The sequence below is a fragment of the Aquarana catesbeiana genome, linkage group LG02 (genome assembly GCF_042186555.1).
Source record: "Aquarana catesbeiana isolate 2022-GZ linkage group LG02, ASM4218655v1, whole genome shotgun sequence".
In the NCBI taxonomy this organism is placed as follows: domain Eukaryota; kingdom Metazoa; phylum Chordata; class Amphibia; order Anura; family Ranidae; genus Aquarana; species Aquarana catesbeiana.
The window spans coordinates 563,060,036-563,274,288 of record NC_133325.1 but is presented as its reverse complement, the minus strand read 5'-3'; the positions used below and the strand labels follow the sequence as shown (position 1 = coordinate 563,274,288).

General features: G+C 42.7%; 1 protein-coding gene across 2 annotated transcripts; it reads right to left on the bottom strand.

The window, feature by feature from the left end:
• Nucleotides 1-28,613: 28,613 nt before the first annotated feature.
• Nucleotides 28,614-158,833, bottom strand: SYNRG (synergin gamma). Of its 2 annotated transcripts, XM_073616056.1 has the most exons (19): nt 158,719-158,833; nt 145,097-145,137; nt 141,349-141,473; nt 138,872-139,002; nt 128,923-129,028; nt 124,421-124,541; nt 116,458-116,535; nt 112,293-112,489; nt 111,227-111,469; nt 103,518-103,645; nt 93,596-93,720; nt 86,456-87,400; nt 58,556-59,104; nt 56,170-56,327; nt 53,507-53,560; nt 45,580-45,676; nt 40,774-40,922; nt 38,507-38,617; nt 28,614-30,628 (listed from the first exon to the last, which is right to left on the bottom strand). In XM_073616056.1, exons 1-19 carry the CDS (start codon nt 158,757-158,759, stop codon nt 30,497-30,499), a joined length of 3,531 nt encoding a protein of 1,176 aa, XP_073472157.1. In that variant the 5' UTR covers nt 158,760-158,833; the 3' UTR covers nt 28,614-30,496. The 2 variants fall into 2 exon arrangements, with proteins under 2 accessions (XP_073472157.1, XP_073472159.1); XM_073616058.1 differs by lacking the exon at nt 116,458-116,535.
• Between the last annotated feature and the right edge of the window lie 55,420 nt (nt 158,834-214,253).

The window sequence follows — 214,253 nt, the reverse complement described above, 5'->3', positions numbered from 1 at the left end:
ACCGGAAGTGACATCATGATGTTGCTCCGGTCCTCCAAGGGCATAGAGACGAGTGGTGGTCATCTTGGCCTCACTCTTCTTCATGCCCAGCTACCACCAGCTTCAGATCGCTCCCAGGCTTCACTGATTGGTCAGGTAAGCCCAGGAACAACTGGGAAGGACCCCTCCTGCCTCTTCTGAAGGTGATCCTGCAGCAAATCTGCCCACAGGACCACTTTTATCTTAAAGAGAATTGCCTATAGTAAAAAAAAAAAAAATATGGGGTTATAGCAGCCCATGGTCACGGCACGGGCCCTATAGCTGATGGTCACGGCATGGGCCCTATAGAAATGGCACGATCGTGCCCTTTCTTTAGTGTGCATGCGCCGATGATGTCGGTGAAGGCGGTGAAAGCGTATATGGTAAATATACTTCCAGTACCTACAGGTAAGCCTTATTATAGGCTTACCTGTAGGTAAAAGTGGTGTGTAAGGGTTTACAACCACTTTAAAGAGGTAGTAAACCTCCTAAAAAAAAAAAAAAAAAAATCCTGCAAGACAAAGGCATAATGAGCTAGTATGCATCTCATACTAGCTCATTATGGAATATTTACCTTAAAACGATGCCCTGAATCAGAGTAGACACCCCGAGTACAGGGCTGACATTCTGATTGGCCAGAGCCTTATTATAGGCTTACCTGTAGTTAAAAGTGGTGTAACAGAGTTTACAACCACTTTAATGTCATGTCAGTTATTTTTTTGCGCATTAAACTGCATACATGTTGCAGATTCCTGTACAGAATAAATACTAGTATTGTGTTGTGAATAGAGCATATAGAGAACAATTTTATTTATTTTTGGTGCCCTTGCAGATCGCATGCAGAAAAACTCAGGTCTCTGCACATGGTGTGATCGAGGCCTTATATTGGTTCAGATCTATTCGTGTCGGAAAAGTGTGCAAAATCGCACACTTTCCTGACATGCACAGAAACACACTGCTCTTTAGCAGAGGCACAATGTTAAGAGCAGTCGTTTTGTGGGAATTTAGGAGAAGTCCTGAGGCTTGAAAGAACCAACAAATTAAAGCTAAAAAGCTGGGTAAAGTCACCTGAGGATTTGAAATATACATAAGGACGTTGTTGGCAAACAGGGCACATACGTGTTCCTTTTGGCCGCAGGTGATATCTGTGATGTCAGAATGAGAGCTTATAGCGTTGACAAGGGGTTCATTTGTCAATGCAAAAAGTTAGGGAGAAAGGGGACAGCCCCGTCTGGTTCCATGTCTGATAAGGAAAGGAGACGCCTTGTACCTTCGTATGGAAGCCTGAGTTGAAGGAGTGCAGTATAGGGTTTTCAATAAAGTGATAAATTTGTAGCTAAACCTGATAGCATCCAGCATGTTCCCAGGTAAAACTAAGGTCTAATGATAACAGCAAGATTTCCCTAGGTGGAGAGGCATCCCAATCAACTCTCACTGCAGAAAATAGCGCTAAAGACTGGCGAATCTGGTCCAAAGTTTGGCGCCCGTGTATAAACCCTGATTGGTCCTTATAAATATAGGTTTCCAGAAAAGTATTAAGGCGCAAATCCAATACCTTGGTAAGAATCTTCAGATCACAGTTAATTAAAGAGATGGGGTAATAATTAAGAACATCTGTAGTGTCTTTATTAGGTTTAGGAATGACACTGATATATACCCTATTCTCATCATGTGGCACTATACCACCATCACGGAAATGGTTAAAGTAAAGAGCCATATGTGGAACCAGAAGATCTGAAAATGCCTTATAGTAATCAGGGGGAAGGCCATCAGGGCCCGGTGATTTATGCAAAGCCAATGTCTTAATAGCCCCCTGGATCTCCTTGCAAGAGATGGGTTGGTCCATAAGTTCCCTATGAGTCTCATTTAGTGATGGAAGAGTCAGAGACGTCAAGAAATTAATAATAGATGCAAATATGCTGTTTCTCAGTGGACGGGCATGGCGCCGAGCGGCCGCATATTTGCGTGCAATATTGGAATAACAGCTGCGCCGAGAGCTGCTTGCAATCTTGAGCTTTCCAATCACAGCGGTCACATGACCATAAACCCCAGCATCTAAAACCCCTTAAGGCTCCATGCACACTGGAGCTCAAAAAAGCTTTTTGTTTTGTACTAGCGTTTATGCGCGTTTATGAGCGTTAGCGTATATGGGTGTTTTTAATAAAAATACACAGAGGACACTCCAAAAATCCCGCAATGCACTCCAAAACTCCCACAATGCATTGAAAAAATAGAACACCGAACGCTAATTAACTCGCGTTTATGAGCACTTATGCGCGTTTACCGGCGTTTGGCATTTTTGTGGTCAGAAAAACGGCACTTTGAATGCAATTTTATGGCAATCAGAGAACAGCCCATAAAGTCCACTGCTGATAAAAGCTAAAAAAACGTCCATGTGTGCATGAACACATAGGATAACACAGAGTGGAGTTTATGGGCTGTTAAAAAAAACACCCAAACTCCAAAAAACGGCCGATTATGAGCTCCAGTGTGCATGGAGCCAAAGGGTCAAAGAAGACACACGAGAGACTGTATTACATATGGACAATTCTTTGCTTTTGTACATTCCTATTTTTTAAAAATGTAGTTGTGATAGCGCTACACCTGGTTTATTTACATTGTTTTTTGTGCACTGAGAGTGGCACAAGGTGTGGGCAGCTGCAGTTATTGTTTTATTAATTATCTCACGGGATAGCAGCACAATAGGTATTTTTGTTATTTTTAGGACAGGGAAAGAGGTCTGACATGGCATCAAAATGCTAGGCCTTTCAATATACAGTCTTCATGGAGAATTACTTTAATGCAGTTGGTCAGCTTTAACATGTATTGCAATGTATGTGAACCAAAAATCTCTGTTTTAATGTAAAGTTTGCTAGAAATGTGTATGGACTTAGGATTCTGATGTGAACAGGGAAAACTGAAGACTTATGCTGCGTACACACGATCAGTTTTCTCGTCGGAAAAAGATATGACGACTTTTCCAATGGGATTCCGCTCAAGTTTGCCTTGCATACACACGGTCATGCAAAAGTTCGCTGAAATTATGACCGTCAAGAACGTGGTGACATAAAACACTACGACGAGCTGAGAAAATGCCGTTCAATGCTTCCGAGCATGCGTCGAATTGTTTCCAAGCATGCGTAGGGATTTTGTGCGTCGGAATTGCCACAGACGATCGCATTTTACGGATAGGAACTTTTCCCAACCGAAAAATTGAGAGCATGCTCTCAATCTTTTGCTGGCTGGAATTCCGCAAGCAAAATACGTATGCATAGTTGCCAACTGTCCCAGATTTACCGGGACATTCACAGGACTTAGACGCCATTCCCGAATTTGTGGTGTCCCGGTAAATGTCCCGAGAAATCCGGTTCTTCACGATTTTCACCACCGCCGCTAGAGGTCCACCGCCATTTAAACAAAGATCAGGAAGATGGCTGGGGGGGCTAGACGGAGCTCCTGCGTCGCCGCCCACCCTCCGCTCCGCCTCGCCCCGCCTACCCCCCACCCCGCTGCCAGTCCTGCGTCGCCGCCCACCCTCCGCCCCGCTCCGCCTTTCCCCTTACCCCGCTGCCAGTCCTGCGTCGCTGCCCACCCTCCGCCTCGCCCCGCCTACCCCCGCCCTTTTGCCAGTCTGTTATGGAAAGGGGCGGGGGTTCTAGCCATGCGGCCGGCGGACACCTCTGAGGTAGGGGGGGGGCGCACCGCTCTGGGAATCTGATGCAAGGGGGGCTCCGCTGGGGACACCTAATGTGAGGGGGGGCTCCACTGGGGACACCTAATGTGAGGGGGGGCTCCACTGGGGACACCTAATGTGAGGGAGGGCTCCACCGGGGACACTTAATGTGAGGGGGGGCTCCACCGGGGACACCTAATGTGAGGGGGGGCTCCACTGGGGACACCTGATGTGAGGGGGGGCTCCACTGGGGACACCTAATGTGAGCGGGGGCTCCGCTGGGAACTCCTGATGTGAGGGGGGCTCCGCTGGGGACTCCTGATGTGAGGGGGAGCTCCGCTGGGGACTCCTTATGTGAGGGGGGGCTCCGCCGGGGACTCCTGATGTGAGGGGGGGCTCCACCGGGGACTCCTGGTGTGAGGGGGGCTCCGCCGGGGACTCCTGATGTGAGGGGGGGCTGCGCCGGGGACTCCTGATGTGAGGGGGAGCTCCGCCGGGGACTCCTGATGCGAGGGGGAGCTCCGCCGGGGACTCCTGGTGTGAGGGGGGGCTCCGCTGGGGACTCCTGATGTGAGGGGGGCTCCGCCAGGGACTCCTGGTGTGAGGGGGCTCCTCCGGGGACTCCTGATGTGAGGGGGGCTCCGCCGGGGACTCCTGGTGTGAGGGGGGGCTCCTCTGAGGACATCTGATGTAAGGGGGGCTCCGCTGGGGGCACCTGATGCAAGGACGGACTCTGCTGGGACATCTGACGCAAGGGCGGACGGCTGGTGGCAGGCGACGTGGCTAGTGACACGCTCAGGGATCCCACTGATTCTGCATTATGGTGAGTTCATTTTATATTACAATGTAATAATAGAAATAATGCACTTCAATCATCCTGACACCATAACAACCATGGTGTCGGGATGATTGAAGTGCTAACACCAGGTGTTTGGAGTATCTTTATCTGCTGATTGTTAAACTTTCTAGAATACACATATTTTTATTGTGTAGGATCTGGGGTTGCTGTCCTGTCATTTCCCTCTTCCCCTTTCCCCCTTTCCCCCTCTCCCCCTCTCCCCCTCTCCCCCTTTCCCTTTCTTCCCCTCTCCCCCTTTCCCTCTCTTCCCCTCTCCCCCTTTCCCCTTCCATCATTCATCTCAGACTCTAACCACACCCTCTTGAGCCATGCCCATTTAAGCCACGCCTACTGTGTCGCGTAAACCACGCCCATTTTTCGCTGCGACGCGCTTCGCGCTGCACTTGTATACTTTTTCTAAGCCACGCCTACAAACGAATGCCCCACCCCCTAATTATTGTACGGCTCTGCCTACAGCCACAAAAGTGTCCCACATTTTTTTTTTACAATGTTGGCAACTATGCCTATGGAGCATACACACGGTCACATTTTTCGACAAAAAACTCTCATCGGTCTTTTGTGGGCCAAAATTCTGACTGTGTGTGCGCGGTATTAGATATGAAAGGTGGGGGGACTAAGGTCTCTGATATGAAAGGGGGCGGCTGAGGACTATAATGTGAGGCATGGGTGGGAAACTGAGGACTCTGTTGTTAGGCGGCTGAGGACTCTTATCTGAAGTGAAGGGACTAAGGACTCTGATGTGAAAGGGCACCCAATTTTAGACTGGGGTGCCTTGAGATTTTGCATATTTTCAAAGAGCGCCATGAGAAAGGCTGAGAAAATGCTGCTGGGCTTCACCATCTTGGATGTGATATTGGCAGCCTTAGCAGACTTAGAGCTAGCACTTAAGTGATGCTCAATAATATTCCCCATCACTCCTCTCGCAGCTCCTACATAAAAGTTTATGTAGGGAGGGGTGGAGGAGTTGGACCAGCACAAAGTAATTAGACATGGCCAATAGAAGAGTGCTATGATATGGAGAGGCATGGCTAGGGAATTGACTCTTCTTGGAGAAGTCAACTTTTCTAACAAATTCAGAGGCACATTGCAAGTCAAAAAAAAATTGTTTTGGGAAGTAAGCATTTAAAATACATGTCATTTTAAGTGCTTTTTTTAAAATGGGTAACAAGGTCTCTTTAATACATGCATTGACATTCATTTTAATGCAAAGCGCATTAAAGAAAAAGCAGGTTTTAGCAGGTTTCTGAGATAACCTTATATTCAAGATGGTGATAACTACTAGTTGTCTAAGGAGGACAGCCATTTGAGATAAAATCATGTTTTAATGAGAAAATAGGGCTAAAGTTAAATGTTTATTTTATGTGGAAAAATAAAGATTACTCATCTTGGTGAAATTTATGAGTGTGTGAATTTAACATTTTTATGAGAAAATTATTATGAAATAAAAAATTAGTTATAAAGGCTCATCCATTACATACATCTTTTAACCACTTCAATACTGGGCACTTTCACCCACTTCCCGCTCAGGCCAATTTTCAGCTTTCAGTGCTGTCACATTTTGAATGACAGTTGCACGGTCATCCAACACTTTACCCAAATAAAATTTTTATAATTTTCTGAGACAGATAGAGCTTTCTTTTGGTGGTATTTAATCACCACTGGGTTTTTATATTTTTGCTAAACAAACGAAAAAAGACAGAAAATTTGGAAAGAATAAAGTTTTTTTTAGTTTCGTTTAGAAAATTTTGTAAATTGGTAATTTTTCATCTTCACTGATGTACGCTGATGAGGCTGCACTAATGGGCAGTGATGGTCACTGATGAGGTGGCACTAATAAGGAGGCACTTTTGGGCATTAATTTGTGGAACTGATGGGGCTGCACTGATGATCAGTGCCTGATTATCAGTGTAAATACTCAGTGTGTCCTGTCAGATTTGCCGGTTATTGTCTCTCCTTTCCTCACACAAAGACACTGCCTAAGGAAAGGACTGCCGATAACCGACAAGTCTATTTACATGTGACCAGCTGTGATTGGACACAGCTGATCACATGGAAAAAGGGCCACTGTGATTGCCCCTTTACCCCCTGTGCAAAGGACACAGCGGGCACAGAGCATACCGGATGCTGTTTATAGACATCCACCCAGAACTGGAGAGCCGTGCTGTAGCCGTCTTTCGGCTATAGCATGGTCGGGAACCAGTTGATAAATAATTTTTTTTTTTCTGACTGATTTCTTCCTAAAGGAATAAGGAAAATTCTCATGAAATACAATGGCTGCAAAATGATTAATCACTTTCTGCCTTGCCGAATGACTTGCAAGTTGTATTGCTTTGATCAAATTGCACATCGATCGGATAATAAAATCAAGGTATGTGTAGCCATCGTTAGTGAATCAACCTTTAGGTATTTTATCTCTCATTAAATCCATTGAGTAGGTTTAGCGCTAGTGTGGGGGTGCCATTCAGACTGGGGACTCTGATGTGAATGTGTGTGGGAAGGGGAACTGAGGACTCTGTGAAAGGTGTGTGTGGGGGGGGAGGTAGACTTTAATGGGAAAGGGTGGGGGGATTAAGGACCCTAAAGTGAAAGGGAGGGGGAACTGAGAAACCTGAGGTACTTAAGTCTCCGATATGAAGGGGGCATGGAAACTGAGGACTCTGATATGAAACGGGGAGGGAGGCTGAGAACTCTGATGTGAAGGTGAGGGGAACGGAGGAATCTGATGCAAAAGTTGATGTGGGGGTACTGAGAAAAGGGGGCAAGGAAATGGAGGACTGGACTGCCGATGTGAAAGGGAGGAAGGTAATGAATGACTCTAATGAAAAGGGAGGGGGCTGGGCTGAGGACTATGACGCAAAGGTTAGGAACTGAGGACTGATGGTGGGGGGACTATCAGAAACAATGAAATCAGACCGAGACAGAAGTACAGTTAAATCACACTTGTTCAAAAATAAAAGTAAATAGAACAAACGTAGTCAAAACATAGCCAGAGTTCAGGAACTAGAACGGATAGTCAGACAAGCCAAACATCAGGGAGCTGGAGATGAGCGTAGTAAAACAGCAAGCAGGATCTGGAGCCAGAAGGGATGTCAGCCAAGCAAGTCTTTTAACAGGAAAGCAGGAGATAGTTTCTGTGATGTTGAATAAGGTGAAGGCAGAGATCCTCTGGGCTGGACGGCTTAAGTAGGCAGGACTGACGAGCAGGATCATCAACAGCTGAGTACCTGTGGCGAGATAGGCGCTGGCAATTAGCCGACAGCTGAGCAGCCAGCTCAGAGAAGGAAGGGCTGAGCCCAGCCCTGACAGGGACTGAGGACTCTAATGTGAAAAAGGGACAAGAAATTAAGGTCTCTGATTTCAAGGGGGTGCTTTTACTATAACCACGTCATATAATCTCAGTGTTCTAATGTGAAAAGCTGCAGTATCTGCATCCCTTTAGAAGTGTCCAGTCCTTAGAGCAGGGTTTCTCAACCAGGGTTCTGCATATTCCTAGGGTTCCGCCACAATCTACCTGTCAGTCTCAGGCAGCTGATGAGTAGATCGCATTCCCCACATGCAGAGCAGTGCAGGCATTCAAAGGGTTTCTTCACTGTTCCAGTTGTTCCCTCTTCCCCTCCTGTCCATCCCAGGTATTTGTATGTGACATCACCTGGGATGGACAGGACGGGAGTAGGGGCTGATGGGAAACAGCATGCCACAAGAGGACTCATCACAGCTGCCTCTCTGCCATGCTCTGCATATGATGGATACTGGAACTGTAATGTGTTGTGCCTTACCCCATGGTGTGTCATGGTATGTTGTGTTGTGTGCCCCATAATGTGCTGTGTGCTCCATGATGTGCCCTGCACATTCACTGCATTAGGGTAAAAAACACCCCAGTATATTCACAACCCGCTTGTCCTCAAACATTTACCTACTTCTTGTCTTCACCTACGGGCCATCCATGAACAGCTCAGTTCCCTCAAGCCTTCTAGTTGTAGAGAAAAAGTGAGCAATTGGCTTCTGCAGCTGACTGTCCGGAGCTGAGATGAAGGAACAGAGGTATGGCACTGTGTGTTTTAATTGACCCAAACAACCCTGTCTGGAAGTGCGCACACACAGATGTCTTCTTTGTAGCTAGCTTGGCAAAAGAGACTCCCACAAACAGGATGGGGGACAGCATTTCAAGGACTACTTGAACATAAATGTGCATTTCAAGGAAGCAGACTATACATTATCTGTAAAGCAGTGTACACACGATCAGAAAATTTTACAAAAAATATTGCTTTCTAAGCGATCGTACGATAATCGGATCATAAGTACAGAGCTTTCGAGAGCCGATCATGGCAGTTCATCCGATATTATTCTATTGGACAAGAACGAAAAATGTTTCCGTACAATGCCAGATTTCACGATTTTCGTTTAATCAGTACAGCTGTCATTCGAAAATGCAATGCAAATGCATTACAACACATGACATGACTTCTGAATTTTTATTCTGTCATACGAGAATTTTCGTGACATTAGTAAACTTGATCTGCGATTATCATGCAAGAAAAAACGGACAGTCATTCGTTTGATAATCTTATCGTGTGTACCAGGCATTAGTTTAGTATAATTTTAAATTACTGTTGCAGAAAATTCTTCTAGGAAAACAGCGAGCCAATCATACAAGCAGGTTACATAGTTACATAGTAGGTGAGGTTGAAAAAAGACACAAGTCCATCAAGTCCAACCTATGTGTGATTATGTGTCAGTATTACATTGTATATCCCTGTATGTTGCGGTCATTCAGGTGCTTATCTAATAGTTTCTTGAAGCTATCGATGCTCCCTGCTGAGACCACCGCCTGTGGAAGGGAATTCCACATCCTTGCTGCTCTTACAGTAAAGAACCCTCTGCGTAGTTTAAGGTTAAACCTCTTTTCTTCTAATTGTAATGAGTGGCCACGAGTCTTGTTAAACTCTCTTTTGCGAAAAAGTTTTATTATTGTAGGGTCACCAGTACGGTATTTATAAATTGAAATCATATCCCCTCTCAAGCGTCTCTTCTCCAGAGAGAATAAGTTCAGTGCTCGCAACCTTTCCTCATAACTAATATCCTCCAGACCCTTTATTAGCTTTGTTGCCCTTCTTTGTACTCTCTCCATTTCCAGTACATCCTTCCTGAGGACTGGGGCCCAGAACTGGACAGCATACTCTAGGTGCGGCCAGACCAGAGTCTTGTAGTGTGGGAGAATTATCGTTTTATCTCTGGAGTCGATGCCCTTTTTAATGCATGCCAATATTCTGTTTGCTTTGCTATCAGCAGTTTGGCATTGCATGCCATTGCTGAACCTATCATCTACTAGGACCCCCAGGTCCTTTTCCATCCTAGATTCTCCCAGAGGTTCTCCCCCCAGTGTATAGATTGCATTCATATTTTTGCCACCCAAATGCATTATTTTACATTTTTCTACATTGAACCTCATTTGCCATGTAGTTGCTCACCCCCATTCATTTGTTCAGATCTTCTTGCAAGGTTTCCACATAGGATAGGTCCCAGCACAGAACCCTGGGGAAAAGGTCTAATAGAGAAATTAAAAGAATAGTTTTGTAACAATTAATGTTCTATCAATGTTTTCCTTAGGGCCCCATCAGTGGCGTAACTAAAACCTTCAGGGCCCCAGTGTAATTAAAGGTCCTCCTGAGTCCTGACCCTAGGTCGCAAGTGCAACCTTTGTTACCCTGGTAGTTCCCCCACTTGTGTCAGCAGTTTTTAATCTTTGTTGTTTTATTTATTTATTTTTTTTTTAAATATTATTCTTTAAATTATTTTTTACCATGTTTTTTAGGACCCCCCGTTGGGGATTTTTGGTGTGATATTAGGGGTCTAAATGTTTTACCTTTGAGACAGAGAAAGGAGATTGAGGACACAGCCCTCATTCTCCTTCCCTGCAGCCTCAGCTGCACTGAATGAATAGACAGGAATAGCTCTGTACAGAGCTTCCTGTTCATTCACAAACTGAAGCAGAGTAAACACAGTTTACTATGTTTCAGTTATGAATGGACAGAGTCAGTGATCAGTACAGATCACTGACTCTCCATTTAGAAAAGAAAGGGTCGGAAAAAATGATAAATTTACTGACTCCTTCCTTGCTCTCCATCCTAACAGATCCACCTCAGCAGCTGGCTGGCGAGGGGAGGAGGGAACCCGGAAAAGTTGTGGAGGATGAGAGGAGGGGGTCAGGAGAGAGCACAGGGGCAGAAAGAAGTTGGATAGGAGGGGAAGCTGCATATAGAGGAACCGATCTCTCCATTTTTCTCCTGCAGCCGCTGAATGCCTGCAGGCATTCAGCGGCTGCAGGAGGAAAATGAAGAGCTCAGTTCCTCTATATGCAGTCAAAAGAATAGAGGAGGTGCCCCAGGGATTTTATGGGCAAGGGATAAAAACCAGATAAGAGAGTAGAGAACATATGTAAAAAAGTAATACAAAATTTATTGATTACAAAAAGCATATAAATACACAAAATAAATGTTTGTAAGAGCAAAACAGATAGCCATGCTATAATAATACATACAATACAGCTACATTCTGGAGCACATGATTGGTCTCATAGTAGGAGGCCAACCAAAGTGTATGTGTTCAGAAATCTCAACATGTTTCGGAATATATGATTAAATATTTAATTCCTTCTTCGGGGATGATTTGGAGAAAGCTGTATTATCTGGTAACACAACAGCAAAAAAATCAAGTCAGAGAAAAGTATATATGTATACGGTGGTACAGTATAGGTATGCGGATATATAAACAAAAATAGGGGACAGCATATATGGTGCAGGCATTTAAAATCTGACAACACTTACAAGATGACTATTTCTAGTGAATTGTGGTACACATCAGGATTCACTTTAGGTAGGGTTTGTGTCTCCGTATTGTCCCATCGCACTTTGGAAAACTCTAGGGGTATATGGAGAATATGTAGATATCCTCAGGCCACTAATGGCATATGGTTCACCTTAGTAGAGACCGGCATTTTACGCCGATCTGCACATACGAGGTCTGTCTTTTCCACTCTGACTGGGACATATCACCCATCTCGCGTGTCAGCGGCCTCACGAAGTCTGACATCATTGCGCCGCATGCGCGGTGATGCCGGACGCCTCTTGTGCCGGGGGATCGTCTAACGGACGAACTCCTGGACATGTCAGTGACACGGCTGATCGGTAGAGGCTCGTCAATCCTAGGATGGGCCCTCCGGTCACCTGACGCTTATTTGCACCAGGCATTGGATTTCTTCCCTGCCTGAGGCGTGTACCACCGGACTTTTCTATCTACAAATAACCCAGGTACACTACTAGCCTGCTGCTGCACAGCCAGGATCACACAATCCCACAGGGAAGGCAGTTCCATTCACATTGGCAGTCCCAAGTAAGTCTTGCTTTTTGCATATGACCCTTTTGACTGCTTTTGGTCTTTTACGATTGTTAGGCTGTTGTACCATACAGGTTACTTACCTGTTAAACATTACCATGCCTATACTATGATAAATCTCCCTTACATGTACCTGTATGCATGTACTAATATGACACTTATATAATTAGTACATCCACATTGTGTGTCTCTGTCTCTGCAAATTATACAGTATCTCACATAAGTAAGTACACCCCTCACATTTTTTAAAATATTTTATTCTAACTTTTCATGTGACAACACTGAAGAAATGACACTTTGCTACAATGTAAAGTAGTGAGTGTACAGCTTGTATAACAGTGTAAATTTGCTGTCCCCTCAAAATAACGCAACACACAGCCATTAATGTCTAAACAGCTGGCAACAAAAGTAAGTACACCCCTAAGTGAAAATGTCCAAATTGGGCCCAATTAGCCATTTTCCCTCCCCAGTGTCATGTGACTGATTAGTGTTACAAGGTCTTAGGTGTGATTGGGGAGCAGGTGTGTTAAATTTGGTGTTATCGCTCTGACTCCCTCATACTGGTCACTGGAAGTTCAACATGGCACCTCATGGCAAAGATCTTTCTGGGGATCTTAAAAAAAAAAGAATTGTTACTCTACATAAAGATGGCCTAGGCTATAAGAAGATTGCCAAGACCCTGAAACTGAACTGCAGTACAGTGGCCAAGACCATACAGCGGTTTAACAGGAAAGGTTCCACTCAGAACAGGCCTTGCCATGGTCGACCAAAGAAGTTGAATGCACGTGCTCAGCATCATATCCAGAGGTTGTCTTTGGGAAGTAGACGTATGAGTGCTGCCAGCAATGCTGCAGTGGTTGAAGGGGTGGGGGGTCAGCCTGTCAGTGCTCAGACCATATGTTGCACACTGCATCAAATTGGTCTGCTTGGCTGTCATTCCCAGAAGGAAGCCTCTTCTAAAAATGAAGCCCGCAAACAGTTTGCTGAAGACAAGCAGACTAAGGACATGGATTACCGGAACCATGTCCTGTGGTCTGATGAGACCAAGATAAACTTATTTGGTTCAGATGGTGTCAAGTGTATGTGGCGGCAACCATGTCAGGAGTACAAAGACAAGTGTGTCTTGTCTACAGTCAAGCATGGTGGTGGGAATGTCATGGTCTGGGGCTGCATGAGTGCTGCCGGCACTGGGAAGCTACAGTTCATTGAGGGAACCATGAATGCCAACATGTACTGTGACATACTGAAGCAGAGTATGATCCTCTCCCTTCGGAGACTGGGCCACATGGCACTATTCAAACATGATTGATCCCAAACACACCTCCAAGACAACCACTGCCTTGCTAAAGATGCTGAGGGTAAAGGTGATGGACTTGCCAAGCATGTCTCAAGACCTAAACCCTATTTAACATCTGTGGGGCATCCTCAAACGGAAGGTGCAGGAGCGCAAGGTTTCTACCATCCACCAGCTCTGTAATGTCGTCATGGAGGAGTGGAAGAGGACTCCAGTGGCAACCTGTGAAGCTCTGGTGAACTCCATCCCCAAGAGGGTTAAGGCAGTGCTGGAAAATAATGGTGGCCACACAAAATATTGACACTTTGGGCCCAAATTGGACATTTTCACTTAGGGGTGTACTCACTTTTGTTGCCAGCGGTTTAGACACTAATGGCTGTGTGTTGAGTTATTTTGAGGGGACAGCAAATTTACACTGTTATACAAACTGTACACTCGTTACTTTATACATTATAGCAAAGTGTAATTTCTTCATTGTTGTCACATGAAAAGATATAATAAAATATTTACAAAAATGTGAGGGGTGTACTCACTTTTGTAGGATACTGTATACCCACCAGGTAACTATACCATTTTTTTTTATACATTTTTATACATATATTTATATGTTTTTTACATCCAGGGTCATCTGCTTTTTCACCGATCCTTGTGGGCTCCGTTGCCTAGTTGGCAGGTGTGCTCTACTTGTTCTACCCTGACTCATTCAATCAAAACTCTACTAAAGTGAACCATATGCCATTAGGGGCCTGAGGCTATCTACATATTCTCCATATACCCCTAGAGTTTTCCAAAGTGCAATGGGACAATACAGAGATGCAAACCCTACCTAAAGTGAATACTGATGTGTACCACAATTCACTAGAGATAGTCATCTTGTAAGTATTGTTAGATTTTAAATGCCTGCCCCATATCATTTTGCCCCTGTACAAATTTGTAGTAAGACCTCATCTGGAATATGTAGTTCAGTTTTGGGCACCAGTTCTCAAAAAAGGTATCAGGGAACTGGAGAAAGTGCAGAAAAGGGCAACCAAACTGATCAGAGGCATGGAGGGGCTCAGCTATGAGGAAAGATTAGAGGAACTGAATCTATTCCCACTTGAGTAGAGTAGAATAAGGGGGGATATGATCACCATGTATAAATACATAAGTGGTCCGTATAGTGAACTTGGTGTTGAGTTATTCACTTTAACCACTTACCGACCAGCCGCTGTCGTTATACGGGGTTCGGCTCTCCTGCGCAAATTGCAGTAGCTGTACTGCGGGAGCTTGCCTGCAGTTCGGGGTTGGACTCGATGTCCGCTGGCGACCAGTAACCGCCTAGTACAGAGGCAGAATGGGGGTCTGCCTTTGTAAACAAGGCGGATCCCCATTCTGACAGATGACATGACAAAGATGTACTGTTCCCAGTGAATGGGAACAGTGATCTCTGTCATGTCCCTGGCAGCCCATCCCCCTACAGTTAGAACATGCTGAGGGAACAGTTAACCCCTTAATCACCCCCTGCTGTTAACCCTTTCCCTGCCAGTGTCATGTTTACATTGATCATTGCATTTTTATAGCACTGATCAATGTAATAATGTCACTGGTCCACAAAAAGTGTAATTTGGGGTCAGATTTGTCCGCCGCAATGTTGCAGTGCCGCTAAAAATTGCAGATCGCCGCCATTACTAGTAAAAACAATAAAAAATAAATAAAAGTCCCTAAATCCATCCCATATTTTGTAGAAGCGATAAGTTTTGCACAAACCAATCAATATACACCTACTGCGATTTTTTTTTATACCAAAAATATGTAGAAGAATATATATCGGCCTAAACTGATGAATAAATTAGTTTTTTTTATATATTTTTGGGATATGTATTATAGCAAAAAAAAAAAAATGACAAAATTGTCACTCTTTATTTATAGCGCAAAATATAACAACCACAAAGGTGATCAAATACCACCAAAAGAAAGCTCTATTTGTGGGGAAAAAAAGAGCACGTCAATTTTGTTTGGGTACAGTGTCGCACAACTACACAATTGTCAGTCAAATCTTGTCATTAAAGTGGCAAATCCTTCAGGGGCTGAAGTGGTTAACCACTTGAGCCCCGGACCATTATGCTGCCTAAGGACCAGAGGTCTTTTTCCAATTTGGCACTGCGTCGCTTTAACTGCTAATTGCGCGGTCATGCAATGCTGTACCCAAACGAAATTTGCGTCCTTTTCTTCCCACAAATAGAGCTTTCTTTTGATGGTATTTGATCACCTCTGCGTTTTTTATTTTTTGCGCTATAAACGGAAAAAGACCGAAAATTTTGAAAAAAAATGATATTTTCTACTTTTTGTTATAAAAAAAATCCAATAAACTAAATTTTAGTCATACATTTAGGCCAAAATGTATTCGGCCACATGTCTTTGGTAAAAAAAATGTCAATAAGCGTATATTTATTGGTTTACGCAAAAGTTATAGCGTCTACAAACTAGGGTACATTTTCTGTAATTTACACAGCTTTTAGTTTATGACTGCCTATGTCATTTCTTGAGGTGCTAAAATGGCAGGGCAGTACAAAACCCCCCCAAGTGACCCCATTTTGGAAAGTAGACACCCCAAGGAAATTGCTGAGAGGCATGTTGAACCCATTGAATATTTATTTTTTTTGTCCCAAGTGATTGAATAATGACAAAAAAAAAAAAATATTTACAAAAAGTTGTCACTAAATGATATATTGCTCACACAGGCCATGGGCCTATGTGGAATTGCACCCCAAAATACATTCAGCTGCTTCTCCTGAGTATGGGGATACCACATGTGTGAGACTTTTTGGGAGCCTAGCCGCGTACGGGGCCCCGAAAACCAATCACCACCTTCAGGATTTCTAAGGGTGTAAATTTTTGATTTTACTCCTCACTACCTATCACAGTTTCGGAGGCCATGGAATGCCCAGGTGGCACAAAACCCCCCAAAATGACCCCATTTTGGAAAGTAGACACCCCAAGCTATTTGCTGAGAGGCATATTGAGTCCATGGAATATTTTATATTTTGACACAAGTTGTGGGAAAGTGACACTTTTTTTTTTTTTTTTTTTTTGCATAAAGTTGTCACTAAATGATATATTGCTCACACAGACCATGGGCATATGTGGAATTGCACCCCAAAATACATTTAGCTGCTTCTCCTGAGTATGGGGATACAACATGTGTGGGACTTTTTGGGAGCCTAGCCGCGTACGGGACCCCGAAAACCAATCACCGCCTTCAGGATTTCTAAGGGTGAAAATTTTTGATTTCACTCTTCACTGCCTATCACAGTTTCGGAGGCCATGGAATGCCCAGGTGGCACAAAACCCCCCCAAATGACCCCATTTTGGAAAGTAGACACCCCAAGCTATTTGCTGAGAGGCATGGTGAGTATTTTGCAGCTCTCATTTGTTTTTGAAAATGAAGAAAGACAAGAAAAAACATTTTTTTTTTTCTTTTTTCAATTTTCAAAACTTTGTGACAAAAAGTGAGGTCTGCAAAATACTCACTATACCTCTCAGCAAATAGCTTGGGGTGTCTACTTTCCAAAATGGGGTCATTTGGGGGGGGTTTGTGCCACCTGGGCTTTCCATGGCCTCCGAAACTGTGATAGGCAGTGAAGAGTGAAATCAAAAATTCACGCCCTTAGAAAGCCTGAAGGCGGTGCTTGGTTTTCGGGGTCCCGTACGTGGCTAGGCTCCCAAAAAGTCTCACACATGTGGTATCCCCGTACTCAGGAGAAGCAGCAGAATGTATTTTGGGGTGTAATTTCACATATTCCCATGGCATGTTTGAGCAATATAACATTTAGTGACAACTTTGTGCAAAAAAAAAAAAAAAAAAAAAAAAAAAATGTGTCTCTTTCCCGCAACTTGTGTCGCAATATAAAATATTCCATGGACTCGACATGCCTCTCAGCAAATAGCTTGGGGTGTCTACTTTCCAAAATGGGGTCATTTGGGGGGGGGTTTTGAACTGTCCTGGCATTTTATGCACAACATTTAGAAGCTTATGTCACACATCACCCACTCTTCTAACCACTTGAAGACAAAGCCCTTTCTGACACTTATTGTTTACATGAAAAAGTTATTTTTTTTTTGCAAAAAAATTACTTTGAACCCCCAAACATTATATATTTTTTTAAAGCAAATGCCCTACAGATTAAAATGGTGGGTGTTTCATTTTTTTTTTCACACAGTATTTGCGCAGCGATTTTTCAAACGCATTTTTTGGGGAAAAAACACACTTTTTTAAATTTTAATGCACTAAAACACACTATATTGCCCAAATGTTTGATGAAATAAAAAAGATGATCTTAGGCCGAGTACATGGATACCAAACATGACATGCTTTAAAATTGCGCACAAACGTGCAGTGGCAACAAAATAAATACATTTTTAAAAGCCTTTAAAAGCCTTTACAGGTTACCACTTTAGATCTACAGAGGAGGTCTACTGCAAAAATTACTGCCCTCGATCTGACCTTCGCGGTGATACCTCACATGCATGGTGCAATTGCTGTTTACGTTTGACGACAGACCGCCGATTGCGTTCGCCTTAGCGCGAGAGCAGGGGGCGACAGGGGTGCTTTTTTTTTTTTTTTTCTTTATTATTTTTCTGCTTTTTTTATCTTATTTTTAAACTGTTCCTTTCATATTTTTTTTTTTTAATCATTTTTATTGTTATCTCGGGGAATGTAAATATCCCCTATGATAGCAATAGGTAGTGACAGGTACTCTTTTTTGAAAAAATTGGGGTCTATTAGACCCTAGATCTCTCCTCTGCCCTCAAAGCATCTGACCACACCAAGATCGGTATGATAAAATGCTTCCCCAATTTCCCAATGGCGCTATTTACATCCGGCGAAATCTAAGTCATAAAATGCTCGTAGCTTCCGGTTTCTTAGGCCATAGAGATGTTTGGAGCCACTCTGGTCTCTGATCAGCTCTATGGTCAGCTGGCTGAATCTCTGGCTGCATTCTCAGGTTCCCTGTTGAGACAGGAGAGCCAGAGAAAAACACGGAAGACGGTGGGGGGGGGGGGCATTCCCTCCCACGGCTTGTAAAAGCAGTCTAGAGGCTAATTAGCCGCTAGGATTGCTTTTACATGAAAGCCGACCGCTGGCTGAAAAGAATGATACCAAGATGATACCTAAACCTGCAGGCATCATTCTGGTATAACCACTCAAAGTCGTGAATGGCGTACCTGAAGACAAAAAAATGGTTAACAATAAAGCACAGTAAACGGTAAAGTATAAAAAATTGCATACCTGAAAAAGCAAACATGATAAAACATAATAACAATAAAACATTGCAGAATAGAATACAGTAAAAAAGAGCAGAACAATAGAGAGAGAATAGAGAGAGAGAGAACAATAAAACGACAACTATTTTTTTTTATTTTATATATATATTTTTTTTTTGACACTTTTTTTGTAACTAACTTTTGTAACTGTAACCGGTTCCAGGTTCGGGTCTCTCAAAATGTGATGGCATCTTGGGAGACCCTGTGAAAGTGTGCCTAGTCTGTGCAATGCTGTACCCTACGCTAATACTCAACTAGTGAATGGTAGCGTTCAAAACATTCACCAATGCAAAGACCAGGATTGTCAGGACAGGAGGGACAATAATAGCGGGTGTCACGCCTATATCCGCGCTTGCTGCAGACACAACATCTTTTTTGGGGGTTCGTTGGGTAGGGGTACTCGGGAGGACATAAAGAAAATGCCTCTCATGCAGCCGACTGCATTTGGTTGGGGATGTGAATGGGGGAAGTACGGGCGCTGCAGAAGCGGTGGGTTCCCAATTAGGATTGGCGAATGCAGCAGGAAGGGCATTATGGGCACGACGGGCCTGTGTTTGTCTTCTTCTTGGTGGCAGCGGGACACTACTTGTGCTTGCCACCTCACCAGCTTGAACTGCACTTATGGGACTCGCCACGTCACCAAGTGTTACTGCAGTGCTGGTTTGACTACGACCGGGGTGTACTAGGCCGCTGGTGCTTGCCAGTTCACCAAAACGCTACCAAAAAAACTGTTAGCGATCGCAGGGATCAGGCCTGACTCTGCGAACGCTGCAGTTATGCGTTTAGTGTTTTGTAAGTGTCAGTGATCGATCGATACTGCACTTGGCTGGGCTGGGCCGGGCGGAGGGGCAAAACACAGGTGCTAGCAGGTATCTGGGCTGATCCCGCTAACACTGCGTTTTTGGGAACCCTAAACTGCTGGGGATGCTAGTATAGATCTGATCGGATCAGATATTGATCCGATCAGATACTATACCACTAAGGGAGGCGTATGCTGCGTGCGTGGTTGTTAGCGGTACTGGCACTAACCTGATGCTGCCTGGGGCTGGTGCTTGCCAGTTCACCAAAACGCCACCAAAAAAACTGTTAGCGATGGCAGGGATCAGGCCTGACTCTGCGAACGCTGCAGTTATGCGTTTAGTGTTTTGTAAGGGACAGTGATCGATCGATACTGCACTTGGGTGGGCCGGGCCGGGCGGAGGGGCAAAACGCAGGTGCTAGCAGGTATCTGGGCTGATCCCGCTAACACTGCGTTTTTGGGAACCCTAAACTGCTGGGGACGCTAGTATAGATCTGATCGGATCAGATATTGATCCGATTAGATACTATACCACTAAGGGAGGTGTACGGTGCGTGCGTGGGTGTTAGCGGTACTGGCGCTAACCTGACGCTGCCTGGTGCTTGCTTGCCAGTTCACCAAAATGCTACCAAAAAAACTGTTAGCGATCGCAGGGATCAGGCCTGACTCTGCGAACGCTGCAGTTATGCGTTTAGTGTTTTGTAAGTGACAGCGATCGATCGATACTGCACTTGGGTGGGCCGGGCGGAGGGGCAAAACGCAGGTGCTAGCGGGTATCTGGGCTGATCCCGCTAACACTGCGTTTTTGGGAACCCTAAACTGCTGGGGACGCTAGTATAGATCTGATCGGATCAGATATTGATCCGATCAGATACTATACCACTAAGGGAGGCGTATGCTGCGTGCGTGGGTGTTAGCGGTACTGGCGCTAATCTGACACTGCCTGGGGCGACGCATATCACCGCCGGGCGATCAGGGGGCTAAACCTTTATTCGGTAATAAACGGCGGGTGCCCTGACACTATAAAAAATAAACGAACTAACCAGCGTCAACCCGTAACGTTTATACGGTGATCAGTGGTGAAAGGGTTAACTAGGGGGCAATCAAGGGGTTAAAACATTTATTAGATAGTATATGGGGGTCCCTGACGCTATAAAACGCTGACGGCGAACCTAAATCTTTACCTCACTAACTAGCGTCACCAGCGACACTAATACAGCGATCAGAAAAATGATCGCTTAGCAACACTGGTGACAGGGGGTGATCAAGGGGTTAAAACTTTATTAGGGGGGGTTAGGGGGGTATCCTAGACCTAAAGGGGGGTAATACTAACTGTCCCAACACTTTAACTGTCACAAACTGACACTATGCAGTAATCAGAAAAAAAAAAAAAAAAAAACCTGCTGGTGTCAGTTTGTGACGGGGGGGGGGGGGTGATTGGGGGGGGATCGGGGGGCGATCGGGGGGGGGATCGGGGTGTTTTGTATGCCTGGCATGTTCTACTGTGTGTGTAGTGTGTTGTGCACTTACATTGATGTCTTCTCCCCTCGGCGCTGGAACGGAATACCGAGCTGAGGGGAGATGACATCATTTCCTTTGCTGCTGTTTAGCATACAGCAGCAAAGGAGTGTTCCCATTGGCCGGCGGCGATCGCGAGGGGGGGGCCACGAACGGATGGCCTCCCCCTCATCTCGGATCGCCGGGGAACAGAACGGGACCGCCTCGGGCGGCGGGGGGGGGTCCGATCAGACCCCCCACCCGCGGAAGGCAAATCACGTACATGTACGTGATTTTGCCTGCCCGTGCCGCTTTGCCGACGTAAATCGGCGTTAGGCGGTCCTTAAGTGGTTAAGGTCATCACAGAGGACAAGGGGGCATTCTTTAGGTCTAGAGGAAAAAAAGATTTAATCTCCAAATACGGAAAGGCTTCTTCACAGTAAGAGCTGTGAAAATGTGGAATAGACTCCCTCCAGAGGTGGTTCTGGAAAGCTTAGTAGATTGCTTTAAAAAAGGCCTGGATTCTTCCTAAATGTACATAATATAACTGGGTACTAACATTTATAGGTAAAGTTGATCCAGGGAAAATCCGATTGCCTCTCGGGGAATCAGGAAGGATTTTTTTCCCCTACTGTAGCAAATTGGAGCATGGTTTGTTGGGGTTTTTCACCTTCCTCTGGATAAACTGTGGGTGAAGGATTGTGTATATGGGAATGTATTTTTTTTTTTTTTTGGTTGAACTAGATGGACTTGTGTCTTTTTTCAACCTGACTAACTATGTAACTATGAGACATCTGCCGAGAACAATATGTGAAAAGCCATTCATGAATCATTTCTTACCCTTTTGGCTATGATCAAGTGTGGTTCTTTGCTTAGCAGTGTGTGAGATCTGGAGCGCGCCTTCACTGACTGGTTGTTGCTTTTCTCTGTTGAGGAGTGAGCATCCAGCTAGCTGCAGCTGAGGCTATTTCTCTCCGGGTATCATTTGCACTGCAACATTGTATCATTTTTCTTTTTGTTGTCACCAAGCAATCATCCAACCTCCTGGATCATTGCCGGCAGTGGATTACTTCCTGGGATTAAACACAAACTAAGTTTGCCTATCTTGAGTAAAGACAGGAATGCTCTTTTGAAACTGGAAGAAGCACGTCATGTAGGACCTTGGTGGTGACGTTACTGTGCATGCACGCTCGAATGGCATGTTTTTATTTTATGCTATACAACCAATTAATAATTGGAATAAAGTTAATTTTACACTGAAAGATTTTGGTGTGGTGCTTCCAGATGAGAATTTTGCCTATACCAAGGGTGTATAACTCAATTTCATTGTGGGCCACATCAGTAGTATGGTTGCCCAAAAAGGGCCGGTTGTATCTGTAAGACTATGTATCTACTCAGTGGATCTACGCAGAGGAGTGTGTTACGTACAGAGTGCAGGGTTTAGACCCCTTTCACACTGGGGCGATTTGCAGGCATTATTGCGCTAAAAATAGCGCCTGCAAACAGCCTCCGAGGGCTTTCACACTGAAGCGGTGCGCTGGCAGGAGAAGAAAAAATCTCCTGTCAGCCGCATCTTTGGAGCGGTGAAGGAGCGGTGTATTCACCGCTCCTGCCCATTGAAATCAATGGGACAGTGCGGCTATACCGCAGTAATACTGTGGCTATAGCCGCGCTATACGAGGGGTTTTAACCCTTTTTCGTCCGCCAGCGGGGGGGGGGGGTTAAAACCGCACCGCTAGCGGCCGAATACCGCGGTAAAACAGCGCTAAAAATAGCGCTGTTTTACCGGCGACGCCCCCTACCGCCCCAGTGTGAAAGGGGCCTTAGGGTTGCACTACATACAGAGTGCAGAGTTCAGGGGTGCACTATGTACTATGCACCAACACTCTCTAGTCACTTCTACCTCTCCCTATGTAGGTGGCTGCCTGTACTACCCATGTATTTGGTTCTGTTATACTTCCCTAAGTAGGCAGCACTATCTTGCAGGGAGATCTTTCTCACGCTCACTTTCAGAAAAGCTGTCTCCTCCGTGCCCCGGGTTTAGAGATCTGCGGAAGCCACTGAAAACAAAATTATCCCTTGTAAACACAGAAGGTTTCTACATTTACAAGTGACAGCAGGGAGCAGGAGTGGGAGCTAAGGGTAAGAGCTGGAGTTGGCGGAATAGAGTTCCACCACAATCCAACTGCAAAACTTGGTGAGAGGACCACATGACAAGACCTGCAGGGCCAGATTTGGCCCACGGGCCTTGTGTTTGACATATGTGACCTATACAATCCAGAGTGATTATGGTAACTTCTCAGTTTGTAGAAACTTCCTACATACCTATAGAGAAGTCTCCTTAGGAAAGTCATCATAACAATGATAGAAATTTGACCAAAGTTTATCATTCATTTTCAGCTCCAAATTCATCAATCTACCCTGCTAAGCCCTCCGACTGGTGGTGGCAGCTGTGACCTCATCAGATTCAGTATAATGCAGGACCATCAGTCCTGCACTGTAAACAGGGATGAACTCAGGCATGTTTGGATCCTAGTAGGAACCCACTTGAGCTTTCCTGCCAGGAAACTTTCACTGTACACAAATCACAAGCGGCCAAGGTATTCTATGCCCCACGGCTACATGTTTACACATCCCTTGTATATGTGCAGCTGTGGGCCATATAATACTGAAGGGGATTTCATACCCTAAGATTTTTTTCAACTAAAGGGTGGACTTAAGTCCAGAAAGGGCGAATTTTGTGGCAGGACCGCCACTCAAAAACAATTTGTATTTCTGCAAGTACAGCCCTGAGAGCACAGGTAGAGAACACATCTAGTTCACATCCCTTCCCCCATCTTGTGAATATACAGTGAATGAGCAGCAATAGACTGATGAGGTCAGTATGTTTTGTCAGCACATATGAATGTAGGACCCGACTGGCTCCAACTGCTGCTCTTGCCTCTCTCAGTCTAACCAATCAAGTCAAATTTAGGTATTTAGACATTTAGCCAATTAGACTTAATTAATGCATAACTGCATTCACTGGTGTGTTTTTTATCCGCCTGGAGTCCAAAAGCAAACTCTGGATTACCTTCTTGATGTCTTATGAACCATTCTTGAGTGATCACTAAATGTAAAGTGTTAGAAATCTCCCACATAAGCCAAATACATGAACACAACAGGAATTGCGCCCCACACCAGCTAGCTTGGTGTTGGCTATTATCGGGACCCCCTATCCCTCACACTCCCGTTGATTTTACCTGCTTTTTCCCTACCCCGCTCTTCTCTTTCACTGCACTTTTTGTTTTACTCACTTCTCCATGTTAATTTTCCGTTCTTGCTTGCGTCGCCTCTTTGAAAACCAATTTGTGTCTTTTTGGAGCCGAGGCCCAACATTTTTCTATCTCTTTCTTCTTAACAGGCATCCAGACATTCCTCCTTATAGTCCAATGCAGCAGCAGAAAAAGAACCAATTGATTGTGCAGGAGAAAGTGTCTGCAAAAACTGGAGTTTTCTTAGATTCCCACCTCATAAGTATGTAGTGCATTGAAAATACCACTCTTTTGTATATCTGTAACTCCTAATGTCTGTACGACTGCAAAAATTGAAAAAAAAAAAAAACAACTCAGGGCTAACAGCTAAATACTAAGTTAGATTAAATTTGTGAACTGTTTTACCAAGGAATTTGTACTTCTGCTCAACCAAATTTGTTTTTCACACATCACCCCTCCAATGCATAACCAGCCAACGATCCTGGTTCAGCTTTACGCCTTCCAGTGTCATCTCTCTCCGTTCAGCCTGCTTGCTGAACAATGAAACAACATCAGCACCTTTTTCTAAGGAGCAGACTGGTGGCAAGAGTTGCTGTAAAGCTGAACCAGCACTCATCTTCCAAGCTACACACATGACAAATTTTAAAAGTATTGGCAGGTTAAACAGCTCATTTATATTTGCCTGAAGTTATCACACAACCATATATTGTGGCAGTTAAACATAAATGTAAACTCAGGGGAGAAAAAAACTGGTACGATTAGATGAATATTTTGGTATCCATTTAACCTGTACAAACAGGAGATTTCATTATGTCAAACCTTCCCTAAAAATAAATAAATAAATAAATAAATAAAAAAGATGTAAAGCCAAAACTTTTTTCTTTAAGTTTTAGTGTAGGACTTGGTAACATTCCTGGCCAGTTCTTTCTGTGTTCCGTCAGGGAGATTTCCCTTTACTTCCTGTCCCAGGAAAACAACAAGAAGTGGTAAGAGGAGATCTCGCCAAAGCAAAGACCTTTCAGACAGCTGTCACCAAAACATGTGTCCCCCATTAGAAGATTTCCCTTTACTTCCTGTGACAACTCAATCCTGGATGTGCCATGAATTTTGTGAACAAATGGCCAACTGGACTGATAGGGTGAATTTCCCTCAGTGGGCACACAGAGAGCAAAAAACAGACAGAGGTTTTGAACACCACTAAACACATTCAATCCAAAACAAAACAAAAAAGAAATCATTTAGGCTTCACATGCACGTTAACTGTCTAAAACAAATTATTTACCCATGCATCTTAGCCAAATAAGATACTCATATGGACCAGCTCTAGTCCAAAATTTATCAAAGTGACATTCTTTGAATCTGTTCTAAACTGGATTTCTAAAGAAAACACACGGATTACAATGTAATTGCTGCATTTCCTTTTTTATGCAGTGGTGAAAGTAGTGTAAATGCATGCCTTTAAATTTGCATTAATATAAATGACAATCTACTACTGGAAGAGCAACTGAAATTGAGGCTTACACCTTTTAAAGGGTGTGTCTGTAGCTTCCTGCATCCTGATGATTTAGAGCACAGCTCACATAGAATACAAGTGAAAATGACCAATCAAAAAAGATTTGCGTGGGAGTATACAGAACTATTGCAATTAAACCCAAAACCAAATGATTTTCAGATGTGGTGTCTGTACTAGTTTTCTCCTTTTAGGTTTTCTTCCCTCTGTTTTCACCAGCCAGTAACACACCTCCTGTATTAGACTGCCACCAATCTGGATGAAGAAGCAACAGAGGCACCATTGGACAGCTGCACTGCCAGGCTGGGGGGAGGGGAATGTTAGATTTAAAGCATTTGTTACCCCAACACTTCATATTCCTGATATGTGGATGCTGTACCATGTACAGTGAGGGAAAAATGTATTTGATCCCCTGCTGATTTTGTACGTTTGCCCACTGACAAAGAAATCATTAGTCTATAATTTTAATGGTAGGTTTATTTTAACAGTGAGAGAAAAAACAAGAATATCCAGCAAAACGCATTTCAAAAAAGTTATACATTGATTTGCATTTTATTGAGTGAAATAAGTATTTGATCCCCTATCAATCATCAAGATTACTGGCTCCCAGGTGTCTTCTATACAGGTTATGAGCTGAGATTAGGAGCACTCTCAGATTCCAATCTCTCCACCATGACCAAGACCAAAGAGGATGTCAGGGACAAGATTGTAGACCTACTCAAGGCTGGAATGGGTTACAAGACCATCGGCAAGCAGCTTGGTACGAGGGTGACAACAGTTGAGTGAGATTATTCTAAAACGGAAGAAACACAAAAGAACTGTGTCCCTCCCCCCCCCCCCCCCATCTGGAGCTCCATGCAAGATCTTACCTCATGGAGTTTCAATGATCATGAGAAGGGTGAGGATTCAGCCCAGAACTACATAGGAGAATCTTGTCAATGCTCTCAAGGCAGCTGGGACCATGGTCCCCAACAATTGGTACCACAGTACGCCGTGAAGGACTGAAATCCTGCAGCACCTGAAAAGTCCCCTTGCTCAAGAAAGCCCATGTACAGGCCTGTCTGAAGTTTGCTAATGAACATCTGAATGATTCAGAGGTGAACTGGGTGAAAATGTTGTGGTCAGATGAGACCAAAATCAAGCTCTTTGGCATTAACTCAACTTGCCCTGTTTGGAGGAGGAGGAATGCTGCCTATGACCCCAAGAACACCATCCTCATCGTCAATCATGGGGGTGGAAACATTATGCTTTTGGGGTATTTTTCTGCTAAAAGGGACAAGACAACTTCATTGCATCAAAGGGACGATGGACGGGGCCATGCACCGTCAACTCTTGGGTGAGAACCTCCTTCCCTCAGCCAGGGCATTAAAAATGGGTCATGGGTGGGTATTCCAGTATGACATTGACCCAAAACACACGGCCAAGACAACAAAGGAGTGGCTCAAGAAGAAGCACATTAAGGTCCTGGATTGGCCTAGCCAGTCTCCAGACCTTAATACCATAGAAAATATGTGGAGGGAGCTGAAGGTTGGAGTTACCAAACGTCAGCCTCAAAACTTTAATGACTTGGAGAGGATCTGCAAAGAGGAGTGGGACAAAATCTCTCCTGAGATGTGTGGAAACTTGGTGGCCAACTTCAAGACACATCTGACCTCTGTGATTGCCAACAAGGGTTTTGCCGCCAAGTACCAAGTCATGTTTTGCGAAGGGGTCAAATACTTATTTCACTCATTAAAATGCAAATCAATTTATAACTTTTTTGAAGTGCGTTTTCTGGATTATTTTGTTGTTATTCCGTCTCTCACTGTTAAAATAAACCTACCATTAAAATGATAAACTGATAATTTCTTTTTCAGTGGGCAAATGTACAAAATCAAAAGGGATCAAATACTTTTTTCCCTCATTTTATTGTATAAGAAAGTATCCTGTTCTCTTTGTATTGCTTCCTTTATGTGAAATCCCCGGTGTTGCTGCCTCTAAAAATTAACCACACTAAGCATGAGAGCACAGCGTGGTCAGTTCTCTTCTCTCATCACAAAGACTAAAGATGGCCATACACTAAGATTTCTCTATCCACACTAAACAGCATGGATGGAGCAATTTCCTTCTGCTGGCAGCGCTTGCAGAATAGCCAACCAGAGGATGCATCTAATTCCATGCAGTTGCTGTTCAGCCCAAAAAAATTCCAGCAGGCTCCTTAAACATAATTTGATCGAATGATCAACTTTTGTGAAACAGAGGGGACCATCAGGGCCACCCACTGAGTGAATTTCGGCCAGCTCATCAGCTACCGGATGAATTTTGCTCAGTGTATGACCAGATTAAGCAGTAACAGAAGATGAGATTTCATATCTCTGTCATCAGAGACTACCATGAATACAACTTTTTTCGTGGTTCAGACTTTTTCAGAAAGTCCTGACAGTTTGAGGCATGAGGCAAGTACAAGTACTATTTTTTTTTTTTTATACTAAAACTTTAATAGGTTTATGTTGTGAAATAATTTTAACCACATATCATGCTTTGCGGACATTTGGGTGAACCGTTGCTTTGCCCATTGGCCACTTTTTAACCAGGGCATTTTTACATTTTTTTTTACACGCATGTAAACTAGGTAATTTTTGCTAGATGTTACCTTTAATGTTCACATGGATGCTTAGGACTGTATACTGTAAACTGGGAGTTTACTTCGGCATCCCTAGCCAGCAGGTGCCTTCAGCCTTACTTTTTTGATAAAGAGCAAAGGCGATGTGGAATACAATGATGGTAGTTGCAGTTTTCATCGTCACATGATATTCGCGCAACTTTATCAGACGTATATTTTCAGGAAAAAAACTAATGTAATTTTACTGCAAACAAACACAATGTAATACCCAGTTTGTTTTGCTAAAATAAATTTAGGGGATTGGGCTGGGTGGTTGCTTTAAGAATTTTCCAGCAGTGGCTTTTTGTCAAAAATATCTCTCAAATTTTTTTTACAACTGCAGACAGATTTAATATTGGAACAAAACAAAAGTTGGAAAGAACTGTACCCTAGATTTTATTTTTTTTCCTAAAACTTACAATAAATACCTCAACAAAATACCATATTTCATTTATCACTGAACACTGCTGTAAAATGTATATTGTTTCAAAGCTAAAAACTAAATAAGAAAACTGAAACAGAACATAAAATAATCTAATTTTACATAAACACAACATATCTACATTCTTCAATATGTCCCACATTATTAAAGGTCACAAAGCATTTTTAGTTAGAGGGGGTTAGATGGGTCACACATGTAAACATTAACATGGTCTTAAATAAGGATAAGCTCAGGCGTGTTCGCAACCCGCACGTGCAGAGCCCGCCAGGAAGTCGGCACTGCACATTACTAATCGCAGGCAGTGAGACACTTTCCTTTTCCGTGGCTGCAAAGATTGAGAAATGTCGCACTGCCTGTGATTAGCGCTGTGCTGTGCCGACTTCCTGGCGGGCTTGGCACGTGTGGGTTGCGAACACGCCTGAGCTCATCCTTAGTCAAACAAAAAAAGAGTGATGTACACAGAATTCACCTAGGCTGGCCACCCAAGAAGAATGGGAGGGTGACTGCCCATACTCTGTAGGGTGGGATCTTCTGCTGTTTCCATATGAATCTTCTAACGGACAGAGGTTGTGCATGTGCAGATGGCACTTTCCCAATCTGAAGGATGAGCCTTATAGCACAGATTTTGCAACAGCCCTCATTATCACTCCCTTAAGCCTAGGTTCACCTTGATGCGAATTGGCATGCGATTCAGCATGTCAAATCACATGCCAAACTGGTGGCTATTGCCGGCAATGGCACCATCCGAATCGGTGTGACACTGCACCGATTCCCAAAAGTAGTTTCTGTACTATTATTGGTGACTTCGGGTGCGATTTCAATAGACATCTGTGCACAAACTCGCACAGATGTCTCTGAAATCGCCCACGAAGTCGGTATGACATGCGGGTATGAAATCATGTGAGTTAGCTGAACTTGCACGATTTCAATCCCATAGCATTGTGAACCTAGGCTAATAGCCTAATTCCTGCCTGCACATTGCACTGGGCTGTTGTATCAGGGGCAGGGCTGGAACATTTATAGCGACCCAAAGGGGTCATACACATAAGCCTTTGTAAGGTGCATTGATTACACTGAAAAAGAACTATAAAAAGCCAATCTCTCTCTGTGTTGTATTCACTACATATTTACCATATTTTCTATGCCTGAAGCTTGTATCTGCATTTTAATAGAAAATCCTTGAGTTCCTTTTTTTCTTTCTATATAAACACGAGTTGGTTGTTCAGCACCTTCACCAGGCAGAATCCATAATTTCTCTAATCTCCACCCCATTGCTAAAATTCAAGCCCAGCACAACCACTTTAATCTACAGTCTACTCTTCTTCTATATATATTCTTCTATTTATCTTCTTCTTCTCTATATCTACAGCACTGGATGATTCCCCTATTAAGTTAAAAGTGGAAATCTTCAACTACATACTGAGCAGAAAAAGCTAGAGTAGGGTTTTAAGTAGAAAGAATGAATTGGATGTAAGTAATAATTACATGTGTGTCTCATTTAACCCCTCTATTCACAATACTTAGAAGTAAAGTAACAGATTTAACAGAAATATTAGAATCACTAATGTGCAACAAACAAATACAGTTTATGATTTCACATAAATTAAGTTAAAAGGTTTATAACATTAGATCAAGTCTGCAATAAAAAGAATGAATGTGCATCATATAAGTGGCAGTGCAAAGAACAAGAACATTCCATGAAAGACTTAGAAAAACTGCCTTCATCAAGCAGTGTTTTTCAGATAGATGATGAAAGATTCCAGGCAGCAGCCTGCAGTAGTATTTCCCTTGTGTAAAAAAAAGTCAGAATAAATTACAACAGATCTGGCAGTATAAGGCCAGGAGGTTTGGGCTCCACACAGTTAATCCAGAAATTTGCACAGCTTGCATGATATTGGTGACCTCCATAAGAAAGTTTAAAATGATCAGTGTTCGAGTTAAAAGCCTGGGAAAACAAAAACAAAAAAAATTAACAGCACATCTTTATTGAAAGAATATGTTTGACATGATTTTAAAGGGAAAATATATATAGAATATGTTCAGTGAGTACGTATTTTAAGTTATCCTTAAAGCAGTTTTCATATTTTTTTTTTTTTTTAATGCTTGCTTTTTCATGTTCTAGTATTAAATCGAGATCTGTAGTTTAACCACTAGAGGGCGCTCTGTATTTGACTTGGTCTCAGTGAACCTCAGTGCTGAAAGCAACTCTTGCCATTTCCATATCACACAGTTTGCAGTCACATATGGACAGTATAGGGTTGATTTACTAAAAAAACTGAGAATGCAAAATCTGATTCAGCAATGCAGAGAAACCAATCAGCTTCCAGGGTTTTTTGAACAAGTTGAAGTTAGAAGCTGTTTGGATACCATGCGAAGCTGCACCAGATTTTGCACCATCCAGTTTTAGTAAACCAACACCAATATGTTTATGTAAAGGAAACCACCAGTCCTTTTAACAAGCATGTATTTGTCTCTCCAGATTGTGATCTTTCTTCTCTGTATTTGTCCCACAGGTGTAGCTATACTGGCCAGTGCTTGTGAGAGGGAAAGAATAGGTCTGTTTTAATGACTCTTCCTTCTCATCACCCAGCTCATGTGCCATTTTTTTAGGTTGAAATGAAAAGGAGCTTGGAAGCAGCAGGCAGAGCTGCAGTGACCACAGATGGCTGGCACATACACTGCTGGGACCTCCGCAGATGTGACTTTTAGGGAAAAGTCTACTTTTGCCTACAATGTACAGAACTGTAATCTGTAACGCGGAAGAGCATTTTGACAGTAGTAAGGGAATTTTCAATAGCTTGTAGCATACTATGAACAAGTGCATTCAGCTATTTAAGAAATGAAGAGTCCCTTTAGTAAAAATATTCCCAGTTTACCTTTACCACCATCTTCCTACCATGGAATTCCCACCACTACCGGATCCGCAGAGGACACTAGATTGTTTCTTATTGGTAGGTTTTCATTGGTTTTTGGTTTTGATTGGTCTTTATTTATGATGTAAATACCAATATATTCACACTTTTGTTGTAAATTCATATATTTATTATTTTTGGACATACACAGATTAGGACAGCTCTATCCCTTTTTTATTATTTTTGAACCCATTACCTGCCTCCCCACAATATACCAGGGAATAATTAGATTTTTACAGAGTGGATGGCATAGCTCTGAGCAATGTGAGAAAAAGCATTTGTTGGTACTTATACCCTTTAACCTAGGACATGGTAGAATAAGTTTAAGGATTTTCTTTTTTTTTTGACAGATTTGCTTTAACAGCGAAGATATAAGTTGCACAGGAGGTACATTGTTTTCACTGACTTGGCCAACTCCTGGACTCTGACAAGGAACACAACTACTGCATAGCACTGCAAAGCAGGAATGCATAATGAGAAAATATGGCGCCCCCCATGTACATACATAATTACAAGTATACAGAGGAAAAAAGATTTTTTTAAAGCCAACAATTTGATTAGTAGTCCTGCGAATTTCTTTTAAACATATGCTTAAAAATAGACGAAGAGACTAGAAATTCCATTTTAAAAGAATTAACTAGGTTAGTTAATAAACACACAGATGCTATCAACCGTGTAAATACCTAACAGCTGAAATCTGCACTCAGGAAGGAATCACCCTTTTGGTAAAATAAACAAAACTATGAAATATCTCTCTCACTCATTTGGAAGTAATTACGGTCTCAGTAAAATTACTTTTTTCCCCTGTATATGCTTATATGTCTTGGTTGTTTAAAAGCAATAAAAAAAATATATTTTTTGTTACTCATCCCTCATGTCAGTTCATTGATGGACACAGTTTCTGTTCATTCTTGACCACTGGGTTTATAGTGCCACTTGCAGGAGTAGGACACTAGGCAGAAAAAGAAGACGGCACCACCTATGGACAGTCCTAGTTGGTATACACTCCCTCTCTGCTATAGGCAAGCTAGTTAGCCACAAAGCGGTACAAGAAAAGAAAAAAAAGACCAAAAGAGGAGTAGGTGCTGTGTCCATGATGTAATGAACTCTAAAAAAAGGGATTTTACAGTGAGTAAGAGAAAATCCCATTTTCTCTTATGTTCATTCAGGGACACAGCTTCTGTTCACTTTGACCATTGGAACGTCCCAAAGCTGTGCCTTAATGAGGGGTGGGAAACAGAACAGGAGACAACAGGCAACCCCTTGAATAAAACACCCCACAGGGGAAACAAGGAACCCCAAACCACCTGCAAAAACTTACAGCCAAAACAAGTATCCAAAAATTAAAAAAAAAAAGTGCCATAACCAGGAAGCGAGGAGCCCAACCCCTTAATAGCATAAGCTTAAACCACCATCTGTTGGATCCATCGATGAAATGGTGGCAGATGAGGCCACTGGGCCTTTTTTGTGGCCTGTCCATAATCACAAAAAGAGAATCCGACCTCTGGAATGAAGCCGTAGCAGAAAGATATACCGTCCAAGACCCACCGGACCACGTCCAGGGTCCAAGGAGTGCAGTGGAACTTACTCAGGGAGTGAAGGACGTGATCACAGAGAAGGTAGGCCAATGTCCTCATTCAGATGAAAATCAGATACCACCTTCAAAAGGAAGAAAGGAGGGAAGGAAGGATGTGGATGGCCAAACACCATATCTACATGTAGACCAAACGAGGGGACATATAGGACAAGGCCACTAGTTCAAAAACACGGCATGCGGAAGTGTTGGTACTCAAAAAAGGCAGCCTTTCAAGAGAACGGGAGTAAGGAAATTTCCCTAATGTTATCAAAAGGTGGCTTCTGAAGGACCAAAAGAACCAGGGTCAGATCCCACTGTGGTAGCTGAGAACACACCAGGGATGCCGCATGACAAACCCCTCAGAGAAAAGTATGAACCAAGGAGCATTGAAACAAGACCGCAAGGGCAGATCTGACCCTTAATGGTACTCAAGGCAAGCTTGTGCTCAAGGCCTCAATGGAAAAGGCCAAGATCCAAAAATGACATAAAGGGACACCTACAGCCTCGCACCACAGGATATATGCCTGCCAAGTGTGATGATAAATCCTACAAGAGGTACATTTAAAGACCTCCAGCATGCCAGGAATCACCAAGCATGACAGCCACCTGTCTCTCTGAAATTAGCTTTCAATAGCCAAGCCAGCGACGATAAGGCAGGGAGGAAAATCGGCCCATGGGACAGAAGATCGCACTTAGAAGCAACCACTAGGAAGTGTCCACTACCATCCGCACAATGTCAGTGTACCAGGGTTGACGAGGCCAATCTGAGGCAATCAGAAGGACCGGAATCCCTTTGGCCTCTATCCTGAGCAGCAGACGAGGGAGAAGCTTAAGAGAAGATGCACAAATTAAACTCCACGGCACCACCAAAGCATCCACCAAATGATCCCTTACTCTCACCACAAAGTGTGTCACTTAATGTTGAAACAGGATGCCAGGAGATCCATGTCCAGCATGCCAGACCGTAGAATGAGTTGTCAAAACACTCTCCCTGACCCAGTGCCTGACTACTTTGGGAATCTGCCTGTCAGTTTTGTCCAATAGGAATGTACACGGCAGAGAGAGCTGGTTCATGGAGCTCTGCCCACCAAAGGTTTCTGGCAGCTTCCAGCACCGCTGCTGCACTCCTTGTGCCGTCCTGATTTTTGACATAAGCAATTGTCCGATTGAAACCTGACTGGGTGCTTATGAAGAAGCTCTGTCCACTGATCTAGACATACTGTAGTCTAACCATTGGAAACTTCAAGACCTAAATCAGTAGTCAAGCCTGCTTCAGGATCCATCCGCCTTAAGCTCATCTCAGCTCCAGGATTCATCACCAGATGGACAGGCTGGCATCTGTAGGCTGGCATTCAAGTTCCGTGAAAGAAAGGACTCCCCAGCCAGAGGGTAGAGAGACTGGAGCCACTAGACCGGAGAGGTCCTGACCCCCCCGGACCAGCCTAATTTGATTGTCCAAGGACAAGGGAGACTTGTCCCCCTTGGAGAGGCTTCCCATCTGCCACAAAGATGGATACCATAAAGCCCTGAACCTGAAAGCAGGATCATAAGCAAACTCGCTTGCAGGACATCAGCAGTTGAATTGCCGACTGGAGCTTTTGGAGCTTATCCAGTGGAAGAAAACACTTTGGCCTGCGCAAAGTCAAACATCAGACCCAAACCAAATATTCCATCCTCCTGTCCAGGTCAGAGTGGCTCGTTTGAGGTACAGGACCCATCCAAACTCCTGCAGAGTGCACCTTGTGAGCGCCGTGTTGTCCATCAGTGCAGAATGGGTCTCAGCTTGGAGGAGAAGATTGTCCAATCACAACAATCCCCCATTGTCTCAGCAATGTCAGGATTGGAGCCAGCACCTTGGTAAATACCTAAGCAGTAGAGGCCAGACCAAAGGGGAGCACCACAAACTGGTAATGCCTGTCCCTGACCGCAAAGTGTATGAGGCATTGAGGAAGGGAGGCCACACCGAGCAGATGAATATATTTTGAAGTTCGGCCCCCTCGCAAAACAATTCAGGGACTTGAGGTCCAGGATGGGATGACTTCTACTTCCTTCGAAACCATAAACAGGATGGCGTAAAACACCCAAAACCTCTCCAGTTCCAGGACCAGAGTTGTCTCTTCTGGAAGGACCATCCCATAAAGAGCCTGCAAACAAGGAGGGAAGAACTGCAGACAGGAAGGAAGCAAACTGTCACATCGAGGATGGCATGTATGCAAGCTTAGCTTGTGAGGCCAAGCGTGTTTAGAGGCCCCAGGGAAACCTGAAGGGCTTGGAACTCTTGACCGAGTAACCTGGGGAACGGAAAGCCGTATCACCTTGAAAGGGAAGTTGGCCAAGGATTGTTCAGATGTCAGGTCTCTAGACCAATGCTGAAGCCAGAGAACATGGCAAAGTACCACTGCCAAAAAAGGGGAGCCTGGAAGGGATGAGAGCCACATCCAAGGATGCATTGCACCGGATCATAGGCTGTGGATCAGGTGGTCTGCCAGGTCCCTCTAAGACAGGGGAAAACTGTTGCTTACCCATTCCTTGGTATAGGAGCCAAGCCCACCCAGTGAGCGTCTGCTACATCGGAGCCACGCCAACATCGAGCGGAGTGCTCAGTCCACTATCCTAAACTTAAAGCGGGCAACAAACTCTGCGGGATCCTTAAAAGGGAGGAGACTCCTCCCCAGGAACGATGGACGAGATATAGGAAGATCCACGATAGGCGAGGACATCCCTACCCCTTCAGAAGGGTGTACCAAAAGGAAACAATTACCACCTCTGCAGCCCCAGAAGTACTCACAGTCTGCAATGTCTACCACACAGGTGCTTAACAGCGGAGCAGGATCAGCTACATGCTGAACGTGATGCCCCAGACAGCGTCCGCCCACCCCAAAGAAGCCTATGAATCAACATCAGTAGCGGGGGACAGGCATATAGTTGCTAGGTCAGGCGCGGGCTCTGTTGGCACTCGCATGACCATTAGGACTGGGGGAAGCCCCAATCCACCTTCTGTGCTGTCTCCAGCAGCCAAAGACCACTGGAGTTACTGCAGCTGCAGGGTACTACCCCTAACAGGCACATGCAGGGTCACCATCCCATCCTAAAGCGCCCCACCCATGGATCCCTCTGCATGTGTGTTTCTTTTGTACCTGTAAGCTTCAGTTACACAGCGCAGCAATGGAGGCCAGGGGAAAAGGGCTGAAGCCCAAAGTCAAAATGGCAGTCAGCCTGCCCGCAAAGCACTGCCCATCAAAAGGCATGGCATTGGGCTCAGTGGAATGACAGCAGGGAAGGGCAACTGCTCAAAAACAAGCGGACACTGCAGACCAATCCAGTAGGCTGAAAAGCCACAGCCTAAATTTCCGGGCAGCCCAAGTTTTTTTGTAGCAAATTTATTATAAAATATGGCAAATGAATACTTTGTATTTTTATATTCAGCCCGTAGGTGGAACTTTAGGCTTTTTTTCATATTTTTTTTACCTACTATTGAAAATTTCCTGTTTACAGAGCTCAGCTGGGGTTAAAATGTATGCATGTAAGTAAATGAGTAAGAGCAAGTACTCATTCCCCTCACTCTGTACCATTCCATCTAAGGTTTTAATCAAACAGCGCAAGCCTTATAGCAGTCAGATTTCAATGTGCTTACTCTTTAGATAATTCAGTGTTCAAGGAATCCTTTGTCATGTAATAAATGTTTATTTAAGGATGTGTACATAAAAAAAAAAAAGAATAGAAAAGAAAAACAAAATTTCGAATAAAAAAAGAAACATTTAGGCTCCATGCACACCGGGCTTTAAAAAAATGCTAGTTCCCTTGGCAGAAAAAATGCTTTTTTTTCTGCCAAGGGAACTAGTGTTTTTCTTTTTTACATAGTTTAGGCGAGCTTAAGGGAGTTTTGCATTTTTTCTGCCAGAAAGCGCAAACCAAAAGGGTTTTTTTCCGGCTCTAAAAGTTGAGCTCAAAATATGCCTGTAATTGTCCTAATGTGCATGGACACATAAGAGAACATTGAACTTCTTCTACAGACAAAACACAAAACTATGTAATGGCAGCAATTTTTAAGTCAGTGTACATGGTCCTTTAAAAGAAAATTTAAAGTCAAACTTTCCCATTAGTCAAATTTTCATATAGTTATCATGTGTGAGATGGGATATTAGGGTTCTAGTGGGGACAAATCTCTACTTTGTTTGGGGAGATTAGAACTCACTCCCTGTTGTTCCTTTAGATTGGGACATAAAAGGCAGTTTTGCCAATAGGGAGCAGACTACTAAAAACTTAAAATGATATTAAAGTTGTTTAAACAAGTGGCTGACAGGCAGGGTATTTATGGCAGAAGAGACCCTATTGGTCTCTTCTGCCATAAATGCATCCTTCTTCCTGTCAGCTGTCATGGTCATTGAGCCGCACATGTGCAGCCAAGCGAAAATTTACGGCCCTGACCTGTGTCGCAGCGATGTGACTCCTGTGCGCATGCATAGGAGTGGTGGCCTGGCCTATCAAATGACTGAAGGCACAGGACCCGGAAAGAAGACCGGGCGAAGATGGAAGTGCCGGGGCCCAGCCGGACCAGTCCCAACGCTGCGCTGAAGGACGCCACATGGAAGGTAAATCTGCTATAATGTACTAATATGCTATGCATATTAGCACATTATGGCATAACTCACCTGGAGGAGGCTTAAGAAAAAATATGTTTTATAATGGACTTCAGCAATATTACAGGCTCTAATCCTTCCACACACTACTCATAACTAAATGAATATGTTTTGACTGGAGTTCTGCTTTTAGCCCCTGTTCACACCAGTGCGACTTGTCATATGATTTGACGGTTCCAAATCACATGACAAGTCGCACCCCATTGCAACAGAACCATTCATATTGCCGCAAATCATTTTGCAGCGAATATGAAAAAGGTTCCTGCACTATTTTTTACAGATTTCGTAGTGACTTGTAAAGACTTCTGTTAAATGAAGTCGTAATGAAATCGGCAGTGCACATTGCACCAATGTGCGGCTTTGAAATCGCGCTGAAGTAGCGGTGTGAACCAGGGCTTAGAATGAGTTAGCATGCAAGTCAAGAAATGCATATGCTGTTTTTTATGGCAGTTGGCCCTTTAATGACAAGATACTGTATAAGATGACAGTATTTGTTTCCAATTCAGTGTAGCTGCAGTAAATGTATGTCAACCACATAGTTAACAATTCATAGATCTATGCATTTAATTCATAGATCTATGCATTCAACATAGTAACATGGGGCGGTGGCACAACTGCAACTCAATCCTAATTTTTTTTTTTTTTTTAAATGAGTATTTTTATGCATGTAATAAGCATAGACAATTTTAGCTTACCTTACTTCTGGAGTCTACATTTAGCAAGCAGACCCCACATGCCAGTTCATGAGCATTTTTGATTCCTGGTCGAAGCATACAGGAGGCAAAATCCAGTGCACTTTCGTCAGGCTGCAGAAAAAACATGCACAGTAAAGATTTTGTACAATATGGGGCACTAGCTTGGGTACAGATTGTAAAATGCTAAGTATTAACCGCTTGCTGACTGCGCTAAATCAGATTTACTGCTACAGGGTGGCCGCGCTGTGCAGAATCACATATATAGATGTCATTCTGCACTTCCAGGTAGGGGGCGCCCCGCTCCTGCTGTGATTTGAGCAGAAGCCGATCAGCGGATGCCAGCTAATGGATGTTTGCCAGCACCCACTGATCACTGAGGAGAGACACAGGACGACACAGGAGACAAGGCAGAGCTGTGTTCCTGACGGGGGGGAGAGGAAGTAATGGAAAAAGAAAATCTATCACTTCCCTTAGTAAAAGCACCACACAAAATACACACATACACTGGCTAGGCACACATTTAACCCTTTGATCACTCTAGCTGTTTAACCCCTTCCCAGCCAGCGTCATTAGTACAGTGACAGTGCATATTTTTAGCACTGATCACGGTATTCGTATCACTGGTTCCCACAAAGTGTCAAAAGTGTCAGAATGTCCGTCGCAATATTGCAGTCCCGCTACAAGTCGCTGATCGCCACCATTACTAGTATATATTAAAAAAATATATTCAGTATATATACACACCATAGTTTGCAGACGCTAATTTTTGCGCAAACCAATCAATATATGCTTGTTGTCATTTTTTTAACCAAAAATATGTAGCAGAATACATATTGGCCTAAACTTATGAAGAAATAAGATTTTTTCAATTTTTTTATTGGATATGTTTTATAGCAGAAAGTAAAAAAAAATTTTTTTTTTTTTAATTGGTCTTTTTTTGTCACAGTGGCGATCAAAAACCATGAAAAGAAAGTTCTATTTGTGGGGGAAAAAAAGACAAATTTTGTGTACAGCGTTGCATGACCGCGCAATTGTCAGTTAAAATAACGCAGTCCCGCATCGCAAACAAATGCGTGGTCATGAAGGGGGGTAAATCTCCTGGAGGTCAAGTGTCAAAAATGTAATGATACAATAGAATCCAAAGTGTGGTTGTGTGTCAGGACAGAACTTGTAAATCCCGAGCCCACATGGAGTACCCATGCCTTCAATGCCATTTTTCTAAATTTGTCATTTTTTTTTTAACTTTTCTATCAGTGTGTTTTCGATGGGCTGGCCAATTTTCCCTTGAAAAGCAGACAGTGAAGGCTAGCTACAGTGGCCTACAGGAGAGGGAAGGGGAGCTACATTGGCCTATAGGAGTTAATTTCGCCCTCTTAGTATCTCACAATATAAATCTGTGTGGCTGTTTTGTTAGCAGAGCACCAAGTTCCCCGTCCCCTGAAGAGCAGTAGGCAGGTTTCTATGAATATGTGTGCTCCTGAGCTGCTCACCATCCTGATCTAGGTAACAAGTTATTTTTCTGTGCAGCAACCCAGGATAACTGCAGTATGGAAGCAACTGGTAGTAATAGTAGGCTAAGTGTGTAAGTTTTACATTTAGGCTGTGGAAGTTAAACAAATAAGGTGTTAAATGTGTTACCCCAACATTTCATAGTCTTGATATATGTCTGTTGTACTATGTAATGTTAAAAAGTATCCTCTTCTTTTTGTATTGCTTCCTGTGTAAAATACCTGGAGATTCTGCCAGCCCACCATCTCTCCTACTTCAAACTGACCACGCTAGGCATGAAAGCACATCCATCCCTGTGTGGTCAGTTTCTGGCTGTGCTGGGCTTGCCTGTCCTCCAATGATCAGACTTCTGCTGACCCCCCCCCCCCCCCCCCCCGCACACACACACACAGCCATTCACTGGGAAGATCAGTGTATTGCTCTCTTTCTCCACCCCTAGCTCTCCAGAGATGATGTGTCCAACTATAAAGAAAGAAAAAAAAGGTATTTCTATTTTTTAGTATACACACACACACGCACACACACAAATGTTTTACCTTTCATTTCTATTTTTAACTTTGCAGCAGAATAAGTATAGATTAATGTGCAATGACTTAGAATGGAAAAAAAATGTATTACTGGCTTTTCATATTTATTTATAATCCTAATTACTTCAGAATCATTAAACCTTTGCACAGTTTGGTCATGGAATTTCACATTACATGTTTTCCCCAAAAATATTTAACTAGAGAAAAGTAATATTTAAAAGAAACTCTTACCATTAGAGAGGCGAGTGACATGAATCCTATTAGGTTATTCCAAAGTTTGTCAATCTCCCTCACTAAGTGCTGCAGTTTCTCACTGCACACTGCAGTGGACTTTATACCCAATTCTACTCGCTTGGTCACTCTGTACACCTCGATGACACCTGCACAAAATAAAATCACTATTACATTAACTAGATGTGACCATTGTTTTCTACAGACAACAAGCATGAGCACTAAAGCGGTAGTAAGTTCAGAAGCACAAATCCACACCAATCACAAGGCCACAAGGCTACTGTTTTTGCAGCTTTGTGCAGTCTGCATCCCTTCCAGCTGAAGCTGACGCCATATTTGCAGTTGTCTCCCCATTTCTCCTAATATTTACTTCCGCGCTTTCTCCTTTCTCAGTCATAATCTTGCGCATGCGCAAAAAACTATTACCCAATGCTTGTTTTCATTAACGGTTACCATAACCACATAGCCAATTGGATTGCACATGTGTTGAAGCATATTAGCAATGTTCACACCCTCGAGATGTAGCAAGTCACACTCTTGTGGGATTGCAATGCAATGCCCTGGAGTGATGTTGAGGGAGGCACGGCACCTGTATGTATAGACTGATGGCACAGTGAGTGTGATGTAAATCAGGGGCACAATGTGCATGAGCGAATTAGGTCAGTGCAAAAAACACTAGGCAAAATCTCCTGAACAGCGCAGGTTGTAATACTTTTAAAGACACCTACTTCTAAGAATGCTTTACATGGCACAAAGTAGGGCAGGAGAGTTCGCCAGTTACTTTAAGTCAGTTAGTACAAGGCATAATCTTCAACCCTGGAGCTAATAAATGCTTTGAGATAATTGATATATTTAACCTTAAAGTGTTACTAAACCCTGGACTCTGCATTCACTATATCTGATCTCCCACAGTACACAGAACATGGAAATGCAATTATTTTAGTAAATATAAACTGTTAAATACCTTTTCTCATTAGCAGTATAAAGCAGTTTTGTGACTTATATCAATGTCTGGTTAAAGCTTGTAGGAGGAGTTTTCATTCTCCTCTGACTGTCCTATGATGCTACAGGACCCCTGACCCTCTGTCTGGACAGGGCTGATTGGCCCCGTGCCGATCACATGCAATCCCCACCCCCCAAGAAAAAAAAAACATTTTCTAGCACTACACAATGCATATGCAGAGTGCCCCCAAGGCTCTGTACTATCAGGAGATGGATTGGGGACTGTGAAAGAGGGGGAGGATCAGAGGAGATAGGATCAAACAGCCTTTTTTACACAATGCGGAGGAATAACCCCTTTGATTCCACAGTGAGTAAAACAAGCATTCTTTACTGCATATACAGACTGATTTTACTGCTATGGGTTTAGTAACACTTTAGTGGGTTAGTTCAACTTTACCAAACAAATGCTTATGCAGGTAAAGGGCGCCTGTAAATAAAAACAATCTGTGCAGCTTTGACTAAAGGTGGATAATGCCCTTGCTATAGGTGTAGACCATTTACATACCTCTTGAAACCTGGCTACAAAAACTGCCAGAGGTGGCATCTCCACATACTGCCTTGTTGCTAGAACAGTTGCAATCATCACAGGAGTGAGCTGTCAAACCTCCACACATGCGCGGTTCACTGGCATAGATTCAGTTGTATCATTGCTAAACTCAGAGTCTGAGAGAGAGCTTGCATCTGTGATGGTGGGGACCAGAAGTAACGCCTTGGAGCATCTAAGTAATGACCTAGCCATGGCAGGACGTAGGGACGTCATCTCTAGGAGTCTTTGAGTCAGGCTTCAGGAAGTATGTAAATTACCTACACCCTTTTGAAAGGTCAAATACAGTGTATTGTCATTGAGTGTTTTAGTTATTATTTTAGTAAGAACATTATAGTAATTTTTATATGAACAACATAAATACATGATTATTCCTACAATTTTTTTGTTATTGTATTAAATGCAGAGATTTGTAGATGATTCACTAGAGGGAGTTCACAAGAAGCTCTGTGGTATCACTTTACTGAAAACCAAACAATATTTGAGATAGGACATCAGCCACACAGGAAGCCCATTGTTCTCAATGAGTCAGCCAACTCAAAAAGACCTTCATTGTGATAAGCAAAATCAAAACCAGAGTAGCACCGCAGAGCTGAAATTAAAGCCAGCTTATGTATGAATGCTGCACACTGATGAGCCAATCTCTTTGTCACTCTGTTCTCTAATTCTATCAGCATGCTTCTTACACTGCAGCACTCTTGATGGGCTCCTTGTGCTGCTTCTTCACCCTGGTCTCAGAGTTCTGCTGTACAGAATGTGATGTAGACAGCAAGGGGCTGATTCCATGTCAAATTGCTTACATTTACAAAAAAAATACATTCAATTACGTATTATTGAATAAAGAGCTGCATTTATGTATAAATGCAGCGCCACACTTTATTCCTTATTTATGTATATATCAGCCTGTAGTAAAGCTTCATTGTTCTAGTGTTATTGTTATTTATACCTCTGTAATGTAGGTGTTTGACATGCACTGGTCTTCCTTGCAGCTGCCAAACACTCTGCAACCCAACAAACCCCCAATACTTATTTCTAACTACAGGCTTCCCTTATTTGCCTGCAACTGCCCCCCACTTCCATCTGTCAACCAGACATAGCCTTCGTCTCACATGGATCCAGGTTTTTTTTGCCATAGGTTAGGCTGCATTCACACCTGTAGTGCATCACGAATGCACACAAAGTTTTATGATTTTGCCAGTGTTTATGAAACATGAGAAACAGTGATTGTGATGGTCACGATTGCAATGCCATTCATTACAGGCACCCAAAATGTGGCAAAACAGACCATGTTTTTTTCATGCACCAAAACGTGCAGTTAAAAAATGTGCAAGGCTATAATGTGAATGCAGCCCTACAGATGGAAGAAGAAGTAAGGCTGTGACAGTGGAGACTGCAATATAGTGACTTCAGCACAAAAGAGTGCTCTGTTTATTGCTCACACACTCATATCACAGTTGCTGGAAAGACAAAATAAAATAGCCAAGAAAAGGTTAAAATTATGTATTTGCAGTTTATATTTTTGCTCAAAATTGGATAACTGCTGCTGTGTGTTGCCATGCAATACCCTTTATATTTTAATTTTGTTTTTATTATTATTATTTCTATTTTATTGTGTATTTCCAGTGGTCTCCATCTACAAAGAGGTGCAGGAGTTGATGCCGGAGTCGTCCCTATAGCAATGACTGCCCAGTGTCTCTTCTGGTTGGTGGTGGCTATGCATTGATGTCAGAGTCATGACGTCACACGCTACCGGTGCCATCTGTAGTGCGCATGCGTGCATAGGTGGCGTGTCCCGGGCCACCATGTTTGTTTATCCTGCCTCTAGTTTGGCAGTGGGAATGATGGCCAGGTGCGATCAGCTTTAGGGAAGTCAGTGTATAGGGGGATGGGGCTCTTCTGCCCCCTGCATGGAGTGCACTACGGGTAACCTGGGGACAACCCCTCTATTCAGCAGATAGCTGCCATAACCCCGGTATCCTCGTAAACAGCAGGCGGTGTGCTGCTAGATCCCTTTTATAGGGGTCGGTAGCGGCAGAGACGATCGCGTCCTCTCCTCTCAACAGCCTGGAGCCAAGTGAAGGAAAGATGGCCCCCCACTTGGCTCCATACCATTGGATGGCGGAAGCGACATCAAGCGTCCCTTCCGCCCAATGGTCTTAAAGGGGATTTTTTTTTTTTTTTAAAAGACATTTGTTTTTATTGCATTTTAGTGTAAATGTGAGATCTGAGGTCTTTTTGACCCCAGATCTCACATTAAAGAGGTCCTGTCATGCTTTTTTTTCTATTACAAGGGATGTTTACATTCCTTGTACTAGGCATAAAAGTGACTCAATTTTTTTTTTTAAAGGACAATGTAAAAATAAAAAATAAAAAGTAAAATAAATAATAAAATAAAAAATCATTTTTAAAGTACCCCGTCCCGCCGAGCTTGCGTGCAGAAGTGAATGCATACACAAGTCGCGCCCACATATGAAAACGGTGTTCAAACCACACATGTGAGGTATCATTAGAGCGAGAGCAATAATTCTAGCACTACATCCCCTCTGTAACCCAAAACTGGTAACTTGTAGAAAATTTTAAACGTCGCCTATAGAGATTTTTAAGGGTCAAAGTTTGTCGCTATTCCACGAGCGGGCGCAATATTGAACCATGACATGTTGGGTATCAATTTACTCGGCGTACCATTATTTTTTACAATATAAAAAAAGATTGGGCTAACTTTTCTGTTGTCTTATTTTTGCATTCAACAAAGTGTATTTTTTTCCCAAAAAAAATTGCGCTTGTAAAACCACTGCGCAAATACGGTGTGACAAAGTATTGCAAAGACTGCCATTTTATTCTCTAGGGCGTCTGAAAAAAAAAATTATATTATAATATATATATATATATATATATATATATATATATATATATATATATATATATATATATATATATATATATGTTTGGGGTTCCAAGTAATTTTCTAGCATAAAAAAAAAAAAAAAAAAAGATTTTAACTTGTAAACACCAAGTCTGAAAAATAGGCTCAGTTCTTTACGTAGTTAAAAGATAAAGAGGTTGCATACTCCGTAAGTGATTAAATAAGCTTAAAAACTGAAAGTTTAAAAACACTAATTCCAGACCATGTTAATTCGTTTAGAGAAACAATGGAAATTGGACAGGCCATACATAGAGGCATACCACAAATCCCATTAAAAATAAACAAATCATAGCCACATGGATAGTGGTAAGAATAATTAAAGTTACAGAATACATACCTAATAAATATTCCATTCCGTGTGCCGATCGGATAACTTCTGTACAGACTGCTGAACTGCTAATTCCATTGAGAGCATCATTTGCCTTTTTGATGACCTAAAAAAAACAGGCACAGTGTGTTTAAATACACTTGTAGGTATCTTAATAAATCAACCTGTCACACGTATGGTGCATGTCACAGCTGGAGAATTATTTCAGGAGTCTGCACTATTAGTGAGACCCTGAGCAGCTCATTTACTGGAAAATCTAGAAGAAGAATGATTACTATTGCCATAATGACTGTTATTTTCAGCAATAAAAGCAAGTGAGGACTAAAAACAACGTACATTTTGGCAAACATCACATGCAAGCTTTAGGAGAATAGACTCTGCAGACAATTCTCTGTAGGTTAAAACACAGTGTGCAGTTTGGTAAAATGTTTGTTTAATGTAAGTTTCATACCCGTAGTAGGCCTTTTGGGCCTCACCACAAGCCTGGTTGAAAAACGCTCAGTCTCTGTCCAGCTTTATTGTCAGGACAGGTCAGCAGTTAGTTGCTTGTCCCTCCATCACAGGAGCGAGCAGCGTAGGCGAAAGTCAAGGCCAGACCACTGAAATCACCCAGGGGGTGAGGCCAGCGTGTGCACACACGCTTCTTCTCTAGGGCTTTGCTGATAACAGGGAGAATACATGAATGGGGAATGTCAGCAGTAAAGCCCTTGAGAAACCTGTGAGCAGGCTGGTTTGCATGTTCTCCATGTGCTTGCATGGGTTTCCTTATGGTACTTTGGTTTCCACCAAAAATATGCAGTTTTAACATTTGGCTCCTGTCTGTCCAGCATGTCCTGTACCTTTAAAGAGGTTGTATAGCTTCCTTTATGATTTGTACCTATAGGTAAGCCATAAGGCTTACCGTATATACTCGAGTATAAGTCGATCCGAATATAAGCCAAGGCACCTACTTTTACCACAAAAAACTTATTGACTCGAGTATAAGCCGTAGGTGAAAAATGCAGCAGCTACTGTAAGTGGAAAAAGAGGGTCAACAATGCCCATTTGCAGCTGCATGCCTCACTGTGTCCATTGCATGCCTTCCCTGTGTCCATTGCATGCCTTCCCTGTGTCCATTGCATGCCTTCCCTGTGTCCATTGCATGCCTTCCCTGTGTCTATTGCATGTCTTCCCTGTGTCCACTGCATGCCTTCCCTGTGTCCATTGCATGCCTTCCCTGTGTCCACTGCATGCCTTCCCTGTGTCCACTGCATGCCTTCCCTGTGTCCATTGCATGCCTTCCCTGTGTCCATTGCATGCCTTCCCTGTGTCCAGTGCCCTGTGTCGATCTGCCTACCTGATCAGCCTGTGTCATGCAGTCAGACGGCGGCCATCCAGTGTACAAAAGCGGAGCCTCCTCCTCGTCCTTGTCTGCGATAGGCAAAACACTCAGTTTCCCAACAGTCAGTGTTTCACCTATCATGGACATCCTCTCGTCCTTGTCCGTGGGATGAGGACGAGAGGACGTCCCTGATTGGCGGAACACTGACTCACTGCTGGGAAACTGGGTGTTCCCCTATCATGGACGAGGAGGAGGCGCGGCTTTTGTACACTGGTTGGCTGCCGTCTGAGCATGACACGGGCTGATCAGGTATGCAGAGATGGCAGTGACTTGAGTATAAGCCGAGGGGGGCACTTTCAGCACAAAAAAATGTGCTGGAAAAACTCAGCTTATACTCGAGTATATACAGTACCTATAGGTACTGTAAATATCTCCTAAACATGCGCAGTTTAGGAGATATTTAGGGCACTTTAACACTGGGGCGTCAGCGATAAAGCACTTGAGCTTTTACACTGGGGTGGCAGAGGAGGCGTTTTTCAGGTGCTCGACAAGCGCTACTTTTAGCCCTTTAGCGCCTGAAAACCGCCTCAGTAGGATGCATACTAGCACATTATGCCTTCACTTTGCAGGGAAGAAAAAGGGGAAAACCCCCCCCGAAGTTTACTTCCTCTAAGTAGGAGTGTGCTCCCTCCAGGCACATCCACCCTTGATCTATCCATTGCTATATGTGCTCCAATTTGGAGACTCTCACAACTATAAAGTTAGGACCGCAGTATACAGACGTGGGCACTGTGGCTTACACATATATTTGCAAATGTGTGCAACTAACCCTTTGTCTTTAACACAAATTGTTAGACAGGGACAATTAGTTTTTTTTGAAGGCTAGCTGGTAAATGTGATAGGAAATATTTGTTTATGATCCTGTTTAAATTGTCCCTAGTATGTGTATGTATGCATTAGAGGCAGGGACCTTAGATAGTAAGCTTCTTGAGGGCAGGGAGGTGAATGTGCAATATGTAAAGCAATGTGTATACTGTCAGTGCTATATACATACACTCACCGGCCACTTTATTAGGTACACCTGCTCAATTGCTTTGTAACATAAATTGCTAATCAGCCAATAATATGACAGCAGCTCAATGCATTTAGGCATCTAGACGTAGTGAAAACGACCTGCTGAAGTGAAACCGAGCATCAGAATGGGGAAGAAAGGGATTCAAGTGACTTTGAACATAGCATGGGTGTTGGTGCTAGATGGACTGCTCTGAGTATTTCAAAAACTGCTACTGGGATTTTCACGCAAAACCATCTCTAGGGTTTATAGAGAATGGTCCGAAAAAGAGAAAATATCCAGTGAGCAGCAGTTGTGTGGACGAAAATGCCTCATTGATGTCAGCGGACAATGGGCAGACTGGTTTGAGATGATAGAAAGGCAACAGTAACTCAAGTAATCACTCGTTACCAAGGTATGCAGAATACCATCTCTGAATGCACAACACATCGAACCTTGAAGCAGATGGGCTTGAAGAAGACATTGAACCTTGCAGAAGACCACACCGGGTGCCACTCCTGTCTGCTAAGAACAGGAAACTGAGGCTACAAATCGCACAGGTTTACCAAAATTGGACAATAGAAGATTGGAAAAAAATTGCCTGGTCTGATGAGTCTCGATTTCAGATGCAAAATTCAGATGGTAGGGTCAGAATTTTGCGTAAAACAACATGAAAGCATGGATCCCTCCTGCCTTGTATCAACGGTTCAGGCTGGTGGTGGTGTAATGGTGCGGGGGATATTTTCTTGGCAAACTTTGGGTCCCTTAGTACCAACTGAGCATCGTTTAAACGTCACAGCCTACCTGAGTATCGTTGCTGACCAGGTCAATCCCTTTATGACTAGTGTATCCATCTGCTGAGCAGGAGAATGCACCATGTCACAAAGCTCAAATCATCTCAAACTGGTTTCTTGAACATGACAATGGCGGTCACTGTACTCCAATGGCCACCAGATCTCAATCCAATAGAACACCTTGGGATGTGGTGGAGATTTGCATCATGGAAGTGCAGTCGATAAATCTGCAGCAACTGCGTGATGCTATCATGTCAATATGGACCAAAATCTCTGAGGAATGTTTCCAACATCTTGTTGAATTTATGCCACGAAGAACTAAGGGAGTTCTGAAGGCAAAAGGGGGTCCAACCGGGTACTAGCAAGGTGTACCTAATAAAGTGGCCGATGCGTGTAAATACCTGTAATAAATACTATAGGCGCCAACTTGGAAGAAGAGTCAATTCATTAATTATAACTAACTGTATATATGAACTATTTTTATTTTCATAATGTTTTTCTATAGCTTTACCATGTGAAGTTACTGCATATGTATAAGACCTGTGGATGAAATTGAAACCACTACTCTAAGCTACTTTAAATTCAGGGACTCAAGCTTGAGACTCAAAAAAGGGAAAAAAAACTGTCACTATCTGGATGTGCCATTTCCTACAGAGAGGATGCTTTGAGAAGGAAGGGTGGATCATAGCTTTACATAGCCTCTATACATAAAAAGAGCTTGCTACAGGCTAGTCACTGTGGTTAAGAAGTCAAAGCAATGTACTTCTCTATAGTATTTGTCCCTTTGTGTGTTATTTGGCATGGATATATTTGACAGAACAGTGTAACTATGTGGACATGCTCAAAAAAAAAATTGGATTCACAAAGCTTTAAACACCATGACCACACATTGGTGCCAATAAAACTCAATAGTTTATTACAAAAATCTATAAAATTTACAGCAACACAGAGGGAGCAAATCTTAATAAGTTTCATGCAGATGGGCACTTAATCATAACCAACAAACAAGTGTACTGTATATTATGAATAAGTGCCTGTCGGCGTGAAACACGTTAACATTTGCTCTCTGTAAGTTGCAGCATTTAGTGGACTTTTCAGTTTGGGAATAAACTTTATCTTATTGGAACCAGTGTGCGGTCATTCACCTTTTGCTTCTGATGTACTACTGTACCTGCCAGCTTTGGGGTTTGGAGTGGCAATGGACCGACCTGGAACAGTGTATGGTGCTTTAAGACTTTCAGCTTAAGGCACTGTTCAAGTTTCGCTGTCAACAAAAAAAACAAAAACGTACTTTTTTGAAAAGAAGGACTCTTATGCCCTGTACACACGGTCGGATTTTCCGATGGAAAATGTGTGATAGGACCTTGTTGTCGGAAATTCTGACCGTGTGTAAGCTCCATCACACATTTTCCATCGGATTTTCCGACACACAAAGTTTGAGAGCAGGATATAAAATTTTCCGACAACAAAATCCGTTGTCGGAAATTCCGATCGTGTGTACACAAATCTGACGGACAAAGTGCCACGCATGCTCAGAATAAATAAAGAGATGAAAGCTATTGGCCACTGCCCCGTTTATAGTCCCGACGTACGTGTTTTACGTCACCGCGTTTAGAACGATCGGATTTTCCAACAACTTTGTGTGACCGTGTGTATGCAAGACAAGTTTGAGCCAACATCCGTCGGAAAAAATCCTAGGATTTCGTTGTCGGAATGTCCGAACAAAGTCCGACCGTGTGTACGGGGCATAAGTCTGGTGTGTCATCTTTGTGAAATGAACCTTTATAAGCTGACAGACCATTGGTTAAGGAATTAGACACGTGAGTGGATCGTTTTCTAGAATGACAAGCTTTGCACCGCAGGCTGAGATTAACCTAAAAGCAGGTTGTGTAAACTCCTGCTTACTTGCAATATACTAAATTATATTTAACACAATTATGGGACATGAGAAAACCATTCTAATTTTCAAAAACAAATCTTATAGGAGGTTCAGACTTCAGAAGAAAAGCTGGTATATTTGTAAAATGTAACATTTTTAAAGTGTTACTAAACACACAACAGTAAAATCTGTCTGTATATGCAGAACAGCATGTTTGTTATACTCACTGTGGAGCTTAAGGGGTTAATCCTCTGCATTGTGTAAAAAGGCTCTTTGATACTCCCCTGGCAAGGCCAGATAAGACACAGTGAGGGTAGTACTGCTGCACACGCTCAGTTTGGTCTCTATTGCTGAAGAGACCATTTCCTTGTTGATCAGAGCTAGCCAGGTCACACGATATTGACATGTGGGCGTGTATACAGATCCTAAATGACAGCCCAGCCCTTCCCTCCTCCTCCATGCCCAGTAAGACCCCTATCACACTGCCACTGCTCCACGTTAGCGATAAAGCGCCGCTAGATGAACTGTTTTCATATTACTGGGTTTAGTAACGCTTTAAGTTTACCTAAGAGCCTTTGTACATATGCCGCTATGCGCCACAATTACTCCCGCCAACTTCAAGTCACTAAACATAGTGATGATGTAGGGATTAGTGGGAAGGCCCATATAATGTGAAGTGTCAGTTTGTGAAGAATCTTCAGAAATAAAGCAGCAATAAGCAGTATGGGTAGCATCCAAGGTGAATAAATAAATTTTTTTACAGGGGGCAGTCGCGTCGCTAGGGGGTGGCTATTGGGGCTACTGCCCCGAGGCTGGGGCCCATAGCCCGGAGTCTCTAATCCCTTTCCAGAATAGAGGGGATAGGGGCGGAATGAGCCGGGGTAGCGCTGGCTTCGGCTCCGCCCCCGCCTCCACTCTTGGTCACTGGTTGCTAGAGCCACCTAGCGTCTAGCAACCAGCGATGTCACGGCCGCAACTCCCTTCCTGCCCACTGTGCCCAGCATTCAAAGTGGAAGAGGATTACACTTCCTCCTCCTCCGCGCCAGTGCTCCTGGGGCCTGGCCTGCGACTCCTGGACTGGAGCGTCCCGCTACCCTGAGGAGCATCCCCGTTGCCTCCCAGAGCCTGCACTCCTCCAACCTCCTCTCCCAGCTCGCTATGATTGGAACAGGAAGAAAACAGGTGAGCCGAGGACGGGCGGGAGGTGGGTGGATGACACAAGCCTACTCACACAGACTGGCTGGGACAGTAGGGACTGCAGGCAGGGCTAGGGGGTCTCTCATCCACCCACCTCTCTTTCACCCCTTTTCATCCACCCCCTCTCTCTCACCCTAATGTGTAGGGAGGCTCTCTGGGGACCCTGATGTATAGGGGGGGCGCTCTGGGGACCCTGATGTATAGGGGGGGCGCTCTGGGGACCCTGATGTATAGGGGGGGCGCTCTGGGGACCCTGATGTATAGGGGGGGCGCTCTGGGGACCCTGATGTATAGGGGGGCGCTCTGGGGACCCTGATGTATAGGGGGGCGCTCTGGGGACCCTGATGTATAGGGGGGCGCTCTGGGGACCCTGATGTATAGGGGGGCGCTCTGGGGACCCTGATGTATAGGGGGGCGCTCTGGGGACCCTGATGTATAGGGGGGCGCTCTGGGGACCCTGATGTATAGGGGGGCGCTCTGGGGACCCTGATGTATAGGGGGGCTCTCTGGGGACCCTGATGTATAGGGGGGCGCTCTGGGGACCCTGATGTATAGGGGGGCTCTCTGGGGACCCTGATGTATAGGGGGGCTCTCTGGGGACCCTGATGTATAGGGGGGCTCTCTGGGGACCCTGATGTATAGGGGGGCTCTCTGGGGACCCTGATGTATAGGGGGGCTCTCTGGGGACCCTGATGTATAGGGGGGCTCTCTGGGGACCCTGATGTATAGGGGGGAGGCTCTCTAGGAACCCTGATGTAAGGGGGGGGAGGCTCTCTGGTCCCAGGCAAAGTGCACTTGGTATCACCCCCCCCCCGGAACAGGAGCCGACACTACAGAGGAAGCATTGGCTTATGTTCACTCTGATGCTCTGGGATTGTGGGTCAGCAACCTGTTGATCATGATCTGGGCTTGCCTCTGGGCACTCCCAGAGCTGGTTTGAGGTCGCAGGTCCCATGTTGAACACCCCTGTAGGCAGAAAATTATATTGTATATATATATATATATATATACACATACACACACACACACACACACATACACATATATATATATATATATATATATATATACATATATATATATATATATGTACATACATACATACATACATACATATATATATATATATATATATATATATATATATATATATATATATATATATATATATATCTATCTATATATATCAAAACTGGTTTAGAGGCACTCACGGGTCTTGCAGAGGAGGAAGACCGAAAACAGCAGTGTTTTTATTGTCAACATTTTGATGAAGCTCAGTCCATTTTTCTCAAGATGGACTGAGCTTCATTATATTGTTGACAATAAAAACACTGCTGTTTTCAGTCTTCCTCCTCTGCAAGACCCGTGAGTGCCTCTAAACCAGTTTTGGATTTATATGGATTTCTTTGTGGTGAGCACCTAGGCATTTACTACAAGCATACATTGCTGTGGATCCCCTTGGAACTGTTATATATATATATATATATATATATATATATACAGTACATATTTTATATACTGTACACATGCATGCATAGACACCAAGACAAATATGTTTGTTGTCCATAGCGATCACCTGTTTTTGTTTTTTGTGGTGTAAAAGCAGTTGTTCAACTGGCCGCTGTGAACAAGTGCTTTTCTGGTCTTTTTTTAATCAGCCCCATTATATAAAAGACATAATAAACTCTCCTTACCTGCAGAGCACTTTCCAAACAACGCTGCCATTCATATGCATACCTTTCACTCTCCTAAAAGTAAAGTACCAGAATTATTAGGTAGTCATCAGAGATAGAATACACAATAAAGACAAATGCCGAATATAATGAATTAGGATTTCCACCTGAAGTTAATTACTGTATCACGTCACCTCGTAAAGTCTTATATGTTAACATTACGATTTTAAACTCTATATAATTATAATTCCCACTTGGGACTCTTGTACAAAAAAATGTATGTAACTATAAACATTTTGGCACAAGATACACCCCTGAGGATGCACATTAACCTACGTTACCCTTTATGTTAAAAGCAAGCTTTAAAGACTTTATTTGGATAGAGTACAGGGGGGTTATAACCTCTGCCATTTTTATTTTTCCATCTGTGTGACGTTGGGGAGATTTCACTTTTTGTCCAATAGCCAAAAAAGTGAGAGGAAATCCCTCTAAAATGAAAAAATCTCCGGTTGTCACCAGAACTCGTTTCCCCATTCAAAGAATTCCCACCCATTCCTATTCTGGTGACAATTCGAAACTAGGCATTTTCTTTTACTTTAACTCTTGGTGACAAGGATAAATCAGACAAATAAGAGGGTGAATCTCACCAACAGTGTCCTAATCCCTCTCCACTCTATCGAAAACTAAAATAAAGTTTTATATTTAGTTATACTTTAACTAGTTCAGCTCTTTGGATGTACTACGTACAGTATGTCCAAAAAGTGAAAAGTAAAGTACAAGCTGGTACTGGCTGTAAAGTAAATGTAATCTGGCTGTAAAGCTGCTTATCCTTTTCAAGGTGTGGACAGCCTGGCTTCCTTCCCATTCCTTCCTCGATCTCCTCTGCCTGGAATGAAACCATAAGCGGTTACATGTTTTGGAGGGAAGGGGAGACATATGGGTATTAGACCACCAATATCTCTATGAATTGGGTAGGAGAGATAAAGACAGCACTATCCGGAACTCAATGAGGGTGTGGAGCCTCCAGTCAAACAGTGTCGAGCCAATGTAAAGGCTAAACAGTTTATTATCCAGGTACTGCCCTGCCCACTCCCCGCCCTCATCTGCAAGAGCTTTAAACGCGTCATCACAGCAACAAGCTTCTCCTGCGTTCCAGGCTGGTTTGACTGGCAGGCCCCTTGTGTCTGGCCCTTCCGCCCTGACATCGCGGTGACGTCACACGGGAGAAGCTGGCAGACTCTGGCTTGGCCCCCAGCATCCACAATCACACACCATAGGCGTTTTGTATGGTAACGGCGGATCATTCCAATCCTTCTGCCCACCTTCATCCATCTACACTGGCCTAGTATCGTAAGTACTGTAATCTATTTCCAATAAACTGTTTAGCCTTTACATCGACTTGGCACTGTTTGACTTGAGGCTCCACAGCCTCACTGAGTTCCAGATAGCGATGTCTTTATCTCTCCTTCCCAATTCAGTCACTTCATGTGTTTTTATGACGGCTGCATCGGATTGGCTCTGGGGGCAGTAGACAGCGAGTTCCCCCATAGGGTCAGTGCCTGGAACATTGTGTTCTAATATCTCCATGAAGAGTGTCTGTCACCTGCCCAATGCGATCACATGGAGGTTTGTTAGCCCTTTGTGATAGCAATAAAGTTAAATTAAAAAAATAAATAAAAAGTACTCCCACTGCCCTGCACAAGCAAAACACATGCACATGGTGCACAAGTGTATGTAAACCGCGATTGCACCACACATGCGAAGTATCACCACAAATGTCAGAGCTTACAGTTAATTCTAAACTATTATTCTGTAAATTATTTTAAAGATTTTGAGTACCATAGTTTTTGTGATATCATGGGTGAAAGCAATTGTAAGGCTTGACACGTTTGGTATCTATTTACTCAACTCAACCTAATTTTTATATTTTACCAAAACGTAGGTATAACATTGTGCGTGTCTGCACTAAAATGCATTTTATTATATTTTTTTGTTCCTGGGGTTTTAAGGATTTTAAAGCCACAAATATAGATTCGTACATGTGGTCAAAAAAAAGAAAAAAATTAGATCTACTGCAGAAGTGGTTAATACAAAGCTGGTATAGTACTATATGAAGTGCAGCTGAGTTTTATTTTCTACACAGTTCAGCTATATTACACTGGTCATCACAGCATACATTAGAAATGTGCACTAACATGGTATGTAGGTTTCAAATTCAAAATGTGTGGGAACTAAAAAATTACAACATGGGTTCTTAAAGATGCGCAAAATGTAAAGATGACACTCTAGACCAATGTTTCTCAACCTTTTCAACACAGAGGAACCCTTGAAATAATGTTCTGGTCTCAGGAAACCCCTGCTAAAAATGACTATATCTACAACTCATGATATGTTAGTGTGATGGTCAGTGGGAAGAATGTTCCTTACACTTGTGGTCACTGGGAAGAATTCCCCCTTACAGATAGCAAAAAAGATCAATGGTATCAGTGGAAACTTATCTAAGAAGCAGAAATTCCTTATTCTTCAAGTAACCCCTAGAAACCTTTGGAGGAACCCTAGGGTCCCATGGAACCCTGGTTGAGAAACCCTGCTCTAGATCCATATAACAACCTGCAAAATGAGTACCGGTGATCAATCCCAAAGATGCATACCATTTTACTGCATCAGTCGACATATAACCTTACCTCAACTTCTCCTGTGAGATCTTTGTACTTGTCTCTAATCACAGGTAAGGCGGGCTTCTCAGTAACAGTGTGAGACCTATCTCTGAATGCTGGCTCTGCAGCAGGTGGAGTTTTAGAGATTTCTTTATCCCCAAGGCTAAGGCTTCTCTTATGGGATCCTGTGGAAAAACACAGTTTTCAGGAATCATGTCATGAACGAATGAAAGCTTCTACAACACTAGGCAAGGAAAGATGGAAAGGTGATCCCACCACTGGTAACCCCCCAGAGAGATAGGATGCCAGAAGAGGACTACACTCTTATGACTAAGGACTTCTAAAATTATAGTTACAGGTCTTGTCCCCCCCCCCAGCCTGTGGCTGGACAGTAAAAGGAAAAGCAGCAGTCTGACAAGCTCATCTTTCTGCTTACTCCTCCTGCCAGAATATTCCTTGTTAGCACATAAGCACAACAGACTGGCTACTTATTCTGCTTTTCCCTCTCCCAGTCTGCTGTATAGGAGATTGCCATGTCAAATTCCGGTACTTACACTGCTTGAATTGTAAAAATACATTTAACAATCAGTAGCTTAATTACCATATTTATCGGCGTATAACACGCACTTTTTTCCCCTTAAAATCAGGGGAAAATCGCAGGCGCATGTTATACGCCAATCCCCTGCGATCCCGAGCTGTCACATTTTCAAAATCGCCGACCGCGATTTGAAAATGGCGCCGCCGGCGCCGAAATACACAGAGCCGGTCCTCGGCTCTTCTCGGCGGCTCTCGTTCACTTTCGGCTCCACTCGTAGTCCCGAGCGGAGCTATCCGAACCTACTCGGCTAGGTTCGGATAGCTCCGCTCGGGACTACGAGTGGAGCCGAAAGTGAACAAGAGCCGCCGAGAAGAGCCGAGGACCGGCTCTGTGTATTTTGGCGCCGGCGGCGCCATTTTCAAATCGCGGTCGGCGATTTTGAAGCCCAGAATGGCAGGGATCACTGGGGCAAGGCTGCACTGACAAGGCTGCACTGGGGAAGGCTGCACTGACAAGGCTGCACTGGGGAAGGCTGCACTGACAAGGCTGCACTGGGGAAGGCTGCACTGACAAGGCTGCACCGGGGAAGGCTGCACTGACAAGGCTGCACCGGGGAAGGCTGCAATAGGAAGGCTGCACTGGGGAAGGCTGCACTGGGGAAGGCTGCACTGGGGAAGGCTGCACTGGGGAAGGCTGCACTGGGGAAGGCTGCACCGGCAAGGCTGCACTGGGGAAGGCTGCACTGACAAGGCTGCACTGGGGAAGGCTGCACTGACAAGGCTGCACTGGGGAAGGCTGCACTGACAAGGCTGCACTGACAAGGCTGCAATGATGGGCATTTAAATGTAAGTTTTTTTCCCTTCAACTTCCCTCCTAAAAGTTTTTTTTTCCTTAAAATTCCCTCCTAAATTGGGGTGCGTGTTATACGCCGGTGTGTGTTATACGCTGATAAATACGGTATGTGTGCATTAAAAGAGAAGAAAAAAATGTCTCAAAAATTACCTTGTGAATTATTCACTGTAACTAGTTGAAAAGTTCACATACAGCTTTTTTTTTTTTTCTTTAATTGCAAGCACGAAACGTCGAGTCTATACAAATATCTCATATTCAAACTATATGTACCATAAACTGAATTTAAAATGTTCCCACGGGGGGAATCTTGGGTAATATGACTTCCGGCACAGTGGCACTTCCTTACTAGAACTACCTTTTTACTTCTACCTTCTGTGGGCATGGGTTTTAGATGATTATTAGATCAATTCATTGCTTATAAAGGTGGTCTTTACTGAAATGACATATGAACTGGGGCCGTGCCCAGGTGGTGAATGGTGAAAAAAAGAATCCTCAGTGTGCTCTAGTGTACAGTACTGAAAATCTTACTGTAAATTCATGCTCAATATTTTAAAATGGGTCTAAATTAAAGTGGACTGTGGTGAAGTATGGTGGGACATCCTGTTAGTTCTTTAGAGCTGTGACTCTGGTGTGGCAATTGCCTACAAGGGGTAGTAATGTCACCCAGACCAGCAGACATATGGATTCTTGTAAGTAGGTATGCAGAGTATGAGTTCTGTTGGTGAAATGTGAACACAGGAAAAAGTTTGTATATGGACAAATCAAACTTCAAATCATGGGGTTGATTTACTAAAACTGGAAGATGCTAAATCTGGCGCAGCTCTGCACAGAAACCAATCAGTCCAGTTTATTTTATTTGTCAAAGCTTAATTGAACAAGCTAAAGTTTGAAGCTGATTGGCCCAAGTTGCACCAAATTTTGTACTCTCCACTTCTAGTAAAATCAACTCCAGTGTGTCATATGATATATGTGATTTTTTTACAGCAGGGTGCTCTAAGATCGCAAATACAAAGACAGGCTTACCTTGAGCACAAAGATCCAATGTTTCAAGTTCTGTCTTAATCATTTCTTCACTTGATTTCATTTTTCCTTGAGCATTGGCCAAAAGAAAGTCAAATTTACTGATTTTGGGCTTCTCACTTTGAAATTCACCAAAATCATCTATATTCTTTAGTTCTGAAGTGACACTAGAGGAAGGCAGATCATGACTTTCTTCACTATTCCCCAAAGCAAGAGAAGATATATCTTCAAGGCCACCTGAGAACATGCCACTTGCTTTTTCAACATGTCCTTTATTAGTGCTTGCACCAAATGTCGAGTTGTCCTCTGGAGCATAGATGTTACTGGAGAAGGTCGTTATTTTTGATACAGTGGTCATAGTAAGGTTTTCAGTACTTCCAAATGATGTTTCCTTCTTGGAGAACATGGATGTTGAAGAGCCAGCAGTGTAGTCGGTGCTGAAAAAAAAGTCTGCCTGTTTTTTGTCCGTGTGTGCGTTGTCCTTCTCTGACCAGTCAGATATTGTCAAACTGCTTAGTAGGGAGGAATTGTCATTCGTGCCTTTAAAATCATCTACATGCAAAATGAAAAAGAACAACCCATATGTAGGAATCTGGAAACATTGTAAAAACCACCACCATGCAAAAACAGATCAATCACAGCAGTATGAATCCCTCACACAGTTATCAAATGTTAAACAAGTCATGTTATTAAAATGTTCCTTTCCATGCTGCAGCCATTCTTTCCTTCAACTGCCAAAGCAAAACTAAATCCGCTTGCAGTATCCTCTAGTTGGCCAATTACCTCTCTTCCAGAACTGTGCCGAACGCCTGACTTAAAATTAAATGCAGCTCCTTGAAATATGGCAAATCATTAGATAAGCGTACTGTTTACGCTTCCAGCGCTGTAAAATTATTTACTAAAGTCAACCCTTTATTGTGCTTTTTTGTGTTTTAATTGAATTGTGTTACTGGGACCTGACTTTCCCTGACTTCATAGCTACGGCATGTCAATTGCCATCCCACTGCTCCATGAGACTGCTTTAATATCCAGGAGGACAGCCTTTGTTGGAGCTTGGCCAAGAGGTAAGAAAAAGTCATGCCCCAGGAACTAAGTGAAAATTAAGCAAATGAACACACAAGGTGTTTCTCTGTCTAATAAAAAGTAAAAACAGGTATCTTGTCCTGTCCGCTCTAAGGCTAGAGCTTTACTTCTGAAGGTTTAAAATGGACTACATGTTCACTTTAAATTTCCTCTCTGGGCTATTTTGTGCATATCAGCATCACCAAATGTATAACAGTTTTCCTTTTTACACTTCATTCTGGGTTATGCGCAAGACATGACTTTTTTTTTTTTTTCATTAAGGAGAGGCATATGGCTTTTTCTAAACTCAATAGTTGTACGATGACTTGCAGCCATAATTCCCTCAAATTGAATCCAAGCAGCACAACTCTCTTTTGGCCTAACAGTAATGTGAATGTTAAGAAAAGCATACAGTGCCAAGAAAAACAGGATTTTCTTTCCTCTTTTCTTCAATTTGTCATATTTTTCATAAGTTTGTTGAGCATATAAAAAAGTAACATACTCTTCCACAGCGTATGATAGAGCTGCACAATTAATCGTCAAGAATCATTATCGTGATTAATCGTCAAGAATTGTTATCGCGATCTTGACTAAAGTGTTTCACAATTCTTTCTATGCAAAGAATTCTCTCTGCTCTTCTGAAGCCTCAGCCCTCAAAAGAAAAGAAGAGAAAAACTGGGCAGTCTACCAAGAAACAAAACATTCTTTATCATTTGAACTTAAGTAAAAAGTTAAGTATAAACATTGTAACAGTCTGTCAATGGAATAGACTTCCTGCGCAAGTGAAAAAAAGTCTAACCACTTAAACACTAAACCTTTTTCTGACATTTGTTGGTTTCAAGTTAAAATAATTTTTTTTGCTAGAAAATTACTTAGAACCCCCAAACATATATATTTTTTTAGTAGACACCCTAGAGAATAAAATGATGGTTGTTGCAATATTTTGTATTTGCGCAGCGGTCTTTCAAATGCAATTTTTTTGGAAAAAATTACTTTATTGAATTAAAAAATAAAAAAATCTAAGCAGTAAGGTTAGCCCATTTTTTTTTTTTTTTTGTATAATGTGAAAGATTTTACGTCGTGAGAATCGTGAGAGAATTGTGATCTTTTTATTCTAAGCAAAAAAATTGTGATTCTCATTTTGGCCAGAATCGTGCAGCTCTAGTGTATGAGGTACAAATAAGGTTCTAACACCTATGCTAACTAACCCATATAAAAAAAAGATGTATATACTAAACTATTTTTAGCCCACTCTGGTCCGGTCATGTGATCTGGCTCCCCACTGTCAGCCAGTGGAGGCTGAAGGGGAAAGGAGGAAGCGCCAATAGAAGGTTCGTAGGAGCCTATAGATGACATCACTGCTCCAGGCGTAACCAGTCATTGTTGAGCACTTTCTCCTCTCCCCTGCAGCCGCCACTGACTGACAAAGGGGAGATCAGGACCGGAGTGGCCCACAAATAGGTAAGTATACAGATCTTTCTAACATAGGTTAGTCAGAATAGGTGTTAGAACGGGAGAAAAAAAAAATGTGCATACTTTTGAACTGCCAATATATGTATAGCAAATAAAACAAATTTCCAATGTTTAAAATGATACTAAACCTTAAAATGTACCTTACCTTAATGCATTGCTTGCAGTAAGGTAAAAAGCTTTTCCAGTTTCCCCGAGCTCTCCCCTGTGTGAAGGGGAAGAGCGGGGAGAAGAGATCAACGCTGTGCATGGCTGCATCTATTCTCCCCTCTCTTCCTCTTCACTCAGCATTCGAGCAGGACCCATTGGCTCTTCTGTCAATCAAATGCAGTGAAGAGGAGGTGGAGGCGGGCCTAAGCCATGCTGTGTAAGTCTATGGAGCATGGCTCCATAGATACACAGGTCAGAAACTAGCATGCACCGTGTGTCCCCATAGCAAACGGCTTGCCATGGGGACACACAAAGAAGAGGAGGAGGAGCAAAGATCGCCACTGGGGACCCAAGAAGAGGAGGATCGGGGCGCTCTGTGCAATACCACTGCACAGAGCTGGTAAATATAACATATTTGTTTTTTTAATTAAAAAAAAAAATTCAGACTTAATAACACTTTATTAGATCCTCATTCTACTGCCTAGTAACTGTAGAACAGGAAATCTCTTCAATAGGAATGCAAGCAGTAACAAAGAACCTCTGGTACAGAAGAAAAGGGTAAGCACATTTAGACCCCTTTCAGACGGGGTGGACTCCATCCAAGCGGATCCACCTGCTTCACTCAGCAGGATCTCTGATGAGCAGGCAGATGACAGGTCAGTGTCCACGCAGATATGCAGAGCGGACACAGCCCGCTGTTTTCTATGGGGTGGTCGGATGGAAACGGACCGCCTATCCGTTTACACCCAATTGCCATCCATACAGATCTGCCAGATGCATGGAGAACAGATCTTCATCCATCTGTTTTTAGCTGCCACTGTGCTATTGCTGGGTGTCCAGTGTGCTCCTGTTCCTTTAAGGGGGATTGGGCTGCCTCCAGGCCCACCTGCCCCTCATCTATTCATTTAATGCATGTGCTTCCATTGTGGAGACACTTATAAATTCAGTAGCGTTAGGACTGCAAGCAACACAGGGTATTGTGAAGAGGCCTTGCATGCGTTTGCAAATGCGTGCTAACTAAACCCCTGTTTTTAACAGACTGTTGGACAGGTTAATTTGGTTGGTCAGCCACTGATTGGTGAGTCGAGCTATGGAATGTTCTGTTTTTGTCTTTCGTCTGTTTTTAGCAGACTGGATGCCGACGGGCTCCATAGAGAGCAATGGATGGTCTAATCAGTCCATCAGCGTGAAAGGGGCCTTATGAGGATAATTTTTGTTGTTTGATCCTTCCTGTCTCAATGCCCTCTGTTCCCCTTATTTCTTGGTCTAGTGTCAAAAAAAAAAAAAGTGAAGCACCCTTGTGGATTTACAGCAGTACAAACCTGCTCAAAGTTCTAGACCTCCCTCTACTTTATTAACAATGGCAATTTTTAAACTTCCATCTAGTTATGGCAACAAATGGAACAATTTTCACCTTATCCATCCAAACTACAACTGAATTGGGGCAATGGATAATCAAAATTGTAGCCACATTAAAAAATGCAAACAATTGCTAGGCGGTAGTCTAATGAAAAAATGTTTTCATAATGTTTTAATCAGGTTGTTGATATTTGCTGCCTTATTTGTTGTATATTATCATTTGTGTGCATATGATCAACTGGCAATAACTCTAATATATTTTGGATTTGATGAAAATTCATTCCATCTTTTGAAAAAGTAATAGTAGAGCAAATTATTGAATGAGTTTTATAGAAACAATGCCATAAAACGTTTGATTCTGCAATGAATATATACAGTGAGGAGAAAAAAGTATTATTTCATCCCCCTGCTGATTTTTGACCTTTTCCCACTGTCAAAGAAATGATCAGTCTATAATTTTAATGGTAGGTTTATTTTAACAGTGAGAGACAGAACAAAAACATCCAGAAAAACACATTTCAAAAAAGCTATAAATTGATTTGAATTTTAATGAGTGAAATAAGTATTTGATCTCCTATCAATCAGCAAGATTTCTGGCTAACAGGTGTCTTCTATACAGGCAACAAGCTGAGATTAGGAGCACTCTCAAAAGGGAGTGCTCCTAATCTCAGCTTGTTACCTATATAAAACACACCTGTCCACAGAAGCAACCAGATTCCAATCTCTTCACCATGGCCAAGACCAAAGAGCTGTCCAAGGATGTCAGGGATAAGATCGTAGACCTACACAAGGCTGGAATGGGCTACAAGACCATCACCAAGCAGCTTAGTGAGAGGGTGACAACAGTTGGTGCGATTATTTGCAATGGAAAAAACACAAAAAAACTGTCAATCTTCCTTGGTCTGGGGCTCTATGCAAGATCTCACCTCGTGGAGTTTCAATGATCATAAGAAATGTGAGGAATCATCCCAGAACTACATAGGAGAATCTTGTCAATGATCTCAAGGCAGCTGGGACCATAGTTAAAAAGAAAACAATCGGTAATACACTACCCTGTGAAGGACTAAAATCCTGCAGCGCCCGCAAGGTCCCCCTGCTCAAGAAAGCGCATGTACAGGCCAGTCTTAAGTTTGCTAATGAACATGTGAATAATTCAGAGGAGAACTTGATTGGAGAAGGAGGAATACTATCTATGACCATAAGAACACCATCCCCACCGTCAAACGTGTAGGTGGAAATATTATGCTTTGGGGGTGTTTTTCTGCTAAGGGGACAGGACAACTTCACCGCATCAAAGGAACGATGGACGGGGCCATGTACAGTCAAATCTTAGGTGAGTACCTCTTTCCCTCAGCCAGGGCATTGAAAATGGGCTGTGGATTGGTTTTCCAGCATGACAATGACCCAAAACACACGGCCAAGGCAACAAAGGAGTGGCTGAAGAAGAAGCAAGGTCCTGGTGTGGCCTAGCCAGCCAGTCTCCAGGCCTTAATTCCATAGAAAATATGTGGAGGGAGCTGAAGGTTTGAGTTACCAAACGTCAGCCTTGAAACCTTAATGACTTGAAGAGGGTCTGCAAAGAGGATTGGGACAAAATCCCTCCTAAAATGTGTGCCTGGTGGCCAACTACAAGGAAAGTCTGACCTCTGTGATTGCCAACAGGAGTTTTGCCACCAAGTACTTAGTCATGTTTTGCGGGGTCAAATACTTATTTCACTCATTAAAATGTAAATCAATTTATAACTTTTTTTAAATGTGTTTTTCTGGATGTTTTTGTTTCATTTCTTTGTCAGTGGGCAAATGTGCAAAATCAGCAGGGGATCAAATACTTTTTTTCCCTCACTGTAGAATAAGTGTTCTCTTTATTACATAAATCTGTTTCATAAAGTGTCGCAGAGCCCCAGTTCACACTGTTGCGACTTGTAATGCGATTTGACAATTTAACGTTGCACCCTATTTGTGCTTATGGAACCATAATGCCCCAGGTGATGACGTCACAAGGAGCGTGTCCTCTAACTTACGTCATTGGGTGGCCCCGCTCCATGCCAATATAAGTCATTGCACACGGCGGACCCAGCATTCCCCCGGGAGATCGCGTCAAGTCAACATCGGAAGAAGAACAGAGGGAGAAGACCCAGCAAAAGAGCAGAAGATAGCAGAGAGAGGGGAGAAGACCCAGCAAAAGAGCAGAAGATAGCGGAGAGAGGGGAGAAGACCCGGAGCTGCTTTAATAAAAATACTTTAAAAACCTGTGTAGTGTGTTTATTTTTGACACTTTTTTATTTAGGTGAATGGGTAGGGGTACGATGTACCCCATACTCATTCACCTAAGGTGGGGGGCCGTGATCTGGGGGGCTACCTTGTTAAAGGGGGCTTCCAGATCATGATAAGTCCCCGCCCGCAGACCCCAACAACCACCGGGCAAGATTTGTCGGGAAGAGGCCCTTGTCCTCATCAACATGGGGACAAGGTGCTTTGGGGTGGGGGGGGCGCAGGGGCCCCAAAGCACCCACCCCCCGTGTTGAGGGCATGTAGCCTGGTCAGGTCCGGGGGGGGAGGGTGCGCTCGCTTGTCCCCCCCCATTCCTGACCTGCCGGGCTGCGTGCTCGGATAAGGGTCTGCTATGGATCTTGGGGGAACCTCACACAAAATTTTCGGGGTTCCCCTTCAAGATTCTCAGCACACAAGTCGGACCATCTTTATCCGACTTCTGGTGCGACTTCTATGCAAATCAATTTGCTCCCATAGGGAACCATTGATTTTGAATAGAGACAGAGAAACGCGGCTGAAAGCTAGCATGGCTAAACGGGCATTGACGCTAATGCAAAACGTGGAAGGAAAAAAAAAAAATCACGTTTTTAACGCCGCTTTTTTCCCTGACGTCGGTACTAGCTTTGCAGCTCGTTTTTTAAAACGTCCGTGGGCATGTAGCCTAAGTGTAGCAACATGGTTACATTTAATGAAGGTACAACATTTAGCAACTCACATGGTTGATGATTGAAAGAGGCACATCTAAGTATGCAGGCATCCGGGGTAAAGCTGTCCACATAAACTGTCCTCCTCACCGTCATCGACGTCATCCCTTCCACTCTACGCTCCATGAGCGGTTCAAGCCATGCTCTACTGCAGGGTAGTCTTCCCGGTCAGGATTGCAGACTGTCAGCGGTGAGAGCCGGCGGTGCGGGGGATGGTCTGTGTGGACAGCTTTACCCCGGATGCCTGCATACTTAGGATGTGCCTCTTTTAGTCATCAACCATGTGAGTTGCTAAATGTTGTACCTTCATTAAATGTAACCGTATTGCTACACTTAGAGGTGTCTCTCTTCTCTTTCATATTCTGTAGCGCCTGCTGGATTTTGCTTCTAATCCTCTTGTGAAGGCTTTCGTTTGTGGATGGACATTTTATGGTTATATAACATTGCTATAATCTTTTTATATAGACTATAAACTGAAGGATTTATGAATAAATTATTGTGGAACGAATCATCTGAGTTTCCATTATTTCTTATGGGGAAATTTGCTTTGATATACAAGTGCTTTGGATTACGAGCATGTTTGTGGAACAAATTATGCTCGCAATCCAAGGTTTTACTGTATTAATAAATGCTGTATTACAGGTTGTTCATACTCACTCAGTCACTATGAGATTCGTTTTCTGTATTGTACAAAAAAAAACCTAGTTGAGCCTGCTGTTCTCTATTTCCACCTTCTGTTCATGTCCTCACTATAGTTTGGATTTTGCAGAGCTGTGTTGGCAGCTACTGCACATGCCCAGTTTTCAGTGAGTTTCTATTCTGAGCATTTCTTCCTCATCACATCCAAGCAGCCCATGTTACTATAGAGGCACACATGTGGGCATATACACAGTAGTAAATTACAGCCCACTCCCTCCTTCCTCCTCCATGCCCATTAACTAGCGAAACACAATGGAGTGGAATATTACATCTTGATCGATGGAGGCTTCTCCTCCTTGCTATTCCAAGTTGGGTGGGCGTGACACAACCCGTGATGGGCAGAAATCCACCCACTCCATGTTATTGCCAAATATAATAAAGATTTGATTTAAAATAAATATTTGTATGGTAATTTAAAAAAAACTGTTGATATTTTTACTCTGTATCCCAAAGGCTGTTTTTTTAATTTTATTTTGAACATGTGACCAGCCGATTAGAAGCTCCTCCTGCTTATGTTTTCCTGCAGACAGGCTGGGAAAGAGCTAGGTCATGTGACAGCTGTATATCGATTAGGAATAAGGTACTTAAATGTTTTTTTTTTTTATATAAAATAATTCCAGTGCCATCATCCACATACAGAAATAGAAGAGACAATGTAAGTTAAACAGTGTGTTATGCCGTGTACACACGACTGGACTTTGACAGCAAAGGCCTGATGGAATGAATCCGCCGGACAATTCGATAGTGTGTGGGCTTCATCGGACCTTTGCTGTTGAAAAATCAGGCAGACTTCAGAAATAGAAAATGTTTCAAATCTTTCCCCTGGACCCAAGTCCAGTCGAAAAATCTGTTAGTCTGTAAGCTAGTCTGACGGACGAAAAAAGGCGCTAGGGCAGCTATTGGCTATGAACTTCCTTATTCTAGTCCGGTCGTACGTCATCATGGTTGAATCAGTCGGACCGAGGAACAGAAAAATGAAGATACAGTGAGCATTGAGTCATCAAACCAGAGCAACTGAAGACCAGAAAAATCTTGCGTCATCTGATTAACCAATTTCTTGCAAGATATGCAGATTGCAGGTTTAAAATCTGCTGTACACTGTGTGAATTTGAATGTCCATCCTGTCTAAAATCATTGGTAGCTTTATATTGTAGAGAATGTTTTCTTGGCCCACGTTAGGTCTCTTTATATCCATTGAACATTTTTTGAACGCCATTGCATGCCTCGGTATTGTTGCCAACCCTGTTCAATCGCTCTATGGGCACTAGATGAGTGCACTAGATGAGTGAATGTACAGTACAGTATATGACAAAACTCTTTTTATATTTGGAATGCTGTAGTCTGTACTCAGGTACTACTGTGGTGGTTACCACATTTCTTTGCTGTGTTATATTGCGGACTGCTGCCATTTAATTTTCACTATGCTAGCATAATCCAAGGTTTTGGAACATCCGACTATGCAACTGTGGTCTTGACAAAGGTGATATAAAATAAAAAAAGGGTAGAGAAGCTTCATATTTTAGATATCTGCACACTATTACCCAATGTGATCCATCACAATAAAGAAATAAGTGAATTCAAAGTTTGCTTTATAGGTCTGCATATAAAGTTGATCATAAATCATAACTAAAGCACCTAGAAAAAAAGCCATGTCATCTCAATTCTATTATTCATTTTGGGAGACATGTCAACTGCAATATTCTTACTTTCTTCCTTCTAACTAAAAATGCCATTAACTTTTCATGTAACTATTTTGTGGAAATTAGATACCAGTGGAAAATGCATGACATTTTAAGAAGCAAACATTCTTAACCGCTTGTCGTCCTTTGGCCATACAGTGGATATAAAAAGTCTACACCACACCCCTGTTAAAATGTCAGGTTTCTGTGATGTAAAAAAAAAAAAAAACTCAGTTGAAAAAACAAACTGAAATCTTCTAAAACATAAAACTAAAGTAATGTGGTTGCATAAGTGTGCACACCCTCTTATAACTGGGGCTTTAGCTGTGTTCAGAATTAAGCAATCACATTCAAACTCATGTTAAATAAGACTCAGTAAGATTGTCCGAACCAAGACCCAGATGTCTAACAGCTGGTCTCCCAGGACTCCGTTATGGGGGAACCCGCAGTTACACATTTCCAGACGATCCCCGACCCGATACTATGGGCCCGTCACGACGTTACAGTATTGGCCGACATAACCTCCCCAAAAGGTTTGATCTCATTTGATGAGTTGAAACGCCAGAAGGGTTTTCCTAACAGTGTGTTTTTCAGGTATCTACAGGTCCAACACGCCTATCGCTCCCAGTTTCCCACACCCCCGATGCTGGTGACCACTGGCATTGAACGCCTATTGAGCACGCCAGAGGAGGCTAAGCCCCTTTCTGCTTTATATTCTACTTTGGCCGTACTAGATATGTCCAAGGTCTCACAATTGTTCCTGATGTGGCAGAGGGATGTGCCATCGCTGGCGGATGATGACTGGGAGGAGGGCATTCAGCAGTACCTCCCTCTGGTGATATCCACCCATGATCGGTTTATTCAGCTTAAATTTTTGCATAGAGCATACTTCTCACCACAACGCCTAGCTAGGATATACCCGAACACCAGCCCAGTTTGTACTAAATGCTCTTTAGAGGAAGGATCGTTCTTTCATATGGTCTGGTCATGTCAACATATACAGGCCTTCTGGAGGGGAGTGGTGGTCGTAATTAATTCTGTCAGCAAGCTATCGTTACCATGTGATCCAATCCCACTGTTGCTGGGAATAGTGGATAATATACCGTCCCCACAATCCACAAAGCTGTTTGCGTTTTACACAGTCTTTTACGCTAGGAAGGCAATATTGCTTAGGTGGAAGGGGACTGAACCACCGACGGTACAACAGTGGAAAAAGCTCATTAACAATGTTCTCCCACTATACAAATTGACCTACCTAGGCCGCAATTGTCCTAAAAAATTTACTAAAATATGGGGCTCTTGGGTGCGTGAAGAACAATTGACCCTTGACTAAGAACGGAGACCCGAGGGCACCCACCCTGAACCCTTTGAGGCTCTGGATAGCTCAGCTTGAATGGGTGAGGTCACACCCTTATGAAGGGATCCCTTGTACATCTTAGATATAGGACTTCTAAATCAGGGAGATTGTTTTTTTGTACATTAATGAACAGACTGATATCACTCAGGTATAGGCATCTTATCCCCTTTTTCGGAAAGGATGAAGGAGATTTTATGGATCGAGCTCCTAATTCCTCTTCCCCCCCTCCCCTCTCCTGTCCCCAACTGGATGCTTCTACTTTGGTTATTAATATTTGACTGCTAGAAGGGTAATGATTTATACCCGCATCTGCTGTTTGATTTCACTGTGTATTGTATGTACTTTATTTTAGTACATTTTCCGCTCCCTTTGTATTATTTCTGTTTTGTTACACTTGCTTCATAAATAAAAAACTTTCTGTTAAAAAAAAAAAATAGGACTCAGTACACACCTGCCATCCTTTAAAGTGCCTCTGATTAACCCCAAGTTCAGCTGTTCTAGTAGGTCTTTCCTAACATTTTGATAGTCATATCCTACAGCAAAAGCCATGCCCCACAGAGAGCTTTCAAAGCATCAGAGGGATCTCATTGTTAAAAGGTATCAGTCAGGCGAAGGGTACAAAATACATTTCCAAGGCATTAAGTATACCATGGAACACAGTGAAGACAGTCATCATCAAGTGGAGAAAATATGGCACAATAGTGACATTACCAAAAACATGACATCCCTTCAAAATTGATAAAAATACAAGAAGAAAACTGGTCAGGGAGGCTGCCAAGAGGCCTACAGCAACATTAAAGGAGCTGCAGGAATATCTTGCAAGTAATGGCTGTGTGATACATGTGACAACAATCTCCCCTATACTTCATATGTCTGGGCTATGGAATAGAGTGGGGAGATGGAAGCCTTTTCTTACAAAGAAAAACATCCAAGCCCGGCTACATTTTGAAAAAGCCATCTGAAGTCTCCCAAAAAGCATGTGGGAAAATGTGTTATGGTCTGATGAAACCAAGGTTGAATTTTTTGGCCATAACTCCAAAAGATATTTTTGGCACAAAAACAACACTGCACATCCCCAAAAGGACACCATACCCACAGTGAAGCATGGTGGTGGCAGCATCATGCTTTGGGGCTGTTTTTCTTCAGCTAGAACAGGTCCCTTAGTTAAGGTAGAAGGCATTATGTACAGTTCCAAATACCAGTCAATATTGGCACAAAACCTTCAGGCTTTTGCTAGAAAGCTGAACATGAAATCTTTCAGCATGACAACGACCCAAAGCATACATCCAAATCAACAAAGGAATGGCTGCACCAGAAGATTAAAGTTTTGGAATGGCCCAGCCAGGGGCCAGACCTGAATCCCACTGAAAATCTGTGGGGTGATCTGAAGAGGGCTGAGCACAGGAGATGCCCTCATAATCTGACAGATTTGGAGTGTTTTTGCAAAGAAGAGTGAGCAAATATTGCCAAGTCAAGATGTGCCATGCTAATAGACGCATACCCAAAAAACTAAATACTGAATAAAATGAAAATGTGCTTCAACAAAGTATTAGTTTTAGGGTGTGCACACTTATGCAACCATATTATTTTATTTTTTTATTTTTACTTCCCTCCACCTAAAAGATTTCAGTTGTTCAACTGAGTTGTACAGTTTATAGGTCACATTAAATGTGGAAAAAGTTCTAAAATGATTTATCTTTGTCTCTTTTTTTACATCACAGAAACCAGACATTTTAACAGGGATGTGCAGACTTTTTTCATCCACTGTACATATGGCCTTGGGAAACACGTACATATGGCCTTGGGAAACACATGGTTATACTATGATCATAGCTGCATCCTGGTGTCAAATTATTCAGCCGGCCATGTGCTGTCCTGTAAAAGTGATTTGAGTGACTCTACAGCCACCCAATCACTTTTACAGAGCTCGGAAGGGTCACCCCCCCCCCCACCACTGTTCCCGGACCTCCCATTTCACAAGGGAGTCTAGGACTGCTACAAGCTGTCAGGCCGGCTGCCCACAGAAGAGAGGAAGGAACATACATTCCCCTCTCTTCTGTGACGCTGGAAGCGATGAGGATTTTGTCACCTCCAGTTTCGGTTCTATGTTGACCTGGCTGGTACCAGCCAGGGAAGCAGCCGATCAAACTGATCTCACCACACATTGAAGGTATCAAACATCAGAATGAGAGGAATAATTCTTGCACTAGAGCTCACATTTAACTTTAAATTGGTAACTTGCAAAATGTTGCCTAGGGAGATTTATAGGTACAGTAGTCTGTTGCCATTCCATGGATGTGCGCAATTTTAAATCTTGACAAGTTTCGTATCACTCAGTGCATCATCATCTTTTATAGTTTACCAATAAATTGGGTGTTATATTGTGTGTGCACTAAAATGTAATACGTTTATTTTTTCCTGCAAACCAAACAGCTGTGCAAACATTGTGCGACATAAGAAATTGCTGTCCTGTGCAGTGAGCAGAGCTGTGGGAGGGATCCACATCTCCACCCATTACAGGCAGAAAACAACAGGGGGTCAAAGACAAGACCGGTCACACTGCTAAAGGAGAGAGAGCAGCAGGTTTTGGTTTTTATCAAAGGATGTTCCTGTACAAAATTCTATGCTGGTTTACCACAAAGGTCTGAAAGAAATACACAGAGCACACAAAAATTCAAGTAAGAATATGCATGCCTCTTGTATTTAGGCATATTTCATATCCCAAACTCCAGGCACAGTAAAAAACAAACAAAAAAAAATAAATTACATGTTGATAATGCCATTCCAGGTCCTCCCACCCTCCCCTGTCACCACCCACAAAGACACTCCAGATGTTCCTTTCCTGGTATGACACTGTACTCATTCCTTTCTCTGAGCTGACACTGTGGCTTGTTCCCTTCTCACCAGACACTCTCTGCATTCCCCCTCCATCCAACACGGTCAATATTACGTGCTTTATATTGGGAGTGCTCAATATTCACTACCCATGCGACACCCTCTATTCCCTCCCCATCCCCAGACACTCGCCACATTCCCTCCCCATCCCCACCAGACACTTGCCACATTCCCTCCCCATCCCCACCAGACACTCGCCACATTCCCTCCCCATCCCCACCAGACACTCGCCATCTTCTCCCCATCCCCACCAGACACTCGCCATCTTCTCCCCATCCCCACCAGACACTCGCCATCTTCTCCCCATCCCCACCAGACACTCGCCATCTTCTCCCCATCCCCACCAGACACTCGCCATCTTCTCCCCATCCCCATCAGACACTCGCCACATTCCATCCCCATCCCCACCAGACACTCGCCATCTTCTCCCCATCCCCATCAGACACTCGCCACATTCCATCCCCATCCCCACCAGAGACTCGCCATCTTCTCCCCATCCCCACCAGACACTCGCCACATTCCCTCCCCATCCCCATCAGACACTCGCCACATTCCATCCCCATCCCCATCAGACACTCGCTACATCTTCTCCCCATCCCCATCAGACACTCACTACATCTTCTCCCCATCCCCACCAGACACTCGCCACATTCCCTCCCCATCCCCACCAGACACTCGCCACATTCCCTCCCCATCCCCATCAGACACTCGCCACATTCCCTCCCCATCCCCATCAGACACTCGCCACATTCCCTCCCCATCCCCTCCAGACACTCGCCACATTCCCTCCCCATCCCCTCCAGACACTCGCCACATTCCCTCCCCATCCCCTCCAGACACTCGCCACATTCCCTCCCCATCCCCTCCAGACACTCGCCACATTCCCTCCCCATCCCCTCCAGACACTTGCCACATTCCCTCCCCATCCCCACCAGACACTCGCCGCATTCCTTCCCCATCCCCACCAGACACTCGCCACATTCCCTCCCCATCCCCACCAGACAGTCGCCAAATTCCCTCCCCCATCCGACACTCACCGCATTCCCTCCCCACCCGACACTCGCCCCATTTCCTCCCCATCTGACACTCGACACATTCCCTCCCCATCCTCACCAGATAAGCTCCACATCTCCTGCCCATCCGACGCGCTCCACATACCCTGCCCATCCGACGAGCATTCCCTTTTCCTTCTGACACTTTTCTTTTCCCTAACCTTCTGATACTCTTCCCATTTCCTACCCACTTGATACTTCTCCCCATCCCCACCAGACACTCGTCATCTTCTCCCCATCCCCACCAGACACTCGCCACATTCCCTCGCAGTCCCCATCAGACACTCGCCACATTCCCTCCCCATCAGACACTCGCCACATTCCCTCCCCATCCCCATCAGACACTTGCTACATCTTCTCCCCATCCCCACCAGACACTCGCCACATTCCCTCCCCATCCCCTCCAGACACTCGCCACATTTCCTCTCCATCCCCACCAGACACTCGCCACATTCCCTCCCCATCCCCACCAGACACTCGCCACATTCCCTCCCCATCCCCACCAGACACTCGCCACATTCCCTCCCCCATCCGACACTCACAGCATTCCCTCCCCACCCGACACTCGCCCCATTTACTCCCCATCTGACACTCGTCACATTCCCTTCCCACCCTCAACAGATATGCTCCACATCCCCTGCCCATCCGATGTGCTCCACATTCCCTTTTCCTTCTGCCACTTTTCTTTTCCCTACCCTTCTGATACTCTTCCCATTTCCTACCCACTTGATACTTCTCCCCATCCCCACCAAAAACATCGCCATCTTCTCCCCATCCCCACCAGACACTAGCCATCTTCTCCCCATCCCCACCAGACACTCGCCATCTTCTCCCCATCCCCACCAGACACTCGCCACATTCCCTCCCCATTCCCATCCCCATCAGACACTCGTCACATTCCCTCCCCATCAGACACATCGCCACATTCCCTCCCCATCCCCATCAGACACTCGCTACATCTTCTCCCCATCCCCACCAGACACTCGCCACATTCCTTCCCCATCAGACCCTCGCCACATTCCCTCCCCATCCGACGCTCGCCACATTCCCTCCAGACACTCGCCACATTCCCTCCCCATCCCCACCAGACAGACACTCGCCACATTCCCTCCCCATCCCCACCAGACAGACACTCGCCACATTCCCTCCCCATCCCCACCAGACACTCGCCACATTCCCTCCCCATCAGACACTCGTCACATTCCCTCCCCATCAGACACTCGTCACATTCCCTCCCCATCAGACACTCGTCACATTCCCTCCCCATCAGACACTCGTCACATTCCCTCCCCATCAGACACTCGTCACATTCCCTCCCCATCAGACACTCGTCACATTCCCTCCCCATCAGACACTCGCCACATTCCCTCCCCATCCCCACCAGACACTCGCCACATTCCCTCCCCACCAGACACTCGCCACATTCCCTCCCCATCCCCACCATACACTCGCCACATTCCCTCCCCATGCCCACCAGACACTCGCCACATTCCCTCCCCATCCCCATCCGACACTCGCCACATTCCCTCCCCCATCCGACACTCGCCACATTCCCTCCCCCATCCGACACTCACAGCATTCCCTCCCCCATCCGACACTCGCCCCATTTTCTCCCCACCTGACACTCGCTCCATTTCCTCACCATCTGCCACTCACAGCATTCCCTCCCCATCCTCACCAGATATGCTCCACATCCCCTGCCCATCCGACGTGCTCCACATCCCCTGCCCATCCGACGTGCTCCACATCCCCTGCCCATCCGACGTGCTCCACATCCCCTGCCCATCCGAAGCGCTTCACATCCCCTGCCCATCCGAAGCGCTCCACATCCCCTTTTCCTTCTGCCACTTTTCTTTTCCCTACCCTTCTGATACTCTTCCCATTTCCTACCCACTTGATACTATGCTCTTCTTTCTTATCAACAAGCAGGGTATACATCTTCAGTGGGTTAAATGAAAAACAAAAAAAACCAAACTGACAGATCCCCACATCAACACAAACGATGTTGATGCAGGGATCTCTCCTGCTGTGCATTTGTATTCTGACGAGTATATAAACCCCCCCCCCACATCAGAATACAAAGATCAGCGCTTGCAGTCATTGGCTACAAATGCTGATTGCATGCTGGTTTTCCAGCATGACCATTTGACAGAAGTCGGCCATTAGACAGTCAGCGGTACACACAGATCCAAAGTCAGCCGGTTCTCACTGAACCAACCAATTCTCGGTCATGGTTACCCTGCTTTACACTCTTGCTTGTTCACTCCTCCCTGTTCTTCTATTATTGTTGCAGCAAGCAGTATGACAGCTCCATTACTTTGTTGCCTGGTGGTGAGCTGTAAACTTACTGTACTGCTGGGCACAGGGTGCTGTCCTTTTTGACAATGTGGCTGAAGCAGAGCGGCATGTGGGGGAGGCATTGTGGGTGGTTTGTTGGTGAAGCAATATGAAAACCCAATTCCAAGAATTAGAATAGTAAAGCAGCAGCTGAGAGCACAATAATAAAAACTCCAGTACTCTGTATATTACAGCAAGCTGTGTAATTTGAATTGCTGATTGCCCTGCTTGTAAGAAGAGAACAGTGGTGACTGGTTGCCTTTACAGGAAATAGGGTCCTCTTTCAGGGAAAAACAGACAGCTTATTTAGCTATTTATCAATAATTTTGGAGCACAGCATGTTAAAAAAAAAAAAAAAAAAAGTATTTTTATGTGTGACAGGTATGAAGCGCTCTATTTATTAAAGCTTTGTTTTACTGGTAAAGCTTTACCATGTGCAAACAGATTAAATAAACTGCATGTAATATTAAATCACTAAACAGGAGGAGTATTTGTGATCCTGCTCAATTAAATCTCTACTACGAGTTACCCGTCTAGCATACACCACAGGAAACAATTTGTTCCATCTATATAGCATTTGATTGCTACTCCAGCAATTAATTCCTGGAGATCGGCAGTCCGACCGATCTACTAGAAACTGCTCTTGCCTGTTCAAAACACACATTTAGCTGAATGACTCAGAGGGGACACCCCCCATTTATCTAGATTTCTGTATGGAGGATCAATTAGAGGAGGGCAGTCTAAAAGTGAGCTTTTACTGGACTGACTTATTAAAAAGCCCACATTGTTCCGTGTTTGGAAGCACTTTCTGTTAAATATTTGTTTCTAGGGTGCGTTTTAAAAATATTTAAAACAAAGCTGTAAACACAAATAAAAAAAAAAAGAAGGGTTGAAAAACATTCTGACACTCTTTAATGGAGAGGCTCCGATGAAAAAAAAAAAAAAAAGGCAGCTGCCATCACCTTTTCCACAGTTAGCAAACTATACCTCCCACTGGAAGTGCAAGAAGCCTTTAAAACCATCAGTATTCAGCTATACAACAAGAGTGTTGTTCAAAAGGTTGAATGTACATGATCATTTTGCTATTTATTCAGCTTACAAAAGTATAGCAAAAAAATTGGTCTGTAGCGTCAATGTGCAGAATTATACTTGATTGACACATTATTCATAGTTAGATTGTTGCAAACTGTAGGTGGTTTTAGGGTATTAGAATGTATAAAAACCATGACTGTAGGTTATTTAGAGGAACAGCGTGAAGAAGAAAAAAACAGCAGCACACGCCAAGTAGCTTCAGAACTATTGCAATTTATTTATGATCAGAAAAAAGGAAACACATTAAACAGCATTTATGGTTCAACAATAGTGACCTATCTGGGAACAAGGGCTCCTTCAACACAATTATGCTATTTCGAAGCAAATTCTTCCATGCTCTGTCAATTCAACATACATCAGAATCTTCAAGATATCATGAAACAGATGAACTCTGAGACAAGGCAAGAACTGTCTCCTAAATGGGGTAACAAACAAGTACATAAACTGACCCTCTTCTATGAGTAAACAGGAACAAAAGATAACACTGTGTGGTCCAAAGAACAGAATAAATAAATACGCATCCTCATTAAATAACGTAAGATATTACAAAAACCTCCTTAAATAAATACATAAATACAGTGCATATTAACGGATTTTTCACCAATATTGGCTTTTATAAATAGCTCAAAGAAAACAAAAAAAAAACCAAAACAAAAAAAACAAAAAAAACCATGTCATGGCATTTAAAAATTCAAAACAAGGGAATGTTCCAAAAGAACAGCACACACAGTATGGAAAGCCAAAAGGCACCATAAAAACAACATGGCCGACAGCAAGCAGAAACAAAAACAAAACCACACTGGTAACAAAAAGCTGAAACTGCGCCAAACAAAAAAATGGCAGAAAAACAAGTAATGAATGAAAAATGAATGGATCTGGTTTGGCAAAACAATACTGTAATAGCATTGGACGGAAGGGAGGTGGAGTAACGGAAAGCTTCAAACAATGGAATGCAGGAATAAAAGCACAGACTAGAGCATATTAAATATCTGTATAAATTTTACATTTGAAAGAAAAAAAAAATGATAAAAATGCAAATGATGATTTCATAATCATTGATATTACCACGGCAAGACAATGAAAAAAAATATTTTAAATGCAGAAACACAACACGGCATAATTGAAAGCAAAACCAATGATACAAGGATAATCTGGGCTAGTTTTTAAAAAGATTTCACCTGACTGTAAAAATTCAATAGTAGGAGAAAGCACTACTACTTGTATAAAGAAAAAAAAAGTGAAGTACCATATCACTCTGTGTTATTTATATGTTAAATCAAACCACAAAGGCAGTAGTGCATCACACAACTACCCAAGGGTGATGAGTGCATTGGTTCTATCGTGCCCACTGCTAAAGCTAGAAACACAGGTAGAAGTGCCCAAGGCTATAAGGATGCTGAACTTGAGTTAATCCCGAGGCATTACACCAAGTCCTGGAATTTCCTACATGGTACTGCAGTTGGTGCAGGGATTCACTGAACCTCATCTTTCCAATCAACAGAAAAACAAAAAATTACCCATGTAGCTAAAAGGGTAAGGCATTGTGGCCTCCAATATTGATTGGGGTACTCTACCATTGTACCGTAATGTTAAAAAGAACCTTGAGCAACTCTGTCACTTTTAAAAAAAGTGCTGGTTTACAATGGCTTAGGTCCAATGAGGTGTATGCTCTCCTCTGGACTTATGTTTTTTTCTTACAATTTACATTTCTGCTCAGTGCTGGGAGTACAGCCATTATACTTCCAGCATTCTGATGCTGGACATCTGGGTCCCATATGCAGAAACTCTGCCCACCCCTCCTCTCCTCTTACCTAATCACAGAGCACTTTTGTATTATGTGAACCCATTTACAAAATCAAAGTAATCTGTAAATGGACAGTGGAGAGGAGAGGGCAGGCAGAGTAGCTGATGTGTGAGAAAAGCATTGATCCTGTCAGAGTGCCAGGAGAATAATGATGGCTGTACTCCCAGCACTCAGTAAAAATGTACATTTTAGGTACGAGAGCAAATTCCATGAGGTGGCATACGCCTTGTTAAACTTAAAGTGGTAGTAAACTGTATTTTTTTTATTTTTACCTACAGGTAAGCTTACCTGTAGGTTAAATGAATAACTCCTAAATGTGCACTGTTTAGGAGATATTCTTGTGAGCAACAGTTGGCAACATCACCGGTGCATGCGGTCTGAAGGAATGGTATATCAGTGCCATTCCTTCAGAGCTCCATGCCGCGGCCATGACTTCAGGGCTCATGTGTGGGAGTGACATCATTGCAGCTTTAAGATTTTCTGTTGGACCTTATGCCTTGTGTTCTGGTCCACTACAAATGGCAAGGTCAGACAAAAGGTTTCTAATTTTTCTGTAAATGTTTATGGCTGATGGCACCAATCCCTTTCGGCATCAAACTATTGACCTTCTGAATCACCTCTGAGACCCCATACACACTATTAGATTTTCTGCAGATTTACCAAAACCATGTAGTGCAAGGGCCTGCCTAATTGCATACAAATTGAAACTCTCAAGGTTTGACCTCATGTTATACGGTTTTGGTAACAATGAAAACAAAAATCTGCAGAAAATCTAATAGTGTGTATGGGGTCTATGGGAACCTTTTTTAGTTGTAACCACTATCAGGGTAGAAACACAATGGGACATACCCTTTTGGCTATAATATACACCTGATGCTGGCAACTGATGCCACTTAAAGTGCTACTAAACCCAGGACCCTGCATTCACTATATCTGGTCTCCCACAGTACACAGAACATGGAAATGCAATTATTTTAGTACATCTAAACTGCTAAACACCTTTCCTCATCAGCAGTATATAGCAGTTGTATCACTTCTATCAATCTCCAGTTAAAGCTTGTAGGAGGAGTTTTCATTCTACTCTGACTGTCCTATGAGGGTGCAGGACCCCTGACCCTGTGTCTGGACAGTGCTGATTGGCCCTGTGTCGATCACATGCACCCTGTCAAGAAAAAAAAATCTCTCTAGCAATACACACCAAACTGAGCACGTGCAGTGTGACTCCAAAGGCTCTGTACTATCAGGGGATGGATTGGAGAACGTGGAAGAAGGGGAGGATCAGAGAAGACAGGATCAAAACAGCCTTTTTACACAATACAGGGGATTAACCCCTTAGGTTCCACAGCAAGTATAACAAGCATGCTTTACTGCATATACAGATTGATTTTACTGTTATGGGTTTAGTAACACTTTAACTGAATAGAGTATTTGTGACTTCTGCTGCAAGTAACACAAGGTAGGGGTAAGGATGCAGTAGAGTAGGTAATGACTTGCTTGCCATTATGAGGTAGAACACTACTAGAATATTAAAAGAGATGGGATCTTCATACAGAAAGCCCATGATAAACCATGGTGTGGAAGAGGAAAACAAAGACCAATGAAAGCCAAATTAAAATAAAACATAACATTGTCACATAGAATGAGTTGCACACAAATGTACGTTGGCAAAAACAAGAAAAAAGTTAATGGGATCTTACAGTACACAAATGAAAAGACAGGCATGATTACTGTTTAGAACAGAGCCAGAGAAGAAAACATTCACAAGAGCCCTAGAAATACCAAATAAGTGAGAGGAACATATATGCCATACATTTAACAGAATTATGTTTAGATATATTGCCCAATATACAGATTTGTCTAGAATATTGTTGTTAAATTGTTATATGTCAAAATACAAACTCACAGAGATAATATGATCATCGTCTGAGTATGGTAGCAGAATTTTTAAGACACAGCATTTAAAAACAAAAAAATATATATATATTTTGAGCCAATTAAAATACCAATACTGTATATGGTCTGGTAAACATAACGCCAAACTTGTCAGCGTCCTCCCCCATTTTACAGATGAGTTTAATGTGTGGAGTCCACTAAAATTCAGATCTGCTGACATCACATTAAAGTGGAACTAAACCCATCGATTTAACAGTTTCCAAAAACAGATACTGTATAGTGAAGGCATGTTCTCAACCAAACTGTCAAACCATGAAATGGCCAGTATCATAACTGATCACATGTGCAGTACCATGGCAACTACAGATCAAACTGAGGCAGCTTCCTTGGCTGTAAACAATAGGAGGGTTAAGTTCCGCTTTAAGAACTCATGTTTGAACTGGCAGAGTACATACGAATAAAGCCTGAAGAAGGGATCAAAGTCATCACAAAAGCTTGCAACTTGGGATCTGGCAGCTCACATTATCTGCCAATTTCCAGCTCCATGATCTGTGATTTGATTCACTCAATACATTATAAGAAATTAACTAGCCACAGAACCAATTTAATTCCTATGTCAGCAAATAAAGGGTTAGCAAGTCTGGGCCCATCATAACAGAGCCAATACCCTTCTTAGGACAGAAAAAGAACTCCAGAATGTTGGATCAATGCAAGATCATATACAAAAATCTGAATTACACTGCTGGAGAGATGGGCTTTTGATTATTCCATGAAAGTGATTGATGCTATACAAAAAAAAAATCCTACATGCCCAATTTGACCAAACACTTCTTAAGCTTTATAGTACAGCACAGAGCTTCAGGGGTCTCATACTGGCGGCCCTCCAGCTATTGCGAAACTACAAGTCCCATGAGGCATTGCAAGGCTGACAGTTACAAGCATGATTCCCACTGGCAGAGGCATGATGGGACTTGTAGTTTCACAACAGCTGGCCGCCTGTTTGAGACCACTGGAACAAAAACACTGTCATTAACCAAGGTACTTGGAGCAAAATAATACACAAGGATAAAAAGCTGTACATGCTATACTTATAGCTTTTAAGTGGTTTGCTTTAAAGAATGCTGCAATTTCCAAACAGTGAACCGTCTTAAATTGGCCAGGGAGAATGAGATCACTCCCATGCATGCGCATGAGGGTTCATCATTCCAGCACTGAGGTGCGCAGTGAATGTACATTCTAAAGACGTTTTTAAAAAGGCAGGTAAGTTTGTTTTATTGCAGAAGAGACTTAGCATGCCTCTACTGCAATAATGAGCATTCCTGCTTTTTAAAAAAAAATTTTTTTTTTTTTCATATAGCTACACTTGAAGCCCAAATCTAGGGCAGCCTTTTTCAACGAAGGTGCCTTGGGAAAATGCCTAAAAATTGTATACAAGTCAGTGGGTGGATGGAGCCTGCCTTTCAGTTGCACAAAGCCACAGGTTTTCAATGTGCTCCAGCCACGGGCATCCTAACGACCAATGTTGTTATTGGTTGATAAGGAGGACATCGATCGCCTGCACTGCATCCTTGTTTACCCATCCCCTGCCTCGGTCATCACTGGGGTCACATTAGCTGAGTGAGGGAGATGTACTAGTCGGTACCAATGTGAAAAGATGTATTTGCTTTGTAAGAATAAATCACATCTAATGTTGAGTGTGCTATGTGTGTGGTAAACTAGTAGTTTAGGTTTTTACATTTTAGAATGGGGTGCCTCAAGATTGTGCAGAAGCTGGGTGTTTCATCAGTCACAGCTTCGTGAGACAGAACATACGAAAAGAAAAAAAAAAAAAAAAAAAACTCAATAGGTCTTCTAGCAAGATGGTGACTTCAAGTATAAAGCCGACCATAGATGCAACAAATCTTGGCCAGTTCAGCAGGGACCGACAGAGATGCATCCATTTATGGCCAAACTGATTGCACCCAAGTGGATCCATTGATTGACTTGGGTACAACCAGCAGATCTGATTTTTTACATGCGATTACTGCTGGTGGTTATAGAGGCTAGCAGTAATTATTGTGTTCTGCTAGCTGGGAAGGCTCCCCGCAGGCAGAACACAATAGTGCTGCAGGAGGGATTCCCTCATTAACACTGACTGTGTTGATGGGGGAATCTGGTGATTTTCTTTCCTTGGTAAAAGGAAAGAAAAATGCAAAATCTATGAGCTGCTTAAGTACCCAAACTACATAAGAATTGCTTAAAAATGTTATTGCCTTGGAATGGTAAAGACAGGGTTTATATGCCAATCCAAGAGAGAATATGTGGCTGAACTCAAAAATGGATATTCACTCAGGATGCCTGTGCAACACAATGTGCAAAGCTGATACAGATCTATCCACACAGACTCAATGCTGGAATTGTTGCCAAAGGCGAATGCAATAAATACTACTTAAAGGGGACACATACTAATGCAGACAGGTATTCTGGGTTTTTCTTTTTTCACTGTAATTAATTTAAATTATTTTTCAGAGATCTGTTCTCACTTTGAGATGAAAGAATGTTTCTGCCGATTAGCAAAAAAAATATAAATAAATAGGCAAATGAAACAAACGAAAGCAGCTTTACTTATCAAAAGATTTGCACACACAGCACCATCCTGTCTGAAGGGGCAAATGACTTTTGTTTTTTTTCTTTGCTGCAGTTCAGTAACACTTGGGCCCTTTTAACACGGTGGGGTAGTGCGGGCGCCGGCGGTAAAATGGCGCTATTTTTAGCGCCGCTTTACTGTCTTTTTAGCGGCGGTTTTACCCCCCTGCTAGCAGCCGAGAAAGGGTTAAAACCACCGCAAAGCGCTATGCCGGCGGTATAGCTGCGCTGCCCCATTGATTTCAATGGGCAGGAGCGGTGTATACACACCGCTCCAAAGATGCTGCTAGCAGGATTTTTTTCACCGTCCTGCCTGCGCCCTGCTTCAGTGTTAAAGGCCCCTGGGGGCTTTCACATTGGAGACACAGCAGTGGCTCTTTCAGGACGCTTTGCAGGCGCTATTTTTAGCGCAGTAGCACCTGCAACGTGCCCCAGTGTGAAAGGGGTCTTAGGGCTGGTTCACTCCAGCAGCACAGAGGCTGGTGGGTGGTGTGATCCAGCTGAGATCAGCGCAGTGATGATGCGCTGAGCTCAGCGGATCACACAGCTTACTTATTATTTTAATTTTCTTTTAAAACTAACCTTATTGAGATGCCACACAGACATCTCATAAAAGTAAAATGCTGGCTATGCAGTGTAAAAATAAAGTATTGCGTGCAGACGTTTTTTTCAGAGCATCATACCGGCACAACACTGCAACACAGTGGTGTAAACCGGGCACATAAGAGACCAGGCTTTTTGCCTTGTCCAAGAGGTGGGACGCATCTGGTGTCTCATTCTTTTCTAAGCCTGTGGCCAGAGAGTGAAGGTAAAGCAGCAGACTGACAAATTTTACTCTCCATCACTCTGCCCTGATGGGCTCCTTATGCTGCATCTCCCACCCTTAGTACTTTCAGTGCTTGCGTTAATCAATACAGTGCGGCATTAGTTTGTGTCTTTAATATCTGCATGGAGTTCGGGCTTCAAATCCACTGTGCGTTAATGTTTTATGACAATAAAACATAAAAACTTCCAAGTGGGCAAATACCTTTTAAAGGCACCAAATCTGGTTAACACATATGAAGATAGTATTCAGCATATGAATTCCTTAATTTCTTGCCTTTGCATCATGCTTTTATATTTTCCGTACATTTTACATGCAGACCATAGTGTCTAGTAACAAGTCAAGTGTCAAAGAAAGGTGTTAAAACAAAGAAACACAACCAAGAGTGCTTTTGAGGTTGGGTTTTTTTTTTGTTTGCCACCTTGCCTCTCTTCTCCTCCTGCCATGGCCGATTTAACAGCAGCTAGGAAGGAAATGGCTCCTTCAAAGCGGCAGCTTATCTCAGTTTTCAGCACTTTCCCCAAACAAGCAATGACAAGAGGGAATGCAGAGGCAAAATGCTCCCCCTTCCTCATGCCTTTGCATTTTGTCTGCAGTTACTTGTCTGTGGAAAGTGCTCACAGCTGAAATAGGCTGCTGTTAAGAAGCAGCCATTTCCTTCCTAGTTGTTGTTGGATCAGCATTTGCAGGACGGTAAAGGGAGGTGGGGTCAGACCTCAAAACTAGACATAGAAAGCTCCTACAGTAGCTGCATGTGACAAAGTACCCCATGTACTTTGTCCCATGGGGGACAGATCAGAAAAAAAAATGATTGAAAGATTATGTAATATAAGTTATTGTAAACTTTAGATCTGGAATACTGCTGCGGCTGTCATTTTCAGAAGTGCAGTTGCTTACAGAACAGCTGGCAGGAGCTATCTTTTTGACACTAAGCATTTTTGGCACTTTTTAAAATAAAAATCTGAACAACAAAAAAATAAATACTGACGAAAGTCTGTTAAGTTAGGATAAATTAAATTAGTTCATAAATTAATTACTTAAAAATTGTAATTTCATTTATCTGTAAATCTTACAGAGGTACTCCAGTAAACATCAGATAGACAGATAAGATGGGAAATTTAGGGGAGAGCAAAAAAACCTCTAGCCACCTTTAGGATTTGATTTTTTTTCCCCCACATTTTTATTCTGTTTACAGCTTGAGCATGTAAAGTTGTTCCTAAAATGTTCTTAGCTGGTCCTTAGATCTCAAACTGGAAAGGTCCTCCCTGATGTTGGAAGGAATGTTTGCAAAGCTTGTCCACTAAAAAAAGACACTGCTTCTCGATAGCTATTAAGTAATTAAAAGTGAACTTGACCTGGCCTGTAATATTTTGAGGGTAACAAAAACAGAACTACCTGCAAGTACCAGTGTTAGTCTTCAAATCGTTCCACACTTTTCCATGGAGCTCTAACGATTTTACGCCCAATGAATACATAAGGCGTCGACATCTGTTAAAATTAGATTAAGCCTTACACCTCCTGGGACTTAGTCCACCTCTTGCCCACTAGGGTTCTGGTATCTGACAGGTAAATGATACGAGGAGGGGCTTGGTGCCAAGAGGGAGCAGAGTTTAAAGTAGTTGTAAACCTCAGTTATGAAATCTTACAACAACACACATCCTGTATATCTGTAGTGTCTACTCATCTCTCTCCAGAGCTCCAAGTGTCATTTCTCTCTGGTGCTTCGTTTCTCTGTTATCAACATGTCTAACGTCTGAGAAGTTTTCCAAACACATGAAATTAATTTGTGATGGGGAGGGAGCTCAGCACCGCAGCTTGTCTATTCAGAACACAGCTCTGTATCCTTCCTTCACTCCGGTTTGCTGTGTGGAGGAGGGTATGTGCCTTTCCTGCAATCAGCTCTCACAAACTGCAACTCTCCTCTCCCTCCTCTGTAATACTAACATTTTAATAAGATTCTGCCCTTTTGAAGGGGTGTAGGGAAGAGAAGACTGCAGATAAACAATTAAAATGTATATAGGAGGATTTGTTTAATATTGGTGTATCACCTGAGGCCAGTCACTTCACTGGGTATATGAGAGGATTTGCAACCACTTTAAAAGGTTCAACTTTGCAAGTTGAAGCCACCTGCCACATTAGCATAGATTTCAAAGTGCTCTGCAGAATCAATTTAAAGTCCAAAACAAGTACAAGCAAGCACCACCATATTTTGAGCCAGGTCATATTCAGTTAAAGGTTACCACAGCTAGGCAAGTATTGCACATTCCACTGAATGTAACAGAAGCAATTGCACAAATGCAGCTTCTATATAATACTGAAGTGTTTCACATCACAAAAATAAATGTAAACAAATTACACTCTCACACTCCTCTTCTCTCTATAGCTATAAATGATCTACCCTGTTCTGCCAACTCAATTGTAAATAATTATAGAATACATGCTAAATAAATGTCTAAAAGGAGTTACTGTAATACTGTGCACATGGGATATCTGCCACTGTATGATATATAAGGAATATATGATATGAAGGAAAAAGAGAAACTGCCACCGCATAAAGCTCACAAATATGTGGTATCTAGTTTAGTCTACAGCCAAGTCACCTTCACCAAAGCAATCTAACCAGTTCCTCACCTGCGGCAGGCGGATGCTGACCACTAACCGTTGGCAAATCCAGAGAACTATCAGACATACCATGCTTCAATTCCCCGCCCAAATCTGACAACTTCATGTCAAACTGGATAGAAAGTGCATCTTCAGAGTCATCCTTCCCAAAGCTGCTGCCACCGATCGAAGGAAGGTCTAAGGACTTAATAGAGACTGAGTCCTCTTTGGTTTGCTTGAGAGCAGCAAACTTGTCCACAAAAGATTTTTCAGAGTTGCTCTCAGCGGTGGTGAATTTGTCATACTGGAATGTGAAGTCACTGTCTTTAGGGAGACTGGCAGCATCTTTAGATTCATCATACCCTGTGCAAGAACTGTCCAGAGAAAGCTGCTCAAACAAATCATATTTGTTACTGGATGCTGAAGTGGTTTGAAGGTTTTGGTTTAAACCTGTAGAGCGTACTGGGTCAATTGTATTTGATTCCTGCTTGAAAGCTTCATATTTGTCTCCAGTTTTTTGTTCGGCAGAAATGCTATTACTTGTCAAGAAGTCAGTAAAGTCATTTTGGCTACCAGCAGATGTAGCGCTGGCTGGCCCTCCAAAAAGTGTAAAGTCTCCAAAATCATCAAATAAGGAGGAACTTTTAGCAGGCACAGCTGAGACAGAAACATATGTGGATGATGATGATGATAATGGTAATGAAGATGCTGCTAATGAAAGTGTAGGCACAGGCAATGACACGGGCTTGGGTGCATGGAATGTTTTTGGAAAAGCATTGCTTGTCACAGAGCAAAATGAAAGATCAGATGAGGGTTTCAGTTGAGTAGGTGATTTCTGGGTAGGGCCAGTATGAAATCCAAGAGACATCTGAGTTTCTCTCAACGGAGTGTCTAAAGGAGATATGCTGTCTGCTGTTTTAAAGTCTGTGAATCCATCATCTGCTGAAGAAGATTTGAAGTCTGCAAAGCCATCTCCTGCACAATGAAAACATATAAAAATAAATAGAAAATAAGAATACTACAACATAGGTTGTATGTACATGAACATAATCTGCTTTTTTAAGGAGGACTTACTGAGACCAATGGGTATATTCAGAAGCAAACTAAATCAGAGGTTTTTCTGGTTAACAAAAGTATCATACATGTTGTGGTGTCTACATCTCGGCAGGGCCTTTTCTTTTAAAAATTAGAAGACTGCATTGGGGGTTGTGTCCCCAAAAACAAAAAACACACACACACAAAAACAGGCTGTAATAGTTTAAACCAACCCCTGAAGACAGGCAGTATGTGCACCTTAAAAAGTTAACCTGTGTTCAGTTTAAACCTACAAGGTGGCTACAGACTTGAAAAGCACAAGCTTGCATATACTTTTAGCCAGAAATCAAAAAAGGTTTACCTTTTATTTGGAGCTATGAACATATCAGGGCAATACCTTTGAAAAAAGGAACTACTAAGACCGGCCATACATGGAGTGACTTTCTTTCCTGTAACCACAGACAGTGTTGATGCAGGAATCCTTCCTACCGGGCCATTGTCTTCTCCCCGGGAAAAGACAGTGATTATCGCTAGCGGCTTTAGCAACCGCTACCAATAGACCGAAAATCCAGCAGGCTGGTTGTACCCAAGTTGATCAATCGATTGATCAACTTGGTACATTCAGCCTGTCCATTAACAGATTGAATCACTGGCCAAGATTGGCACCTTTATCGCCAGCCTTATGTTACTGGAAGCAAAAGTACTCTAAGGGACAGTTTCAAGAGGATTTGGGTTTGTCGACTGCATTAGTTTGCAGGCTTCTGAGATCATTCAGAATTCATAGACAGGCACATTCGACCCGTTTGTAAAGGAAAAACCTCACGTTTGGTTGTAAAAGTATTGAAACTGCTGCATCTTAATAAACCGGAATACCAAGTTCTAAATATTATCAAACAAATAAAAGAAAGTGCGCTGTCCCCTTAAATGACAACAAACACATATGATAAACGCTAACAAATGTCATAATGTACAACTCATCAAAATTTGTGCAAAATGAATGAATATATAACGCAATAATAAAAAAGTATAGTGCAATACAAAATAAAAAATGGCATATCAAAAATATGGAACTATACAAATAAGTCAATTCATAGATCACTCATAGTGGATGGAGTGCGGGCTGAGTTTTCGATTGCATGACAAGGGCTGGCAATTCTAGGCCGCTGACCGCTAGGCCCTTGTCCGCTCCTTCCTGCAGGAACTCAAGAACAGAAGAAGTTTGTTTTGGTGATCGGTCAGATGCTGTGCACCAGGAGTTGAAGACTTTCCAAACTTTGGAATATATTGCTCTTGTAACCTTCTTTCTACTGGATAGGAGGGTAGCCAACAAACCTATCCGAGAAACCTTTTCTCTTCAAGAGCTGTTCCTCAGTAGCCAGGCCGTGAGCTTTAGTTTTGCTACTTCCTGGTGAAGCAGAGGACCTTGTAACAGAAGGTCTTTCCTTAACGGAAGGAGCCATGATGGTTTTAGTTGCATCTGAAAAAGGGATGAAAACCAAGGCCTTTTGGGCCAGAAGGGAGTGATGAGGATCACTGTTGTATCCTCCTGCCTGATTTTTGCTATGACCCGAGGGATAAGCTGAAACGGGGGGGGGGGGAATGCGCAACAGAGGTGAAATTTCCAATTGTGCGCCAGAGCATCCACTCCCAGTGATGCCTCGTTCCTGTTCAGGGAGAAAAAAAACGAGACACTTGCGAGTTTTCCTGGGTGGCAAAGAGATCCATTCTTGGGCGCCCCCATTTCTGCACTATCAAATGGAAGACTTCTGGATTCAATTGCCACTCCGCTTCTAATACCTGGTTCCTGCTTAGGAAGTCCGCTACTCTGTTTAGGGTCCCTTTTAAATGGACCGTGGATAAGGACAGAGTATGGAGCTCTGCCCAACTTAGAATGCCTTTTGCTAGGCTTTGCAGAACTTTGCTTCTGGTTCCCCCCTGTCTCTTTATGTAGGCCACCGCCGTGGCGTTGTCTGACAGGATCTGAGTATGCTGTCCCTGGACTTCTTTCGCAAAGGTCAGTAAGGCTATCTCTATAGCTTTTAGTTCCCTCCAATTTGAGGACCTCAGTGCATCTTTTGTGGCCCACGAGCCCTGGGCCCACCGGCCGTTCATATGAGCCCCCCAACCCCAGGAACTGGCATCGGTTGTCAACCTCACCTGGGTTGGGAAGGACCATAACAGACCCTCTGAATATCTTGTCTGGTTCTTCCACCACCAAAGACTCCTTTTCACTGAAGTAGGGATCTTCACTAGTGAATCTAGTGAATCCTGCTGGTGATTCCAGGTTATTAACAGGAAACTTTGCAGAGGTCTGAAATGGAGCTTTGCCCACTGGATGGCCGGTATGGAAGAGGTCAGGGTTCCCAATGCTGACACGACCTTCCTGATGGACAGAAATTGATTGGACTGTAGCAGTGACACCACTTGTACCAACTTTTTCTGTTTTTCCTCTGGAAGAAAAATTTTTTGTTCCAAAGAGTTTATACGGAAACCCAGGAATAACACTTCCTGTGAGGGAATCCGATTTGATTTTTGAAGGTTTAAAATCCACCCTATGGATTCTAGGTGAACACGGGCTCTGAGCAAGTTTTCTTGAAGACCTTCTCTGGTCTGAGCAAAAAACAGCAGGTCGTCCAGATAAGGAATAACTGAGATCCCCTCTAGACGCAGAGGCGCCAGCGCTTCGGCCATTATTTTCGTGAACACCCTTGGGGATGATGACAGACCAAACGGGATTGCTCTGAATTGCAGATGTACCACCTTCTTCCCTTCCTTCAGTGCTAACCTCAGATATTTCTGGGACCTGGCGGCAATAGGGATGTGGAGGTAGGCATCTTGTAAATCTATTGATGCCATGTAGCACCCTTGATACAGGAGGTTTCTTACTGAAAATATGGAATCCATCCGAAACCTTCTGTACTCTACTGATTTGTTCAGCATTTTGAGATTCAGGATAAGACGGAACTTTCCAGAAGGTTTCTGAACGAGAAAAACATGTGAGTAGAACCCCTGGAAGAACTCCCCTGCCGGGACTGGAACAATGACTTTCTGATTTTTCAGTTCCTGAATTAGGGACTTCATGGCGAAAGCCTTGACTGCATCCCTTGGGACATTTGTCACCAAGAATCTTTTTGGAGGTTCTTCCGTGAATTCTATCACATACCCCTGGGAGAGCATATATACAATGAACTGATTTGAAGAAATGTCTCTCCACTGAGGAAGAAACTCCTGGAGTCTTCCCCCGACCTTGAAGGAGTCATTGTGGTTTCCCGGAGGTCGTAGGAGGGTTGAAGAGCACTCCACCCCTACCTTTGGGCTTCTGAGAAGACCATGACTTCTTCTTGCCCTGCGTTTTTCCTTCCTGCTGACCTTTTTGGGGCCGGAAAAAACGCTTACGGGTTTGCGCCTGTTTTTTCTTAACCGGAAACGACTTTTTCTTATCTGCCGTACGGTCAAGAATGGACTCTAGCTCCGAACCGAATAGCAGATCACCTGCAAAAGGAATACCACACAGTCTATTTTTAGATGCAGCATCCCCTGGCCACGTCTTCAGCCATAAGGCCCTTCTGGCAGAATTAGTTAAAGCTGCTGACCTCGCTGACATGCGGATAGATTCCGAAGACGCATCCGCAATATATGATATTGCTGCAGACAGGGTTGAAAAGGAGTCCAGAATCTCCTGTTTTGAGGAATCTATGACATGGGCCTTCAACTGGTTAACCCAGTGATCTAAGTTCCTTGCAACACAGGTTGTTGCCATTGCCGGTTTCAGATTGTGCATCACTGATTGCCAGGTTCTTTTAAGAAGCAGGTCCATCCTTTTATCCATGGGCTCCTTCAGAGTGCCCATATCCTCAAAAGGCGATGTCCGTAGACTTAGAGACCTGAGAAAAGGCAGAGTCCAATTTTGGAACCTTGTTCCATATAGAATCCGGATTTTCCTCAAATGGAAATCTTTTCTTGTGAGCCCGGGAAAAGAAAGGCTTTTTCTCAGGTTCCAGCCACTCTTTTTTAATCATATCAGTGATAACTGAATGGACTGGAAAAGAACGGCCTTTTGAATCTCCTAAACCAGCATACATGCGGTCATGCAGGGAGAGTTCCTTCTTTTCCTCTTTTATCCCCAAAGTAGCATGGATTACTTTCAGGAGTCCTCCCACCTCTTCTAGCGACAATTTGTATTTAGAAGCGGCATCTGATTCATTTTCCTCCTCCTCAGAATCTGCATCTTCCGGAGCGAGGGAAATGGACCCTTGGGAAGCGTCCTGGGATATTGGACCCCCCAAAATTATTTTAGAGCCGCCCTGGGGTTCTGAAGATGGCTGCGAATCCCTAGAGGGACCTGGTTCCTCTCTTAGGTTTGACCTAAAAGCTTGAAAGGTGGCCCGGAGCTCATCCTTTATTGTTGTAACCAAATCGCCACATAAGGATGGAGTCTCCTCTCTGACCAAATTTGTAATGCACTCTGCACAAAGCGTTTTGGTCCAAACATCGCTTAATTTCTCTTTGCAGACAGGGCACCTTTACTTGACTGGTTGGGCAGAACCTTTGGCCTGGACAAACAGAAAAGAGACATGGAACCATGCTTAAAAGGCTGCCATACAGCACAAATAAGACACCCGGGTGCACTAAGGAAGATAACATCTCACTTCCATGTGCCCAGCAAGCCACCACCACCTAATCCCCTGCTGCAGGGCAGATATACTAAACCTAGCCACTGCAACATACATTCCCAAGGATGGAGGAGGGAGGGGGGGGTGGTGGGGGAAGGGGGGAAATGGTGAGTAACCCCCCCCCCAGGAGAAAACGGCCCATGGTAATAGAGGACACAGTCCCTTACCTTAGCCTTGCTGGCACCTTGGCTTGCCCCCTTATCCGCTGCATCGCTATCCATAGCTGTCTGCGGGCGCGTGGTGAAACGAACGGTTCCAGATTTGAAAATGCCACTGCGCTGACCTGGAACCGGAAATAAGGCACGAGGTGACCCTGCTCTCTCCCTCTGCGCTTTGCGTTCGGAAATGCTGCGTGCGCCGACCCGGAAGTGCTGCTTCTTCCCATTACAGGACGTGGCTGAGGCGCTCCTCTGCCATCAGAAACATGGCGGCCGCCAACGTTCGTTCCTCCAATGCAAAGCAGGGAACGGAGGACGGCCGCCTGTCTGGCCAAAAATTGGAAGCAGCACCCCCAGACGTACAGGCTCTCCCCGAGCACGGGAGAGGGAGCCCACGGGACCGTCCATCTGGGAGGCAAGTGGGAGGCTCACTCTCCTAGCAAAAAAGACCTAACAGGTGAGAACCTGTGTCTCCCAGGGAAATCCTGAGAGATCATGGCTCCCACCAGAGGTGTTCCTCCAGCTGGAGGAAACACAAAAAAACTGACGAGGCAACGTGGAGGACTCCAATTAAAGACTTAATTGATGAGGTGTTTCCTGTGGGAGGAGGAGCCATGATCTCTCGGGTGCTGTCCTGAAAGACGTTTTGGAAAGCTGTATATACTTACCTACTTTCAGTTTGCTCTGATATGGTCATGTGTCAGCCAGCGTGGCTTCAAGGGAGAAGGGAATGCTGACAACAGATGGAAAATTGAAGCCTTCGGGTGAGGTCATCACTCCAGCCTTTACTGGCAATTGTCTGAGCGCTCCCTCCTCTCCCCTGCAGCCTCCGTTTGCTAACACAGGGGTGATCACATGACTGGACTGGAGCAAGTGGAAAATAGGTAGTGTTATGTCTTTGTGGTAGTGTATACATCTTATTTACACAGGTTAGAAGGCAAAAGGTGGAGGTAGTTTAAAGGGTAGTTCAGGTTAAGTTGGAATTCCACTTTAAAGGGATTTTCCAAAAAAATTTAAACTTTTTACACATTTGATATGTGTCCTGAATCAATCTGCAACTGGGAGAACTATTTCCTTATCTGACAAAGGCAATTGTTGAAGATATTATAGTTCATAAAAGTCTTAAGAGTTGGGTAAACGTTCCAGTGGGAAAGGGCAGTACCAATAGCAATCAGTTAGCAGGAGATACAGAAGAGCTAATGACTACAGTGAGAAGCAGTTGTAATATGTTAATAATCCTGAAAAACTCCTTTGAGCAAAATGTTATACTTATGCAGTTTATTTTTTTTAAACATGGGCCTTACCTGAGAAGGAACTTGTGTTTTCCAGTTTGCTGCCCACATTTATTGTTTTAAATGCAGCATATTTATCAACCAGAGGAGCTACAGGTGCTTGTTTCCCAGACACTGGCATAAGCAAAGTTGGAGCACTATGCAAAAAAACAAAAACAAAACAAAAAAAACAACCCTCAATGTCACAATAATTTTACATCTCCAAAATACTGCCTGCTAAGAAAGATTACCAATTTCAAAGCTCTGCTTAATGTAACATATCTAAACTATGTAAACTATTGATATAATCATTATTAAAACATTGGTCATATTTAAAGGATAAGTTCACCTTCAGGAACATGTTACATGTTCCACCCATTTTTAGGGTGGAACGTGTAACATATTCCCGATCCTGCATTCGCTCTCTGACCCCCCCACCTGTGACAGCAGGCCCAGGGATCTTCTCTCCGTACCTGTTGTCACTATTTAAAAAGAGCGCCTACATGGCCGACTCATTTATTCACATATCCCAGCCTTTGCGACTGTTGGCTTGTAGTTCTCGATGAACTACCAGGGCGCTGTTGAGCACTTGAGTAGTTCACTGAGTCTTCCTGTCTTTATCAGTAGGAGTCCTGCATGGCACCAATGATCTGGTGATCGTGGGTTCAATGCTTTCCAGGCTCCAAAAAAAAAAAATGATAAAAAAAAAATAGTAAAATGCATATTTTATTGCCTGCAAAAAAAGTGCATTAATTTATATTTTTTTTCTTTAAAAAGTAAACTTATCCTGTGACAACATTTATAAGGAGTTAAAACTAAAGTAAACACAACTTTTAAGAGAGAAGTTAAACACTTATCTTTCCAGTGGAATGTGTTTAAGACTGCTCAATTTAGCTGATCTCTGCAGTTATGTGGAACATCGGTGTGTCAAGTACCTACTTTTTCACTGCACCAGCTCCGACACCACTACAGAATGTAGGAATTACAGCGTACAGTGGAGGTGCAGGTATTCACCTTTAGAAAGGTTGAATACCTGCAGCGGCCAGATATGAGAAAAGCAGAGACGTTTTAACACATGTGCTTGCGGAAAGGTTAGCATTTACCTTCATCTTTTACATGCTGTATTTACTTTAGTTTTGACCCCAAAGTGACAGGTCCGCTTTAAAAAACTAAACAAAAGCAGTAAAAAGAGCAGTGATGATGTACAACATGGAATGACCTATAAAACTTTCCAACAAAAAATACCAGAAGGAAACCTGTAAGTTGCTACAGATGACCCCCCTTCCTAAAATTAGGATTTTTTTCTACAGCTTACCTGTAAAATCCTTTTCTTGGAGTACATCACGGGACACAGAGCAGCCATAATAACTAACTGGGTTATAGGCCACCTATTTGTGAATGGACACTGCTAACTCAAACAAGAAGTCATCCGCTATATAACCCCTCCTACACCGGAAGTACCTCAGTTTTGTAGCAAGCAATAAACTTACCAGATAATAGGAAGGGATCTCTGTGTCCCGTGATGTACTCCAAGAAAAGGATTTTACAGATAAGCTGCAGAAACAAATCCTAATTTCTTTATCGTACATCACGGGACACAGAGCAGCCATAATAACTAACTGGGATGGCCTCAAGCAATGCTTTTGAGGGGAGGGAACCCATTATGACCAAAAAAACACCATTAGAACAACAACAGGATCTATATTGCTGCCTGCAGTACACTGCGTCCAAATGCAACAACCTCCTGACTCCTAACATTCACTTGATAAAGCCTAGTGAATGTATGCACCGAAGACCAAGTAGCAGCCTTGCAAATCTGAGCCATCGATGCTTGATGATGAACTGCCCATGAAGCATTCACTCTTCAGGTAGAGTGTGCCCTTACTGGAAAAGGCGGAGCCTTACCCCTTAATCCATACGCCTGAACAATCACTTGGCAGAAATAGTCAACTTAGATGCTGCCTGTCCCTTCTTGGGACCTTCTGGCAATACAATCAGAACATCAGTCTTCGGCATCATTGATAAACTGGCAGATCCACTGCTAAAAACATTCAACCTAGATGCCGCCTGCTCTTCCGGCTGCACAAATCAGGATTCCTGACCTGTGCCAACAACTCAAGTAGACCCTGAGCATCTGAACTACCTCTAGAGTAGGTAGCGATCTTTCTCCTGCCGACTGTGGATTAGAAGAAAACTATAAAAAGCAAGACGCTGTCCTGATTCAAGTTAAAATTAGAAACCACTCTAGGCAATAGGGATGGATTAGGACACAACATCACCTTACGATGTGCGTCCAAGAACAGCTCCTTGCATGAAAGCCGCCAGCTGTGACACTCCACTTAGTGAAGTGATAGCAACCAAAGAAGCCATTTTCCAAGCTAAGGGACTCACAGTCTACCAATTGGTTAAAAAAATGGCCTCTGCAAAGACAGCCAAGGGCGAATCCCAGTCCCAAGGACACAAGAGTGGCCTGACATGTGGGACCATCTACGCTACATGCTTTATGAAGAGTGAGAAACAATGGCCTTTGGAAAAAATGGATAGGGATGAACCCTTAACGGTACTTAAGGCCAATCATCTTTCCCCTACTGATTGGAGAAACATAAGAAAATCTCCCACTCATATTCCTGTGAGTGCCACTTCTTGGTTTCCCCCAGGAAAAACATATTTCCAAGTCGTGTAATAGAGGTTCCCTGAAACCAGCTTCCAGGGCTCAACAGTGTGGAGATACAGAACTCAAGACCATTAGGCCCCGCTGGACAGGGAGTGTTCAAGGAGCGACCCCCACAAGACTCGCTATGTCAGCCTATTATCAGTGTTACCACCTCCCAGATTGTTCGCAAAAGATGTGGGAGAAGTCAAAACAGAGGGAAAGCATCAAATAAGGGAGAACTGGTCCCTAAGGTGTTACCAGTGCATCTGCCCCTATTGCTGGTGGGACCTTCGTCTCAGACACAACCTGTTCCCACTTGTTGTGGAACTTGGAATCTAGTAGATCCACTCCTTGTACCATCTCAGACAGAACGTTGTTCACCTTCCTGAGCCGTGTAACTCCTGGTGGTTGAGATTATTATATACACACACACACACACATACCTGCAGAAGCATAACTGGATTACACCTACAACTGGTTCGTCCCAACATCCAAGGCGTACTGGCCAAAAGACCAAGATATCGATAGACCAAGTCCACTGAACTATTGCCACCTTCAAACCAACTGGAGAAGCTGGCATCAGTGGTCATCTTGCCCATCTCTTCTCCAGATCTTGAACCATCAACCAGCAATTTTAGCTCTGGAATATCCCGGGAACAGAGCACTCTGGCAATCCATTGTCCTGTGACGTCATCACGCTGAACAGCTGGCTGGTCTACACTGCGGCTAGTTCAAACCATTTTTTACTTGCTGAAACTTTATAGATTTTTAAACCTGTATGACCCGTTCGTAAATAAAGATTTTGCTAGAGCATACTACACCATGAAGTCCTCTTCTGTTCCTCATTCCATGAGACTTTCCAGATCTCTGCTCTTGTAAAGAGTGATCCCGGGAGTGAGGTTCTCTTTCGTTGGCTCCTTTGGACAGGTGGACATCTCCCCTTTGTCAGAGTATCACTAGTGGACTTGCCGGCAGGCTAATGCACAGGCGTGTCTGATCTCTATTGCTTGAGATCCTACGTATCTGGTAAGCAGTTTGCATTATTACATCTTGCACTTCACTTCAGAAGGTTGGATTGAAGAAGTTTCTGCTCTGTTTTCTGGAGAATTACATAAGGACTTCCCTTTGCTGACCTTTTTCAGATATTATCCGGACTCTTTCTTTAATATTCATATATATATATATATATATATTTGTGTGCTATTATACACCTTCTCAGAGTAGAATTACGGAGTTCCTTAATGCTGATATCTTGTGCTATATATTTTGTTTCTTATATATAATTTTTTATACAGACATATATATATTTTTATATATTTATTACTAGTGGTTGAGTTGTTTTGCGCACTTTTTTCCTTTTCAATCCATTGCAAGGAACTTTATGTTCCAGATAGAGAGAATGAGCTTCTACTAAAGACCTGGAGTAGGACTGTACATAGGGAATGTGCCTTGACCTAGATACAACTTCCTCCAGAAGAAATGTATCAAAGAAAAATCTGGAACAGACTGCTTCCTGAACTAAGATTATTGAGGTAAACTGAGATTGGCACATCTGCGTTTTCAGCAAGTCCAGTACTGGGCTGGGAGCTTTGTGAACCCTTGGAGCTATGGCCAGCCCGAAGAGCAGAGTCACAAAAATAAAAAAGATGACTTTGCACTGCAATTTGCAAAAACCCTTGATGAGCCTGGAAAAACCGGCACATGAAGATATGGGTCATTTATAACTATAGACCCCAAAATCTACCTCTCGCAGAGGTCAATAAATGGACAGAACCTGAAACAGAAGGATGTCCAGCGGCTTAAGATCTAAGCTAGGCCTTATGTCCCCATTTGGTTTTGGGACCGCTAACGGTTGAGGGTTTGTTTTTCGTTTTTTAAATAATGAGCCCATACCTTCTGCTCCAAGAGTCAAATGCAAGGCAAAAAGACTGACGAATCTGTGGCAGACCCCGAAGGCCAAAAGAGGCGTACCTACCTACCAAGCTTTTTCTGGCTAAAGATGGAGCAAAAAACACCTCAGAGACTGCCCTATCCTCTGGCCTGAGATACTCTCAAAACACAGCAGCCTCAGATGCCTCCCTCACACGGGTGGGGAAAAGCTTACAGCATCTGGTATTATCAGGCAGTCTCACATCCATATACTAACCAGGCTTGATCCTGCTTAGGCTTCGATCAACAGAGATCAGGCATGATTCAATGTGATGCGGCCGCAGTCCATGCAATGAAAAATGAATGCGTCAAGAAAATGCTGCAATGCCAAACACCACAGTGGCTCAGATGCATCTGACACCACTGTCCATGGTGGGGGGGTGTGGACACCGCCAGATCACTGAACCCAAGAGCAGTGCACCTGCCTCCCCCCGGCTGCCTCTCCTTTCAGGAACCATTTAACTGGTATAACAGGTAAATAACGTAGCAATTATATTAGCCAACCTAATACAAAATCCTCCAAGGATGCAGGCCTAAACAATGTTGGTTTACTGCTATGCAATCCCTTACATATGTATGTATGCAGGTACCTGAGAAGTCCCAACCCATGATTTCCAATGAGTACCCTTCACATCCGTGCGTCCTCAAGTCGTATTAAAGTTGCAGCCAAAATGCGCGACTTTCAAATCGCACAAGTGTGAAAAGGGAGCCCAAAACTAAGCTCCTGCAGACCCAATGTATGCTATTCTGGAGACAGTGTACCAATGCCCATGGTCTTCCAAACATGTGTTTATGTCACATATATGTATGCAACATGTGTTTATTCAAGCATGCGTTTAGGCAACAAGCTTGCAAGCATGTATACTATGCTGTACTTGGCCCCATACTAGTTTTCACTAGTTTAGCACATGTGCATGCCACACGGCCCTTTCCTGCTTCAGCCTAAAAGGAAGCTCCTGCAGACCAAATGCACATTATTCTGAAATTTGCAAGTATGCTCCTGTTCAACTGCACCAGGCCCCATACTATTTTTGTGCTAAATGCACAGTATTCTGGAGACCCAACACTTTAAAGTGCACTGCTAGGGGTGTATCGACTTTCAGTTGTACAGCCCCCACCCCCCCAGATTAAGCAGTAAGTAAGCAGTATATAATCATGACTTTTCTTGCCATATATTTCTCCCATAGTAAGTACTCACACTTCACTAGTATCCATGGGCTGGTGTTATGTCTCCAGAGGCCCTACCTGGTATTCCCAGGACCACATGGCTTTAACATGCCCGCCCTTCCACTTCCTGCCTATAAAAAAATAAGCCATACTGAGTGGCCTGCGCCCTCTAGTGGCTGGAGGAGAAACAGCAGCCCAGAAGACTAAGAAGTACATAGCATGATTAAACAGCACACTGCTCCCAGTGGCCACCGGGAGAACAGAGAGTCAGATCTCTCTTTTTTTTTCAGAAAAGAGAAACTGCAAAAATGCAGACTTACCATTATTGCTGCAGAACAGGAGTCCAATCTTCACCCATCACGGCGAGCTTGGTCATAAAAAAAGACCTTGAGAGACCGGGTCCCCCTTAATCTGGAGTACACTCCCCTGGATCTGTATAGCACCCTGCAGGAAAGCCCCTTGGTCAGAATAAACACTGCACAGGTTTCCATTAAGCAGGGTCCAGCGCCATAAGGCTGCATTACAGGCAAACCTCAAAGAATCTTCTCTCCTTCCAATGAGGGTCGGGTACCATCCACTTTGGCTGATAGCTTTTTCAAATGGATCCGATTGAAGTCCATGATTCCTAATAGAACCGTCCAGACCTCCAAGTATGCTCCAAGGAGCACATGTCACATCAGTGACCATCCACCTAACAGACACTGGCGAAAAAAAACTGAGGTACTTCCTGTGTAGGAGGGGTTATATAGGGGAGGACTTCTTGTTTGAGTGATTTAACAGTATCCATTCACCAATAGGTGGCGTATAACCCAGTTAGTTATTATGGCTGCTCTGTGTCCCATGATGTACAATAAAGAAATGCCAGTTGCCAAACAGGCAAATGATTCATTGACCTAACTCTGAACGTTTGGACATGTTTTTCTCAACAAGCTGCAGTGCATTCTGCAGTCTACATCTGCAGAATCGGCAACATGCCAGAATGAGGCACAGGAATGCAGAAGGGACATACAAAGAGACACTCAAAACACCATGAAATGTTGGTCAAGTGGGTTACAGAAGAGCTCATCAAGCAATGTCACAGAATTTCCCTTATATGCAAGCTGGGGATAGATCTATTAACATTTCAGAAAGTACTGAAGCCAGAGACAGCAAAGCCACTAGCATTTTTTTGGATGTCAGTAATGGCAGATTACATACTTCTGTTATTGCAGATGCTCTATAAATGATGTGGTTATAGTATACTAAAAATGTAATTGGGTACAGGGGGTTACTACACCCTACATGCTGGTATATCCACGTTACCAGCATGGAAAATGATTTGTTCATACATGATGTTGCAGAGATAAGTAAATCTAGAACGAACGCAACACTGTCTTTAGGAAAAAACGTTTATCAATTTAATACAGTGCATCCGGAAATTATTCACATCGCTTCTTTTCCACATTTTGTTGTTACAGCCTTATTCCAAAATGGATTAAATCCATTATTTTCTTCAAAATTCTACAAACAATACCCCATAATGACAACGTGAAAGAAGTTTGTTTGAATTTTTGTTTTTATAAATTTGCAAAATCACATGTACATAATAATTCACAGCCTTTGCTCAGTACTTTGTTAACCACTTCAATACCAGGAACTTAGACACCTTCCCACCCAGACCAAATTTTCAGCTTTCAGCGCTGTCACAATTTGAATGACAATTGCGCGGTCATGATACACTGTACCCAAACAATTTTTTTTTATCATTTTGTTCCCACAAATAGAGCTTTCTTTTGGTGGTATTTGATCACCTCTACGTTTTTTATTTTTTGCGCAACAAATAAAAAAGAACGAAAATTTGGGAAAAAAAAACAAGTTTTTCTTTGTTTCTGTTAAAATTTTTTGTAAATAAGTAAGTTTTCTTCTTCAATGATGGGCACTGATATGGCTGCACTGACGGGCACCGATGAGGTGGCACCGATGAGCACTGATAGGCGACACTGATGGGCACCGATAGGTGGCACTGGTATGCGGCACTGATGGGCACTCATAGGTGGCATTGATGGGCACTCATAGGTGGCATTGATGGGCACTCATAGGTGGCATTGATGGGCACTCATAGGTGGCATTGATGGGCACTCATAGGTGGCATTGATGGGTACGTATGGGTGGCACTGATGGGTACGTATGGGTGGCACTGATGGGTACGTATGGGTGGCACTGATAGGTGGCACAAATGGGCACTGATGGGCACCAATGGACACTGATGGGTGGCACTGATGCCCCTAAGGGTGGCATTGCTGGGCATCACTGCAATATACTGGTGCCAATCTGCCAATCAGTGCCCATTTGTGGGCACTGACTGGGCACATGTGGATGGCCATGGGGTACATACCTGGCCATCCACATGTTACCCCTCTCCCCGGTGGTCCTAGTGGCGATCCCTGGTGGTCCAGTGGGGTAATCTGAGGGGGGGCTGCGCTGATAAACAATCAGCACAGACCCCCCTGTCAGGAGAGCCGCCGATCGGCTCTCCTCTACTCATATCTGTCAGACGCGAGTGAGGAAAAGCCGATCAACGGCTCTTCCTATTGACATAGTGATCAGCCGTGATTGGACACAGCTGATCACGTGGTAAAGAGCCTCCGCCGGAGGCTCTTTACCAAGATCGGTGGAGCGGTGTGTCAGACTGACACACCGCTCCACCGATCGCCGCGGGCGCGCGGCGGCATGTTATACTGCTGGACGTCATATGACGCCCAGTCAGGATAACTGAACCACCGCCCGGCCGTCATCTGCTATGGGCCGGGCGGGAAGCGGTTAAAGAACCTTTGGCACCAATTACAGCCTCAGGTCTTTTGGAGTATGATGCTACAAGCTTGGCACACCTATTTTTGGGCAGTTTCTCCCATTCTTTTTTGCAGAACCTCTCAAGCTCTATCAGGTTGGGTGGGGAGCGTCGGTGCACAGCCATTTTCAGATCTCTCCAGAGATGTTCAATTGGGTTCAAGTCTGGGTCACTCAAGGACATTCACAGAGTTTTCCCATATGCACTCCTTTGTCATCTTGGCTGTGTGCTTAGGGTCGTTGTCCTGTTGGAAGATGAACATTCATCCCAGTCTGAGGTCCAGAGCGCTCTGGAGCAGGTTTTCATGAAGGATGTCTATGTACATTGCTGCATTCATCTTTCCCTCAATTCTGACTAGTCTCCCAGTTCCTGCCGCTGAAAAACATCCCCAAAGCATGATGCTGCCACCACCATGCTTCACTGTAGGGATGGTATTGGCCAGGTTTCCTCCAGACATGACCCTTGCCATTCAGTTCAAAGAGTTTAATCTTTATTTCATCAGACCAGAGATTTTTGTTTATCATGGTCTGAGACTCCTTCAGGTGCCTTTTGGCAAACTCCATGTGGGCTTTCATGTGCCTTTTACTGAGGAGTGGCTTCCGCCTGGCCACTCTACCATAGAGGCCTGATTGGTGGAGTGTTGCAGGTGGTTGCGCTTCTGGAAGGTTCTCCTCTCTCCACAGAGAAACACTGGAGCTCTGTCAGAGTGACCATTGCGTTCTTGGTCCCCTCCCTGACTAAGGCCCTTCCCCCCCGATTGCTCAGTTTGGCCAGGCGGCATGCTGTAGGAAGAGTCCTGGCGGTTCAAAACTTCTTCTATTTAGGCATGGATGGAGGCCACTGTGCTCCTTGGGACCTTCAACGCTGCAAAAATGTTTCTGTACCCTTCCCCAGATCTGCGCCTCAAAACAATCCTGTCTTGGAGGTCTACAGACAATTCATTGAACTTCATGGCTTGGTTTGTGCTCTGACATGCACTGTTAACTATGGGACGCCATATAGACAGGTGTGTGCCTTTCCAAATCATGTCAAATCAACTGAATTTACCACAGGTGGACTTCAATCAAGTTGTAAAAACATCTCAAGGATGATCAGTGGAAACAGGATGCACAATTTTGACTGTCATGGCAAAGGTTGTTCATACTTATGAGTTTTTTATTTTAAATAAAATGGCAAAGATTTCAACTTCGTTTCACGTTGTCATTATGGGGTATTGTTTGTAGAATTTTTAGGAAAATAATGAATTTAATCCATTTTGGAAGAAGGCTGTAACATAACAAAATGTGGAAAAAATGATGCGCTGTGAATACTTTCTGGATGCACTGTACACAGGGTAATATTTCTATGAAATGCAGTATATAACAGAAACATTTTACTACCTGCTCTTCAACAATGACGATGACATTTTAGACATATCACTTTGGAAATCAGGGAAAGAGTCATCAATGGGTCCAGATTTGGATGCCTCTTGAAAGTCTTGGAAATCATCTTCTTCTGGCTTGAACAGCTGCACAAGGAATAATGATGAGAAGAGTTAATGAAGACCGTACCTAGACAAGACCCATTTAGGTCTCAGTCCACTTAAGCTTTGTTCACTAGACAAACAAAATCTTTTTTTTTAATTCAGTAAAATTACAGAAGCACTGATCTATAAAAACCTGCCTATTGCTCGCTTGTAACTTTTCCTTGCAGGCATTGATGAGAACCCCAATTTTACAGTAAATTTATACATAGAACCAACCACCACCAAATACAAATACACTGGGCCTAAAAACAAAAGGAATTCTGCAGAACCCCTAGGTAAGCAAGGCAGTTCACATTCCTTCTATCAGGAGGAATGGAATGCCATTTAGAGCCCACTGAGATCATTAAGCAGTGAGCTGCAACATATTATTTTCATCTGTGGAAGTACTTAGGGTTAAGCATTTAATTTTAAATGGCCTGACAACACCACAGAAAAGGCTCTGCACTATTTTCTAAACCATGTAATCTCTTAAAGCACTGCAATGCACAGAGCATTAACATCTGTTTGTTGTGAAGATCTATAGCTCAGTTGTGTTGCAGCATACTGTAAGGGCCAATTCACACCTCATGCAGTCCAGTGCATTTTTATTCTGCATCAAAAAAACTCATGGAAAAGCAGGTTATATGGTTTTCAATGGCATAGTTCACACCAGTGAGGTCAGTTCCAGAAAAAAAAAAAAAAAGTTGAGCATGCTGCATTTTTCCTGCACTGGACTGTACTGGAACACAGTAAAAAATGCACTGGACCCAAGTATGGTGAAATAAAAAAAAAATGAGAAGAAAAAGCATCTGAAATGCATCTGGAAATGCACCAAAAACGCATACATAATGGAACAAAAATGCACTGGAACGCATCAAAAACGTGTGCGGAACAGACCTGGAGTGCGTTTTTTGTGGTGTGAACCAGCCCTAGATGTGTGCTGGGGTTCAATTGACAATGGATAATACATAAGAATATTTAACGTGCAATATACTGCACGTTAAACATCATGCAAATCATGCAATTGCTTTGATCCCCATTGATGACCAGTTCACACCATGAATTGCACAGGAATGCAATGTGCATTCCTGTGCGATTCACAAGCGACACGGATGCAGTGTGATTTCAACCCATTCAAAATGAATCATGCTGGACCGCACCAAAAGTAGTGCATGCACTACTGTAAAAAAACCCACAGCAACCACATCTACTGCAACTCCCTTCTCACTGGCTTACCTCTACATAGTCTATCACCTCTTCAATCCATCATTAATTCTGTTGCCAGACTCATCCACCTTACCAATCGCTCTGTGTCTGCTACCCCTCTCAGTCAATCCCTCTACTGGCTTCCACTCGGCGAAAGAATTAAATTCAAAATACTAACAACTACGTACAAAGCCATCCACAATTTAGCCCCCAGGTACATCACTAGCCTAGTCTCTAAATACCAACCTACTCGTTCTCTTCCTTCTTCTCAAGACCTCCTGCTCTCTAGCTCCTTCGTCACCTCCTGCCATGCTCGCCTCCAGGACTTTTCCAAAGCCTCTCCAAGCCTATGGAATGCCCTACCCCAATCTGTCCGCTTATCTCCTACTCTATTAGCTTTTAGACGATCCCTGAAAACCCTTCTCTTCAGAGAAGCCTACCCTACCTACACCTAACAACTGTTTTTTCATTTTTTTTCAGCTCACCCCCACAGTTATTACCTTTTGTTTCCACTTGACCCTCCCTTCTAGATTGTAAGCTCTAACGAGCAGGGCCCTCTGATACCTCCTGTATTGATTTTTATTGTAAGTGTACTGTCTGCCCTCATGTTGTAAAGCGCTGCGCAACCCATTGGCGCTATATAAATCCCGAATAATAATAATACTAGTGTACCATGCGATCCCAAACTAACTGCATTTGCAATCTGCATTTGAGGTGTTATTATGTTAACAGTGACACCCGCTGCAGATCGCAAGTGCAGTGTGTGAGTGCAGTAAGTGCACACAACTCACTGTGGTCACATGATCAAGGTACATTCGAACAGAAGTAAGCACCAAACTGAGTATGGAGATTCTCTAACAAACACTAAAAATTGTACAATGCAGAAAGAATTGGTAATGGATTCCGAAAAATCTGTCAGTATAAATAAGAATGTAATGAAGGCATAATGTTTAAATGATTTATTCTTTAAAAAAAATTCTTATTCTTGGCGTCCATTGAGAGTCACAAAGTTTTATGGTCCCACTTTCGTCTACATGTGTATTGGACACTGGCAAATAAAAAGCAAGAAAACAAAAACAAAAAAAAAAAAACAAAAAAACACTCAAGGCCAGACCATGATAACCCCTCCTACTACCAGCATAATTACGTTTTGTAGCAAAGCAATAGAGAGCATTATCTGTGTCCGTCAGAAGACAAAGAAAAGAATTTTAAAGCAAGAACAAAAATCTTATTTTATTTCTTATCTATTGTGGGACACAAGAAAACTATAACCTTTAGGACATACAAAAGCAGCACAACAGAGAAGTGGACAACCCAGCAAACAAATCACTAACAAGCCAAAGAAAACAACAGAATTTGGGACTGAATTGAGAACTGCCTGCAGCTTAAACAGCTGTCTAAAGGGCCTTACACACAAAGTTGAAATGAGACAGAAATACCCACCTCGTAGAATTTATAGAACTTGTGAAGGGAAAATTAGGTGGCAGTCTTGCAAATCTGAGAAAACTATACTTAAAATAGAAAAGCCAAAGAAGCACTCAAGGATCTACTACTAGGTTACCCTTTAACAGGATAGGGTAGAACCCAATCCTCAAGACCATAGCCTTGAATGGTCTATCTAAGCCACATAGAGTTGGTGGGACAAGAAGCCTGGGGCACCCTTACTGGGTCCTCATGGGATGACAAAGAGGGAACCAGTCTTTCTGAAAGAAGCAGTGGCTGAGAAAAAGACTTGCAGACCCCAGACTTGCACAGCCCAAACTACATCCAAACAATGGAGGGGACATTTCCTTCTGGTGAAATGGAGCTGGACAGAGGAGCGGCACAACAGTGTCCTGGTTGGGGTAAAAGGAAGGAGCCACCTTAAGCAGGAAGGGAGTCCTGGTCTGAACACCACCTTGTCCCCATGTAAAACCAAAAAGGGTTCTTTGCAAGACATGACTATCAGCACAGACACTCACTTAACATGGTAGACCCCCTGTACATGGTCTTAATCAGGGAGTGAGTAGGCAATGGTCTCTGAAATGGGATACAAAGGGCAGAAACACACAATTACATATAGTCAGGTTGAAAAAAAACACAAGTCCATTTAGTTCAACTAATAGAAAAAAAACAAAAAAAACAAATATAAAGCCCCCATTTACACAACCCTATACATATAGTTGATCCAGAGGAAGGCAAAAACACCCCAATAAAGCATGATCTAATTTGCTCCAGGTTGGGGGAGCGGTGAATTCCTCCCTAAATTGGCTGAGTTCCTAAGTGGGAAGGAGAGAAGTTGTCCCACTGAGGAACACCTAGGGTGGAAGCCCTGAGACTCACACCAAATGAATTACTGCAGAAACCCCACAGCAAAGTTTAGGAATTGCTGTTGCACTGGAAAGATACAGACATGTAAGCAAGTATCTCTGATGTCCATAGAAGCCAAAAAAGTATACCTAATGAAGGGAGGTGATAACAGAACTGCTAAATTTCATTTGGAATTTTAGGACCTGACTGAAGACATATTCAAAACCTTGAGATTCAAGATGGAGTAAATGCCTGCTTTGGGTTTAAAAAAAGTGAACAGATTAAAGTAAAGATCCTGAAACCATTCTGGGGCATGGACACCTTGATCCAGAAGACCCAATAGGGTTCAATGGACAGCCGCTGTTCTGTACAGTGACAAGAGAAGGTCTTTAGCAAGAAACTGAGGAGTGGTCAGGGAGCGAAACTCCAGTCTGTGACCCTGGGATAGCACCTCTTACATACAACATCTGAGATGCAAGCTGTCCAAGTATCCACAATGCTGTTCTCTGTACCTCCCTCCTAGTCTGTGCCCCTGTTGCAGCCTGAGATCCTCTAGAGCAGCCGTTGACACATCTACTGAGCATGCTCCAGTTTCATTTCCCTTCTAAGCTGTTCATTTCCTCCTTTTTCTTATCTGGGCAGCCCATGTGACTATAGAGTCACACATGTGGGTGTATGACAGTCCCTTCCCTCCCTCCTCCTCCATGCCCACTAAACAGCTAAATACTATGGGGGTGGAATATTAAAGGTTGATTGATGGAGCCTTCACATCCTTGTAATTCTAAGCACATGCAAAGAATAGACACAGGCTGGAGGTGAGTGAAACAGGCTGTGATTGGCAGAACCTCCTCCTAGATAGCATACAGAATGTTTTTGCACAAAAACAAACATTTGAGTTCAAATACAAAATTTGTATGATTTAAAAAATAATTTAAAATTAAATTATGCATTTTGCCTTTGTATTCCAAAGGCAGTTTTTTTTTTTTTGCTTGAACAAGTACCAGGCAGTAGAGGACTAAAAGCTCTTCCCACCGATATTTCCCTGCAGAAAGGCTGGGAAAGAGCTGGGTCACATGACAGCTTTATACTGATTAATAAAAAAGGGTACTTAGATTTTTTTTTTTTTATTGAAATAGAATACAGTGCCAGAGAAGGGATAAGGCAAATTAAACAGTGTGTTTAATATCACTTTAAGCCAAAATGCCTTATGCATGTGCTAACATGAGGCATATGCAAGAGGTGACATGGGAGGATTCCAGCAAACTATCACAGTTGAAAAGGAATACCACAGCCATCTGCTCCACACGTTTAATAAGCAAAGGATCAACCCCTTGCAGTGGTTACATTTTTTAAGTGATTTTGACCAGTCAGAAATGGTTTGATAAAGTAAGGTCACAGCTCAGGTGAAGGGCAGGACCTACCAGTGAGAACAGCGTTCTAGAAAGGTATTCCAAAGGGTTATCAGCTGGATCTTTAAAAACAGGGACTCATTAAAGCGGGGGTCCACCTATCTATCGTTTTTTTTTTTTTTTGAGTTCATTCACAAACTTTTCTTCTCAGCATTACATACTCACATATTGTGTGTAATATGTCCGCCTGTGTCAGATTTCGTCAGAAAGAATAACTTATATTATTCACTGCAGGCGGTTTCCATCTTCATTGTGGGCATTTGAAGCCCACAAGCATTTATTTCCTAGATGTGGTGAATGCTGTGCTCCCAGCATTCACCGCTCGTTCCCGCACATGCTCAGTGGCATCCTGGGAAGCCTGAGACTAGCTCCCAGGAGTCTGGGAGAGGCTAGAAACACGCCTACTCCCACGGGAGGAGAACCAGGAAGTGCAAAGAAGAATAGAAAAATAAAAGGTAATTACGGCGATTTAAATTTTTTTAAACGGCATGTCAGCATCTAGGCAAGGAAGAGAATACATACAGATATTGTTCAAAATTTGGGTGGAACCCCGCTTTAAGGTGGGAAAAGGTCAGAAGAATAGACCACTTCTGTACAAAATCTTCACAAAACAGATGAACGGATGAAAAGAGAATAAGGGCAAAGGAAAACAAAATAATTTAATCAGGGTACTTCCAATCTCCATAGAGTAGTAGTTTTTTTTCATTATTTTTTTCTTTTTTGTCTCGTTTCCCTCCGTTTTCACCTGGTGATCTGGTCAGTCACACCTCCTGTATTATAGTGCCCCCACTCTATAAAACACAGGTAGCACCAGCAATACTTTCAGTGTGGGGGAGAAGGGGATGTTCGATGTACTACCAGACATAAATATACTAGCAAATTGAAGCCAAACTGCAGATTACAATTTATAATCAGTTATAGCAAACAGATTTTCTCCTTTTGGGATAAAGGTTCTACATGAATAAATAAAAACTGATCATTGTAAGCACCCCTGCCAGCGTTAGATGGTTTGTCTCATCCCCAAACTGATACATCAGGAAGAAAGCTTGCCCTTTTTAAAAACAGCTGACTTACTGGCTGGATCACGAGATGAAAATACAAAAAAGAAAACAAATGCAGCCATCACACCTAAGAATTGGTAAGCTGCAATATAACATGAGTTTGCTTTTGGATTTAAAACAGATTTCAAATGACCCAAGATTGGAAACAGCGCTGGTAGCAGCAATAGGCTGATCCTCTTGTTTCAGAGTGGGGTGCATTGCATCAATAAGACCCAAAACGGTCTCCTTCAATTTGGGAGTAACAGCAGCAGACTGCAGCTCCTCAACGGCAAGGAGCGACTAAGGAACAGGCAAGTGTCCTTGAGGCCAATGGATCAGAACCAGCTAGTGCTGCGCAGGCAAAACTGGATATAAAATCTATTGGAGAGGGCATGGGAACTTTGTGATCAGAGTAAGCAAATAACTAGGTGATTTTGATCAAATATTCTTGCCAAAAGGGCCAAAGATCCAGCTACACCCAACAGAGCTAAAGAGAATCCTGAGGATTGGATGGACTCCAAACTGAAGATACTGGTACCATTAGTACTCAAACTGGAGCAGTTAGTGGAGAGTCAGCTGGGGGCACCCGATTCAGTGGGACTGTCCCCCATGTCATGAATAGGACATGTTACTACTTCATGGCTGTAAGACAAAAGGGTGGCTCAGAGTACAAGTTAAGGCCTCAAGTAGTCATGATACCCAGTCAGCTAGTAGCAGGTGAAGGTAAAATGGCTGGAGGTGACTAAAGCCTTGTATACACTATCCATTTTTTTTTTTATTCAGTGGACTGAACGAAAAAAAAAAAAAATTAAAAAAAATTGGAGGAGCTGCTGTACTAACAATCCGATGTTAGTGCAGCAAACCTCCCCGCTGAGGTATTGTGTTCTGACAGCAGGACTTGCCCGCCCCACCCCCCACCAGAACACACTGGTCACCACTCAGTCATTGTCGGCCATCGCTGATCAGATGCTGGTTTTTCAGCATGCCTATTGGGCCAGCTTATATATAATGGATACCTTTAGAGAGAGGTCTCCCAGCCATAACATAACTCCCATTCTGCTCTTGTCCACTGGGGGGTTTAACTTGTTCCTGGCCATCTGGCCACAGCAGATATGTAAGACCCAGAAACCCAAGCATAGAGATCTCAGGGTTCCTGAGAAATATAGGAAAGATTCAGATTACTGAACTCTATAAAAATAAATTAGGTGCCATGACCCTGTACACATAGTTGTCTAGTAAGGCAACCAAGTATCACATTCTATCGGTTCTAATCAGAGCATTTAGGTCTAGTTGTATAAGAAGCATAATGAAACATACTGTATGGTCAAAACACAGCTAAAAAAACAACTGGGCTGACTGGTCCCACTCTTAAGTGCTATCTTTTATTAATGTTATTAATAAGAAATTAAGCTAGTAAATGCCTATTATACTGACTGTATGTTAGCACTGAGCTAACAAATTACAATATCTCGATAGTAATGCACCGGGCTAAAATTAAAGAATTTGAAGACGTACCCTAAAACCATGGAGCATGTTTGTTTACAGGTTAATGCTATTGGATTTACTAATGTTAAGTATTTAAATAGATTTATTTTATTTATCAAGCAGGGCTGCCTTTCAGATACAATGGCTGTCCTTACCGGCTGAGTAAAGGTGGATGGCATGAAAGTCGGCATTGTGACATTTCCTGCAGCAGCGGGCGTACTCTTCATCTTGACCACTGGCTGGCTTACATCCAGAGGCTTAGAGGCAGCAGGCCTTGGATGTACGCCATGCAACGGATCTACAGCCGAAGGAAACTTTACTGGAAAGCTACTTAAAGTTGGTATAGGTGCTGAGGAAAACTGATTCAGTATATCCATATTCAAGGGACATTCTCCCCTCTGTTTCAATGAAAACAAAGAAATATGTATGTGCGTTACACAGAGAAACTAATAGAAAGGTACATTTATCAATCTAACATCTTTACAAAGGTGCAATGTATTATAAAGATGACCTGTATACAGTATAGACTGGTGGAAAAAAAAAATTAAAATAGGCAACTAGTGCTATATAGGCTCTTCCACATGGACCGGCTGAAACCATTCAGCGTAATTGGCAGTTTATTTCCTCTACCCAGGGGCAGAGTACAGCCTGTTATTGACATGAATGGCTGTGCGGTGCCATCATAAAACACAAGTACAACATACAGGCATATGCAAAATATAGAAAATGTTCTTTTTTTCCAGATCCTGTAACTGTGTTTTCAACAGCTATGTCATAAACCGCTATCCACGTCAATGGCAGGTTGAATCCTGCAACTGGGCTGTCTAGGCAGAGGAAATATGCAGGCCATTAGGCTGAATGGGCTCAGTTGGTTCATTCATAACAACACTTGACAGAAGACGCCTGCATTAATAAGTCTTTAGAGTCCCTTTTGCACGGACCAAATCACCAATGCTTAGACGCTAGTCATGTGAAAGGCAATAGAGAGCAGAAGAATTTGAACTAAAAGGACAAAAAAACATAAGTATTTCATGAATTTCTTTAGAGTTCTTTGTAACTGAAAGTCACAAAGGACAGCACAGTTTTGCTTTAACAATGGTTTAATAATATTTGGTTATTTAATATGCATTACAAAATATGACATTATACGAAAAAGTCAAAAACAATAGAAGTCATGCATTCTACTGAATCCTAACACTGGTTTGAAAAAAACAGTCTTACCTGAGCAATACCAATCATGGCAAGAACAATATATAATTCTTCTTTTGTAAGCTTTCCTGGAGTAGTTTGGTTTGCCGTTGCCCAAATTTGACCCAGTGTTTCCCGAGGAAGTCCAGAGGACAAAAGAATTGGATAGAGCTTGGCTGTATCGATTCCAGATGGTGTAAGGGTTGTTTCCAAAATACTTTTATAAAGATCTAAAGAAACAAACATATCGGCATGCCATGTGTATTATAACACATCATTATATCATTATTCACTTATACCGTAGTAATTTTGAAAGCTGGCAGTCGGCCTCTGGATTATCTTGGATACTCCAACTCAACCAGGGAAAGTAAAACCTTCTAAAAATATCCACGGGAGATGTGCAGACCTAGGATTATTTACCAATAGAGTTTCCATTCGCTAAAAGAAATGGTCTGCTGGTTTAAACCTCTAGCATCTACCAAAATAATCAAATATTTTGAGGACTGACCCTTTAATCCCAATGCTTAAAGTACATTAACAGCCACTCTGTAAAATTGGACTCAGGGACGTGGGGGAATCCAATTTTAAAATAAAAAAAAATTATTTAAAAGTTAAAGCGTTTATAAAAGAAAATTAAAAAAAAAACAAACAAATATGTCATACTTGCAGTGCCTTGAAAAAGTAATCATACCCCTTGAAATTTTCCACATTTTGTCATGTTACAACCAAAATTGTAAATGTACTTTATTGGGATTTTATGTGATAGATCAACACAAAGTGGCACATAATTGTGCAGTGGAAGAAAAATTATATCAATGGTTTTCTACATTTTTTACAAATAAATAAATATCTGAAAAGTGTGGCGTGCATTTGTATTCTGCCCCCGAGTCAATACTTTGTAGAGCAACCTTCCACCTTTCACTGAAATTACAGATGCAAGTCTTCTTTGGGTATGTCTCTACCAGCTTTGCACATCTAGGGGAATGACATTTTTCTGCAAAATAGCTCAAGCTCTGTCAGATTGGACAGAGAACATCTGAACAGCAATTTTCAAGTCTTTCACAGATTCTCAGTTGGATCAAGATCTGGACTTTGACTGGGTCATGCTAGTACATGAATTTGCTTTGATCTAAACCATTCCATTGTAGCTCTATCTGTATTAGGGTTGTCCCGATACCGATACTAGTATCGGTATCGGTACCGATACCGAGCATTTGCCCAAGTACTTGTACTCGGGCAAATGCTCCCGATGCTTCCCCCGATACCTGGAAGACAGCTGTGATCGGAGCGTGGGGGAGTTACAAGATTCTCCCCCAGCGCTTTCACCAGCTTTAGTGACATACAGCGGTGATCAGTCACCGCTGACTGTCAATGCATCCTCCTCCATGCCCCCTCCGTTCCTCTCCGCTGTCCCCTCCGTTCCTCTCTCCTTATCTGTCCCCCTCCGTTCTCCCCCTCCGTTCCTCTCTCCTTCTCTGTCCCCCTCCGTCCTCTTCCTCCTTCCTTTGTGAATAGACAGAGTCAGATGACTCTCTCCATTCACATAACTGATACATTGTAATCTCCTGTGATTACGATGTGTCAGTTTATGAATGGAGAGGAACCGCTGTCTTCTCTCCATTCATTCTCAGTGCAGCTGAGGCTGCAGAGAAAGGGACTGGGGAATCTCTATCCTCTGTCTCTTTCTCTGTCTCAAGGGGGAGATATTAGAGGTCTGTTAAGACCCCTGATATCTCACCAAAGCCCCCCAAAAGAGCTGATTAAAAAAAAAAAAAAACACACACATACAACGTTCACCCCCCCCCCCCCAAAAAAAGCAAGCACTGTTTAAAAAAAAAAAAACTGTCACGTGACATTTAAAAAAAAGTATTGGTAATGACGAGTACTTGAAAAAAAAAAGTATCTGTACTTGTACTCGGTCCTAAAAAAGTGGTATCGAGACAACCCTAATCTGTATGTTTCAGGTTGTTGTCCTGCTGGAAGGTGAACCTCTGCCCCAGTATCAAGTTGTTTGCAGACTAACAGGTTTTCTTCTAAGATTGCCCTGTATTTGGCTCCATCCATCTTGCCATCAACTCTGCTCAGCTTCTCTGTCCCTGCTGAAGAAAAAAATCCCCACAACATGATGCTGCCATGCTGGGGATGGTTTGTTCCGGGTGATGTGATGTGCAGTGTTTTCGGCCACACACAGAGTTTTGTTTTTAGGCCAAAAACTTCAGTTTTGGTCTCATCTGACCAGAGCACCTTCTTCCACATGTTTGCTGTGTCCCCAACATGGCTTCTCCGAAAACTGCAACCTGGACTTTTTATTGCTTTCTTTAAAAAATGTCTTTCTTCTTGCTACTCTACCATAAAGGCCAGATTTGTGGAGTGCACGACTAATAGTTGTCCTGTGGACAGATTCTCCCACCTGAGCTGTGGATCTCTGCATCTCCTCCAGAGAGTTACCATGGGCCTCTTGGCTGCTTCTCTGATGAATGCTCTCCTTGCCCGGCCTGTCAGTTTAGGTGGACGGCCATTTCTTGGTAGGTTTGCAGTATTGGCATACTCTTTCCATTTTCATATGATGGATTAAACAGTGCTCTGTGAGATGTTCAAAGCTTGGGATATTTTTTTATAACCTAACCCTGCTTTAAACTTCTACACAACTTTATCCCTGACCTGTCTAGTGTGTTCCTTGGCTTTCATAATGCTGTTTGTTCATCATGGTTCTCTAAGAAACCTGAGGGCTTCGCAGAACAGCTATATTTATACTGAGATTAAATTACACACAGGTGAACTCTATTTATTAATTAGGTGACTTCTGAAGGCAATTGGTTCCAATAGATTTTAGTTAGGGGTATCAGAGTAAGGGGGCTGAATACAAATGTAGGCCACGCTTTTCAGATATTTGTAAAAAAAAAAAAAAAATGTAATTTATCATTTTTCTTCAACTTCACAATTGTGTAGCACTTTGTGTTGGTCTATCACATAAAATCCCAATAAAATACATTTACTTTTTGATTGTAAGATGACAAAATGTGGAAAATGTTCTGAGGTATGAATACTTATCAAGGCACTGTATCTGCTCTGTGTAATGGTTTTGCACAAAGCAGCCCCGATCCACTGGCACTCTGGGCCCCTGCCCCTTTGCAACTGCCTGCTCACTCCATAGGTGGCTTGTGTCCACAAGACACAGAGCGCAGCTCTGCCCCCACCCCCTCTCTCCTCACTGGCTGTAAATGACAGCAGTGGGATAGGCTCAGGAGAGCGTCGGCCCTCGAGCACATTGCTGTATCAAGATCAGGCTCAGGTGAGTATTAAAGTGGGGCTGGGGGGGGGGGGGGGGGGGGGAGCTGTACACAGAAGGTTTTTTACTTGCATACATAGAACTTTTATGCATACATAGAATGCATAAAAGGTAAAAAAAAAACCTTCAGTCTTTACAATCACTTTAAGAGTGATTTCGGCATAAGTCCATTACCTATAGACACTAGGCAAAAACAAAGGACCCACGGAGTGGCGTATAGGAGAACGACCAGGGGACATGTCCTCAAAAGCTTTGGCAGTGTCCAATCACCTAAAGGTTCCAGCCTATAACTCATGAAAACCAAGACTCTGTCCAGTAATGTACAATTAAGAAAAAAAAATTCTCCCTGACCACAATTACACCTGCTTAGTCATGATCCAATACTGCAACAGCATTCATTCAGGAAACAGTGTAAGGATACAAATTCTACATTGTCTTAGCATTCAGGGCAGGAGATAGCAAGTAAAGACACAAGGTTTGTCATATGCCAATACAAAAAAGGAAATTGCCACTTAACCTGGCACTAGCAAAGACCTTAGATATTGTACATGGCAAAGAGCTACGTTCTAGTTGTGGTTAATTTAAGTACATTCAATTACCTTTATAGAACATCCCTGAGATTACATTTTGTTAGACATTCTAGTAGCTGCGCTGAAAATTGTGGCAAAGATAAAATAAGGGACAGTGACAGTAACTGACCAAACAGAGATAAAGCCACTATAGCAGGTGTGACATTTCATGCTGAAGCCGAAAGAGTGAAAGAGTGAAAGAGTACTGGCCTTTTAAGAATGGCTGAGGCTACTGCATTGCAATGGATATTGCTGCCAAAACAAACACTATTTTTAAAAGCGGTTTTATATTCCAGTTTGTTTGGAAACAAAACTGCAATAAAAAATTAAGATGAAATACCTGGAACAAGACTGTCATTGTAAATCCACGAGGGCAGAATCGTTTCAGTTGTTTCACTTGAGAACATCCTAACGCCAACTGTGCAGTGAAAAATGAATAAATATCTATATTCACACATTACAATCACAATACAAAAATTTAAATTAGTCTAAATTCTGTAACTGAGCATTAAAAATTCTATAGTGTTCCCAATTATGTAAATTTATATAAACAAAATTATCTTCTCACACGGGCATTCAATTCCAGTATGTTATCATTAATTACTGGATAAAAGCTGTTTTACTCATTTGAACTTAAAGTGGTTGTAAACCTCAGACATGAAATATGAACAAAGCATAACTCTCTAGAGTGTGTACTTGTCTCAGTCCAGAGCACTAAGTGTTATTCCTGTCTGCTGCTTCATTCCTCAGCTATCAGCATTAATCGCTTTTGACAGGTTTTCCTGATACCAAGAGAAAAATGGTGACCGGAGAGGGAGCGCCAGCTAATTGACAGCCTCAGCTCTGTTCCTGTGTGAAGGGGTATGTGTCCCTTTCCTCCAATCAGCTCTCAGAGCTTTTCTCACCAATGTAATGTCAGCTGTCCACCCCCTGCATCTCAGAGCTGAGAGATCCGGTGTAAATTCTGCACTTTGAACGGATGTAGGAGAAAGACGGCTGTAGATAGACAGGTACAACTTATGTAGGAATGATTTGTTTCATCACTGTATCACCTGAGGCCAGTCACTTCACTAGATATACGTAAGGGTTTACAGCCACTTTAAAGTGGAACTTCACTCTCCCAATCAACAATTATTTTAATCTTCATGTTGCTAAAAATTAGTAAAATAGATAGGAAAGTACAGCCCTCAAATTTTCCACTCGCCTACTCGCATTGTGTGAGTGGAAAATGATTACTGGCTAGTGTGGGGCTGCCTCTGAGGGGTGGCACCGCTGGCAGGTGGATTGATTGGGAGCCATTCTTCCTGCGATTGCTGAGAGGAAGAAAGAGGAGAGGATGAGGCAACCCAGCCGGATCATTGGAGAGCAGGGATTGCCCACTGCAACAACTTTTATTTGAATTGCTGGGTGTTCTCGGAGCACACCGGCATGCCTCCTGGCCTGGCATCTTTGATAGACAGAACACAGGTCCAATGCGGGACATGTGACAGCCTCAAAGGTGTCGGCTAAGAGGTGGAAATGTGTGACGGTGAGCTCCGAGAACGCCAGGCGATTAAAATGAAAACGCCAGGCAATCCCCGCTCTCTGATGATCCGGCCGGTGCCCATCAATACAGGTCAGGCTGCGCTGATGGGCACAGGTCAGGCTGTGCTGGCGAGGCTGCACTGATGGGCACTGGCGAGGCTGCACTGATGGGCACTTGTGAGGCTGCACCGATGGGCACTTGTGAGGCTGCACCGATGGGCACTGATAAAGTTGTTGTTAATATTTTATTTTTGTAACTTAATTCTGCATAAAAGATTTAAGTGTCATTTCCAGGAGAGGATTTATGAGGGCGTGTTTAGGGGCATGGCATCTGGTGGCCAGTAACCCTTAAGGCCTGGCTAGTAGCTCAGGACTTGAAATTTTGAGCCCTGGGAAAGTATATCATATTTAATTGTTTTAAACTTTTTTTTTTTTTCGATTTCTTCACGTACTCTTTGATTTCTTGCCTAGGCAAATGATTTCCTACATCCCAAGAGTCTTCAGGCGGGGAGGAGAGGAGGAGGGTTTTTCGCAGCCAAGCACACTTTTCTGTTTGCCTGCCTGAGCTAAGGACAGATGGATTCCGGGAAGTAAAGGCTACATGAATCATCTGCCCTTACTCAAAATGGCCATGAACAGATATGTTAGGGGGGTGTTTTTTAAAGTGATTTCTCAACAACATAAAAGCATAGAGACATGGATGGATGGGCGAGTTTGTTTTAAACATAAAAAATTAATTAAATATGGATTTTGGTTTGTGGTGCTCAGATACATTGAAGATCTGCTTTAAAGAACCACTATTGTGATATGTATTGTATTGTGATAACTGAACCCATTTAAATGTATATACAAATCGTATTCTGTAAACAAATTCCCTTGGTATTTCATGTGCCTTTTTTAAAAAAATTCTTCTTCACATTAAAATGCATACCAAGCCGATAAGGAAAAGTGATTGTGAAAGGGGTTGGAACAGACTTTATCAAAAAGTGTTACTAAACCCAGGACCCTGCATGCTCTATATCTGGTCTCCCACAGTACACAGAACAAGGATATTCAATTATTTTAGTAAATAAAAACTGCTAAATACGTTTTCTCATCAGCAGTATATAGCAGTCTTATGACTTCTATGAGTATCTGGGTAAAGCTTGTAGGAGGAGTTTTCATTCTACTCAGACTGTTCTATGAGGATGCAGGACCCCTGACCCTCTGTCTGGACGGTGCTGATGGGAGGGTGCATGTGATCAGCACAGGGCCAAAGAAAAAAAAAAAACTCTGACAATACACACCAAACTGAGCATGTGCAGAGTGACTCCAATGCTCCGTTCTATCAGGAGACAGATTGGGGAGTGTGGAAGAAGGGGAGGATCAGAGAAGACAGGATCAAACAGCATTTTTACACAATGTGGAGGATTAACCCCTTATGTTCCACAGCGAGTATAACAAGCATGCTTTACTGCATATATAGACTGATTTTACTGTTGTGGGTTTAGTAACACTTTAATTGAAGGTGAGACCAAGCTGTTTCAGCTACAGAATTTTCTTTAAAAAAAGAACATTTTTAACCAAGGGAATAAAAAGGTGACTCTTGCAGTTAAACCTGGCAGTGTAGTAGCTACGTAGGTCATAACTACCCATAATAAATAAAAACACAATACTATATCTGTCCAGAAAACATAAGCAGAGACAGCCTAAAAAATATTGAACTGGTGAGAAGAGCTAAAGTGGCACTGTTAACTAAGGCCCCTTTCACACTAGGGTGGTGGGTCCGTCGGCGGTAAAGCGTCGCTATTTTTAGCAGCGCTTTACCGTCAATTTCGCAGCACTATTCGGCCGCTAGCAGGGCTCTTTTACCCCCGCTAGCGGCCGAGAAAGGGTTAAAAAACCAGCCGTGAAAGGGTTAAAAACTAACGTAAAGCGCTGCAGCAGCGCTATGCCAGCGGTATAACCGTGCGGCCCCATTGATTTCAATGGGCAGGAGCGGTGTATACACCGCTCCTTCAACGCTCCAAAGATGCTGCTAGCAGGACTTTTTTTAGTGTCCTGCCTGTGCACCGCTCCAGTGTGAAAGCCCTCGAATGGACCAATCGTGTGAAAGGGGCCTAAGGCTGCTTTCACACTGAGGTACTGCGGTACCTGCACCTCAATCTTCACTTCTTCCTCAGGGATTCCTGCAGGTATGGCTGGCTGCTGCTGTTCCCCAGGTGGGTATGACTGGCGGTTGCTGCTGGCTGTTCTCCAGGGCAGGTACACTGCTGGTGGTTACTGCCAGGGGGGTATGGCTGGTGACTGCTGTCCCAGATCGCGGGTTGCTGGCCCGCCATTCTCGAGCATCAGTGTGACAGGAGCATGTGACTGCAGTAGAGAGCAGAGCCGAAGCTACCTGTATACCGCCGGGAACAGTTACAGGCAGAGTACATTTGGTATCACTCCACCTGTGACAGGAGACGGTGCTATACAGGAAGCATCGGCTCTGCTTCCACTAGTGCCAGCTCTGTTCTTTACACTAATGCTCAAGGAATGGCAGGTCGGGAACCCACAATCTGGGTTTGCCGACCCACAATGCAAGAGCAGGAGGTGATGGGTCACATCAGAGCTTGGGCACCCCTGGTGTACAGTATAGTATTTTCTAACTTCGTAGTGACAGAAGATTTAATACAGTATAGGTGTATTTTTTCACTTCTTGGTGTCAGAGGGTTTCACTATTGCTGAAATTACATGTTATGTCAGCAGTAATCAGGGAAGAAACATTATCCTACATGTACAGTATATCCAAAGCTATGAAAACACAGATGGTGTAAGGTCAATCTATGCAGGAATCTAACTATAATGGGGTAGACTGCTCAAACAGGCCTTATCTTGTTAAATCTCTATGCACAGATATCTAAATGTGTCAATTAAAAAAAAGCATGGCAGGACTATTTCAGTCTCGTTCACATGTGAGATGATTATGAAGAATAAAGCAAAGCTCATTAAAGCTCCTGTGGTATTTATGTGTTTATGATGGGTTTTCATTGGGCTTATAAAAAGAGTTGAAAACACTTCAAGAATGCTTGATAAATGTCCATGGAAGCTTGCTTTTCTAGTGGGTAGTGCTTAAAAAGGGAAAATGATGGAACAAGGAAATGATCTAATTTGATATGTTGATTTAGGATATAGTACAATAATTATATAAAATGAAAAACAGCAACCATGTAATTATACTCATTATTGCTCTCCTGCTCACTGGAGGACAGTTTTTCCCAGTCTAAGGATAATACCCGCTTGGTGACTTGTTGCCAGATCGGTCTTGTTTTATTTTTGTATGTGCCACAATAGCTCGGGATGTATAATTCCGGCTGCTGTTCCACCTCTTCTATGAGTACTGATACATTATTATCAGCCCTCATGACACTTGCTGAAACTGTCCCTTCTATGTACCAACACTTGCTGATGAGGTCTTTTGCTGACACAAAAAAGCTTTGCCACTCTGCTCCTACCTGGCATTGTCAGTATTTCTGGCTGGACTGAAGATTTTGCCAGCACACAGAAGCAAACGGTGTTACCACACAGCTGTTCTGTACAAACATTGGTATTGTCTGTATCAGTCATTGGAGCTGCTCTGTTCTCTATTTCCCAGGATACAGAAGCCTCCAATGTCTCTCTTACAATGCCCAGCTAATGCTTCATATATACTTCACTAACACAAATTAATGGTCTATGTTCTGTTAAGGTGTGGTTATTGGGCAGCACCATTGCAATCAATGGAAGCGTTTGACAAGCGTCGATGCCTTGTGAAAGCGACCTGCTTCTTAACCACTTTAAGATCACCCCACGAAGATATACAGTTGCAATAAAAAGTATGTGAACCCTTTTGGAATGATATGGATTTCTGCACAAATTGGTCAAAAAATGTGATCTGATCTTCATCTAAGTCACAACAATAGACAATCACAGTCTGCTTGAACTAATAACACACAAACAATTAAATGTTACCATGTTTTTATTGAACACACCATGTAAACATTCACAGTGTAGGTGAAAAAAAATATGTGAACCCTTGGATTTAATAACTGGTTGAACCTCCTTTGGCAGCAATAACTTCAACCAAACGTATCCTGTAGTTGCAGATCAGACGTGCACAATGGTCAGGAGTAATTCTTGACCATTCCTCTTTACAGAACTGTTTCAGTTCAGCAATATTCTTGGGATGTCTGGTGTGAATCGCTTTCTTGAGGTCATGCCACAGCATCTCAATTGGGTTGAGGTCAGGACTGTGACTGGGCGACTCCAGAAGGCGTATTTTCTTCTGTTTAAGCCATTCTGTTGTTGATTTACTTCTATGCTTTGGTTCGTTGTCCTGTTGCAACACCCATCTTCTGTTGAGCTTCAGCTGGTGGACAGATGGCCTTAAGTTCTCCTGCAAAATGTCTTGATAAACTTGGGAATTCATTTTCCTTCGATGATAGCAATCCGTCCAGGCCCTGATGCAGCAAAGCAGCCCCAAACCATGATGCCCCCACCACCATACTTCACAGTTGGGATGAGGTTTTGATGTTGGTGTGCTGTGCCTCTTTTTCTCCACACATAGTGTTGTGTGTTTCTTCAAAACAACTCAACTTTGGTTTCATCTGTCCACAGAATATTTTGCCAGTACTGCTGTGGAACATCCAGGTGCTCTTGTGCAAACTGTAAACGTGCAGCAATGTTTTTTTTTGGACAGCAGTGGCGTCCTCTGTGGTATCCTCGACTGAAATCCATTCTTGTTTAGTGTTTTACGTATCGTAGATTCGCCAACAGGGACGTTAGCATATGCCAGAGACTTTTGTAAGTCTTTAGCTGACACTCTAGGATTCTTCTTCATCTCATTGAGCAGTCTGCGCTGTGCTCTTGCAGTCATCTTTACAGGATTCCCACTCCTAGGGAGAATAGCAGCAGTGCTGAACTTTCTCCATTTATAGACAATTTGTCTTACCGTGGACTGATGAACAGCAAGGCTTTTGGAGATACTTTTATAACCCTTTCCAGCTTTATGCAAGTCAACAATTCTTAATCGTAGGTCTTCTGAGAGCTCTTTTGTGCGAGGCATCATTCACGTCAGGCAATGTTTCTTGTGAAAAGAAAACCCAGACCTGGTGTGTGTTTTTTATAGGGCAGGGCAGCTGTAACCAACACCTCCAATCTCATCTCATTGATTGGACTCCAGTTGGCTGACACCTCACTCCAATTAGCTCTTCTAGATCTCATTAGTCTACGGGTTCACATACTTTTTCCACCTGCACTGTGAATGTTTACATGGTGTGTTCAATAAAAACATGGTAACATTTAATTCTGTGTGTCTTATTAGTTTAAGCAGACTGTGATTGTCTATTGTTGTGACTTCGATGAAGATCAGCTTACATTTTATGACCAATTTGTGCAGAAATCCATATCATTCCAAAAGGGTTCACATACTTTTTATTGCAACTGTACTGCGGGAGGGCGGCCCTCCTGTGCGAAATCTTGTATCTGTACGTCATTTCGGGCACGGGGTCTGGGGCGTGCGATTCGCTGGCGACAAGCTCCCTCTGTGATTGGACACAGTGGGAGCCAATCAGCGGGTCCATTGGACGCGATGTCCGCCGGGACCCTTCGATCACTCTAAGGAGAGGCAGAATGGCGGTCTGCCTGTGTAAACAAGGCAGAAAATACCCCCTAGGGACACACCTAGCCAGTTCATCCGCCCTGATGTTAACCCCTTCTCTGCCAGTGTCATTAGTACAGTTACAGTGCACTTTTTTTTAGCACAGATCACTATATTAGTGTCGCTGGTCCTCAAAAAGTGTCAAAAGTGTCAGTTAGTGTCTGATTTGTGCGGTGCACATTACTAGTAAAAAAAAAAAATGTATTAAAAATTCTATAAAAATATCCCATAGTTTGTAGACGCTAAAACATTTGCGCAAACCAATCAATATACGCTCATTGGGATTGTAGCAGAATACATATTGACCTAAATTGATGAAAAAAAATTGGATTTTTTTTATTGGTATGTTTTATAGCACAAAGTAAAAAATATTGTTTTTTTTTTTCAAAATGATCAGTCTTTTTTTGTTTATAGCGCAAAAAAAAAAAACTGCAGAAACGGAAGCTCTATTTGTGGGAAAAAAGGACATCAATTTTATATGGGTACAGCGTCGCATGTCCGCGCAATAGTCAGTTATAGTATCGCAGTGCTGTATCACAAAAAATGGCCTGTCAGGAAGGGGGGTGAACCTTCTATGGCTGAAGTGGCTAAAGTTTTTGCAAAGGTTTGTTTTTTCTTTTTAATAACAAACATGTTATACTTACCTGCTCTGTGCAAGGGTTTTGCACAGAGGTGCTCGATCCTCCTCTTCTGGGGTGCCCCGTCTGCGCTCCTCCTCTTCAATAGGTGCCCCCACGGAGACCCGCTCACGAGTCCCCCTGCTGCTCCCGTGTCACTGGATATGAATGGCGGCAGCGGGAGCCAATGGCTCCTGCTCGGCACTGGAATAACTGGGCTCGGGGGCTCTGTGGGGGCAGCTGCAGCACAGAAGGTTTTTCACCTTAATGCATAGAATGCATTTAGGTGAAAAACCTTGAGACTTTACAACCCCTTTAATCTTTAACATGAAACGACGTTCAAGAGTCTGTGGACCCTTCCCTGCATGGTTCGATCCAGCCCTCCAAGGGCACAATACAGCCAGAGGAGATGCTTTTTTTTCCCTTTGCCCAATGCATCTAAACAAAGACACAGGAGGTTTTTTTTCCCACCCAACTTTAACATAAACATAATGATTTCTCACCAGCATTGCCTGGTTTCCTGGCATGCATTATAGGAGTTGGATGCATTCTGGCATCTCTGGAAAATCCGTCTAAGTTTCCTTTAATGGCTTCCAGTGCATCATCTCTATTTTTTTCAGCAGTCTGAGAAAAAAAAATAAATGCTGTGAGATTTTACAACTTCTTTTAGATTATTTTACTGCAACATATTTTGAAAGTATAAAAAATATATATCAGTTAGAATTGGGTTATGCAAGATTCTAAATATTCATTCCTACAATTAAACTAATACCATTAATTTGAACCCTAAGTTTAAATCAACTAAGTACATTCCAGCTGCATCATAGAAAGTTAATTTTCTTTCTAAAGCAGCCACAGGCTGAGTAGAAAAGCATGTCCCCTGCCTACAGCTTTACTGCAGAGGTCCAACAACTCTCTGATGAGTTAAATCTATATCTCCGCAATCAAATCTCATACTGACCACTGATTTGAGAAAACAGCAGAGGGCTGATCAGGCCTTAGCAAAGAGATCATTGCTTCTGCACAAAGACCAAGGGACCTTACCTGCAGCATTCTCTCAAGACACAGGCTTTTATATTTAGTAAACAAACTAAGACATTGCACACTTTTTGCTATGATGCACCTGGAACGCATATAGCGGATTTAAACAAAAAAAAAGTGCATATTTGAGTTAGTGGCTCAAAGTGTTTAAAGAGTAACTCCACTTTTGTTGAGAAAAAAAAAAAAAAAAAACAAACATTCCCCTCTGGGTAATCTATGTACATTGCAAGGATTTTAACAAACTTAGTTGCAGATTCCTACCTTTTGTTATTCCAAAAACATAACTGTATGTGTCCATGTACACAGTAAATCTGTATGGGAGTGATTTTATAATTAGCAATCAGCTGCTGCACCTGCATGGCTCCAATTAGGAAAATGGCAGGGTCTGCATCCCTTTAGACGTGATTTCCATTTCAGTATCTCATCAAAATGACATTTTTGTTGCAGGGGATGACAAAAATCTGATTTACCCATATTTATGGGCAAATAACACGCACAGCCGTATAACATACACCTTCATTTTAGGAGGGAAGTTTCAGGGGAATAAAAAATTAAATTTTAAATAGAGAACTTGAAAGCAAAATAAGGGTCAGTGCCCATCAATGCACCTCACCATTGCCCATCAATGCAGCCTCACCATTGCCCATCAATGCAGCCTCATAATTGCCCATCAATGCAGCTTGATCAATGCCCATCTGCAGCCTCACAACTGCCCATCAATGCAGCTTGATCAATGTCCATCTGCAGCCTGATCAATGCCCATCTGCAGCCTCACCTCAGATTACTGCTGCCACAGAGGGGACAGGGAGGGGGGCGGGACGAGCGCCATCAGATTACATACAGCGAGAATCTCCAGTTTACTCGACGGCCTCTTCAATACAAAGTTCGGCCTCCTGGACCGGCTTCTATGATAGACAGAACACTAGTCCAATGTTCGTCCAGGAGACGGGACTTCCCATCATTACAGAGGCAGCTGAGTAAACAGGAGATTCTCGCTGTATGTAATCTGACGGCGCTCGTCCTGTTCCCTCCTAGGCAGCCCAAATTGCAGTATCGGCGTATAACACGCACACACTATTTGCACCCGATTTTCAGGGTGAAAAATTGCATGTTCGGCCAGCGGTCCGGTACAAGATAAAAGTGGATTCGCCGCAAGATCACTTTTATCAGCGGCGGGAGAGGGCCCCCCTACCGCCGCGATCCAGTGCACTCCGCCACTTACCGGAGCCGTCGGCAGCGGCAGAGGCAATCGGATCCTTCCCGTGGCTGCGCATGGAGATGAGTGAGGGGAAGATGGCCCCCACCCGTCTCCATGACACTGCAGGGCGGAAGCGACGTCAAAACGTCACTTCCGCCCACAGCTCTTTTTTTTCCATTTTTTTAAATGACAATTTTTTTTTAATTGCATTTTAGTGTAAATATGAGATCTTAGGTCTTTTTGACCCCAGATCTCAAATTTAAGAGGTCCTGTCATGCTTTTTTTCTAGTAAGGGATGTTTACATTAATTGTAAAAGGAATAAAAGTGACATTTATTTTTTTTTTAAACCATGTAAAAATAAAAAGGTAAAATAAATAAGAAAAAAAAAAAAAAAAAAATTTTACATTTTTAAAACACGCACCCGTCCTGCTGAGCTCGCGTGCAGAAGCGAACGCATACGTGAATAGCGCCCGCATATGAAAACGGTGTTCAAACCACACATGTGAGGTATCACCGCAATCAGTAGAGCGAGAGCAATAATTCTAGCCCTAGACCTCCTCTGTAACACAAAACATGCAACCTGTAGAATGTTTTAAATGTCACCTATGGAAATTTTTAAGGGTAAAAGTTTGTCGCCATTCCACGAGCAGGCGCAATTTTGAAGCGTGACATGTTGGGTATCAATTTACTTGGCGTAACATTATCGTTCACAATATAAAACAAATTGGGCTAACTGTACCGTTGTCTTATTTTTAATTCAAAAAAGTGTATTTTTTTTTTTTAAAGTGCGCTTGTACGACCGCTGCGCAACAACGGTGTGACAGAAAGTATTGCAATGACCACCATTTTATTCTCTAGGGTGTTAGAAAAAAATATATAATGTTTGGGGGTTCTAAGTAATTTTCTACCAAAAAAAACTGTTTTTAACTTGTAAACAACACATCTAAAAAAGAGGCTCAGTCCTTAAGTGGTTAAAGAGTTAAAGTGTTTAATAGTTAGCATGACAGTCAAGCAACTGACAACTGCAAATGGCTAGTTAGTAAAGCATCCCTGTTTGTTTTTTACAGGAAAAGTTCTCTTTACAGCTGAACTTTTGGAACAAAAATGTTTATCTAAATATATTCCTCAAGAGCCGCAAAGAATATAAATATACTTTGTTTGCAAGAAATTATTTTACACAACCAGATATAGCAGGTATATCATTACTGCAGCATGTAGCCTGTACAGGGAGCAGAGCCATGGGTATGACCCAGAAGTTCCACTCACTAAAGGCTGCCTGCAGAAAACTACAGGAGGGGTGGATAGAAGACCAGTCACTCTGCACAAAGGGACAAGCACAGCAGTGACTGGTCTTTATTATGCCGCGTACACACGAGCGGACTTTACGGCAGACTTTGCCCGGTGGACTTTTCGACGGACTTTCTGAATGAACGGACTTGCCTACACACAATCCACCAAAGTCCATCGAATTCGTACGTGATGACGTACGACCAGACTAAAACAAGGAAGTTCATAGCCAGTAGCCAATAGCTGCCCTAGCGTGGCTTTTTGTCCATCGAACTAGCATACAGACGAGCGGACTTTTCGACCGGACTCGATTTCGATGGATTAATTTAAAACATGTTTCAAATCTAAGTCCATCCAACTTTTGAGAAAACAAAGTCCGCTGGAGCCCACACACGATCGAATTGTCCGACGAAATCCAGTACACCGGACCAGGTCTGCCGTAAAGTCCGCTCGTGTGTACGCGGCATAACAGGAAAGTTCTATACGTATCTGGAATAAAAAAAAAATAGATAGAGGACACCAAAATTCACATCAGAATACAAGTGGCTCTTATATTTAGACATTCCTTGTTCAGCCCAGATTTCAGCTTTAAGGCAAGCATGGCATTTACCAGAAGGTGCCTGCAACATCATGCAGCAAGTGGTTTAAATGTAATTTACTCTTAACCAACTGTGAACAGCTGAAATATATACAAGGAAGAAGGCAAGTCATATCCAAACCAGATCACATTGCTACATTAAAATTTGTTGATGTTAATTAGACCCCTATAAAATGCTGAAATAAAGAGGCAAGAGGATTTCATGACTGTAAAGTGGTTTAATTGTGACATTGCATGACAAAGTTATATTTTTGGGGGGTTTTGACAAAAAGCATAGTTTTTGCATGCAGAACACTAAATGGAAGATGCACCTTTATATACTTTAATGCATACCAGTTAGCTCAAGGCACACAGCATTTGCATTGGAGATCTACTTTGTCATGAATACGATTTGTCTCTCAAAGATTACTTGCTGTGCTTATGACACTCAAGGATACAGTCTAAAAACATTTCAACCAAGTACAAAATAGTATAAAAGACATAGCATGCTGTGCGACTCCCCTCTGTAGCTTGTTCTCACTTTGATCTCTTGTGGAATTAAAAGTAAAGGACAAGTTGGCAAAATATCGCCTGTATTAATTCAAACAGTACTCAGTATACAGGGTGTCTAAAATGTAACTTTCAACTCTATATAAAATATTTACTAACATACACTGAATTATTAACCAAGGTTATTTGGACAACAAAAAGTTCTTTTAAAGTTACGTTTCTACAAGTTTCCTCAATTATTTTTTCAGATAATACCACCCCTTAGCACAAGGCTGAAAGGGTTTCGCACTGAGTGAAAGATGCAGAACATATTAACACCAAAGAATGAACCGAAACTATGGGGAAATAAACCATAAACCACAAGGGAATTTCTATAAAATGTTTCACTTACTTTGGGCTTTACGCTGCTTAGCAATCGTAACTTCTGCTTTTGTTCTTCAAACTGTCTTCTTTTTCTATCTTCCTCTAACATTTTTTGCTGCTGTTCAAACCGCTTTCTAAATAATAAAATAGGCAAAAGTAATATATGAGAGGCAAAGTATTTAGAAAACATCATGGACATTCAAAAAAACATGCAAACAAACTATACAATCAAAATTACTGTATATAAATCTAACCAAACTTCACTAGTTCCTCCCCTCTCCCGCACACAGAAGGATACAAATATGGCTGAAAAACAAAAAACAAAAAACAGATCACATCCTAGTTTTTACTTTTGTCCACGGTACAACCAAAAATTAAATAAAAATGAATGAATGATATAAAAAGTGATCATTCAAAAGTATTTCACAGAGATGACAACCCATTCCAACATGTATGACTGCCACAGCTGTGTTGATTTGGGTAATATTATGAATGTTATGTACCAGCCTAAGCTAAATAACCAGATAGAGATCTGTTCAGTGGACAGCAGAAAAGCCCACGCAAGAAAGATTAAATCGTTTTTAGTGCTCAACAACAGATCACCTACTGCACACGTGACCAACACAAGGCTTGCAGGCTGAATCCAGCCATCCAGACCATTTTGTGTGGCCCTTACACCCAGGAGGGCTTTTCTTCAGCCGAAACATGGCTCTCACCCTCCACTCCTCACTCACCCTTGTAAACACTGAAGCCTTCTGTGTTTACAGGGGCATCAAGCTGCACTGTGATCCCCAGGTGCACAGATGCCAACCAATGGGGGGGCGGAGCCGGTGTGCAGCATGTGAGGAGTGCAGGGACAGAGCTCTGGCTGCAGTCTTGTGATCCTTACCTGATCCTGTGTTAGCAGCACCTGATTTTTGGAGCTGAGCTGCTGGGGATGTGTGCTGGGACCCCTGGGGAACCTCCGAGGATGGTCAAATACGAGCCCCCTGGCACAAAACGCCGGGAGAATGACTGGTCCACTTTGCATGGGGCTCTCAAAATAGCGCTGGAGACCGGGAGGAAGAGGAATGGCCGCCGCTCCAGAGGTCTGTGGAGAATTCACAACCAGTGCCCCCCCCCCCCCCCCCCCCCACCAGACAGGGCAAGTCCCAGAACCCAGAGGTCTTATGTACAGAGGAGAGGGAGATCACTGGACAGACTAAATGACCGCATGGTTAGAGCTGGCAGGGGGGTGGAGGAGGAAGATGAACCGTCCCTTACACAGATAATGGCTGCCATACAAGGGATGTCAGAACAAACTGACTGATCATTTTGGGGGAACTTAAGATGGAGTTCTCATTCATGAAGCATGATATAAAGAAACTCAGGGAAAAGGCTCAGACTGCAGACCACCGCATTGTCTCCCTGGGAGATACCGTCAGGCCTCTGGACACTGCTGCACAGGTGACCAAGAAAACCCTCTCTGAACACACATTAAAGATGGCTGACATGGAAGATCGCATGAGAAGGAATAATATACGGCTGGTGGGGTTCCCTGAGGGGGTGGAGGAGAGACATACGGAAGAATTTCTGGAGAACTGGCTTGGTGAGCACTTGGCTCCTGATACTTACACAAAATGTTTGCTATTGAACGGGCACACCGTGTCCCGGGCCACGCTCCGCCAAAGGGAGCACCTCCAAGATCTATGATAGCAAAGGTATTGCATTTCCGTGACTGGGAGAATATTCTGAAGGGAGATAGGGCTGGAGTCTAATGGCTACCGAATATCCATTTACCCTGACTTCTCAGCTCATAGGGCCTCATTTCAACCAATAAAAAAGCGTCTTAGGGATCTTAAAGCTTCAGAATGGCTGGATGCCCTGGGTCGGCTGCTGGGTGGAGCTTCTTCTCATCCCCCCTGACCACCTATAAGGAAGTGATAGACTGGAGAAAAGGGACTTTGAAAGTGCTTGCTGTTTTTTTTTTTTCTTTTTTTCTCTCCCGTTTTTTTGGCTTCTTTTCCCCTTTTTTTTTGACATTTTCTCCCTTGGGTAACATTCTGCCTGGGATTCACAATCATTGTTCTATTTTTCCCTGGCAGCTCAGAAAACTGATTGAGATACTAATAACCCATATAGTATTTGCTGCTTGCATATAATTATTCCATGTTGGAAGCCTGCAGACTGTTTTCTATACTGCAAAAGGTTTTCTTGTTTTATATTTTTTTTTGACTGAGAAACTGATCCTGAACTGAACTTGAGGACTGTTACCTCATGGTGCTGGGTCCTGTGTGACTACATTAAGTCACACATCCATTACCTCTTTTGATACACGGTTATCGAAGCAAAGTGCCTGGCATGTTGGGGAAAATGTAATGTATCTATATTCAGCGTGGGTGCAACAAGTCTTATACAGTTATGCTGCTACTATGCTCTGTATGTGCGGGAGGGGAACTCTGGGGCCCTGATCGTTTGGCTCCCTGCGTGCCAGGGGGGAGATCACCTGCTTAATGCTCCCTTGCCATGGAGGTGAGTCTTAGGGTTTTGGCCTAGAATGTCAGAGGCCTTAATTCCAAACTTAAACGCTCATTGATTTTTGACTATATAAAAACAGATGCCAACCAATGATCTCCCTGAAAGTTAGAGGCGATGCTGCCCGAAGATACTAGAGATGGGTTGGGTAGGTGAGATGCAAGGAAGCTTTTGGGGGTGGGGAATGAGGGCCGTGGAGGGAGATGCGAACAACCTGTGAAAGAGCTGAGCCCTGCCACTCTGTGCACCCCTGAGCCCTGCACTGTGTGTATAGGGCACCCCTGACCTCCGCACATAGCGCTGTCCTGGTATTTACTACCCTTTTAAGATCCCCCTATAGTTCAATTTGGCCACACCCACCGTTTATTGCAGTTTGGCAGGAGGGGTTGTGGTTGAATTTCTGAAACCATTGTCTGAGAAAAAAGTCCTGGATAAAATGTATATAGTCTTACAGATACAACCGGCTCTTTCAGGGCAAACATAACGCTGATGTGGCTTGTAATGAGGTTGTGCTTGACACCCCTGCCCTATTGAATTGTTAAAGGCAATCGATCTAAAACAGAAAAACACAGGCTGTCCTCGCTGATATTTTCTTCTGAATTTGCTTGTAATTAGCTGCGGTTCTCATCTTCGGACTTGAAAGAAAAAAAAAAAAAACGTAGAGGAGAAATGACTTTTCTCTGACCTTCCTTGTCTGCATGCAGAAGTAACTTTAAAAGTTGTAAAACCAGTGGGCGACCAGTCAACCATAATTTTCAGAAGATGAACTGCTATGGCAGTCGCTATATTTTTCTCTTGATAGACTTATCTTAAAGTGATTGTAAAGTCAATTTTTTTTTTCCTATAAAAATAAACACGTTATACTTACCTGCTGTACGCAGTGGATTTTCACAGAGCAGCCCAGATCCTCCTCTTCTAGGGTCCTTCTTCAGTGCTCCTAGCCCCTCCCGCCTGTTGAGTGCCCCCACAGTAACCAGCCTGCTATGTGGGCACCCGAGCCGAGCTGAAGCTCTGTGTGTCCATTCAGACACAGAGCTGCCGTTTAGCCCGGCCCCCTCCCTCTCCTGATTTACTGACTTTGATTGACAGCCACGGGAGCCAATGACACCGCTGCTGTGTCTCAGCCAATCAGGAGGGAGAGTCTTGGACAGCTGAGGGACTCGTGGACATCGCTGGACAGAGATTGGGGAAAGTGTTAGGGGTTGCTGCTGGGACGGCTGCTACACACACAGAAGGCTTTTTATCTTAATGCACAGACAGCATTAAAGTGGATGTAAACCCGAATTTTTTTGTATTTATTTTTTTATCATACTGTAGAGATACTGTATAAGATTTCCTATCATTTGAGCCCAGTCTTGCCACACAGAGTTAATCCATCTCTGAGCAATCCTCTTTTATTGTTCAGCGAGATAAAACTTGACAAACTGAGAAAAACTTTGTCAAATCCTGCCCCTTGCTGTGAGTGACAGGTGATTTACATCTTGTGCACTAGCCTACCCTGTTTCCCCGAAAATAAGACCTAGCGTGATTGTTGGTGATGGCTGCAATATAAGCCCTACCCCCCAAATAAGCCCTAGTTAAAGTCCTTGTAGGTCTTATTTTCCGGGTAGGGCTTATTTTCGGGGGAAACAGGGTAGGGCTTATTTGGGGGGTATGGCTTATATTGCAGCCATCACTGACAATCACGCTAGGTCTTATTTTCGGGGAAACAGGGTAAGAGACATGCAGTATTTTTAATTCCCTCCCCCACTCCTTTCTTCAGCAGCTCTGCAAGGATTGGCTGTTCCACACCTCAGCATGATTTGGCATGCTGAAGTCATGTGGTTACTTTCCTGTCTTTTCTCTGGATGTTAGAGATCATAGAAGAAGTTCAGTGTTAAAAATACACAGGAGAAAATGCATATTGACAAGGGGAGTGTAGAGGTGGGCGGGGAGTCTACTGACATCACAACTCCACCCACCGAGCTCCAGACAACAGACCCACCCACAGAATCTGCAGTTTTTCGGCTCTCATAACAGACAGAGGGGAGACATTTGACAGGTAAAGATACATGCAGGAGGCATATATATCCTTATAGATAACCCCTATGACAGTAGTTTAGAAAGAATGACATTGGGTTTACATCCACTTTAACCAGTTGCCGACCGCCTAACGCAGATATACTGCGGCAGAATGGCACAGGCAGGCAAAATCACGTACCTGGTACGTGATTGCCTTCCCGCGGGAGGGGGGGTCCGATCGGACCCTCCCCCCGGCGCCCGAGGTGGTCGGCTTTGGTCTGGGAGTGTTCAGTGATGAGGGGGAGGCCATCCATTTGTGCCCCCCCCCCCCCTCGCGATCGCTCCCAGCCAATCAGAATCTTCCTCTGCCTCTGTGTAGTACACAGAGGCAGAGGATGTGATGTCATCTCTCCTCGGCTCGGCAGTTTCTGTTCCGGCGCCGAGGAGAGAAGACTGAAATGTGAGTGCACAACACACACACATCCCAGTAGAACATGCCAGGCACACATATCACCCCCCTTTACCCCCCGATCACCCCTTCGTCACACTGACACCAAGCAGTTTGTTTTTTTTTCTGATTACTGTATGGTGTCAGTTTGTGACAGTTAGTGTGGTGGGGCAGTTATTGTTAGCCCCCTTTAGGTCTAGGGTACCCCCCTAACCCCCCCAATAAAGTTTTAACCCCTTGATCACCCCCCGTCACCAGTGTCGCTAAGCGATCATTTTTCTGATCGCTGTATTAGTGTCGCTGGTGACGCTAGTTAGGGAGGTAAATATTTAGGTTCGCCGTCAGCGTTTTATAGCGACAGGGACCCCCATATACTACCTAATAAATATTTTAACCCCTTGATTGCCCCCTAGTTAACCCTTTCACCACTGATCACCATATAACTGTTACGGGTGACGCTGGTTAGTTTGTTTATTTTTTATAGTGTCAGGGCACCCGCCGTTTATTACCTAATAAAGGTTTAGCCCCCTGATCGCCCGGCGGTGATATGCGTCGCCCCAGGCAGCGGCAGATTAGCGCCAGTAGCGCTAACACCCACGCACGCAGCATACGCCTCCCTTAGTGGTATAGTATCTGAACGCATCAATATCTGATCCGATCAGATCTATACTAGCGTCCCCAGCAGTTTAGGGTTTCCAAAAACGCAGTGTTAGCGGGATCAGCCCAGATACCTGCTAGCACCTGCGTTTTGCCCCTCCGCCCGGCCCAGCCCAGCCCACCCAAGTGCAGTATCGATCGATCACTGACACTTACAAAACACTAAACGCATAACTGCAGCGTTCGCAGAGTCAGGCCTGATCCCTGCGATCGCTAACAGTTTTTTTGGTAGCATTTTGGTGAACTGGCAAGCACCAGCCCCAGGCAGCGTCAGGTTAGCGCCAGTACCGCTAACACCCACGCACGCACCGTACACCTCCCTTAGTGGTATAGTATCTGAACGGATCAATATCTGATCAGATCTATACTAGCGTCCCCAACAGTTTAGGGTTCCCAAAAACGCAGTGTTAGCGGGATCAGCCCAGATACCTGCTAGCACCTGCGTTTTGCCCCTTCGCCCGGCTCAGCCCACCCAAGTGCAGTATCGATCGATCACTGTCACTTACAAAACACTAAACGCATAACTGCAGCATTCGCAGAGTCAGGCCTGATCCCTGCGATCGCTAACAGTTTTTTTTGGTAGCGTTTTGGTGAACTGGCAAGCGCCAGCGGCCTAGTACACCCTAGTCATAGTCAAACCAGCACTGCAGTAACACTTGGTGACGTGGCAAGTCCCATAAGTGCAATTCAAGCTGGTGAGGTGGCAAGCACAAGTAGTGTCCCGCTGCCACCAAGAAGAAGACAAACACAGGCCCGTCATGCCCATAATGCCCTTCCTGCTGCATTCGCCAATCCTAATTGGGAACCCACCACTTCTGCAGCGCCCGTACTTCCCCCATTCACATCCCCAACCAAATGCAGTCGGCTGCATGAGAGGCATTTTCTTTATGTCCTCCCGAGTACCCCTACCCAACGAACCCCCCCAAAAAAGATGTCGTGTCTGCAGCAAGCGCGGATATAGGCGTGACACCCGCTATTATTTTCCCTCCTGTCCTGACAATCCTGGTCTTTCACAGGGTCTCCCAAGATGCCATCGCATTTTGAGAGACCCGAACCTGGAACTGGTTACAGTTATAAAAGTTACAGTTACAAAAAAAAAAAAAAAATAATAAGAACCACAAAAAAAAATATAAAATAAAAAAAAATAGTTGTCGTTTCATTGTTCTGTCTCTCTCTATTCTCTCTCTATTGTTCTGCTCTTTTTTACTGTGTTCTATTCTGCAATGTTTTATTGTTATTATGATTTATCACGTTTGCTTTTCAGTTATGCAATTTTTTATACTTTACCGTTTACTGTGCTTTATTGTTAACCATTTTTTTGTCTTCAGGTACGCCATTCACGATTTTGAGTGGTTATACCAGAATGATGCCTGCAGGTTTAGGTATCATCTTTGTATCATTCTTTTCAGCCAGCGGTCGGCTTTCATGTAAAAGCAATCCTAGCGGCTAATTAGCCTCTAGACTGCTTTTACAAGCAGTGGGAGGGAATGCCCCCCCACCACCACCGTCTTCCGTGTTTTTCTCTGGCTCTCCTGTCTCAACAGGGAACCTGAGAATGCAGCCGGTGATTCAGCCAGCTGACCATAGAGCTGATCAGAGACCAGAGTGGCTCCAAACATCTCTATGGCCTAAGAAACCGGAAGCTACGGGCATTTTATGACTTAGATTTCGCCGGATGTAAACAGCGCCATTGGGAAATTGGTGAAGCATTTTATCACACCGATCTTGGTGTGGTCAGATGCTTTGAGTGCAGAGGAGAGATCTAGGTTCTAATAGACCCCAATTTTTTCAAAAAAGAGTACCTGTCACTACCTATTGCTATCATAGGAGATATTTACATTCCCTGAGATAACAATAAAAATGATTTAAAAAAAAAAAATGAAAAGGAACAGTTTAAAAATAAGATAAAAAAAAAAAAAAAAAAAAAAAAAAATAAAGAAAAAATAAAATAAAAAAAAATTAAAAAAAGCACCCCTGTCCCCCCCTGCTCTCACGCTAAGGCGAACGCAAGCGTCGGTCTGGCGTCAAATGTAAACAGCAATTGCACCATGCATGTGAGGTATCACCGCGAAGGTCAGATCGAGGGCAGTAATTTTAGCAGTAGACCTCCTCTGTAAATCTAAAGTGGTAACCTGTAAAGGCTTTTAAAGGCTTTTAAAAATGTATTTATTTTGCTGCCACTGCACATTTGTACGCAATTTTAAAGCATGTCATGTTTGGTATCCATGTACTCGACCTAAGATCATCTTTTTTATTTCATCAAACATTTGGGCAGTATAGTGTGTTTTAGTGCATTAAAATTTAAAATAGTGTGTTTTTTCCCCAAAAAATGCGTTTGAAAAATCGCTGCACAAATACTGTGTGAAAAAAAAAAAATGAAACACCCACTATTTTAATCTGTAGGGCCTTTGCTTTAAAAAAATATATAATGTTTGGGGGTTCAAAGTAATTTTCTTGCAAAAAAAAATAATTTTTCATGTAAACAAAAAGTGTCAGAAAGGGCTTTGTCTTCAAGTGGTTAGGAGAGTGGGTGGTGTGTGACATAAGCTTCTAAACGTTGTGCATAAAATGCCAGGACAGTTCAACCCCCTCCCCCCCAAATGACCCCATTTTGGAAAGTAGACACCCCAAGCTATTTGCTGAGAAGTGTGTCAAGTCCATGGTATATTTTATATTGTGACACAAGTTGCGGGAAAGAGACAAATTTTTTTTTTTTTTTTTTTGCACAAAGTTGTCACTAAATGATATATTGCTCAAACATGCCATGGGAATATGTGAAATTACACCCCAAAATACATTCTGTTGCTTCTCCCGAGTATGGGGATACCACATGTGTGAGACTTTTTGGGAGCCTAGCCAAGGCAGGGCTTGGTTTTCGGGGCCCCGTACGCAGCTAGGCTCCCAAAAAGTCCCACACATGTGGTATCCCCATACTCAGGAGAAGCAGCTAAATGTATTTTGGGATGCGATTCCACATATGCCCATGGCCTGTGTGAGCAATATATCATTTAGTGACAACTTTGTGCAAAAAAAAAAAAAATTGTCACTTTCCCGCAACTTGTGTCAAAATATAAAATATTCCATGGACTCAACATGCCTCAAAGCAAATAGCTTGGGGTGTCTACTTTCCAAAATGGGGTCATTTGGGGGGGTTTTATGCCATCTGGGCATTTCATGGCCTTCAAAACTGTGATAGGTAGTGAGGAGTAAAATCAAAAATTTACGCCCTTAGAAATCCTGAAGGCGGTGTTTGGTTTTCGGGGGCCCCGTACGCAGCTAGGCTCCCAAAAAGTCCCACACATGTAGTATCACCGTACTCAGGAGAAGCAGCTGAATATATTTTGGGGTGCAATTCCACATATGCCCATGGCCTGTGTGAGCAATATATCATTTAGTGACAACTTTTTGTAATTTTTTTTTTTTTTTTTTGTCATTATTCAATCACTTGGGACAAAAAAAATAATATTCAATGGGCTCAACATGCCTCTTAGCAATTTCCTTGGGGTGTCTACTTTCCAAAATGGGGTCATTTTGTACTGCCCTGCCATTTTAGCACCTCAAGAAATGACATAGGCAGTCATAAACTAAAGGCTGTGTAAATTCCAGAAAAAGTACCCTAGTTTGTAGGTGCTATAACTTTTGCGCAAACCAATAAATATACACTTATTGACATTTTTTTTTACCAAAGACATGTGGCCGAATACATTTTGGCCTAAATGTATGACTAAAATTGAGTTTATTGGATTTTTTTTATAACAAAAAGTAGAAAATATCATTTTTTTTTTCAAAATTTTCGGTCTTTTTCCGTTTATAGCGCAAAAAATAAAAACGGCAGAGGTGATCAAATACCATCAAAAGAAAGCTCTATTTGTGGGAAGAAAAGGACGCAAATTTCGTTTGGGTACAGCATTGCATGACCACGCAATTAGCAGTTAAAGCGACGCAGTGCCAAATTGTAAAAAGTGCTCTGGTCAGGAAGGGGGTAAATCCTTCCGGGGCTGAAGTGGTTAAGATAAAAAAACCTTCTGCCTTTAAAACTCCTTTAAAACGTTCCAGGATACTGGAAGGGAGATCACCTCTGTCCCCAAAAGATTCACGACTTCGAACCTTCACCACAGCTATAATGCCAAGTAGGATTGGAAAGAGTGCCTCGGTGGTTTCACCAACTAATTGTGAAGATAAAGCAGGATTCATCAATAATACAGCTTTGTATAAAGCCAAGCGTCATAGCCACTGAGCTGGGATCACCAATGTGTAAAAGCTTTCCCATTGAAGATCCTTTCATTAATAGGATTGCACAAATCTGGAGAACTAAAAATTTCTTTAGTTAATAAATGGTACTAGAATATTCACTTACTGTTGTTCTTCAACATACTGCTTCTGCATGTCTTGAGTGTATGCAGAGCCTGCCGGAGCCATTCCTATGTAACCAGTTTGACCCATAAAAGTAATTGGTGTTGCTTGCATGGGGCCCATAGGTAGTCCACCCTGCAAAAAGACAGATGCTTCAGTTTCAGAGTCACATGACTACAAAACACATAACATTATGTTGTTGGTGCATATAGAAAAGTACAGTAAATAGGAAAGGTGTACCCTTTCTCACCACAGAAGAGGAAAAACACAAAAAAAAAAAAAAAAAAAAGAAAAGAAAAAAGGAGAATGTACTGGGGGATGTCAGGGCAGGAGGCAGACATGTGATGTAAGTGGCTGAGGTGTTATGTGGATCATTGTATTTGTAAGCTGGAATAAAGTGGTGTACTGGGATTGCAGTGACCGATTACACATATGCATATATCCACGTTATAGAAGACAAGTACACATCATCATAGGGTTAGGCTAAAGGATTATACAATTATCCTTTAGATTTACCAAAACTATAAAATATGAGCTCAAACCTTAAAGGGGTTGTAAAGGTAAACATTTTTTCACCTTAATGCATTCTATGCATTAAGGTGAAAAAACTACTAACAATACCGCCGTCCCCAGCCCCCCCGTTTTACTTACCTGACCCCTCGAAATTCGGCTGCTCGTTCACGTCCTCGATTCCGCTGCTCAGCCTGGCCGCTGATTGGCTACAGTGGATGGATTGGAAGCAGCGCAACCATTGGCTCGCGCTGCTGTCAATCACATCCAATGACGCAGCGCGCTGGGGGGCGGGGCCGAGTGATACAGCGAGCGGCTATAGCCGCCGGCTGTATCACGGGAGCGCGCCCGCAATAACTAACCACCATGCGAGGGAGCTCGCATTAAGGTGGTTAATTATTGCGGGGAGGAGCTGAGACAGCCACCGAGGGACCCCAGAAGAGCAGGTTCGGGGCCACTCTGTGCAGAACGAGCTGCACAGTGAAGGTAAGTATAACATGTTTGTTATTTTTAAAAAATAAAAAAAAAATACCTTTACAACCCCTTTAACAATTTCAATTTGTATGCAATCAGGCAGGCCCTTGCACTACATAATTGAAGGTAAATTTAAATTGAATAAGAAAAAAAAAATCTTTAATGCAAGATACAAAAAAAACAAAAAAAACAAAAAAAAAAAAAAAACCCACCACACCTTAGATATTGTACGGTTTTCTGTTTAAATTTTCTTTATTGGTTTTAAAAAGTCTTGAATGTTACTGCTTTGTCTGAAGATTTGTTACTCTGCACAGCTAGTTTTGGGATTTACACTAGCGTTACCCTGATACCGATATCAGTGCCGATACTAAGCATTTGCACGAGTACTTGTACACATAAAAATGCACTGATTCTCAAACGATACCTTCAGACTCGGTTCACATAGAAGCAGGCCGGTTTGCAGTGCGATTTCAAAGCCGGTCCATTCACCAGTTCAGGTGCGATGCCAATGCCAATTCAAAAGTTCAGGTGTGAATTAAACAAGCTTAGAAATCGTACTGAAACCGGACTAAAATCGCATAGAACTTTTTTCAATTGCACTGCGGCCGGCCCGCACATATGTGAACAGGCTGTATAAACTCACATGAAAACTGATGAAACTGTCTCTGCAAGTGAAATCTGTGTGGTTTTCCCATCAGTTTTCATGCACATATGGTGTAAATGAGCCCTAAAATAACTAACTGTCACATGACACTTAAAATAGGTATCAGTAATTGGCATCGGTGAGTTTTTGAGAAAAAGTATCAGAGCTTGTACTCGGTCTTAAAAAACTGGTATCAGTGCATCCCTAATTCACACACATCTGCCACACTGAACAGTGAGGAAAGTGACACATTTTGCTTCTGGTTCAGCAATGTAGCCTCTTCACTTCCAGATGGTTAACTAGGCAATGATTTAAAGGCCATGCAAAAATCTAAAATCCCTGCATCTATAGCCACCAGCATTCTAACACTAACTTCTCTATCCCTGTAAAGAAAAAAATGAGTATACACACCTTATTTGAAGCTGCTCTGAACCGATCAGATCCCGCGCTGAGCTGTCAGCCGCGACTTCACTGTGGAGGTGGGTGCAGAGGACACGGACGACAACGGAAGCCCCATAGTAACTCTATGGGTGACGTCACTTCCCATTCATTTCACAGCCATTATCGGCCGTGTCCTTTGCAGAGCTTCTGCCGCTGGAGATTGGGTCGGACCGGGTTCAAAAGAGGTATGTATACTCATTTTTTCTATACAGGGCTAGAGAGGTTAGTGTTAGATCTGTGGTATCTATAGATGCAGAGATTTTAGTTTTTGCATGGACTTCCATTTTAACCTCAATTTGTCCAGTGATCAGGGGAGTGACGAGGAAATAGTAAAGCTAAACCATAAAGTAACAGTGTGCAGAAGAAATCAGTCACACATTCCCCAATTCCATTAATATCACTCAGAGAATTACCTGCATGGCCATCGCTGCTTGGGGAATCTGAGGACTATATCCAACTGCCATCATATTTTGAACATTTGATTGCATCATGGGTACCATAGGAAATCGGGCTGTTTGTTGTTGCATCGGTATCATTCCTATAGCAAGAAGAAATTAGCCAGATATAATACTTCCAACAGCTGTGGCCATTACAAACCTAAAATGACAGATACCCACTACCAGAAACGATTGCCCATAATTTACCACCAACTAATACACACCAAAAGAGGGGCACCTATATTATGGCTGCTTAAAACAGGACCAGAAAAATACAAACTACTCCAAAGCATTATAAGAGAAATAAATAAACTTTTGTACTTGTATTTCTGCAATAGCCTGTAGACAAGTGGGTCCAATGATCAAGAAAAAAATAAAAATAAAAAATAAAATAAAAAAATACATCAGAATTACGTTTGCCCAGCTACAGCATGGTGCAGTGATAGAGTTGTAGTAAAATATAGGATTTGTGGCACTTTCTAGAGCACAATAGGTTTTACTGTACGAACGTGCCTGTAGTACACATGGGTGTACCAGCACATATCTTTAACCACGGAAGGTTTACCCCCCCCTTCATGACTAAGCCATTTTTTGTGATACGGCACTGCGCATCTTTAACAATTGCGCACATGCAACGTTGTACCCAAATAAAATTCATGTCATTTTTTCCCCACAAATAGAGCTTTCTTTTGGTGGTATTTGATCACTGCTGCGTTTATTTTTTGCGCTATAAAAGAAAAAAAAAATTATATTTTTTACTTTTTGCTATAAAAAGTGTCTTTCAAATTGGTTTGCACAAAAATTATAAAAAAAAAAAAAAAATCCATCACATTTCCACTGTCAGAACGGTGCTCTGCCTTGTTTACATAGGCAGAGCTCCATCCAGCATCTCCCTTTGATGGACATCCATTGGCCGGCACCTGCTGATCGGCTTCTGCTGTGACTAGCAGAGGCAGTGAGCGCACCCTAGGCGGAAGTGCAGAAACACACAAACATATACACAATATCTCACAAAAGCAGGTAAACCCCTCACATTTTTGTAAATATTTTATTATATCTTTTCATGTGACAACACTGAGGAAATTACACTTTGCTACTATGTAAAGTAGTGAGTGTACAGCTTGTATAACAGTGTAAATTTGCTGTCCCCTCAAAATAACTCAACACACAGCCATTAATGTCTAAACTGCTCGCAACAAAAGTGAGTACACCCCTAAGTGAAAATGTCCAAATTGTGCCCAATTAGCCATTTTCCCTCCCTGGTGCCATGTGACTCGTTAGTGTTACAAGGTCTCAGGTGTGAATGGGGAGCAGGTGTGTTAAATTTGGTGTTAATCGCTCTCACTCTCTCATATTGGTCACTGGAAGCTCAACATGGCACCTCATGGAAAAAACTCTGGAGGATCTGAAAAAAAGAATTGTTATTCTACATAAAGATGGCCTAGGCTATAAGAAGATTGCCAAGACCCTGAAACTGAGCTGCAGCACGGTGGCCAAGACCATACAGCGGTTTAACAGGACAGGTTCCACTCAAAACAGGCCTCCCCATGGTCGACCAAAGAAGTTGAGTGCATGTGCTCAGCGTCATATCCAGAGGTTGTCTTTTGGAAATAGACGTATGAGTTCTGCCAGTATTGCTGCAGAGGTTGAAGGGGTGGGGGGTCAGCCTGTCAGTGCTCAGACTATACGCCGCACACTGCATCAAATTAATCTGCATGGCTGTCGTCACAGAAGGAAGCCTCTTCTAAAGATGATGCACAAGAAAGCCCGCAAACAGTTTGCTGAAGACAAGCAGAATAAAGGACATGGATTACTGGACCCACGTCCTGTGGTCTGATGAGACCAAGATAAAATTATTTGGTTCAGATGGTGTCAAGCGTGTGTGGTGGCAACCAGGTGAGGAGTACAAAGACAAGTGTGTCTTGCCTACAGTCAAGCATGGTGGTGGGAGTGTCATAGTTTGGGGCTGCATGAGTGCTGCCGGCACTGGGGAGCTCCAGTTCATTGAGGGAACCATGAATGCCAACATATACTGTGATATACTGAAGCAGAGCATGATCCCTCCCTTCGGATACTGGGCCGCAGGGCAGTATTCCAACATGATAACAACCCCAAACACACCTCTAAGGCGAACACTGTCTTGCTAAAGAAGCTGAGGGTAAAGGTGATGGACTGGCCAAGCATGTCTCCAGACCTAAACCCTATTGAGCATCTGTGGGGCATCCTCAAAAAACGGAAGGTGGAGGAGCGCAAGGTCTCTAACATCCACCAGCTCTGTGATGTTGTCATGGAGGAGTGGAAGAGGACTCCAGTGGCAACTTGTGAAGCTCTGGTGAACTCCATGCCCAAGAGGGTTAAATCAGTGCTGGAAAATAATGGTGACCATACAAAATATTGACACTTTGGGCCCAATTTGGACATTTTCACTTAGGGGTGTACTCAATTATGTTGCCTGCGGTTTAGACATTAATGGCTGTCTTTCGGTTATAATATTTTGCAAATAAATTAGTTTTCCTAAAAAATTTACCCCAAAATATATTCTCCTACATTTCTTTGGTGAAAATAACCCAAATTGGTGTGTGCTATTTAGTGTGCAGGAAAGTTATAGTGACAATTGTTAAGATATTTCTAGCAGCTTCATAGGCATACTTCGAATTACAACCCAAAACACATTCTGCTACTCCTCCTGAGTATGGGGATACCACATGTGAGACTTTCACTGTCTGGAGTGATTAAGTATCGGCCATTGTATCTTGTGTATCACACAAATCAACCAACTGTGTCAAAACAATGTACTGTAACGGTCATCTCTGTACTAGTGGTCGGGGAATATAGCTTAGTATAGTGTCACCTATGGCACTCCCAGTTTCTATAAGCCAAATAAGCCTAGCCTATTGGTACGTGGCTGTTGCAGGAATGTCATGTTCAGTGGCCAGAAAGTACATGAGGCTGAAGAAAAATGGAAAAAAAAAAAAAAAAAGTTCCTGTGGTTCTGGGAGTGCAGCTGTGGGTCGGGTGTTTTGCAGGAACGTAGTCAGTGGGCTATGCAGATGGGTTACTTTAGCCCATAGATATGACATGACCCACAAACAGGCAAAGAATTAGTCCAGGCAGCAACGAGATTAATAAACAGGCCAGGGTCAGTACCGGTGGTAGACTGAGGCAACACTACACTGGTGTGGGGGTGATCAGGAAAACTGTTGCTGGATGAACTGATCTGGTGACAACGGGACCTGTGTAGCAGCGATGAGGAACACTTATGCTGGCTTACACTGGTCTGGTGACACTCTGGACTAGTGTGGCAAAAACCAGGGACACCATTGCTGGCTTAAACTGGTGTGAAAAGATAAGAAACACTGTTGCTGGCATACACTGGTCTGGTGTGGTGGTGATCAGGAAAACTATTGCTTGCTGTACTGGTCTGGTGTGGTGGTATTCAGGGACAGTAATTCTAGCTACACTGATCTGGCAGCACTGTGGCAGGGATTGGAGAATTGTGGTGGGCGGTAAAACCCCCTTAGCTGTAGAAGCATTGCTTTTGAATGTACGTGGCGTTGATTAGTACACTGATCGGTGTGGCGGTGATTATGGATACTAACGGGCAGCACTGGTGGTGATCAGAGGCAATGGCTGGCGATACAGACTGTGATATCAGGGCAGCCAGGTGGGAAGCAGTCAAAAGAAAACAACTTTCCAGATTATAAATAACACACTGCATACGTACCTTGAGATGATGCAATACCGGTCCCTAAAGGAAATACAAAACTGTAAAGGAAAAAATAAATTAAAAAAATACAAGTTACATTGAAAATTGAAAGGAATTAATTCATAGCATTATCAACTATGCATATGCATGGGTAACTTCACCTTGTTGAGAGACGTAAAAAAAATTCTCTAGATGTAAATATACAATGCAAAGATTTCAGTACACCTTAACTTAAAGTGGTATTTAATAACAAACATGTTATACTTCTCTACTCTGTGCAGTGGTTTTGCACAGAGCAGCCCAGATCCTCTTCTCAGGTCCCACACCAGCGCTCCTGGCTCCTCCCGGGTTCCTGCAGCTCCTCCCTCCCGCGGGTCTGTGTATCCATTCACACGGAGCTGCAGCTCGGCCCTGCCCCCTTCATCTCCTGATTGGCTCACTGGCTGTGATGGACAGCGGCAGGCGCCAAAAGCCAATCAGGAATGAGAGTCCCCGGAGAGGCAAGGCTCTCGTGGATATCGCTGGATCGAGAGGAGGCTCAGGTAAGTATTAGGGGGGCTCCTGCACAAAGGTTTTTTACCTTCATGCATAGAATGCATGAAGGTAAAAAACCTTGTGCCTTTACAACCACTTTAATTCCCTCTGTAAGGTTTTTATTGCTGTCTGAGTCCGGTTGGAGAGATTTCCCTTTGCTTACTGTTCATGGTGGATGTCAGACAGAACAGGAAATGGGAAGAAAATTTCTCTACCAGGGACACAGACAGAGATTCTCACTATTACCATGCTGTGCAAAACAGTAAAAGTTGGGTTTTTGAATAAAGTTACTATCACTTTTTCCATGAGAATAAAATATTTATCTGCTTTACATGGGGACATTTTTAAAGATAAATGCACAAAAGCTTTATCATGTAAAAACCAAGCTGCCGAGGTCTCTTTCTAATTAGTATGCTGCTGCAGCTAGGGCAATTTGATAGCAGGAAGGAAATTGATGCTGTAAAACGAACACAAGTACATCATTAATTATACACACGGCACGTTTAAAATGAGGACAATAAAGAACCCAGAAAACCTTGCCACAGTCTCTATTCCCAGTCTACATATAAAAAAAAGGTGCGTTTATTGTAAATCTACAACTAGTAAAATGGCAGCTTCAAGAACACAACATCTTAGTTGTTCAGCTATTTAAAGTGGGGTTGCAATGGTGACGCTACCCAGCATTTGCACAAGCACTCTTACTAATGCTCCGATACCTGAAACCAATACCTTTCAAAATGAATGGGCTCAATTCGCACTGCAAACAATCGCATGCAATTTGAATAGGAATGCGGTGTGACTCCTGTCTGAATCGCATGTGCTTTTCCCACTGCTCTTGTGTGAGCCCAGCCTTGACGTAGTGACTTCAGCCTGGGTTCACACAGGAGCGGTGGAGGAAACCCCATGTAATTCGGACAGGAATCGCGTTGCAATCCTGTTTAAATTGCATGTGATTCTTTGCAGTGGGATTTGAGCCCATGCATTTTGTATGGGCTCAAATAGCGCCGCAAAAGGTACTCGTGCTTGCCAATAATAAAAAAAAAAAAAGAAAACAAAAAAACAGTATTGGTGCATCCCCAATTTAAAAGTAAACCCATACTGAGAAAAATGTGTAGGCTGCCGTTGATTACCTCCTAAAATTACTACTACCTACCTGGCTGGGTAAGGCCCCTTTCAGAAGGGGCAGACTCAGTCAAGCGGATCCACCTGCTCAGCAGGAGATCTCTCCACTGCATCAATATGTTCTGTACTACTTTGGTGCAATTTTGTAGTACATTTCTAAGGAAATGATTCAAAAATCGCATCTACATGTTTTCTGTGTTGCATTTTTGCTTGCGATTTGTGCTGGTTGTTAGGATGCCAGCTGGTGTTGGCTCTTAACTAGTAACTCACCCCTTTCTGTCAAGGGTCCTTACACCAAAAAGAAAGTGTTGGGTCTCCCCCAAAACCCAGACCAGACCCTTATCCACACATGCGGCCTGGCAGATCCCCTCCCCCCTCCATGTGAATGAGTAGGAGGTATATAGTACCCCTACACATTCACCAGTAAATAAAAACACAAGACAGTCCTTTATTTAAAAAATAAATAAAAATGTCTGCTGATGCAAATCCATTGTCAATAACAATGACCCATGCAAAAAAGAAAAGATGCTGCCCACGAACACGATCGCTCCTGACGATCGACACTCGCAGAATGACAGCACCGCTCCCCCTCCGCCGCTAAGTAAACAAAGGGGCGGGGTCACCTTAAAACCCATAACAGACAAAACGCATTTGTTTTGTCTTTTTGGCATAAGGTCCCCTTCAACATGCATACCAGACCCAAAGGGCTCTTTTGTTTACATTTCCTGACAGCAGGGATGGCTCATTGTTCTTAGGATGCCAGCAGGTGCCATCTCTTTAACTGATGGCTCATCCCTGCTGTCAGTAGCATCATCAGTTGTTGACTCATCCCTGCTACTAATAGCAGGTATGAGTTGGATGAATTACAGTGGTAAAACATGCATTAAAAAAAAGAGTATCATAAAAACGTACAAAGTTGCACTGCAGCTGCACTACAGAGTCACAATGAAAATCAGATCAAAACTGTGTTGAGTCAGTGAGAACCTAGCCTTAGGTAGGATGGAGAAAAAAAAAAAAAAGGGAACTGTTGTTTTTTTTTTTTTTTTTTTACTTTTACCTACAGGTAAGCCTATAATAAGGCTTACCTGTAGGTAAAAAGAATATTTCCTAAACCTGTACGGTTTAGGAGATATTCCCCTTGCTATGAGACGCTGACTTGCGCGGGACTGGCGACATCGCGGCTCCGGCCACTCACAGCGATGGAGCCGCGATACCCGGAAAACACGCCGAGGGAAAATGTCAGCTCCCTTGGCGTGGACCAGGTGAGATACCGGCGCCTCGTTCTAAGGCATTTCATAATGAGCTAGTATGCGGTGCATACTAGCCTCATTATGCCTTTTCCCTTACAGGTGTAGAAAAGAGAAAAAAAAAAAAAAAGTCAGCGGGTTTACTGCTGCTTTAAGGTGGCTCTTTGGTGGTGGATGATGGTAATTGCAAGAAATAGAATTTTTTTTTTTTTTAATAAAAAAAAAAAAAAAAAAAGGGGAAGGAAAAACAACACAACACAGGAGTTATCCGATGACATGTGGGGCCACATTTATCCTGAGAAAAACAAGGTATAATTTACCTGAATGAACTAAGTATCTTGCAAAGATACGTACAGTTTTACTAACATGCTGAAGTAGTAAAACTAGTTTCAGGCATTCAGACTTGTTTGGATATTTGTCCAATAGCCTTTTCCCCAAACAAATGATATTCTTGTACATAACGACAGGCAGCCTTGTACAGCAGAGCCTGTACAGAGAGTCACAAAACCGGGTTTACACTATGTACACTATGTACACTATGTACACTATCACAAATCAAACACTAGAAGGCTTACTTGTGGGCAGCCCAGCCAACCAAATTTCCACAAGCAGCAGTAAACAAATATTATGCAACACTAAAGCATCCAAAGATTTCTAGAAAGTGAACACAGCTCTTTCCTTTTAGCCCCGTTTCGCACCAGTGCGCCTTCAAAATCTCGCTACTTCAGCACGATTTAAAGCCCCAGATCAGTGTGATTTGCACCTCCGATATCATTGCGGCTTTGTTTAATAGGATATGCAAATCGCAATGAAAATCGGAAAAGTAGTGCAGGAACCAATTTTCTAGACTTTTTCTAGAAACTATGACATGGTATATTACCTAGGCAAGCTGGCCGACCCCAAAATCAGATATGTTGTAGTCCTGGGTCCCCTTTCAGCGCTTCCCAAGTTTGGTGTCCCTGTCACTTGTGGTGCAGGAGCAGCGTCATGTCAAGCTGACCAAGATTTCCCATAGACGCCAATGTTAACCACTTGCCGCCCACCCACCGTCAAATGACCGTGGGACGGTGCGGGTCTCGTTCTGGGTGGACGTCATAGGACATGGTCCCAGAATGGCCGCACCGTGTTGCTAGGACACAGCGCGACTCTGATCTCTGTAAAGAGCCAATGACGTGGCTCTTTAACCATGTGATCGGCTGTGTCTGATCAAAGCCAGTCACATGTAAACACGGAAGTGCTGGTAAACGGCTCTCATCGCCTCACACTGACAGAGTGTTTGGTGAGGAGAGCCTTTCAGCGCCATCTCCTAGAAGGGGACAGCAAGACAGGTAATCAGGGCACTGATCATCAGTGCCCTGATTACCATAAAGCGCCAGCAAACAGTGCCCACCAATCAGTGCTCAGTGCCGCCTATCAGTGTTGCCCATTAATGCCCATCAGTGCCATCTCATCAGCGCCCATCAGTGAAGGATAAAAATTACTCATTTACAAGATTTACTGACAGAAATAAAGAAAAACATTTTTTTTTTCAATTTTTTTTTTTTTTTTAAATAAAAAACCCAGCAGTGATTAATGTAACTTCCGCTTTTCCGGTTCCTCCCCCCCTCCGGTGTCACATTTGGCACCTTTCAGGGGAAAAGGGGGGGGGGGTTGGGGGAGCAGATACCTGTCTAATACAGGTATTTTGCTTCCACTTCCGGGCATAGATACCCAAGCCACCCGCGGGTATCTACGCCACTTCCGGCGCCTTCTCCGTCCCCCCCGCTGTCTTCTGGGAGACACACAGGTCCCAGAAGACAGCAGGAACCAGTGGTATAGCGCGAGTTCGCATGCGTAGTAGGGAACCAGAGGGTGAAGCCGCCAGGCTTCACTTCCCGATTCCCTTACCGAAGATGGCGTCGGCAGCACCCGACAGCCGAGGGATAGATCAGCTTCAGGTGCCGACATCGTGGGCACCCTGGACAGGTGTGTGTCCTGATTTTAAAAGTCAGCAGCTTCAGTATTTGTCAGAAGTGACTCATTCTGATAGCAGAGAAAGGAAGCAGCAGACAGAAAACACTAAGGCCTGATTGACACCTATGCAGGTTGCAGTTTGCATATTCTAGGTGCATTTTGCGTTTTTCAATACACATTTTTGATCCATTGAAGTCTATAGAACTAAAAACCAGAAACAGAGGTGAACTACATCCATAGCAAACCATGTTAAATGGATTGTAGTGTGTTTCTGCAAAACTGAAAACGCACAAAAAAAAAAAAAAAATGCATAGGTGTGAACCAGGCCTAAGTGTTCTTAATTGAGACAAATACACACTAGGGATATGCTTTGTTCATATTTCATGTCTGCAGGTCACAGCCACTTTAAAATTAATACGTAGTGATCCTGTCATATAAGTCCAGGCACTTTCAGTTATGGGGTGACAACTGACTCACAATTACAATCGAGCATCATCAGCCTGTCACACTTATCCCTAGCTAGGGCTACAGGTAGGGACACAGACACTCATAACAGGCATCATCCACTGTTGTCAAACTCAGCTGACCGGCCCAGAGCAATGAAGTGCAGCCAACGCTGTAGCATATGCATGTAAAACATTAAAGAGGAAGTAAACCTCGGTAGGTTTTTCTTCCTTTCTTCGACCCTGCAAAGTAAAGGCATAATGTGCGAGTATGCATTGCATACTCGCACATTATGTGACACTTACTGCAAACGAAGCTCGGGTTGTCCCAGCTGCAGGCCACATCCATCTTCGCCCGTCTTCTATCCAGGGCCATGGACTCCGGCTCTATGACTGGCCAAAGCCGCATGCGCATGGGAGCCGCCGGTCATGGCACAGTCTCCTGAAGAAACGGCACGAGCGGCATGTCATTGGCGCAGTAGACAGTAAATCTCTCCTAAATGGCGCACGTTTAGGAAATATTTATAGTACCTATAGGTAAGCCTTATTCTAGGCTTAACTATAGGTACAACTTTCCCATGGAGGGTTACAACCTCTTTAAAGTAGCTGGAACAGGTTAGAGTAGATAAGCAATGCAAAAAAAAAAAAAAAAGGAAGGAGGAAACAGTATTTTATGGAAGAAAGAAAACAAAAGCAATGGTCTATGATAAACAGTGATTTAGCAAACTGCATTTCTTCCAGATATTGTTTAGATCTACTTACATTGAATAATTGAAATATTCAATAATAATTGAATTGAACATTTTCATTGAATAATGTGCAGTATATCCCCCAAGATAGATCTTCACACTATATACAGTAGTTGTCGGTTGATCTTAAACTCCAACTCTGGGACATTGTTAAAATTACAAACATTGTGAACTCCCATCTACCTGATGAAGGATTTAAAGCAAAGCTAAACTCTCCAAATCAACATTAAATATTTTCAAACCTTATGGTGCTACTAGCATTAGTAAATACATAGGAAGGTACATATATATATATATATATATATAACAAAAGTGAGTACACCCCTCACGTTTTTGTAAATATTTTATATCTTTTCATGTGACAACACTGAAGAAATGACACTTTGCTACAATGTAAAGTAGTGATCGTACAGCTTGTATAACAGTGTACATTTGCTGTCCCCTCAAAATAACTAAACACACAGCCATTAATGTCTAAACAGCTGGCAACAAAAGTGAGTACACCCCTAAGTAAAAAGGCCCAATTAGCCATTTTCCCTTCCTGGTGTCATGTGACTCGTAAATGTTATAAGGTCTCAGGTGTGAATTGGGAGCGGATGTGTTAAATTTGGTGTTATCGCTCTCACTCTCTCATACTGGTCACTTGAAGTTCAACAAGGCACCTCATTGCAAAAAACTCTGAGGATCTGAAAAAAAAGAATTGTTGCTCTACATAAAGATGGCCTAGGCCAGTGGTGGCAAATCTTGACACCCAAGATGTTTTGGAACTACATTTCCCATGATGCTCATCTACACTGCAGAGTGCATGAGCATCATGGGAAATGTAGTTCCAAAACATCTGGGGTGCCAAGGTTTGCCATCACTGGCCTAGGCTATAAGAAGATTACCAAGACCCTGAAACTGAGTTGCAGCACGATGGCCAAGACCATACAGCAGTTTAACAGAACAGGTTCCACTCAGAACAGGACTCGTCATGGTCAACCAAGGCAGTTGAGTGCAGGTGCAAGAAAGCCTGCAAACAGTTTGCTTAAGACAAGCAGGACATGAATTACTGGAACCATGTCCTGTGGTCTGATGAGACCAAGATAAACTTATTTGGTTCAGATGGTGTCAAGCGTGTGTGGCGGCAACCAGGTGAGGAGTATAAAGACAAGTGTGTCCTGCCTACAGTCAAGCATGGTGGTGGGAATGTCATGGTCTGGGGCTGCAGGATTGCTGCCGGCACTGGGGAGCTACAGTTCATTGAGGGAACCATGAATGCCAAAATGTATAGTGACATACTGAAGCAAAGCATGATCCCCTCCCTTCGGAGACTGGGCCGCTGGGCAGTATTCCAGCATAATGACCCCAAACACACCTCCAAGACGACCACTGCCTTGCTAAAGAAGCTGTGGGTAAAGGTGATGGACTGGCCAAGCATGTCTTCAGATCTAAAACCTATTGAGCATCTGTGGAGAATCCTCAAACAGAAGGTGAAAGAGCGCAAGGTCTCTAACATCCACCAGCTCTGTGATGTCATCATAGAGGAGTGGAAGAGGACTCCAGTGGCAACCTGTGAAGCTCTGGTGAACTCCATGCCCAAGAGGGTTAAGGCAGTGCTGGAAAATAATGGTGGCCACACAAAATATTGACACTCTGGGGCGGATTTTTTTCAGTTAGGGGTGTACTCACTTTTGTTGCCAGCGGTTTAGACATTAATGGCTGTGTGTTGAGTTAATTTCAGAACTTGTCCCACCTTTAATGTGACCTATAGACTGTACAACTCAGTTGACAAACTGAAATATTGGAAAGCAAAAATAAATAAACTAAAAAAATGTGTTTGCATAAGTGTGCACACCCTCTTATAACTTGGGATGTAGCGTGATTAGAATGAAGCAATCACATTCAAACTCATGTTAAATAGGAGTCAGTACACACTGCCATCATTTAAAGTGCCTCTGATTAACCCCAAATAAAGTTCAGCTATTCCAGTAGGTCTTTTCTGACATTTTCTTAGTCGCATCCTACAGCAAAAGCCATGGTCCTCAGAGAGCTTCCAAATCATCAGAGGGATCTCATTGTTAAAAGGTATCAGTCATAAGAAGGGTACAAAAGTATTTCCAAGGCATTAGATATACCATGGAACACAGTGAAGACAGTCATCAAGTGTAGAAAATATGGCACAACAGTGACATCACCAAGAACTGGACGTCCCTCCAAAATTGATGAAAAGAGGAACAGAAAACTGGTCATGGAGGCTTCCAAGAAGCCTACAGCAACATTAAAGGAGCTGCAGGAATATCTGGCAAGTACTGGCTGTGTGGTACATGTATTCTTCATATGTCTGGGCTATGGGGTAGAGTGGCAAGACAGAAGCCTTTTCTCATGGAGAAAAACATCCAAGCCCAGCTAAATTTTTGCAAAAACAAATCTGAAGTCTCCCAAAAGCATGTGGGAAAATGTGTTATGATTTGATGAAACCAAGGTTGAACTTTTTGGGCATAATTTTTTTTTTTTTAAATCAGAAAAAAGAATTTATTGTACAAAACCAGTAAATGTACATACAATCAGAGAACATGTGTAGTAATAATTGAAGACACAGCTACACTCATATTCAGTCATGGTATACATTTACAAGTGTATGACAACATAGACGTCTAGGAATATATAAGTAGTATATTATGCTGCGCACTTAAATTGGATTGTGTATCCTGAGTATGAATATAGCCGATTAACACATATGGAGATTAATATATCTTTTGGCCATAATTTGAAAAGATAGGTTTGGCAAAAATACAATACTGCACATCACCAAAAGAACACCATGCCCATCGTGAAGCATGGTGGTGGCAGCATCATGCTTTGGGGCTGTTTTTCCTCAGCTGGAACAGGTCAAGGTATCAGGGAATTATAAACAGTTCCAAATACCAGTCAATATTGGCACAAAAGCTCCAGGCTTCTGCTAGAAAGCTGAACATGAAAAGGAACTTCATCTTTTAGCATGACAACGACCCAAAGCATACATCCAAATCAACAAAGGAATGGCTTCACCAGAAGATGATTACAGTTTTGGAATGGCCCAGCCAGAGCCCAGACCTGAATCCCATTGAAAATCTGTGGGGTGATCTGAGGAGGGCTGTGCACAGCGGATGCCCTCGCAATCTGACAGATTTGGAGTGTTTTTGCAAAGAAGAGTGAGCAAATATTGCCAAGTCAAGATGTGCAATACTGATGGACTCATACCCAAAAAGACTGAGTGTTGTAATAAAATCAATAGGGGATTCAACAAAGTATTAGTTTAAGGTTGTGCACACTTATGCAACCATATTATTTTAGTTTTTTTATTTTTACTTCCCTTCACATAAAAGATTTCAGTTTTTCAACTGAGTTGTACAGTTTATAGGTCACATTAAAGGTGGAAAAAGTTCTGAAATTATTTATCTTTGTCTAATTTTTTTTACATCACAGAAACCAGACATTTTAACAGGGATGTGTAGACTTTTTTTAAGATAGATAGGCACAGCAGTTTAGACAAATGTCTAAATGTAGCATTAGAGTGTTTGTGTGCTTTCCACTCCTTATCTTAAAGCGGAGTTCCGACTAAAAAAAAAATTAAAAGTCAGCAGCTACAAATACTGCAGCTGCTGACTTTTAATAATCGGACACTTATGTCCCAGGGTCCAGTGATGCGGGGGATCGAAGCCCCGCTCGTCTCCCCCTCCTCTCTGTGGCACTGGCATTGTCACTTCAAAGCCGGGCACGCACTACGCATGCGCGAGCCACGCTGCGACTGGTTGGGCAATCATCTGGGACCTGTGATGTGTCCCAGATGATTGCCGAGAGAGAGGGGGGGGAGAGGTGAACTTACTTCCGGCGCCCCGGGAGGAAGTGGTAGCTGTAACACCCCCCCCCAAAAAAATGACATGCCAAATGTCACATGTCAGGGGGTCACCTTCCCTTAATGCTGAAGTTCAATTTTTGGGTAGAACTCCGCTTTAACTAGTGATGAGCTTGAGTGTGATGAGAGTAGGATGAAAACCCAAGTGTGCAAGGCCACCTGTACTGAGCCAATCATCTATGGCCGGGACATTCCCTGCCCTGCAGCCAAACATATACAATGGGCATGTATATGAAGAAGCTGCTGGGTGGTGGAATACCTTGGCTGCTTACAATTGACCCAGTACAGTAACTGGTTCCTGGAGGGCTTGCTTTGGGCATTATGGACTAGGATTTGAACAGACTTGAGCTCATCCCTAATCTTCCCAGTTAGGCCCAGTTCACACGGATTCTCCGACTTTGGAGCACTTTGTCACATTAGAAGTCAGACCCCATTCAGTACAATGGAACCATTCTAATCGGTGTGAATTGGTCCGTCTTGCATTGAGTTCTGTTAAAGAAGTTGCATGCAAGCCGTGCCGTATTTACGCTGGGGGTCTGACGCGGAAGTCGTGGGCAGTGTGAACCCGGGCTAAGGCTAAGTGTGGATGTGTGGTTCAGCCATGTTTTTTAGTGCCCTCCAACTCCCTCAAAAAAATAAGTTCACCTTTTAACAAAAAATAATGCACATCTTTTTTCAGGTAAAAGGAAAGCATTGCACCAGGTCAGCAGATTGCTGATACCATGCAGATCTCTTGCAGACCGACAGTGTAAGCTCTCTGCTAGTACCTGATACAGGCAGGTAGTTTCACACTGAAAGGCGGAATCAATGAAATACCAGAGCGCTCAACAGCACCATTGGTAGTGAATTGAAAAATACAAGCAAACATCCGCAAAGGCTGTTGGTAGTTGTAGCCCGTTCATTCACAGAACATTGTGAATGAATGACGAGCGGGGGGAGGGTGAAGGGGCTGGTACATTTGTAAACTGGTACATGTCACATGAATATGGGTATAACATGAAACAGGTTACAAAAAGGTGAACTTATCCTTTAAAAGTGGATATAAACCCTTACATATACCCAGTGAAATGACTGGCCTCGGGTGATACACAGAAATGAAACAAATCCTCCTACACAAGTTGTACCTGTTCATCTTCAGCTATTTGTAATGTACATCCTAAACTCGGGAAATGAAAAGGATTTTTCACAGACTCACAAAGCTGGGGGCGGGGAGCTACAGTTACACCGAGAGTACTCAGAGCTAACTGGAGAGACACACAGCAACAGAGCTGAGGCTGTCAATCACAGGCTGTGTGCTGCGGCTCCCTCCCCTGTCACCTTTTTACCTCTTGATGTCAGGAAAACTTGTCAGAAGTGACTCCTGCTAATCACAGAGGAAGTAGACAGCGGACAGAAATAACATTTTGTTCTTTGGAGAGAGGCAAGTAAGCTAGAGATGCAACTAAATTTCAGCAGCTGAAAATGGCATTATTGGCATAGTGCCGATAAAAAAAAAAAAAAAAAAAAAAAAAGGGTGCAGATAATTGCACCAAAAAACGCACATGATTTTGTCATGACTTTACAGAGATGCGGCTTTACTGTGATCTTGACACGACTGTACTATTCTTATGCTGTGTCTTTCATAGATCATGTGCTTCAAAAACTTAACACAGTTGTGTTATTGATGTGTTCTTGCTGTGTTTTTAATGCATTTCAATGGGGGGGGGGGGTTTAACTGACAAAAAAATGCAGCAAGTAGAGCTGCGCGATTATTCGTTAAGAATCGAGATCGCGATTCTTTCCCCCTCCCAATCTTAACAAAGCATTTTCTTGATTTCATGCAGAGTTCTCTACTCAAAAAAAAAGGCAGTCTGCCAAGTGTCACATCATTCGCTGAGCTAACCATAAACACTGTAGTTTTGTTCTTTAGATAAAAGGAATTAACTTCCATCTGTAAATGAGGGAAGTTTAACCACTTAAAAGGACTAGACCTTTTTCTGACACTTGTTGGTTTCAAGTTAAAAAAAAAAAAAATCAGTATTTTTTGCATGAAAATTACTTAGAACCCCCAAACATATATATTTTTAGAAGAGACCCTGGAGAATAAAATGGTGGTTGTTGCAATATTTTATGTCACACTGTATTTGCGCAGTGGTCTTTCAAATGCAATTTTTTTGGAAAAAAGAAATACATTTTAATGAATATAAAAAACAAAACAAACAAAAAAAAAACCAACGAAACAGTAACGTTTTTTTGTATAATGTGAAAGATAATGTTACGCCGCGAGAATCGTGATCTTCATTCTAAGCCAGCCTTTCTCAACCTTTTCAAACACAGAGGAACCCTTGAAATAGTTCTCCGGTCTCAGGGAACCCCTGCTAAAAATTAGAAATCTACAACTCATGATACATTATTATGATGGTCAGTGGGAAGAATGGTCCTTACACTTGTGGCCATTGGGAAGAATGACCTCCTTACAGATAGCTAAAAAGATCAATGGTGTCAGTGGGAACTTATATGAGAAGCAGAAATTGCCCAGTGCTGAACCTCTGGAGGAACCCTGGTTGAGAATCACTGTTCTAAGCGAAAGCAAAAAAAAAAAAAAAAAAAAAAAACTCAAGATTCGCGATTCTCACAGCTCTAGGAGCAAGCAAAATTTTTAAACACCAAAATGCAAGCGTGACGGACCAGTGTTTACAACCATTTTATGCTGCAATAGCAACAGATGGAGGGGGGGGGGTGTTTACATGCCTCGGGCCGTGATGCTTCACGACTGCGGCAAAAACGAACATGTTGCGAAAGGGAAACACCGCAAATTGCCCATCAATTGCTTTTGCAATAGATGGGGTTAAACCAGACGGTGAAGTAAATGTCACATCACCTCCTCACCACCTGTCAATTGCCTCTGAAAAGTGACCCAAAATCATGGATCACTCCTCAGAGGGGCAGCAGATTTAGACACACATCTAAAATCTAGCCTAAGGATTTGATTCCGCTAAAATGCAGTGGGCTGGTTTTGTAGGGCAGCAAGACATTAATATTTTGCATTGATTACATTTTTAACACGGCACAACATATTTATTTTTTTATTTTTTTAACGCGGCACAACTTTGTGCCGCGTAAAAAAAAAAAAAAAAAGGAGGAGGGGGGGGGGGGGGCTTACCTCAAAGCTCTGGTGTGAACAGAACACACAGTAAACAATGGTTTTCTACATGCCCTAGCACCAATCTACACAGATGGTGTGAATGAGACCCAAGAGGGCTGTAAATTCTACACTGTATAATGAGATTAATATAAAACACAGGGATACTGGGAGGGATGAAACAAAAGCAGCAAAGGAAAGACAATAGCATAGAAAACAGGAAATGACATTGTGGAATCTGATTGGCTGCCATGAATATGACTTCATTATCCTGCACCCTCTTATAATGAGCCCCCCTGTCAGCTGTAATAACTATGAAGAGTCATTCATACTTCTAACTGCAGAAAACAAAACATTGCATTTCCTAATAAAACTTTATTGAGAGACGTGTGCTGTACAGACAGGCTCTCTGTATATGCCAATCTATTAGCTGCACATCAATGACACTACGTATGGTCCTGTGTCACCACCTTATGTGATAGGACTGCTCCACCCTGCTCCCACCTGAGCACGACACGTCCTCCCACACCCCACCGTCTATGGAAAAAAAAAAAAAAAAAAACCCCACCCCCAGTGTATGAAGTGTCTACACACCTGCCACTGCCGGCACCCCCGGCTCCCGGTCTCATTGCCATCTTTCCGTGCTGTAAATACAGGGGCACAGCCTACTTCCGCCAGTAGAACGACATCAACTTCCGGTGCTCGCTGAGGACTATTCCCGTGCTGTGTCCCAGAACAATGATGTGATAACACGCACACTCACGTGTCCTGTCTGCAAGAGTCTGGTGATACACTGCGATAGGAAACCTGAACATGTCAACTGCGAGCAGGAGCCCCAAATGTGCAGTGCTGGCTTTATAAGGAGCTATGCCCTGTACAAAAATAGAAATTAAAACGCTTCCACACCAGGCCTCTTCTAGCACTTGTTGTTTACATTAAAAAAATATTAAAAATGTGTATTTTTGCTAGAAGATTAGAACCCCCAAACATAGATTTTTTTTAAAGTAGAGGTCCTAGAGAATTGCAATTTTCTATATCACACGGTATTTGTGCAGAGGTTTATCAAATGCATTTTTGTTGCGAAAAAATACACTTTATTAGTATTATTATTATTATACACGATTTATATAGCGCCAACAGTTTACGCAGCGCTTTACAGTGTAGAGGGGGGACAGCACAATTATAGTACAGTTCAATACAGAATTTGAATTTGAATGCAAAAAAACACAAAATTTATTGTGGAAGTAATGTCATTTTTTAAACTTGTACCTACGGGTATTGTCAGACCTTGTCAGAAAATGGTAGCAGACATTCCAACCTGCAAAAAATGCATATCAGGGAGGTGGGCGTGGCTTAAGCCGTGCCGTCCTGACATCAAGAGGTAAAAAGGTGACAGGGGAGGGAGCTGCAGCACACAGCCTGTGATTGACAGCCTCAGCTCTGTTGCTGTGTGAAGGGGAGTGTGTCCCTCCAGTTAGCTCTGAGTACTCTCGGTGTAACTGTAGCTCCCCGCCCCCAGCTTTGTGAGTCTGTGAAATCCTTTTCATCTCCCGAGTTTAGGATGTACAGAGCAAATAGCTGAAGATGAACAGGTACAACTTGTGTAGGAGGATTTGTTTAATTTCTGTGTATCACCCAAGGCCGGTCATTTCACTGGGTATATGTAAGGGTTTATATCCATTTAAAGGATAAGTTCACCTTTTTGTAACCTGTAACATGTTATACCCATATTCATGTGACACGTACCAGTTTACAAATGTACCAGCCCCTTCACCCCCCCCCCCCCCCCGATCCCCCGTTTTGGCAATGATATATGTCCTAACTTTGAAGAAGAATATCGTTATTATGGCAGCAGCTAGCTACCATAACCCCAGTATCCTCTTCTTCGGCCGGCGGTCTGCTTTCCGATAAGGGTGGTCTCTGCGCCCCCCCCCCAGTGCCCTCCGCCACTTACCAGAGCTGTCGGCAGCGCCAGTGGCAATTGGATCTTCACCCTGGGTGGGTATGGAGACGAGTGAGGGGAAGATGGCCCCCACCCGTCTCCATAACATAGCAGGGTGGAAGCAACGTCAAAATGTCACTTCCGCCCATAGGTCCTAAATGGCCATTTTTTTTAAATTATTTTTTTAAATCACAATTCTTTTTTTTTTATTGCATTTTAGTGTAAATATGAGATGTGAGGTCTTTTTGACCCCAGATCTCATATTTAAGAGGACCTGTCATGCTTTTTTTCTATTACAAGGGATGTTTACATTCTTTGTAATAGGAATAAAAGTGACACAATTTTTTTTTTAAACAGTGTAAAGATCAAAAATAAAAGATAGAATAAAAAAAGTGAATTTTTAAACGCACCCCATCCCCCGAGCTCGCGCGCAGGAGCGAACGCATACGTGAGTAGTACCCCCCTATATGAAAACGGTGTTAAAACCACACGTGTCGGTAGAGCGAGAGCAATAATTCTAGCCCTAGACCTCCTCTGTAATTCAAAACATACAATCTGTAGAATTTTTTAAATGTCGCCTATTGAGATTTTTAAGGGTAAAAGTTTGTCGCCATTCCACAAGCGGGCGCAATTTTGAAGCATGACATGTTGGGTATCAATTTACTCAGTGTAACAATATCTTTCACATTAAAAAAAAAATGGGGCTAACTTTACTGTTGTCTTATTTTTTGATTCAAAAAAGTGTATTTTTTTTCCCAAAAAAAAGTGCACTTGTAAGACCGCTGCGCAAATACGGTGTGACAGAAAGTATTGCAACGACCACCATTTTATTCTCTAAGGTGTTAGAAAAAAAATGTATAATGTTTTGGGGTTCTAAGTAATTTTCTAGCAAAAAAAACTGTTTTTAACTTGTAAACAACAAATCTCAAAAAGAGGCTCGCTCCTTAAGTGGTTAACCACTTGCCTACAGGACACTTAAACCCCCCTCCTGACCAGACCAATTTTCAGCTTTCAGTGCTCTCACACTTTGAATGACAATTACTCATGTAATACTGTACCCAAGTTCATTTTTTTGTCCTTTTTTTCACACAAATAGAGCTTTCTATTGGTGGTATTTGATCACCTCTGGATTTTTATTTTTTGCATTATAAATGAAAAAAGACCGAAAATTTTGAAAAAAACACATTTTTCTTAGTTTCTGTGATAAAATTTTGCAAATTAGTAATTTTTCTTCATACATTTTGGCCACAATTTATACTACTACATATCTTTGGTAAAAATAACCCAAATTAGTGGATATTATTTGGTCTGTGTGAAAGTTAGAGAGTCTATATGCTGTGGTGAAAATCATAAAAAATTGATCACATCTGATGTACTGGTGGCCTATCTCATTTCTTGCGACCTGAACAAGCCAGTAAAGTACAAATACCCCCCAAATGACCCCTTTTTTGAAAGTAGACATTCCAAGGTATTTAGTGAGATGCATGGTGAGGTTTTTGATGTTGTCATTTTTTCCCACAATTCTTTGCAAAATGAAATTTTTTTTTCCCCCACAAAATTGTCATTGTAATAGGTTATTTCTCTCACATGGCATGTGTATACCACAAATGATATCCCAAAATACATTCTTCTACTCCTCCTAAGTTTGGTGATACCACATGTGTGAGACTTTTTCACAGTCTAGCCACATAGAGAGGCCCAACATGCTAGGAGCATAAATTATACCTCTAACTTGTTGACTAACTATTACACTATTGAAGGCCCTGGAGCACCAGGACAATGGAAATGCCCACAAAGTGACCCGATTTTGGAAAGCTAACACCCCAACGTATAATCTATGAGGCATAATGAGTCTTTTGAACGGTTGATTTTTTTTCCAGAAGTTTTTGGAAAATGTGCGAAAAAAATGAAAACGCATTTTTTTACACAAAGTTGACAATTTATTAGATATTTCCAACACATAGCATGTACATAGCAAAAATTACACCCCAAAATACATTCTGCTACTCCTCCTGAGTATGGCGATACCACATATGTGAGACTTTTACACAGCCTGGCCCCATACAGAGGCCCAATATTGAAACAGCACCTTCAAGGGTTTTAGGAGCATAAATTACACATTAGACATGTGCAATTCATTTCGTAACGAATCGAAAAACTGCCGAATTTTGCATCTTTCGGACATTTGGATGCTAATCACATCAGATCGAATGTTTTCTGGTGGGCCGTTCGGGAATACAAGGGCAGTGGTGATTTCCTCCTGGTAGCCAAGGAAGGATTTGGGGCTTTCAGTGGATTTGTGATAGATAATGTAGCTGTTGTATATGGCCAAATTAAACAAATAAATTGAAACTTTTTTATACCACTGGTATAGTTTGGTCGTTGAAGTCGACAGCCCCCATGAACATATTGTATTCGTGGATACATGTTAGTTTTTGGATTGGGTCATTCCTCCTGGTGATCTCAACAAATGTATTGTTGTGGATCGAAGAAAGCATGTAGACATTCCTTCTGTTCCTCCACTTCACATCCAGAATTACCTCATTCTGTAAACTCGCGGTATCCCCTCTTCTTAGCTTCTTGTTGATGAGGCTCTGAGGAAAGCCCTTACGGTTCATCCTTACGGTGCCACATGCTGGAGCGTTCTTTCTGTGAAGGTTGTGGAACAGGGGCAAACTAGTATAAAAGTTGTCCACATACAAATGGTAGCCTTTCTCCAAGAGTGGGTTTATGAGTTCCCAAACGACTTTCCCGCTTGATCCAATGTAGTCTGGGCAATTAGGGGGATGCAGCTGGGTGTCCTTCCCTTTGTATACCATGAAGACATATGTATACCCTGTGGCTCGGTCGCACAATTTATAAAACTTCACCCCATAGCGGATCCTTTTGGTGGGAATAAATTGTTTTATGCCCAGCCTGCCAGAAAATTTGACAAGGGACTCATCCACGCATATGTGTTGGTCTGGGGTAAACAACTGGGGGAAGATTTCAGAAAAATAATTTAGTAGTGGCCGAATTTTATAAAGCTTATCAAAATTTGGGTCATTTCGGGGAGGGCACTGGGTATTGTCATTATAGTGTAGGAATCTCATAATCATGAGATATCTGGTTCTGGGCATTACTGAGGAAAAGATGGGCATGTGGTGGATGGGGAGGGTTGTCCAATATGAACGTAATACATTTTTTTGGGTTAGTCCCATACAGAATGTGAGGCCCAAAAAATTTTTAAACTCCTCCACTGTTAGGGCTGTCCACTCGTAGGGACGGGCATATTAGGATGTTGGGTTACATGCTATGAATTGTTGTGCATACAGGTTGCACTGGGCCACAATTGATGCTAGAATGTCCTCATGGAAAAAATCAATCGGGGAAAAATTTTCTGTGTCCACCTGGACTCCTGGCTGGGCAGTGAAAGGGGGATTGATAGGTTTTCCTGAATTAGGAGGAAGCCACAAGGGGTTCTGAAGGGAATAGGGAAGGCTGGCATGGGATCTAACCCTTTGGGACTGAGGTGACACCCCACTGGTACTTGGCCTTTACCGAGGTACTGCGGTGCTGGTGGATGACACTGCGGTGCTGGTGGATGGCAATGCGGTGCTGGTGGATGGCACTACCTCCTCACCAGAACGCCTTCGTCTGGCGGGCGGACTCTCATCCTCCTCTGAGGCTGTCAGTGTTCCACTGCTTAGGACAGGCTCGTAGTCCACGTCAGACTCAGAATCTGAATATGAGGAGGAATCTGAAGCAGACAGCTCCCCATTGCTCTCGTTGGTCGCAAGAATATTGTACGCCTCCTCGGCTGAAAATAATCTTTTAGACATTCTTGGTGATGACAAATAGCACTGATACGTGGCACTGATGACACGTGACACTGATGGGGCACTGGTGACAGTTGGCACTGATACGTGGCACTGATGACATGTGACACTGATGTGGCACTGGTGACAGATGGCACTGATACGTGGCACTGAAGACATGTGACACTGATGTGGCACTGGTGACAGATGACACTGATAGGTGGCACTGATGAAATGTGGCACTGTAGACACGTGGCACTGATGTGGCACTGATGAAAAGTGGCACTGATGTGGCACTGATGACACGTGGCACTGATGTGGCACTGATGACACGTGGCACTGATGTGGCAGGTGACTCTGACAGGTGGCACTGATGACTGATGGCACTGAACAGATGGCACTGATGACAGATGGCACTGATGACTGATGGCACTGATAGATGGCACTGATGACAATTGGCACTGTGACACTAACAGTGATGAGCACTGTAGCACCAATGGCACTGATGTGGCACTGTATGGGCACTATTTGGGGTCTGATGTTACTGTGTTTTCACTGTAATCACTCCTAAACGGTTGGCACTCACAGATCTGCAGCACAGGTCGCTCTCCCTCCTCACACGCGGTCTCTGTGTGAGGAGAGAGAGCCGGCAATGAGAGATGATCTCATACCTTTACACTTGAGATCATCTCTCATTGGAAGCTCCGATCGAGTGCTAAATGGCCGCTGTGATTGGCCATTTAGCATGATTTGTGATTGGCTGTGTCCATGGGACATGGCCAACACAGAATTTCCCTGATGCGCGCCCACGGCAGCGTGCAGAGAGGAAGTAAACAGGAAGACGTCCAGGGTAGTTCCAAAAGAGGTAGTTCCATCCGCAATACACATTTATTGATAGGATTACATGATATTTACAAATTACCCACAGCAATCATATTTACAATACAATAGAAGATGCAAGCATAGCGTTAGATTGCCTGTTATCTTCAGGTCGGCCCATAGTGACTGCTCTCTGTCCCCACACCAAAGAGGAACTTGGCTTGGTCACAAAGCATTATATGCCCCCCTCCTTTCTGTACTGTGGCTAATATAATTCTCCCTAATTGGTCACTGTACCTAGTAAATGTATATTGGGCACAGCCAGATTGGATGAGTCAAAGAAGGCTGTTGTTTACTACCTAGGTGAGATGTGATCAAGGAAAACAAAAGGCCAAGCTTTGAAGTTGAACTAATTACCGAAAAAACTGAAATATCACATGGTCCTATATATTCAGACCCTTTGCTCAGTATTTAGTAGAAGCACCCTTTTGATCTAATACAGCCATGAGTCTTTTTGGGAAAGATGCAACAAGTTTTTCACACCTGGATTCCTCTGCCATTCCTCCTTGCAGATCCTCTCCAGTTCTGTCAGGTTGGATGGTAAACGTTGGTGGACAGCCATTTTTAGGTCTCTCCAGAGATGCTCAATTGGGTTTAAGTCAGGGCTCTGGAGGGGAGGAGCCGGATGTGGGCACTTAGCTGACCTCAGAGATCGCTCGGGGATGCCGGGTCTCTCCTCCCTCCTCGTGGCTAGCGGCGAGGTGGCGACGCTGACAACGGCGCCTCTCACTCGGATGAGGGCGGCCGCCTCCTAGCTCTCCACCTCGGGGCCACCGCGGGACTTGGTTCCCGTGCGATAGCGGTCGTCGCCTCCCCCCCCCCACCCCCACCCCCCGTCCCGTTTCCGTCTCCGGGGCGGGCTGGGGGATTCAAGGACTCCCACACTGAGCTCAACCCTTGGGGGGATAACCGTAGGGCCGGGTGGAGAAGGGGAGGCCACGGTCAATAGGGCCAATGGGAGGCCTGATACCCCCATAAACGGGGGGGGGAGGGGAAGGGAGGGGAAGGGAGGGGAAGGGAGGGGGGGTGGGGACTGAGGGAGGGCCGAAACCAGTACAAACCTCTTTGTCTACCATTGTCGGGACCAGAAAAGAAGAATAAATGGTCGGAATAAACCTGGTAACATATAATGTGAGGGGTCTCAACGCGCCCATAAAATGCGCTAACATAATGAGCGAGTTGAGAGCCAGTAGGGCTGGGGTGGTTTTCCTCCAGGAGACACATCTGTATATGGGGAGAAGTCAGAGGATAGTGTCTGGGGATTACCCGTCTTGGTTTTACGGTGACTCCCCGATAAGGGGTGCAAAGGGGGTGGCGATTGGATTTGCAAGGGAAATTCGCTTCCAGATAGAGGTGAGTTTAACTGATCCTGAGGGCCGATTTCTGTTTCTGAGGGGCAAACTAAATGATGAGGAATATACCTTAGTTAACATTTATTGCCCAAATATTAACCCGGGTAAATATCTAATTGGTATCTTATCGAAACTAGAGAGTTTTAGGAGAGGGAGGGTTATTGTGGCAGGAGATATGAACTTATGCTTAGAGCCGGGTAGGGACTGTGCGTCGCGTGTGCGGGGGACTGGAGGGATGTGGCTAAATAAACTTAAGAAAAAACTACATCTTTGTCAGCTAGTTGATGTATGGAGGATGCAACATCAGAAAACAAAAGACCTCACTTACTACTCCCCCGTACACGCGACGTACTCAAGACTCGACTATATTTTTGTAGAACATAGGAACTTAGAAGAAGTAGAAGATGTAAACATAGGATCTATAACATTCTCGGACCATGCCCCGGTGACACTGCGAATAAAACAAAAAGTTCAAATACCCCTATCAAATAATTGGAGGCTAAATGAGGATCTCCTTCATGATAGGGAAATTGATAAATTAATTAAAGAAGAATTAGAATTTTATTTTAGAATTAACACCTCAAAAGAAACATCGGAATCAATAGTCTGGGAGGCCCACAAGGCCTATATTAGGGGGATAATAATAAAGGCGGGAGCGGAGAAAGAAAGAAGACAGACTAAAAATTTTCGTGTGCTTCAGGAGGAGATTAAAAAATTAGAACGGCAGCATAAGGAAACCGGGGAAGGTGGGACTTTGGGAAAACTATATAGAGCCAGAGAAGCCATGAGACAGCAGATAGAGGCAGAAAATCGCAGAAAATACAACTTAGTCAAAAAAGAGAGATATATTTCTGGAAATAGACCTGGGCGACTCCTGGCAAGGGCTCTAAGCAAAAAGAAGAGTATTAGATATATTGATAAAATAAAGACAAGGTCAGGAGAAGTTAGATATAAGGATGCGGATATAGCAAAAATTTTTCAAGAATTTTATGGGGAACTTTATTCAATAAATAAAAAGAAGGATAAAGAGAGAGGGCAAAAACAAGAAAAAATTAGAAATTATTTAAAAGAAACAGGGATGGTTAAAATATCAGAAGAGGAGAGAACATCCTTAGAGGCCCCTATTACAGAGCCTGAGATAAGGAAGGCCATTAAGGAGACCCAGACAGGAAAGAGCCCTGGTCCAGATGGGCTGACAGCATTATACTATAAGAAATATCAAGACTATCTAGTGCCAAAACTTTGCGCCTACATGAACGAGATAGGAGAGAGAGGGGAAATGAGCAGAGATGCATTGGCGGCAAACATATCGATTATTCACAAGGAAGGAAAGGATGATACATTATGCTCTAGTTATAGGCCCATATCCCTCCTAAACAGTGATACAAAATTATTTGCAAAAATAATTGCGGGTAGAATAAAGCAAACAATCAAAAATATCATCCACCCTGATCAAGTAGGATTTATACCAGGTAGACAGGGAAAGGACAATAGTATTAAAACCCTCTTGATAACCCAGGAAATTAAAAAGAGTGGAGTCCCAGGCCTGCTCTTGTCAATAGACGCTGAGAAAGCGTTTGACAGGGTGGACTGGGACTTCATGTTGGAGTCACTCAAAGAAGTAGGATATGGAGATAAGATCTGTAGCTGGATCGGGGCGCTTTATACAAAACCATCAGCGAGAGTTAAAATAAATGGGACCCTGTCTGAACCCTTTTTTATGTATAATGGAACGAGACAGGGGTGTCCAATCTCCCCAATGCTCTTCCTGCTGGCACTAGAACCCCTCCTTACTAGGTTAAGACAGAATCCGAACTTTAAAGGAGTAAGTATAGGTGGAACGGAGTATAAGCTCGCAGCCTATGCGGAGGATATTCTCCTCTATATAACAAACCCAAGAGTTTCCCTACCGAATGTTCTGGCCACAATGCAGGAGTACGGGAAATTATCCAATTTTAAAGTAAATACTACCAAGTCAGAAGTATTAGACATAAACCCCAATAAGACAAGAGACCACGCATATCAGGAACATTTTCCCTTCAGATGGAAGAAAGAAGCCCTAAACTACTTAGGAATCAAAATTACAACATCGGTAGGAAAACTATATCAAGCAAACTTTTTGCCGCTCATAAATGAGGTAAAAGCAGAATTAAACAGAATATACCAGGGACAACTGTCGTTGGCGGGAAGAATTAATATTTTTAAAATGGTTTTATTACCAAAAATAACATATAAAATGCAGATGCTCCCAATTACACTCCCACCTGCATACCTCAAAAGACTACATTCAATGATACTGGAAAGGGAAAACACCACGGTTAAAATACACTCAATTAATAAATGTCAAAAGTAAAGGGGGTTGGGGAGCACCAGACATCTGTAAATATTACGAGGCTATTGCACTTGCGAGAGTGGTAGAATGGGTTAAAAATAAGGGAAAACAGTGGGTAGAAATTGAAAATAAAATTAGTAAGGCAAAGCTACACAAAATAATATGGTGTTCACCAAAAATAAGAGAATATAATATAGAATCACATGAAATCACTAGGCACGCACTTAGAATATGGGATCTTACGCATAAAAGGGAACATTGGGAATACAACTCACTGCTAATGTCACTAAAGGATGTAGATTATTTTCCTCCGGGGAAGGAAGAGTGGTTTGGTAAATGGCTCCTAGATGAGAATGTGCAACTGAAGGATGTAGTGGAGAGGGGTAAAATATGTTCCATACAAGAGCTTAAGAACAGAAGAGATAGGATAAATATCAACCCATGGCGCTATGGTCAATTGAAACACTTTGTGGAATCCCTACCTCAACCAATTAGGACAACAAAAAATTTACTTCCATTAGAAAAAATATGCATGGAAACAGATGAAAGAGGTGGCTTTTCCCGCATATATAAAATATTAGTGGAGCTGAGGAGGAGGGATACCCTGGCTTTTATAGGCAAATGGGAGAAAGAGTTAGGTTTAACGTTGACCGAGTCAGAGGCAGATCTGATACTGAAGCGACTTCTGACTACGTCAGTCAACTATAAAGTATTAGAGTTAAACTATAAATGCCTAACAAGAATGTACATGACCCCGGACAAGATGCATAAAATGGATGGGGGAAAATCCCAGCTTTGTTGGAGGGGATGTAATGAGATAGGGACGATGGCCCATATGTGGTGGACGTGTCATGAGATAGGAGTCTTCTGGGAGGAGATTAAAAAATACACTAAAGAGATTACAAATTTTGATCTGCCAAAGGATCCTAGGGTTCTTCTATTTCATCTGAGCGAAATGCCCACGAAGGCCTATCTCAGGACGCTTCTGCCCAACCTTATAGATGCAGCCAAAAGCCTAATTGCTAAAAATTGGAAAAGAAAAGAAAGACCAACCATGAGGGAATGGATCAATAAAATAAATGAGATACAGGATTTGGAGTACTTAAGGTTTAGTGAAGGGACAAAAATGGAGGCCTATAGGACAAAGTGGGGAGTTTGTGAAAAATTTTAAAAATCTATAAAAGCAGCTGAGATATGGACGACTTGAGCAGTAGAGAGGGTAGATCCCGACCTAGGGTAGATATGGGAAATAAAAGGGAAATGGCGAGAAGGGAGGAGGTACGGTCTCGGGATGGGTAGGGGGGGAGGGGGGGTGGGGTAGGAAGCAAGAAAGTAATAATAAATAGTAGAAGCAGGGGGGGTATGTTATTTTCTTTATATTTGGTGCTATGAATTAAGCAAATAGACCAAAAGCCACAATGATGTGAGGATCAAGGGAAAGAATTTTTGAATATCAATTTGAAAAAATGTATTCCCATGGCAAATCTTCTTGCTGAGGTGGCAAAAAAAAAAAAAAAAAAAAAGTCAGGGCTCTGGCTGCTGGGCCATTCAAGAACAGTCACGGAGTTGTTGTGAAGCCACGCTTTCATTATTTTAGCTGTGTGCTTAGGGTCATTGTCTTATTGGAAGGTAAACCTTTAGTCCAGTCTGAGGTCCTGAGCACTCTGGAGAAAGTTTTCATCCAGGATATTCCTTTACTTGGCCGCATTCATCTTTCCCTCAATTGCAACCAGCCATTCTGTCCCTGCAGCTGAAAAACATCCCCACAGCATGATGCTGCCACCACCATGCTTCACTGTTGGGACTGTATTGGACAAGTGATGAGCACCTGCCTGGTTTTCTCCATACATACCGCCTAGAATTAAGGCCAAAAAGTTCTATTTTGGTCTCATAAGACCAGAGAATCTTATTTCTCATCATCTTGGAGTCCTTCAGGTGTTTTTTAGCAAACTCCATGCAGGCTTTCATGTGTCTTGCACTGAGGAGAGGCTTCCGTCGGGCCACTCAGCCGTAAAGCCCCGACTGGTGGAGGGCTGCAGTGATTCTTGACTTTCTACAACTTTCTCCCATCTCCCGACTGCATCTCTGGAGCTCAGCCACAGTGATGTTTGGGTTCTTCTTTACCTCTCTCACCAAGGCTCTTCTCCCCCGATAGCTCAGTTTGGCCAGACGGCCAACTCTAGGAAGGGTTCTGGTTGTGCCAAACGTCTTCCATTTAAGAATTATGGAGGCCACTGTGCTCTTAGGAACCTTAAGTGCAGCAGAAATGTTTTTGTAACCTTGGCCAGATCTGTGCCTTTCCACAATTCTGTCTCTGAGCTCTGCTCAGAAGAAATGGACAGCACCTGAGTTAAATATATGAGTGTCACAGCAAAGGTTCTGAATACTTAGGACTATGTGATATTTCAGTTTTTCTTTTTTAATAAATCTGCAAAAATGTCAATAATTCTGTGTTTTTCTGTCAATATGGGGTGCTGTGTGTACATTAATGAGGAAAAAAAATGAAATTAAATGATTTTAGCAAATTGCTGCAATATAACAAAGAGTGAAAAATGTAAGGGGGTCTGAATACTTTCCATCCCCACTGTAAACCCACTATGTAATACGCCTATCAGTGCCCACCAGTGCCACCTATCAGTGCTCACCAGTGCCGCCTATCAGTGCCCACCAGTGCCACCTACCAGTGCCCATCAATGCCACATATCAGTGCTTATCAGTGCCACATATCAGTGCCCATTAGTGCCGCCTCATCAGCTCCCATAAGTGCCACTGTTCCATCAGATAAGGTGACCCGTCAGATTTCCTAATGGAAGTGACATTCAGTCACGGCCATCTTGGTACACCCCGCGTTCGTCCACACTAAGCCTGAAGTCTGAAGTTGCCAAGCAGATATCTTTTTACACCCACCAAAGTCTTGCATTTCACACTTATTTTTACCACTAAACTGAGCTTATATCGTGAAATATAGTATTTAGAAGTCCGTAACACTGTTTTGATGTTGAATTTTAAAAGTAGCGGCAAGCCTGCTGATCTCACACATTTGCTAATCTGACAGAAGACTGCTGCTTTTAAAATTCAACATCAAAACAGTGTCACTGACTATCCTATATTTCACGCTATAAGCTCCGTTTAGTGGTAAATATAAGTGTGAAATGCAAGACATTGGTAGGTGTAAAAAGATGTCCGCTTGGCGACTTCAGACTGTAGGCTAACTGCTGCTGAGTGCGGGGTGTACCAAGATGGCCGTGACGGAACGTCACTTCTGTTACAAGATGTGACGGGTCGCCTAATCTGACAGAACACCACCTCATCAGTGCCCATTAGTGCAGCCTCATCAGTGAAGGAGAAAACATTTTTTTTCTTTTTTCTAGTAAAAAATAAAAAACCCAGCAGTGATTAAATAACACCAAAAGAAGCTCTATTTGTGTGAAGAAAATGATAAGAAATTCCTTTGGGTACAGTGTTGCATGACCACGCAATTGTCATTCAAAGTGCAACAGCGCTGAAAGCTGAAAAATGGCCTTGGCAGGAAGGGGGTGAAAGTGTCCTGTATTGAAGTGGTTAAAGTAACACAGTGTTGTATCGCAACAAATGGCCTGCTCAGGAAGGGGATAAAACCTTCCAGAGTAGGTTCATGTGCCGGAAATGTAACACTCCCAAATTTTTTTATATTAAAGCATTTTATGCATTAAGATAAAACAGGAGGTTCAGAGCCACTCTGTGCAATTCTATTGCACACAGCAGGTAAGTACTGTATAGAGATTTTTTTTTTTTTTTTTATATTTTTCATTTACAATTGCCTTAAGGCTGACAGCAGATCAACCTTTAGTGGCTTTGATTTTAGGCACAGTGCCAAGAATAGAGAGCAACTGAGCATGTGCAGATCTGGGTTTTAACCACCTCCAACCTTTTCAGTATTTTTTGCCAGGAAATTAATTAGAGCCCCTTAACATTATATATATATATATTTTAAAGCAGAGGCCCTAGAGAATAAATTGGTAGGTTTTGCAATTTTTTTATGTCACACGATATTTGCGAAGCAGTTTTTCAAATGCAAATTTTTGGTAAAAAATACACTTTTTTGAATTTTAATGCAAAAAAAAAACACATTGCATAACCCAATTTTTTTGTAAAATTTAAAAGATTATGTTTCGCTGAGTAAATTGATACCCATGCAACGGCAACAAACAATGTAAATTTTACTATCCACAGGTGACACTTTAAAAGCCTTTACAGGTTACCACTTTAGATTTGCAGAGGAGGTCTGGTGTTAGAATTCCTGCCCATGATCTGACATTTCCAGTGATATTTCATATGTGTGCGCAATCACTGTTTGCGTGCGTGTGGGACCGACACGGGTGTTCTCCTTTGCGTGCGAGCACGGGAGGATGAGGGGAACTTTTAAAAAAAATTATTGTTTTTTTCTTTTTTTTTACACTGTTGCTTTATTTATTTAGTTTTTTTTTTGGATCACTTTTATTGCTGTCACTTTTATTGCTTGGGACAACAATAGGCATGTAACAGGCATGTAACAGATACTCTTTATGGAGAGATCTGGGGTCTCCCCTTAAAAGCATTCAAAACATCAAGATCTGTGTTTTTGAATGCTTTTGATTTTTTAAAAACTGGCGCAGATGGTTTCCAAGTAAATTGATGTCATGTCATCGCTTCTGGTTTACTGTTATGAACAGCCGATTGAAACCGATCCCTGCTTTGCTTGGCTGTCTGGTCAGCCAGCGGTGCATCAGCGGGGGGGGTTCCTCCTTCTGCTTGTAATAGCAATCGAGCGACTAGTAAGCTGCTCTGATTGCTATTAGAAGAGAACCTAATTGTGGTTTAAATAAAATAATTGAAAAAAATAAAAATAAAAAAAAAACCTTTAGTGTGCTGAAAGTAAGGCTTTCTTTTTCTTTTTGAATCTGTGCAGGGAAGCTGATTACAGCAGTATTTACATCAGCAGTCAAATTAAGACATGGTCTTATTTGGTCTGGTGCTCCTTCCATATATGCATGTCTTTTTATGATAACCTGCTGGAGTACTCACTGGAGGGTAGCCCTGTCTGTTGTGAGCAGCCTACCTTGAGCCAGTGGGATCTTCAAATGTTTTTGCCCCCTCACTACCTTGAATAAACTCATATCAAAGTTCCAGCACCTCTTAGATGCCCCTTTTTTCATTGCTGTCTTGCAGAGGAGGTAGTCTGCTTGTAATTTTCAAGAGGAGACACAGCCAGCTTCAAAAAAGATATCTCTTGAAGAGCTTTACCAAGACCCCTAGTCCGCGCTCATTGGGGAGGTGAAAAACCCAATAGCCAGGAGAAGAGAAACCCCCTTCTTAGCTTGTTAAAAAAGGAGATACAGTTGAATCCATGACCCTATTTAGGAATCTTATTTACACCATGACAGGAGTGCTTCCTGTTCTCACCACCACTAATCTTGGAAAAGGAGTTTACTTTATGAGAAAGACCAGGGTTTTATAGGGTCACAATTCCAGTATTTATATGAAATGTCATCTACATAAGCAGATATGATCACATTTTGTACAAAACTTCTTCATATGTCGCTAGGAGTGCTGTGAGATGTTAATCTAGGCTTAGACTTTTAATCAATATGTGTTACAGTAACACAAAAAAACACATCTTACCACCCATGTGTTCCGGTAATGCATGAAACATGGTGTAGATCATTGTGGTACTAATTATTTTGAAGGGCACCCTAACACACCTTGCCAGCAACCAGGGCTGGGACAAGGGGTTGGCAGTAGGGGCAGCTGTCCTACGCACGGTGGGGTTGTACTAAAAGGGGTGATTTGGAGGGGGGATTTGTACTAGTAGGGTGAATTTCTGTTAGGAAGAGGAATTTGGGGATTGGGGGGGGGAGGGATCTGTAGGATTTGTGCTAGGAGGACTGGGGGGATTTGTGCTAGGAGGGATGATTGGGGGGATTTGTGCTAGGAGGGATGACTGAGGGGATTTGTGCTAGGAGGGATGATTGGGGGGATTTGTGCTAGGAGGGATGACTGGGGGGATTTGTGCTAGGAGGGATGATTGAGGGGATTTGTGCTAGGAGGGATGACTGGGGGGATTTGTGCTAGGAGGGATGACTGAGGGGATTTGTGCTAGGAGGGATGATTGGGGGGATTTGTGTTAGGAGGATGACTGGGGGGATTTGTGTTAGGAGGGATGACTGGGGGGATTTGTGTTAGGAGGGATGACTGGGGGGATTTGTGCTAGGAGGGATGACTGAGGGGATTTGTGCTAGGAGGGATGATTGGGGGGATTTGTGTTAGGAGGATGACTGGGGGGAGTTGTGTTAGGAGGGATGACTGGGGGGATTTGTGCTAGGAGGGATGATTGGGGGGATTTGTGCTAGGAGGATGACTGGGGGGATTTGTGTTAGGAGGGATGACTGGGGGGATTTGTGTTAGGAGGGATGACTGGGGGGATTTGTGTTAGGAGGGATGACTGGGGGGATTTGTGTTAGGAGGGATGACTGGGGGGATTTGTGTTAGGAGGGATGACTGGGGGGATTTGTGCTAGGAGGGATGACTGGGGGGATTTGTGCTAGGAGGGATGACTGGGGGGATTTGTGTTAGGAGGGATGACTGGGGGGATTTGTGTTAGGAGGGATGACTGGGGGGATTTGTGTTAGGAGGATGACTGGGGGGATTTGTGTTAGGAGGGATGATTGGGGGGATTTGTGTTAGGAGGATGACTGGGGGGATTTGTGTTAGGAGGGATGACTGAGGGGATTTGTGCTAGGAGGGATGACTGGGGGGGGGGGGATTTGTGCTAGGAGGGATGACTGAGGGGATTTGTGTTAGGAGGGATGACTGGGGGGGGGGGATTTGTGCTAGGAGGGATGACTGAGGGGATTTGTGCTAGGAGGGATGACTGGGGGGGGGGGATTTGTGCTAGGAGGGATGACTGGGGGGATTTGTGTTAGGAGGGATGACTGGGGGGATTTGTGCTAGGAGGGATGACTGAGGGGATTTGTGCTAGGAGGGATGATTGGGGGGATTTGTGTTAGGAGGATGACTGGGGAGATTTGTGTTAGGAGGGATGACTGGGGGGATTTGTGCTAGGAGGATGACTGGGGGGATTTGTGTTAGGAGGGATGACTGGGGGGATTTGTGTTAGGAGGGATGACTGGGGGGATTTGTGTTAGGAGGGATGACTGGGGGGATTTGTGCTAGGAGGGATGACTGGGGGGATTTGTGTTAGGAGGGATGACTGGGGGGATTTGTGTTAGGAGAGATGACTGGGGGGATTTGTGTTAGGAGGATGACTGGGGGGATTTGTGTTAGGAGGGATGATTGGGGGGATTTGTGTTAGGAGGATGACTGGGGGATGTGTGCTAGGAGGGATGACTGAGGGGATTTGTGCTAGGAGGGATGACTGAGGGGATTTGTGCTAGGAGGGATGACTGGGGGGGGGATTTGTGCTAGGAGGGATGACTGAGGGGATTTGTGCTAGGAGGGATGACTGGGGGGGGGGGGATTTGTTCTAGGAGGGATGACTGGGGGGATTTGTGTTAGGAGGGATGACTGGGGGGATTTGTGTTAGGAGGGATGACTGGGGGGATTTGTGCTAGGAGGGATGACTGGGGGGATTTGTGCTAGGAGGGATGACTGGGGGGATTTGTGTTAGGAGGGATGACTGGGGGGATTTGTGTTAGGAGGATGACTGGGGGGATGTGTGCTAGGAGGGATGACTGAGGGGATGTGTGCTAGGAGGGATGACTGAGGGGATTTGTGTTAGGAGGGATGACTGGGGGGATTTGTGTTAGGAGGGATGACTGAGGGGATTTGTGCTAGGAGGGATGACTGGGGGGGGATTTGTGCTAGGAGGGATGACTGAGGGGATTTGTGCTAGGAGGGATGACTGGGGGGGTGGGGATTTGTGCTAGGAGGGATGACTGGGGGGATTTGTGTTAGGAGGGATGACTGGGGGGATTTGTGTTAGGAGGGATGACTGGGGGGATTTGTGCTAGGAGGGATGACTGGGGGGATTTGTGCTAGGAGGGATGATTGGGGGGATTTGTGTTAGGAGGATGACTGGGGGGATTTGTGTTAGGAGGATGACTGGGGGGATGTGTGCTAGGAGGGATGACTGAGGGGATGTGTGCTAGGAGGGATGACTGAGGGGATTTGTGTTAGGAGGGATGACTGGGGGGATTTGTGTTAGGAGGGATGACTGAGGGGATTTGTGCTAGGAGGGATGACTGGGGGGGGGATTTGTGCTAGGAGGGATGACTGAGGGGATTTGTGCTAGGAGGGATGACTGGGGGGGGGATTTGTGCTAGGAGGGATGACTGGGGGGATTTGTGTTAGGAGGGATGACTGAGGGGATTTGTGTTAGGAGGGATGACTGGGGGGATTTGTGTTAGGAGGGATGACTGAGGGGATTTGTGCTAGGAGGGATGACTGGGGGGGGGATTTGTGCTAGGAGGGATGACTGAGGGGATTTGTGCTAGGAGGGATGACTGGGGGGGGGGATTTGTGCTAGGAGGGATGACTGGGGGGGGGGATTTGTGTTAGGAGGGATGACTGGGGGGATTTGTGTTAGGAGGATGACTGGGGGGATTTGTGTTAGGAGGGATGACTGAGGGGATTTGTGTTAGGAGGGATGACTGGGGGGATTTGTGTTAGGAGGGATGACTGAGGGGATTTGTGCTAGGAGGGATGACTGGGGGGGAGGGGGGGATTTGTGCTAGGAGGGATGACTGAGGGGATTTGTGCTAGGAGGGATGACTGGGGGGATTTGTGTTAGGAGGGATGACTGGGGGGATTTGTGTTAGGAGGATGACTGGGGGGATTTGTGTTAGGAGGATGACTGGGGGGATGTGTGCTAGGAGGGATGACTGAGGGGATTTGTGTTAGGAGGGATGACTGAGGGGATTTGTGCTAGGAGGGATGACTGGGGGGATTTGTGTTAGGAGGGATGACTGGGGGGATTTGTGTTAGGAGGGATGACTGGGGGGATTTGTGTTAGGAGGGATGACTGGGGGGATTTGTGTTAGGAGGGATGACTGGGGGGATTTGTGTTAGGAGGATGACTGGGGGGATTTGTGCTAGGAGGGATGACTGGGGGGGGGGGGGATTTGTGCTAGGAGGGATGACTGAGGGGATTTGTGCTAGGAGGGATGACTGGGGGGGGGATTTGTGCTAGGAGGGATGACTGGGGGGATTTGTGTTAGGAGGGATGACTGGGGGGATTTGTGTTAGGAGGATGACTGGGGGGATTTGTGTTAGGAGGATGACTGGGGGGATGTGTGCTAGGAGGGATGACTGAGGGGATTTGTGCTAGGAGGGATGACTGAGGGGATTTGTGTTAGGAGGGATGACTGAGGGGATTTGTGTTAGGAGGGATGACTGAGGGGATTTGTGCTAGGAGGGATGACTGGGGGGGGGATTTGTGCTAGGAGGGATGACTGAGGGGATTTGTGCTAGGAGGGATGACTGGGGGGGGGGGGGATTTGTGCTAGGAGGGATGACTGAGGGGATTTGTGCTAGGAGGGATGACTGGGGGGGGGGGGGGGGATTTGTGCTAGGAGGGATGACTGAGGGGATTTGTGTTAGGAGGGATGACTGGGGGGATTTGTGTTAGGAGGGATGACTGAGGGGATTTGTGCTAGGAGGGATGACTGGGGGGGGGGGATTTGTGCTAGGAGGGATAACTGGGGGGATTTGTGTTAGGAGGGATGACTGAGGGGATTTGTGCTAGGAGGGATGACTGGGGGGATTTGTGTTAGGAGGTATGACTGGGGGGATTTGTGTTAGGAGGGATGACTGGGGGGATTTGTGTTAGGAGGGATGACTGGGGGGATTTGTGCTAGGAGGGGAAATCTGAGGAGGGGGGGATCGGTGGTAGGAGAGGGGATTTGGTTGAGATTTGTGCTGGGAGGGCGGATTTGGGGAGGGTGAGGATTTGAGCTGGGAGGATCGCTAGTACTGGAGGAGGGGAATTTGTTTGGGGGGGAGAATTTTGGCTTGCAAAAAGGATGGGGTAAGATTAGTGCTCACATTTTTTTGGGGTGAGGGAGGGGATTTTTGCTGACACATGATGCTCATACATTTATTGGGGGGGAGGGGCATCATTGCCAAACGGTAGATAGATGACCTTGTCCTGCCACTGCCAGGAATAATACCCTCTAGCTTCAATGTATAAGCCACAGCAATGAGAATCTGGCCTGAGTCATAGGCTGTTTAACAAATGAAGGCGAAGTGTATGGATATTTCTTTTCTTACTCCAGGTGGGCTGTAAAATCGTGGAACACACAATGCAAATGCAGACAATATTTGCAAGGTTTTACCACATACTAGTTATTCAAAATCCATGTCCTAATAAAATTCATCACACAGACCTGACCTTGTTATAATGATTGAATTACATGACTGTACTTGTTTTCATTGGCTGTGTACTTTTCATCATAGTCATTCCCATGAAGTGACACTAAATGATATCTTTATTCTTCAAAAATATTTCATACACATCCACTACCTAATGGCCTTGTATTCTATTTTTCAGTAAAAGCATTTCTTACTGTGTTTTTATGCGTCCTTGCTTTTGAGCTCCTGGACCTCTCCTTTCCCCCCTACTTTATTTGGAATGACCAGTACATGTTACTTACGGTCATGTGGTAGTGGCGGTGCGTCCATAAGGGCCCCCTCTCTCCTGCCACCCCCTCTAGCACCAATAGATAGATTCATGCATTGCATGAACCTATCTATGGGTGCCGCTGCCACCCCCTATTCAGGCGCCTGGCCACTTTTTGGGTGCAGGGTGCCTGAATTACATTGGAGTGGGGTGGTTTTAAAGCACCTGATTAGAGCCGTAGGCTCTAATAGGCGTCAAAATAGGTGACCTGCGAGCGCCATGCTGGAGAAGGATCCAATCGCCCCCTGGGCACACTGGCAGCAATTGATGGGCACAGTGGCTGCATTTGATGGGGCACAATGGGAACAATTGATGGGCACAGTGGCGGTAATTGATGGGCACAGTGGCAGCAATTGATGGGCACAGTGGCTGCGTTTGATGGCACAGTGGCGGAAATTGATGGGTACAGTGGCTGAATTTGATGGCACAGTGGCGGCAATTGATGGGCACAGTGGCTGCAATTGATGGTACAGTGAGGCTGCAAGGAAGTCAGAAAAAAGGTAACTTTGAGTAGACCAACAGAATGTACTTTTTTGAGTTAACCACTTACAGACCGCCCGCCGCAGTTTTACGTTGGTAATTTGAAGAGGAAAATCGTTGTTATGGCAGCAGCTAGCTACCATAACCCCGGTATCCTGTTCTTCAGCGGGCAGTCTGCTTTCAGATAAAAGTGGTCCCTGTGGCAGATTCGCCACAAGATCACTTTTATCAGTGGCGGGAGAGGGGGCGATTGGATCCTTCTCCTGGCTTGGTATAGAGAAGAGTGAGGGGAAGATGGCCCCCACCCGTCTCCATATCATTGCAGGGCGGAAGCGACGTCAAAACGTCACTTCCGCAGCTTGCCCATTCTATGTACCAGGGCTCTTATGGCAAACTGGAATAAAACCTAGAGAAATCGACTATCCACCTATGGAATTTATACCATCAGAAGTTTAAGCTACAATCAGACAGACCCCTCCTTTCCTCATTCTTAGACGACAAGAGATACCCCCCGCCTATGATCTACCCAATGAATTCCACTGGTGGGAACTTGGGTCACTCACCACATTAAGAGCCTTAACGAACGGATTACAGTTCTGCTTCTTTACGCAATTACAAGAACAATTTGATATTCCAAGAATTCTTTCTATAGATATCTTCAAATAAGACATTTCTTTGAATCTTTATTTTCATTGAATGGTTATCCCATATTCTCCCTATATGAAAATATATGCCTTAATTTATCCAGAGAACGGGGGACAATCTCCACTATATATAGACACCTCAACAAAATAGACCTTCCTGAGAAATCAACAGCTATGATCCATTGGGGAAACCAATGTTGACCAAGTATTGTCTATAGAAGACTGTTCGGAAATGCTGAGTAACATGCATAAATGCTCCCGCTCCATGGCCATTAAAGAGACTGTAGGTAAACTACACACGAGATGGTACCTCACTCCAGACAGAGTACATACATTTTACCCTGGAGTTCCAGCTACTTGCTTTAGGGGCTGTCAGGTCTTGGGTACCTTGCTCCACACTTTTTGGAGCTGCCCACAGCTAAAACACATATGGAGTCAGGCGGCCACCAGGGTAGCATAGATAACAGGTATCATTGTCACATTGACAGCCCCAATGTGTTTGCTTTTCAAGCCTATCCCAGATGTGCTTCCCCCTACTCAAAAACTGGTAAACACGTCGTTCTGTGCTATCCTGTGTGCCATAGCCCTGAATTGGCGCTCCCCGACAGTACTCTGGGCCCAGGTGCTCCAGAGAATGGAATCCATTAAACTAATGGAAAAGATTCATCACACTATACTGAACACCTTGCACATTTATCATAATACATGGTCCAGTTGGACTTCCTATGGCGATGCATTATAACCTGCATCCATATACACCACTATTACCAGTGGCCCCTCCAAACGACTATGTACAAAACCGATATGATTCCTGAAGTACAACATCTTTATATTGTCATTATACAGAGTGACTGTTGTTGTTTCCTTTTCTTTCTTTCTTTCTCCCTCTTTGGGATGTTTGGATGTTTTATACTGTTTTATTTCTTACGTTTTTGTTTTTATTTTCCCTACTATGAACAAGGGAAGCACCAAAAATGTGATTCCAAATTGTTAAGTGAAGCCTTTATTTGATCTTTGCTTGTCACATGGGTTGCATCCCAGCATGTGATGTATGTCTTTCATATGACAGAACTGTACTGTATTCTTTCTATCCCTTAATAAAAAACATTTGTATTAAAAAAAAAAAAAAAAAAAAGTCACTTCCGCCCATAGCTCTTTTCTTAAAGGGCCTTTTTTTTTTTCAAATGACAAAAATTATAATTTTTGTATTTTTTATTACATTTTAGTGTAAATATGAGATCTGAGGTCTTTTTGATCCCAGATCTCATATTTAAGAGGTCCTGTCATGCTTTTTTTTCTATTACAAGGGATGTTTACATTACATTTACATTTACAATTTTTTATTTTTTTTAAAGAACGGCGTAAAAATAAAAAATAAAAGGTAAAATAAATAAGAAAAAAAAAAAAATTTTTAAACGTTCCCCGTCCCACCGAGCTTGCGTGCAGAAGCAAACGCATACGTGAGTAGCGCCCACAAATGTAAACGGTGTTCAAACCACACATGTTAGGGATCGCCACGATCAGTAGAGTGAAAGCAATAATTCTAGCCATAGACCTCCTCTGTAACTTAAAACATGCAACCTGTAGAATTTTTAAAACGTCGCCTATGGAGATTTTTAAGGGTAATCGTTTGTCGCCATTCCAAGAGTGGGCACAATTTTGAAGCGTGACATGTTGGGTATCAATTTACTTGGCGTAACATTATCTTTCATAATATAAAAATAATTGGGCCCTACTTTCCCTCCCAGCATGGAACAACCGGAGTATGAGACATTTACATCAATCGGCAGGGACCGGGCCTCGCATTTCTTAGTAGAAAGTCAATGGCCTTCTGTTCAATTACTAACTGACAACAGTGGTCAATTCCAACTGCCATTCTGGAAAGCAATACGACTACACCACTTCCTGCACTCGATCCCCAACCCAGCACATTTTAACCGTGACCTGACGACTTTTGAAGATTATTGTAGAGACGAGGGAGTCTTACCTCAAGTACTATCTAAAACATATGAGTTGCTCAACTCCCCAGCGGAACAACCTGACCTGACATTTATACAGAACTGGGAAACCGACCTACAACGCAAGTTCACCAACACCCAAATCCAAACGATCATTAGGTTCTCCTTAAAAACATCCATCTGCACAAAGATACAGGTACTTAACTATAATGCCGCGTACACACGGTCGGACTTTTCGTCTACAAAAGTCCAACGGACGCCGACGGACTAAAGCTGGCTGGTAATCCGATCGTGTGTGGGCTTCTCCGGACTTTCAGCAGACTTTTTCAGCCTCAAATCCGACGGACTTTAGATTTGAAACATGCTTCAAATCTTTACGTCGTAACTACGACGGACCCCGAAATCCGCTCGTCTGTGTGCTAGTCCGACGGACAAAAACCCATGCTAGGGCAGCTATTGGCTACTGGCTATGAACTTCCTTATTTTAGTCCGGTGTACGTCATCACGTACGAATCCGTCGGACTTTTGTGTGGTCGTGTGTAGGCAAGTCCGTTCGTTAGAAAGTCTGCTGCAAGTCCGCCGAAAGTCCGCCGGAAGTCTGTCGGACAGGCTGTCGGACTTTTGTAGACGAAAAGTCCGACCGTGTGTACGCGGCATAAGACTATATTTCCCTGCCACCGCAGACAAATGTTGGAGATGTCAGATGGACAAAGGGACACTCCTCCATATCTTCTGGTCTTGCCCTCTACTCCAACATTTCTGGACGAAAGTCCGGACAGTCACTCAAAAATTCACAGATCACACGATACGTGATGATCCCGCTTTCATCCTGCTCCATGCCACTACAATTCCGGCACGGAGTTACAAAAAGTCAATGATAAGACATCTATTGAATGCAGCAAAATCGTGCATACCACTTATGTGGAAGAAAAGCTCACCCCCCACTATTGGGTTGTGGCTACGCAGAGTGGAGGAGATCAGGAGATTGGAGGACTTAGTTCTGACAGCACAAAATAAACAAGAACAACACTCCAAATCATGGAGGCTCTGGAATTTGTTTATATGCTCTGATGAAGGAGTGGCTATGCTTGCCACATGAATAATAAAACACTACAGACCTGAGAATAATATGCCCTCCCCACCCGGGCCACCCCCCCCCCCTCCCTTCCCTCTCTTCCCCCTTGACGTTTTCTCAATCCCTTCTCCAGTCTCTCTGGAACCTCTAGGTCCTCTTCTTCTTAGTTTCTATGTTTTTTTTTTTTTTCTTTCTCTTCTCTTTCTCTTTTCTGGCTTTACGAGGTATTTGTACCCAGGAATTGGGCAGTGCAACCAGACTTACAAATACCTAGGCGTGGTGAAATTCCTCTCCCACTACACTTGGAGTTTTTTTTAATAGATGAAAAATACGGAGGATGAATGTTCCACCACATTTATTGAAAATACTGTGATTAATGTTACATATATCTATCTGTGAAAATCAGTTGTTATGGCTGACTGTACTGTTTTTTCTTTGTTTTCTTTCTTTTTTTTTATAAAACCAATAAAATTTATATTTGAAAAAAAAATAATCGGGCTAACTTTACTGTTGTCTTATTTTTTAATTCAAAAAAGTGTATTTTTCCAAAAAAAGTGCGTTTGTTAGACCGCGGTGTAACAGAAAGTATTGCAACGACCGCCATTTTATTCTCTAGGGTGTTCGAATATATATATATATATATATATATATATATATTTAAAAAACGGTTTTTAACTTGTAAACAACAAATCTCAGAAAGAGGCTCGAGCCTTAAGTGGTTAAGGAAAATTCTATTAGCGTATGTATTCTTTTTATAAACCAGAGTTCAGTATCATTTTAATGTAACAGTCTCTGTTTTTTATATCTTTTTTAAACAAAAACGAATTGCTTTAAAAAAAAAAAAAAAAATACATCACACGGTATCTAATAATGAGTAATAGAATACATTGTATTCTGAATACCAGCTTTACAATACCACACCTCTTCTGCTCATAAATATCTAACCACATTTTTCAACATATTTGTTATCCCCTTTCCATGTTTGTCAGCAGTGTTATTTGTATGTTGGCAAAAGGATGTGAAAAATACTGTATAACCTACGAGACCAACAACCTTACCAAAAGCAAAGAAACTGAATGTTTGTTGTGTGCTACCCTCTAGTGGAAGAATGTTGTCATTATTCTTGTAAAAAGTATTTCTGAAAATGGGCCTGAATAATTAAAAAGACATGCATAAGAGCACACAGAAATCGCTATGCGGATTATTTGTATGTCTGCAATTTGGGTACATGTGAGTGAGAAGATACAGTTGTGTGAAAAAGTATTTGCCTCCTTCCTGATTTTTTATTTTTTTGCATATTTTCTCACACATAACGGATTCAGATCATCAAACAAATTGTAATATTACACAAAGATAATCCGAGTAAATCCAAGATGCAGTTTTTAAATTATTATTTAATTTATTAAGGGAAAAAAGCTGTTCAAACCTGCCTGGCCCTATGTGAAAAGTAATTGCCCCCTCCCATGCTGAATCGTGAATGAACTGTGATTAACCACAATTTTTTGGAAAGCTGAATTAAATTTCACTTGCCACAGCCAGGCCTGATTACTGCCAGACCTGTTGAATCAAGAAATCACATAAATAGAAGCTGTCTGACAAAGTGAAGCGCACTAACAGATCACAAAAAGCCACACATTATGCCACAATCTAAAAAAATCAAGAACAGATTAGAAACAAAGTGATGGACATTATCCACAAAAGGAGATATCTTCCCAGGAGTGGCCGGCCTACAAAAATTACTCCAAGACCAAGACTCATCCAAGAGGTCATAAAAGAACCCAGAACAACATCTAAAGAACTGCAGGCCTCACTTGCCTCAGGAAAGGTCAGTGTTCATGACTCAACAATAAGAAAGAGACTGGGCAAAAATGGCACCCATGGGAGAGTTCCAAGGCCAAAGCCACTGCTGACCAAAAAGAACACAAAGGCTCATCTCACATTTACCAAAAAAATCTTGATTATCACCAAGTCTTTTAGGCAAATATTCTGTGGACTGATGAGACAAAAAAATTAACTTTTTGGAAGGTGTGTGTCCCATTACATCAGGCTTAAAACAAATACATTTCATAAGTAGGGATGAGCCGAACACCCCCCGGTTCGGTTCGCATCCAGAACATGCGAACAGGCAAAACATTTGATCTGACACGCAAACACCATTAAAGTCTATGGGACACGAACATGAATAATCATAAGTGCTAATTTTAAAGGCTTATATGCAAGTTATTGTCATAAAGTGTTTGGGGACCTGGGTCCTGCCCCAGGGGACATGGATCAATGCAAAAAGAAGTTTTAAAAATGTCCGTTTTCTTCGGGAGCAGTGATTTTAATAATACTTAAAGTGAAACAATAAAAGTGTAATATTCCTTTAAATTTCGTACCTGGGGGGTGTCTATAGTATGCCTGTAAAGGGGCGCATGTTTCCCGTGTTTAGAAAAGTCTGACAGCAAAATGACATTTCTAAAGGAAAAAAGTCATGTAAAACTACTATCACTACTACCTGGGGGGTGTCTATAGTATGCCTGTAAAGGGGCGCATGTTTCCCATGTTTAGAACAGTCTGACAGCAAAATGACATTTCTAAAGGAAAAAAAGTCATGTAAAACTACTATTGCTACTATCACTACTGACTACTGTAAAACTACTATCGCTAGCGCCGGCTATAATGAATTGTCGGTCCGGCAATACACATAAAAGTTCATTGATAAAAACGGCATGGGATTCCCCCACAGGGGAACCCCGAACCAAAATTTAAAAAAAAATGCGTGGGTCCCCCCAAAAATCCTTACCAGACCCTTATCTGAGCACGCAACCTGGCAGGCCGCAGGAAAAGGGGGGGGGATGAGAGAGCGCCCCCCCTCCTGAACCGTACCAGGCCACATGCCCTCAACATTGGGAGGGTGCTTTGAGGTAGCCCCCCAAAGCACCTTGTCCCCATGTTGATGGGGAGAAGGGCCTCATCCCCACAACCCTTGCCCGGTGGTTGTAGGGGTCTGCGGATGGGGAGCTTATCAGAATCTGGAAGCCCCCTTTAACAAGTGGACCCCCAGATCCTGGCCCCCCCATGTGAATTGGTAATGGGGTACAAATGTACACCTACCATTTCACAAAAAAAGTGTCAAAAAGGTTAAAAAACACAAGAGATGGTTTTTGACGCGTCCTTTATTAATTCCTTCTTCATCCATCTTCTTTCTTCTGGTCTTCCTTCGGTGTTCTTCTTCCTCCATCTTCTTCTTCTCCATCTTCTTCTTCCTCCGCTTATCTCGTCCCGCATCTTCCTCCGGCCTCTTCTCCGCTCCGTCCACACGATCTGCCTCAGTGGGAGTCTTCTGTCATGTGACGCTTCGGTTCTTCTGACACTTCTTATATAATGGAGGACGGGGCCACCCGGTGACCCCTGCCCTCCTCTGACGTACGGGAACTTCACAGGGACTTCCCTGTGGCTTTCCCCATGTTGTCAGAGGGGGGGCGGGTCACCCGGTTACATAAATGAGTCTGATATGGATTTTGAGGGGGACCCCCACGTCATTTTTTTTTAAATTTTGGCGCGGGGTTCCCCTTAATATCCATACAAGATCTGAAGGGCCTGATATGGAATTTAGGGGGACCCCCACGCATTTTTTTTAAATTTTGGTTTGGGGTTCTCCTGTGGGGGAATCCAATGCCGTTTTTATCAATGAACTCTTAAATGTATTGCCGGACCGACAATTCATTATAGCCGGTGCTAGCGATAGTAGTTTTACAGTAGTTAGTAGTGATAGTAGCGATAGTAGTTTTACATTACTTTTTTTCCTTTAGAAATGTCATTTTGCTGTCAGACTGTTCTAAACATGGGAAACATGGGTCCCTTTGCAGGCATACTATAGACACCCCCCAGGTACGAAATTTAAAGGAATATTACACTTTTATTGTTTCACTTTAAGCATTATTAAAATCACTGCTCTCGAAAAAAATTGCTGTTTTTAAAACTTTTTTTTGCATTGATCCATGTCCCCTGGGGCAGGACCCAGATCCCCAAACACTTTTTATGACAATAATTTGCATATAAGCCTTTAAAATTAGCACTTTTGATTTCTCCCATAGACTTTTAAAGGGTGTTCCGCGGCTTTCGAATTTGCTGCGAACACCCCAAATTGTTCGCTGTTTGGCCAATGTTCGACCCGAACATAAAGCCCATCCCTATTCATAACAAGAACATCATACCAACAGTCAGACATGGTGGTGGTAGCGTGATGGTCTGGGGCTACTTTGCAGCTTCAGGACCTGGACGACTTATCATAATGATAGAACCATGAATTCTGAGCTCTACCAGAAAATCCTAAAGGAGAATGTCCGGCCATCAGTTTGTGACCTCAAGCTCAAGTGCACTTGGGTTATGCAGCAGGACAATGATCCAAAACGCAACAGCAAGTCCAACTCCAAATGATTCAAACAAAGCAAAATTTAGGTTTTGGAGTGGCCTAGTCAAAGCCCAGACTTAAATCCAATTGAGATGCTGTATCATGACCTTACACAGGCTGATCATGCTGGAAAACCTTCCAATGTAGCTAAATTAAAACAATTCTGCAAAGAAGAGTGGGCCAAAATTGCTCCACAGCAATGTGAAAGACTCATTTCCAGTTATGGCAAATGCTTGATTGCAGTTGTGTCAGGGCTGGGCTCTGACAAATATGCAAAAAAAAAAAAAATCAGAAAGGGGGCAAATACTTTTTCACACAACTGTATATGCAAACCCAGCATAGCAACCCCACAGTGTCTAGGCAATGGTAACATCACAAACTTCTGGCGAGATCCTGTAAATGTTGAGAATCCCACTAGAAGGATTGTGACTTCACCCTCTCCAGTGTGGAAGCCAGGGATAAGGTAAGTATATTTTCACAGGTGGTTTGTTTTTACAGTATTAATGTAGAGATGTAAGTTGTGGGGTGGGGGCTCTATGCAATCAGTGGACCTTGACTTTAAAGCAAGGATCACTTTTATTATGTACCCCCCCAAAAGGTCCGCTGATTGCCGTATGTTCTTTTCCCTGATTAGTGTAGAGGCAGCCAGACACACAGCAACCGCTACTCACTCTGGCTCAACAATCAGTCTAAGGGATTGGTTTTTAATGCTTTATTGCAGATTAAAGTGGTTGCACAGCCTAAATATTTTTTACCTTAATGCATTCCTTGCATTAAGGTAAAAAATGTTTAGGTTTCAGCATTCCCTCTCACCCCCCTTTTACTTACCTGAGCCCTCGTTCGATCCAGTGCCCTGCATGTCTGCAACTCTTCTCTCCCCTCACTTCCAGTTCTCACTGGCTTGGCTGGGGCACCAGGAGCCATTGGCACCTGCTGCTGTCAATCAAAGCCAGTGTCAAGGGAGCGGGGGGCGGGGCCGAGTCCCTCTATCTGTGTCAATGGATGCAGCAGTGGGGCTCGGGTGTGAGCAAGCAAGAGTGCCCCCATGGGAAGCGGCTTCACATGGGGACACTGGACAGAGAGGAGGGGCCAGGAGTGTCTGCAGGGGACCTGAAAAGAGAAGGTTCGCGGATGCTTTCTGCAATTTTATTGCATAGAGCAGGTAAGTATAGACATGTTTGTTACTTTAAAAAATGTTTTACCTTTACAATCACTTTAAACTTGGGTCAGGTGGAGAGATCTGTGGGATACCTCAGCAACACTGTACGATAATAAGAGGGCACGCTTTCATTTGTCAATAATTCTTAGCATAGTCCCTTTAATAGAAGCCTGGGAAATGAGCAATACTGAAATGTAAGATTTGTCCCAGTCCAAACAACTGGCATTTGGGCACTAGGGAAGACAGCAAACAGTCACTGGTATCCTAGATTCAAGTTTATACTCACAGTGTCCCTGGATAACTGGATGCCTCCTTCCAATATTAACCAGACATTGACCTGTGAACTCCCCTTACCAGATTTCCAGTGAAATCTCACAGTTAGTTCCAAGAATTCTCAGGGAAATAGGTCCCTCAGCCCTTCAGGCTGGCGACTTTCCATGTTGGACATGTCCCAGCTGCTTCAGACCTCAGACTGCTCATCAGCAACTTACTGGGTACATCTCCCCAGGATTTGGCTGAGGCCCCATAAATATTCAGACTACTCATTTGACTTGCTCCACTCCTGTTGTACTAGAACCTTCCAGGGAGAAGCAATCAAACCTGCAGTCTGTGAGATACAGATCAGCTCAAAGCAATCAACAACTGCTCTACTGGTTATAGAGGATAACTAAAATAACTAAATTGACCAAATAATCCTGGCATCCTATCTAGGCAGGTGCTACATCTATGCCAGGCATACCATAACCATTAGGACAAAGAATAATTTATAAAAAATAAAACATATCCATTTCATATGCTGTTCTGCACATTGAATATATGCAGTGTGAGAGCTCACATTGATCCTACATTAAAGGTGAATTTCATGTGTGTCCTGATTGCATATAATACCGTTCACCTATTTTTCCTCTGCTGCATAAACAATCTTTTAAAGGCTGATGATGCATATAATGTCGCTATTCTGCCCTGCACTGGTAGAGGCAAAATGCGCTGGGGGCGTGGTTTATTGGTGGAGACATGAAGGCTGCAGCCGATCCTTACTCACACGTCATGGTGGCTGGCTGGGAGAGCAGCACTTTTTCTGTTTATTGTTCTCTGTGTTACTTATTCCTGAATCCTGCATTCTATACATTATGTTGTCCATTACATAGTCCTGACTAAAATGTTCATTGTCCTAACAGTTGTTGGTTTTAATGAAGTTCTTCTTTCACCTCCCTGGCGGTATGATTATGTTGGATTTTTGAATCTCAAAGCGGTACATTGTTTTGCATAGAAATTTGGGGTTTTATATTGTAGGCCTGTAATTCTTAGGAATAACACACTTAAATCTGTCCAAACAAGTGTCTAGTAGACATTCCGGGTATGATAAAGTTTGAAACACAAAATCATAAATTATAATATAATAAATAATTATAAAAAAATAATAATAAAGGCATACCCCACTTTTAAGTATACAATGGGGTTTATTGTATAACAATAATAAAATGAATTTCCCCACTAATCACTATCGCTCAATTCTGCAAGTGTTCTAATTTACTATCGCTGTTTTCTAGCTGGTCTAAAGCCGTTTTTAACGTAAAGGGACACTTTTTGGTTGCCATGGACAATCTCAAGTTTCCAGGCAGAAAGAACAGTATATATATATATATATATATATATATATATATATATATATATGTAATAAAAAAGTGCAGGCAGGGCAATGGACAAAAGGGAGGTGAAATGATTTGATACAGTAATGTAATCTTACAGATTACAGTGTACTGTATGTGTTACGTTTTTTGTACTTTTTGAATTTGCTGCCGGGCTCCGCCCCCATGCGTCACGATGCTCTCAGGGAATGAAGCCCAGAACACAGAGCATCAGGAGGAGGATCTGGCGGAGGACACAGCAGGGGGGACATCGCAGGATCCTGGGGACAAGGTAAGTTACCTGGACCAGGATTCTGCAATGCAATCCCGAGTGTGGCTCGGGGTTACCGCTAATGGTAATGAAAATTAACCCCGAGCCACACTCGGAAATACCGCCAGGGAGGTTAAAGCGGAACATCACCCAAAAGGGGCTTTTCCGCTTTTCCTTCTCCTCCACCCCTCCTCATTTCAAAACATTCCAATATTTGGAATTTTTTTAGAGGTATCCCCTCCCACTTCTGGTCTATACAGTTTTATAGTATTTGTAGCTGCTGACTTTTACATTTTTATTTACAGGGTGAAGAACCTCATTAAGGTAGTCTCAGACAAACAAAGTGATATCTTTCTGTGTGCAGAAAAGCTTATATAATAGAAACATTTACTTTTTACAAATATATTCTTTGCACTGAGATTTATGCCTATGTGTGAGACTGTCACCTGTGACATAGTGAGGTTGATTTACTAAAACTGGAGAGTGAAAAATCTGCTGCAGTTGTGCATAGTAGCCAATCAGCTTCTAACTTCAGCTTGTTCAATTAGGCTTTGACAATAAAACCTTGAAGCTCATTGGTTTCTATGCATATCTGAACCAGATTTTTCACTCTACAATTTTAGTAAATCAACCCTAGTAAGTAGGAGTACTTTATAGGTACAAGAACTGCGGTATATGTGTGCAGCATACACAGCTACTAGGCACAGATTCTGTTTGGTCACCCCATTTAAGTCCCTTCCACTGTTGTATGAAATCTGACTGAGCCCACCGTTCAGGTCTTTCATTATCCCAGTCCTACGTGCATTTTGTCACACTGTTTTGACTTTTTGGTGGGTATTGCCAATGTTTACACTGTTTAAATATCAATTGTCTTCATTTATAGTAGACGTTTCAATGATGTTTCAGGTTGTCAGTAAATAATGTGATCTGTCAGTACATTTTCCATGTTTTGTCAGTAAAAAACCCCCTGATTTGTGTACCACATACATGAAGAAACACATAACTATGCCCCAGAGAATTGTGTGGGAGCAGCACCTCAGTGGGAAAAGTCCTTTAACACCCAAAGTGATAAGGCCAACGTGATGCCCCCCTTTATAAGCTGTTAACTAGTTCAGCAACATAGGTTTTAGGTCCTGCTTTTTGTTGGACCCTACTTCCACTATTTAATGGCTTGTGCCACACCATAGAGGCAGGTACACAGATGCCATTTTTCACCCACAAGGTAATGCCTGCCCTCCACCAGCACGTGCAATGGTAATGTTTTGCTGAACAACAAACCTGTCATTCAGCAAGCATGGGCAGGAATGGTACATAACCTTCATGGTATACTGGACAAATAAGATAGCCGCTTGGAAGGATGCAGGACAGGGCACAAAGCTGGAGTTTTGGTGAATGCAACTTGATGATGGTGACAGTACGGTCACCTTTCCCCCCTTCTCCTCATTGGCCTCAGGCAGTGACTTCTCAGAACCACCAGCCCCTGCCCAAGTGCCCCAAAACCTTTGCAACACCCCAGGCAAAATGCCACAATGTTTTGCAGCTGTTAAGCCTTAGGAACAGGAGACACACTGGGCCATAGACTCTGGAGACCTTTCAGGGACAGGCATGTAAGAGGTGGCTGACCCAACACCTGCTCCTGTCAGGCCAGAGGTGACCAAAATAGTGAACACAATGAGACAGGGATTTGCGACATGATCCTTCTGGTGTATTCACTGCATGGTGTAATAGACCAGACACTGGAGGTACAGCAGCAGGAGGAAAAGCCTAAAGCCTAGTACACATGGGCAGAATGTTAAGGCCTCATCGGCTGGTTCAATAGAAACCAGACAAAATTCGGCCCATGTGTACTGCAGCTGGTCCTACAGATGCTGGCCGAATCGATCCAATGTTGCATCTGTCCCTCGCTGGCTCTGTAGTAAGAACTGAGCAATCAAGCACCGCTGATTGCTCAGTTCTCCCCTCCACTCTGACCAGAGAGCTGGGACTGTCAGTTTCCGGCCCTCCCCTCTGCACTGGAGTGCTGGACTGTGGAGGGGGCGGGAGGGGCTGGCGCAGGCTCCCAGCAGGTCACTGAGAAGCTGAGCCAGGTAGCGATCCAGGGTTTTGGGTAGATCCCAACCCTATGGCCAGGATCTTTTCAGAGCCTGGACTGCTCCTGTGATCCATAGGAGAAGTATGACCAAAACAAATTTGGCAAAATTGATCCTTTAATAGGATATGGTTTGAGAGACAGGGACCATGGAGGTATAAAACAAAATTATGGAGTCACTATAATATGTTTGCTTTTTTTGTAAAATAATATTAGACTATAAACAGTGTTTAGGCACTTTTAATAGGCTGTAATTTTATCAGGAGAGACACTAGCCAGATTTTAAACCAAGAGAAAAGGAGATGCCGCTCCTAGATCCGAAGCTGTACTGCCCTAGTGTGAACTCGTTCCAGGTGCTGGCTTTGTGTAGACTGCAATGAGGTAAGGTAATTCCTGGATAGCTGCACTCTGAAGAAGAAACAGCTTTATTGAGGTATAAAATATCCAAAATACAGTCAATTGAGAGGAAGATACAGGGTGATAAATAAGCGAATGCATTTCACATTGTAGGATGCTTATTCATAGCTAAAGAGGGAAACAGTGTAAATGTGAATAAATAGATAAAAGGGTGGAGTGTGGAGCCGGTGGAGCAACCAATCAGTGCACCTCACTCAAAGCACACCCATTCCGTGCAATTAAAATATTAGACATTCCCATAATAGGACAACACCTGTGGATCGGGGTGGGGAGGCATCAAAAAAAAAGGAAAAATAACTAGAAGAAAAAGTAAGCTGAATCTCCATGTCAGCATGCATCAAAAAAATGCACAAAAAAAGTCCGATGCTACACCACCCCGTCCCAGGTGAAAACACATAGATGGGGTGATAAAAACACTGAAGAAGATAAGGAAAAACATATGTGTGTATATGTCTGTACAAATGCCAATATGGAGAACCATATGCCAATATACGAAAAAATATATGTGTATATACACACACCTTGCATTTTATTACTTGAAAGGAGACAAGCATGTTCTATGTAACACAATGGATATATGCCCAAACCTAAATTGAACTTGATCGTGATTTTGGAAACAAAATGTGCACACATCAAATAAGTTTCCATTTACAAGTATCAAACTGTATCGCATTCATGTTGGTAAAGATTAAGTCATAATAAATAAATAACTTCACGGTGTAAATAGTCACAACCATACAGTACTATCCAAATAGATGACAACATTAAAATTCCGAATTGGATTTTACTTCTCAGCAAAAAGGGGACAGAACCGTGTCCTGTTGAAAAAAAGAGAAAGAAAAACAAAAATAAATTAGATGTCGGATTGTGTAGGTAAGTGACAAGCCACTAATATTAAGCCGGACGCTCAAAAGAAATGGACTAATGGCAGTGAAGGGATGGAAGAAGGCCGGTTAAACTAGACTATATTAACTAGCTGCACAGTACAGTGACAACATATACAATGCAGAAACAAAAAAGTCTCACTCCGTCCGCTGAAATGGATGATGAAAAACCGGAAAAACTAAACACTAAAGTAAATAATAAAATGGACGGTTATAGTGAGCTATGTTGACTGGCTGTGCGGTACAATAACGACAGGCATATACAGGCAGGACAAGTAGTCTTACTCCGTCCACTGAAATAAATAATGAAAGGCACGTTTACGCTGAAATTCCATAGGAATTTAAAAGACTTAAAGTCAAATACAAAAGTTCACCATAAACAGCGCTGGACATGCTGTCATACACCGAGGGAGGCAAAAAGGAGGGGGAGTCTCACTCAGTGTGCTGAAATTCACTACAATGCAACCTAAAAAGTAGCACCATATCTCAGCACTTTTAAACATGTATATCACGCCCCACTAAAGAAAAAAAAAAAGGGGGGGGGGGGGAACCAATGTATAAAAGCCAATATTACTGGCTATGGTGTATTAGACTAGTTACAAAATAAAGATCGAAAAATGGGTAAACTTTAAGTCATAAACATTGGAAGGAAAACATGAAATATCTAGTTTATTACGAGATTTATAGGCTATTCATAAAAGTGTGACACGTCCCACTCGAAATTAAGTCCAAAAGGTCGTCTGGTGTTTAAAAAGAAAATCCAACGGACTTCATGTTTACATAGTATTTTGAACTTGTCACCGCCCCTAGGTGGTGTCACAATTTTATCAATGCCTTGAATAACAAGGCTGGAAGTATCTTTTAGATGGACCTCATTCCAGTGTCGCGCAACGCTTGTGGCATGATTTTTATCTATATATCGTAAAGATGGTCATACAACCGATCTTTAAGTCTGCGTGTCGTTCTGGCCACATATTGTATGGAACATGTGGTGCACGTGATTGCATATATAACATATCGTGTATTGCAATTAATAAAGGAGCGAATTTTGTGGGATTTGCCTGTTGACATAGATGTCACTGTGTCACCACCTTTAATGAATGAGCAATAATTACAGTTACGTGTGCCACATTTAAAGGTTCCTCGAAAAGGATAACCAATGACTAGACTTATTTTTACTGGAAAATAAACTAGGTGACAAGAGACTGTTGAGGGACGGTGCCTTTTTAGATACAGTGTGGATGCCCTTGGCCAGAATTCTAGAATAAATGGGGTCATGGGACAAAACTGGAAGGTACTTAGTTACAATTTTCTGTATTGTGTGAAATTCGGCACTGAAAGGTGTGGAAAAAGTGGGGGTAAAGGAGGTTCCATTGTAAAGACCATATTTATTACTACCTTTGGTTTTATCTGCAAGAAGGTTATGGCGAGGTGTTTTTTTGGCTATAGATAGACCTTTATTGATGGTGGCTGTAGAGTACCCCCTATCTTTAAACCTAGAAAAAATTAAAGCTGCTTCTCTGTCAAAATCTGTTTCCTTACTGCAAATTCTCTTGAGTCTTAGGAACTGCCCAAGTGGGATGTTCCTGATGGTGTGCCCAGGATGATTGGAGTCGGCTCGGAGAAGTATGTTGCCTGCACTAGGCTTCCTATATAAATTGGAAGTAATCTCAGAATTATTCCCCGTAAAAATGACATCTAGGAACTCAATGGACCTAGAGTCAAGTTTACCGGTGAATTTCAGATTCAAGTTGTTATCATTTAAATAGTTAAGCCATTCTTCAATCTCAATTTTTGGATCAGATACAATGAACAACAGGTCATCTATGTACCTACAGTAAAACACTGTATCTGCTCGACGGGGACTATCAGCCCCAAAAATGCGGAGCCTCTCCCACCATACCATATATAGGTTGGCCAGGGAAGGTGAAAATTTGGCACCCGTGGAGGCTCCGCATTTCTGGAGGTAGTACTCCCCGTCGAACATAAAAAAGTTGTGGGTAAGTAAGCATTCAAGACACATAATGATGAATTCCTGTAAAACTAAAGAGAAATGTCCAGACTTTTCTAGGAAAAAGGCTACAGCCCGAAGGCCCAGATTGTGTGGAATGGAGGAGTACAAACTAGAACGTCACATGTGACCCAACGAAATTCATCTTTCCACTCCATCCCTTCTAGTTTGGACAACAGTTGCTTGGTATCACGTAAATATCCTGGTAAATTAACTACCAAAGGTTGTAGCTGCTGATCGACCCATTGGCCTAGGCGTTCGTTCAAAGAGTCAATGCCCACTACAATAGGTCTTCCTTTAAGTGGTGACAGGCCTTTGTGCAATTTTGGGAGATGGTGAAAGATGGGCGTAACTGGGAAAGCAGGGATGAGCATTTCTTTATCTTTAAGGGTGAAAATGCCTATGGAGACAGCTCTAGCCAGAAGACACGTAAGCTCTTTCCTAAACGACTCTGTGGGGTCACTTTTAAGTTTGTGGTAGATTGTGGAATCCGATAGCTGTCATAAAGCCTCTTCTCTGTATGAGGTGGCATTTAAAACCACCACAGCTCCTCCCTTATCTGCATTTATTATTACAATGGTGGAATCATTATACAAACTATTGAAAGATTTTTTCTCATCAGCAGAAAGGTTCCCAGTGTTATCATGAATAATGTTCTTTGCTAGATGTAATAAATCTTTCTCTACCAATTTTTGATACAAGTCCATATCCTTCCCTCTGGAGTTAATGGGATAGAAGTCAAACCTCGTATTAAAGGATATTGGATTAAAATTGATATTATCTGCTGGTACATCAGGACCTGATTCAATTGCAAGATCTGATAAATCAATTAACGCACATACATCAGAAAACAAGTTGGGAAACGGTATTAACTCACCAGCTGATGGGGAATTCAACTGTGGAGTGGCTGAATCATCCTCACACTCAGAGAAATAGTGCTTTTGTAGTGTCAGGGTCCGTGCAAATTTATTCACATCAAGGATGGTACTGAACAAATCGAAGTGATTGAAAGGACAGAAGTTCAGGCCTCTGGATAAAAGTTAAACATCAGATTTGGACAGAGGGCGGGCTGAAAGATTGACTACATTGAGGTTTTCTGCTACTTCCAGCCTCGAAGTTGATACCGGGTCGTGTTGACCTCTTCTGTGTCTTTTACCACCTCTCCGTGTTTTTCTCTTTTCTTTCCTTTTTTCTTGTTTCGGCCATGTCTGCCCTGGTTTAAAGGCATCGAGTTATGTTTATTAAATGTGTGGTTGCCATCCGAGGAGGAATCAGATCCTGTAGCTGCCAAAGTGTCGCAGGTGCGTTCGCCTTCGGTGTCCGAGAAACTGACCCTCTTTTTGGGAGTAGATCTCCGTGGGTGGTAAGACTGAAAGGAGGGTTTTTTCCATATATAAATTTTATTGGAATCATAATCTAATTGATCCCTGATGCGTTTGTCATTTTTAATAGAAATTACATTCCTTTCAAGTTTATCAAGTCTTTTATTCAGTTGACCGTCTAAACTAGCATATTCTTGCGCACCCTGCTGTGCTGTAAGGTCTTTCTGAATCAGGGCCATTTCACTCTGTACCCAATCCAATTCCTTCTGTTTAGAGGCTATGATGATGTTCATCAATTTAAAGGAACAGGTAGAGAGTGCATAAGTCCATTCCAACTTAGACTCTTCATCCGTGAATTCAAAAGTAGGAAACTTTTTTATCCGTAAGCCCCGAGGAATCTTTTTCAATGATATGTAGTCGGTCAATGTTTTGATGTCCCAAAATGCTCGAATCTCCTTAGCCATGAGACTTTCTAGTCTGCGGAAAATACTTCTTAATGATACATCGCTGGAGACTGGAGTTTGAGAAGGACATAGTTGGCTGGATCTGAGCGGGTTGTCGGATGGAGCCATGAGAGTCCGGCTAAACCCCGTATTTGGCTCAGAAATGACTGTGTTGGATGACAAATTCGTAGATGTTTTGTTCAAAGGGATATCCATGGTGTAGAATACACCCAAGGAAAAAAGATGTCGGTATGAGATCAAGGACGCTGTAGCAGGCAAGATAAATGTGCAAAAATCCAGATAAGTAAACAGAGAAAAGGAGATGCCGCTCACAGCGCTCCTAGATCCGAAGCTGTACCGCCCTAGTGTGAACTTGTTCCAGGTGCTGGCTTTGCGTAGACTGCAATGAGGTAAGGAAATTCCTGGATAGCCGCACTCTGAAGAAGAAACATCTTTATTGAGGTATAAAATATCCAAAATACAGTGAATTGAGAGGAAGATACAGGGTGATCTAACGCGTTTCACATCGTAGGATGCTTATTGATAGCTAAAGAGGGAAACAATGTAAATGTGAATAAATAGATAAAAGGGTGGAGTGTGTGCGCCGGTGGAGCAACCAATCAGCGCACCTCACTCAAAGCACACCCATTTCGTGCAATTAAAATATTAGACATTCCCATAATAGGACAACACCTGTGGATCGGGGTGGGGAGGCATCAACTTTAAACCTAAAAAAAGGAAAAATAACTAGAGGAAAAAGTAAGCTGAATCTCCATGTCAGCATGCATCAAAAAATGCACAAAAAAACGTCCGATGCTACACCACCCCGTCACAGGTGAAAACACATAGATGGGATGATAAAAACACAGAAGAAGATAAGGAAAAACATATGTGTGTATATGTCTGTACAAATGCCAATATGGAGAACCATATGCCAATATACGAAAAAATATATGTGTATATACACACCTTGCATTTTATTACATGAAAGGAGACAAGAATGTTCTATGTAACACAATGGATATATGGCCAAACCTAAATTGAACTTGATCGTGATTTTGGAAACAAAATGTGCACACATCAAATAAGTTTCCATTTACAAGTATCAAACTGTATCGCATTCATGTTGGTAAAGATTAAGTCATAATAAATAAATAACTTCACGGTGTAAATAGTCACAACCATACAGTACTATCCAAATAGATGACAACATTAAAATTCCGAATTGGATTTCACTTCTCAGCAAAAAGGGGACAGAACCGTGTCCTGTTGAAAAAAAGAGAAAGAAAAACAAAAATAAATTAAATGTCGGATCGTGTAGGTAAGTGACAAGCCACTAATATTAAGCCGGACGCTCAAAAGAAATGGACTAAGGGCAGTGAAGGGATGGAAGAAGGCCTGTTAAACTAGACTATATTAACTAGCTGCACAGTACAGTGACAACATATACAATGCAGAAACAAAAAAGTCTCACTCGTCCGCTGAAACGGATGATGAAAAACCGGAAAATCTAAACACTAAAGTAAATAATAAAACGGATGGTTATAGTGAGCTATGTTGACTGGCTGTGCGGTACAATAACGACAGGCATATACAGGCAGGACAAGTAGTCTTACTCAGTCCGCTGAAATTAATAATGAAAAGCACGTTTACGCTGAAATTCCATAGGAATTTAAAAGACTTAAAGTCAAATACAAAAGTTCACCATAAACAGCACTGGACATGCCGTCATACACCGAGGGAGGCAAAAAGGAGAGGGAGTCTCACTCAGTGTGCTGAAATTCACTACAATGCAACCTAAAAAGTAGCACCATATCTCAGCACTTTTAAACAGGTATATCACGCCCCACTAAAAAAAAAAAAAAAAAAAAAAAAAAAAAAAAAAAAAAAAAGGGGGGGGGGGGGAACCAATGTATAAAAGCCAGTATTACAACTGGCTATGGTGTACTAGACTAGTTACAAAATAAAGATAGAAAAATGGGTAAACTTTAAGTCATAAACATTGGAAGGAAAACATGAAATATCTAGTTTATTACGAGATATATAGGTACAGTTTGATACTTGTAAATGGAAACTTATTTGATGTGTGCACATTTTGTTTCACGATCAAGGTCAATTTAGGTTTTTATTTAGGTTTTTATCATCCCATCTATGGGTTTTCACCTGGGACGGGGTGGTGTAGCATCGGACGTTTTTTGTGCATTTTTTGATGCATGCTGACATGGAGATTCAGCTTACTTTTTCTTCTAGTTATTTTTCCTTTTTTTAGGTTTAAAGTTGATGCCTCCCCACCCCGATCCACAGGTGTTGTCCTATTATGGGAATGTCTAATATTTTAATTGCAGGGAATGGGTGTGCTTTGAGTGAGGTGCACTGATTGGTTGCTCCAACGGCGCACACACTCCACCCTTTTATCTATTTATTCACATTTACATTGTTTCCCTCTTTAGCTATGAATAAGCATCCTACGATGTGAAACGCGTTAGCTTATTTATCACCCTGTATCTTCCTCTCAATTGTATTTTGGATATTTTATACCTCAATAAAGATGTTTCTTCTTCAGAGTGCGGCTATCCAGGAATTTCCTTACCTCATTGCAGATTTTAAACCAAACATGAACAGTAGAGTGTATTTAGATAAAAAAAGCCAACAAACCATTGTTGTGACACTTTCACAAGGACACCTTTTTTTTCTTTAGCACGTATTTAGCATGTTTAATTTCACATAAGCTCAAGGACACATCTTTAACAGGATGCACACCAACCAGCTTGTAAAACATCAAAATTAGAGTGAATTAATTTCACTGGACAAAAAGTTCTGTGACGGTTGTGGTGCCTATGTGCTCACAAATTGCTTGTGATATGCCCTATTTTAAATGGGACCTCCATTAGCCATATTCTCATTAAAAAAATCAATATTAGAGTGCGCTATATTCACAGACAAAATCCCCCAAAATATTTTTGTACCAAATATTTAATAAATTTGTATTAAACGCTATTTTGAGCATCCATGGTAAAATCTAGAGATCAACATAAGAGTGCAATATATTCACATTATCTGTATTAGGCCACATTTTAAACAGGACCCCCACCAACCATTTTAAATCAAGAGAAGATCGGGAAAAGACATTGATTATAGCAGCTACTAACGATAATCATAAGAGAATCTGGAAGGCCGGTTGCACCCAAGCTGATCAATCAATCAACTTGGTACATTCAGCTGCTCCACGGGAGGGATTCCCCCATCATCACTTACTGTTTTAAGGGAGAATCAAGCGATTTTTTTTCCTGCAACATGTGGTTGCAGGAAGGAAAATCTCACTGTCTATGGCCTACTTTTTTCTTCCCAGGAGTCAGAAGAATGATGTCCTCCTACAGAAGCATCTTGAATGGGATTTTCAAGACTATGCATCTGATACACACCTCAGTGGGTCTTCCACCACCAGAAAAAGTAAAAACACATCCTACTAGGGCAGTGGTTACATAACAAGCAGTGTTTGCAAAGGTTTCAGCAGAAAGTATCTGAAGGGCGGACTCTCATCAGTGAACTTTTTGCAGCAATTTTGTGTTGCGTTTTCTTTTCCCACCTTTATGTATTGCTATTTAAGTCTCTGACTTGTGCATTTTAGTCACCCATTCATAGAGTTACTTGAAGAGTCATTTCATCTTCGTGGTGCTGGTTATACAATGATATTGAGTATTGATGAGCTAAAGTTGACCTAATACCATTACAATCACTTTACATGAATCTTCATTAAATGTATTGAGTAAAGAATTTCAACTCCTTAACAAATTATTCTCAGCGTTTTCTATATTTTCAGTCTTCAGAAGAAGCAGTCCATAAGCAGAACTAATGCTGGACTATCTTATAAGACAGCTCAGTATGCACTGTACGTAATTAAGTATTGATACAGTCTATTTTTCAATGCTTCTTTAGTGCAGAACTGGTTAGAATTTGCTTTGCTGACATCAATCGCAAGATTAATTTCTGTTTATTTTTAGGTGAGTCAGTTTAGAAAGAAAATAGAGACTAGTGATGAGTAAGGCCTCATGCACACTGAGCATTTAGCCCTTTTACATGAGATTCCAGTGTTTAGGTGTGGATGGAAGACAGGGGAGCATTGTCCAGCCCTGCTGCCAACAGTCTGTTAAACTCTTATCGGAGGCTGAAAGGTGCTGTGGCTGCACGGGGTAGATGGCGTATAGAATGGTACTAACGTTTAGGGCAATCTGCATTCTGGGCATTATACCACCCTAAACATCAGTAATACTCAGTGCACCATAAAGTTGCAGCAGGCAATAGAAACTGACATTTCACACATATTACAAACATTACAGATATAACTTGTGACTTTAGCATTGAAGTTGAGACTTTTGCAAAGCTAGTTTTTTTTTTTGTATTTAATAAACAAAACTACCCGAATTATACCCAAAACCCCACGCCCTCTAAATAAAGGAAAAAAAAGTAGTTTTTTTCAAGCACATTTTGCCAAAATAGTTCAATTACCACAACAGAGAACTTCTGCTTCTCTGAAATCTCATTGACAGCAAAAACAGTAACTTTGCAACCCCCCCCCCCAAAAAAAAAACAAAACAAAACTTTGCTTATATTAATAGTAACTGTGCATTAAAGTTTGCCCGAACATAATGGGCTCCATTCACTAAAGGAGATCACATGCAATATTTAGGTGACCGGGCACATTTTACCGAAATATCGCATGTGATCCTGAAATTGTCAATTCACTATGCCGTTTTGCAGTATTTACAGCGGTAAAATACAGCATTGAAAGTGGTTAATGTAAATTCACAGAAGGAATTAAATAACTAAATGCATGTGGTAATTTAATAGTGGTCCAGGTATACTGTATTTAAGGAATAAGTAAAAAATATAATAATGTAAAAATATAATAGCCAATTTTGAGTAGTCTCTGTCTTTTTGGATCAGTTCTCTCAACAGTAATGCAGGGAACATAAATATGGAAATATGGAAATCATTGGGGTTGATTTACTTAAAGTATAACTGAAGATAAAACTTTTTTGTCAGTCTTGGATAGAGTGGAGGTGAATTAGAAAACCTGTCAGGTTTTTATTGCTGTCTGTGCCCCCATTAGGGAGATTCACCCCTTCTATTTGTCCTGTTTTCCATTATCATTGTAAATGAAAGTAAAAGAAATTCACACATTTTTGGTTGTCCCCAGAAAAGTAATAGAAAGGAAATCTTCCAATGGGACACAGATGACAAAAAAATGTAAAAAAAAGCTGACAGGGGTTATAAGCCTCCTTTATGCAGGCCATACATGAGTTGAATTCCGAACAAATTTTCTTTTAAAAATCAGAAATTTTGTGCGTTTTGTGATCCGATAGTGCCACGATTGATTTCAAAATTCGACCAGCCCGGCCTTCAATGTCACCTCATGTTGCTACAGAAAATAATTTTTGGGCCTGGGAATCTTCTTTTCTTTCCGGGAATTTTCTTTTCTTGCACTCATGGGAATTTCTTTTTCGATTATATTTCTCACAGGATTCTCCCATCATTAAATAGAAAATCGTTCATTTTTCAAAAAAATTTTTTCCAACATATCCGATCATGAAAATTGGCCGTTGCAGCAGCCCCACTAATGGTGCGAAATTCGAATGAAAATTCTTAAATAAGATGTTTTAAAAGAAAACTATTTCAGAACTCGACCCATGTATGCTAGCTTTACACCAGTTGAAAAATCATTCGAAAACATTTTCGAAAAACCAACACGTGGTCGTGAGAGAAAACGACATTGTCATCATGTAATGACCGAATTTCAAGCAATAAATGGTTTAATGGACATAGATAAATCAGATTTTTGTTAGTTTTTGGCTTCTGGGTGACATATGCGCAGTACCAGCAGTTCAAATTTTAATGGGTGAGAAACGCATTAACCATTTAATTTACCAGCCTTTGGCAGAAGTTTTACAAACTTTTCCTTCGACTTTTTGGCTCAGAAACATCACAACCATTTTTCAATTTTTTCCCTTTTAGCTGGACGAAAAATGAACGAACTGTCCAAATGGCAGATTTTCTAACTATTTTTCGTTTAGTGTATGGGCACCATTATTCTATCCAAATAAAAAAATAGAAACATTTTGCCTATAGTTCTACTTTAAGGAAATTAGACTGTGCAATTGGCAAGTTGCTCCAAAGCTTAATACATGAGGTGAAGCTTCACTTTACAAAAAATACCCAATCACATGCAAGGAAAAAAAAACAGCATTTTTGCTTGCATATGATTGGATGATGGAAGTCAGCAGAGCTCCCCCACATTTACTAAGCTCTGGAGCAACTTCACTTGCAAGGTGCTTAGTCTATGTGCCTTTAGTAAATCCACCCCATTACATTTAGTAAGTCCAACCTATTACATTTAGTAAATCCACCCCATTAGTAAAATATACTTTTCCTGTCATTTTGCCAGATTTTTTGAGACTTTTTCTTGTGAATATATAAGGATATACATCATTTGCTGCAAAAAAAAAAAAAAAACTCCCAATCATGGCAAACATAATACAATGTCCATGCATATCACAATGGTCTAATCCCTTGTTAGAACATATGTCATATGTAGTGGGGATACTTTACTTTTTTCACAATTATATTTAGAGAAATCTTCCCACTGACATCCTTGATCTTTTTATCTATCTATAAGGGGGTAATTCTTCTCAGTGATCACAAGTGTAAGGAACATTCTTCCCACTGACTATCACACTAATGTATCATGATTTGTAGATATAGTCATTTTTAGCAGGGGTTTCCTGAGACTGGGAAAATATTTCAAGGGTTCCTCTGTTGAAAAGGTTGAGAAAGGCTGCTTGAAAGTTTAACTAAAAGGAAAACATTATTTTTAATTTTGGATAGAGTAATGAAGGGTTAAAACCCCTGTCATTTTTTTTTGCCATCTGTATCCCATTGGGGAGATATACCTTCACTTTCTGTCCCATTGCCAAAACAGAAAGTGAGAGGAAATCCCTACAAAAATCAGAGAATCCCTTTGGGTCCCCCAGGCTAGCAGAACTAGTGTATTTATTGGAAAATGTCCCCTCTATTACCCTTCTGGGGACAACCCAGCATTTGGGATTTTATTTTACTTTTCACTTTCAATGATAATGGTAAACATGACAAATAGAGAGGCTGAATCTCCCTAAAGAGGGCACAGACAACAATAAAAACCTAATAGGTGTTCTAATATCTCTCAACCCTATCCAAACCTAATTTAAAAAAAAAAATCTTTTTTAGTAAATACTTTTAGTAAATACAAATTATCTTGATCAATGTAAAATATTGAAAGACAATTGTATAAAAAAACTCACATATATAAATACCCTTCTTCCACCAATAAAAAAGACAACGTTGTATCTTTTATTGATGGAAGAAGGGTATTTATAGATGTGTATGATTTTTGATACTCTTTTCATTCAATATTTGACATTTATGAAGATATGTTGTATTTACTTAATTTAACTTAGTTGTTTTTGATATACCATGTGTTTCCTTGTGAAAGCAGCTTCCCTTTGACTGATATTCTAGTCACCTTTTTTTACTTTTGTTCTATTACATATGCTGTTGGGACCGCACTGACTTAGTGAGTTGGCATATTTCTAAAGTTTAAACCATTTTATCTCTTAATTAGTAAAAACTGATAGGGGTTCTAATTCTTCTCCACTGTATCCATCTCAATGGATATCACATGAGATAAAATACCGCATGGTTTCAAGAGATAAATACTGCATATTTCAGAAAAATAACACATACAGCATTTTAGAAGCGTTTTTCAAAAAAATGTTTTGCATTCACTAAAAAACGCTGTGCTGTATTTTACCGCATTTTTTAAAGAGGTAGATATTGCTTTGTGAATTGAGCCTATTGAGGCTGATTTGCAAAAGAAGTTGAGAATGTTTACACAATAAAATGTGTGAACAGTCACTTCAATTATCCAGTAATGTGCAGATCAAATAAATGAACAGGAATTAACTTTAATGATTGAATCATTAAAGTTAATATTCACACAATTTATTGTGTGTGCATTCTCAGCTTTAATCACATGCCAACCGCCGCACGCTGATTTACGTCGGCAGAATCTCACCAGCAGGTGAAAGGGCGTACCCATACGTCCCTTTGAAATCCCCGCCTAGCGGGGTCCCGCAAACTCGATGTTCACCGGCGGCCCGCGATTTCGGTGAGGATAGGCAGAACGAAGAGATGTAAACAAGGCATTTCCCTGTTCTGCCTAGCAACATGACAGGGATCTACTGCTCCCAGTCATCGGGAGCAGTGGTCTCTCTCATGTTTTAGTGAGCCCTTCCCCCCTACAGTTAGAACACACTGAGGGAACACACTTAACCCCTTGATCAGTGACATTTATACAGTAATCAGTGGCTATTTTTAGCTCTTAGTGTCTGATCTGTCCGCCGCAATGTCGCAGCCACGATAAAAATAAGATTAAAAAAAAGATTGCCGCCATTACTAGTAAAAAAAAAAAGTATAATAAAAAATGCCATAGATCTATCCCCTATTTTGTAGACGCTATAACTTTTGCGCAAACCAATCAATATACAATTATTGCGATTTTTTTTTTTAACACAAATATGCAGAAGAATACATATCGGCCTCAACTGTGGAAGAAATTTGTTTTTTTTTTGTTTTTGTGGGGGGATATTTATTATAGCAAAAAGTAAAAAATATTGCTTTTTTTCAAAATTGTCGCTCTTTTTTTGTTTATAGCGCAAAAATAAAAACCGCAAAGGTGATCAAAGTACCACCAAAAGAAAGCTCTATTTGTGGGAAAAAAAGGACATCAATCATGTTAGGGTACAAAGTCGCAGGACCGCGCAATTGTCAGCTAAATCGACGCAGTGCTGAATCGCAAAAAATGTCCTGGTCAGGAAATCCTTCCGGGGCTGGTTAAGAAATCAGCTTTGTGTTTGTTACCTTACAGAGGTTTTATTTATTTATTATAACTGAAAACATTATTAAAATAGGAAATCTGGGCTGCCCAAAATGTACAACTGTAATTAAAAAAGTTGAAATCAAAATTAGGGAAGAAAGGAAGGAATACATTTTGGTTATACAGTATTGCAGTCAAAAATCACATTTAGCAAATTGTGCAACCTGGGTTTGATTTCTCTTTCCTTTGTATATACTTTAATTTGATATTTATCTTTTGCAAAGACCTTAAAACACTCCGCTAGATTTATTATGTTCTGATGGTCAGGTCAATAACTGCTTAAGGACCGGCCCACGTACATATACTGCGGGAGGGTGGCCCTCAAGCACAAAACCACGTACCTGTATGTGATTTTCTTCTTCGGCTCTGGGACCCGCGCGCGCCCCGCAGGTGCCCCGTTCCTGCTGTGATTGGACATAACGGGAGCCAATCAGCGGGTCCTGTGGACGCAATGTCCGCCGGCCACCCGCAATCATTCTGAGGAGAGCCAGAATGGCGTTCTGCCTATGTAAAAAAAGGCAGATCACCGTTCTGCCAGAGAGGTAAATGGAGATCTTGTGTTTCTGCTAAGCAGAAACATGAATCTCTGTTTTCCTTTAGTGAAAGCACTCCACCTACAGTTAGAAAGAACTCATAGAGAACACACTTAACCCTCTGATTGCCCCTGATGTTAACCCTTTCCCTGACAGTGTCATTAGTACAGTAACAGTGCATTTTTTAGCACTGATCGCTGTATTAGTGTCACTGGTCCCCAAAAAGTGCAAAAGTGTCAAAAGTATCAGTTAGGTGTCCGATCTGTCCGCCGCAATGTTGCAGCCGCACTAAAAATCTTCACCGCCAGTACTAGTAAAATAAACAAAAACAAATAAAAATTCAGTAAAAATATCCCAAAGTTTGTAGATGCGATAACTTTTGCACAAACCAATCAACATACGCTTATTGGGATTTTTTTTTACCAAAAATACGTAGCAGAATACATATTGACCAAAATTGATGAAGAAATTAGATTTTTTACATTTTTTATCGGGTGTGTTTTATAGCAGAAAGAAAAAAATATAGTTTTTTTTTCAAAATTGACAGTCTTTTTTTGTTTATAGCACAAAAAATAAAAAACACAGAGGTTATCAATTACCAAAATACCAAATATATCAAATATCAAATACCAACAAAAGAAAGCTCTATTTGTGAGAAACAAAGGACATCAAATGTATTTAGGTACAGGCATACCCCACTTTTAAGTACACAATGGGATTTATTTACTAAAGCTGGAAAGTGCAAAATCAGGCTCTAGAAACCAATGAGCTTCTAACCCCAGCTTGTTCAATTAAGCCTTGGTAATAAAACCTGGAAGCTCATTGGTTTCTATGCAGAAGTGAGCCTGATTTTGCACTTTCCAGCTTTAGTAAATAAACCCCATTGTGTACTTAAAAGTGGGGTATGCCTGTACAGTGTCGCACGGCCGCGCAATTGCAGTGCCGTAGCACGAAGAATGGCCTGGTCAGGAAGTGGGAAAAACCTCCCGGAGCTGACGTGGTTAAAGTAGTTGTAAAGGCTAATGGTTTTTTACCTTAAAGGATAAGTTTACCTTTCTACAAAAAATAATAAAATGCATATATTTTTGCAGGTAAAAAAATGTGCATTTATTTATTTTTTTTTTTTAGGAGCCTGTAAACATTTGCACTTGCAATCAGCAGATCACGGGTGCATTCTCAGGCTCCTGCAGACTGTCAGTGTAGCTGTCTGCCCGTACCTCATAAGGACAGGTGGTTACTAAATGACAGGAAGCATCAATGAACACGCTCATTCGCGCCCTGGTAGTTAATTGAGAACTACAAGCTGTCAGCTGCAAAGGCTGATGTTAGTTGTAGTTCATTCATTCACAGAATTCTGTTGCTCTTTTTAAAGCAGAATTCATTCTCTGCATTTTGTTTTTTAAATGGGCCCAAGAGCTTTGAGCCATATAAAAAAATGCAACAATTTGCCCTTGGGGTAAATGAGGTTTAAATGAGGTTCGACACACCCAGTGGTAAAATATAGAATACAGGTTTATTGATACTTACAATGTCTACAGGTAAACATGGACAGGTATTGTATTGTCAAACAGATTTGCGATGTTAAACATAATGTATTACATAGCCAGGTATAGTATTCTAGAAAGCGATCCAAACTAGGTATGAGCATGCATCTTAAAGGCCCGACGCGTTTCGTGAACAAGCGTTCACTTCCTCAGGGGCTGATGCACACACAAATATCTATGAAATAAAACAGTTTTGGAAGTATGTAACAAAGATAGTGGATAATATTCTGCTAGTAAAAATCATGTCATATCATGGATGCGATTTTTGAATTCTACATTTTCCTGTAAATATTGTTGTTCTGCATTATGGCAATTTATGTAAATACATGAACACGCATGTCAAATCTATGTATTTTTAAGTCACTAAATGTGCTACCATTTCTAAGAAACCAGACTGATCCTTTTTGAATTTGTGAAATGTACATGTATTTGTATGAGGACTGTAACAGAGGTTACTGGTAGTGTGTGCATAACACCATTATAGTGAGAATACTGCAATATTTGGTACATTACTTTTGGATTTCTGAAATGTGATGTTTGTTTATATTTCAGCACACAAATGTTAGGTATGAATGCGTTTATCCCATTTGTTATGCAATACCACACCATACAAAATAAAAGCATATTTATATCTAAAATATCCAAAATGTGTAATCAAAAAACATATATTTATAAATTACATTTTTAAAGATATTTAATTAGAGGTTTAGAAATGTTATTTCAATAGAATAACATTCTTTTTTTAACTACACATATACAATAAAAGCCTCTGACGGTTTACATTTTGCTGTTTGGTTTCTTATGGGGAGATTCCCCTTAGTCTCCTGCACTGGAGATAAAACAATGAAATTAGAGGAAGAGGCAGATTTACTAAATGATTTAAGAATCTTCGCACAAATTGTCAGATTATTCACAGCAACAGAAAATTCTGAAAGCTCCAGCTTATTTATTTCCTCTGCACATGACTGGATAACTAAATTGAATATTCACACAATTTATTGAGTGGATATTGTTACCTGTTTTAGTAAATACGCCCAAGGGGAAATTCCACCCTTAAACAGTTGTCACTGGAACAGGTGTCCCCATTGGAAGATTTAAAGTGGTGCTAATCCTTCCCTACTGTAAGAAAAAAACGTTTTTACTATACATATACTTTCATTTATCACGCTTGAAAAATTAAAAATTAGAAAGCCAGTATTAACTTAATAATTTGCAACATAACTCCAAAAACTATTCCTAAATCTAACCATTACATTTAACCCTTAAAATGAGCCAGCCACTAACCCTACATTTCAGGAAAAATAAACACTAACACTATTACCAACCATTTTTCATAACTGGGTAAGATTGTCAAGAAAAGAAAATAGAAGAGATGCCGCTAATGCATTTTGAGGGATACTATTTTGTAGCTGAATTCTTTTATGATATGGAGTTAAAATAACTGGAATATTAGTTTCCTGATATGACTGAGGGGAATAAAATTCTTTAAAGGTAAGTGAAAATATTCAGTAAAAAATGACACTGTTGCACATAACAGCCAATCAAATTTCAGCTCTCATCTTTTAACGAAGAAATTACTGCTATAAGCCGATCGGTTGCCAAATGCTTTTGATTCTCTAGTTTGTATTTTTCAGCCCTGATGTGTTTAATCTTACTTGGATGTGGTTTCACAAAATAACATACGGGAGAAAAAACAGAACAAGCATCTCTTTTGTTTAATAAATTAACAGTACAACAATGCAGTTTCACGTACGCCTGGGTGATAGCCCAGCCCATGTGCATCATCTATTTCTCTTTATCTCCTTCATGTTTCGTCAGACTGCACAGATCAGATAAGACATAAAGGAAATACCCCCGTGTGAACCCGTCCTTTAACTTGAAGCATTATCGCTTTAAAAAAAGACTCCTGAGAATTGAGCGTACAGAAGCTTCTGTTCTGGGAAACTATAGGCCTCATCTCTCTCAAAAAGGTAATGAGTAGGATCACCTGTTGAGAGAAATTAATGAAGTACATTAATGGGAAAAGGCCAATCATAACAGTTCTGAAGAAGAGCGAAATCAGGTTGTAAGAGACATGGACCAGAAAATAGTATCCACTTAATTAGCAGGATGGCTGGAAATGTGTAGAAACAGGCCAAGGTCCAAGTTAATCACTGTGACCAGAGAACATTAATATACATGCCATGCCAGGGAAGCAGAGCAAAGGCCAAGCCAAAGCTCACACAGTTTCCTTTGATGCAGTGAGTCTTGTATTTTTTTTGCCATGCAACACTGGACTCCATTTTGAGATGTAAATGCTTTTCATGAGAAACATCATGGAAATACGTGATCCTTTTTTATGTCATAAAAATAATTAATTTACATTTCTAGCACCCCAATTTAACCCACAATATTTTAGTATGAAAGACTAACATTTTTCTAAAAAATGCTATTTACAGAATGCTATTCATTGCTTTATGTACTGCAGTCAGATAAAATGCCATAATCAAATATCAATTTATATTAAATAAAAACTAATATATACTGTATTTTCAGATATTTGTTACATACTTAGTCAGGATAAAAAATGACAAAAGGACATCTAGGTCAACCAATAGAAGCCTACAGCACCGAGTATTCGCAGGCGGTCTCCCATCCGAGTACTGACCAGGTTTGACCGCGATTAGCCTTCAAATTCAGATAAGATCAGACGCATTCAGGGTGATGTGAAAAGTGAAAATCTGACCTTTTCAGAGATATAGCTGTTATTACTTACAGTATACGTACATATCCTACACTTGTACAATGTTCACATAAGAGAGTACTGAAAAAAAAACTGGTAAATTTAGGCCACCCATAGACTTCAGATGACAGTTGGAGGATTTAGCCACCCTTACATTTTTCTTTAATGAATGATTATTCCATAAAATGGAGTTCCACCCAAAAATTGAACTTCCGCTTTAAGGGAAGGTGACCCCCTGACATGCCACATTTGGCATGTCATTTTTTTGGGGGGGGGAGAGGAAACCCTCCTACTTCCTCCTGGGGCACCAGGGCACCGAAAATAGTTCACCTCTCCCCCCTCCATCTCGGCGATCATCCGGGACACGTCACGGGTCCCAGATGATTGCCCGGCCAGTCACATCGCGCCACGCGGCTCGCGCATGCGCAGTGTGTCGCGCCCACAGTGACAATGCCAGCGCTGCAGAGAGGAGGGGGAGACGAGCAGGGCTTCGTTCCCCCGCATCGCTGGACCCTGGGACAGGTAAGTGTCCGAGTATTAAAAGTCAGCAGCTGCAATATTTGTAACTGGTGACTTTTAATTTTTTTTTTAAAGTGGAACTCCGCTTTAAACTTGCACACAATTGGGGGAATTCAATAAAGCTGCTGTGCCACTTTTCTTGTGTTAACCCCTCTTGGTAATGTGTTGGCCAAATTCATGAAGCACCTGCGACACTTTTGGTTCTGACAGCATCTTGTGCACAAAATTCAAGTAGTTCTAAAATGCACCACTTTTACATTAAGGCACAATGCCTGTGCCAAATTTAAAACAAAATACAGACAGTTCCTATCTTATGAAAATGGAGCTAACTAAAACCAACTCTCTTTTGACGTATAGAGACAAACCCTACTGCAGAAAGATTTTGCAAAAAAGGCTTGCGTGAATTCTAAAAGTGGCGCAGCGTGTGCAAAATTCCAGACAGGTACATGAATTTGGCACATGCTGAATTCCAGGGAATGTCTGCAGACCAATCTTGGTAGGTAAAAAAATCTATCCTCTAAAATAATTTTCCCACATGTTTGTCATTTGTCAATTCTTACCTGAGGTTAGACTGGCATCAGGGGTGCTTGTTCACTGCATAAACATGCAAATTCAGATCCAGGCCTCTTGGCTGCTTCTCTGATTAATGCTCTCCTTGCCCGGCCTGTCAGTTTAGGTGGACGGCCATGTCTTGGTAGGTTTGCAGTTGTGCCATACTCTTTCCATTTTCAGATGATGGATTGAACAGTGCTCTGTGAGATGTTCAAAGCTTGGGGTATTTTTTTATAACCTAACCCTGCTTTAACTTCTCCACAACTTTATCCCTGGCCTGTCTGGTGTGTTCCTTGGCCTTCATGATGCAGTTTGTTGACTAAGGTTCTCTAACAAACCTCTGAGGGCTTCACAGAACAGTTGTATTTATACTGAGATTAAATTACACACAAGTGGACTCTATTTACTAATTGGGTGACTTATGAAGGCAATTGGTTCCACTTGATTTTAGTTAGGGGTATCAAAGTAAAGGGGGCTGAATACAAATGCACGCCACACTTTTCAGATATTTGTAAAAAGAAATGGAAACCACTTATCATTTTCCTTCCACTTCACAATTATGTGACACTTTGTGTTGGTCTATCACATAAAATCCCAATAAACTACATTTACGTTTTTGGCTGTAACATAACAAAATGTGGAAAATGTCAAGGGGTATGAATACTTTTTCAAGGCACTGTAGATCAATCCCTCAGCTGTGGTGGCAGATCAGATTTAGAGGCTTCTCATTTATAGATCTCTGTGAATGGATGATGTGACAGGGCAGACAGAGCCACGCAGAATTCAAAAGAACACTGAATGCCATGAGGAGAAGAACCCCACTAGTCTTAATAGGCCTGCTAATGGCCAAGTGTTGAGTTACTTGTCCTGTGAAGATCAAAAAAGGACATGATCTTTTTTTAAGGGCCAGTTCACACCACATGCAGTCCAGTGCGTTTTTTTTCTGCATCAAAAACGCATGGAAAGTAGGTTATATGGTTTCCAATGGCATAGTTCACACCAGTGCTTGCAGTTCAAGTGAGTTCCAGTTTCAGAAAAAAAAAGTAGAACATGCTGCATTTTTTCTGCACTGGACTGTATTGGAACGCTGTAAAATGCATCAAAAACGCACTGGAACGCACTGGAACACACCTAAATGTAACAAAAACGCACTGCAACACACTTGTCCTTATTTAAGGTTAAGAAAAAAGAGGGGGGAAAAAAGCACTGGACTGCATCAAAAACGTGCTGGAATGCATGCAGAAAAGCACTTGGAACGCATCCGGACTGCGTTTCTATGGTGTGAACTGAGCAGAAATGCACATTTCAGCCCCTTAGACTTGAAAAGAGAAATACTTCTCTTCTGGGTCTCAGGAGTGACTGACAATTCCTGCTCTCTGCTCAAAGCAGACTGACAACCAGGCAATCAGCAACCATATGATTGCTCAGTTCTAAATAGGGATGCACCGAAATTTCGGCCGCTGAGACATATCGGTCGAAAATGGCCCTTTTGGCAAAAAGCCGAAAGAGATTTTTTGCCGATACCGAATGGGGCGGGGCCTGGGTGGGGGTGGGGCTC

Coding starts and splice junctions, on each gene's coding strand:
- SYNRG (XM_073616056.1), bottom strand. CDS start 158,759: ATGGCAATGAGACCGGGAGCCGGGGGTGCCGGCAGTGGCAG. Junction 145,138..158,718: donor GGGGGTGCCGGCAGTGGCAG/GTGTGTAGACAC, acceptor TTTCCTTTACAG/TTTTGTATTTCCTTTAGGGA. Junction 93,721..103,517: donor TCGTCATTGTTGAAGAGCAG/GTAGTAAAATGT, acceptor TTTTTTGCATAG/TGCTCCAACTTTGCTTATGC.